Genomic DNA, 288,358 nt, shown 5'->3' with positions numbered 1-288,358 from the left:
TATTTGGGTATCAGTGGTCACACAGGTCCTGGATTGCAGACAGTATGAATGAAGCAAGCTCAGGGGAACAGGGACCAGCAGCTGTCACTGCTGTTCTCAGGCATTTTTACTCTATTCTTTTTACACCTTCTCTATCTCTTCTTCTTCTTTATTTTCCTTTCTCTTTCTCTGGATTTAGCCTTATAGTTTTTTGATTGTCTGTTTGGTCTTCTTTTCTCCCCTTTCATCTTTCTCTTTGTGTGGGACCAGTCTCCCTGCCTTCGTTTTTTCCAGAGTTACTTCAACAAACAAATCAAAGCACACCTGGTTGAAGGTCCAAACACTCCACCACTACAAGCAAGGAGGAGCTTTGCAGAGGGCTGACCAGTGGGATAGAGCAGCCAAAACGCAACAACAGAGTGCGCTCAACACACTCCAAAAACACTTCCTGAAGCGCCAGGCCCTGTGCCGTGTATGACCCCTTTTTAAAAGAGTAGTACTCACAGGTGCAGGACACATAACAAGCTATTAAAACATGCAAAAGACAGAAACTTACCCAAATTAACAAAACAGAAGAATTCTCCCCAAAAGAAAATTCAGGAAGAAATCACAGTCAGAGAATTGCTCAAAACAGATATAAACAATATATCTGAATAAGAATTTAGAATAATAGTCCTAAGATAAATAGCTGGGCTTGAAAAAAGCATAGAAGACAGCAGAGAATCTATTGCTGCAGAAACTGCAATGAATCCATGCATACACTCTTACCCATATTCTCCAGCAGAATGTGTACACACCGGAAGCTGAGGATATTGACTCGATATGTTAGCTAATATATTCTTCGTCTGTATGAAACATATCTGAGACCCACTCACACTGGCCAGTGATCTCATGTAACTGGAGCTTCAGAGGTGAGGCAGGCCTCTGGATGATATGAACCGTGGCTCATCAAGGAGCCCTCCTCCTTCCTTCTCTGTGCTCTGCAGCCCTCAGCACTGGCTTCATCTTCATGCACACTGGATACCTTCTGGTGTAAACATGCCATATGTTCCATTGTTTAAATCCAGAACAGATAGGAAAACCTCTTTTCAAGCATAGAGTGTAACTATGGTCTACTTGAGACAACTACGACCATGTTCATCCTTTTATCAGTCATTGGAGAGTTGTAAATCAGTGACTGGCTTAGATGAACCGGAACCTTTCTCTGGAGCTCAGGCTCAAGGATAAACTGTCAAAATCTGGCTCTATTTCGAAGGAATAGGAGATAGATATTGGATACAGAATGCCCAGGGTCTGCCTGTAGCTGCAAACCTGTGTAAGTAATCTGTGAAGGGCCACTTTACATGTGCCCACCCCACAGGATCTTAGGAAGCATAGCAACACAGGCTGGGGAGTTACTAAAAACTTTGCCATATTCCTTTATGATGTTTCTGAAAAAGGAATTCTGCCATATTCCCAAGTTTGTTCTTATTGGCTATTTTCTTCCACTCTAAGATCTGCAAAATTAACTAGATCTACCCTTGTCATTTTGTCCTTTTCTGTCTCTGTGGAACAACTTCCCCTTCCAAAGCTAGTCCTTAAATTTATGCTTTGACCTTCTAACTAATCCACGGCAACCACTCTTACCAGTTACCCACAGCCTCCTTGCTGTGATTCAGTGGATGGGTTCTATCCTTAGCTTATTTGATCTCCATGAACATCTTTGTCCTTCCTGAAATACTTTTTTCCATTGATTTCCCTAACACTACACTCTCCTGGTTTTCCTACTGCATCTCTGTCCTTCCCTCAGAGTACCTTCCTCTACCTACCCAATAAGTGTTCTACTATGAATCTCCATCCTTGGTTATATTTTCACTTTACATAGATCTCCTGAGTAATTCACCCATTCCTGTAATCTCAACCACCATAAATATCAGTGCTCCTAAACCCTTTTGGTTCATGGGCCCCTTTGAGAGTCTTATGAAAATTCTGGACCTTGTCTTTAAGAAAAAATGTGCAGGGACACCTAGGTGGCTCAGTTGGTTGAGCATACAGCTGTTGATTTTGGCTCAGGTCATGATCCCAGGGTTGTGGGACTGGGCTCCACACTCAGGGTAGAGCCTGCTTTAGATTCTCTCTCTAAAAGAAAAAAGAAAAAGAAAAAATATGCATAACCACAATTTTTTCCACACCATTTTAAGAGGTTCATGCTTCAGCCCATCAATGGATTTTTTCAAAAGGTAAATCCTGATCTACACCACCAACAATCCCGAACCTTTGTCTCTATCCATCTCTCTTGGTCAAGACTCATCTTTCAAATTGCCTAGTTGATATCTCTAATTGAATATTCCACCAGCACCACACATTCAACAAGTTTAAGACCTACTATCCTCTTCTTACCCTAAGCCTGACCCTTACAGATTTAATATTTTTATCCTCCAATAAGATTTTATATTTTTCCTTGTTGGGTCTTGTGCAATTCTTGTTAAGTTTACTCGCAGATATTCTGGAAGTGCTTATATTCTGGGATGACATATATTTACCACTTCTATTTTTAGGTACTTACTGCTAGCACAAAATAAAAGCTATTTTTGTATATTTATCAAATATTCAGGCACCTTATTAAATTTTGCTAGCCTTTTCATTATAGTCTCTTGGATTTTCTAAATATAAATTCAAAGAATTGGTTAAAAAAAACGACTTTAGTTTCCTTTTCTAATGTTTTTGCTGATTATTTAATGTTGTGATCTTACTGAATTTGCTATTCTTGCTACTGAAAGTGTGGAATCAATAGCATGAACATTATCTAGGAGCTTGTGAAACGAGGAAGCATCTTAGCCCCATCTACAGACCTCCTGAGTCAGAAGCTGCATTTTTAAAAGATACCTAGATGACTCATGTACAGTAAAGTTTGAGCAACACTCCTACATAATATTCAAGCATTATTGAATAATAATGATGATAGCAGGTAGCATTATCTAGTTACTAATTTTAATTGAAATAGGCTCTATGTTTCATCATTTAAATGATCTTGGTAAATAATTTTTGTAACACAAAAATTCCTTCTCTTGCTATTTTAGAATTTTTTATTTAGAATGACTGCCTAATGTTATCAACTTTTATATAAATGATAATAGCCTTTCTACTTTAATTCTATTAGTTTAATATAATTAATCATATCAACAAATGGTGCAGTTCGTTATACCAACAAAGTAAATGTATCTTTTGACAATTACTTGATCTTATTTCCTAATACTTTAATTTTTTCTACATCTGTAAACAATTAGTCTCTAGTTTTCTTTATTGGTTTGAGGTATTAAATTATAGCTGATTTTATAAAATAATTTGGGGTCTATCTTTACCATCTTTGTCAATAGACTGGCACAGTGGTTGACAAACCTAGTTTGCACAATATAATTACCTGGGGAGCTTTAGAGAAATATTAATTTTCAGGCCCTGGCTCCTAGAGATTCTAATTTGAGTAGTCTGGGACTCACCAGAAAACAGTAATTTTTAATTAAATTAAAATAATAATAATAATAACAATAACAATAATAACAGCTCCACAGGTAATTCTAATGAGTTTCTAGGACTGAGGAATACTGGTCTAGAATCCTTTAAATAACTTCAGAAGTTGAAATGCAATTTAACCATTATCTTGTCAATGGACGCTATTTAGTCGCCTTCTCAATTTCTTCTATGGTAATTGTTCCATTAAAGTTTACCATTTCTTTAGGAATGAATTTTAATAAACTATATTTTGCTCTTTATTAGGTTAAGGGCATTTCCTTCTATTCCCATTTTGCTGAGAGTTTTTATTATGAGTGGCTATTCAATTTTGTCAAATGCTTTTTCTGCATCTATTGAGATGACGATGCATTTTTCTCCTTCAGTTTGTTAATATGGTGAATTACATTGATTGATTGTGAAATGTTAAAGCAGCCTCTCATGCCTAAGATAAATCACACCTGATTGTGATATGTTATCCTTTTTATGTATTGCTGGATTCTATTTGTTAATGTTTTGTTGAGGGGAGAAAAGACAGAAGCTCACCTTTACTGGTCATTCCTCACTTTCTTTCCTATAGGTCTGTTATTGTTTACTTCTCAAATTCTTCAGATAGGTGCACTCTATCCAGATTTTGTACTCTATCCAGATATTCAGTTGGAATCACTGGAAGAGATAGGTTGTGGCAGGTTTACTCCGTCTTTACTAGCGCCAGAAGTCTGTCACTCTTTTTGTGTATTTTTTATAAACAGTACCCCAATCTGTTAGTCTGTTTTAAAATGGGAAAATCCAGCCAATTTACTCACATGGCTCATATTCTTGATTTTGTTTCATCTTACTTTGTGTGTGTGTATATATATAGTGTATATAGTGTGTATAGTTTATTTCCAGACTAGACATTATTTGTTTGCCTTACATAACCTCTATTCCAGGATCATTGTCTTAGCCTTGCATTATGTGTAATGATTAAGCACTTAGATAGATGGAAAGATACTTTATACTCCTTTGCTTTTCTCTGTGTCCTCTTTCTTCATCTTCCCTTATCTTGAATTCTCTGTTCTGTGATTTTATTTTGGTTATAGTCTCTTCTCAAGTATTTTCCTCAGATTTGATAAAACGATAATATATTCAGTAATTCTTTGTACATTTGCAAACAACTTTTTATATCCCAGTAGTTGAATCTCAGAAACCTAATAAGCAAAAAAAGGCAGACACAAATGCATATATGCTGGATGATTCCATCTGTAGAAGCTTAAGAATAAGCAAAATTGATATATTTGACAATGATTAGAAAAATGGTTACTTTGGAGAGAGGAATGAGAAAGTCTATTGGGGTGCTGGAAATGTCTGTTTCTTGTTTTATGCGGTGGTTACATGTATTTATACATAAGTAAAACTCACCAGGCTGTATGCTTAAGATTTTTGCACTTTACTGTATATGACATATACCTCAATAAAAAAAATAACAGCTTTGAAGGGAATGAAAAACATTAATAAATCAATAACTTAAGTATGAAAGAAAATTGAAAAAGAGAACCAAGAATGCCTTTACTCCATAAAAGGTACCAGAATAAAAACTGTTAAAGGCAATTTCTAGCAAAACTCTCAGAAACAAATATATTTAATGCTATCTAAAATGTTCTGGTTTTTAAATATAGAAAATAAAAAGATTCCCAAATCATTCTGTAACATGAAAAGATGACTTCGTATTTTTCTCCTTAAACTGGCTAGAAGAAAGAAGCATCAAGTACCCATATTCTAAGGAAAGCCACGAACATTGGAGACATCTGGACTTGTTAGGAGTGGCTGAACTAGTCCTCCTAAACCAATCCTATCTCCCCCCATTTAAGAGTGGTAGAACAAGGGAAAAGCTGAAAAGGCAGCAAGGCCTCCTCATTCCTCACCCCCTCCTCATTTTGCCACTCCCCACCACCCAACCCCAGGACCCTTTGGCTACAGGTTAAGCGTTATCTGGAGGAAAACAGATTCAAACAATTAAGAATGTACATAGTTGACATCTATCCTGTCAAGTTCCTCAAAGATCCATAATACCCAGTCAGAATTTCCATCAAAGCCTGGTCTCCATGTAAATAAGTCAATAATCCATGAAACATGACTTTTTAAAATTTAAATCTATTTAAAAGCTAGAAATCAGTTGGAAAGCATGACATACCAAGTGCATGCTACTCTTCTACAGAAGATAAACATGAATTTTAAGAGAACGATCAGTGAAGACAAAATCTGTTTATGTCAATCCAAGTTCCTCCTATTCTAGAAAAAGCATCTTCTGTAACATGCTTACATTTCTTCACTAAGGGCCCACTTTCATCCTTTCTTTTTGAACTCTGTGCAAATGAAATTTCTGAAGCAATCATTGCATTTGCTGGAGCTGAGGGTCTGTTTGCATTTCCATTCATTTCCTCATTTCTGGGTTCTGCATTCAGGCATAGGGAGAAAAAAAGTTAATAGAGCAGCAGGCCTTGGTCTGAAATCAGCACTGAGAGTATCAGTGCACGTAGAAATAGATCTTTTTGTAAGGTTGAATGGGGCTGATAAAATAATAGATTGTCCTGCTGTGTGGAAGCTACAGGGATGCAGCTAATGGGACTCACACAGGTTCCCAGGACCCACCTAATAGTTGCACGGTTGCAGTGAGAATCCGATGAAAAAGCAAGCTCTAAGTAAGGTGCTAGAGTTGAATTAACCCAATATATAAAGTGTCTCTCTCTCTCTCTCTCTCTCTCTCTCTCTCTCTCTCTCTCTCTGTGTGTGTGTGTGTGTGTGTGTGTGTGTGTGTGTGTGTGTGTGTATTGGGAGGCAAAATTAACCATTAACATACACTAGTTTGATATATCCAGCTTCTGTTCCAAGTTCTAGCAATGTTTTAGCAGTCCTTTTGGAAACACGCCCCATGTTTCAACCATATCCTGCTGAAAGAACAGGCTCCCAGGGACATGGGGGTGTATATGCCATTAAAACCCATCAACTGCATTGTTAAATTATACAAATGTCTCCATGCAGTTATCAACAGAAATATAATCTTCTGAACAATATCACACAAATAAAATATTTCAGGAGACACGGCAGAAGTCAAAATGCCCATTTGGAATCCCCAATACTTAGACTGTTCTTGGTGATTTCTAGCTCATTCAGCATCTTAAGAGCCAGAGGGACATATTCTGCAACTAGAAAGGGCAACATATCGGGGCAACTTCATTCTCTCCCCACAAGCTGACCTGTGGCTTTTGGCTCTGTCACTCCTATCTTGACAGACAGAAAGAATGCACAAGGAATGTGTCATTTGGATTTGGGAGGTAAAGGTGGTGGTAAAAAAGAGTTGGTAACCATACAATGACTACTCATCAGTCAAATTAAGAAGTGTGTGTGGTGGGGTTTGGGGGGAGGCACCTGTTTTAAGAGGAAAGAATAAATAGCTCTAGCTAATAAATGTGTTCTCACAGTAAAGCAAAGTATGCACGTTATTTCCTTTTGTAGGGTTTGTAACCACTTCCTTTAGCTTTGTTCATTTTTACCAAGAATAGAATCTTAAGTTAAATGGAAAGAGCTAAAATGCTGGAATATGGAATCTTGGGATTAATGAACTAGTAAGGGACACTGCCCTTCCAGGGGCCTGGGGAGGCTGTACTGTGTAGCTTTCCCTACACCCCTGAAAGTGCAATTCCTGACCCAACCTTATTTCAAGGTCCTACCAGGATACAGGGCTATGTGTGCTTCTCCAGTCCCTGTATAAAGAATTAGGATATTAGGACATAATGCAACTCCTCAGTGTAACTCCATGTTAGGTCCTGGAAGAGTCAAACATTGAGGTATTGAGGAGGCAACCAGGGACAATCCAGCAGGTCCTAACACATGTCCCTGTGAGCAATGTTGCAATCAGCTCACAAGCCAAAAGAACTTGAGTTTATAGAGAGCTGGGAACAATAGCATAGACTAGGCAGGCTTGGCCTTGCAAAGAATCTGTGAGACACTCTCAACATTACCTTCCTCTGAAAGGCTTGGAGACCTGGGGGACGTTAAGAAGACTAGTAGTCATTCTAGATGCTTGGAACTCGGCCTTTCTCCTACATGCACTTCTTGTCTGGTCGCATCAAAAAAATGTAAGGTTGAGGAATGACCTGAATGTTAGAAGATTTTGCTCCAGATAGGAGCAAACGAGCAGAGCCCAGCATCCACGTAACTGTATGCTCTATCCGCTTCAGTTGCTCCCTGAGGTGTATCTATGTCCTCACCAATGCAGCGTGACCAAACTCAAATTCTGCCATGGGTGCCTCTGAGTGACATGGGTAGTGCTACTTCTTAAAACTGTTTCTGAGCTTATCATGCTACCCACGGTAGGTTTTCAATAAATGCACTGAATGATAATATTCCACCTTGAGTTGTTCCTTACCTATGACTTGTTTCCCCAATAAGATCATAAGCTGGGACAGCATGTTACATTTCATCACGTGCCTCACAGTTCCTCAGCGAGCACCACACGCAAGAGTGCTCTGTAGAAACACTGAATCCTTAATAGTTTTCTGTGCTTACAAATAGATGGACATTTTCTATTTATGCTTATTTCTTCATTTACATTATTCAATGTGTGGCCTTTCAAACTTTCACCAGCAATGACTGCTAGTCTAACACACCAGCCCTAAGTGGATTTAGTCTTCCCAGTTCTCGTAGAGAAATGCAAGAGACAGAACATCTCATCAATTTTATATATTTTGGTAATTCATATCCTTTTACTGAGAATTACAACCAAAAGAAAAAAAAAAAAAAAAAACAGAAACATTGTCCGGTAGGTAAATATAAATTTTCTCTCATTCCTTATATTTATCCATTTTCAAGACCACTTTCCATTTATTTAGTTCTTTTTTTCTGAAGTGTTTCTAAGGAAAAATAAAAGCATATTTCCCTTGAGGTATACTGTTTGGAATGAATTATTCAAAGGGCAACCCAGCAATGTGTGGGTTTCCATAGGTAACATGGCCATCCACCACTTTAAGGAAACTCAATATAAATAGATAAAGCAGTTAGCAGGTAATTACATGCATTAAAGAAAGATTTTCCACTTTCCAGAGAATTACTGCAAGCTCCCACGTTGCACTGAACATGAATTTCAACTTTTAAATTCTGATTTGCATAAAACTTTTCATAACAGAGGAGTACCTATCACAAGAATTTCTCCTTTACTAGGATTTGGCTTGGCCCACACAGACTCTTTAAGTGGCAGCAGATATGCATTTCAAAGCTTTTTTGGAAATGCCAATCCTACATTGAAAAACCTGTGTGAGCTGCAATTAGAAAAGCCAGACCTAAGGATGAACATTATCTGCTAATTATAATGAGGAGGAGCCTGAGGGAGAATCTTCTAAGCCTGTGAGATTGCATCTGCATTTGAAAGAGTGATGTCAGACCCCTCTACAGCTGTGACCCTCAGGTCTAAGCCAATCAAAGGCTCAGTGTGCAGCTGGGCTAGGTCATTTGTTCTCCTAGATCTTATCAGACTTGACTCCTCCCGTTAGAACTCCCCTTTCTCACTTTCAGCCTCAATTTTCCTCTATTCACAAATACTCAGAATAGAAAGGAGCTTAAAGGTCTTCTAATCCACTGATTTTCAAACTTTTTTTTTTTTAAATCAAGGAATCCTTTCCTCAAATGAAGGTTCACCCAGAAACCCAAGAGGTGAAACAGAGACACCTGGATGTGCTCTAGTTGATGAGGGGAGCCGGGCCAGCAGCCCACCTGTGGCACTGACCTGCCCCCTCCCAATAAAGACTTCAAGATAGAAATGCCACTCCCTCCACATACAAATGAAGAAACTGGAGGTTGGATTCAGTGTTTCTCAAGAGGGGCATTATTGGCACTCGGGGTCAGAAATAACCTTCCTGTGTAGGATTGATTTCTTCATGATAAGTCACTGAGCTTCCCTCGCTACGGGCCTGTAGTGCCCTTCCATACTTGCTTTGACCAAAATCAGCTACTTGTAGTGCCCTTCCATACTTGCTTTGACCAAAATCAGGTCTGGTTCTTCCTGGGCTGAGAATCACATGACCCTGGTATGATTTGCCCATGGTTAGTCAGAGGGCAAGGCCAAGATGAACCCAGCTTTCCTGATTCTCAGCCTGTTGTTTCCTCTCCAGCATGTGGACTTTCCTGCCATCAACAGATTTTCCCTCCTTCACCCCTTTTGAAATTTGCCCTAACAGGCCCCTGTCTACTGAAGTCTGGCTTCTACTGGTCCATGAGGCTGCCTTATTGTACCACTGCCATTGTTGCTCCTAGTGTGGAAGCCAGGCAGGCTCTCCCATCTAGAATAGAGATTAACGTAGACAAAGAAAAGATACCCCCAGCACTTTCTCAGTTTATAATTAGCACAGATTTAACCCCTGTCCCCATGGCCAATACAGCTTCTTAATGAGATATGCTTTTCAATTTGCTAGCCCAGAACTTATTTTTTTTTCTTCATCCCAAATTGTACTGTTGATTCTGAATCATCTATATTTTATATAACCTTGATTCTAGTAGATCATTTCTTGGCTGCAATCCTCAGCAAATAGCAAAAGCTTTGGACCAAAGAAAGCTGGTTTGATTCTTATCTTCTCCATTTGTTAGCTGGGTGACTTTCTAAAGGACATCCAGATTTTCTGAGCCTCGGTTTCCTCATTTGTAAACTGGGGAGAAAATTTCCCTTGCAAGATCCAATGCAATAATGCACATACAGTACTTAGCACTATTAATTGCTTGTTAAATGGCTGGTGTCACTGTTAAGATTATCACCTTCACCATTTCACCACCTTGGTATAATTTGTTGAATAAAGTAAATTCCCCCTAAGGTAAATTTCATCATGTTGTCACATGGAGGTAGTTAAGCACCCTCATCCTAGATACCTTGCTCAGAGTTTCCCCATCAACTTTCAAGCTTACCCAGTAATGTCAGCCTATATTGGAGGAGAGCGATAGACTCCCGTCTTCCTCCTGCATTAAGACTGGTAGATATCCCTGTAGTCGCCCAAGAGATCTTATTTCCCACTGATAGAGGGGTCGGCAAATTTCCAGACCTTTTAAAATGGGTTTTTACCAACAGTCTATCAAGTCTCCAGAGGGAACTATCATGTCTGAGACAGCCAGGATCCTTTTATTACTGACAGTTTGAGCTGTGTGGTTGAAATCATTTTTGACAAGAAAAAAACAGGCTCAAGTACAACGAAAGCACAGACTGTCCACAGTGACCAATTTTCAAACTTCAAAATCTGCACAAGTGCTTAATTATGCCACACAAAAAAGAATTTCCATCAAAGTTTGATGTAAATTTTTGTCTTTTGCACTCAGTGCTCAAAAACAGTTGAACAATTTCAAAAATCACAGCTATTAAGTCATCTAAACCAAACACATTGTTCTGAGATATTTGCCAAAAGTTGTTTCCGCACACAATTTGCTTTGCTGAATCAATTAGTTTTTGCAAAGTTTTATTTGTGTAGAGCATTTGTTAGATGCCTGTTTAAAATCTATCCATATGGTTAGCGTTTTAAACAATATGTACAGATGTTAAGTGTGTTTATGAAAATGTACGCTTTATTGAAAATAGTTAAGACTCAATAAATCATAACAAATTGAATATTACATTCCATGTTGGGATTCTTTTCATAGAACAGATTCAGCAGCTCTTCTTAATAGAGAGACTGCATGTGTTTCTGAGGAAATTTTGCCCAAGGAAAGACTGGCGCAGATTCCCTAGCTACATTTCCTTGCTCTTTTTATTCTCAATGAAACAATAATTATTCAATTAATCTTGTCAACAAGTGGAGGCTGGATTCATTTCAGTTGTTTACTAATTATTGTTGGATAGATCTTTAGATCCTTGAAAATGTTGTCCAATTGCGACAAACTACTAATGAAGCAAGACTTGGTTAATTACAGAATAAGAGCAATTAGCTTGTCAGCAGTTAATTCCAACCGTCCCTAGAGAAATGCTACATTTAGGGATACGTACCACAGGAGCTATTGACCTCTAAACCTTCCTCCTTTTCTGTCACTGCTGTTTAATGGAAAGTCACTTATTTTGTCAGGCTAATAACTGAGATAATGAAGTAGCCTATGGCTCCAGCTTGCTACTCTGTTTTTCTCTTGCTAATTTTAGAAAGTTTAAAAATAGATGAATGGATCTATTTTGGACATTATTTAAAAAGGAAAACCAAGGTGGGACTTCACAGAATCCATTCAGGCCTGTTGCCCACCCCCAAAGTTATCTGGATCTCATTAGTCCTCACAGAGCTTTCTCTGCCAAGACAAGTTGGTTGTGAAATTTTTTAATTAAAAAGCTTTTTTGATCCAAACCAGTCGTGTTTGAAAATTTGATTTAATGGGATGTGGGAAGATGATTCTAAAAGATATTCTCTTGTTTCCATGTTTACTGACAAAAACTATCTTTAAAAAACAATGGAATTAGGTAATTCAGCTGTAGCTTTTGTGTGTGTGAGGGGAAGGGGGGTGAAGCTGGAATGAGGGTTACTTATCATAATAGATCTTAAAAAATATCCTAGGACAACTCGACAAACTTGACTTTACCAAAGAGCAATAATTTAAGCCAGGATGATTGTTCTAATCTTGGACCTCCCAGTTTCAGTGTAAATTCTCTGCAGAACATTCCCTTCACATCTAGACTGTGGCTAAATCTGGCTGAGACTCAGACTGAAATATTTCACTGAACCAATTTGCTGTTTCCTGTCTCCCCATTCTTCCAAAAGGCTGGGATGGGAAAGTGCCAGCCTTGCCTCTTGGAAGACCAGTCAGGGCCATGTCTGTCTTCCCCATGGTCTGCTTCAGAACTTCACTTCCCCCACCATTACCTTTCTCCTTGGGAGCAAAGGATACAAAAGTAACACAGAAGAGGAAATGAAATGGAGGCATTTTAAGACATTTCAAAACACTCAAAAAAAAGACTGCTAATTATAAAATATTGTTATCTGTTGATGTATCTCACATAGTGTATGTATTTTGTTCTTACTAGAATAGTGGATATGCAGAACAAAACTAACTCAATTATTTTCATCTGACTTCTTGATATGCACATATTCCACCAATATACTGCACCTTCAGTTTAGTGATGAGTAAAGAAAGACTGAAAGGGAAAGGAGCTATGGGCTGCCTTATCTTCCCCTTTCCTTTATGTCATCATTTTCAGCATAAGTGATTGACTAATACAGCAGAGTGATACAAGTAAGAGAAGATAGGCCTGGGTTCCCTGGTATTTGTGTGTCTTAGAACACTGATGCTTTTCTCATGTGTTTGAAACAAATTCTGGTCTGAATAGAAAGCATGGTCTTTTGGGGCTGTTAATAGTAGCCCACACTCACTCCTAGATGTAACATACTTACTTTGTACTTGCTTTCAGTGTTGCTGAACTCTCACACATGGTAGGTTCACCTGAACTGAGTCCTTACAGGAGCATTGTGAATGCTATCTGCGAATGGGGCATCTGGGAGGAGACGGAACTTTATTGCATGTACCTTCTCCGCTCAAATGCATGCTTTTTTGTTCCATTAGACTTCATGCATGAAACATAAGTTCCAAGACAAAATTACTAAGAATTTCAAAATAGAGACAGCGGAGAGATAAACCAAGCATGGGGGGCTTTCCAGCACAGAGTTCTGTGCAATGGCACAGGTCACATGCCCATGAAGTCAGTTCTGGGTAGGTGGTTGTACCAAAGGGAATGCAGGCTACAGAATGGAAGGCTGAATTCCAGGATAGGGAAAATGAGGAACAGGGGAGGTGAAACACCCCTAATTCTTGCTTTAAGCAATTGCTCTCACTTTTGCCAGGAAGTGAGAGTACCAACAACAAATGGGCCTTGTACCAAGAGAACACCAGGCTGCAGGCTGTTGCTGGCAAGAGTATCAGAGGTGACTTACCCCTCAATAAATACAAAGTAATTCCTCTCAAGTTGTTATTCAGCATTTTATGGACCCAATTTAGCCTTTGTGCTAAATTACCTTCTACTAAGCACAAAAGTATGTGAATTTTTGTTTCATTTTTGTGGGCATCTGGCAACAACCAGTCTGGTTAAATAAAAGTTTATTATAATTTTTCAACTGATTTAGTAAAATTGGTATAAATATGTAGGTTTGGTAAATTAAACAGCTTTCAAAGTCCTTTAAACTCATTACATTTGCAACCACTTTAGAATTTACAAAGTGCTTTTACCTTTAGAATCCCCATTTAACCCCCATAATAACTCTGTGAGGTAGAATAGGCAGACGTCATTATTCCTGCGTATGGGCACGTTTACCAGGCCTCTGAATTGAATTCCATGAACCTACAGCTCTCCATGGCCTCGGCTAATTAGTAAGGCGGAGATGCTTAATGCAAGGGAAATCAGACCATAAGCTAGACAGTGAAGGACCTTGTGCGACCAGACTCTGAAGATGAACTGAGTCAATTGGATATATCTCTCAGCAGAGGTAAGGTAATTTGTGCAATACAGACCTCTTTATAAAGCTCATACTGAGTCGCAAATTTCTAAAACAGATCTATTGAGACACTTTCTCAAATTGCCTCCTTCCTGGTATTCTCCATTTCAGTAAAAGGCACTTCTCTCCACGTATTTGTTTGGCCAAAGCCAAGGAGTTTTATCCTTGAGTCCTCCTTTTCCCTGCATCCGAACTCTCAGCAAGCTCTACCAGCTCTGTTGATAAATTTAGTCTATCTGCTTCTTTTCATCATGGCTGCCCACCCGTGACACCAGCTACAATCAGTTCTTGCCTACCTTTGCAATAGCCACAAAGCCGGTCTCCCTGCTTCCATTCTTGCTCCATTGTAATCCATTCGCCACACAATAACCATGTATAGACCTTTATAAAATTCAAGTCAAACCATTTACATGCTTCAGAAGTTTCAGAAGTTCTTTATTGTTCAAGAAATCATTACCCTAACTTCCAAGGGTCTGCATGATCTGGAACTTGTATCCCTCTACAAACCTGACTCATACCAATCAGCCACACTGGCCTTCCTTTGGTAATGGGAGCCCATCAAGCTCTGTCTCCCTCAGAGCTTTTGTACTTGCTAGTCCCTCCGCCTGGAATGTTCTTCTGCCAACTCTTTGCAATGCTTATTTTCTAATATATTCATTTAAAACTTATTTATTTCTTTTGGGGGGGAAGGGCAGAGAGAGAGGGAGAGAGAGACTCCCAAGCACGCTCTGAGCTGTCAGTGCAGAGCACAAAGCGGGGCTCAAATCCACAAACCCTGAGATCATGACCTGGGCAGAAGTCAGATCCTTAACTGACTGAGCCACCCAGGTGCCCCTGCAATGCTTATTTTGAAATCATTTGGGGGGCGGGGATTAATTTAAATATCACCTCCACAAGGAGGGCCTTCACTGATGTCCCCATCTGAAGTAATTCTCCACCCCCAGTTATGTATGCCCTATCCAGCTCCTATTTATTCCCATCATAGAATGTGTCATAATCTGTCTTATTTATCAGTGACTTAATTTATTTATTGATCTTCCCCCCATAAAAACATAAGTTTCATGAGAGCAAGGACCTTGTCTAAATTGTTTATCATTGTGTCCCTAGCACATAAAACAGTACCTGGAATATAACAGGTGCTTAATAATTTTTTTTATTTAAATGAAGAATAGGGAAGTAGCCTAATGGATATATCAAAGTTGCCTGATGTAGTGGAGATTGGGGCAACATGAAATATATTGAAGGCTATGTGCAGGTGGAGGAAATAAAAATTATGCATCAAGAAAGGAGAAATGGAAAATGAACATGATTGCAGAAATGAGCCAAAATCTGAAAAAGAATGAATACATGCCCTAGAGCTGCCTTCAAGTGAGAATAATGTCTTAACTCCAGCACGGGTGTCTCCTAATAACAAACTCCGGACACCAAAGTCCCAAGATTTTTAAAATAGAAAACTAAACGTAATTCTGCAATCTTTTCTTCTACTACTGTGGATTTCATCAAGATTCTTTTAGCTACAAGTAACAGATATATAATTCAAGCTAGCATGAAGAAAAAAGAGACTTTTATTGACTAATAAAACTAGGAAGTCTAAGGACATGGTTTAGACTGGTTTAGGCATGGCTGGACCTCAAAGCTCAAATTATATCACTTACTCTCTCTCTCTCTCTCTCTTAATCTCTCCCCCCCACCCCATATATATATATATATATATATATATATATATATATATATATATACAGATTAGATAAATGGATGGATAGATAGGTGATAGATAGATAGATATCCATCCCCGTTTCTTAAACTTGTTTCCCTCGGTGCTATGGATTCACTCTTAGACAAGTTCTCACCTTTTGGAAGAAAACATAGCCATAGTCACATCCAAATCCATATTCTTACAACTCTTGATACTCTCTCTCTCCCAATGAATTTTACAGGGCTCTTTTAGCTGACTCAATTTTTGTGAGCCCAGAAGGCTAAGTCACTGTGAATGGTGACTTGTCAAATCTTCAGGCCAGCAAGCCAGGCACAGTGACAAACAACCCATGAAGACCACATGGAATAGGTGACATGTGGCTTCCCCAAGGAGGAGATGCTATCAGACAAAAATGACGCATTTTCAGGGGCGCCTGGGTGGCTCAGTCAGTTAAGCGTCCGACTTCAGCTCAGGTCACGATCTCGCGGTCCGTGAGTTCAAGCCCCGCATCGGGCTCTGGGCTGATGGCTCGGAGCCTGGAGCCTGCTTCAGATTCTGTGTCTCCCCCTCTCTCTGCCCCTCCCCCGTTCATGCTCTGTCTCTCTCTGTCCCAAAAATAAATAAACGTTAAAAAAAAATTTAAAAAAAAATGACACATTTTCTACTATTGTACTCGGACCCCCTCCCAAATGCCTTACAATTCTTTCCATATCCCTGCTCTTCTATATGACAAGGGCTTTGCCTTAGATTCCCTTCTCTCTCAGCTGTCTGGTGAATTCAGAATGAAATGTTACTCTGAGAGTACTTCATGCACACCTCCACGATAGCCAATTCACTGCTCAGTGTTCTTTACCTTTGTTTACATGTACCTTTCTGTGTCCGACTGTGAGAGTCTTAACTTCAGGATCAGTGAATCAGTGCTCAGCATCATAGATGCCCCATAAACAAATGGATGTGTGACTATTCACATTTAAAGGTCACACAACTAATGAATTCTTCAAAACTTACGTGACATTATAAGACTTACGGAGAAGAGCTGTGACTTTTTCAGCTACTGCAGCAAAAGCCTTAATTTGGGAATTAATGTTGAAAAGAAGCAAAACAATTCTCCGTTGAGTAAATACAAAAGGCCTTAGAACGTTCTACTGAAGTAACTTGCATCATTTGAGTTCTGGAAGTTCAGGGTACTTTTCAGTTTTTGAGTTCCTTTCACAGTCCTTCCAACTGTCAGTATTCCAAACAAGCAATTATCCAGTGCCCACCTAGTTAGTGGATGCCATAGGAGTCTGACTGCACCAGTGCCTAGGGACAGAAAGGTGAGTGAGACATGTTACCTGACATTGAGGAGATGCACTATAGTCCATAAAGCAGTCAGACACAGCAGCCTATGTGATCCTTTAACATCAGGTAAATCATGTCACTCTTCTGGGCAAGACCCCCACTGGTTTCCCTTCTCACCTGTGATAATCTCCAGACTTCTTACCATGACCTACAAGACCCTCACAGCATGGCCTTCACCTACATTTCTGGCCTCATCTTCCACCACTTCAGTACAACCAGGTTTCTATCTTAAGCCGTTGAACTATTTCTCTGCCTGAAACACTCTTCCCCAGATATCCATAGTTCAGTCCCTCACTTCCTTTAGATCTATGCTTAAATGCTTTCTTTTTTAAAAAAATTTTTTTAACGTTTATTTATTTTTGAGACAGAGAGAGACAGAGCATGAACAGGGGAGGGGCAGAGAGAGAGGGAGACACAGAATCGGAAGCAGGCTCCAGGCTCTGAGCCATCAGCCCAGAGCCCGACGCGGGGCTGGAACTCACGGACCGCAAGATTGTGACCTGAGCCGAAGTCGGATGCTCAACCGACTGAGCCACCCAGGCGCCCCTTAAATGCTTTCTTAACGAAAAAGACTTTTCTGTCCAGACTACCCAACACCCAGTTCCCAGCACCATTCCCAAGCCCCTGTACCAGGCATTCTCTTTTTTTCAAGTACTTACAGCTAATTGATGCATATATTTTTTGACAGTATCTCTGTCTCTCATACACACACACAACTGTAAGCTCCATTAAATAGGAACTTGCAGTTTTATTCATATTCAACAAGTAGCTGTTGAGTTAATGAGTGAATGAATGAATACTTTAATACAAACTTTTTTCAATGTATATTATATACAATTACAAAAATTATTCTCTTAATACTGCACTGATGATAACTTTTGCTAATGAAAACTGAATCCCAGTGTTTAGTTAGTGCCTGGCTTTAGCTAGTGAGGCTATTTCTTATTTCTAAAGAACCATTAAAAGCAAAACACTGAACCAGATAATGTGAAGGGCTCATATAGGGTTAAAATAAGATTCAGACTTTCAGGAGACTGACCTGGTAGAAGAGAGAAAATCCACACCTTGTCATACAAATGCAGTCAGCAACAGGAGTCTAAAGACAGACCGTGAAGGCTCAGAAGAGAGAGAGAATTTTTGTGGGGAGGATTAGAGAAGACTTGAAGGAAGAGCTGGTGTTTCAGTTAGAAACTGAGGAATAGGTAGACATACAGGAAAGACAATTACCCACAGAAGAGACTTGGAAAACAAAGTTATGATCCCACAGGAGAAAGTCCAGTCTAACTTGACTAACACTTCTGGGAATACAGGAGAAAATGTGAAATGATCCATTGAGGTCATAGGAGCCTGTGAAGATATGAAGTAATTTAGGCTGTGGGAGGCTGGTATGTAAACCTGTACTCAAATATACACTGGGCCTCTTGGACAAATGTAACATTTTGAACCTGCTTCTTTAGCAAAATTCAAGTATCAATGCCTCCTTATCAGAGTTCGAACAAAAGAGCATAGTTGAAAGTACTGCCACACGTTATATTTCATTAATGTGGGGTTTTTGTGTTTATTATTGAGAAGACATTGCCTAATCATGGAAGCGATTTGAACAAAGGCATGACACAGAGCTTTTCCTTATTATCAAATTACTTGACAATCTAGTGTGATTTGGTTTTCTTGTGAACCAGCGTTTTTGAAATGCCAAACACAATTTCCTATTCCCCTATGTCAGCCAAAGACATAATGGTAACATTAGCCTCTTTTTTATACATAGGCCACAACATGGAGTATCTGAACTTAAACATTCAGAAAAAGTTGGAAAAAGTTATGATGTGATACAGCCTGACTACAAGTTTGATGCTGCCTCTTCCAGGCACTGGCTGTGTGACCACCCAGGACACAATTTCTCTGTGTCTAGTGGTTGGTGTTGTGAGAATGAAATAAAATAATGCATTAGAAGTACTTAGTATAGAGCTGAGCATATAGTGAGTACTTAACAAATATTAGTTATTATAATGAGATTGACGTTTTCTTAGATCCTAGCCTGATGAGGATATAAAACTTAGTAAATTGGTTTTCACACTCCTTGTTAACAATATGAGCTATAAAAGTTGGACTTCGGAACAGTAGTAAATTTCATAAGTTTGAAAGGTATGAAAAATTAGACTTCATCAAAATCAAAAACTTTTGTGTATCAAAGGACACTGTCAAGAAAGTAAAAAGACAACCGGTAGAATGAGAAAATATTTGCACATCATACATTTGATAAGGGTTTAATATCCAAAACGTATAATGAACTCTTACAATTCAACAATAAAAAGACAAAGAACCTTATTTTAAAATGAACAAAATACTTAAATAGACATTTTAGACATTTCTCCAAAGAAGATATGCAAATGGCCAACAAGCACACGAAAAAATAAATGTCACTAGTCATTAGAGAAATGGCAAATCAAAACCACAATGAGATACCACTTCACACCCACTAGCATGGCTATAAAAATAACACACACACACACACACACACACAGACACACACACGCGCGCGCACACACGTGCGTGCACACATACACATACACACAAACCCAGAAAATAACAAATGTTGGCGAAGATATGTACCTTGCCGGTGAGAATTTAAAATGATTCAACTGCTGTGGAACACAATTTGGTAATTTCTCATGAAGTTAAATATAGAATTGCCATATGACTCATCAATCCCACTCCTAGGTACATACCCAAGAGAATTATAAACATGTACTCAAACAAATACATGTACATGTATGTTCATAACAGTACTATTCACAACAGCCAAAAGATGGAAACAGCCCAAATATCCAACAACTGATGATTGGATAAACAAATTGTGGTATATACTTGCAATGGAGTATTATTTGGCCATAAAAAAAAAAGTATGGTACATACTACAATGTGGTTGAACCTAGAAAACATGGTAAGTGAAGAAGCCAGACCCAAAAGATCACATATTGTATGATTTCATGTGTATGAAATATCCAGAACAGGTAAATTCATGGAGACAGAAAGGAGATTGGTGGTTTCCAGGGCCTGGGAAGAGAGGAGAATGGGGAGCTGCTGTTTAATGGGTATGGGGTTGTGAAATGTTTTGGAATTGAATAAAGGTGGCAGTAGCAAACACTGTGCATATTCTAAATGCCACTCAATTGTCAATTTTTAAGTAGTTAATTTTATGTAAATCATACTTTAAAAATACATGAAAATAAAAATATTCCTTCTGTAAGGATATGAGCATTATAGCCTTTCCTAATTAATCTCCCCTGCTTTATACACCCATAGCATCTGTTTCCTCCATCATAGCATGCCATTCCAACGTGTCCTATTGGTTTACATACACATCTACTCCGGGGGTCAGTAAACTATGGTCCACAGGCCAGATTTGACCGACTACCTGTTTTTGTGTGACCCACAAGCTAAGAACGGGTTTTATGTTTTTAAATGGTTGAAAAAAATAAAAAAGAATAACATTTTGCAACACATGAAAATTATATGAAATTCAAGGATCAGTGTCCATTCAGAAAGCTGTATTAGAACATGGTCACTCTTACCCTTTTATGTATTGTCTCTGGCTGTTTTCATTCTACAATAGCAGGGTTGAATGGTTACAACAGAGATTACATGGCCTACAAAGTGAAAACATTTACCATTTGCTCCTTAACAGAAAATGTTGTTGACCCCTGATCTACTAGATAATAAACTTCTAAGGGGAGGGAATCTCTCAAGCACTCAGCCTTATAGTCATCTATTAGAGGTTTGATAAGTGGCTCTTGCTTTAACACCACTGTAAATTTTTTAGTATTCAAATGTGTGCCACGTGATTCCTGCTTCTATGTGCTAATAAAATTGAAAGCACTAATTTCTTTATATTTCTACAAAATTTGACACTCACTTAGTTTGGTATTTAGCATATGAATTCTACCAAAGATTTTTTTAACAGAAACTCATGCTGCAATAAGAAGTTATCATTCCCAAAAAGAGAAGTAATTTTGCAGTCTTTTTAAAAATATATAAAATAGATGTTCAAGATGTTGAAATCTTGAAAATTACACTAATGTACCATTCAAACTTTAAATGTCAGTACATAAAACTATGTTAGTTTTCTAGCACAAAAATAAATTAAGGATTAAAAAGTTCTGATCCCTGGCATCACTTCTCTTGGGGATAAATTCATAACTAGTATAACATTAGTTTTTAAAAACTTCTATATTTAATATTTAATTTATTAGGACAAATTGAATCCTATAATTGGTTTTACAAAGTAAGACTATAGGTAAAGTGAGAATATAGGTAAATATGTAATCACTAAACATTCCTGGAGTAGATTTGGGGAACAAAAAGAAGCAAGAAAACTCCAAAAGTAAAAAAACAAAAAAACAAAACAAAACAAAAAACCCCATAGAAACTAGGTTTTTTTCCTTGGTGTAGGTGACACATGAGCCAGAATCTTTGTAAGATAAAATGGTACTGAATAGAAATATCTTATGTTTCTCAGACATTTTTCTAGCAATTTTTTTTCTGTCTCTGACTTTTAGTATCTTTCATTACTTGTATCTCTCTATTTTGCTCAGAAGATTGTCTGGGTTGCATGGGACTGTCGGTTTCATCAAACAATCAGTTCAGTAACATCAATATCATACAAAGAGTAGCTTATTGGGGGCCTGGAGATCTCAGTGTGTAGCCAAGTGACCTTGGGTCTGTCCTTTCAATCTCTTATCATCCCTGAGGAAGAAGGTGACTCCATGGTCTCTGAGAGTCTTCCATCCTAACATTCTAGGAGGCGAAATAATAAGTTAAATTTATTTTTGACACTGTGATTGACAAATTATTCAACAGATATAGGTGAATCACATTTTTATAGCAATATATAGTTTGGGTCTTTTGATTTCTTATTTCTCAAATATTCTACATGTGCCTGCTAGTGAAGTAGCCCTATATTTAACAGGGCAATATGAGTTTTCAAAGTATGAAAAAGCTATATAAATGTAAGTTATTGCTATTAAATAAAATCACACATTGTTAGGGCTAGAAGGGTCTAGAATTCACCTACATGACTTCTTATTTCACAGATGAGAAAACTGAATGAGGTCCAAAGAGACAAAGTACTGGAGATTCGAGCTTTTCCATTACTCCATTGTTGCCCCATTTATGGTTAGGAATTGCATTCCAAGTGTTTGCAGTTCCTGCAATATTTGCCTATATTGGCTTTCTCAATTATAATTTTTCAGGCAATAGTCTATTTTCCCACACTTTTAACTTTCCTATTCCCATGGCTTGATTTCAACCTAGTCTGTATGTCTGCAAAACGCTGCATTCTCCGGCTGGGCTTATCAAATAGTGACATCTAAATAGTGTATTTATATTTCATCCAAGCATAAGAAGTATATCGCTGATTAGAATTCAGGGCTAATAATATAAGATGAAAAAAAAAGAAACAAAGATGAAGTAAGGGGGAAATTTTTGCCTTATTTGGACCATTTTGATGTCAGATTTTTCTTCAAAACTATGGTTTTGTATAAAGGGACATAAATTAACCTGTCAAATTATACCTTGTTAACAACAACAACAACAACAACAAAAATCAGCAGCAGTAGTAAGATACTCCTGGCAAAAGTCCATTCACTCAGTCATTTAAATATAATGGACCTCTGTAAATAGCAAGGCATTGTAAGAGACTCTGAATGAAATGAGCAGAGAGAGTCCCTTCCTTCCTAGGAAGGAATTTAAGAAATAATAATAATGACTTATATTTACTGAGTTCTTACTATATGCCCTATGCTGCGTGTCTGACATGAATGATCTATTTTGATTCATCTTTATCATAATATGTTATATCCTATTAGATTATATTGATATCAAGTTTAAATGAGATCCTGGATAAAGCTTCTGGGACAGTGCCTGGAGCATATTAGATTCTCACAAAATATTAATTACCTCCCTGTCCTCCTTTTATTTTACAGAAAATATCACCATTTTCCTTCTAAAAAATATACAGTGGATTTCAGGGTGAATAAATGATGTGACCAAAAGAACCAACTGATTGAACATAAGAAAAAACCCCAAATCCAAGGTGCAGCTTGGGCAGTACAATGAAGTTCAGCTGAAGGTAGAAATGGAACAAAGAGCCATCTGAAGGAGGCAAAGGCTGATGCACACAAGAGATGCTTGGAAATGGGAGGTAAACATAGTGGCTGTACCATAAAGAGTTGAGACAAGAAGAGGTCTGGGCTCTGCTTAGTCATGGAAAGGTTCCTGCAATCGGGGGAGGCCCAGGTCCAAGGAACACACTGAAGAAAATGTGGGCAGAGGCACAAATGACAGATTGGAGCCTGTCTCATGATGCCCCAGCCTAGAGCCTTAACAGCATGGCTTCCAGAACCACAATAGACCAACATTTTCCACAGAGATGGGGAGGAAGTTGCTAGAACAAACACTATCCTGAAACTTGCCCCAAATCTGAACCTAATCAAACCCCAATGTTTTCTTGAGGTTAGAAAAAGCCTGGCTTAGCATTTTTAAAACAATATCTATTTGCCTTTTGTCTCCCATTTGCAGCCAGAAGTGGAAGTTCTAAAAAGCCATTAAAAACTTTGGGTTTTATTTTGTATTTATTTCTTTACTATATGCATTGCCTAGCCAAAACCAGAAAATGCTGGAATGGCACAAGTTCATTCTCCTGAGATATCTAGATCAAAGTCATTTGGAACTGCCTTGGCTAAGCAACTGAATTTTTCCATTCTTATCCAAACCAGTGCTTTAATCCCTCACAATTTACTCATATGCATCCACCTTCTCAAGTGATCTGAGGCATTTCTTTCAGCACACACGTTGGCCTTCAAAGGCTAACAAGCAATTGTGTGCTGGCTAAAGCTATATTTTCAAGTCTGTACCTACTATCATCCAACAAAGAGAACAAGAACTTCTGGCAACTTTGTCCACTCTCTATATATTCTATACAGAATGAAAATACAGGAAAGGCAACGTCAAAGCCCCTCTTGCGTAGAGATTTATTATTTTTCCAGTGTGTTTTACACTGCTAAATTACCCTCCCTCTTATGTTTAAAAATCACTTTGACCAAGTAAAATTTTAAGGCAGTTCATGTCATTCAACCACCAATTTACTAGAAAACTGGTCTCATTTTTTTCATAAGGTCTTAGAGAGATATCTCTTGGGTGTCATCCAAATTTGCCCTATCAAAAAAGTGGCATTTCTGTTGGGTAACTGACAGAAATTGTCTCATAGGTCACCTTATTGCCTCATAGGTCACCTTAATTCTAAATGACTTTGATCTATAAATGCATTACCTTTCAAGAAATTTATTGAGAGTGTAATGTGTTGCATGTCACAGTCTTAATCTTGTCTTCATAAAAAAAATTTCAGTTTATCTATGGTAGATTTTTGCTGTGGAATTTCTTATTTTGATGTTTTTCCCCATGGACCACAATAGCAAACTAGAGTTTGTCTTACCAAAATGTCAATTTTCAGAGAACAATTCCACCTTTTCAATAAGGTGAAGAAAATTTATGATGTCCTACTCAAATCTGCTGAGAAAACATCACAGTAATGCCCATCCTTGCCTATGACCTATTTTAGCCTCAGCTCCTCTTTGGGTACGAGTATTTCTTCAAGGATTTTATACAGCCTTGGCTATTCCAGCCTGTGTATTTGAAGCCATGTTCATTAGCACAAGCTTTTTCTAATGCTAAATGAAAAACATGTTTATGATCAGATAGATGAACTTCTAAGGTCAGCATCCCTGTGTCAATTTCTGATGTTTCCAAAATATACAAGTGATTCTTAAGCTTTATAAACCTCCACCTGCTTCTTCCTTTCATGTAATTTGCCTTTGTTCAGTTATTTTGTGCCACCCCTGGAGTGTTTTCAAATATATTTCAAACCCCCAAGCAACCCCATTTCAGCTGATTGACTTCAGAGAACTCTAATGCTGGCCAGGCATTTTGCTGCAACCCCATTTAGACTCAGCAGGAAGAGCAGATTTAAAAGGCAGATTACGTTTTTAGCTTTTTAAAAACTGCTTTATTAGAGAGGCTAAAAGCCACAGTGGTGGTAAGCTGAATTCTTTTGAAATACAAGCAACTTTAAGACATCTAGGGAGCAGTTCCTCACCCTTGGAGCTCCTCCCTTTGGGTTTCAATGATGGCAGGGACTAGCTGATTTCAGGCATTTTCCTTAAGGGTCCTTGTAATTCCAACAACAGAATTCATAAAAGCACCAAAGAGGTTTCATTTAAGGGTCGGAGACCTTTGAAAAGCAGCTCACCAAGGTTCCCACCCCTGGACTTCTGGCAGGCCATTTTGTGTGAAAGGGTTGGTTACATACTGGCCTCCATTAATTGTAGGGGTTGGCCAAGGGACAGTAGGTAGGGAACCATGGTGAGGATGTAAAAAGTCACTTAAAGAAGAAAAGTGAATATACTTGTAGGTCTGATTCCTATGGCAGGCAGCTAGGAGCCTAAATGGATAGACATGTAGGTAAATAGGTGGTAGATAGATAGATAGATAGATAGATAGATAGATAGATAGATAGAAGGCCACAGTAGTGACTACTGCTTCAGCTGTCATCTTAAAACATGTGCTACAGGTTATCAATTCTTTCCCTTTCACTTATTTAAACTGTACCAGGAGCTGCTTGTAAAGTGGTTGACGGTCCATGAAAAGCAGGTGGGTATAATGAGATTTCTAGAATCAATGAGATCCTATATGGAAGATTCGTTTTGAGATTTGGGCATGAAATGAATAGTAAAGGGCTTCAAGAATGTTTATAGAGAAAGTGCACTAAGAAACAGTGGATCCTATTTAAAGGTAAGATACAGGGTCAGACCAGCGATCTAACTAATCAGAGAGGGCAAATATTTGGCATCTGTGCCACCACCCACTCCCTCTGTGCCCAAATAGAACATTAGCAACTAATCATAACTTGTATGCCAAGCTCAGACACAGCCTTAGAATCCTTCTCACAGGCTGTTGCAATCTGGATTAAGCAGGGGGTATTGGGAAAGATGCATATGGGATCAGATGTATATAGATCAGCCAACAAAAATTCCCGTGGGTGAGGCAAACAGGTGACAGAATTGAGTGCCGCTGGCAGGCTGGGGACTAACAGAATGTCAAGTGCAAGCCCCATCTGAACAGGGCAGCAGGTACTCAGCTTCAGACTTTACCCCATAGGAATCTGGGACTCATGCCACCAGATTTTTCAAGAGTAAATAGATATCCAATTTTGACTTGGAATATCTTTAATTTTAAATGTTGGGTCCAAAAAGCAGGGGAAAATTAATGCCATGTAAGCCAAACCAAATACAAATGCTGTAAAAAGTAAATTAAAATACACCTGCAGACTAATGTAGCCTCCAGGCTTAGAAGAACTGAAGGAAGATTCCAGTTTGCTCTTATCTTGCCTGAACAACTTTACTATCATCCACAGCTTAAAAACAAAAGAAAACCATCTCACCAGGGCTTGAAGAGGGCATGTGACAAATTGCAGAAAATTATAGCCAACGTTTTGTGGTTGCTGATCTCCCCTGGGTTACTTACTAGCAGACTCCTGAAAAAATAGGCAAACTTCAAAGATCAAAGTTTCCATGACTGTAGAGGGGACCTTTTAACCAGCTTGCTTTTGTCCAGATCCTCCCCTTCCCCAACCCCTTTTTGTCAATCACAAAGCAGTTGTCTCAAAGCTCAAATTCTGACATTGTCAGAGACTAATGACAACATCAGAGCCCATTTGCTTGTTGCTTATTTCAGTATTCTAACCCTCTCTTCTTGGTCTCCCTTTGGGTTGTTTACATACAATTTCCTTCTGGGTGGAACTTTGTTTTTCCTTTCCTTCTTTTGAGGCTGTTGTTTTTTCTTAAAATAGGAGGTCATTTCAGGCAGAAATGTGTTTTCGTCTCCTTGCTTCCTCTATGGCTGGGACTGGGGCCCTTTTGGAAAGAAGGAAATTTCCACTTTGTTTACAAGGAGGGATTGGTTTTCTTTGGATATGCCGTTCATTTGCTGGGTAGGGAGCTTGGAGTTCCTAGGATTATCTAAGGAGATCAGCAAAGTCATTTTAAAGGCATTTGTTTGGTTTTTTTAAAATGTTATACACTCTCCTTTACTTATTCTTTTTCTCTAACGGGTTCAGGTTTTTCCAATGAATCTAAACTTCCCATATGTCTGTCTCTGCATCTCAGCTCTCTACATTGGCTTCCCAAGATCTTTCTGCTTTACTTGTCAATCTGGATAATTTGACCAACATTCTGGACCAATTCCAGCATGAGTCATAGTTTTATATTTTGAGTTGGAAAAGTAATTTTCCCTTTCCCTTTAAAATGCAGCCATGACCCATGACTATTACTGGAAAAGACAGGCTTGATCACGCATACCTTTCTCCATCCATCCTCCATCTTCATGGGCCATATCTGTGAAGCAATCAATCCATCATTTGCATCAAATGATGTCAATATGCACCCAGATGGGTGTGGAATGTTTAGGCACCATTGAGGGTTTACCTTGGACCTCTGGAAGAATACATTCTAAGTTAGAACATTAACACAACAAAAATTTCAAGCATTTCAAAGTCAAACAGAATCAAATCCCTCTAGGTAAGTCTTGTGATGACTTTGGTAAGTTTGATGCAAAAGAAATATTAATTTTAAAATAGTGTATTCAAGACCACTCCCAATATGTGACTTATTTAAAGGACCATGTTCACTAACAAATAATATTCAAAAACCTCAATTAAATGGATTCAAGCAGTCAGATCTCAATTTTGATTGTTTGGTGCCATCCCATTCTATAAATGCTTGTTGTTTATTCTAACCCTGAGAACAGAGGTAAATAATAAACAATAAGGTGTTGATAAGAAGGACTGAAATCAGAAAATATGTGAGCAAAGCAGTTTAGGATGGTGGTTAGGACAATGGATTTAGAGCCAGGCAGATGTGGGATGGGCTCTCAGCCATGTTGGTATGAGGTGAGTGGCCTCAGGCAAGTCATTCACTGTCTCTTATTCAATTTTCTCATCTGTAAAATAAGGATAATAATAGTACCTGCTTCACAGAGTTGTTGTGGATTAATAGGTTAAAGACATAGTAAGTGCTCATCACCACCTCCATCACAATAATTCTAACCTTTATAGGGTACTTACTATGCATCATGCACTGCCTTCACTTGAATAACTCTGTGAAGTAGGTATTATTATTCCTCTCTTCCTTTTACAGATGAGGAATTTAGAGGTTCAGTTAAGTGACACAGAGCTACTAAGTACCCAAGCCAGGATTCCAACCCAGGTGAGCTGGCATTGAGTCTGAGTCCTTAAACATTATGTTGCTTTTATTCTTAACATCTTTTTAATGTGTAATGAGTCTTTATTATTCTGGGTGATGTTTAAGGTTATCTCATCTTTGACTCAACCTATTATGTTGCTCATGAGTGCTTATACAGTGTTGTACACTGAGCAGAGATGTTCAAAATGGCAGTTCTGTTCTCTATTATATAATCAGTTCTCTCTGTCTCACACACACACACACACACACACACACACACACACACGACCTCTACTTCCTAAGTCAAAGGAGTAATTGGTGTAATTCAAAGATATTTTCTATGGTATAAAAAGAGAAAGAGGTTTCTAATACATTTTGCTTTTTTAATTAACCAAGAATTAGTAAACTAAACTTCTTGCTCCACTTAGCATTCTGGTTAACTGAGGTTTTTCTGTATAATAAAATAAATACACATGGTTGAAATTACACAAATAGCTTCTGTTCCAAAAGGTACAAAGTGAGGTGCCTGGGTGACTCAGTCAGTTGAGCATGACTGACTCTTGATTTCGGCTCAAGTCCTGATCCCAGAATTGTGGGATCAAGCCCCATGTCAGGCTCCATACTGAGCATGGAGCTTGCTTAAGATTCTCTCTCTCCTTCTCCCTCTCCTGCTGCCCCTTTCCCCCACTTGCACACTCTCTCTCTAAAATAAGAAAAATTTTTTAAATTCAAAAGGTACAAACAGCTCTAATTTATCTAGTTTCTAAAGAAGTAAAAATTTTAAAGTAAATTGTTGGTGAAAGTCCAAATAACATTTTCATGGTTCTGAGAAATGAAATTTGAAGAACTGGAAGGAGAAGGAGGGTATGACATCAGAAACATAGATATAAAACAGGGCCACAGGTTTGTCACAGTAATAATATTCTAATAATCAAGAAATTAAACATCACAGGATATGTTTACACTTTTATAACAATGTGCTATTTTTTAACAGAGGTTGCAGTTTATTTTATCATGTGTGACCTTATTTGATTTGCACAGGAGAAACAATAGTTACTATTGGATGAAGTAAGTATCAGAAATAGTATCAATTCATTTTATGTGGGAGGAAACTGAGGCTCAAAGATCAAATGGCTTGACCTAGATCACACGGCTAGTTATTTGCAGAGCCAGGACTGATCATTTCCTGCTATTTCTACTAAATCTCAATTCTCACTGGCACTTTTTCTAACCTTAGTTTGATAGTTTACTTAGACCAAGATGGCTGTTCCCCAAGGGTTGGGAATCAGGAATGATTTGTGTGGGGAACAGCCCAGAATAAGAGGTGGTTATGCATATGGGTATGCCCCCCCAAACAACCTCCAAAAGTCCTAGGCAGTGTTGGAGGAAAAGAGGTCATCGGCGAAAAGAAAGAAGTTGCAAAGAACAAATGTCCCAGTTTTCCTACATTTGGCTATGCTCATCCCATATTTTATTTTGTGTGAAAACTAGTGACTCTCCAGTTAAACTGCAGTGATTGAATCCTGGCTCCACTATTCACTAACCTCTTTTTTTCCGGTTTATTTATTTATTTATTTGGGGAGAGAGAGCACAGCATGGGAGTGGCAGAGAGAGAGAGAAGGAGAGAATCCTAAACAGGCTCCAAGCTGTCAGCACAGAGCCCCATGCAGGGCTCGATCACGAGCTATGAGATCATGACCTAAGCTAAAATCAAGAGTCAGATGCTCAACTGACTGAACTACCCAGGCACCCTGCTGTCACTAACCTCTTTATGCCTCATTCCTTTGTTGGTGGTATGGGATTTATAGTAGTACTGATTTTGTAGGGTTGATGTGAGAATTCAACAAGAGAGCCTGTCTAAAGCTTTAGCATTGTAACTGACTCATGGTAAACACTTACTGAACATCAACTAACATCATGATTATTTCATGCAGAGGTGTAAGTGGCAGAGAGGATTTGAGCCTAGCCAACCAAACTCTAGAGACCAGTTTCTTAACCACAATCCCATACTGGCTTTGTACTTGTACTGCCTGCCCATATGGAAAGCACTTTCCCTGGATACCCATCAGCATGGCTCACTTCCTCTCTGGATGTAGACCACTGCTCACATGTCACTTCCCTTCCTGGCTGTCTGATCTAAAACAGTACTCCTTGCTTTATGTGCTGCTGCAGGTTTTTCATAGTACTCATAGGAACTTGATAATATATTGAATATATTTATTTGATTTTTCATGGAGTGCTCTCTCTGCCATTAGAAAGCAAGCTCCAGGAAAGTAGCATCTTGGATTTGGCTCACATCACTATCGAGTCTAGTACACATTCGATTGTTTGCCACATCAATGTATAAATTAATGAGGAAAACACTCGTTAGTAGCTAACATATTGAACCACTATCAGCAAAGGAACCAAAATATGAATAGAATCTAGTTCCTTCTCTAAAGCACTTGCACTTTAGCTAGGGAGGGGCCCTGGGAAGGTGGATAGAAACACACCTAACCACTCTGATAGAGTATGACAAAGTTGGACGAGTGTTGCCAGGCTTCTGGGCACTCCTACTCTGTGTCTTATCTTCTTCCTAAGGTGCTGACTTCTCCACCAAGTCAGTCTGACTGTTTAACCTTCCCTAATGAAGTGTTCCAGAAGTAAATCTTATAAAATCAAATGATACAATTTCAGAAAGCTGTTTCAAGAGAGTTTAAATGCTCCACCCCACTATCTCTATAAATCAGACATAGCATTCTCTCAAGGGTGACATTCCCCAGAGAGTATAAGAGAAAGCACATTAAGTTCTACTCAAAGCACATTTCTTTTTGGTATAATCTACTCCCAAGAGTAAACTGGGGAAGTGGATACTTTACAATTGTTAAAGATCATGGGAGAATGAAAAGCAAAATAGGCACTCAGCCTCATTCAGCCAAACTACTGGACTGTGTCTCCTGTGTGTGAGTCATTAATCAATCCCATTAAGTTATAATTCTTTGCCAAGCTAAGAAAACACAACCCAAACAGTAGCGAACACTTCCTCCCCTTGCCACTTACCCCTAAATGTGAAGAGCAGCCTTCTAAAAACTTCAGTCTTCCTGAGATTAGCAGGTCTGCAAAATGTCCATTGGATTTGTCCAGAGAGAAAATGTGCCAGATTTGATGAAGTGAGAGAACACTGCTTGATTCTGACCACTCACACTCAAAACTATTTCCATAGCCCAGATAAAGCAATGCAGAACTACACAGGATGACATGACTGAAATAAAACAAATCATTTACAACATGACTTCCTGCTAAGCAGTGTTCAAGAAGTCCCATGGTGGATAGTTGTTAGCTAACACAGAACAGACCCAGGGCTCTTGAATAGCAAATCCTTTTAAATGACAAATGACATTGTGTGTGTGTTGATGAATGGTGACCACAGGAAAATGGCATGATATAATAGAAACATCAATGGTTACAGCTGAGGAAGACTAAACTGTACTTCATCAGAGAAACTCACCTTGATTGGGTATGATAGACCAAAGGGATATATAAGCCACTGGGGCAGTCAAATCCACGTTCATAAATAAGGACATAGCAAGTGCCTAGTGTGGCTTATTTAAAGGGCAATACAGGTGAGCATAATTAATCAAGTGTCTGGTATAAATAATATTATGACTTAGGGGTTAAAGAAATTAAGAAGCACAAGACACATTCCTGCTGCTAAGGAGGAGGAAAGTACTAACTTCAATGTGACTCATTTAATTTGATTCTCTTAAGAATCTAGTCAGGTAGAAGAGCTATATAAAACCCTGTTCTATAAAGCCCTGTTTTATAGATAAAAAAGCTAAGGCTCAAAGTGGTAAATGACATGCTCAAGTCTTAACATGAGTGAAACTCCACACCCGAAAAACAAATAACCCAGTGAAGAAATGGGCAGAAAACATGAATAGACACTTCTCTAAAGAAGACATCCGGATGGCCAACAGGCACATGAAAAGATGCTCAACGTCGCTCCTCATCAGGGAAATACAAATCAAAACCACACTCAGATATCACCTCACGCCAGTCAGAGTGGCCAAAATGAAGAAATCAGGAGACTATAGATGCTGGAGAGGATGTGGAGAAACGGGAACCCTCTTGCACTGTTGGTGGGAATGCAAATTGGTGCAGCCACTCTGGAAAACAGTGTGGAGGTTCCTCAAAAAATTAAAAATAGACCTACCCTATGACCCAGCAATAGCACTGCTAGGAATTTACCCAAGGGATACAGGAGTACTGATGCATAGGGGCACTTGTACCCCAATGTTTATAGCAGCACTCTCAACAATAGCCAAATTATGGAAAGAGCCGAAATGTCCATCAACTGATGAATGGATAAAGAAATTGTGGTTTATATACACAATGGAGTACTACGTGGCAATGAGAAAGAATGAAATATGGCCCTTTGTAGCAACATGGATGGAACTGGAGAGTGTGATGCTAAGTGAAATAAGCCATACAGAGAAGACAGATACCATATGTTTTCACTCTTATGTGGATCCTGAGAAACTTAACAGAAACCCATGGGGGAGGGGAAGAAAAAAAAAAAAAAGAGGTTAGAGTGGGAGAGAGCCAAAGCATAAGAGACTCTTAAAAACTGAGAACAAACTGAGGGTTGATGGGGGGTGGGAGGGAGGGGAGAGTGGGTGATGGGTATTGAGGAGGGCACCTTTTGGGATGAGCACTGGGTGTTGTATGGAAACCAATTTGACAATAAACTTCATATATTGAAAAAATAAAAAAAATTAAAAAAAACATGAGTGAGATGTGGAGCTTGGACTTGACCTCAAGTCTTGGGCTCTTACTGCTTATATCACTGTGCATCAGGCTCCGTCTTTAGACAACTGGAAAAAGCAAAGCCTTCCTTCAAACCTAATCCTGAGCTAAATTAGAATCTAACTGATAACTTTAAACTTTTAATCACTTCAATATATCCTTGCAAACATTATTTAACTTTCTTTTATAAAACTATTGTATGTCAATATGACCAAAATAGCCAGATGATCTCAAAACTGAAGCTCTGCTTCCACCTGTAGTACCATTCAGGATTCAAGGATGGCAGGCTGGATGTGAGGTGCTTGGGAAGATAGACAGTCCTGAAATTCTGATTTTGCTCTGTATTGGATCCTGCACTGTGTAAGTGGACCAGAATTAGTGTGTTTACTTTCTATGACTTACAGTTGAGGCTGTCTTTCACTTCCTTCACTTGGCTTCCTTTCAGGGAGCTCTTACTGCACTTTTGGTTCATATACCACCTCTGGATATTTTTGACCATCAGAAAGTATTGTGCCTTCATCATTGTGATTATGGTAGCACTTTTACTTCTATTTCTATTCCTAATGGAACAATTTTTCTACTCTGTGTTACCATTACTTATGTATATTTTTATGTCACATCTGCACTTAAAAGCCCTTAAAGACAGTATCTATAATCATATATTATCTGTTAAGAGATGACCATCATAAAGTCTTAAATTTGATAAGTTTCAAATTCAACAGTTTGTTGAATAAATAACTGAATCTTTCTCTAGTTTTCACTCAGCCTTCTTTCATCTTCCAAGGATTTCTGCTTGACTTCAGTCTTGCCTGCAGAAGGTCCCTTTTCACCAGTTGTCTTTTTATATTGCTTGAGTTCTATGGTATTTATTTGTTTCTTTTAACCATTTCTTGAACCCATCTTGAGGCAAAGTTCATAAAATTTTCAATTCTATCAAAAATGTTACTAGTGATCCAGTCAAACCAGGTTCATCATAGAGGAAGAAAAATTGCTGATCGGTATTTGAGGGAGAGGTACTTTTCTTTTTCCCACAGCTTTGAAATGCCCCAGTGAGCATAAGTGTTAGATTTACCTTAGTCCTGAAATCTTTGGATCTTCTGTCAAATTAGGAATTCCTGACAAAGTATGTCTTAAAGAGAAAGATGGGAGTTGAGACAGATAGTAGATCATGTAATTCAAGTCTCTTTATTTTACCTATAAAATGGAATCCCAAATGGTGATGTAGTTTGCCTGAACTTACCCATCTGTTAGTAAAAGCCCAAACTAAACCCAGGTGTCCTAGTTACTGGTCTTTGAGGTGTTTTGTTTTGTTTTGTTTTGTTTTGTTTCTACCAATATGAACTGCCTCTTTTAAAGAAAATAAATCCTACTGATATTTTAGTTCCTGGTTTTATTAGATGGTTTTGTTCCTTCAATCTTCCTCCTGTCCTCCTGCCTATCCAGAGCTCTAGGCCACTCTGAACTAAGACCTCAGTTGCTGTGGTTCCAAGAGGCCCAATGGAGAAGGCACTCCCAAGTGTCCATTGACTGATGAATGGGTAAAGATGTAGTGTGTGTGTGTGTGTGTGTGTGTGTGTGTGTGTGTGTAGATATATATATACTGGAATATTACTCAGCCACAAAAAAGAATGACATCTTGCCATTTGCAACAACATGGATGGAGCTAGAGAGTATTATGCTATGTGAAATAAGTCAGTTAGAAAAAGGGAAATGCCATATGATTTCACTCATGTGTGGAATTTAAAAAGCAATACAAATGAGCAAAGGGAACAAAAGTAAGAGAGAGAGAGAGAGAGAGAGAGAGAGAGAGAGAGAAACCAAGAAACAGATTCTTAACTACACAGAACAAATTGATGGTTGCTAGAGGGGAAGTGGGTGAGAGGATAGGCCAAATAGGTGATAGGAATTAAGGAGGGCACTTGTTGTGATGAGCACCAGGTATTGTAATAAAGTGTTGAATCACTATATTGTATACCTAAAACTAATATTACACTGTATGTTAAGTAACTGGAATTCAAATAAAAACTAAAAGAGAGAGAGACAGATTGAAAACACTCATCTCACCCCTTGGGCCATGCCACTTTCCGTATTTAGACAGAGGATCTTTGTTTTAAATCTGTCAGCCTAGAGTTCTTCAATAAATGGCAGAACTAAGAGATCATGCCCAGACTTACCTTGGTTGGTAGAAACTAATCTACAACTTATGAGGCGAGTGATATTATACTCACTGTAGCATACTTTGACTTAAGAAGCAAACGGTTTTATTAGAGTCTTTTGTTATCTTAGCTACCTCATTTTCTAGTATGGCCTTCTATCTTTTTTTTACCTTCTATCTTTTAATATTTTTCCTTTGTCATATTTATTCTTGTTTGTTTTGAGATGTGATTATTTTGTAGGATATTACTTGAATTTGAAAGATAAAAAAATTATATAAAAATGAATTTATCAAGTGCAATGTATTAGCATAAGCTCTAATGGAAAGAGCCCTAGATGTGAAATCAGAAGATTGGAGTTCAAATCTAGCCTTTCACCAGCTCTATGATGGTTGCCAATGACAACTTCTCTGAGCCTCAGTGTGAACACTTGTAGAATAAAGATAATAATCTATAATACAGACTCTGGGGAAAGATGGTCAAGAAGTCATTAAATGGGTCTGGTGTGGTGCCTGTTGTGGTCCATAGGCTCTACATGTTGACTCCATCTGAAACGGAATGATTTTCAGGAACATAAGAGCAACTTTGTTTATCAGAGTTTCCCAGGAACATAAGAGCAACTTTGTTTATCAGAGTTTCTTTCACCATTGCTCTGGTTTCTCTTTTCTTCTAGTATCAGCACTTTCTATAGTGTGTTTTAGAAATACCAAATTAATTTTTAAAAATCAAATTTAAATGAAATGGAAAGATATCATGGTCCACATTACTATACTACTTATTACAAATGTACCTCTTAAGAGTGTAGAAAAGTGTTTATTCAGAAGTAGAGAAGTAGATTAAACAGTTGTTAAATTCAGGCAACATTGCACTTAGGAGGGCAGCAGAAGTGCGAATGTCATCCAGAGGAAAACATTAAACAGGGAATGCATAATCTTTCAGAGTGTACTAGAAAGTGAGAAATCTGCCCTAAATTAAACATTGAAGAGGTCCTGGATTTTTCTTCTTTTTTATGGAAATTGAAATGGCAATCTGAACAACCATTTTTTTAATTGAAAAAAGCAACATTGATGTTTTCAAATGCAATTCCAAAATAGTATTAAAACTAATAAGTTATCAGCAAGCACATGACCCCACAATCCAGATATTTTCTTACTGCATTTTACCTTCCACATATACACAAGTTTCAGATAAGGTGCAATCATATTTTGAATTCTACTAACTCTCCCTTATATTATAAACATTTTCCATTTATTTAAATGGCAGCATGATATAGTTCACTGGGCTGTTAAATCTAAATTTAATTAACTCTTCTCCTAATCTTAGACATTTATTTGGGAGTTGATTTAAATTCTGTGATTAAGAGGTTTTAAGTAGCTCCTATAGTTTTCATGTCAGAATTTTCTTGCTGTCTCAGTCCCAGGGATCATCTCAGTTATGCAGAATGTGACAAACACATGTATAACAAAGAGGTGAGTAGGAGATAATCAAGCTCTCCAAAGTACTCTTATGGGTGAGGGAGGATAGTGAGGAGCAAGGAAGGCACAAAAACATCTTGTTGTTTGTTTTTTAAATGTTTATTTATTTACTATCAGAGAGAAAGAGTGAGAGAGCATGAGCAGAGGAGGGCAGAGAGAAAGGAAGAAAGAGAATCCAAAGCAGGCTCCATGCTGTCAGCAGAGAGCCCAACGCGGGGCTCAAACCGTAAACCATGAGATCATGACTGGAGCTGAAATCAAGAGTCAGAGGCTCAACTGACTGAGCCCCCAAAACACCTTGTTTAATGTTTGTCTTTAGTGATTAGATTGAATGATTATTTGGTTCCCTTATGTGAATTTGTTTCACCAGCCGCTTATTCTAAAGCTGTATTCCCTTTGGCCAGGTAGAGACAGCCTAAAAACAGGTGTAGGAACGAATTCTGGACATATTCTAATGTATATCTGAATTGTTTTATATCCTGTCTTGTTATAAATAGGATTTAGGACAGTTCTCTTTGGGGATTTTCTGAAGGACTTAAGGCCTTTAACAATGCTTTTTTCCCACTGTTCTTATTTCCACCAGCTATAGAAGTTGAATTATATTTCTTAGAGTTTTACTTCATATTACAGGTATATAATATCTTAATTCCTTTTTATTTACTCTCTGTAGCACTCATGAACAGTTTCATATTAGCATTCAGGGGTTAATGACAAATGGTGTCACATTTGTCTTTGTTGTATCTCTTATGTAATTACAACCTGGATAGAGTATTATTTGTTCAACCTTCTGAGGGCACAGAGCAATTTTTTCTGGTTCCTATCTGTGCTCATGAGCTAAAAGTAATGGGTTAGGTTATGAAAAAGCTAAATGTTGAAGATTTCTGAGTATAGGCTTCATGATCATATGCAACTAGCAGGTCTTTGGAACCCCAGCTGCATAGGACCAGGAACGTCCCATCAAATTTCTATATTTTGTGCAGTGCCAGGAAGGCGTTTTGGAAATACAAGGAAAAGGATCTGAGCACTAACAAATATAAATCTTTGCCCTCTATTGAACTTTAAAATTGAAAGATTTGTTTTCCACATGTGGCCCTCACAACAACCCAGTGAAATAGGACAGGAATGATTATCCCCATTCTATAAGAATGACACTGAAACTCAAGATTTTGTGACTTGCTCAAATCCATCAGAGCTAGAGAATGGAAGACACTGGGTTCAAACCTTGATACTCCTGTCCATAATCCAACCTGCTTTCCATCATTCACAGCTGTAATTAAAACATTTACTAAGTAATTCTGCCCTTTGAGGGTTTTCTGTAATTCCTAGTTACAAATTTCTTTTACCACAATCAAAGTCAATGAGAAATCTGTGCTTGTGAAAAGACTTCTTCTTTTGATGTGCTTTTACTCCCCATGAAATGGCCCCAACAATTCTCTCCCCTACTTAAGAGCTCATTTTATTTGTTGCAATGGTACCCAGTAGAGAGTGGGACTTCTCAAAGCAGCTAACAGATTGGGGCTTCATATACCACATCTTGAAGGACAAGATACATTGCCCTCCCTGGTTAGCGGTAAATCTTCAACAAACCTAGGTTGCTTTTCTCCTGGGTTCCCATATTTCCTGTCTTCACTCAGCCAAAGTCCACAGTCCTTTCCCTGTCACCACACACAGTTTGACCCCAGGCCAGGGTGGCAGCTTCCTCCATCCCTTTGAGGTCACAGCCAGTGCTGCTCTGTGGACTCCTTGGCAGTGGGCATTTGGGGACAGCTGCTGCCGGAGCCTTCTGCAACAGCCCCTGCACCTTACTTGACAATGGCCTTGTGTTCTCCCTGACTCCTTGAGTGGAAGACCCATTCTGCTCAGTCTAGGCCTCCCACCAAGTGTGTTACTTGGGGCCCTCAACTGAAACAGGATGGTGGTTGACTATTGGAAGTTACTTGACCACCATTACCTCCTCATCACCCTCCAGCTGCTTAATTCAGCCAAAGGTGTCAGGACTCCACCCTAGAGAGGTTTGGGATTGTGGTGAAAAAAATGTGAATATCTTGTAAGTCTCCACCCCTCCCCCCCCACACACACACACATACCACCATGTTGCTTGAAAAGATGAGAGGCGTGGCTGAGTGCAAAGATATTTTTGCATCTAGTTTGAAAAAAAAAAAAAGTCCTTGCCCAAAGATCTGAGAACATTTTTATTATGAAAACCTGGGATGAACCACTATGAGGAAGACTGATGCTCCCATCAGCAAGGTCAGAGAACAACAGTACCGTCTACTGGACAGAAGACTGGGTTTACTGGTGGTGCTCTGTGTAGTGGCCCCAGGAAAACATGAATGTAACTGTTGGCTAGTGTACAGAAAGAGAAGTCATGACAGAGAACCCACCATTTCTACACTCAGCAGATCCCATGAAAGGCCACTGCTATGGGGGTGGGTCACAAACAAGTTCCAGGTCTTGAGAGTCACCCTTAAAAAATAATTAAAGTTATTCCCTATATATCCACACCACCCCCAACTATCTACTGTAATTTTTATGACGCTGCCTCCACCATCAACACTTATTAAACACCCTCTCACCTTGACACCCACATATTCATTCCTTTATTCATTCATTCAGCACCAGACCTGTGCTAGGCAGTAGGGATAAGTAAGACCCAGCGTCGTTGAGCCATTCTGTGAGCATCCAGGACTGGGCTGGACAGGAACTTCTATTCCCACACTTTCTCTATTAACTTCCTATTAATTCTTGTCTTGAGTCCTGTTCTTTGCTAAGTGGAATGTTGGGAGTAACCATATAAATTAACCAGGCTGCTATACTAACCAGGTAATATGTTTCTTCTCCCCTGTAAATTCAAACATTTGGGTTCTTAAGAAGGTTATTCAAGAATGATCCTAATGCTGGGGATCCTGGGTGGCTCAGTACCACTGAGTGGTTAAAATATATGTGTCAGGCACACCTGGGTGGCTCAGTCAGTTAAGTGTCCAACTCTTGGTTTCAGCTCAGGTCAAGATCTCACAGTTTGTGGGATTAAGCCCTACATTGAGCTATGAGCTGAGCGTGGAGCCTGCTTGGGATTCTCTCTCTCTCCGTCTTTCTCTATGCCCCTCCCTGACTCTCTCTCTCTCAATATAAATAAATAAATATTATATGTGTGTGTGTGTGTGTGTGTGTGTGTGTAATCCAAAAAATTATCTAACATTTAATTTAGAGCTTTGGATTAAACTTAAACCCATATTCTGGGGGGAAGGGAAGATGAGAGGAAGTAGAACAGAATGGAGAACAATAAATCAGATTTTTCTTTGAAATAGTACTTGTATTCTTGAAGCTCATGTCTAATTTCATTTATAAACATTTCTTTTCCATTGTAAACAATTCCAGGTCAATGGGTGGTTTCAAATAAGCCATAGTCTCTTCAAATTTTCATTAAATATGTTAATAATAACTCATGGAATTATGGCAAATTGAACAGAGACCTTCTTAGGCTTTGTCTGTTGTCCTTTCTCTTTATTCAGGAAGGAATTATGGGTATTGGAATACTTATAGACATCTGTTAATTAACCCTTTGCTAACTTGTCTCATTAAGAATCACAAATTTCAAATTAAACCAGAAGCCCTTGGTTTAGATTTCTAATTACTGAAAAAAATGGCAAATTTTGAAATAATGATAACAGCATTTCGAGAAATAAGACTTTGCAGTCACCCACATATCTTGAACCATGTATTACATAAAAGACTAGTTTCTGCTGGAAGTAGCTCCCCCATTTGTCGTAGGATAGGCTTTCCTCCTATCCTGCAGTTCGGTGTGTTAGAGTTCGGACATAGGAAGGAACTCTCATTCACACCAATTCCTGCCTGCAACTTTAACTTTCCAGAGATCAAAGTGAATCTCCTGTGGATGTTGTCACCATGAGTGACAGGCCAGCATTGTGCAATGCAGTAGATCCATTCACAGCACAAAAATAATAGTACTTCTTCTTTAACTGGCTCAGTAAAATCAAAGTGGTGGTCTTAATTTAATTTCATCCTTCAGAAGCAAGTCATTCCTGAGCCTACTGTTACTTAAGAGAGGGATAGATTGTGTATAATTGCTTCCTAGTTAAACGTTTTACTGCTATCCATCAACTTTACCCTACTTTTGTCTGCATCTAACCATCACTTTAAAATATAGGTCATGTGAATATTTAAAAAATGGAAGAAGAGAGGGGGGATCATTCACAATGAGCAAAGATAAGGAATCTGTATTCCTTGAGTTTCAAAATAATCATGAGTCTTGGAAACCCACTATTCCAGCTAAGAATCCGGTCATGTGGTTGGTTGTCTAGCCATTTTTCTTGAATGAACCTTTCTAGTCAACTATTACTCTTTTCAGAGCATTCAGTTTTGTCTTTTACTAACAAAGACCCAGCATTTTAAAATCAATAAAAAAGCATTTCCAGTGCCGTTCTATTTTCTAGTAGAATCCAAGAACCTTTCAGAATTCCCATGCAAGATAGCATATTTTACTAATACAAATTTATACAACCTTTCTGATGGCCAATATTATGACTGTAAATGTGTGTATAGTGTGACTGAGTTCCACTTTCAGAAGTATATTCAATGAGATAACTTAATACATACAGTAAAATATATGTACAAAAATGTTCATCACATTGCTGTTTATAAAAGTACTAGGAAAACTAAAAGTCCATCAGTGACCAAACTGATGATATATTCATGAACTGGAATATGCTATAACCACTGAAAATGATGAAACCTCTCTAACTCTATGGACGGTGAAATATGTGTGTATTTTTTTTTCAGGATGTGTATGTATTCAGGTTATCTATAGTTGTATAAACAAAGGTATGAGGGCATGTTTAATTTTTTTTTCAAACAGTGTTTTATAAGATGTGTAAGAGATTCTGTGCATAGAAAAAGCCCTCAGAGAAATATGTCAAAATGTTAACAACAGTTGTACCTGCTTGTACCTGTTACACACCAGCAGTTGTATCTGGGATCACAGGTAAATTTATTCTTCTAGTTTATATGTTATGTAATTTTTTTAGCAAGCATGATTATCTTTCACAGTTTCTTAGACCTATGTTCACTTTGGAGGAAAAATATCTCTTAACAACAGAAAATATTTTATCAGGGTTTTGTGTTCCTTAAAGGAAACCACTCATGCGAGGAAAAAAAAGTACTACAAAAAAAGTACTACAAAGTGGCTTTTATCCAAACTTTTAAGACCTTCTATTTTTAATGACTGGACCCAAACCAGAAATAGGCATCTCTGGATCCAGCCACCGTCACTCACCTACATGCTTGGCTGTAAACATACCCAATTCATCCTCCCTCTTCTCACTCACAGACTCACATACAAAACAACTTGAGGGACTCTAGCCAGTGGTATTCATGCTGGGTTTCACACAGTTGCTGACCAGGGGCTTATCAGCAGAAGAGAGACTGAGGTCCCTCTCCTCCACCTTTTTAATCCTGGAATGATGCACAAAGCATCTTTTGAAAGAAGGGTTCCATGGCAACAGCAACAACAACAGGCTGTAAGGCACACTCTTATTTTACAAATAGGGAAGCTGATGCCTAGAGGGAGTAAGTTACTTACTCACCAAAATTTAAATGCCAGGACCAGAATGCAGGTTTCCTGACACTGTTCTGTTAGCCACAGTTTTCACAGAACCATCCAGGCTCCTCACAAGAAAGGATATCGGATAAGCAAAAAATCAGACCCAACGAAAGAGGAATGTTCTTGTCCCAAATCTGAGGTATTTGGTTTCTGGCTGAAAAGTAATTAACAGTGCTTCAAATTATTATGGCTTTTATGGAAAGCAGCAAACCAAAATATAAAACTCTTTAAAATATCTAATGCAAGGCCTCTGAACAGCCATTGTGTTAAATGTCACAAGAGATTTTCATCTTAGTATTTAGTGGCTGGCAGGAGATGACTCAGGACCATGGAATTTAATTTTAAATTGTTTTCAAATAAATTCACAAGGTCCAATAACATGAAACTTTGGAAGGTGACAAGGTGGCTTTGGAGATTTGAAAGTTTTTGGAGCCATATATCAAAGGCTACCTCTGACAGTTATGGGGATTTATCGTGTTCTCAACCCCAATTGTTTCTAAAAGCTCTCAACCATGCTTCTCTGTGCAAGAGAATTAAATTTGGAATTCTTGCCGTCTTCCACTGCCTGGGACTTCAAAATCTCTAACCTCATGTACCTAGAAACGGCTCAAACATTCTTTTCCGGGGCTGTCATTAAATCCCCATTTTCTGGATGGGGACACAGAGGGTGCAACCATTGGTCAAGGTCACCCAATGAGTCAGTGGCAAAGCTGGGAATGCAACCCAGACTTTCTGACTCCCTCGCCTGTCCTCTGACCATTAAACCACACGCTCCTGACCAGGATGAAACAAGCTTGTCTGTGTCAGTGTTCGGAGGGAACTGAGTGAAATTGCAATTTTTAAGCATTCGTATTCCATTTATTTCATCAGCTAAGGGGCAGATTGCTCCAGATCATTTTTCGCTCTAAAAAACTTAGTTTTATTAATTTTTCAAGAAAATACCATCTTAATTTGCAAGAGCAAGAAGGACGACTTTTTTTCCATTGTATCACACAGTATAACACTGGCAGTGTGGCCACTTCGAAAACCCGCAGAAGCTGCCTCCTTTTCTCTGCCGATGGCCGGTTCCTTTGCCAGTTTCTCCATATGGCCTTCCTTGTACTGGGGTCGGGCGTCCCGTGGTTTCTGGCAAAGGCAGGGCCCATGGACAAGCCAGGCCTTGACGTGGCTGTTCCTTCTCCTGCTCTTTTGAATGCTCCTTGACCACAAGAGAACCCAGTTCTCCCGCCAGCTACACCCCACATGCCACTTGAAATGTAGTCAGTGGTGATGATCCAACAGGGCGCCAGCCAGAGTCCAGAGCAACTTTACTAGGGACAAGGGAAAAGCAATACAACCAATTCTCCTGCCAGTGAGTACCATCTCCTGCCAAAGACCACAGCGGGGAGAAAGCTTTTCAAAGCTGAGCAATGGGACCAGCCCCTGGGTAAACTCTCCCTCTATTTCCCGAAGCCCATAAAGTTGTTTCTCCCGGTGTTGTATACCTGTCGTGTTTGATCATAAATATTTCTTTCTCAAAGTGAACTAAATTGTTTATTCTCCAAGACCTGTTGCCATTTTGGGGACAACTTTACACACTCTAGGCTGGGGTTTTTTACCAGCTTGCTCAGTGTCCTCTCCTTGTGTTGGCCATTAGTTCTTGTGCTCTGCGATGACTTCCCTCTCATGAGTTGTCAGCGCAAGCTGGAGCAGCAGAGAAATGGAATCAGGGAAGGAAAAGGTATGCCATTATGGGGCTATCCAGAATCCTCTTTCTTCTCCCTGTGTATTTGTTAAACCTGCTCAGTCCAGGCTAACCATGCAGTGGTCAGGTGACTTTGCCCAAAGTGTCCTCAAAATTTAGTGCTCCCCCCCCAGGGCAAGTGCCCCACCTGCCTCTGTGCCCAGCCGCCTGTCCTTTGCTCAGTGAGAGACTTGAGGACTAGGGCTCTCCCACTACATTTTGGAAGGAAGTCCCAGCTGACACATAGGGTGGCCCCAAATCAATTTCCCTAAAGGTCTTAAAATCACTAATACTGAAAAAACTGATTCTGCTTATCTACCCATCACACATGGCTCCAAACGCATCATACTATCCTATTCTACACTCTTTCTGCAGGAGCTGTCAAATGTTGTATTCCCATGAGAAGAAACAAGTTTGCTTAATGTGACAGCACTGGATGTGCTCCAGGGAGAGTGACAACATAATTTTGTTTACTATTCACTCCAAGTTCTAAAGAAGTAAACTTCATTAACTTTTCTGATAAAACACAAAGACTCTATTATTTGCCTTACCCATAAAATTAAAAAAGAAAAAAAATAACTTTGATGTCCTCAAGAAGGCAGGGTTTGTTTTGTTGGGTTTTTTTGTTTTGTTTTGTTTTTTGTTTGTTTTTTTTTTTGAAGTTTCTATTGCTCTACCCAGGTGATCTAGAGGCTGATACTGATTCAGTTGCCCTCTGACCTGTGATGAAAACGCCCAGGTCGGCAGTTCTGTGCAGTGCTCAGCATAAACCTGTCTGCCCATCGTGTGTATTTAATGGTCCCCCTGGCAATGTGATGGGTAGAACAGAGAGGTGATATATCTCTGGTTAATGTTATATAGGTATACATTTTTCCTTCACAGGGCAACAAAACTATGAAGGTAGATATCTTATTCAAAGTAGTCTCTCAACCAAAAAATAAGAAATTTGAAAATAAAACATAGCCACGGAAACCTGACTTAAGTCACAGATGGGTTTAGAGAGACTGAGGTCCCAGGAAGAGAAAGTGGGGAGAGAAAATCAGCCTGGTTCTCCACCTTCCAAATCTGGTAGAAAAGCTGATGGGCCCTGTTGAAGACTGTGTCTTCTTGAGTCTCTGTCCACAGGGTAGAAATCTGCTCCTAGGATGAAAATTGTAAGGAAAAGTATCTGGAAAAATAATTTTTAGAAAACGGCTTTCAGTTCGAAAAAAAAAAAAAAATTAGCTAGAAAACCAAATGAAACCAAACCCCCAAATTAGATATTGGAGCAGATTACCTTATTTTTTTATGACTTTTTTTTCTGCCAAAAGAAAATGGTCATGTGTAAGATTGTGTTAGCAAGCACAGGCCCCAGCCTCCGACTGCTCACAGAAATTAAACTGCTTTCAAAGGGAGTAGCAGGCGAGACGGCCCAAGAAAAAGAGTTTAAGGCCTTTTGCATTCATTAACATTTATTTGGAGCATGATAAATCTTCCATATATGTCAACCAGTCGTCTTTTCTGCTTTGTTTTAAAAGTGGCATTTGTAGATCTGAGAGTAAACAACTATGTGAAAGTTTCCTTCACAAGACTTTCTTGTTCTATTTTTCCTCCCCTAATAAAATGGTGTTTATGGCTTAATATACAGAGTTAGAAAGAACTTGAGTAGGAAGGCATAAAGATTTAAAAATCTACAGACTCTAAGAATAGAACTGTATTTGGAGTAAAAAAAAAAAAAAGGCAAATTATGGCTTTTAATTTAATTTTTTATTGTGGTAAAATATATATATACCATAGCATGCATCATTTTAGCCATTCCTAAGTGTACAATTCAGTGGCATTAAATACATTCACAATGTTGTGTAACCACCACCATTACCTATATCCAAAATTTGATCATCTCCGATAAAAATCTGTCCCCATTAAATAATAGCTCCCCATTTCCTCTCTCCCCCAGCCCCTGGTAACTTCTACTTTTTTAATATAAATTTACCCATTCTGGGTATCACACTTGTTCTGATTTTTATCTGTTTTATTTCACCAAAAGTAATCTTTGAACGTTCATCCATGCTATAGTGTGTATCAAAATTTCATCTCTAAAAAAGACAAAATTTTACCGTAAACAACCAGGATTTTGAGCTATTTTCTTCTTATCTGCAACCCTTCTGCTCCGGGGCTTGTTAAGTCTCTGTTGAGAAAAGCAGAGGTCTCTGGTCTTCCTTGGCTTTGCTTCACTTTCAGTGTCCTGAGCACTTGGAAGTTTTTCCCTGTTGCCAGAGAAGCCCAAAGAGATGCTGGGCTTTGTTTTTATTTCTCTTTCAGATCATCTGGTATTGTGAACAGACAAATTCCTGTCTTAAAACCAAAGGACTAAAAATCTCATGTTGAGGTACTTATGGTCAACCCCAAAAACATTTTTGGGGGCCCTCTTTGACCTGAATACTTGCTGTGATTTTCCTTCAGTTAAACTGGGGAGAGAGATAATGTAGGCAATGGACGTTTAACACAACCCACATTCACGACTTCTCCCCCCTTTTTTTATTACCTTTTAGCCTAGTGTTTCACAACCCCATTGGGCCTGAGTATCTCTTTACAAATATTTTGTTAAGTCCCTTTTAAAGTCCTAAAATGAAATTCATAGGCAATATAACTTGTATACACCTATTTTTAAAACTCAAGATAATGCCTTAAGCATGATATAAATTAGATATAAAAGGAGAATGATTTTTAATAAAATAATATATATTCCAATAATACGTACCCCAATTTTCTTGGGAATAACTACATTGAAAGACATGATGAAGTAGTCAGAAGCTGGCATTTAGACAGAGAACCACCTTTGACTTCAACAATTATAAATACAAAGCAAGACAGATGTGTTATATAGACAACTAAATCCCTTGAGCAATGTTGCAGTTTTCCAACACTTACATAAATTTCCAAAACAATGAACAACATTTTTTAAAAAGTTCTGAACAAAGCACAAATTTTTAATCCTAGAAAATTTAGAGTGTGATAAAGCTGTGCAATAAATGCATTGTACTTGTATATAAAATGGGATGGGGGTGCCTGGGTGGCTCTGTTGGTTAACATCCTCTGACTCTTGATTTTGGCTCAGGTCATATTCTCATGGTTCATGAGTTCAAGCCCTGCATCAGTCTTTGCTCTAACAGCGTGGAGTCTGCTCGGGATTCCCTCTCTCCCTATGTCTCTCTGCGCCTCCCCTGCTTGGTCACTCTCGCTCTCTCAAAATAAATAAATAAATAAATTAATTAATTAATTAATTAATTAATAAACTTTAAAAAATGGAACTGGATTTTTAGTTCAAATAATAAATATGTTTATCCAAATTCATGACTGTCCAGTTGGACATTCAAAAGTCATATGGGGTACAGAACAATTCTTCATTGTGCAGGACTGTCCTAAAGGACATATTATTTTCTATACAGCACTGTGCCAGGACTGTGTTGCATAATGTTGACATCCCTAACATTTGCCCAGTAAATGTTAATAATGGTCTCTAATCAGTGTGATAATCAAAAACCAAACTCACAAATTTTTGCAATAACCCAGAAGTACAGGTAGAACTGATCTAGTCTTCTAGAGGAGGGAAGCCAGCAGGTGATTCTAAGTGCCTCTAATAATTCCCAGGTATGTTTGTATGCCCAATTTCCAGAGGGGTCTGGAGAGAGAAAGGCTCCAGGGACAAGTCAGGTAGGAATGCTCCTTAGATGGTTGCAATTTTTTTTAGTGATTTTTTTCGTGTCCTTACCCATGCCATGGGCCTGAGATCTTATCCTCTGCCTTTTTCTTCAGACACTCCATCCACCACTACCTTTGCCAAAGTTCACAAAGATAGGAAAGTACATAAACAATTTTCCTGTGGTGTAGTGGAACCTCTGGGATGAACATGCAAATTATGTTGTTAAAGCTTCAAAAAAAGTTTCAGGTTCTTTCCTCCATTTCATTCTTCCCTTCTAAGCTCACTCCTAATTGTAGCCTCCAGACTGATGCTGCAAGTCTTGGCATGGCTCCCATACCATTCAAAAATCTAATAATTCCTTTCTGTATGTGTCTCCAGTCCCACCTCTAACTTGGTTCCTTGCCTACAATGTTCTCGTAGTTTGCCCGAACCAAACTTGGTGGCTTCCTGCGTTCTGTGGCACAATCACCCTGGAAACTGAACTTTCCACTTTCCAACATTTTAGTGTTCCAGGTCCTCTCTACTGAGTGGCTAGTCTTGCCACATTTCAAAAATATGTCCTAACAGAGCAGATTCCTTGTATGCCTGAGAGAGTCTAAAATTTTTCTCCATCCCAGCTCAGTTACGTTGCCTGCTCAGATCCCAAGATAATCCTATCAAGTAGATCAGGAAAGTGACATCTTATCACTGAGGTCACTGAGATGGGAAGATTTATTGACTTGCCAAAGTTACATAACTAATAAGTAGCAAAAGTAGGAAAATAACAGATTTTGGTTTGCTTATTTGATTTTGTCTTTATTTTCTTACTTTAATTCAGTAGACTTTTTAGGGATTAGTATCAACCCCATTAAAATAGAAAACCTCTTTGGTGAACTATTTCATATTTACCCTTTCTACTCTACTTCAAGATTTTGCAAGCCTCTCAAAAAACCTTCTTGCTTTTCTGTCAATACAGTTAGAAAAAACCCCTCATTTCCTAGTCTATCATCATATCCCCAGAAGTGCTTCTGTCCTTCAGATGGTTTAAGGTGCCCTTCCTTTGACCCCTTCCACCATTCTTATTTTTTCTGGACCCACAAAAGCCAGATTGCCACACCAAAACATGTTTGTCCTATATTTTGGGAGCAAAGGTGTGATAATATTTGACATTTTACCTCTTGCACTGTTGGTGGGAATGCAAACTGGTGCAGTCCTCTGGAAAACAGTGTGGAGGTTCCTCGAAAAATTAAAAATAGAATTATCGGGGTGTCTGGGTGGCTGAATCGGTTAAGCATCTGACTTCTCAGGTCAAGATCTCGTGGTCTATGAGTTCGAGCCCTGCATGGGGCTCTGGGCTGACAGCTCAGAGCCTGGAGCCTGTTTAAGATCCTGTGTCTCCCTTTCTCTCTGTGCCCCTCCCCTGCTCGTGCTCTGTCTCTTTCTGTCTCTCAAAAATGAATAAACATTAAAATAAATAAAAATAGAATGACCCTATGACCCGGCAATAGCACTACTAGGAATTTATCCAAAGGATACAGGAGTCCTGATTCATAGGGGCACATGTACCCCAATGTTTCTAGCAGAGCTATCTATAGCCAAATTATGGAAAGAGCCCAAACGTCCATCAACTGATGAATGGATAAAGAAGATGTGGTTTATATATGCAATGGAATACTACTTGGCAATGAGAAAGAATGAAACCTTGCCATTTGCAACAACGTGGATGCAACTGGAGGGTATTATGCTAAGTGAAATAAGTCAGAGAAAGACAGATATCATATGTTTTCACTCATATGTGGAATTTGAGAAACTTAGCAGAAGACCATGGGGAAAAGGAAGGGGGGGGGGAAATAGCTTCAAACAGAGAGGGAGGCAAACCACAAGAGACTCAAATGCAGAGAAAAAACTGAGGGTTGATGGGGGGGGGGCGACAGAGGAGGGGAGAAAATGGGTGATAGGCATTGAGGAGGGCACTTGTTGGGATGAGCACTGGGTGTTGTATATAAGCAATGAATCATAGGAATCAACTCCCAAAGTCAGGAGCACACTGTATACGCTGTATGTTAGCTAACTTGACAATAAATTATGTTTAAAAAAAATATTTCCCATTTTAGTTTTGAAGCATACTGTAGGCAGAAGAGCACTTTGGGCTTGGACTTTTTGGAAGAGTAATTGCTGTATATTCACCATTTGCTGAGGTGCCAGCTTCCCATGGGTTTTGCCCTGGCCCTGATCCCAGGACTGCTCTTCAGCCCCTTCTTGCCCTAATATCCAACCCAGTTTTCAATGCTTTGCTTGCGTGCTGCCTCCTCTGTAAAGTTTTCTTTAAGCTTGCAGAATAATTTATTTCTCCCATAGCATGTCATGTGGTACCTGCTTAGCACCCGTTTCATTCTGTGGGATATTATAATTAAATGCTCACAAATATTTGTTTTATATTCCTTCTTATTTATGCTTTGCATTAAATTTCACTCATTTCCTTACTCATCATTGTTATTGTATCTCTTGGTTTTTTTCTAGAGTTTCTTCTTTCTAGAGTAAACTCTCTCTGAAAGGATCTGTGGGTGTTAAACGTCTTGAGTGCCATATGTTTCAGTTAAGAAACTTTTGACTACACATAACACAAATCCCTACTCAGATGATTTTAAAAATAAAGGAATTCAGTTGTCTCACCAACAGGTCCTGAGATAGGGCAGCTGCAGCCACAAAGACACCATGGAAAGGAAGAGTTCTTCTCATCCTCTCATGCTGCCATCCTCCAGCTTTCTCTTCAGCTCTGGAATTAACTCTCTGATTGACAATGGTTACAATCCCAGGTATCATAGGCAGACATGACAATGTCCAAGAGAAGAGTACACTGCCTCTTCATCTCTTGATCTCTTGAAAGGAAAAGAGACCTTTCACAGAGTCTCCTGGCAGACTTCTCTCCACATCTAATTGGCCAGCACTGAGTCACCCAGCCCTTTCTATACCAACAACTGTCAAGGGCAATGGGATTACTATAATTGGCATAGACTAATTAAAATTGACCCTTTATTGAAGCAAAAATAAGATAAAAACAGGGAGGGAGACAAACCATGAGAGATTCTTAAATACAGAGAACAAACCGAGGGTTGCGGTGTTGGGGGGGTGGGGTGGGTGGGCTAAATGGGCGATGGGCATTAAGAAGGACACTTGTTAAGATGAGCACTGGGTGTTTTATATGTAAATGATGAATCACTAAATTCTGTTCCTGAAATCATTATTATACTATATGTTAACTAATTTGGATTTTTAAAAAAGAAGTAGTTAGTTCTATGAACAAAATTAAATGGGAAAGAGTGATATTGGAGTAATATTTCTGCAAATATGATGCAAATGCAGCAGCTGCATGAAGTTCTAGCTAAAATGTATTTGAGTATATATTAAATAGCCATTAAATAATTGCTAAAGAAAGTGTGCATATAAACTGCATAAAGCAATGATTGTGAAAAGATATGGATAGATAGGAAGGAGCAGGTTATGTTCATTAGAATATTATGATTTTTGGAGTCCAATAGAAAGTGATTCAAATAACACTGTAATCTCAGCTTCTTCTGTACAATAAGAATAATATTTACATTCATAGTATTATTGTGAGCCTTTAGTGGTTTTAAGAATATAAACAGAATAACTTGCATATACTAGGAATTGCTAATGAATATAATCTCTCCTTTTCTTTGGGTTTACTGTAGTATAATATCACACATGGTACAAATATTGAATATTTTCTCAAGGGAAAAATATGAAAAATATAAATTAATTTCTGACTCCTGCTTTTTAATAAACGTTATAAACAAACTAGAAGAAATTTTTTCTAAAAAAAAAAAAAAGATTTATCCTTTTTGGGCCAGAAGGTGAGGGCAAACACCACTATCAACCTGAGACATGGATAACACTTGGTTTGTTGGAAACATTTACAGGAAGGCCTTCCAAGAATGTGCATGCCCTGAGGAAGAGATTTCAGGTCTGTGCTGCTTTAGCATGTATGAAGAAGCGAGGGCAGCAGAGATACCGGTGACAATAAGAGTTCTTAGTGAGGGCAGCAGCCTTGCTGGAGAGAATGATGGGAAGTGGGACAGCAGCTACCTGCAGGACTTTCTTTCTAGCTCTGGTGTCAGCTAGAGACTTCATAGGTCTCCCCACTGAACCAGCTTGTTGCTAGGTTACCTAGGGAAACAGGGACAGAGTTCCCAGGATGTGTGATAGAGTGTGTTCTGCCTCATCCTTAAATCACATGGAGGAAGAATGAGCATCTCAGAAAAGCAGGGCTCTACCTGCAAGAGAGAAAGCTTTTAGAGTAGGCTACTGAATGTACTCTACACCCGCAGGCTTGAAACCCTCACCAATTGTGGTTGAATCTTAATTCTAGACTCTAAGGTTCTTTTTCTTTCAATACTCTGAAGATTTTGCTTCATTGTCTAGTCTCATCTAGTACTGCAGGTGAGAAATCTGTGAGTTATCTGTTTTGATTCTCTAGAATAGTTTTTGCAATTTTTTAAATCTTTAATGTGCCAAAATGTCATAATTTTGTGCAAATATGTGAAGTTGTTTCATCCTGTTTGGCGCACAGTATTCCTTTTCAATCCAAGAGCATGTTTCTTTTTTTTTTCAGGTATTATTTCTTTTGTCATTTACTTGAGGGTTTCCTCCATTATCTCTATTTTATTCCTTCAGACTAACCCAGGAGACCCATGCATCATTAAACAGCCTTTAGAACTTGCAAATATCTCATCCAGGTCTCTTAACTTCTCTTGCTCACTTTTCATTTATTTATTCCTTGTGCTCTGTTCTGTAAGGACACTTGCCCCAATTGTCAGCTCACTATTCAGCTCTTTCGCTTTTCTTTTCTCTGCTCAACCCTCCACTGAGTTTGTTTTCCTAGTAAACTTTATTATTGAAATATAACACATATAGAGAAAAGTGCATAAATCCTAAGTGTACAGGTTGATGAAACTCACAAAGTGAGCACACGTTTGTAACCCTCGCAGACGAAAAAAGAGGACAGCACCAGGAAAGTTGCCTTTGCTGCTTTAATATATAAGGTGTATTTTTCTGTTGTGGTAACTTAGTGAAGTGAAAGAGTAAAAATAAAATGGAACTGCTGTACACCTCTTTAACTTAGTTTGTTATTCTGGCCAAGTGTTCCTTCTGTTAGCGCCTCCATTCTGTTCCTAAGGCAAAGAAAAGTTTTGTTCAAATGAGATAAATATGAGATCTCGATAAACATCTGCTTTACTATGGGTGCCTGGGTGGCTCAGTCAGTTAAGTGTCTGACTTCTGCTCAGGTCATGATCTCATGGTTTGTGAGTTCAAGCCCCACGTTGGGCTCTGCATAGACAGCTCAGAGCCTGGAGCCTGCTTCTGATCCTGTGTCTCCCTCTCTCTCTGCTCCTCCACCACTCATGCTCTGTTTCTGTCTCAAAAATAAATAATCATAAAAATTTTTTTAATTAAATAATAAAAAAAGATCTAGTTTACTACGATATTGCTGGCAAAATTCCTAATTATTCCCTCTCGCTCATATAATCATTCTCCTCACACTTCCACTCAATATTGTTCATGACTTTTTATGGCCAAACCGAACCAAGTGGAATTTTTTTCTAAGCCACACCCTCTCCTAGAAATCTAAGAATGGCTTATTATACAAGGGCCCTGCCCTAGTTGGGAGGGTTAAAAGGAAAGAACTGTTTCCTCTCAGTAAGAGATGTATGGAAATGACAACTCTCCCTGGACCATCAAATCAATGTAGACTGGCCTGCCTGTTTCCTTAGGAATGATCTGGAAGAGGGTGCTTCAGAGGTATACTATCTTCCTAGCTAATGCTAGGAAGCTAATGCTTCTTTCCTAATGCTCTGCCTGCCCCTCTCAAAGTTATCATTCATTCTTCTTGTGGAGGACTGACTGTTTTAGCAGATACTCCCAGAAAGAGAAAAAGCTCAAGAAAGTGATCACAACTTGCAGCTCCCATGTGGGTCCAATGAACTCTCAAAAAATATCTAGGTCATTCAGTGGCTGGAAATTTCTGTGATTAGTTCAATTCAGCAGATGTTTATTGAGCACCTACCTTTTAAAAAAAAACTCATTTAACAAATATTTATTGATGAACTTCTCTGCAACAGGCTCTGTTTTAGGAGCTATAGCAGATACAGAAAATAAGATGAGACCTGTGTTGAAGGAAATTGCTGTTTAGTCAGAAGGAAAAGGCATACAGAAATAATGAAAACCTATAACAGAAAAAGGCACTGCCCTGGAGCAGTGTAAGCAAATGACCTTGGGAGAGGAAGATTGCACTCAGATCATCAGTAAACCAGGAGGGCTTCATGGAAGATAGCATTTAAGATAAACCTTGAAGCTAGGTAGGAATTTGACAGAGGTGGAGGAAGGAAGAACATTCCAAGAGAGAAAACTGATTAAAGAAAGGCATGGGATTAAAGAAAGGCAAAGGAGTTGCATGTGCCTGGAATGACAGTAGAAACAAGTAAGCAGAAGTTGTTTTTAAAAAAGAGAAGAAATTGGTTTATGGGTACCATACTTCTAGATGGCAACTCTAACCAATAGCCAATGGAGGTTATAACATCCAAAACAAACTATTTTATAGAAAAGGATAGGGTTTCTGAATAAAAATAAATGATATTTTTGTTAATCTAGTATAGTCTAGATTAAGAGCAAAGTGCGAAGATCAACCTTTTCCTTAAGGAATCTTCTTTTTTTTTTTTTTTAAGTTTATGCATTTATTTTGAGAGAGATAGAGAGAGTGTGAGTGGGGGGAAGGAATAGAAAGAGGGAGAGGGAGAATCTCAGGCAGGCTCTGTGCCTTTACTGCAGAGCCCAACACAAGGTTAAATCCCACAAAACTGTGAGATCAAGATCATGACCTGAGCTGAAATCAAGAGTGTGGGCACTTAACCAACCAAGCTACCCAGGCACCCCAGGAATCCTCTTTTTAATAAATGGATTAGAGGAACAAAAATGTTGTCCACTTCCCCTAGGTAAAATATATGGATAAGCTAAGTTAAGCATTATTAAACAATTAATTCCAGCTAAAAGGACCATAGAAGACTTTGTAGAAAATACAGATTTAAGCAGGGTTTTGAATGATGGGGCAGGGGCTGGAGAAGATGCACATGGGAAGATCAAGCTCCCAGTTCTATTTATAATGCTCATGGAAGAAAGCACGGAGATCATGGGCAGTTGGTGCCTATGGAATCACTTGCTCTCCATAGACATAAGCTACGGGAGCACTCTGGTCCAATTAACTGTGAATATCAAATGAGCTTCCCATTAGCTTCAATTGCTATGATTGATAGACATTTTGTGAATCCTGTGCAATCCTCCAGGCATTTAAACAGGGCTTTCTTTATCTTCTGTAATCATTATTACAAAATAATACCATGTGTGGCCCCTATCCCTATAATGTGGGGGACAAAGGAGAGAAGGTGGGTAAGGCTTCTGGGAGAAGTGGATGATGACTTTAAGATCCCAAGGTCAAGATGAAGGTAGAGAGAGGGAGGGCATCCCAAGCAAAGAGACTGGCAGGTAAGAGTGGCAAGACAGAATTTGGTAGAATCAAGAAGTGTCAGTAATTCTGGAGGACTGAGGTAGAGGAAGATTAAATAAAGGGAGTATGAGCCACATCCAAGGTCTTGTATCCACCCTAAGAAGTTTAGCTCTTATCCTAAAGGCAATGGGAGTCATCAAAGCATTGTCAATGGGAGCAAACTTTCACTTCAGAAAAACCCCTATGGCATCTGGAAGAAAGAAATGAGTGGTAGGAGGAAGGAGGAAGGAAGAAGGAATGCACCTTCCATTGCAGTTTCACAGCCGCAGCCGAAGCAAGGTGGGCCCACATCAGAGTCTGGTAACGAAGACTTGTTTTTAAGAGCTGGAGAACACACTTACATTTCAACCGCCTGGTTATGTCGTTATGGTCTCTCAACACCCCTGGTTTGTCAGATCATTGCTCAAGCCAATTTCTTAAACCAAAGGGCTTAGGAATAAGAATATCACATACACTGAGGAAATTTTACTTTAACTTTCCTGAAATTGGGAAACCAACCTCTTGCACAGTTCAGCACATTCCTCAAAGCTGCTCTCACTTTCCTGCCTGGCTGCATCAGGCAGCAAAGAGGGCTTCGTTGCTAAGACAACCCCATACAAGGCCCTCCACACTACGCTGCCCTCTGCTGTGCTCTCTGGCTTAAACCCTTTGGGATTGCTTGGAAAATTACAACTAAAACTAGCGATGCTACTTCTTCACTTACCTTTCTCAGAAATCCTCCTAGACATCCTGTTCTATCAACCATGTTATTTCTGTGTCTGTCTCTCCAGCCCCTAAGTCTTTTTCTTTGAAAGGAAACATGGACTTTCCATTCAAATTAGGTTTCGTTTTCTGATATTTTCAGACCTTAGTTGCTTTAATTCTGTTTGTTTCAAACCGGTCCAAGGAAGGAGTGGAAAGGGAAGGGGAGAGGGTGCATCCGATCTAATATATGTTGCCCAGGCCTAAATGTTATGAGGCATGCAGGTACCAAACCTAAATGCATTTCCTTGTTAAAACATATGACACCATATGTTAAATAAGAGCAATATAGTACATCTGGATTCAAAAAAGGTATTTGGCAAAGTTTCAGTATAAGGAACAAGGTGAAGAAATGGGGAATAGGTAAGTTTGTGTGGTTAGCATGATCCAAATTTGACAACACCCAGAGAGTGTTGATTAATGAATTGCTGACATCTTGTAGGAAGGACTCTACTCTTAACCCCATCCTATTTATCAAATTCATAATCACTTGGATAGCAACATATACTATTAATTTCTTGAATGAGCCAGTGCAACTAGTGCAATGCTAGGAACTTAGTAATTGCTCAATCAATGTTGAATTTAATGGAGAGGAAACTATTGATACTTTACCTGACAGAATCACAACTGGGCTGAAAGAAAGTAAAAATACAAATACAATAATATTGAAAAGGGATAGATTAGTTTTGTACTCTTGGGCTCAAATAATCAATGGTACAAGTATATGACTGAAAAAGCCCAATTTAACATGTGATTTAAAAATTAGGATTTAGCTGACTACAAGACATGCATTAATAGGTTGTTTTTCTCTCACTACAAAACTAATGCAGGCTACATAGCATCATATACAGATCAAGGGAGATAACAGCCTATTTGCTACTGAGCTGTTTAGACATCTTGAAACTGTTTCATACTACACTCTGCATTTTAAAAAGATTATTAATCAAGAAACTGTGTCCAGATGAGAATATGTACAGTGGAGGTCCTATGAAGAAAACGTAAAGACATTTGGATTATTTGCCCATATTACAAAATAAAATTTATGCCAGAGTTTGATGGGAGTCTTCATGATAGCTACCTTCACATGTTTAAGACTATCATGTACAAGCAGGATTCAAATTATTCTTCGTTGCTCTAGAGAGCTTAGCCTTAGCTTAACTTAGCTTAACTACGAGTTTGAAAGAGAGAAAATAAAGTAAATTTTGGCTGTAGATAAGAAATAATCCCTTAGCAAATAAAATGGTCAACAAATAACAGTGAGTGTTTCAAAGTAATACTGAAAAGCATGTTTCTTTTAGAGAGAATTATTACATGGAATAGATTGTTGGATTTTAAAAAGTACTTTATATTTTGAAGTCCCTTTCATCTCTAAGACTGCCTGATTATGATTATGACTATGATTATGATTATGTTGTCTAAAAGGAAAAAACCAAAGTGTTAAACCACCACAACCAACTAATCATCATGCAGGCCAAAATGATGCTCAGATTTAAGAAATCCTAACTCAGAGACGCCTGGGTGGCTCAGCCAGTTGAGCATCGACTCGGATTGCAGCTCAGGTCATGATCCCAGGATTGTGAGATTGAGCCCTACATTGGGCTCCACACTGAGCATGGAGCCTGCTTAAGATTCTCTCCTCTCCTCTCCTCTCCTCTCCTCTCCTCTCCTCTCCTCTCCTCTCCTCTCCTCTCCTCTCCTCTCCTCTCCTCTCCTCTCTCTCTCTCTCTCTCTCTTTCACTCTCTCTCTCAAAAAAAATAAATAAATAAATAAAAGGTGGGGGGGGGGCACCTAGGCTACTTAGTTGGTTAAATGTCCGACTTCAGCTCAGGTCACGATCTCGCAATCTGTGAGTTCGAGCCCCCCAACAGGCTCTGTGCTGACAGCTCAGAGCCTGGAGCCTGCTTCAGATTCTGTGTCTCCCTCTCTCTCTGACCCTCCCCTACTCACTCTCTCTCTCTCTCTCTCTCTCTCTCAAAAATAAATATTTAAAACTTTTAAAAAGAGAGAAATACTAATTCAGTTAAATTCCACAAGTATTTTGGGATTACTTCCTTTGTACTAGGCACTTTGTAGGTGCTGACTTTATAACTCAAGCTTACAATCTTGTGGTGAAGAATGATCTAAGTAGATAACTTCAATATGTTTCCCATAACAGTGCCTGCACATAATAGGCACTTGTATTAGTTTCCAAATACTACTGTAAGAAATGATCATAACTTAGCAGCTTAAAACATCACAATTTTATTAGCTAATAGTTCTGGAGGTCGGAAGTCTGAAATGGACCTCACTAAGCTAATATCAAAATGTCAGCATGGCTAGTTCCTTTTGTAGGCTCTAGGGGAGAATCTGTTTCTTTGCCTTTCCCAGCTTCTAGAGACCACCAGTATTCCTTGGTTTGTGGCCCCATTCTTCCAACTTTGAAGCCAGTGATGTCAAGCACAGTCGTTACACTGCCCTCTGTCTGATTCTCTATTTCCTACCTCCCTCTACCATACTTGAAGGCCCTTATGATTATGTTGGTCCCACCCAGATAATCCAGGATAATCTCCCAATTGCAAGGTCAATGGAATAGCAATAATACCTTTGCCACTGTATTAGTCAGCCCAGGGTGCCCTAATGAAACACCACAGACTAGGTGGCTTAAAAACAGAATTTTTTTCTCATAGTTCCAGAGGCCGGAAGTCCAAGATTAAGGTAATAGCTTAGCTTATTGAGCTAAGAGTTGGTTTCTGGTGAGACCTCTCTTTCTGGCTTGCAGACAGCCACCTTCTTGCTGTGTCCTCACATGGCCTTCTTTCTATAGACACACAAACTCCTGGTGTCTCTTCCTCTTCATAAAGATACCAGTCCTATTAGATTAGGGCCCCACCATTATGACCTTAATTGCTTCCTTAAAGACCCTATTTCTAAATATAGTCACATTGGAAGTCAAGGCTTCAACATATGAATTTGCAGGGGGACACAATTCAGCCCATAACAACCATGTAACCTAATATATTCCCAGGTTCCAGGGATTAGGGAATGCATGTGTTTAGGGGGCCATTTTCGTGCCTACCACACTCAATGAATGTTTGTTGAATGAATGACTGAATGAATGCAAAGGCAGGAGTTCTTACAGGGAAGCTCAGAAAAGATCCTTAGGTCAGCTTGGTATTTAAGGGAAGGATTTCTAGAAAACTAACTGTGGATAAATATAAAGTCAATAGGGAAAAGAGTAGGAAAGAATATTAAGCATCACACAGTCCAGTGCTCAATTTACAAACAAAAAGTGAAGGGTAAGGGAGGTTAAATGATTTGCTATTGGACCTGTTGATGAGAACTTAGACAAGGGTGTGAGCCTCTGTTTCATCATCTACAAAATGGGGTAGTAACAGCTTCTACTTCATATAATTATTGTTGAGTTCAAAAAATAAGTGTGCTTGGAATAGTCTCTTGTGCATAATAAATACTCAGTAAATGTAGGTAACTACTATTATTATCATTATTATTACTATTACTAGCAACTTCTAATGCTCTTATTATAAAACGGTTGAAGACCTACCCGCTGACTGGTGCTGAACTAGTACCAAGACACAGAAATAAACAAGAGTTTCCACCACTGTGGACTTCAGTCCACAATGAGTCACAAGCCTAAATGCCTATGATGGCCACACAGGCATCTGTGATCTCTGTGAGTGAAGTGAGCCAGATGGGCCTATGGCAGGAAAAGGGCCCATGTCTGATGTATGTGTAGCACCTACTGAGTTCCAGCCAACTCTTGCCTCATAGTGCCTAGCCCAGCACTGTCAGATATACCATTTTTTCAAGGGAAGCTGCATATCTGAGTGTGTATATATATATATATATACATATATATATATATAATAGCAACTCTTTACACTGGCAACTCCTATCACAAACATCTGTGGACCAGATTTGGCCCATAGACTACTAGTTTGCAATGTCTAAGGTGAAGAAAGGACTTGACTGATTAACCAGCAGTTCTTAACCTGGAGTCCTAGATAGAATTCAGAGGTCTGTGAGCCTGCGTGGGGGAGGAAAAAACCTATATTTATTGATGTAACAATTTGCATATCTCTTATATATCTATTTATGTTTCTTTTTATTAAATAACAGAAAATAAATTACATATTTTTCTAACCCCTAGTGGAAATTTAGCCTCTCCTTAATTACAAATATCAACAGACCACAGGAGTATTAGGAGTACCTGTAACTATCACCCTTGGAAACCACAAATATTTTTACATCACACTGCAGTGTTGTAGCATCTCAAAGTATTTTCTATGCTCATCACAGCTTTGCAATTACAACAATTTATAGATCCACTGTAGGTCTTGTTGTTTAATTGTATAATGTATTTAATGTGTGTGTGTGTACATATGTATACATGGCACATATAATACTGTATCATGAATTTGCTTTTATTCTAATATTTTGATAACTATTTCATCATGTTCGTTTATCTTTGCAATACTTTTTCATTTTATGAATTGAGAAAGATTATTCTGAGAAGGGTTCCCTATGCTTCACCAGACTCCAAAGGAGTCCATGACATGCACTACACACACCCCTACACACACACACACACACACACACACACACACACCAAGAACCCTTGAATGAGGGCTCAATGAGGGAAATTAAGGATAAAGGGGAGACAAAAGACTTCTCTAAAAGCAATACTCATAATTGTGCATCTTGGTTTGCTCTTTGATAAAGTGTTAGTATGTGGCCATGTGGCAACTGCCAATCCCTAACTGTCACTTCAGCAGTAACATTAATTCTTTTAGTCCTCTCAGGTACTACAGTTAAGTCTAACTTCAGCTACTGGGAGTGACTGAGTCTTGGTGAAACCCAAGCTTACTGTTGTCAAACTTGATTATTAAAGTGTGCCGCCTTAGGAACCGCATCTTGTTCAGTAAACAGGTCATGATGAAACTTCAGCAGTAGTTACAGATAAACTTTTTTTGTTTAGGTCTTGCTGGGCTGAGGAGCTTTTGATTGTTTGCTTGCCATCCCATTCAACCAAAGCCTCTCTCTGCTGGTAGATGTGGCTGGTTACTTTCCCGGTCTGCGAAATGTGTTTGGCCTGTTCCAGTCTGGGCTGTCTGCTCTGCTTGCTGGGTTTTGCAAATCTGAGCTCAGTTGTGGGTTTATTTAGTTCCAGGAGAGTGGGTTGGCTTTTCACATTCCTAGGTCTCGTGTGTCTGAAGACCTTCAGTTTGGCTTTGCGAATGATCCTATGGTGTAACCCTAGCTCCTAAATGGTAACATAAGTTTGGTAATAATAATAAAACAGAAATAGGGAGCTATCAGAGATTATTAGTACTGGCATATGAATTAAACCATATTGTAACAAATCTGTTTCAAGGGTAATAATCTTAGTTTGGACAGAACTAAATTCAAGACCTCAGCCTCGCTGGCATTTTCCACATCCACTTCCTCTAAATATAAAGCTTTCCAGCTATCCTTACATGATGCATGCCCTCAACTAGTTTTCAGATAGTCCTCTAAAAGGAAGTCATTTCTACCAAACTCTGCTTTCAAATGTCCCGATTTTTTTTTTGAGTTCCAGGCAGCTGAATGCTCCCAAAGTCATAAATAAGAGGGCCCCCATACCTATGTATGGTCCCCAAGGGCAGAAATATTTGTTTGTTTTGTTCATCGTGGTATCTCTAGCTTGGCACATGATAGGTGTTCAAAAAATATTCGTTGGTTTAATAAGTAAATGAATCAATGCAACATGAATTAAGTATAATTACAATGCTTATTTCAATGGTTATTGAAATGATTATTTAAGACACCATTTAAAAATATTCATAAACTCCTAAGTCCTATAAAAGTGAATAAACTGGTTTCACTAGCGCCATAAACCATGGTTAACCTCACACCCTCCTTCATGTTACACGAACTCTAATAGTTTCTTAGTTATATAAAAGCCTATTGCTAAGCAAAACTGTGTATTTGGTATGTTTTTATTGATGTCATTCCATTCTCCTTTTATCAATGCTGCCCTATTTTGGGGGTCCCAATTTCCAGTGGCTCAGAATCCTTACAAAATCTGGTCATTTGATATAATTCATTTAGAAGATAGTTCCGTCCTTACTCCAGACACTGAACATCTCCAAGCATTGCTTCCCTACCATCAAAATTTATCTTTTTTTAAAAATTTTTTTGAACGTTTATTTATTTTTGAGACAGAGAGAGACAGAGCATGAACGGGGGAGGGTCAGAGAGAGAGGGAGACACAGAATCTGAAACAGGCTCCAGGCTCTGAGCTGTCAGCACAGAGCCCGACGCGGGGCTAGAATTCACGGACTGCGAGATCATGACCTGAGCCGAAGTCGGCCGTTTAACCGACTGAGCCACCCAGGTGCCCCAAAATTTATCTTCTTATGTGCTATTTATTCTCCGCAGTACAAAGCTAACCTGAAAAGCTTTATATATGTAGGTATGTCTCAGCATGTTATTATTTAATGTAATATCCTTCTTGGTTGGTGCATGTGTCTTTCATTAGGGGCAAATACTTCAGCCATCCTGGCTAAATGGCAAGAGAATATTGGCTTTTCTGGGACCATTACATATTATAACACATTGGCAGCTACCTACTTCATCTGTGCATAAATCCAGCCCTGGTAATGCATGCAAAGGCTTATTTTGCCTCTGTCCCACCCAAGCGTGCTGGGACACTTGAGCAAATTGTTCACTGTCTCTTGAAAAGGGAGGATAGAAGTGGCCCAGATAAACCTAAGAGAGCAATGGTTCTGGTTGTCTAATATGCTTCATATGAAATAAAGCAGGTTAAATGAGAAATCTGTAAGAGATGCTAATGTTTTCTCACCTCACTTGACATCAGACTTTGACAATAATTTAGGAGCCAAAATAATTTAAGAGGCTATATATATATAATCTCACAGCTCACAGTATATAGGATTTATGAAGACAATAAAATGATGATTGAAAAATGGCCAAACTCACATCTACAAGGACAGCTATGTAAATCTTCCTGAACCAGAGGTTATATATGGCATAGTGTGTTCTGATAACTATTTCTACTTCCTCCACTGTCAGGATCTTTGACATCTAGAATGACTTTTCAGGCCACTTATTACTGGTCATACAGTTCTGATGCAGGTTTCAATACGTCTAGCCTGAGCTGTCTGAGTCTTCAGTCTCATCAGGATTATCATCTTCACTACTCATTAATGGGAAGGAAGTTCTAAATTGACATTTGTTGTAGAGGAATTACTTCCTACTTGAGATTCCTTCAAAATGCAAAAGTATGGACATCAGGATACTGCCTATGTACTAACATTAAATATGCCTGTCATGAGCTTGGAATGCTATTACCCAATCATCCTCTGTCCTGCCTAGCGTAGGCACTTATACACATCTTTGTTGGTGAGGTTATGCTAAATTGCTACAGCAAAGAGACCTCCTCCCCCCAAAACTTACTGGCTTAAAGAAACAAATAAATTGACTTCTTGGTCATGTACCGGCCTGAGGTCAGAATTGCTGGCAGGTATTTCTGCTGCATGGTGATCATTCGGGAACAGAGGCTGAAGGTGGCCCAAGAAACCTAGTAACACCCTAAATTCCATGTACAAACTTAAAAATAGACCAAAAACTGGTAGTTTTATCACTTTATATTTTAAAACATGATTCATAAATTGACTTATCTCTTTACTCTATAAATTTGACTCTAAAAAAAAAATCATGGCATGGTGACTATTTTTAACTTCACATGTAGTGGGCAAACTTGATGAAACCATACAGAATTGTCTTTTTTTTTTTTTTTTTAGCTCTACTGAAAACCAAATAAATGAATCAAAAAACTTATTTCTCGTATACAATTCTTCTGTTTAATACAAAATGCCAAGAGTTGATAACAAAGGTCTAGGTTTTTAATGTCTTATTTGCCATCGTGTTACTATGCCACTGCCAGGTTGTCCGTTTTGTAGAGGGAGCTAAAATTTAAAATATAAACAAAGGCATGAGTTCCTTTGTGTTCCATTTTTGTTGACACTGGATTTTTCTTCTGAACAAAAATAAAGCCTTTCCCCCCATCATAAGTAGTGACTTTAAATTGACCAAAAAGGAAAAATAAAAAGACAGTAATGTGTTGTCATGTGCCAGGAGACAGTGGTGACAGTTTTTATTTTTATAGTGCATTGTGAAAGGCATCTAACAAAAGAAGTTTGAGGGACTGCTAAGAATAAAATACATTTAAATGTCTCTGGCTTCCTTTTAAAATATGACTAGGAGGATGATCAGCATTTATCTCTGAGCGATAAATAGAAAGTCAAGAAAAGGAAGTCAGCTTACAAATGAGCATATTTACCAAACCCAGAAAATAACAAAGTCATGCTCTTCACCTTCATTGAATACAAATTTGCTTCTGTCTGTGGAGAGCCACGATACTCTATTCGCTAGAACTGTCACGTGGTTTCTCTCCTTGGCTAGATGTTTTGGGCAAGTAGACCCACAGCAGCTGAGCAAACACACTGGAGTTATATGTAGCTCAAGACCACCGCAAAGGCTGCTGGAGGAGGGCAGCACAGCCACCCTGTGGAATCTGGGGAGTGGCTTCTGAGAATGAGGTGGTCTCAGGGGCATCAGAAGCCTGTTATGGACGCTGTGCCAAGATGCTGAGACTCCCAGATCAGCAAGGTCCCCCAGATCAGGTTAAGTCTGGGGTCCCCTGCCTGCTTCTGTCAGACAGCCAACGACTCTCGGTGTTAAGTCCCAGGGAGCTGCTTCTCAGCCCTCCCACGGCTGTCTCACAGTAGTTTTGGCCCAGATCATTTCCTGCTACATTTCCTTTCTCCATCGCCATGTAGAAACGTGTGATGGGGCATGAAAAATAGTATTGCGAGCCAAATAACACACTCTATTTGAAAAGATTGGTTTGGTATCCTCAAATAAAAAATAATTTTGCTTGTAATTTCAAATGCTAGCCTACAAACTTGAAAGAAACCCAAATGACCACAGGATGGGGTGGTATAGACTACAATGTGGTAGAGAACATTAAAAGGAGATATGGTAAGAGCCTGGGAAAAAGGGTCCTTAATTAGAAGGTGTGGCTCTGGTGTTGGGCTTGAAGGCATTTGACTATAGTCAAGGCCTTTCCATGACTCAAAAGTCTGAGGGGAGGTTAGTTATACATAAAATCTCTGCTTACACTGTCTCTAAAAATTAATTATACCAAAGTATACTTTTTCATTTGTATTGTTGACAGTCAGGATGTGGCCTCATATCTTGTAGTATATCCAACATTAACAGAAATAGTTACAAACTAAGGTTATCAAATATACACATATATAGCTAATGCAAAATATTCTTGTCAGGTAATTCCGTTGGAAAGCATTCTCTTCTTCAATAGCGAGTGCATACCTGTGCACACACACAGAGCACTCAAGGAAGGACTGAAAAGAGAGAGATGAGTAAGGAAAAAGAACGCAGAAGTGGGGCAAAATTGGAAATCAAAACAAATTTATACCTGAAATGATGTGATTAACAAAGTAGCCAAGGAATTGTCCTCCAACGTGAAAGTAACACAAGAACAGAGTCATTTTCCAAAGCTCCATAGAGAATAAGAAAGTCATTTCACTGTGTGAACTACAACAATATACACAACACTAGCTCTCTTTTCTAGTCATAACAAAAATTACTTGAAACATATACAGAGTGAAGGAAAGAATTTTGGTTTTGAATATTGAGAATTTAAAAAGGGAGAAGTTATTTCCTCCGAAGGCTGAAAATCTAGCCATATGTATATATACACACACACACATATATATATATGTATATATATATGCATATATATATGTATATATATGACTTTATAAGTTAAAATTATTTTTTCCTCCTGTACTTTGAAAGCCTGAAATAATTTAATCTTCTTGCAATTTTTTTAAAAGAATAGACATAAACATTCACATTATTGAGCATATATTTAATGGAGATGAAGAGCAAGAAGAAAATTTTTAATGGAGGCATTTTTGCCAAAAAAAGATTTGAATGAATTTCATGATGGTTTAGAAAAATAGAGTAGGACATGTTCCATGTAGATTAATGCTGTTTGGAAAGTTATAGGCTAGATTTTAAATCCATTTTATGATAATGACAAGTTATTTTAAGTATTGTTATTATATGCTGTTAATAAGGTAAACAAATTCATAAACTGAACTTTCCTTCTTTCATCATAGAAGAATTCAAAAATGTTAATGCCTTGAAAGACAAATAGGAAAGGAGATTAGTCTAGATTAAAGGAAACTAGAGAGACATGACAATCATATGTAACGTATAATCCTTGATTGTATCCTGAAACAAAAATAACTGCAGTTAACTGTATTTTGTGGAAAATTGGAGAAATTTGGATACAGACTCTTTATTAGATATTTATTGAATCAATATTAATTTTTTTGGATGGTTTTGTAGAATATCTTAATTCTTAGAAAATACATGATGAAATATTTATGAGAAAAGCGTCAAGTTGCTTTCAAATATACCTACAGATATAGACATACGTGTGTGTGTGTGTGCGCGCGTGTGTGTGTGTGTGGAGAGAGAGAGGTAAAAGCAAATGTGGTCAAATGTAAATAATTGGTGAATCTGGATAAAGAATATATGGGTTTTCATTGTGCTATTCTTTTAACTTTTCAGTTGATTTGAAATTGTTCAGGACAGTGGGTTACTAAATAATAGATGAGAGCTATTTCACTTTTTAGCAGTATTTCAGGTAATAAATGAAGAAAGGATGATAGAATTAGTCTGTCTCCATTTTGCAATCCCTAATGTACTCATGAATCTAAGCACTGAGCATCAATGGCCATGAAAGGAAAGACAGTCGGATATCATGTGCCTTTTAAGAGAACACACCACTAAGATCATACCACTGCTGGGGCACTCGGGTGGTTCAGTCGGCTAAGCATCCAACTCTGGGTTTCAGCTCAGGCCAGGATCTCACAGGGGATGGAGACCTGTGTTGGGCTTTGCACTGACAGCATGGAGTCTGCTTGGGATTCTCTCTCTCTCTCTCTCTCTCTCTCTCCCCCCCCCCCCCCCCACTTGCTCTTTATCACTTTTTCTCAAAATAAATAAATAAACATTAAAAAAAACCACACACCACTGTTGTAAAGTGGTCTTGACAAGAAAACAGGTATCAAACCTGAGTTAAACTTCTAGGTTAGCTTTTCTCAAACATCAGCAAAATCAGAATCACCTAGAATCATGGTTAAATCACAGATAACTGGACTACAAGCCCAGAGTTTCTAATTGGACTAAGGCTTGGACGAGGTTTCAGTGATTTGCATTTCTAACAAGTTCTCCAGTAACGGTGAGACTGTGGTCTGGAACCACCCTTTGAGAACAACCTTTGCATATCAACATATTAATTTACAAGAACTACAGATGACAGAGGGATGTGAAATAATACCATAGGGATGCTGTCAACAAAAGGCGACTGTGGGTAAGTAAAGGAAAAAACAATCTGTGTTCTTAAATACATTGCAATTTAAGCACAGGCAAAAGGGGAACCTGTAGGTTAAAAGAGATTTAAAAAATGTACCAATCAGGGGCTCCTGGGTGGCTCAGTCGGTTGAGCGTCTGACTTCGGCTCAGGTCGTGATCTTGCTGTCTGTGAGTGCGAGCCCCATGTCCGGCTCTGTGCTGACAGCTCAGAGCCTGGAGCCGGAAGCCTTTTTTGGATTCGGTGTCTCCCTCTCTCTCTGCCCCTCCCCCGCTCATGCTCTGTGTCTCTCTCTGTCAAAAATAAACATTAACAAAATTTTTTTAATGTACCAATCAATTGCAATATGTAAAATTTTACTTGGATTCTTATTTAACTGTTTTTTTTTTAAACGTTTATTTATTTTTGAGAGACAGACAGAGCGTGAGCAGGGGAGGGGCAGAGAGAGAGAGAGGGAGACACAGATCTGAAGCAGACTGCAGGCTCTGAGCTGTCAGCACAGAGCCTGATGCGGGGCTTGAATTCACAGACGGTGAGATCATGACCTGAGCTGAAGTCAGACACTTAACCGACTGAGCCACCCAGGCACCCACTGTTTTTTTTTTAAAGCTTTCTTAACATTTATGAGACAATTATAAATTTGACCATTAACTGGATAAATTCTGGTTAATTTTTTAGGTGTGTTAGTGGTATTATTTGTTTTTTGTTTTTTTTTTTTTGCAAAAGAAAGTTCTTTTTAGGTGTACTTCTTTTGAAGTTCTATTTAGATGAAAATTTTAAATGTACATATTCAAATATTTACAGATAAGAAAAGTCAGAGGGGAAAAATGAAATAAATAAATAAATAGCTTGGTAGCTTCACTGATTTTAATTCTCCACAAGAATGTTTTTTTTAGTCTTGCTTGTTTCATCATTAATATTCCTGTCTAGCTTTTTAAAAATCCTCCTTTTCCCCTATGATGACTCAGTTCTTGGACATCTGAGATGGCCCTCACAATTATTTTCATGGTTAAATTCTCTTTGCACTGGTGCCAGTATAAGTCTTTCCTGAATCCAGAGTACACATGTATTGATTTCCTCATTATTTTGACATTTTGAAATGTCAAAATACTAAAATACCAAGCATACCCACATTCAATATAAGTTCCATTTTAATTGCAAGCAAAAATATGAAAAATTATGTTTAGTTTTATTGAAAATACCATATATAGAGTATATGACGAATGTATGCATACCTTAAACAATAACAATGAAAACCACCCATCAACCACCTTCCGGCTTAACAAATAGGAGACTGTTGGGGCGCCTGGGTGTCTCAGTCGGTTAAGCATCTGACTTTGGCTCAGGTCATGATCTCATGGCTTGTGAGTTCGAGCCCTGCGTCGGGCTCTGTGCTGACAGCTCAGAGCCTGGATCCTCTTCAGATTCTGTGTCTTTCTCTCTCTCTCTGCCCCTCCTCTGCTCATACTCTGTCTTTCAAAAATAAATAAACATTAAAAAAAATTTTAAGAAATAGGAGACTATCAGTACCCTAGAAGATCCCTAAGTGCCCATCTAAATCACATCCCCCTCCCTGCTCTCTGAAAGTAACCACTAGGCTGAATTTCATGCTAATTAGTCCTTTGCTATATTAGAGTTTTACCATCTAACACTATAGTTCTGTCTGTTTTCATATTTATATAAATAGAATCATACTATATGCATTCTTCTGTGTATTGTTACTATTTTACATTATGTTTTTGAATTTCAGTCACGTAGAAATGTACAGCAGTGGGGTGCCTGGTGGCTCAGTGGGTTAAGCAGCCGATTTTGGCTCAGGTCATGATCTCACAGTTCATGGGTTTGAGCCCCATGTCATGCTCTGGGCTGACAGCTCGGGGCTTGAAGCCTGCTTCAGATTCTCTCTCCCTGTCTCTCTGACCCTCCCCTGCTCATGCTCTGTGTGTGTGTGTGTGTGTGTGTGTGTGTGTGTCTCAAAAATAAGCATTAAAAAATTTAAAAAGAACAAAAAAAGAAATGTACAGCAGTAACCCATCCATTTTAACTGCTGTATAGTATTCATTTATTCATTTGTATAGATATTCCAAGATTTATCAGTTCTTATGTTGATATTTTACCTCTTCCTTTCTAAATTTTAAACTTTTTAATTTTTTTAAGTTTATTTTATTTTGAGAGGGAGGGAGAGAGAGAAAGAGAGCAGGGGAGGGGCAGAGAGAGAGGGAGAGAAAGAGAAATCCAAGCAGGCTCCACACTGTGAGGAGCCCAATGTAGAGCTCGAAACCATGAACCCATAAGATCATGACCTGAACTGAAACGAAGAGTCGGATGCTTAACCAACTGAGCCATGCAGGTGCCCCCAAATTTTAAACCTTTTTATTTGATAGCACTATTACCTCAATTACAAAATTACAGTAAAATGGCAATGGGTAGCTGACTTATTGAAGTCAATTCTTGCTGACTTTTGTGGAATGACTCCAGTGTTTCCATTAATCCCGGCGCTGGCTTTTGGAACCTTTCTTTATTCATTTACTCTGTTTCTTCTGAGGACATAATTTTGTCTTGATTTTTCTGTGTCTTCTGATGTAACTTTTGGTAGGTTGTATTTTCCTAGTTAAAAGTTATTCTATTCAGCCAGATTTTCAAATATATTTTTAGAGCTGAGTGTTCCCTTTGACTCTTTATTTCTTCTGTTTCTGCCATTATTTCCCTGTTAACATTTCTTCTTTCTTTCTTTATTTTTTTGTCCTTTTTAAATTAACTTTCCTAATGTTTTGTCTGTTTTATACTTTTAAAGGAGTTTTTACATTTCTGTATTAGTACTATATTTTCTATATTCTAAATCACGAATTATCTTGTTTTTAATTCCTTCCATTTGCTTTGCTTTGCTTTTTTCCAGCCAGGTGCCAAAACTTTATTACTTATTTACTCTTTAGATTCTTCTACTAAAATTATTTAGAGCTATTGAATTTTCCTCTAAAGACTGCTTTAGCTGTATCCCATGTTTTGATAGCTAGCATTCTCATTATTGTTCTTTTGTAGAAAAATTCTGTGATTTTAGCTTGAATTTCTTTGTTGACCCAGAAGTTGTTTAAAAGAGAACTTCTAAAATTTTAGGCAAAAGAAATTTTTTTCATACTTAGTTGGGAGTATATGATTTCTTTTAAAAATTATTTTAATGTTTATTTATTTTTGAGAGAGAGAGAGAAAAGGGTGTGAGCAGGGCAGGGCAGAGAGAGAGGGAGACACAGAATCTGAAGCAGACTTCAGGCTTTGAACTGTCAGCACAGAGCCTGATGTGGGGCTCAAGCTCATGAACCTTGAGATCATGACCTGAGCCAAAGTCACATGCTTACCCGAGTGAGCCACCCAGGGGCCCTTGTAGTTTATGATTTCTGGTGTATACTCAGAAAGCAGCTGAAAATATTTTCTATTTTCAGGGTGCAGCTTTTGTGATAATATATGTGTCAGATCCATCTTATTAACTATTGTTTTTAGGTCTTTATATGCTTACATACAGATTTCTCATCCATTTTACCTGCCGTTAACTGTGTCTTCTTTCCAAGCAAATGGCACCTGCCCTCTTTCAGTTAGAGATGGCTGTACTGATTGCTCTGGATAATAAAATGTGAGCAAAAGCAGCATGTGGCACTTCCAGGGAGGGGCCTTTAAACACTGGTGCACTATTTATTTACCCATTAGCTTGCCACAGAACCAGAAAAGGAATTTGTAATAAAGGAGACTTCATCAGCCTGTGTCCCTCAGTGAAGAAGGCATTGAGAATAGGCCCCTCTTCACCCATGATGGACATGTCATATAAGCAAGAATTTAATTTTATTAGTCTAAGCTGCTGAGAATTGGGGACTGTTTGCTATTTAGCAGGATAGGCATAACCCGATTCACATGAATACAGCAAGTGTACAGCAGAGTTCAAGGTAGATTGATTAAGCAGCTCGGTATGTCATCAAAGACTCAAATATTTCCACCTTTCACTCTTGACTTCAGCTTCTCACTGATAACAAGGGATGCAGCAGTTCTAGGACTTATACTCAGAACGAAATAGCAAAAACAAGAAGAAAAAGCATATTTTCTCTAGCTCTCTCTTCGGAGACGGGAAACTCCCTGATGCAATCCAGCAGAGGGCCCTTTATACCTCATTGACTAGAACTGTGTCCCAAGCCCATTTCAGAACCGATCACTGGCAAGACAGATGGAATTTTCATGATTGACATAGACTAATGGTCTAGGATAAAACAGATGCTGGGGTAACAATCAGAATGCCTTCTACTGAAAGCAAATAATCTGTATTAGTTTGTTTACATATGTAGGAACCATTATTTTTAAATATTTTAATAGTTAAAAAAATACACTCTAGAATTCTCTTCATAAATATAAAACACAAGAAGTGTAAAACAGTGATTAATTTTCTCCAAATTCTGAATTTAAAAAATTTTGTTTCTTTGGTGATAGTTTATATATTATCATTTTTATCTTGCATAGGCCTTTTATTTATAAAAATATCTACTTACATGCTGTGAATAAAAACAGAAATAGTAAAAATATGTAAATTTATAACCCAGGATAAGCAATGATCAGAGTGTATTTGTATATTGGCAAATATATATTTCATGTTACCTGAGAAAGACAACAAGTATCACTTTAACCAAGGTTCCCACGCTTTCTGACAACTCAGCTAAGTTTGGCTCTTTCGTTTTACTTGGCTAAAATATTTATTCTTGTCCAGACATCAATCAATTACCATGTTTGTTATCTCCTCAGACACTGCTCATGTTCGGTTTATTTATTTATAGCAAATGGTAGATAATGTTAATGATACTGTGGAATTTTTGTAAGTTAATGACCTTAGATTTCAGTTTCCTTTGAAGTTTTAAAAAATTTTAGGGGTGCCTGGGTGGCTCCGTCAGTTAAGTATCTGACTCTTGATTTTGGTTCGGGTCATGATCTCACAGTTCGTGAGTTCAAGCCCCACATCTGGTTCCACCTCCTCACTGACAGTGTGAAGCTTGCTAGGGATTCTCTCTCTGCCTCTCTCTGCCCCTCCCAGGTCACTCATGTGTGCACTCCCTCTCTCTCTCTCTCTCTCTCTCTCAATTGCTCTCTCAAAATAATAAACTTTAAAAAATTTTAAATCAAATTAACAAAAATTTTACATTTAAATTAGTTAAATTTTTTTGTTTTATTACCTGAAGTGTAACATGGGCATTAAAAATTATTTTTCGGTTTTTATTTATTTTTGAGAGACAGAATGAGAGCAGGGGAGGGGCAGACAGAGAGGGAGACACAGAATCTGAATCAGGCTCCAGGCTCTAAGCTGTCGGCAGAGTCAGATGCGGGGATGGAACTCTGTGAACCACTGAATCACGATCTAAGCTGAAGGAGGACGCTGAACTGACTGAGTCTCCCAGGCACCCTGTAACATGGGTATTTAAAATTACAGTCTTTTCATTGGTGATATATTCCCATTGAATGAAAGGTAATTCAGAAACTTTTAAAAGCATTTAAATACAATGGGTTCATATTAGAATCTAACAAACAGTTGGCAAAAATCACTCCCAAACTAGATTATAAGCTCTTAGAGGATAAAAATCAAGTCATAAAGCTGCTGCATCTGGTATACTAAGGCTCAAGAAATACCTGTTGACAATATGATGAAATGAGAAATAATCAATTTTTTCAAATTAACTACTTTTTATTGAAATAGCTATCCATATTCATGTTTTTAAAAAATGAGGCAAATATTACCATTTTCTTTCAATTTACTTAGAGACTATGCAAACAGTATAGGCTAGTAGTTTACAAATGGGGATGTACTATACACAGTGTTTTACAACTTTGTTTTTCACTTGGTAAGATATTTCAGAGATCATTTCCCATTAGTACATAAATCTTTTTAATACGTCATATCTTTTTGTATGAATAGATCTTAATTTAACCTGCACCCCATTTATATGTGTTGAGGTTATTTCCAGTCTTTTGTTTGTATAAGCAATGTTGCAATGAGCATCTATTTTTGCACACTTGTATACGCATATCTGTAGGAGAAATTCCTAAAAGGGAGATGTGTGTTTTCACCACTTTACAAAGCAATGATATGAGTCAGACTTGCCATTTTTAAGACATTATTCAGAGGATATATCCACAAATAACTAACTCTAAAAACATTACTTGATTAGTAGGAAGATATAAATGTTGAATGAACCCTGTTCTTGTATGAAAACACATCTCTATTTTTATTTCACCACTTTTTCTGGTGAGTTCAACCAGTTGCCATTACCACAGGATGATTTACTCATGATTTTCAACACGACTTAATTAATTTGGGAGGGTTTAGAGATATTTCATACACTTATAAATGTGAGAATAAGTGACTATTAAAAATAACAAAATAAATACCACTATCAGGAATGTGTGAGAATAAAAAGAGTAGTCTGAAAAATAATGTTTTTCAAATGCTCCTTGTATTTCCTTTGAGGCTCATCTCTCCTAGGATTACTTGGTTATTTGTTTTAATGTTTTATGGGTCCTTTGTGAAATACTGAAGGTTACTGGATGTATGACTTAAGTTTTGCAAATCAAATGTTTCTTTAAAATTCAACAAATTTTCAATGAGGTTTAATTAGGCAGAGAGGTGGTTCAGAACTCATTTTAAAACATGCATGATAATTAGGGAACATCAAAGAGTATTGTTACATTCTAAACAGTAAACAACCAGATGTTAATGATTTAACAAATTCTAAACGTTATCCCACAGTACAGAGAACTGAAGCTTTGTTTTTTTAAGACAAGTGTAGATTAAGTAGATGATTTACTCAATTCCTCTTCTCAAAAAATAGCTTCACCAAGGACAGCATCTATCATTGCAAGGGTCGAAGTTCATGGAATCTAGAGCTGAGAGACCATAGGTATCTTCCCATCCACCAGCAAATGAGAACACAGAGTTGGCCAATGTCATATTTGGTTACCAACAGTCTGAACTAGGACACAGTTTCCCTGGCTCTTAATCTATGTCACTTTCTACTATATTGTGCTGCATCTGCGTTGAGGTATGTAAAAGACCTCACAACACTAAGTTTACTGTGGTATGTGATTTTTTTAAATTGACTTAAAAAAGTCTTTATGTTGAAAATCATGGATAAATTATAGAGATACACCAATGAATTAGGGAGAAAAAGTTTCTCTCAGGAGCCCATGTTCTGGTGGGAAAAGGGCATACCCATGATTAGAAAATGCACTAGGGAAGAATTAGAAATCCTGCTAGGGCTGATTAGCCTTTCTCCCCTGGGCTTGCTAGGAGTGATGACATGTGTGTGCCATTATGTCATTGTTGCCATAAGATCTACCACATTTTAATTACAATCATAATCTCTTACACCCTTTACAGATTTTAAAACATGTCTCCATTGCTGTGTCTGATCCTCACAGTAAATTGTGAGGCAGACGTTGTTATTCTCCACTTTCTAATTAAGAAACCCACCCTTACAAGGGAATGACTTGCCCCAAACCCCCCAGCCAGAAAGAGGTAGAAGTGGGACTGGAACCCCAGGCTTTCTGGCCTTTGGTCCAATGAGTTGGCCAATATAAATCAACCTGAATTTCCCAAATTCCAAATATTTAGTTTTCTGGGAATTCTGAGGTTACTTGAGAAGGGAGATCCTTCAGTGGAAGTTTGGGTAACCTAAATTTCCAAATTATAGCATGCGTTCTTGGAAGAGGAAAATAGTAGCGCCCAAAAGTTCCATGGAAGTGCTTGTGGCTGTGAGTGAGCTGTGAGGACTACATTTTGCTAGAAGCATGAAACCACAGTCAGCTTTGAGCTCCTCAGTTTGTTTGTTCCACTCCTTGTCATGGGGATAAGGAAACTTGAAAATAAAATATCACTGAAATTGAATGTGTCTGGAAAGAAGTTTACCAAAATGTTACCAGTCTCTGGATAGTTGGGTTACAAGTTAATTTTATTTTCTTTTTCTGCATGTTCCCACATTTCCTACAATAATTATATTACTTTTATAATCAGAAATTATATAATTCACTGATAGCTATTTAGAATTCCCAACCTATCCAAAAGGGAAATTTGCACTTTCTTGAGCTGGATACTTAGATGGACAGATATTTGGAATCTCTACTGACAAACACATCCTTTAAAAAAAATCAATCTGTGAGTAAGCTATAGAATTCATCTAGCTATCCACCCATTCTTCTAACAAATATTGATTGAGCACCTACAATGTATCAGGCATACTTAGACACTGGGACAACAGCACTGAACAAAACAGATAAAAATCCTTGCCTTCATGGGTCTTCCATTTCCAAAAGGGAGAGAGACCAAAAAATGAGTATGAAATGAGTATAATATAATATGTTAAATGGTGCTAAATGGTAAGACATAAAATGAAGCAAGGAAGAAGAAGGGAGTGGTTTGGGTGGGAGCATTTTGGATAAGGCATCCAGGGAAGGCATATCTGAGTTGGTGACCTGTAAGAAATGAGGTAGTGAGCCTGATGGATTTCCAGAGGAAGAGAAATCCAGGTAAAGAGAGTAGCGACTGCAAAGGTCCAGGACAGGAATATACTTAACATGTTCTACAAAGGTGGCAAGGGTATCTAGAAGATAGTGAGGAACAGGCCAGAGTAGAAGATGCCATCAGCCAGAAGGGAATACAATCTGACTTGTATTTTAGGATCATTTTGGCTGCTGTGGTACCGATGGGTGGAAGGCAAACCCGAGGCAGAAGCAGGGAAGCAGATCGGAGGAATACTGCAAACCTCAGCAAGTGGAGTCAGTGGCTTGAACCAGAGTGGCAGGAATGAAGGTGTTCAGAAGTAGAGAGTGCCTGGATATGCTTTGAAGGCAGGGCTACTGGGATTTGTTTATAGATTGAATGAAGGTTGTAAGACAGTCAACAGTGACTCAAAAGTTTCCAATTGAGCAACTAGAAAATTGTGTTGTTATTTCCTAAAATGAGGAAGATCATGGGAAAAGCAGATCTGAGGTGGACAAAATCAGGAGCTCACTTCTGGACATGCTAAAATTCAGATGCTTATCCTATATCGAAGTAGAAATATTGATTTGACATTTGCATATACTGTCAAGTTGGGAGTTGCCAGGAGTTGAAGGGAGTGGTTTGAGCTAGAGATATAAAGTTGGGGGTCATGAACATCCAGATGACATGTGAATCCAAGAAGCCAGATGGGAGCAACCAGGAGCAAGTGAGAGCAGATAAGAGCAGAGACCCAAGGAGAGCCCTGGGTCCCACCTACATAGAGAGAGCAAGGAAACAAGAACCAAGAGACAGCCTATCCTGGCCACCAAGTGAAAACCGAGTTTAAAACAAAGAGGACATGCATCAGGTGGTGATGAGTCAAATGTAGCTGAGAATTACTGTGCCTCAGTATTCAGTTATTTCTCAGATAAATATGAGTAGTGTTTGTTCCAGGGATTAACAATTCTTAATGATTCTGCCAGAAGAAAAACATTTTAAAGCCCATAGTATCACTTCTTGGCATTTTGGCTAAGATTGAGAGTAGAGGCCATGGTACAACGAAAAAAAAGAAAGATGGGAAACAGGGATGGGAGGACCAGCTCCACCATTTATTGGCTGTGTGACCTGAGAGAGTCATTTAGCTACTTCAGTTCTAGCTTCCCACATCTGTAAGATGAAAGCAATACTAGCTATCTCATTCCATTACTATGAGGAATAATGGTAATAAAATCTCTATTGTTGTTTCTAACAAACAAGAGACACTCAATAAATGTTAGTTTCCTCTTTGTTATTAAATGGCATATTTGTTGAGGGCAGTGTGATGGATAGAAATATGGGTAGACCCTATACTATATTTTAGGCTCTATAAAATTGGTCCTTGGTGACCCAAGTCCCTATTGTCCCCTTTTTCTATATTACTCAGGTGCCAAATATATGTCCCTTGCTAAACTTTAAACTTGGCTTCTCGAGCTAACAAACACCAAGCTGAGGAAGGTTTATAAAATAACTAGCTCATGTTCTCCACATTCTTAACATCACCAAAGCAAAGAAAGGCTTAGGAACTGTTCCAGAGCAAAGAAAAATACAAAGACATGGCAAACACATACAATATGTGCTGCTGGACTGGATCCTGGACTTTTGGGGGCAGAGGGGCTGCTGTAAAGGACATAATAGGGACAACTGACAAAATTGGAATATGGACTGTATACTTGAATATATATTGTTAATACATTAATAATATTAAATTCCCTGAATTTGATAGCTGTGCATGGATGTCTAAGGGAATATCCTCTATTTAGGAAATGTCACTAAAGCATTTGAGAATAAAAATTCATCAAAAATTATTATATATAGAACAGAGAGATAGAAAATGAAAAACAAACCTAACAACATGTTAGAAGTTGGTTAATCTGGGTAATAGGTATACAAAGTATCTTTGTATTATTCGTGAAACTTTTCTGTACATTTGAAATGATTTCAAAATAAGAAGTTGAAAATATTACTTTCTGGGGTATGATGTTAATTATTTCATGCAAAAAGCTTCTTTCCCAGGGGCGCCTGGGTGGCTGGGTCGGTTGAGCCTCCGACTTCAGCTCAGGTCACGATCTCGCTGTCCGCGAGTTGGAGCACCGCGTCGGCTCTGGGCTGATGGCTCAGAGCCTGGAGCCTGCTTCAGATTCTGTGTCTCCCTCTCTCTCTCTCTGCCCCTCCCCCATTCATGCTCTGTCTCTCTCTGTCTCAAAAATAAATAAACGTTAAAAAAATTTTTTTAAAATAAATAAATAAAAGCTTCTTTCCCAGATTGGGTTTGGGGCAATTTTTCTTTCACATACATTTTCTATGTTCTTTTGTATATGTGGCACATTTCACAACAAGAAATTAAATAAAAATAATGAGGAATGTCTAAATGTCTGTATTTCCACAGAAATATGAGGGATGAAAAATGAAACTGCAGGCCTTTGAATTACAAACACCTTTGGTTATGGAAACATCACACACACACACACACACACACACGCATGTTATACTTGGTTTATGTCTGGAAGATACAAAACAAAACAAAAAACCAAACACTTAAAAAGTGATTACCTCTGAAGAGTCCAATTGCAAATTTTTCTAATAATTTCTTTCCTGTTTGAATTTTTTAAAATGATTGTTCTTCTAATTTAAAATATATTTTAAGTTGAATAATAAATGATACTGTTAAAACTTGAGACTCAGATGACACTTTTGGAATTTGTGGTCCAATAATGAGGGAGTGGATTTGAAAGAGAGAAGCAGAGAGTTTCTCCTGGTGCAAATATACAGATGAGAAAAACTAGAATTTGTCAGTCTTCATCTTTTGTCTAGGATCTTCCTACAGCAGGAAGCAGAGGTATCACTGAGCATGGACAAAGCAGCTGTTGTTTAAGATCTTACCGGCCTGCAGATATTTAGGTAAATTATTCTTAATCCCCAGTTCCCTGGCTTCTGAAAATCCAGAACTTCCTAGGATTTCTGCTAACTTCTGATTTTAGGATTCTGATTTTTTTCTGCTCCTTCATCATCACGAACCAACTTGTTGCTGCCTAGATTTGCTCTGCTGCCTTTCACAAGGAATCCAGGTACACTGCTAGTTTACAATTGAATAATTTAAATAAAAACTTGAAGAGTGGTTGAAGTACCTTCACCAGACATTGCCAAACCCTCCACCCTCTCCCTCTTTCACATTTCACTGACTCCCAAAAATGGATGCTCCCACCCTATGAGCCTGAAGTTGTGTGCATACCCTCAGAAATGTAGTTAAATTCTATCCTAGCAGATGTATCTCCAGTGGACCAGCTGGGCCAATCTCCTTGCCCAACTCCTCTTGGAATTCTGGTGAATAAAGTGCTCCTTAATAAAAGTTTGTGGTTATGATTTACACATGAAACATCCAATCAGGCACAGTTGTGGCAGGAAGTGAAATGGATTCATAGAAGTCAATAGGTTTTTGAATTATCAAAACACTTACCTGAAATGCCCTGATATCCCCTCTGCCCTTCCCTCATCCCTCCTCAATCTTTAAGACTTGATCCTGGGATCACTTGGTGAAATTTTTTTTTTAACTCTCTTCTCCATCTGTTGATGGAGGCTGATCATCTTTAGACACACACCATAGTTGAAACCGTGCAAGTAAGTGAGGTGGTCCAAAGCGTCTGTGGAATACAGAACAACAGCAATAAAAATAAATAACTTCATGATTAGAGATACAGGCTTTAGATGCTGGCTGCCAGAACCCAATCTTTGTCCCTTTACTGTCTAGTTTCATCATACCAATACTTGCTACACTAAGTGAAGGGAAAAGAGAATGATACAAATTCCTTTGAAGATTTTGGGGAATTTGTCTCATTTATTTTCATGAAAATGAGGACATGTAGGGAGGTGAGAAAAGTTTATAAGGAAATCTACTGACAAAGTTTAATAAGTCTTCCAATGAATTGCTGTTTTGCTTCTCACCTTCAAGTCTGCCATACCTTTCCTTCATTCTTTTCCTGGTTATTGACCAAAACATTTGTGTTTGTCTCTCACCAGAGCAGGAAAAAGGTCATGAAAGGTCTTTAAAGACCTATCCCAGTAGGAATATTGAAGCTAATTAAAATCCAAAATAGAAGAGTAATGTTCATCTCTAAGTTAACATCTTTCCTAGCCTTCTAAGCTATAGAACTCCTCACGAAGTGTGGCAAGCAAAATAATGGCTCCCCAAATATGTCCTCATCCAAATCCCTGAAACCTGTGAATATGTTACCTAATATGGAGAAAGAGACTTAGAAGGTGTAATTAAATTAAGGAGATGGAGAGATTATCCTGGATATTCAGTGGGCCCAATGTAACCATAAAGGTCCTTATAAGTAGACACAGGAAAGTAGGAGTCAGGAAAGAGATTTACAGGTGCTGTGTTTCTAGCTTTAAAGATAGAAAAAGGAACTGTAGGCCAAGGAACACAAATGGCCTCTAGAGGCTGGGAAAGACAAAGAAGCAGACTCCTTGCTGGGGCCTCCAAAAGGAACAAAGGCCTGCCAAAACCTTGACTGTAGCCCAGTTTAGACTCTTCTGACCTCCAGAACCAAGTCATGATAAATTTGTATTACTCTAAGCTACTAAATGTGTGTAATTTGTTACAGCAGCAGTAGGAAACTAATATACTAAGTCACCTACATTTTCTTCTTGTACTTCCCTAACTGAAATTCTGTTGTTCAATTGATTTGCTTGTTAGTTGTCGCCTCACTACTCCACTCCCTTAAGAATGTAAGCTGCACAAGATGAGGAGAAATCTCATCTCATAAGATGAGCTTCAGACTGAGCCCATTGCCTGTCCCTCTGAGTGACGGAATTACTAATAACGCTGTTGAAATAGTATGACATTAGGCAGTAACACCAGAGACCAGAAACCAGTATTCATTGTGATGTGTTCTCAGCAATCTACTACGTGCCAGGTACTTGGGAAGTGTTGGGATGGAGAGAGCTATAAATGTAGCTCCTGACACCTGGGACATCTCAATCCAATCACATACAGTAACAAGGTAATACTTACTGTAAAGTTGTTGTTTGAGCAATTAAGATGCAAATAGAAAGCAATGTTTTAGAAGTCTATGATTTACAAGAAAGACATGGTGGCATCGCAGTGAAGAACAGTGGCTTTAGACGCAAGGCATTTAGTTGAAAATCTTGACTGTTACTTCTTTCCCCCAGGATGACCTGGAGTAGTTAATTGACTTCTTCAGCCTTACCTCCTTGTCAGTAAAATGGAGACAGTGAGATTTATACCACAGATTATTGTGATAATTAAATTAAATGACAGCATCTATACAAAAGCCTTTAGTGTAATGGCTGGCACAAAATAATAGCTCAATAAATGACAACTTAAAAGTACAATTAATTTGTCAATATCCAGAAGCAATATTTACAAAAGTAAATGATTTCCTAACGTTTCCTCACCAGGAACCTCCAGAATTGAGTTATTTTACTTTGAAGAACTTTGCTTACCATATGTTCCCACTCCTTTCCCCATTCCCAAATCCTTAGTTTCTGTTCAATGCCGAAATGAATTGCCCAATCAGATTTGTCAGCTAGGATTTCCCTATGCCTACTTTCTTTTAAGGGATGGACCCCAGCCAGAAAAAGGATTTTATTCTCCAAATAAAAACACAAATGTGGGTTATGGGCCACCATAAGAAAGCAGAAATCTATAAGGACACCAAGATTCTTCCTTTAGGGTCAGGATGGATGAGGTACATTTGTTAGGGAAATTGTGTGTGTGTGTGCGTGCATGTGTGAGTGTGTGTGTGTGTGTGTGTGTGTGTGTGTGTGTGTGTGTGTTTATACCATAAAATCCCTCATTGTTCATTTTGTGCTGGACCATTCTCAATATGACTTTCACTGTTTTCTTTCCAACACCTCACTGCCAAGCTGATTGGAAAGGCAACTGATTCTACCTTTCAAAGGTTAAATTGTAAAGTTAAACACATATGCCAGATTTTCTCCTTAACACATAAAAACGCTTTGTCTTATTTATTTTCCGTCTAACTCAACACACAAAAATACTCAATCTTACATTCCGAATTTTCACCAGCTAATGCAAGGAATAATTCAGAATAATCAACAGACAAACAGACCAGTGAAATAGAATGGAGACCCCAAAAGTAAACCCAAGTATATATGGTCCACTAATATTTAACAAGGAGCCAAGAATACTCAATGGAGAAGAGATAGCCTTTTTAATAAGTGGTGCTGAGAAGATTGGATATTCACAAGTAAAAGAATGAAACTGGATCCCTATCTTTCATCATACACAAAAATTAACTCGAAAGACTTAAATATAAGACCCGAAACTATGAAGTTTCTAGAAGAAAATGCAGGAATAAAATCCCCTTGACATGGCTATTGGTAATCTTTTGGAAGTCAACCCTAAAGCATAGGCAACAAGATCCAAAATAAGCAAGTGGGATTACAACAAACTAAAAAATTTCTATAGCAAGAGAAACCATCAACAAAGTAAAAAGACAACCTACCAAATGGGAAAAAATATTTCCAAAGCACAAATATGATAATAAGGGCTTCATATCCAAAATATATAACGTACTCATACAACTCAAAAGCAAAACAAACAAAACAAAAAATAGAAATAATCCAATTAAAAATGGACAAAGGACCTGAATTGACATTTTTCCGAAGAAGATACATGAAAGACCAACAGGTCCATGAAAAGATGCTCAAGATCACTACTCATTAAGGAAATGCAAATTAAAACCACAGTGAGATATTACCTCATACCTGTTAGAATGGTCACCATCAAAAAGACAAGAGATAATAAATGCTGGTGGGGATTAAAGACAAAGAAACCCTTGTGCACTTCAATGGGATTATAAATTCGTATAGCCATTATGGTAAACAGAATGGAGGTTCCTCAACAAATTGAAAATAGATCTTCCTTATGATCCAGAAATTCTAATTCTGGGGATATATACAAAGGAAAAGAAAACACTAACTTGAAAAGATATCTGCACTCCTATGTTCATTGCAGCATTATTTATAATAGCCAAGACATGGAAATAACTTGTGTCCATTGATAGATGAATGGGTAAAGAAGTTGTGATATACATATACAACGGAACATTATTCAGCCATAAAAATTGAGGAAATTCTACCATTTGTAACAACATGGATGGACCTGGAATGTATTATGCTAAGTGGAACAAGTCAGAGAAGGACAAATACTGTATGATCTCACTTACATGTGGAACCTAAAAAAAAAAACAAAACAAAATCAAAAGAAACCCACACCCAACTCAGAAAAAGAGACCAGATTTGTAGTTACCAGAGGTGGGGGGTAGGGGAGGAGGAATTGGAGGAAGGTAGTCAAAATGTACAAACTTCCAGTTATAGGACAGATTAGTACTGGCGATATAATGCACAATGTGATGGCTGTAGTTAACACAACTGTATGGTACACAAGAAAGTTGTTGAAAGTGTAGGCCCCAAGAATAGTCATCACAAGAAGCTAATTTTTTTGTGATGAGTATTCTTAGGATCTATTCTCTTATCAACTTTTCTATATATAATGCAGCAATGTATATGTGTGATGTTGTTAACTTTTTTCTTTTCTTATTGTATCTGTATAAGATGATGGATGTTAATTAAACCTATCATGGCAATCAGTTTACAATATATTTAAATGTAATTCTCATGCTGTACAACTTAAATTTATAAAGTTATATATGTCAATTATTTCCCAGTCAAGTCCCTTGATTTTTTTTTTTTTACTTTTCATTTTTTTTAAGTTTTTATTTTAATTCCAGTTAGTTAACATTGATTAGGTCTTAAATGGCATAATTACAATGTGGAAGCAGATGTGTCTCCTTTCCTTTGTTTCCCAAATATAAAAAAAAAAATCAAGTAGCAGTCCCAGTGCTAAAGCCAGAGCTGTGCAATGAGGGTTATCACCTGTAATCTCCTCATATGCGGGCGTCTTTCAGAAAATCCAACCTTCCCACTGAGTGAAGGATCTCATCAAATATGGCACCTTTCCTCCATTTATTATGGCAGCTACCCAGGAATCTATGATAGGGTCATTTTCCTTTTGGAGAGGTGGGAAATTTGAGGAGAGTAGTCTATGGAGTCATGCTTGGACGCATATACCCCTGGAAGAGCGCTTGTAATTTATGATGGGCAGTGGCTGGGAGCTGCTGTTAATCAGAGCACAGTCTCCCCTAGAGAACACAGTGACTATTGAGTCTGCCTTTCTGGCTTGCCTGCTGAGACCCATGTGGAACCTCAGCAGGCACAGTACGTGGTATGTAATTCCTGGGCTCTCAGAAGGCAACAGAAGCCAACTTCAAACCATTGCAAAAGAATTCAGGCTGTTTAACAGTGGGGATCTTCCAATCAAGGCATATGAATGAATGTCAGCCTCCCCCATTCAGAAATATAAAACATGGCATATATTTTGCCAAGTGTGTAAGTGTGTGTAAAGACTGGAATCTCTCCCTAGCTCAGCGTACTGAAATCAGTTCAATTCGTCAAAACTACTTATTGAATTCCTTCTTTATGTATAGCTCTGCATACCACATTGGTCTGTGGTAAACAGAAATGAGTGATGAAGTCATAAAGAAAGCAAAGTCATGTTTGTAGAGTCCATTCTAGGTATCTGCTTTAATTGTTTCTTAACTGTTTCTCACAACACCCCTGAGAGGCTGTGCAGTTTAGATGAATGGTCCAGCCTTGTGTAAAGGAGAGTCAAAATACTGCAACTTATGTAAGATAGAAATTTCTTTTTTTTTTTCCTCATCTAACAGTCCAGAAGTGGGTGCTCCAGGCACTCTCTATCTTATGCTCAGCCATCTCTAGGGTGTTATTCCCATCCACATAATCCAAGATGGCTCTGCACCTCATCTACATTCCCTCCCGTTACACCTATCACTTCTGCTCACAGTCTGTTTCTTAAAGCTTACCCTCATGGCCAAATCTACCAGGGAAACATAGGCCTTCCTAGAGGCAATCACATGCCAGTCTACAAAGCAGAAATTCATTTACATGAGAGATAAGGAAGAAACAGATCTTGTAGAACTTAGATTGTTATAATGATTTCCATTTCACAGGTATGCTGAGATGCATACAGGTTAAATAACCTTCCCAAGATTCGAGGGCTTCACTACATTATACTGCCTCTCTGTAATGTCATACACTAGTTGCTTTAGCCTTGTGGCTAAGCTGTTTCTGTCAGAATAGAGTCCTGGATGCCAGAATTATGCATTTCTGAAGTTCTGCATCCTTTATGTAAAGGGAAATGAGACTGTGATGAAAACTATTTAAGGTAGAGAATTTTTTAAAGGATTTGGGTATTAATTGTTTTATGGGAAATTGGGAAGAAAGGTTTTTTTTTTTAATGTCTATTCATTTTTGAGAGAGAGAAAGAGAGAGAAAGAGAGATGGTGAGCAGGGGATGGGCAGGGAGAGAGAGGGGAACAGAGGATCCGAAGTGGGCTCCATGCTAACAGCAGACAACCACTCAGATGTCCCTAAGGTAGAGAATTTAAGACATTCCAAAGCTCTCATTTAGCAAAGGAAAGTCAGATTTTGAGTAAATGGCAAGAAGTCACACAAACTAAGAAGCTAGGGTAGCAGGGTAGGAAATAGGAAAGACTTATCTAGGAGAAGTCAAGGCAGAACCCTCCCTCTCTCTGGCTTTATATCCTCCTGCCAGTGGTAACCGTCACAACTGTTCATCTGTCATTGTAACATGAAAGTAGCCATATATTAGAGAATACAAAACAAATGGACATGGCTGTGTTCCAACAAAATATTATTTATGGACACTGAAATTTGGCTTTCATGTGTGAAATAGTTTTCATGTGCCACTAAGTATTATTCATCTTTTGATGATTTTCAACCCTTTCAAAATGTAAAAATCATTATAAACTTTTAAGGTACTTGAAAACAGTTAATGGTTACATCCATACCATGGACTACTACTCAACAATAAAAGAAATAAACTTTTGATACATATGACAACTTGCATGGGCCTCAAGGGTGTTAAGCTGAGTGAAAAAGTCACTCTCAAAGGTCACATCCTTTATGATTACATTAAATAACATTCTCAAAAAACACAAAATTACGTAGATGGAGAACACATTAGTAGCTAGGGATGAGGATGTTTGGAGATAGCGGTATGGTTGTGACTACAAAGAGATGGCATGAAGGAGATCTTTGTGATAATGGAATAGTTCTGTGTCTTGATGAGGTGGTTTCTACATGAATCTACACATGTGATAAAGTGGCAGAGACATACACACACATGCACATACGTTGTGCCAATATGGATTTCTTGCTTTGACGTTGTATTATAATTATGTAAAATGTAACCACTAGGGGAAACTGGGTGAAGACTACGTGGCATCTTTCTGTACTGTCTTTGAAATTTCATGAAAATCAATAATTATCTCAAAATTTAAAATTAAGGGGCACCTAGGTGGCTCAGTCAGTTAGTGTACAACTCTTGATTTCAGCTCAGGTCATGATCCCAGGGTCATAAGACCCAGCTCTGCCTTGGGCTCCCCACTGAGCATGGAGCCTGCTTAAGATTCTCTCTCTCTCTCTCTCTCTCTCTCTCTCTCTTTCTCCCTCCCTCCCTCTGCCCCTCCCCTGCTCATGCAGGTACACATGCCGGTGTGTGCTCTCTCTCTCTCTCAAATAAATTAAAAAATAATAAGAAATAAAATGGACAAGTGACATAAGTAACTTGCAAAGAAATACAAATGGCCAATAAGGATATTTTAAAAATAACTAAGTCCAGTAATTAAAAATTGATGGCAACAAGCATTTTGCTACAGTATCAAAAACATATGATTAATATTATCAAATGCTGGCAATGTTATGGAGAAATGGATAGTGTCATACATTGTTGGTAGGACAGTAAATTGGTGAATAAAATTTGAAAGATAAGTTGGTGGTTTCTGTGAAAATCTTAAAATAGGCATGTCTTTGGTCCACCAATTATACATCTCAAAATTAGTTCTATGGATATACTTATACGGGACCACAAAGATGAGTATAAGAATGTTCACTGTAGTTTAGTTGGGTTTTTTATCTTTTTATTTATATAGAATAAAATTATCTCACTTAAAATAAACAAGTCAATGATCTTTAGCCAGTTTATAGTCACACATTACTAAAATCCAATTTTTAACCATTTCCATCACCCCCAAAAGATACCTCCTGTTCATTTGCAGTCACCCCCTGTTTCCACCCCTAGCCTTTGGCAACTACTAATGTACTTTTGTCTCTATAGATTTGTCTTTCCTGGATATTTTATACAAGCGATGCATTTTAGTTTTAATTGAGACATATTCAATATTCAACAACATAAAATTTCTTTCACTAATGCTCTACTACCTATGGACCAGTAACTATGGACATAATTTAAAATCCTGCTTAAATTTAGCTTAAAAGCATCAAGCATACAGCTTCAATAGGAAGGAGATTGAAGGATATTAAATAGTATGTAAATTTGCATGTATACTGTCTTCCTTCAGAATTTGATAAGCAAAATCTGTTGAACTTTGTCACTGAGTAATGCCATGAAACTGTTATATGGTTCCCCTTCCATAGGGAATACAAAATTGATCTGTGTATTTTCAAAGTGGGAGGCATTGATACTTTGACAGAGTTCTATTACAGTGACAGTATTCTTATTATGCCCAGTGTCTAATGTACACCTAATTGTATTATACCCAGAGAGCTGTTATGCACTGATTACCAACTGCTGTTTATAATCTTTTGAATGCATTTTTCTGATGCTGAAAAAATTCATGGGAAAAGTCACAAGAGGGAGAAAATGGAAGAGAAAGTGATCCATAAACAATGGGGCTTCATATAGCTCCATGTGGTTACATCATGCCTCATGATGTCTCAGAGTCTCTGACAAGTTCTAGGAGCATAATAAAATTCTAGGCTTAACAGCAATAAAGCAAATGGTAGCTTCTGATTTAATATGTACATGGGTGTCAGGGTTATGGTAACACTTGATATCATGAGTCCTTTGAGAAGTAGGCCCAGTGGCAACTGCTGAGCCTACTACACCCCAACCATAAATCACCAGTCATCCTAATCAATCAGAGATCAATTTTCCTGTAGGGAAACCGCTTATTTAAATGTTCAGGGCTATTTTCGATGTTTGTTATGATCCAATTACATTTTCAAATATTTGAGAGGTTCAGTAGAGAGAGAAAATAAAAGGATTTGGTTTCTTTGAGCAGCGTAGGTGCTATTGATACCTGCAAATTGAGCCATCATGACAAGAAAGCAGGAAGCATTGGGTTGTACCCAAATGGGACCAGATACTGAAAGTCTGCTATGTCCTTTCCATGTGGCAATGATTTGGGAGGAAAAGTGAGAGAGTAGTGACAATAGTAACATCTTCCCCATGGTGGAATGAACAACATTGGAAAAGAGAGTGGGAGAAGAGTTTGAGAAACTGAAATGAGTGCAGCTTGACTAAAGCAGAAGTTGCAGAGAGGAAAGTGGCAAAAGATGAGGCTGAAATTGTATACAGGAGCCAGCAACAACATTATGTTCTTGGGAATTTCAGGACAACAGGGAGCTATTGAAAGATTCTGAATAAAGGAGTGGCCTGATGAGGTTTGGTTGCAGGATGAAGAACAGTGTGGAGGAGAATAAAGTGGGGCAGGGAGATCATTTAAGAGATTATCAGAATTCTTCAGGAGAGATGATCCTGCTTACATTACCATAGTGGTGGTGGTAGAGAGAAGGGGTATTTACATGGTAGAATCTACAGTAGTTGAATCTACAGTGATTGAAGCGATGTGGAGTGTGAGAGAAAGAGAGGAGTCAAGAGTGCCCCCCACCCACAATTGTAGTTTGGGCAACAAGATGGCTGATGGTGCCATTTGTTGAAATAGAGGTCAAAATGAGGAGGGGCTGTTTGAGATAGTGTCCAATTTGGACATATTAAAAAAGTACTTAAGACCAGAAGATAAATACATACATAATTAGTATGAGTCAGAAGCTCAGGAAGAGAGATAAGGAAAGAGATAAATATTTGAGAGTGAGACATTGAAGCTATACAGATAGATGAGATGGGGCAAGACTATGGAGAAGCTGGGACCCAAAGAAGGTAAAAATATCACAGTGATAGTATTGTTGGAGCTGGGATCACCATCCTTGTATAATGGCCTTGCCTAAGGACCAGAAGAGAAAGTAATCCAGCATGGTAGTTGAGAGCCTCAATTCAGGAAAAAGAGAGTAATTTGAATCCCAACTTGGTCACATATAAATCAGTGATATTAGGCAAGTGACCCAGTCTCTTTATGCCTTACTTTCTTAAGGTGTGGTAAGATAATAATAATAGGAGCTTCAAGAGTATTGGAGACTGAATGCAAAAGCATATCTAAAGCATCTAGTTCAAGGAATGACATATATTTGGGTATCAATAAATGGTAGTTCTTACTATCATTCAATAAATGGAATGAAAAGTTCCTTTGAAGATCTTTACCTATAGATTATGTTGAATGATATTGTCTTTAATATTTTAAATTTTGCCAACTTTTCCCTTTAATTCTCATTTAAAATTCTTAATTGTAATTGACACAAAATTGTCACTTTTTCTTTAAGTGGTAGTTGTACTATTGGGGATTGGTTGGCCAAAGACCAAATTTTATGTGCTAGAGATGACAATTTACAGTCTATTTTGAATAGGTCTGCCTAAGGTGGAGAAAGACACAAGAACCACTCACAGTGTCACACTTATTTCCATTAGGGGTATTGGTATTACATATAAAAACAGTAAATTTCTCTATAAATAATAGAGTACCATACGTGGAAGGGAAAGTGCCTACAGCATAGGCAGTACTGCTTAATCTATTTTGGGGAAGAAAGAGCCCATACAAAAAGAACATGATAAATATGCTAAATTTATACAATATGTGCTCAGTGATAAATATTCTAAGCATGTACTTCAATAATTCTCTCATCAGCGCAGCCTTGTTACCCCCACCATCAGCAGATACTGATAATTAATCAACTGAAATGAATCTTTACAGAATAAACAAATCTGTTATACATGAATGATGATTATGTCTCTTTCAGTTGTGAAGGCTTTTCATAACTTATTCATGCCAGCGTTATGAAGACTTTTCCCTCAGGGAACAAATCTTTTTGGTGAGGCCTCCTTTTAGACTATTACTGGTGATCAGTGGCATTTCAGCCATATTCAGTGGATGTAGGTAATTGTAAGGAGCATGTGGGTGTTATTCCATCTCTGGGAGGGAGAGGGTAGGCCCCTTAATCTGTTTCCTAAGCACTTGCAGTCTTGCTGGCAGAGCTGGGATGGCTTGCTGTGACTGCACTCGTGGAAGTGGACATGATAGCTTTGTATCTAGAACTGGATAAATATCTATACAGGCTGCTTTACAGCTTATGCATACACACATTAACTTCTGTGGACAAGGAATATGGAAAGAAAATACAGTATGCCAGACAAAAAGAGGCCTTGGGTTGGTTCTGATGGAAATAACAACAGTCTCATGAATAAGGTGTACAGATACATTCCAACCAGTTCCTAATACCATCTTCATGCTCCTATTAAAGATAATTCTTGGGGTGCCTGGGTGGCTCAGTCTGTTAAGCATCTGACTCTTGATTTCAGCCCAGGCCATGATCTCATGACCCATGAGATAGAGCCCCATGTTAGGCTCTGTGCTGACATCACAGAGCCTGCTTGGGATTCTCTCTCTTCCTCTCTCTCTCTGACCTTGCCCTGCTCTCTCTCTCTCTCTCTCTCTCTCTCTCTCATCCCCTCCAAAATAAATAAATAAACTTAAAAAAATTTATTCTATACAGGTCTCTTGCATGTTTGCACATCTAATTAGTAGAAGCTCTATAGTCTTTGCTCCAAATTATGCAAGGACATTTGTATAAGAAACAGCCTTGGAAACTCCTGGACACAGAACAGCATGCTTACTGTCCCTTATAAAAGATTTAGGTTTCCTAACTCAGGGTTCCTCCCCTATAATGCAAATAACTGCATGTACAAGTATCACCTGGCCCTCTTTGTGCTGCCTTGTGGGAACTAAGGCTTAGGGAAACCAAAACTGATACCCTGGCTATCGCTATTACTGTGAACAATAAACTGTTCTTTATCTTTGACCCCAGAGTCTCATGTCTTTTGCTGGCATCCATGGAAACTTGTTAGCTTGCAAGTAGACTAAAATCTCAGAGCCCTTTACAGTTTTTGACACTGGATTCAGTATGTCTGATATTTAATATGAGTTATTTTCAGTTTTAGTGTACCTTAAAAGTTTGTCTGTGTTTTAATTCTTCTAAAGTAAATGTGGGATAGAGAGAATTGATTTGTAGTCAGTACAAAGGGAAGATATTTCTGAAAGTCATGTGGAAAGCTAAACGGTTAAAGCATGTTCTAAATCATCGCAGTATAGAAAAGTTATAAAATGCTTTTCTGTATTTTAATGACAAAACCCCTCAAAGAATGAAAAATTAAAATGTTTTTCTAAAGAGTCAGACATAAAATTTCAAAATAGGAAGAAAACTTAAAAATGACTTGATTCAACTGACTCCCTCTATTAAAAAAAAATAAGGCATATGAGGACACACATTGACCTCCTTTGCATTCTCCATAATGGCTTTTGTAAATAAATATTCTAAGCATGTGCTTCAATAATTCTCTCATCAGCACAGCCTTGTTACCCCCACCATCAGCAGTGGGGGTTAGACAATTAGAACAAATATGTAGAAAGGTATTTATCATATTTTACCAATGATAGAGAAAAATGACAAATGACTTAAAACTCCCAACCATTAGAGAATGGTTGAAGTGTTGACAAATTCTTGTGATGTAATATCAGGTAACATTTATAATTATGTTTTTCGAGTGTTTTAATTAGTGACACGATATAATTTTTATGACATATTGTTAAGTGAGACAGTAGGATATACAAATTGTGTAATCCCAATAATATGACACATCATTATAACACACACTCATGCATACAAAGAAAAGAACTGGAAGAAAATTACTTTAAAATATTCAAGTAGTTATAACTGGATTGGGGAAATATGGATGGTTTTATTTTTCTTCTTTGTTGTTTTCTGTGTTGTTAAAACTTCCTATATCGAATCAGAATTTTAAAATAAATGATCCTTTATGCAACAAACTCAGTCTATGTTTAGTCCACCACCAGGCTTATTTTAGCCTTTTTCCTTCCCATTTATAACTCTCTTTGCCAGTGTGCAAGTGTGGGGTGTGGTGCAGTTTTGAGGGCTGGGTGGGGTAATAGAATTGTATTTCATTTCTCAGCCTCCTGCTTCATCCAGTTCATCTTATCCTATCTTCACATGAAGTCACATATCCTGAAAGTCCCTCAACTTTTTACCCCTGGGATTCCAACCCCATGCCCTGGCATTGCCAACCTTTTCTTAGCTTGCTGCCTGATGGTGCGCTTGAGTACAGACTGGGGACACGTTAGGCAGAATGTCTCCTTGACCCACTCCCATCTCCTCCATCAGTGTTCCCTTTGCTGTACCAACTCTTCCACCCTCTCCCTCTCTCTACCTGCCCCTTCCCCATGCATGCCTGCACGCACACACATACACACACACATACACACACACACACACACACACACATACACACACACAACTAGCTCTAGATCAGCACTATTCAATAGCAACATTATGCGAAACCCTCAGTAATTTAAAATTTTCTATTAGCTACATTAAAAGAAACACATAAAATATATTTTAAGAATACATTTTATTTAACCCAACATGTCTAAACTATTGCTATTTCGACACATCATAAATTTAAAAGTTATTTAGGGAGACATTTTATATCTGCTTTTCTATACTAAAATCTTTGCAGTGCAACAGGCATTTTATATTTTCAGCACATCTCAGTTCACACTAGCCCCATGTCAAGTGCTCAGTAGCCACATGCAACTTGTGTTACAGCATTGGGCAGCAAAACTCTGGAGGGATCTTTCCCCCAACAACTTCTGTTCTGTGTCCCATTAGCCTGGGCCTTCCAAACGTGTAAATGGCTCTTTGGCTGGCTCTACTGGGACAGCTGTCTACATTAACCAGGGGCTTTGGAGGAAATACCTGTCATAGTTTGTGACAGGAGATCATGTACCTTTGGTGGTTCTGCCTTATGAAGTAGGCAGTCACCTATCCAATCTATGAATCTTGCCAGAGTGTGTGACTAGATCAATAGAGATCTGTTCCCTTATTAAAGAACAGAGGCCATCACTGTCCTTGATACATCCCATCCCATCCCACTCTCACTAAAGTATGGCTTCCTATTCCACCTATGTCTGAGGTTGGCAGACTGGCTTTCTGTTTAAATGAATCGGGAGAAGAAAGGTATCGAGCATCTTCAAAATTAAGCACATTCATTTCATCGGTAAAAATACTGAGTCCTGGAGGGGGAGAAGTGATTTGCACACAGTGATAAAGCCACTTAGTGGCAGACTTGGATTGGAACTAAAATCCAGGTCCCCTCTCGGTCCATCACATGAAGTCTCAAGTTATTTACTTTTGGTGATGTTGATCAAGTTATTGAATCAGGTCATTTACCAGGAGAAAGGTCCACGATCTACCCTAGAATTAGAGCCCATTAGTCTGATCTCTGTCTAGCTCCAATCTTTTTGTCCCAAGTAACTTTTCACACCAAAGCCTAGAAAACGGACAAGCAAACAAACACAAGCGATTAACTCACTGTCACAGAGTGCTAAAAAGGCCAGAAACGGGATGCACACATAGAGGGTAACAGGAGTTCCTTCTTTAGAAAGGAGGTCAGAGAAGGCACCCCTGAGGACCTGAGGATGAAGAAGAGGATAAGGGAGTGGGACTGTGGTGTTCCCAGCAGGCCAAACGGTCGGTGCAGAGGCCCTGGGCCGGGAAAGCTCTGCCCGTAGAGGAACTGGAGGCAGTCAGGAAGTAAGGCGTGAGACAGCCTGAGAGGCAGGAGGAGCCACATTACGTGGAGTCTCATGGTGAAAAGCTAGACATTTCAGTAAGAGTTTGAATTCTCCTGCCCCTTTTGGTATCTGGTGAGTTTCTTCTTAATTTTAACTGTTGATATTTAAAGATCTTGGCTGCATTACGACCTTAAGAGAATGAGCTCCACCACCTACAAGAGTCCTTGGAGGGTGAATGCGCTGGCCTCTCTTTCCAGCAGCAGATCCCTAATGGACTCCAGCAGTGACAGCAGGAGGTAAGCTAAAGCACTGTAGAGGCTGTGGCCCTGAGGCTGAAATAGTGATTGTATCCAACTGACAAACAAGTTCGGACATGGACCATCTGGTCCAATATCCTTAAATTGGGAACCTAGGGCTAACGTTAATAGGTTGTTCATAAATACTCAAGTGCTCTCCTGTTCTCTGCCTCATTGCTGTTTCAATTTTCAGCTTCCAAAGTAGATTTTCCAATACTTCTAAATGGAATGAAAGATTCTGGAACAGTGAGCCTAGGAAGAAACAGTCTTCATCCGCGTAACAGAATACTGGAAGCAGTAATGCTAGAATAGAATCAGAGAACATCAGAACAGCAAGGAGTCAAGGAGGACAGCTGCTCTGACCCTTTCATTCTAGTGTGACTATTATTTATAACATATTTTTACATGCCAGATGATTTATACATTCAGTTCAATAGCATAGCAACCTTGCAAAATGGGTATTTTTAAAAATTTCATTTACAGATCAGGAGACTGAGGCTCAGAGAGGTTTACTACTGACCAAAGGTTGCACAGCCAAAAGTGGCAGAGCTGGGACTCAAATAAAGGTCTGATTTTTAACTCACCATGCTATCTGAAGCTAGTTAAACAAATAGACAGATGAGAATATAATAATAAGAGCTAGTGGTAGAATATACATGGCCCAACTAGTTCTCATTTTTTCTACATCTTGATTAGCTATAAAGAAGAGTGCAAAAGAGATAAATAATACCTGAATAGAGTTCATTGCTGTTGTTGTTGTTGGTGGTGTCTGCAGTTTATAAAAATATAGGTCTCCTTAAACCAGTTTTGGTAAGATTGTTTTACTGAGTATTTTCTTCTTCTTTTTTAATTTTTTATGTTTATTTATTTTTGAGAGAGAGAGAGAGAGAGAGAGAGAGAGTAAGCAGCGGAGGGGGAGAGAGGGAGGGAGCCACAGAATCTGAAGCAGTCTCCAGGCTCTGAGCTGTCAGCACAGAGCCTAACACAGGGCTGAAACCCCTGAACTGTGAGATCATGATCTGACCTGAAGTCAGATGTCCAACTGACTGAGCCACCCAGGTGCCCCCCAAGTATCTATTTTCTTAAAGAATTATAGAGCTCTTGATGAAGAGTTTTAAGAATTATTGCCAAAGAAATGGCTACACTAAAAGAAATGTTCCATACTACAAATGGCCAGGGCTGGAGAGCTCCCTGTGCATATTACTGGCTTCTGCTCCTTTCTGCTGATCTGACACTGGCCGGCTGAAACACTTGACTGTTCTGATACACCCCTCCTGAGTGCACTGAGGGCCCAAAGTAGCCTAAGCGTGATTTGCCACTGCTTTGAGTAGCCTGCTGGGCTCAGGGGATCTCAGCCAGATTCATAAGCACAGACTTGGACCTGGTGAAAGATTTGGGGTATTCTGGTTCCAGGCCATAGAAACAGAGCTCAGTCTCTTCAAAGACTTGGCATAAGTCCTGTGAGTAATTACTGGGATCTTATGGAACTATGGTTAAACATATTAAATATTCTACTCTAAGAACTATGACTTCTCTAAGATTTGCTACACCAGTGATACCATCTTCAGAACCAGGTGTGTTAGGCAGAATAATGGCTTCCCAAAGATGTTCATGTCCTGATCCCCAGAACCTCTGAAATATGTTACATTACATTATATGGCAAAAGAGAATTGAGGTCCGAGGTGGAATTAAAGTTGCTAATCAGTGTGAGCTGAATTGTATACTCCTCAAAATTTATATATAGAAATCCTAACTCCCAGTACCTAAGAAATGTACCTGTATTTGGATATAGGGTATTTAATTAAAATGAGATCCTTAGGATGGGCCTTAATCCAATATGGCTGGCATCTTTATAAGAAGGAAAGATTAGGACACAGGTATGTACACAGGGAAGACCATGTGAAGACACAGGCAGAAGACAGTTGTCCATAAACCAAAGGGAGAGATTTACTAACCCTGCTGAAGAAACTAAGTTTGCTGACACATTGTTCACAGACAGACTTTTAACCCCCAGAATCATGAGAAAATAAGTTTCTATTGTGTAAGTTACCTAGTCTGTGGCACTTTGTTATGGTAAGCCCTAGAAAACTAACACACTGATCAATTGACCTTAATATTGGAAGGTTATCCTGGATTATGTGGGTAAGCCTGATGCAATCACAAGGGTCCTTAAATACAGAAGAGCAAGGCAGAAGAAGCGATCAGATTGATGTGGTATGAGAAGAACTGGACCCACTGTTGCTGGCATTGAAGATGGAGAAGGAGGACCATGAGCCAAGGAGTGTAGGTAACCTCTAGAAGCTGAACGAGCAAGGAATAAATGGATTCTCTCCTACAGCCTCCAGACAGAGAGTAACACAGCCCTGCCAATATCTTGATTTGACCCATTTGGAACTTCTAAAGTGTAAGATAATAAATTTATGTTGTTTGCAACACTAAATCTGTGGTAACTTGTTCCAATGGCAGTAGGAAGTCGATACACAAGGGTTCTGAGCATGGTCTGTACAACACAGCAGGTTACAAGGCATGACCCTTACTTCAGCATGGTTTGGACATCTGTTGCACTCATACCATTAGATGATCTTCAAAATATTCCTACTATTTCTTATTTACCTACTTATTTTGTCAGTGTTGTATAAGATATTAGTGAATGGTGCTGGAATAAGGTACTGGGACAAGCAAATGGTCTGGTCTAACACCTTCACATAGGAAATTTCGAACATGCTTTGAAATTGTGGATGAAGCCAGGTCACCATGGTGTCCTTAATTTAAACTTCTACTCATTGGCCCTTGTCGGGTGATCTTCCTCAATCCTTAGAGGTATTGGTGCTCTAGGTGTAGGACTTCATGTTTTCAAAGCATACATTAAACAGATTTTTACTGAGTGCCTTGTACATACCAGATAGTGTTGCAGACACTGGGCATGCGGCAATGAGCCAACAGAGATACAATCTCTGCTTTCATTCCAGTGGGGGGAGGGAGACAACAAATACCTAAATAAATGTATGCCAGGTGATGATAAGGGATAGAATGAAAACCTAAGCAGGAGGTGAATGGAGTGGGAGCAAGAGATTTCTCTGATATGACATTCGACAAAGACCTGAATGGTAGATCTGTGAATTCTCCGAGGGTCAAGACTGTGTCTTCTTCACCTTTGTTTCTGTGCACAGGTCAAGTCCTTATAATGTAGGACAGAGAAATGATTTAACACTAGAATATAAGACCACGCTGGCAGGGGCTGTAATGATCAACGCTCACCCCATGGAAGTATAATGTATATAGTCCCATGAATACTGGTCAGCATCAGCTATCTATTCCATTTCACTCAAGAGTCCTTTATGCTCTTGAGATAGACAGCAATCACATAACTCAGAACTTTTTGGGGTACTATGTGCCATCTGTTGTCCCAATATCTTATTTAGATACTCTCACCAGTCAACACTGTACCCTGGGGACTTGAAACTAGAAATTTAAATTCATCCCCAAATTTGTAGCTGCTGTAGAAGACTTTAGAGGTTTCCTATGCCTCCTGCCAAGTGTATAACTTCAGTGCTTGGGAATCTAATCATTTATGCCTGAATTGCAGTATTTGGCCCTTGACCATTAGGATGAATTCTGTGTAAATTTAGTAATTGTGATTCCTTTTCCCCAGCAGAAGCCTGGTTGCTGTTATGGCCCCTATTTCCATTTTTGGGTAACTTTTGATACTCACATCTTGCATTTGGTGAAACTGAAGGTCTACCCATGAGGGCAAGTGTTCACATGCTTGTGTATACCTGTTCTGCTCCCAGAAAGTAGCTGTTCAAGGCCTTGCTTTCAGAGCATATCTCAAAGTTTTGGGGATTTGTTTTCAATCACACTTTTCTCAAGATGTCTTGTTTCCTTATCCTGACTACTTCCTCCCTCCCCTTCTTTCCTTTTAACTAAAAAAATGTTGACATAGCTTTCTCTGTTGGATTTACTAAGAAGCTAGGTCATATTCATTTCTGACCTACCTTTAGCCCACTCTCGGGGAAGGCTCATCATGCTTGATCTGACACGTGGCAGGATTCCAAAAACAAAGGACCGACACAGAAGGTCCTGGAGCCTGTGCAAAGTCAGAACTTGGGAGCTCTTCATTTAGTTATGTCATGGTGCTCCTTTTGCTCTGTCACACATGTCCTTTACCAGCCTGGCATTACCTTTGCAAAACGCAATCCATACAAAGGATCATACTGCAGTTTGTAGTACATGGTCAAATTTCCGGTAGATGATGTGTTTTGCTGGAGTACCCTTTCCAGCATGCTGTAATCTGGTGGTGGTAGTGGCCACAAGAGTGGCCTCTTGTTTGCTTGTTTGTTTTTCAGGGAGCTGAGGAAAAGAGCATGGTCAAAGGGCACCTACAAAGTGTGGCTGCCCTGGGAAAGGTGAAAGCTCAGAGCAGGACACACTGTTCACTCTTCTGAATTCCTGGGGTTTGAGCTCATGCTCAGGCCGTGTGCCTTCATAGCCCATGAGCGTCCCTCATGATTTAGACTGGCTGATTTCCCGGCCGGCCAGGTTGGCATCTGGTGCTTCAAGACTGATGGCTTTGGGACCTGTATTGGTTTCTTTGTTGCAACAAAGTACCGCACACAGGGCAGCTTCAAACAACAGAAATTTACTGTCTCATAGTTCTGGAGGCCACAAGTCCTCAGGCGAGGTGATTATCAATCAGGTAGAGCTATGCTCCCTGTGAGACTCTAGGTAAAATCCTGTCTTTCTTCTTCATGGTTCCTGATGCTGGCTGTTGATTGTTGGCATTCCTTGGCTTATAGCCCCGTAACACTAATTTTTGTTTTTGTTTGTTTGTTTGTTTTGTTTTTTATCATCTGGCCTTCTCCCAGTGTGTCTCTGTGGCTTCTTTTTTTAACGTTTATTTTTGAGACAGAGAGAGACAGAGCATGAAGGGGGAGGGTCAGAGAGAGAGGGAGACACAGAATCTGAAACAGGCTCCAGGCTCTGAGTGGTCAGCACAGAGCCCGACGCGGGGCTCGAACTCACAGACCGCGAGATCATGACCTGAGCTGAAGTCAGCTGCTTAACCAACTGAGCCACCCAGGCGCCCCTCTGTGGCTTCTTATAAGAACACCAGTCATAGTGGATTAAGGGCCCACCCTACTCTGGTATGACCTCATCTTAACTGATTACATCTTCAATTTCCAAATGAGGCACATTCTGAGGTAAAAGGGATTTGGACTTTGGGGGGGACACAACTGAACTTCCAACCCATAATTTTTGGTCAAAATTTAGTGTCAGCTACTTTTAAATTGTAGGAAAGAGGATAGTCTGGGGGCAGAAAGAAGGGGTGAGTATGAGACATGTCGTTTACCAGAGTGCTCCTCAGCCTGTCAGGACATGATGAGTGGTAGGAGGCAAAGTGGCAGGTGCCCAGGCGACTTTATCTTCCTGGATAATGTTTCACATCATGCTAATGTTTAAAGGTTATGTGGAAATCAAGGAGCATCTTTCCCATTTCAGGGCTTGTGACGGCTAAACTTCTTAAAAATTTCATATTTTGGATAATTCCAGAATGAAGGAAGAAGCTTAATAACTGAGTCTGACTCAGTTGAAGTACACTTTGTTCCATATGTGGATATACCTGCATCCACAGTGTGGTAGGCTTGGTAGGTGGACTAACGGCTCCCCACCCCCAAAAAGATGTCCACATCCTAAACTCTAGAGCCTATGAATGTTACCTTATATGGTGGAGACTTTGCAGATATGATTAAAGATCTAAAGATGGACAGATTATTCTGGATATCTGGGTTTGCTCTAAATGTCACGGTTAGTGTCCTTATAAGGGGGAAGCAGAGGAGATCTCAGACAGAAGACACCATGTGAGGGAAGCAGAGTCAGAGACAGAAGATACTATATATGTTAGCTTTGAAGATCAGGAAAGGGGTCATGAGCCCCTGGAAAAGGTAAAAAACAGATTCTCCCCTAAATCTTCTGGAGAGAGCACAGCCCTACTGACACATTGATTTTAGCCCCTTACAGCTCATTTTGAAATTCTGGCCTCCAGAATTGTAAGAGAATACATTTATGTAATTGTAAGAGAATACAAGTATGTGGTGGCTTTGTTAGAGCAGCCATAGGAAACTTATACACAGAGTATGATTCCTTCTATTTAAATTTAAAAATGCAACTCTCTCTGAAAACTTACCATGATGAGCACTGAGTAATGTATAGATTTGTTGAATCACTATATTGTACACCTGAAACTAATATAATGCCATATGTTAACATACTGGAATTAAAATAAAAAACTTAATAAAATTAAAAAAATAGATCTCTCTCTTTCTCTCTGCATAAACACACAGAGATATCAAGACTTGAAGAAAATACGGTAAAATGTTACCAGTGGCTAACTCTGGGGGTAGGATTGTAAGTGATTTTTTTTGGTCATTACTATGATTTCTTAAATTCTTCGAGACTTCTTGAGAAAATCGAACAGATTCTTGATTCTTTTTCTTTAAAAGTTAAGGAATGATTACTCAGTCTTAAAAAGTCTTAAAACTCTGGCCCATGCTGCCAGATGGATGAAAACTTGCAGACATTATGCTCATTGAAATAAGCTGGTCACAAAAAGACAAATACTGTGTGATTCCACTTTTATGAGGAACCTAGAGTAGTCAAATTTATAGAGACAGAATGGTGGTTGCGGGGGGCTGTGAGGGAGGGGGCCTGGGAGTGGTTGTTTAATATAAAGCAAAGAGTTTTAGTTTTGCAAGATGGAAAGAGTTCTGGAAATTGATTGCACAACAATGTGAGTGTGCTTAACATGACTGAACCATACACTTGATATTGGTTAAGACAGATTTAAACCACACGTAAATTTTTTAAAGTTCATCTACATTATAAGAGGAGAGCTTCAGTGATGCCCTTAAAAACAAACGTGCACGGAACGGTGTGCTTTCTGTTACATGAGGTTGCGTTTTCTCTGTAACTTTTAAATTCTTTTACAGCAGCTGGAGCCACCTCTCCACGTGAGCTTTAGGTTCATCCCCTGTCATTCTTTTCTCTGTCAAATCTCTTGTTTTTGCTTTTGTCTTTATTCTTTCACTCTTTGCGTGGTTTTTCTCCTCCACCTATGAACATGCTCAAGTTTTGGGGGGCTTTGTTAGATCTCTTAAGAGTATGTTAATCAATTGCTCCTTTTTAAAATGCTTCTTTCTCTGGCTTTTACAACATAATTTGTATATTGTACATCCTCTTACAGACACACACTTGTATAACTGATCTTCTATTACTGATCTGTGGTGTCTTTCCAACATCCATACCAGGGATGTATGTGCAAGGCAGGGTGACTCCCTTTCTTTCTCTTACCCCCACATATAATTATTCAGCAGTGGTGACTAATTTTATCTCCTCTGTATTCTTTTAGCCCTATCCCATCTCTGGTTTCAGGCCCTCAGCCTGTCTTGTCAGAATGTCCCAATAGTTCAGTCTTGCCTCATCTTCCACACTGCAAGCAGAGTGATCCATCTATATTGTAAACCTTACCATGCTTCTTCCTGTCTAAAAGCCTTTTGGTCAAGGTGCCTACCCTTCAGCATGGCACCCAACACCTTCATGACATGGTCCCTAGCTGTCCATCCAGACTCTTCATCCACCAGTTCCACAGCTCATGTCACCTTTCATGATCAACGACTTTCATAACTTGCTGTGGTTCCCCAGCAATTTCTGGGCCTCCTGCCTCTCCTTATTTTCTCTGGCTGGGAAATCTTTGCCTTCCACTTCATTGGCCCAAGACACAGCCACTTTCCTACATTCAGCTTAGGCACCATCTCCCCTAAGGGACTTCCAGAGTCCTCAATGTCCCTACAGTGTCCTGGGAACAGGTTGTTGCCTTAACAGGTTATTTACATGGAAGTTAACTATCTATGTGTCTGCCTCCTCACTAGCCCTTAAACTCTTTAAGGGCTGAGTCCATCTCAAGTCATTTAGGTGTTTCCAGCACCTAGCACACTGTAGGCCCTCAATCAGTGTTGATTAATTAACATAATTATGTAATAAACACTTTTGTTGAAAAGTTATATCCGTAATTAACAAAATATTTAAAGCACTTTTCCCTGACCACCATTGCCTTAATTATAAATTTTGATGGCAGAGATAAATGAACGGAATTTTGATGAAGAAAGCTAAGATCTCTGGAGGTTATACATTTAATTTTTCCATTATAATTTTGACCTATTTTAGCAGGGCCTATCTGGTCGGGGGCGGGGGGATCTTTTGACCTTTATGATCTTAATAGGCAGCGCTGAAATCAAATAGCCTCACAAATATATGTTCTGCATTATACATACCCATTTGGTACTTAAGAGTTTACAGATTTGGCCTAAAAGTAGATTTGCTAGTGATACTACTTTCCTATCTTCCCACTGACTGGCCAGTGCTTTTGGATGCATTATAGCATAATACAGAGTGGAGTCCCTTCAAAAGGGAACCTACGAGGAAATCTGGCTGAACAGTGACCCAAGGGGACTTCCCACCCGGGTGCGTGCCCCTCCTTGCGGGTCTCAAGGGCCTGGAATGGCGGAATCCGGCAGCTTCCCTCGCAAGGCCAACTACCCCTAGGAGGGCGGATCGCACCCCACCACTGCCCCACGGCCCTCGCCGCTGGACAGCGCAGCCGGCGTCACGTGCGCGCGGCCGGTCCACCGCCCCCGGACCCGAGCCCGCCCCGGCCTCAGGGCAGAGGCCGTAGGATCACGCGCGCCCGGGCGGCTTGGGCCGGGCGCAGCCAATGGGCTGGCGGCGCCCGTCTGACCCGCGCCGGCGGGAGGGCGTGGGGAGGCAGGCCGGGCGCGCACGCTGCCGGGCTGTATCGCCATCCCTGCTGCCGCCGGGACGGGAAGTGAGCCGCCGGGGCCCACAGTGAGATCCAGCCACCGAGAGGGTCCTGCAGGCGCCCGGACCCGCACCCGGGGCGAAGCATGGCGGCCGCCAAGGTAAGCGTAGGCCCGTTGCCCCGGGGAGCGTGCCGGCCGGCCGGGGCCCGAGGGCTCGGGCGTTCACGTGCCGCCTTGGTGCAACGGGGAAAGCAAATAGAGAGGGGCCCGGGGCAGCTGTTCCACCTTGCAGCAGCGGAGGAGGGAGGTGACCGCTTCTCCCGGGCAGCACATGTGGCCCATGCGGGGACGGAGGCCCGACCTTGCAGTAGAAACTTTGTCGGCTGAACCCTCCCACTTGGCCCGGGAGGGAAGTCGGTGCCCGGCTGGCGCTCGGCGGGCTGAGCCAAGGTCGGCTTAGAGAAGCCAGGTGCGCCCGGGGCGAAGGAGGGCCCGGGGTCATCAGGTCCCCTCGGCCACCTCAGAGCACACCTGCTTGTGACCCCGGTTGTTATTGACTCGGGCTTTTTCCCGGCGGCACCGCCCGGGCTGAAGCCAGATCCTATTAGGTTTCAAAGGCTCCGCCCTCCCGAGGGTGGGGAAGTCACCTTGACTTCCGTTTTAGAGACTGTTCGGAATAGTTGGCCTGCACGCGTGTGGGTAAAAATGGAGAGGGTCCCCGCCCCGCCCCCCCTTCTCATCTTCCAGCCCCCTCTCCCCATCTGACAACACTTACGTACCGGCCTCTGAGCATTTGAGAGGCTTCTTTTTAGAAATGACAAAACAGATTGTCCTGGGAGCCTGTAACTCTTGTGAAGTTTTACTTAAAAGGAATTCTGCGTAATGTGAATCATTCACTAACCCGGAGGAAAGGCAGCTCCGACAGCTTGACCTTTCCTCTTTTCACCATTTTTTGAAACCTGGACACCATTTCAGTCTCTTTGGACTCCATTTCAACTTTTCTGGCAGAATACCATACTTAGTCCCAATCACTTGAATCATTGGAATTTATTGCTTTTAATTTTAAGTTCACGAAGGCAGCCCTTTAATCAAGCCTATACAACTTCTTAGTTCATTTTAAGTGCAATGAACTTAAATATACCCAACATTTCAAACATTTGTCCTTAATCAAAACTCTGTGATAACCCTCAAGAGGAAAACATGGCCAACACATCATACTCCTATTTATTCAAGCAAACTAATCACATTTGCAATGGAAATTGTAAGCAGACAAATATATTTAAATGCTGTTCTATGACTTAAGTTTCTCCAGACTCCCCAAATCTGCAGGCTTCTTCATGTTTCTAGACTATGTGGCCTAAGTGGCCTTTTTCTTTTCTGTAATGACTCTTGAGTTCCATCCTCAGGAGTGTGTTCTTGGGTGTGTGCATGAGTGTATTTGTGTGTGTGTGTGTGTGTGTGTGTGTGTGTGTGTGTGTGTGTGTGAACATATTGGTATATATAACTATTTTAGGTAGATTCTTTGAGGATCACTGGTATTTATTTTTGGTAACTACATTAACCCTTTCAAACTCAATGGCTCTTGACCTTTTCTTTGCATTAAATTTGTATCCAGTCAAGATTTCAAGGCCTGATATGAATTCGTTCCTTCCAAGTGACTTCTTCCAGGAGACAGGTGAAAATAGATTCCCATGCTCTTATTATTTTTTATATCTGCATGTGAACTAAATAATTATACTTAATTTGGAGATAAAATAATTGAGGAGACTAAACTGATGAATGTACATGTAATTTGAGTATAAGAAAAGGATCATGAACTAGTATGAAGTAAAATAAGTGACATGGAAGCAGATTTAACTTTTTGGTTGTATTTTTATTAAGCTATCACATCATATCAATAAGTGCAGTTGAATTGTAACCAAGTAGTGAGGGGGAAGATGAAACATTTCATTTTTACTCTTTGGGAACTTGTGTGTTTGTTTATTTATTCATTTAGCCTTGCCTCTTTTCAGGATTTCTGATGGCTCATATTATATATACATATATTTACAATCCAAAAAGATATCAAAATCAAGTCAGAGTAGATAAGAAAAGACAGGATAAAGGGAAAGGAAGATGCAGCCATGACTAAAATTAGTGGGAAATAAGGAGGTACTTGCTAGAGGAGACTGCATTTTCTAGCAGCCAGAGTAAAGAGGAAATGATCAGCAAGGTCAGTCAGTTACTTGGGAGAGAAGTCTCCTTGTACTGAGGGCAGTTTCTCCCCATGTCCTTTTATGTGCTGTGAGCAAACTGCATTCAGAACTAGCTCATGACCACAAATATATGTCTGTGGGTTCCATAAGGCCATTTTTAATAATGTCCCTCCTTGTAGCTCCAGGGCAGTGCAGTAAATGTAGTCTTAAAAGTTCCCAAAACGAGCTGTGCTGGTCTACTTTAGTCTAAGAATGCCTCTTACTTAGTGGCCTTTGGGCACTATCCTTGTGAGGTGATTCTGTCAGTTGCAGGTCAGTGCTGGGTGGACTGAGTTAAAGGCTGCGCTGTTAGCCTTTTCCTGGCGTGCAGTTAGTCCATGTTGCTGCATTGAACACAGAGCCATGGGTTTAACAGTCTCATTTACAAGCAGGATTGACATCCCCTCTTAAAACTTGAAGAGCTTGCCTAGGAGAGAGCCCACTCCAATGGAATGTCCCAGAGGTTGGGCCAAGAATCTGAAACTCAACAATTGTAGGTGAATTTCAGCACTCACTGTGGAGAATTGTTTGAATATTTAATTAAGCAGGTCTGATATTTTCTGGATGAACTTAACCACACCTAGCAGTTTCTTGATCTCTTGATCATTTATTCTGAGTTTCCTTGTTCTTTTTTTCTCCCCCCCAAGTGTAACTAATTATTCATGTCCCTCTTCCTTTAAATAGTTCACATAGGAAGGCCAAGAGGCCAAGAATCTAGTCTTTGGTCTGCTTTTATTTTGATTTCTGCATGAAGACTTCTGCATAATGATGCAAAAGATATTTGTTTTTTCATGAGGTAACATTGATCTAAAACTCTTATTATTTTGAGACAGACTCAAAAAACTTCCATTCTCTTGCTGCCTACTTTCTTAAGGTTCCCTTCCTATATGGTAAATGGTAAGTGGTCTGCCTGTACTATTTGTGTCGTTTTCAGTATTTCTTTTAAAACCTTCTAAGCACTGCCCTGCATGTATTAAAATGTAAATGAGTTTTTTAAATGATATTTCATGCAACTTCACAAAAAATGCATTTTTAAAAAGTAGTAATAAGGGGAAACCTCCCCTTCCCCTTTGCCCCCATTTGGTTGTAGCGAACATTCCCTCTTGGTCATTGGTTGAATTTGTATATTAATAATGATGAAATGAAACTAGATGAAACTTAAAAGTTAGAGAATGCTTACTTGAGTTCAGGCGTGAGAAATGTTCAGATATAAAACTGGACATGGACCGATAATTTGGCCTAGAACTAAAGGAAATTTGGAACAAATTGAAGCATTAATAATAATGAAAATTTGGTCTGTAGGACTAGAACACTTAGGATTGATACTGCATTCTTGGAGGAGTTGTTGCTATGATCACTGATCACTGACTGCTTCAGAGTTGTGTATTATGTTCTTTCTAATGTTCCAAATGGGACTAAACTGAGGATGTGAAAATGAATTGGTCTCCTTTTGGGCCTTCTAGAAAACCACAACTATACTATAGGCTGAATCCTGTCATGGAAGTGCCCTAAGTAGTGGTTAGTGCCACAAAAGGGGCTATGGAAGCACTGGGGAAGGAGATGGATTCTGTGGGGGTGGAAGGAGGAAACATCTCAAAAGTGGTGGTATTTCAGCAAGAATGGCTGGGGAAAGAGCGAAGACCCGTTCCAGTGATAAGAAACCACAAGTGTAAGGCCGAAGTGACAACACTTGCTACTTGTAGGGGATAGGATAGCAGGTAATGAAATCCATAAAAGAGCAGGGAACCCTCTCTGAGTACTTACTAGATAAGAGATTTGGTCTAATGCTTCTTGTTAGTAACTTACCTATATCCTGTAGCAGTCCTATGAGTTACATGCTATCATCCATGATTTACAGATGATGACTCTGGACACCAAGAGTTGATGTAAGTGGCTGAAGAGCAGATAATTAGGAAGTGAAGGAGCTGGAGTTCAGGTCCAGCCAGTCTGGCTCCAGAGTCTGCTCTTATCCTGTGCTCCCTAGGGTCTGCCTGCGTGGTAGTTTGGGTAGAGAGTAGGGCGCATGAGAGAGGGGAGATGGCTTAGGAGGGAAATTAGGTGCTTCAGAGTAAGCCAGATTTTTATGTAAGAACCACTTACACAGTGTCTGCTATGTGCCAGGAACTTTCCCAAGTGCTTTACAAATAATAACTCAATTACTTTTCATAATAGCAAGAAGGGTGCTATTTTTGTCCTTATTTTAATAGGTGAGAAAACTGAGGCCCAGAAAGGTTAAGTAATTTCCTTAAAGTTATATAGTAAGTAAGTGATACAGCCTGGATTTGAACCTTGCCAGTATTTTTTCAGTGTCTTTGCTCTTCACCTGTCTCCACCTCTCCCAGGCCTTAAAAAGAGTTCTGTTTGCAAAGGTGCATGTGAAAATTCACATGTTATCAGTTATGGACGTATGTATTTCCTGGTCTTCCTAGTCCAGTAGTTTGTAGCACACTGTGACACTCAGTGTATGTTTCATTGCAGTGTTGATTTGCTATAGCTTTCTTTAAAAAAAAATTTTTTTTAACGTTTATTTATTTTTGAGAGAGAGAAAGAGAGAGAGAGGGAGGCAGAGCTTGAGTAGGGGAGGGGTAGAGAGAGAGGAAGACACAGAATCCAAAGCAGGCTCCAGTGTCTGAGCTGTCAGCACAGAGCCCGATGCAGGGCTTGAACTCACCAGCTATGAGATCATGATCTGAGCCAAAGTCCGATGTTTAAATGACTGAGCCACCCAGGCGCCCCTGGCTTTCTTTAAAAAAAAAAAATATATATATATATTTTTGAGAGAGAGAGCGAGTGAGCATGGGGGAGGGGCAGAGAGAGAGGGAGCCACAGAATCCGAAGCAGGCTCCAGGCTCTGAGCTGTCAGCACAGAGCCCCACGTGGGGCTTGAACCCACGAACCAGGCCGTGTCCTAAGCCGAAATTGGACGCTTCACTGACTAAGCCACCCAGACACCCTGATTTGCTATGGCTTTCAAACCACATTGCTGAGGCCAAGAATTGTCATATACCTTTTTTTAAAAATAGCTTTATTGAGAATTCATGTACCATACAATTCACTCATTTAAAGTGTACAATTCAGTAGTTTTCATATATTCACAGAGTTGGGCAACTATCCATGCTGTCATATGCCTTTGTAAAAATCTTAATCCACTGTTTACTACTAAGGACTTGGACTGTATTTTTAAGCTCCATGCTTTTCTCATTTCTCATCCTATAACAATGCCCTATTCAAACGTTTGTTAATGAGGATGAAATGAGATTTGGGCTTATCACAGATATTCTTTAAATGGGAAGTTTCTTTCCCTTATGGTAAAACCACTAGGTATTTAGTGATATCACAACATCATAATAAAGCAGAGCAGTTTTTGTGCTAGACAGGAAGGAAAAAAAGTTTGAATTGTTTTTATGCTACCACGATGGTGGTAAGTTTCTGTGGTTCTGCTGAGGTTTGGATTTAGAGTTTCTTAAATTGATGGAGCTGGTGAGGAATGGGTTTAAATAACACAGTGGTCCTCTCTCCTCCCTACCAGTCCTGTCCCCTCTTGCTAGGTAAAGAAACGGAGTCCCAGAAAAATGTGTAATTGGACTAAGTCCCCTGATAAACCCTTTTGCTTTTTGCACACAGGCCACATGCCTTCACCAATGTTGGTCAGCAAATAGAGAACTGGGGTGGGTGGGAAGGGTTCAAAGCCAAGCTATGGTGTAAGAAAGTCAGGGAGCAATTCTTTTTGGATATTGAATTCTTCATAAGATTGGTGGAGGGGCTCTGACTCCTTCTACTTCTTTGACCTGTTGTCCTGTGTCCAGCCTCTGCTTTTGTTGAGTTCTCAGATGGAATCATTCCTCCCTGAGTTTTCCACTATCTGTGAGGATTAGGCCTACTGAGCATGGTTTCTTCCTACTCTCCTTGCCCAGCATTTGCTGCTTCATAAGCACCCATCCTTCCTGTCATGATGCCTTGGATGCCTTTGAGTGAGTCTTGGAACAGAGGAATGTGTGAATCTGCAGACGTGTGCTGGTTTTGCTGGGGAGTAAGGAGGATGTGCCCTTACTGCAGTGATACAATTCCCTTAGCAAATGTATTTAACAGCAACTGAGCAAGCACTATTTTCATGGCCTGTTTAACCAGACCTTCTTGTTGGGTTAAATCGCCCCAATTTATGGTGGCTCTGGTCTCTTACCTCAGAATTATTCCCAGTGGTTTATTTGTAGCGTGGTGGTCTGGTTTGTTGATTAGAAACGTTTATAAGATAGAGTACTCGTACTCACCATTTCCTTTGGAAATTTGCTGTGCAGTTGCATGAGTGAAAATAGGCCCTGATGGTTCCTTTTGAGTTGAGGTGCTGACAACATAGCAAAGTTTGCAGTGTTGAAATTTTTAGTAATTTAGCCTAAATAAACCACTCTGTTTAATGACTGTTATTAGGCTGGTAGCTTTGTCTTGGTTTCCACACGTAGTCACAGTTTCCACATGTTATCCATGAAAACTGTTGACTTGATACAAGAGTCAGATATTTCAAGATACACTTATTGTTCTATGGTAAAACGTCTTTTGCGTCAGACTTATGCAGTACGATTTGTAAGAAAACTGTGAAGTGTAGGGGAGGGAAAAGTTCTCCCGGACTCTCCTAGGGTCCCTGGCTGGATCTGAAGATTAAACTGACAGAAACAGATGGGAGAAACGTATACAAGTTTCATTGAATTTTTACATATACGTGAGAGGCTTCACAAGAGAATGAAGACCCAAAGAAGGGACCAGAGTAGGAAGCTTTTATTCCTTTTAAACAAATTTGTGAAGAATTGACAAGACAGAGGCATTTGGGCTAGGAGTAGTAAATGGTGAAGAAGTAACTAGGAGATAAGGGTTAGTTTAATGATGTTTAGTGATGTACAGTTTAATGATGTACAGCTTTCTGGATCCCCAATTCCCCATCTCTGGTGATAAGAATGTCTTTTCTCCTCCTAGTACAGGGAGGGTACCCTGGTACCCTTCACATGGGGATTCTGTGACTGATTTCAGGAAAGAGGGCTGTGGGGAGAAGGTCAGAGTGACTTTCCTCCTTTTGCTGTTTTCTCAGACTCCTTCAGCTTAAGATTTTCCATATACCAAAATGCTACATTGTGGTGAAATATGTCCTGAACTCCATCATGAGCCTGATTTGAACAGGCTTGTAGCCCCAGGTGCCTGTTTAGAAGTTTCTCCAAGTTAGACACGTGATTTTTATATGTCTGATTCTGGTCACAGTTCTAGACTGAGCAGTTGAGGAGCTCAGAACTGCTTTCTTATATGGGAAGAGGCTGCAAGAATGTTTTGTTTTGTTTATTTATTTATTTTTAAATCAGTAGCTCTGGTTTCGTGAGGAGCTAGACAGGCAGGAGTGGCTATATGCCCACTTCTTCCACTAATGGTGAGAACTTGGACAAGTCTACCTTCTCTGGGTACTTAGTGTCACCTTGTGGAAAACAGGGACCATCTGTGATGTGTGTGATGAGCAAATGCAATGTAACATGTGAAACCACTGCGAATTATCAAGGAATGTCAAGAGATGTTGTTGCGGGCTGTGGGACATTTCCACCTAACTGAAAACCGGGGGACAAAGATATTATTTGACATGCTTGAACAAAACGTAGCGTGCTTTTCTTAAGCTTGTGATCCATTTTAGTATTCACCATAATGGCTAGCCTCTGTGGCTGCTTAGCCAAATTCTCTGAGTGGTCTACTGGAGCTTGGCTATTAGAAGTTTTGGTCCATGGACCCGCAGCATTGGTTTACTTGGGAGCTTGTTAGAATTGCAGCATATTTTGAGGAATCTCCATAATGTTCTCCAGAGTGGCTGTACCAGTTTGCATTCCTACCGGCAGTGCAAAAGGGTTCCCCTTTCTCTGCATCCCCGCCAACATTTGTTGTTGCCTGACAACAATGTTATCCATTCTGACAGGTGTGAGATGGTATCTCATTGTGGTTTTGATTTGTATTCCCTGATGATGAGTGATGTTGAGCATCTTTTCATGTGTCTGTTAGCCATCTGGATGTCTTCTTTGGAAAAGTATCTGTTCATTGCCTGTTTCTTTACTGGATTATTTGTTTTTTGGGTGTTGGGTTTGATAGGTTCTTTATAGATTTTGGATACTAACTCTTTATCCGATATATCATTTGCAAATATCTTCTCCCATTCTGTCAGTTGCCTTTTGGTTTTGTTGATTGTTTCCTTTGCTGTGCGGAGGCTTTTTATCTTGATGAGGTCCCAGTAGTTCATTTTTGTTTTTGGTTCCCTTGCCTCCGGAGACGTGTTGAGTAAGAAGTTGCTCTGGCTGAGGTCAAAGAGGTTGCTGTCTGATTTCTCTTGAAGGATTTTGATGGTTTCCTGTCTCACATTTAGGTCTTTCATCCATTTGGAATTTATTTTTGTGTATGGTGTAAGAAAGTGGTCCAGGTTCATTCTTCTGCATGTCGCTGTCCAGTTTTCCCAACACCATTTGCTGAAGAGACTGTCTTTTTTCCATTGGATATTCTTTCCTGCTTTGTCAAAGATTAGTTGGCCATATGTTTGTGGGTCCATTTCTGGGTTTTCTATTCTGTTCCATTGATCTTTGTGTCTGTTTTTGTGCCAGTACCATACTGTCTTGATGATTACAGCTTTGTAATATAGCTTGAAGTCTGGAATTGTGTTGCCTCCAGCTTTGGTTTTCTTTTTCAACATTACTTTGGCTATTTGGTATATTTCTGATTCCATACAAATTTTAGAATTGTTTGTTCTAGTTCTGTGAAGAATGCTGGTATTATTTTGATAGGGGTTGTAAACTACCCTACAATCTATCAATTGCACTGCTAGGTATTTATCTGAAGAATACAAAAATGTTGATTTGAAGGGGCACATGCACTCCAATGTTTATAGCAGCACTATCAACAATAGCCATATTATGGAAAGAGCCTAAATGTCCATCGACTGATGAAAGGATAAAGAAGATGAGGTAAATGTATATAGTAGAATATTACTTGGCGATGAAAAGGAATGAAGGCTTGCCATTTGCAACAACATGGATGGAACTAGAGTGTATAATGCTAAGTGAAATAAGTCAGTCAGAGAAAGACAAATACCATATGATTTCACTTATACGTGGAATTTAAGAAACAAAACAGATGAACATAGGAGAAAGGAAGAAAAGATAAAAAGAGAGAGGGAGGCAAACCATAAGAGACTCTTAAATACAGAGAACAAACTGAAGGTTGCTGGAGGGGTGTTGGGTAGGGGGATCGGCTAGATGGGTGATGGGCATTAAGGAGGGCAGTTGGGATGAGCACTGCATTTTATATGCAAGTGATGAATCACTAAATTCTACTCCTGAAATCATTATTACATTATATGTTAACTAACTTGGATTTAAATAAAATTTAATGATTTAAAAAAGAATTCCAGCATTTTTGGACTTATGCCAGGCCAAAGATTCTGTTGCATTAGAATCTGCCTTTCAACTAGATCCTCACGGGACTGCATGCACATTAAAGTTTAAGGAATATTGGTCTGGAGCTCTCATTAGTGTGTAATTAAATGTAGCTACCTTTCTAAACCAAGGGTGCAGTACCTTTTGAATTGGTTGTAAGTTAGTCCAACTTTTTGCAGAATTAAATACACAGTGATAAAATTCAGTATAAATTTTAGGGTTTTTAGGGATTCATTTTGATTCCACATTGGGGTCAGGGTATTATTTTTGGAACACATGTCTGAATTATTATTTAAGGAAATGTATGATTATTATACAAGGGTTGTACTTTTCTCCATTTCTTAACTACCCACACATACTTAAAGTTCCCGAATATGAACTTACACGTATTCTCTTTTTCGATATTCTCTCCTAAAGGTCACCAGTGACCTCAGTTCTGAAACTGTTGCCCTATCTTCTTTATTACTGGCCTGGTGGGACCCCCCCCCCCCAATGTCCCACCCCTTTCTTCCTATAGCACCTTCTGTCAGCTTTCATAATGTCCCCTCTCATGGGTGGCCTCTTAACTCATATTATTGCTTTATTCTCCTTTGTGGGCTTCCTTTCGTCCTTCTTTTCTCCCCGAAATGTTGGTGTCCTGAGACTCTCTTCCCCCTGGAGGGTGATGGCTCCGTGTAACTCAGTCTGGGCAGCTCTCTCAAGCAGCAGCCTTGCATTTTCAGCTGTTTGTTGGAAATCTCAACTTTTCTGCCTCAGAGATAATTCAAACTCTGCTTACCTAGAATTGAATTCATCTTCTTGGTCATTCCTGTCTTTCAGTCTGTAAATTAACTTTCCTGCTGATTAAAATGTCCGATTAGTTCAATTGAGTACCTGATGTGGTCAGCCAGGAGAGACCATCAGCAGTAATTTGGATGTGGACAAAGAGATGGGTCTGTGAAACCCTTCTGCTGCCCTTCTAGTGTCCTGTCTCTTCCGTTTATGCCCAGGTCTTCATTACCTTTTAGCCACAGCGTTTCTATAGCTTCCAAGCTAGTCTTGCCTTTGGTCTGTTCCCTTTCCTTCCGTCTCCATGCTACCCAGAACCGTCAAAGGCAGCTTCTAAGATTGGCTCTTGTTCCCATGCTAATAGCAGTACTGTGTTCACATGGACAGCACCTAACAGTTTTTAAAAGATGTATTCGTGTGTGCGATTGATACCAACTCTCTGTCAGCTCATACTGTACTGGGCTTCTAAAATGAGTCAACTATCAGACTTGTTTTCAAGAACTCACAGTCTAATGGGATTAAAATAACCAGATGATATGAAGACCCAAGCTTCACTATTTTATCTTTATTATCAACAGGGTAGCCGGGAAGGTACGGTAGCCTCATTTGACAGGGCACCTTAAGGTTCAGAAAAGTTATGCAAATAACAATAACAACAGCAGGTTCCATTTATTTAATACTTATAAAGTCAGGCACTGTTCTAGGCACTCTGTGTATATGAAGGAATCTAGTCTTCTCAACAGTTTTATGACATATAAGTGCTGTTCTTATCTCCATTATAAAGATGGGCAACTGCATCTGAACAGAGTATTTAATATTTAAGTCTCTTGGGGACAGAGAGGTTAAATGATTTGTCCAAGGGCACAGAGTTTAGAATTGGCAGATTTGAAGACAAGCAGCCTGGGTCCAGAGTCCACGTACATAACCACTGTGTGACATTGCCTTCTTTAATTTACCTTGTCACACAGTGTAGTTTCATGTTGCCTACAGAATAAAATTTAATCTCTGTAGCCAGCCAATGCCTCTTTGATCTTGGCTGTTGTCTAGCTTTTCCAGTATTACTGCACACTCATTCCCTTCGGATCCTTCACAGTGGTTTATGAATGGGACCCCTGTTTGCATTGCTGGCCAGAAAGCTATGGCAACAGTGTAGCAGGGAAAAAGGGAGTCTGTTTGTTTGTTTGTTTGTTTGTTTGTTGTTTAACTTAGAGCTCAGTCAGAGACAGATATGTTTCTTGTCATTTCTCTATGTTGGTCGGCTGGGTTTTTTTCAGTTCTCTTTAGTTCTTAGGAAAAGGGGTCTTAGTTTTATTTTGCCATTCATTGAAGCACCTGTCAGGATGTTAAAATCCATGTCCTAGGTTTATACTTATTATGGCTGGTTTGTTCTAATCAAGATTCAGACACAAGCCACACATGGCATTTGACTGATACACCTTTTAAATCTTGTTAATCTATATGTTCTCCTACCTCTCTTACTCTGTTTCCTTGAGGTTTATTTGATGAGGGAATTGGGTCATCTTTCCTATAGTTTCCTACAATTTGGATTTTGCTGATTGCTTCCCCCTGGTGATCCTCTGTCCCCAGTGTTTTCAGACAAGTGATAGATATGGAGGCTTGATCAAGTTTAGGGTTTTATTTGTTTTTATTTTTTGTTTTGGCTAGAGTACCTCCTAAGGGGTGCTGGGTGCCTCTCTCAGGTTATGGGGTACTTGGTACTGGGTACAGCATCAGGGGGCACATAATTCTTGGTTGTTTCCTGTGTTGTTATGTTTGATCAGTGGGGCTTAGATGTTGCTTTTCTATGCCAACAACTGTTTGCATAATGGCTTATTTTATTTTTAAGGTTTATTTATTTATTTTGAGAGCAAGAGTGAGAGAGAGAGAAATATCCTAGGCAGGCTCCACACTGTCAGTGCAGAACCTGATGCAGGGCTCAAACTCTTGAACCATGAGATCATCACCTGAGCCTAAGTCAGACATTTAACTGACTGAGCTACCCAGGTGCCCCAGAATGGCTTATTTTAGTTGGCTAAATTTTAATATTAACAGTCATTCTCATGTATTATGATTTTCATTCTTGAAACACACACGTGCATGTATATATGTATATATATTACAGAGAGTGTGTATCACAGTTATTACAAAAAATAATGGCTATTAAAATCATTTGGATGTTAATGGCTGTAGAGTTTGGAATGATGAAAAGATTATTGCTGATGGTTGTCCAACATTGTGAATACATGAAATGGCACTGAATTGTACACTTAAAAATGGTTAAAGTGTTAAGTTTTATGTATATTTTACCATGATAAAAACAAATCAGTTATAAATGGATTGTAATACATTGAATTAAAAAAAAAAAAAACAAAACCAATACCATCATTCCATGAGTGAATAGCATTCATGCCCCAAAAAGTAAAACTGAGGTAGAGGGTAGGAGGTAAAGTTCTTATTTAGCGAAGAATTGCCAACCAATAAAGGTTGAAGGCTTGATTGAATTAGAAAAAGGAAAAAAAATCATTTTGCAACCTGCAGGTAATAATGGATTCGCGCAAGGGTCTCCAGTGGATGCCAAAACCATTCAGTGAAAGATAGTTGGAATTCCTGTGGTCTCAAAGTATCTCCTTGTCAATTACTTACTAATTACAAAGGAGGAAGAAGGTACCTTTACAATGAAGGACTCTGCCGCAATCTGTGATCCAATTTAACATCATCAGGAAATGGGACAAGCTATCATTGCTGATGTGATGTAGTAGGAAGTACCCAGCATATGCATAACTTTTGGAGACTTCTTGCTAACAATGTTGAATCTGAATCTAATCATGGAGAAACAGACAAATTCAGAAAGTAGGACTTTCTGTAAAACCTCTGGTCTGACTTCAAAAATGTTGGTGTTATGAATGAAAAGGCTAGATTAAAGGAGACCTCCAAAGAGATGTGACAGCCAAATGCAGGGCTTGGGCTTGGATCCAAAATAAATAAGCAAAACAGTAAAATAAGTAAATGAAAGAATGCCCAGTTGGCGTAACTCAATTAAGGAGAATATATTAAGCAATTCTGTATTAGTTTACTAGGGCTGCCGTAACAAAGTACCACAGACAGAGTGGCTTAGACAACAGAAATTTATTTTCTCACAGATTTGGAGGCCAGAAGTCCAAGATCAAGGTGTTGGCAGAGTTGGCAAGGTGAGAGAAGATTTAGAATTAGCTCTTTGGCTCCTAGGTGACCTTTTTGACCCTGTGTCTTCACATGGTCTTCCCATTGTGTCTGTGTCCTAATTTGGTTTCTTGTGAGCGTTCACACACTTATTTTATTGCAGGTTGATGTTGACTCTGAGTTTGCGGATTCCTCTTCTTTCCATTGCCCACCGTCTCTGTTCCAGAGGTAAAAAAAGCTCAACCCCTGGTTCTCTTTTTTGGTGGTTCTTGAAGATTTGTTAGCCCTATTTTGGTGTCCATCGGCAGGTCGAGAAGAGCCTGGTCTTGACCTTTGTCCAGTTTTCTGTTGGACTATTTGTCTTTTCACATTGATTTGTTCTCAGAGCACTTTTAAATTAAGAACCTTGGCCCTTTGTCCTATCTGTTGCACATTTTTTTTTGTAGTTGTTTGATGTTTAACTGGTTCATACTCACTTTTGATTTCTTTTTTATGTTACATATTTATTAATCTTTTTGTTTATGGATTCTGGGCTGTCAGTCATGTTTAAATACAGCTTCCCCACTTCATATAAGAAACCACTTGTGTTTTTCTAGTACTCTTTCTCTCTTTTGGAAGATTATTTACTAATTATCTGCAGTTATTTTGATATAAGATGAAAGGTAGGGAACCAGTTTAATTTTTGTTGTTGTTGTTCAACCCCAGGGGTCACGAACTTTCACTAGTGCCACATCACCAGCTGGCATGACCTGCTGCCAGCCCAGGCCAGACCTTCTGCTGGCTTAGGTTCGAAAGGGAAAATACCGTCAGTTCAGAAAGCCAAGAGAGCCTCCCTTGGGGCTCAGCTGCCTTCCGATGACTCAGTCAGCTCTGCCGCTGGGAACGTGGAAACGGTGTCAGTAACTGGGAAGCAAGGCACTGTTAGATTCTGCCCCAGCATCCACCACTTTCATTCAGTCCTTCCTTCCCCTGTCTCCTCCACACTCACAGATAACACAGGAAGTCACGTTGCTGGTTAGTGATAGGGTGAAAATTTAAATATCCATTTGCAAAGCCCATAAAATAGGGGCAGATAGCATTCTGTGAGGGAAATCTGGTTGGACAATCTGGAAAATCTTCCCAAAAGAATTGGCATTTGACTTAGGTTCTTGAAAGAACTGCAGCATTTTTAAATTTTCCAGAATGTGCAAAAAAAATATAGAAGAATATAATGAACCCCCCCATGTTCCTATCTAGTCAGTTTCAGGAATTATCAGCTTATGGCCAATACTGTTGCATTTATACCACTGTCTCTCTTCCATCCATCCGCCTGGTGTTTTCAAAGCAAATCCCCAACATATTGTATATGTAAATATCTAAAACAGATTTTTTAAATGAACAACCAAAATACTATCGTACCTAAAAAAATTCGGTGATTCTTCAATATGATCAAATATCTGTTCTGTACATGTTTTATACATTTCCCCCTTTCTTAATAATTTCTTAAATAGTTTTTTTTATTGTTACCTAAATAAGGCCCAGGCATTGCAATTGGTTGATGTGTCTTAATATTTCTTAATGTCTAGGTTCTCTTGCTCTTTCGATCTTGTCTTCTCTCTTTTTTCTTCTGAAAGCCAGTATAACATAATGGTTGAAATCCTGGACTCTGTGTTCAAAGTATGGCTCTGGGCAAGTTACTCTATTTGTACCTCGTTTTCCTCATTTATGAAAAGGGGCATAGTTGTATTTCTTTACTGGGTCAATGTGCTCATGTTTGTGAAGCTCAGAGCCAGGCCTGGGACATAGTAAGCTTTACAGAAGCGTGAGCTGTGGGTTTGGAATCAGAGAAGTTGCTCAGAGTAACATTGCAAGTCAGCAGACTGTGGGAGAGAGCAGAGGAGGGCTCATGTGAGTGAAATTTTGTGCAGTCTTGAGGATGTGAATCCTGGCTGTGCAGAGGGCTCCTATTTCTTTTTCTTTTGGCTGCCTGCTGGGTTCTTGATATTTCTTCAGTTCTATGGTGTTGATGCACAGAGGAATTTTGAACAGGTAAGGTATTATTTAGTGGAAGCAACTTTTCTATTGTCCTTTTGATTTGCTGCTTTCCCTTCCTCTGCATTTATTAAGTTCGCTATTCTCTCGCAGAAGCCATTTTAACTTTCTCTGGCATTATCTGGGCTCCAGCAACTTGTGATCTCCTAAGTAGAACCTTTCAGCACTTTATAAATATGTCATATACTTTTTATATTCCTTTGTTCCCCATCAAGAACATACATCCCAGTCTTCAGAACAGCACAATCAGTTTTTATTCATTTAAGGAGCAGTAGTAATTTGACACTTGCTAATATGTAACAAATTATATTGGGAGCTGTAATTACAATTGCAGCTGGTTCCTAATTATACTGTAACCTTGATGCTTTAAAAAAATTAAGACTGAGTTCAACCTGTAATACTGGAGAATAATATTCTACATTAGGCAGGTCTGCCTTCTACTGAACCATGGGCACTTATGTATCATAATGCCAAATTAAAAATACTTTTTTTTGAGAGAGAAGGCACAAGTGAGTGAGGGGCAGGAAGAGAGAGAGAGACAGAGAGAAAGAGAGAATCCCATGAGGGGCAGAGAGAGGGAGAGGAAAAGAGAGCGAAACAGAACTCATGTTTACCCAAGGCGGAACTTGAACTCATGAACCGTGAGATCATGACCTGAGCCAAAGTCAGATGCTTAACCCACTGAGCCAGCCAGATGCCCCTTAAAAGACTTTAATTTGAATTACTTTCACCTACAGTGTTGTCCAGAAGTACCCTTCATAAGGATAGCTTCAGGTCCCCATCCTGGCTTGCCAAATTCTTGGCACATCCTCCCGGTATTAAAATTAGTGTCAAAACAACCTGGGCTCTTGGGTCATTTTTGACTCTGTGATTTACTACTACTCACTTAAGAGTAAGAGTCTTATATCCTTACTTTCCTTATGTGAAAAATGGTGATGTTAGTGACTCTTCACCTTAAATAGTTTTAGTGTTGTTTAAATGAGGTCAGATGTGAAGCCTTCTAGCATCATGCCTAGCATAGAGTTAAGGACTCAATAACAGCTGATAAGTGTTCATTACTATAATCAATAATGAACAATCCAGCTCCAAAGACTTTTTTACCTCTGCAACCCCCAACTCCAGCAGAATGATGATCTTAGTTCTGTCACCACTCTAATTTGTGATAGCACGTATCTCCACCCACATTGTACCAAGCACTCATTGGTAAGCCTGTCATTTCCCTCGTGGGGCAGGGTCTCTGGTTTATTTGGCATTGTCTCCTCAGTGCTTGGCGCTGGGCCTGGTACATGGTATGTTTCCCAGAGGCGATTGCATTGCATGAATGAACAGCACCATCTAAGGCAATGGTCTCAACTCAGGGTGGGGTAGTTTTGCCCCCAGTGCATATTTGGCAAGGTCTGGACACATTTTTGGTCGTCACATCCCCGGTGGCAGGGGGGAGGGGGTGGAGGAGTTTGCTACTGGCATCTAAAGAGTCATGGCAAGGGATGTTGCTAAACATCCTACAGTGCACCTGATAGCCCCCTATAACAAAGAATGATCTGACCCAAAATGTCAATAGGGCCAAGGTTGAGAAACTCTGGTTTAAGGCAGCCTGACTGCCTGGGTTGTGGCCCTGTGGAAAAGGCATGGGGCTTAGGGTATATCAACCTGTTTGACCTGCATTTTTCTCAGCTATAAAAGAAGAAATTCCCACCTGCTTCAAAGGTTCTTTGAAAAGAAAGGGAGATTATAGAGGTGGGTGCCTAGTGACTCAGCCTACCTAGGCTCATCTTCATTGTCCTGGCCACTCATGATTTTTTTTTTTTTTTTTAAGACTTAGTATTTTTGAATAGTTTTAGGTTCACAGCAAAGTTAAAAGGAAGGTTCAGAGAATTCTTATATACCACCTGTGCCTGAACATGCATAGTCTCCCCCATTAGCTTTCTTCAGAGTGGTACGTGAATTACAGTTGATGAACCTGCATTGACACATCATTATCATTAAAGTCCCTGGTTTACATTAGGGTTCACTCTTGGCGGTATACGTTCTATGGGTTTGGACAAATTGTGTAATGATACGTATCCATCATTGTAGTATCATACACAGTATTTTCACTGCTCTAAAAATCCTCTGTGCTCTAACTGTTCTCCTTCCCTACTCCCTAACCTCTAGCAACCACTCATCTTGTTACTATTGTCATACTTTTTGCCTTTTTTAGAATATCTTATAGTTGAAGTCGTACAGTATGTAGCCTAATCAGATTGGCTTCTTTCACTCAGTAATATGCATTTAAGTTCCCTTTCGTGTCTTTTCATGGCCTAATAGCTCATTTTTTTTTAGTGCCGAATAATATTCCAATATCTGGATGTGCCACAGTTTATCCATTCACGAAGTATACCTTGGTTGCTTTCAGTTTTCAGTAATTAGAAATGGGACTGCTGTAATTATTAAACATTCATGTGTAAGTTTTCGATTCCTGGGTCGTATGGTAAGAATATTTCAATTTTTTAAGAAACTGCTGATCTGTCTTCCAAATGCTGTACCATTTTGCATTCCTGTCGGTAATCGATGAGAGTTCCTTTGGCTGCACATCCTCACCAGCATTTGGTGTTGTCCGTGTTCTGGATTTTGTCCATTCTAACATCTTCGTGTTTTAATTTGTATTTCCCTGATGGCAGATAATGTGGAACATCTTTTTATATGTTTACTTGCTATCTGTACATCTTTCTTGACGGTTTTTGTTAAGGTCTTTGGCCCGTTTTTTCTTTGGGTTCTTTTTTTTTCTTACTGTTGAATCTTAAGAGTTCTTTGTGTATTTTGGATAGAGGTCCTTAATTGGCTGTTCTATTGCAAATATTTTATCACAGTCTTTTGTTTATCTTCTCAGTTTCTTGACTGTATTTTGCAGAGCAGACATTTCTATTTTGATGAAGTCCAGCTACTCAATTCTTTCTTTCATGGGCCATGCCTTTGGTGTTGCATCTACAAACGCCTGAGCGGAGCCCAAGGCCATCCAAGTTTGCTCCTGTGTTATCTTCTAGGAGTTTTACATTTAGGTCTGTAATCCATTCTAAGTTAGTTTTTGTGAAAGGTGTAAGGTCTGTATCTAGAGTCTTTTTTTTTTTTTTTTTTTTTTTTTTTGCATGTGGATGTTTAGATGTTCAGCACCATTTGTTGAAGAGGCTGTCTTTGCTCTGTTGTCAGATCAGTTGCCTGTGTTTATGTAGATCTATTCCTAGGCTATCTATTGTATTCCATTAAAGATTGGTAATAATCTTGTTGGAAAATTGACCCTTTTGTCTTTCTGTAATGTCCCTCTTTATCCCTTATAACTATCTTGCTTCAAAATGGGCTCCGGCAGAAGTTAATATAGTTACTTCTGCTGTCTTTTGATTAATATGTTTGTGGCATATCTTTCTCCATTCATTTACTTTTAATCTGTAAGTTTTTATATTTACAGTGTGTTTTTTGTAGATAGCATATAATTGGGTCTTATTTTTTGATACATCTTACAAGTTCTGTCTTTTAATTAATTGGTTCTTTTAGACCATTGATGTTTTAAAGTAATTTTGATTATCTTGCTTGGTGTTTTCTGTCTTCATGGTTTGTGGTTTTGTGTCTGACATTGGTTTGGAGGAAGTTCTCAATCATTATTATTTCAAGTAATTCCTTCTTTCTTTCTTCTCCTTCTGGTTTTCCTGTTATATGTATATTATACTTTCTGTAGTTGTCCTGCAGTCCACCCCGTTCCCCCCTCCCCCCTCCCCCCCCGTTCCTTTTTCTCTTTGCTTTCAGTTTTGGAGATTTCTATTGAGATGTCCTCAAACTCAGAGATTCTCCCTTCAGTCCTGTCCAATCTACTAATAAGTCCATCAAAAGCATTCTTTATTACGCTTACAGTGTTTTTGATCTCTGTCATTTCTTTTGGTTCTTCCTTAGCATTTCCACTTTTCTGCTTCCATTGCTGACTTGTCCTTGCATGCTGTTTACTTTCTCCATTAGAGCCTTTAGCATATTAATCATAGTTGTTTTATATTCCTATTTTGATAATTTCAATATTCTTGCCATATTTGATGCTGGTTTTGATGCTCTGTTTCCTCAAATTGTTTCCTCAGATTTGTTTTGTTTTGTTTTGTTTTGCCATTTGCTATGCTTGTAACTTTTTCTTGATAGTCAGATGTGATGTACTGGATAAAAGGAAGTGCTGCAAATAGGCCTTTGGTAGTGGCATGGGGGGAAGGGCAGCAGCGGTAAAGGCAGAGGAAGTGTTCTGTAGGCCTGTTATTAGGTCTCTGCCTATTAGAGAGCCTGTGGTTCTGGCTAGTGTACTTCACAAGTGTTTCTCAGGTTTTTTTTTTTTTTGTTTTTTTTTTTCTCTCCTCTTAGGTGGGAGAGAATGGCTAGAGGTGCCTGGAATAGGGTATTTACCTTCCCAACGGTAAGCTAGGCTCTGATAATACCCCAGCAGGTTAGGCTCTTAGGAAATAATTTCTCCCGAGTATAGATTTTGTTATAAAGAACAGAATGCTTGGATGCCTTTCAGAATGGTTCTGTTTTCTCTCCTCCTCCTAGAAGTGCAAAATGAGTTTTCTCCTGTATTCATTGTCAGAAACAGGTTGAGTTTCAGGAGGTGAATATGGAGTTTCAGGACACAAATATGGAGAACGCCCTATGGCTGTGTCCCTTTACAGTTTTTAAATCTCTGTCTTGTCCACACTGAGCCTCCAGTGGTTTGTCATTTACAGTGACAGGTTTTTCCTACACTGACACTGGTTCTTGGCTTGGGTTCTAATTGGTCCTTCAGGTAACTTTCTGAAATAGATAAGTAGATTTGTCACTTCACCCATTTTATAGATGAGGAAACTAACTTGGAGACGTTAACTGACTTGTCCAGGGTCACCAGGTTAGCAATACACTGGAACCCAAATCTTTACCCTGAACCTGGTGATGTTTGATTATGTCACGGTGAGCAAACACCTCTGTCTCCAGAAAGAGTTGAAAATATAAACAGAAATAGATCTATTTTAGAAAAGACTCATAGTCAAATTTTTGACTCTTGGGAACATTTACTGGAATGCTAACTTTAGCTGAATAACAATAATAATAAAATCTAAAATTAGTGTGTTGAAAGTAATTTTAGCATAACAGCACACAGCTAAAATACCACCATTCATTGCTTAACAGTTGTACTCTGTTTCTTAATACAGAATTGTAATGATGATGGCTTTATCATTGTTTAATATTTGTCTACAACAGTGCAGAGTTAAATCCAACACACTTCACAGGCTACTGAATCCTTCTGATAAACATCTCCAGCACCCCTGAAATGACCCGTTTGTGTAATTACCTGGCGGGTTAACATTTGTGGTATCTGCTGCCTTATAAGTCTCCTGTTGAGTGATATGAACTTTTGAGGGTTGATGACACAGAAAGGTTGTGGTTTGAAGCATGCTTAACAAGGCATCTTGCCTGTATACTTGTTTATATTTCAGTAACTTTTTCATAATCACTGCTCTTCCTTTATTAGAACTTAGGGAAACTGTAGGGTGAGGAATGAGGGACTTAGTGAATTCAATGAAAAATTACTTTTCTTAACTTTGATGAGACACCTCATTCTTTCTTCTTTTCAAGTTAATGGTAACTGTGGTTTTGGGGAATTCCGAACTTTCTTTGCAATTACTGATTGTATCAGTCAAGGTTCACTTACAGAGAACAGCAGAATCCACTCTAGCTGGTTTAAGCAGAGGGAGATTTATTACAGGGTATTAAATGGCTTACAGAATTTGTTGGGAAGGTGAAGAAACAGACTTCAGGTTGAGCTTTCAAGAGTGCCTCCCAGGCACAGCAGAGCAGGCCACCAAGGGAGCAGTCATGAAGCGGCCTGCCAGAGGGGAGTGTCCAGAAACATCCTGCCACTGACATGGGTAGGAAGGAGGTTGCCACAGGGAAATCAGACACTTGTAGCCATGGTGCTTGCTGGCAGAAACAGCAGAAGCATGGCCCCCAACTTCCAAATCTTTGCTTTCCAAAATTTTGCTTCCCAGTCTCCTCCAGCTTCACCTGATTGACAGCACTTAGGCCACGTAGCTGCAAGGGAGTCTGGGAAATGTAGTTTTCACCTTTCCAGTCTGTACAGTACATGAAGATGTGTGGTGATTCAGTTCAGGAAGATAGAGGGGAAGAAGAGTTGGCCCCAGTTTCTCAATTGTTAGGCCACACCCTAGTATTGCTTTCCCTTGGGATTCAGGTCCACCCACGACGCTTACTTCCTCAGATTCAAAAGACCAGAAAGGAACGTTTCTCCCTCCACCTCCTTTTGCTGCTTGTCACTACATGCACTCCTGTGCTTACACAGGGACTAGCTCACTTTTGATGAGCTGCCTCTTCTGGTTTTTATTTCATATCTAAGGTAAATAATTACTTCATGACAGTAGAATTTTCCGGGTAAACCTGTGCTTGCCTTGGCTTTCAGACCTTTTAGGTTTGGGAGGGCTGACTGAAGGCCTGGTTGTGCAAGATGAAGTTGAGATCTTGGGCCCTAGCTCGGTAGTTCTCAACCGAGCCCCACATTATCACCTCGTGATGGAGCTTTCAAGGTACCCATTTTAGAGATTCTGCTTGGATTAGCCTCTGCAGTCTAATTCGATAGGCTTGGACATTGATAAAACCCAGAAGTCCCTCAGGAGACTTGAATGTACAGCTGGGACTGAGAACCGCAGTCCTAACCAAACTGAATTGGACATTAGCTAAAGCTGTGGTTCTTTTTTTTAAATTTCTTTTTTATTGTTTGTTGATTTTAGAGAGATACACACAGAGTGTGAGCGGGGGATGGGCAGAGAGAGGGGGACACAGAATCTGAAGCAGGCTCTAGTCTCTGAGCTGTCAGCACAGAGCCCGACGTGGGGTTCAAACTCAGAAACCACGAGATCGTGACCAGAGGTGAAGTGGGACGCTTAACCGACTGAGCCACCCAGGCGCCCCTAAAGCTTTAACAGCATCAGCGTCATGAGGAGGACTTGTTAAACTGTGAATTGATGGCCCCACCCTTAGAATTTCTGATTTGTAGATCTGGGGTAAGGTGTGATCATTTGCATTTCTAAATGGTCCCACTGGAGGCTGATGGTCCGGTGCCCACACTTTGAGCACCAGCAGCCTAGAGGAAGGTATCTATTTTCATTGACTGGATTTGATTTCTACTTGCCTGGAAGACTTTCTTCCATAGTCAACATTTTTGGAGCATCTGCTTAATTTCTGTTCTTTGCTGGAGTTGGGGATGTGGACATTTGAGGAGGTCACGATCTTAAATCTCTAGAGCTTTTCACTGGAAGAGGAAAGCTTTTTGTTTCTTTACATTTCCTTCTTCAAGTTAGTATCCCTTATTCTGTGTAGGTTTTCTTATGTTCTTCCCCGCTGCCCTCAGACCTTGCAAACTGTTTGGGGCACACAGTACCACTGCGATTTGTTAATGAGCCTACAACTGTGGCTTGATTTCAGTATTAGAAAGCCACTTAAAAAAAAACATTCTTACGTGTAGGAAAATCTTGCCTGGTGTTTTCCTTTTTTTGGCTGCTTGGACTCATATTAAAATGAGAGTGAATTTATTTGTCCTGTAAGGTATCTTTCTGGTCCTCCTTGCCATGTTTCCTGTTCCCGCCTTTTCAAAACCAGTCATTTAAAGTTATGTTATTGTTATTTTTTTTTTTATATCTAGGATGCACCTAATTCATGTATCTGTTTTGCAAGTGTTATTGACAGCCTGTGTAAGCTATTATATCTAATGTTTGTCCTGTCAAAAATTTTACATATTCAGTGGTCCTCAAACTTTGCCCCATGGAATGTTGATTCATAGAATTGATCTGAAATTTCCATACTAAAGTTCAGTAAAGGTAAACCTTTCCCATTTTGTGGAAAAAATATACAATGCATAGTTTTTTTCAGTTTTAACCCCCTCCTTCCCCCCCCTCCCCCCCCCAGCTATTTATGAAAGTTAGCTGCTACAATATAAAATTCTCTATTGTATTGATTTAAGTAGCAAATGGTGATATTTCATAGTATCTGCCAAGAACCCTTTACCTCTTTGGTTATTTTCCTAACTATGTTTGAAAACTAGTTCCTTTATTTAAAATGCTTGATACAAAATTATTGTTTAATGGTGAAATCTGTTCTTACAAATGCAAATTCAGAAGAATGATGATAAAATCAGGTAATTAGATTATAAGAACACTAGCTGTAAATATTTACATGCTGTTAGTATAAGAAAAAAAATACCTAACAATGAAATTCAGCCTTCTGGAAACAATCTCAAGTTTCATGAATCTTCAACAGGCTTGTTAAAGTGATGCAGAGTGTGCATGCTGGGCAGCTGTTTTGAGTTGGCTTAAAAAGGGAGACTACATTTCTAGAGTTGTCCTTTTCCAGCTCCTAGAACTTTCTGGGTATTGATTTTGCCACCAGGTAGGCTCCATCCCAGTACACCTTCAGCACACTGGTACTTCTAGCTCTAACTTTGTGTGGTGTTGAATAAAGCTGTGTAAGTTCTTCCTTGACTGCCCATGATACCAAAACAAGAAGATAAGATGGGAGGTAGAAGTAGAACTGGGAATTCTGAATAGCCCCACAACACTGGGGAAATAGATGGGATTAGTGCAGAGGTGAGGAGACCCAGGAAGCTGGTAAAATTTTTTTCGGAAGCCATCACCTATTGAGCCATAGTTACTTTGTGCTTCAGTACAGTGTATGCAGGACCTAATACATATTTCAGTGGGCCTCTGGGAAATTCCATGGTGTATCTAACTTTGAATCTAGTCTCAAGAAGTAGCATTGGTTGGGGCTAAGCTAGCAGAGGAGATGAGTTAGGAAAACCTCTATGTTTAGTGGTTTGGTGAGTGTTCTTGAAGATCCATGAGTTCCTTTCCCCTCCTTCCTTAATTTTTTCCTTCTCAAGTTATGAGCCATCACTTAAAGAGTAAGCATGGTTGAATATAAACACCTTTCCATAAGAATATGAATAATAGATTCCACACGTTTAGTGCTTTAACTCTGTGTCCTTTTTGGTACTAAGCACTTTATGTAATTTTCTCTTGTCACTCTTTCAACCATCCAGGACTTCCATTTTGCAGATGAAGAAAGTGAGGCTAAGATATCAGGGATGTAGCTCAAGGTCACACAGCTAGTGACTTTAGAGGTCACACTTGATCCCCAATCATAGGTGGCCTGACACTAAAGCCATATTCTTTTTTTTTTTTTTTTTTTTTTAATTTTTTAATATATGAAATTTACTGTCAAATTGGTTTCCATACAACACCCAGTGCTCATCCCAAAAGGTGCCCTCCTCAATACCCATCACCCACCCTGCCCTCCCTCCCACCCCCCATCAACCCTCAGTTTGTTCTCAGTTTTTAACAGTCTCTTATGCTTTGGCTCTCTCCCACTCTAACCTCTTTTTTTTTTTTTTTTTTTTTTTTTTTTTTCTTTCCTTCCTTCCCCTCCCCCATGGGTTTCTGTTATGTTTCTCAGGATCCACATAAGAGTGAAACCATATGGTATCTGTCTTTCTCTGTATGGCTTATTTCACTTAGCATCACACTCTCCAGTTCCATCCATGTTGCTACAAAAGGCCATATTTCATTTTTTCTCATTGCCACGTAGTATTCCATTGTGTATATAAACCACAATTTCTTTATCCATTCATCAGTTGATGGACATTTCGGCTCTTTCCATAATTTGGCTATTGTTGAGAGTGCCGTAAAGCCATATTCTTAATCACTGGATGGACACTATAAATTGGTGGTATTAGGAGAAACTGGGAGATTCTTGATTTCTAGGCATGTATTTTGTTAATGGTTAACATAAGTTATGGTCTGTTTGAAGCTTCCTGCAATGTGGCCCAGTGGAAAGACCAATACAGTAGGGGATGGAAGATTTGGGATCTGATCCCAGCTCAGACAACACTTAGAAATGCAAGTATGAATTAGTGACAAATCTGACTTTTGGGGAAAAAATTGACTGTCTCTGAGTCTTAGTTTCTTCTTCTGTAAAGTGGGGCCAATATTATGCCCTCTCCAGGTCTCAGATTTTGCTGTGAGGATCCAGTGAGGTAATGGTCATATATTGAAAATATAAAATGTTCTATACACATTAGATGACATGACTTAGAATTGTTGGGTCCCTATATGGATTTTTTTAATATCTGTCTAACAATTTCTTTATCCTTTCATCCATTGATGGACAGTTAGGTTGTTTTTGTGTCTTGGCTATTGTAAATAATGGTGCAATGAACCTGTGGGTGCAAATACCTTTTTAAGTTAGTGTTTTCATTTTTTTCAGATAAATGCCCCAAAGTGGAATAGTTCCGTTTTTAATTTTTTGAGGAACTCTGTACTGTTTTCCATAGTGGCTGCACCAGTTTACATTCTCACCAGCAGTGTATGGGGTTTCCTTTTCTCTACATCCTTGCCAATACTTGTTATATCTTATCTTTTTGATAATAGCCAGCCTAACAGGTGTAAGGTAATATCTCATTGTAGTTTTGATTTGCATTTCCCTGATGATGAGTGATGTTGAGCATCTTTTCATGTGTCTGTTGGCCACCTATATGTCTTCTTTGGAAAAAGGTCTCTGGGAAAATCTTCTACCCATTTTTTAATTGGATTGTTTGTTTTTATGTTATTTAGTTGTAGTTGTTTATATATTTTGGATATTAGCCTCTATCAAATACGTGTTTGCAAATACTCTCTCCCATTCAGTAGGTTGCTTTTTCATTCTGTTGATGGTTTCCTTGCTGTGCACAAGCTTTTTAGTCTGATGTAGTCCCGCTCAACTTATTTCTGCTTTTGTTGCTTTTGCTTTTGGTGTCATATTAAAACAAAACAAAACTCATTGCCAAGACCTGTGTCAAAGGGTTTACCACCTGTGTTTCCTTCTGGGGATTTTATGGTTTCAGGTCTTAGGTTCATTAAGTCTTTAATCCATTTTGAGTTAATTTTTGTACATGATGTAAGATAATGGTCCAGTTTCATTCTTTTACATGCAGTTTTCTAGTTTTCCCAAAACCATTTATTGAAGAGACTATGCTTTCTTCATTATCTCTTTTTGGCTGCTTTGTTATAAATTAATTGATCATATATGGCTGGGTTTGTTTCTGGGCTATTTTGTTTCACTGATGCATCTATTTTTATGCCAGTACCACACTGTTTTACTCACTATAGCTTTGTGATACAGTTTGAAATCAGGAAGTATGATGCCTCCAGCTTTGTTCTTTTTTCTCCAGATTGCTTTGACTGTTTGCTTTTTGTGGGGTGGGTGGGTGTGTGTGTGTGTGTGTGTGTGTGTGTGTGTGTGTTCTTGGTGGTCGCATACAAATGATAGGATTGAAAAATGCCATTGGGGGGTGCCTGGGTGGCTCGGTTGGTTGGGCGTCCGACTTCAGCTCAGGTCGCGATCTCACAGCTCGTGAGTTCGAGCCCCGCGTCAGGCTCTGCGCTGACAGCTCGGAGCCCGGAGCCTGCTTCGGATTCTGTGTCTCCGTCTCTCTCTCTCTCCCCTCCTCTGCTCATGCTCTGCCTCTCTCTGTCTCAAAAATAAATAAACATTAAAAAAAAAAAAAAAAAAAAAAGAAAAATGCCATTGGAATTTCAATTGGAATTGTAATAAATCTGTACATTGCTTTGGATAACGTGGACATTTTAACAATTGATTCTTCCAATCCATGGGTCCAGAATATCTTTCCATTTATTTGTGTCCCCTCTGGTTTTTCATTAATGGTTTGTAGGTTTTAATATAAGATTACTCGCCTTAGTTAAATTTGTTCCTAGGTATTTTATTCTTCTGATGCAATTGTAAATGGAATTGTTTTCTTTATTTTTCTAATAATTTGTTATTAGTGTATAGAAATGCAGCAGATTTTGTGTATTGTGTATTTTTGTATCCTGCAACTTTACTGAATTTGTTTTTTAGTGCTAATAGTTTTTTGATGGGGACTTTAGAGTTTTCTGTATATAATATCGTGTCATCTGCAAATAGTGACAGTTTTGTTCTTCCTTTACGATTTGAATGCCTTTAATTTCTTTTTCTGGCCTAGTTGCTCTGGCTAGGATTTTCAATAACTATGTTGAATAGAAATGGCAAGAGTGGACATTCTCCTCTTGTTCCTGATCTCAGAGGAAAGGCTTTCAGCTTTTCATTGTTGAGTATGATGTTAGCTGTGGGCTTGTCATATATGGCTTTTGTTATGTTGAGATACATTCCTTCTATACCTACTTTATTGAGATATTTTTATTATAAATAGATTCTGAACTTTGTCAGGTGTTTCTTCTGTCTATTGAGATGAAAATATGATTTTTATTCTTCATTCTGTTAATGTGGTATATCATATCAGCTGATTTGCGGATGTTGAATTGTCCTTACATCGCTGAAGTGATTCTACCTGATCATGGTGTGTGGTCTTTTTGATATACTGTTGAATTTGGTTTGTTAATATTTGTCGAGGATTTTTGCATATGTGTTCATCAGGGATGTTAGCCTGTAATTTTCTTTTCTAGTGGCATCCTTGTTTGATTTTGGTATCAGGGTAATGCTGGGCCCATGAGTTTGGAAGAGTTGCTTCCTCTTCTATATTTTGTAAGAGTTGGAGAAAGATTGGTATTAATTTTTCTTTTAATGGTTGGTAGAATTCACTAGTGAAGCTAGCTGGTCCTGGACTTTTCTTTTTTGGAAGTTTTAAATTACTGGTTCAATCTCCTAACTAGTATTGATCTCTTTAGATTTTTCTATTTTATCATGATTCAGTCTTGGTAGGTTTGTAATGTGTTTATGTAATATGTAATATGTTTCTTGAATTTATTCATTTCTTCTAGGATGTCCCATTTACTACTATAATTGTTCATAGTAGTCTTTTATGATCTTTTGTATTTCTGTGGTGTCAGTTGTTGCTGTCTTCTCTTTTGTTTCTGATTTTGTTTGAGTTGTCATTTTACTTGGTGAGTTTAGCTAAAGGTTTGTCAGTTTATCTTTACAAAGAAACAGCTATTAGTGACATTGATGTTTTCTATTGTCTTTTTAGTCTCTATTTCATTTATCTCTGCTCTAATCTTTGTTATTTTCTTCCCGTATGGGTGGTGTTCTCCTGTGCCTTAGATCTTAGCAGAGTTACAGAGTGAAAGCTTTGTTTCTTTCTCTCAGAGAGGTGTAGTCCTGGTGGGGAACACTGAATGTGCATGTGGGGGTTAGTCATGGAAGAATGCTATGGGAATTTAGGGCAGGGGAAGTTCACTCTGCCCAGGGAAGACTTTATGAAGTGCATGGCATAGTGAATTAATTAGATTTTAAAGGATGTGGTATTCAAATGGAGCAAGAATGGTTCACTTTGTGGAAACTTACCTTTGCTTTTAAAAGGAAACTCAGCTAAGTACCTAGGGTCACCATATGCCTTCTAAAAAATTACTTATGGACTGTCTTGAAATGTGGAACTGGAGAGTATTTCTCTGCTGTTCAGAGGGTTGAGGGGCGCCTGGGTGGCTCAGTCGGTTGAGCGTCTGACTTCGGCTCAGGTCATGATCTCGCAGTTCATGAGTTTGAGCCCTGCATCGGGCTCTGTGCTGACAGCTCAGAGCCTGGAGCCTGCTTCAGATTCAGTGTCTCCCTCTCTCTCTGCCCCTTCCCCGCTCATGCTCTGCCCCTCTGTATGTCTCAAAAATGAATAAATGTTAAAAAACAAAATTAAAAAAAAAAAAAGAGGGTTGAGGTGTTTTTATGCTGTCTCATCTTCTCCAGTGGTGTTTGGCCTATTCTACCTTTGTCAGAATATAAACCTGAAAGGAAGAATCTTCTCCTGAAACCTTTAGGTTGGCACTATCATTATTCTTAGGTTGGTTAGCATTCTGTTTTTTCCTCCTTAAATGAACATCAAAGAACACTAATTCAGAATTTCAAAGATTACCAAATCTTATGGATAAAAGTAGCATTGGTGGTTGCAAGTACTCAGCTGAAATTAAAGGAGTTATCAGTCTTGCTCTGGGAAACAAGGTGACCAATCAACTTGTTTCAGAAAAACTACCTCTCCCATTCCAGTGATTAGTTAATAAAATTATTCCTGACAGTGGCAGGCCAAGAAGCTCAGGCAGTTACATATTTAGAGACAGAGAACACATTGTCCAAAGATCTCAGAAGAGCCTTTGCAAACACACAGAAAGGATTTAGAACAATTTGCATAAATCTCCCTGTGGATAGTGCCATGGCTCCGGTATTAGGGTGGTTCCAAGAACCCCTCCTTGGCTGTATCATGGGGTGACGCTGTGCTTGGTGAGAATTCAGTCTCATGACGGTTTTTGCCAGCAGGATTGGGTGATGGGACACTGAATAAGCCCACTGTTTGGTTCCACATAAGGACTCTTTTGTGTTAGCCTGGGGTAGCCATATTCAAGTTTGTCTTGCTTTTTCCCCACTAATGTTTTTGGACTTTGTGGGCTGGGGAATTAAGCACAACACCTATTCTGAGCTAATCTGTCAAATTTTGTTCTTGAAAGGTAACCGTAGCCCCTTGTATTTCGAGAATGTGGAGAATAATAGTCATACCTTTGGAGACTTTTGACTTCTGAAATTAAAAGTCGGGGAAAGGAGGAGAGCTCACATGGCATGCCCAGATAGGCGTTCATGTGTGTTCCTGGTGGAACCGTGGGAAGTAATTCCCTTGGTTGTTAATATGATTTGCCTTGCTCACTAACTTCCTTAAGAACTATGTTCTCTTGCATAGTTAACAAACAAGTTGTACTTTGATATTTAATATTCCTCTGTGAAAGGGTATGGGTCACTTTGGTGTGTAGTTTAAAAATGCCAGGTGATTCCAAATCTGTTTCATCTTTTCTTTTTTTCTACTTATTTTTTGGAAAAAATGATATTCATTAGACCACATATTAAGAGCTTTACTGGTTTCTTGCACAGCCTGTTATCATTCTAGAAGCCACATAAGGAGTCCAATTTAAAATCCAGGGAGCAGTTTATGCACTGGGGAAATTTGGTGCTCTAACTACAAAAACGAAATCCACTAATTTCTAACCTGGAGTTTATTTTCTTTCAGTCTGCTAGCTTGATGTCTCAGCTTTGTTCTAATAATATAAACATTTTTATGTTTATTTATAGGTGGTTTTAACCAAGAGAGCAGATCCAGCTGAGCTTAGAACAATATTTTTGAAGGTCAGTATAAAAGAATCTATTTTGTTTCTTATTTGATTTGTGTTCTCAAATTTTTAAAGATTATTTTCAAACAGCTCTTTATTTCATTGTTATATTTTTTGAAAAAATCCCCAAAGGTATCTTTACATAAGACGTAGGAAAGAGATCTGTTACAATTATATGTGTTTTTTGAAATGCATCAGAAACTAGTAGGTGATTGTTTGTGATGGTAATATGGTTTACATTTTAATTCCTTTTCTCTCATATGGTGTCAGATACTGGAAAGGAGTTGCTGGGGCATTTAGTCTCACGACTCACTTACCTTTCCAGGATTCACCTTTGCGGTTTGATGATCATGCTTTTTCTCCTAAGATGTTTAAAGCTCTTTGTAAAATTCCCATGATCCTTCATCTATCCGGAGACAACTACCCTTGCCTCTCTTTGTAGAAACCCATTGTTGTCACCCTCATTGTCATTACCCTCATTTAATTGCAACTGTAGTGCCAGGTGAGGAGCCCTCGGTGTGAGTAACAGTACATATTAGATCACAACAGATATCACATATTTCCTTGGTGTCTTACATTTCCCCTAGGTTGTGACATTGGGCAGTGAATGAATGATACTCTAATTAAAAGTCTACCTCGGGTCCCAAACAGTGAACCACATGTAATGTTACTCACCTGGATTTAAAGGACTCAGAAAAGGACACTTTTATAAAGATCATTTTAAAAGCATGTATGTGAGCTTTTTCTAAACATGATGGAAAACCAGCTGCGCTGTACAGACAGAGGACCAGGGCTTCAAATGAGAAACTTGACTGTCTGTCATGTCCCAGATAATATGGCTCAGAAAGTTACCAATGCCGTGAGCATCACTTTCCTCATCAAATTGTGTTACTATTAAAAAATACCAAGAAATCAGAGAATTTGAACACTGACAGGGTTATCTGGTGTTAAGGAATTGTTACTGATTGATTTTTAGGCCGGATGATGGTATTCTTATTGTGAGAGCTACAAAGAGTTTTTTTCTCTTAGAGATACACACTGAAGTATTTACAGATGAGATTATGATGTCCGAGATTTGCTTTTAAATCGTCCAGTTTTGGTGAACTGTGGTTGGTGTGGTGATGGTTTTTGAAACTGGTAGATGGATCATTACGTTTCTTACCCTGTTTTCTCTATATTGTACATGTGTGAGCATTTTCATAACCAGTTACAAAAATTTTTAAAGATTCAGTGAAAAAACTTGGATGAAAGTGCCCAGCACCTGATTTGCATTAGATACTGATTCAGTAAATGCTTGAAATTAAATGATTCAAACATGAGAGAGAGAGGCTTCAAAAAGAAATGGTTAAAAATATGAGCAGTTTTTGGGGGAGGAAACGGGATAGATTTGTGAGGAGGTTTGGATTATGTGTAAGAAAGTAGAGTTGTTTATAAATTTGGTTTTAGCCCAAGAGGACAACACTGTGTAGAGATTCTAAGGTAGAAAAGGATTCTAGAGAATGAAAGGACAGGAAACAAAAATGCTTTGTTTCTCACCTTGGCCTAGTTGTTGCTCTGCATTCGGGGCCCACCATAATTGGGATGAGGTGTGTATGAGGGAACCATAGACATTGTTAGTATGTATATTTAAGGTCTGTATTATAAAAGTCTTACGATGTAATTCGGGAAGACCTCTTGCCGGAGAAGAGCACGTGAGCAGGCTGCCAGAGAGCCTAGAAAAATGGATAAAGCTCGTTAACTTGACCTGGCAAAGTCATAATCATTCTTTGAACTCTATTACTTCGGTTTAGCAATAGTTGTGGGCACCCTTCTGACAGGAAATGGGGACAGCTCAGAGTGTCTTAATAGGTGGCGCATCATGGATACCTACTGGTCTTTTGGCACGATTTGGTGGAAAGGCTCCAGGTAAAAGCTGTGTCTACCTTTTGAGGCCACATGGCAGCTGGCGAGGTTAGTTTAAGATCCTACTTCGGAACAACGTGTCTTTTCCAGCTGCTCCATGTCAACAGCAGGCAGGTCTATGGTGGAGGCAAATATTGGTCAGGGAGACCAAAGGAGGGTAGGAATTGCATGCAGAGTTCTGGAGAGTCACCTGTGAGATTTCTGTGGATGTGGGTCTGAGGGCTGGGGTGGAGTCTTTGGGACCAGCTAGGGAAGTGCTGTCTTCTCTTGGGGTGGCTAAGACAACGTAGCTTTTGAGTGAGAGTGTGGCTTTGAGTCCAAGGGGACGATGGGGCCAGGAAGGGGGGCAGGGGCTGTCTGTGAAGAAAACAGCGATCAGCAGTTTCTGGAAAGGATTGTGGATCTGGCAGAGGTTCGGGTGATCTCATAGGGCCTGGGCAGTGTAGTACCAACACAAATCCACCTTGGCTCAGCATGCGGGGGATCTCTTGTTTACCATCTGGCACAGATGGTGTTGTGGTGGGAGGAGAATAGGGATCGGGCTTGTGGGGGCTGTGCCAGGCACGTCTCCACTGTGGCTGGTCTTTCTAGTTATGTATGGATCAGCAGTAAGCACTCTATAAACCTAACTACTTTGCTGACTCTCTGTGACTTTTTCCTGACTTTTCTTCCTAACAAATACCCTACCTTCTGTGTATTAAACTAGTTAGAAGGTGCTTCTGTAGGGGCGCCTGGGTGGCTCAGTTGGTTAAGCGACCGACTTTGGCTCAGGTCATGATCTCGCAGTTTGTAGGTTCGAGCCCCGTGTCGGGCTCCGTGCTGACAGCTCAGAGCCTGGAGCCTACTTCAGATTCTAGGTCTCCCCCTCTCTCTACCCCTCCCCTGCTCACGCTCTGTGTCTCTCTCTCTCTCAATAATAAATAAATTAAAAAAAAAAAAAAAAAAAAGAAGATGCTTCTGTAGCTTGGGGGAAGTAGACCTCTGGACCAGATGTGCCAATAGCAGGGAGTTGGCAACTGCGGAGGTCAGAGAGAGCCAGAGGATCTGGGAGAGAGAAGGAAAGCGGGGTCCTGGAGGACTGCACTGGGCCCAATTCTGACTTATTTTGTTTTATCCTTAAGAACAGTTCAAATCAATGCCACTTTCTTCTTTCTTTTTTGGAGGGGAGTTGCTTACTGTGTGTTAAGTACAGTGTTAAGCATTGGGGATATAAAGATGCATAATTCATGGCCCCTGCCATTTACTATTTCACTGTGTGTGAGTGTAGAAAAAGGCCATAACATGGTTGATAAGCATTATATGGCCTTAATTAGTAGGAAGCTGATGTGGGGCTAATTACATCTTGCTAGCAAGGGTCATTGAAGTTACAGAGAGGTTGTGGTGTCTCAGCTGGGCTAGACAATGAGTAGGTACTTATCAGATGGAGGAGGTAGTGGAGCGTTGTGGGGCAGAGGAGGACTGTTCTGGGCAGAGGAAACAGCAGGTGTGAAACAAAGGTTTCACTCAAAGTTCTGTGAGAGTGCCAGGTGGAGGGGTGGGCTGCAGCACAGGCCCCTGGGCAGTGCACTGGGATGGTCGGTAGGACGGGACTTGGTATAGGGCACTCCTAGCCCGAGGCATTTACTATGCAGCCTGTTCTGGTGATAAGTGGGTGGTAACATTTTGTCTGGGTGTGGAAGTTGAAGTCTAGGTGTGCTCAGTTTTGCTTCTAACCTAAATGTTGACATGTGTTTTTTTGCCTGCCTAATACTTCTGGTGCTGCTTCGTGTTAATTTGGACAGATGTACTGAGTGCTTACAGTTTAAATAAAACACCCAGAAACTTTGCAGTGTGTAGGATGTGCAAAATAAGTATAAGCTGGGACCATGTCTTCAAGGAGATCAGCTTGTATACAAGAGGCCAGATTTACAGGCATGCAGCAGGTAAGAAAGAATGTAGGTTGGCCTACAGGTATGTGGTTTAAAAATGCCACAGGAAACGGAGAGAGTGGTCCCCGTGGTGGGGCGTGGTCAGAGGAGGCTCCTTGGAGAGGGAACTTGGGGAGCCCCGGGATGAGTGGGGCTGGAGAGGCAGGGAGGAGGGCAGGTGGGGAGTTCCAGGGGAGAGGGCCACATTTGACAGAAGGCCCGGAAATGGGTTTGGGAGCAGACAGCCTCTCCAGGTTGAAGGATTCTTGCTCCTTCTTCAAATGTTTATTTAAATTCAGCCTTGTGCCAGGGAGTCTGCCAAGCATTACAGGGTGTGGGTGACAAAATTAGAAAGATAATTGGGAATTTGGCGTGTCTGCTGAACAATAGGAAGCCATCGGAGGTTTTCCGAGTCATCCAGTGACACTGGCAGGATGGGTTTGAGATGTGGTTGGTACTGCAGGCCCGTGAGTTTGGCAGTGTTGGGTGCAACCCTGGTGTGAGGCCCTAAAGACTTGATTGGGGTTGTGGCGGCAGGGGAAATGGCGAGTGGGCAAGGTAAAGACATTTTGAAGGACTGCTTGATGAAAATGGTCTTGTGTGATGAGTGAGAGGGAACAGGGGATAAATATGACCATTGGATATACCGTCTGGGTGAGAGAGGTGCCAGTAATTAAGAATGGGGAAATTGAGAAGGAAACCATTAGCTCAAGGGAGACCAAAGCGGGTGATACCTAGCGTTTACAAGTACAGAGGTGGATGTAGCTGAATGCCTCTAGTGTAAGATGTGGGAGGTGGGAAAACTGGGTAAAGGGACTAGACAAGGGGAATAGGCCATATTACAGTTTGTAATAATAATACATAGTGGGTTGCACTCGGGTTTTTATAATGATTCTTTGTCAACAAAACATGTGTATTTAAAATTTGTGTTAACAAAATTGGAAAAACTTCTCTTTTGAAAACTATTGAAGTAAAAACCTTTATATTCATTGACAAAAATTGAAAAAGCACAAGTGTGTAAAGAAAAGTAACTTGTGATTCCACCCAATAGATACAATCTATGTTTATAAATAAATGTGTATTTTATATACCTATCTCTCTGTATTTCTGTCTCTGTGTATGTATGTAAATCTTTTTTTCCTTAACAGGAGAAAAAATACCGTTTTATCCAGTTTTCGTCCTCACCTGACGCGTTAGGAAACCCTCTTCCTGTCATTGATCACATTTCTACAGTATTTTTAGTGTTGTGTGCCGTTCCACATACAGTGGCTTTACTCTCGCTCATCTAGCGGCTTCCTGTTATTGAAGGCTTAGTTGTCTTGTCTCCTGTGCTAGCAGTAATGCTAGTTCAATACTCTTGAACCTGCATTTTTGCATATAACTTGTGTATGTTTAATCATATTAAAACTTAAAAAAAATTGTAAGGAAGAGAGGCTTCAGGTCACTTGTAAAATCTGTTCCCAAAGAAGAATCCGTGGAAGCTGCGAAGTCCACTCCCCTGACAGGGGCCCCTCTGTTCCCTGCTGCAGGAGCAGTGGAGCACCTTTGTCAATATATTCTTATTATGATCGGTCTATCAATTTGGAGGAACAACCTTTGATATTTTTACTATAATCACAAAGCAGACTACTCCAGCCTCGGTGATGAGCTGGTTTTGCAAACTGAAGGAAACTGTTTTCTGTGTTCAGATTAACATGTTCTTACATTTACAAAATTATTTATCACTTCCAAAAAATGACGCAGAAAATATCTCAATGGTTTTCTTTTTTTTTAATGAAAACTATTGAGGTATGAATCAAGTGCACAAATCATGAATGTACCGCTCCATTAACATTCACGAAGGGAGCACACCTATGGAACCAGCACCCCAGGAGCCATCTGATGCCCCTTCCAGTCACTACGCACCCCTCCTAAGGGTAACCAGTTGTTTGGCTTTCAACTTTATGTAAATGGAATCATACACCATGTTTTCTGGTGTCTCATTTCTTTTGCTCTTGCTCTAGTTCAGATTCATCCTCATTGTTGTGTGTGGTTGTTTATTTTCGTTGCTGCATTATATGCCGTTGTGTGACTGTCCTACAGTAGTTCATTTACATATCCTACCATTGGTTGACATTTGAGTTATTTTTCATCTTTTTGCTATCCAAAATAATGCTTCCGTGGACATTAAAATGCTAAAGTACGTTTTTATTCTTTCTATATATGTATATACATATGTGTGTATGTACATATACATAAACACCACATATGCATATATACACACGTTTATTTTAGACATACTTGTGATTGAAATTGCTGTTTCTATGGTTGTCTGTTCAGTTAGAGTACATATTCCCAAGCAGCATTCTAAAGTGGCTTAACAGTTTACTCTTATAACACCAGTGTATGAGAATTGCATTTGCTCCACATTTTTGCCGACACTTGTTATTACTTTTTAATTATTCTGTGTATGAGTTAGAGGTATGGCATTGTGATTTTATTTCGCACTTTCAGTAGAATTTTTTTTAGGGGTCAGCAGCTTGACAGTGATTCTAAAGGTCATTTCGGGGAAAACCAAAGAGTGATCATGGCCCAGAAAATTCCCAGGACGGAAGTAGTGTGTGCCTTCATTCGACAGATATTTATTGAACATGTTTCACTCTCTGCCTGCCACCAGTCCGGGATGTTGAGGATGCTGCAGTGAGAAAGGCAGGAGAAAATCTTGCCCTGACAGAGCTTTCCCTCTAATTGTAGCAATTAAGATGCATGTAATCTTGCAAGGATTCCTGGTGCAGGGATGACAAGAACTGCCAGCCTGTCCGGCATTCCTCCCTGGAATTTGGTGGCCACCTCGGAGGAGAGCCTCTTTCTACCTTAGTAGGGAGCCATTCATTGCCAACTGGTCAGCACTGGTGTTGAAGATGGACTTACTTGCCAAGCTGTTCCCTGATGACCATATGATAATCAGTATGTGTTGAACATGTCATAAGAATGATTTCATTTGTGCTCCTGGGACAACCGAGAAATTAAGTGGGGAAAACTAAAGTTGAAGGATCCTGACCTCAAACCACGTGAAAAATCAAGTATCAATGTATTGAAACTTAAAAGATAAACCTACTTGAAAAAAGCCCAGAGAAAATATGGGTGAATATTAGTCTTGAGATGAGGAAGGCCTAGTTTCTAGACTTAGAAGTAATAGAAGGAATTGCAAAGGTGGAAAAAAATCTGTAGACTCAATTATATAAAAATACCAAACTGGAAAAATGCTTGCAACAAATCTGAGAGACAAAGGACGGGAGAAAGGGCATGGTCCAGCACTGCTGGTGGGAGTGTAAATTGGTACAATCTTTTCTGGAGAGCAGTGTGATAATAAGTATCAAGAGCCGTCAAGTTCCTCTCCTTTGACTAAACAATTTCTCTTCCGGAAGTCTACCCTTTGAAGATTGTTAGGAATTCGGATAATTGTTATGTGCAAAGCCAGTTACCTTAGCTTTATTTAGAAATAACCTAAACATCTACTGGTGGGAGAAGAGTGAAATTGCATTTTAAATAAATTAATTATTCACCACTATAAGCAAACATAGGTATAAGTCTAAATCATAGGATCGCTGTAATAATTAGCAGCAACATTCCCTTTATATTTCTTGTCCTCTTTTGCCTCAGGAAAATCAAAATCTAATTCTTCTGCATTTCCAAAAAGCCATTTCAATGCTAACTGAAGAATACTGGGATTCTTGGACCATTTTTGAGCTTTTCTTTTGTACCATGCTAGAAAATGTTAAAACTGATAATACAGAACATTTATAAAGTGCTTGTTGTGTGTAGCACATTGTGCTAAGTACATTACATGATTATTCATTTATTTCTAGCATCAACTTTATGAAGCAGGTAATGTTGTTACCCCCATTTCATAGGTCAGGAGCTAGAGACCCAGAAAGCTTTACTTCCCTGAAGTCGTACAGGTGGCAAGAGGTAGAAGCAGAGCTCGGTGCAGGCTCAGCCCAGGCCTGAGGGACTCCAAAGCTTGTTACTGAGTATCTAAGCAAGAGTTTATCCTGCATTGGAATTAAAATATAGAAATAACAAGGGACTTTTAAAAACAATTTTTCTATTTATTTATTTTGAGGGGCGGAGAGAGGGAGAGAGAGAGAGGGAGAGAGAGAGGGAGAGAGAGAGAGGGAGAGAGAGAGAGACTCCCAAGCAGACTCCTCGTTGTCAGCACAGAGCCCGACGTGGGGCTCAATCCCATGAATGGGGAGATCATGACCTGAGCCTAAATCAAGAGTTGGTCACTTAACTGACTGAGCCACCCAGGTGCCCAGAAACGGTTTTAATGGGACTTGCTGCTGGAGCTGCAGAGGGAGTGGAGGTGCTGTCATTGGCACTTCACACCACTGTGCTCCCCACATCGTCCATTGTGGTTCCTGTCACCCATCCAGCCTTGTTCTTCCTGTAGCTCACAGTCCTCACTCCCCCACCCCCAAATCGCTCTTCTGTCCCCAGGATCAAGAGGTCCTCTCCTGCTCCATAAGGATACCATATGATCCCATGTTGTTTCTCAGCACTTCCCACGGCCCGAGGGACTCCACGGAACAGGAATGAACAGGTTCCCGCTTTCAGGAGTTGGACTGTGTCGCCAAGGCAAGAGGAACACTGTGAACAGGCATTGGGTGCCACCTGTCTCTCGTTGACCACTTCCACTCTAGAGCACCCTTTCACATATTCTTCTGTGAAATCCCACAGGAAACCATGCAGTTCATAGTTTGCTTTCTAGTTTAGCCTGTTTGTCCTCCTTTCCTGCATTATTGATGCCCTTGAAACAGGAATAGGGGCAAAAGAATTAGGTCGTTTCCATCCATGATTTTATAATTAATTGTTTTTTTTTTTTCTATGTCCTTGCCAAAAACAAGATGTAATTTGTTTTTCCAAATTTCTGTAAGCCAGAAATTTTCATTCTCATTCTCGGCACTGATGACGTTTGGGGCTGGATCACTCTGGTGTAAGGGGTCACCCTGTGCCTTGTAGATGTTTAGCAGCTTCCCTGACCTCTACAACTAGATGCTAGGAGCATCCCTCCCCCCTGGTTATGACAGTCAGAATTTGTCATCAGACACTGTCAGATGTTTCCCTGTGAAGAAAAATAGAAACAATGGAGGAAGTACCAAGCTAGAGAACACCCTCCCATCTCCTGCCCACCAAAGACAGGTAACATATAGAAAAGACTGGTCCTCATAGGTGGACTTGGCTATTAGGGGACATTGGTGTTTGTAAGCTGGACAGTCAAGCTAACCTGCCCTCAGTTGAGAACCACTGTTATGAACCTAAATCTTGGCAGACTTCATGTGTTTTTGTTTTTTCTATGAAGTGTTGGGAAATAACTGTCCTTGGGAAGAGTAGATTATCTTATGTGATGTTTTATCCTTTGAATATTTTCAGCTTTTTCAAATATTGATCTCATGATTATATGCTTTTGAGGGTAAAATATCTTTTCTCTTTTTTCCTATACAGTATGCAAGCATTGAAAAAAATGGTGAATTTTTTATGTCTCCCAATGACTTCGTCACTCGATATTTGAACATTTTTGGAGAAAGCCAGCCTAATCCAAAGACTGTGGAACTTTTAAGTGGTGTAGTGGATCAGACCAAAGATGGGTATGTTGGTCATTTTATTTATTTTTTTGTTCAACAGAGCTTTCTGTTGTTTTAAAGATTAAGAAGTCACTGAGTACCTTCCCATCTCTTAAAAGCATTTTCTCTATTAGAATTAATTCATTATTTTAGAAATAATACCTTTAACATTTCCTTTAAAGTCCTTATCACAATTGACGATTCTGTGTGTGTATTTTTTTTTTTTTGACGGTAAAGTGGCTTATAGTTCCAGAGACTTTTTAAAAAAAATTTTTTTTTTTTAATGTTTGTTTATTTTTGAGACAGAGAGAGACACAGCATGAGCAGGGAAGGGGCAGAGAGAGAGGGAGACACAGAATGTGAAGCAGGCTCCAGGCTCTGAGCTGTCAGCACAGAGCCCGACGCAGGGCTTGAACTCCCGAACTGTGAGATCATGACCTGAGCTGAAGTCAGATGCTTAACCGACCAAGCCACTCAGGCACCCTCCCAGAGACTTTTTTTTTAACATTTGTTTATTTTTGAGAGACAGAGAGAGACTGAGTGGGGGAGGGGCAGAGAGAGAGGGAGACAGAATCTGAAGCAGGCTCTAGGCTCTGAGCTACCAGCACAGAGCCCAACGTGGGGCTCAAACCCAGGAACCATGAGATCATGACCTGAGCTGAAGTCAGATGCTTAACCAACAGAGCCACTCAGGCGCCCCTATAGTTCCAGAGACTTACTATAGTTGATGACTGGTGTGAGATATACCAGAGTGTTTGTATCTATACTGGTATTTTTCAAGGGAACTGTAAAAATTGTGAGTAAATGTAAAACATAGCTCTATGAACATAACTTTTCTATGATCTTTCCCTCTGCTCAAATAACTTTTGAAATCTTCCATATGATTAAGTCATATGAATCTAATAGACAGAATAATAGGATGATTCCAAATCTCCAAGAAAGATATTCTACCCAAGCTGGAAGAAAGAGACAGACCATCTAAAATTAAATGATTCTTTGCAAAAGGCCTTTGGGTTTTTTTTCCCCCTACCAGTGTTCTCACATTTTAAAAATGAGCTTTTCCTGATTTTGCTTAAGATTGCAGTTGGCATTTACCATTAGGTGCAGAATTTTGAGCTCCAAACTCTTACTAATACAAATAACAACATCCCCTAAGAGCCACATATTTTTTTTAATATGAAATTTATTGTCAAGTTGGTTTCCATACAACACTCAGTGCTCATCCCAAAGGTGCCCTCCTTAATACCCATCACCCACTTTCCCCTCCCTCCCACCCCCCATCAACCCTCAGTTTGTTCTCAGTTTTTAAGAGCCTCTTATGCTTTGGCTGTCTCCCTCTCTAACCTCTTTTTTTTTTTTTTTTCTTCCCCTCCCCCATAGGCTTCTGTTAAGTTTCTCAGGATCCACATAAGAGTGAAAACATATGGTATCTGTCTTTCTCTGTATGGCTTATTTCACTTAACACAACACTCTCCAGTTCCATCCACGTTGCTACAAAGGGTCATATTTCATTCTTTCTCATTGCCACATAGTATTCCATTATGTATATAAACCACAATTTCTTTATCCATTCATCAGTTGATGGACATTTCGGCTCTTTCCATAATTTGGCTATTGTTGAGAGTGCTGTTATAAACATTGGGGTACAAGTGCCCCTACGCAACAGCACTCCTGTATCCCTTGAGTAAATTCCTAGCAGTGCTATTGCTGGGTCATAGGGTAGGCCTATTTTTAATTTTTTGAGGAACCTCCACACTGTTTTCCAGAGTGGCTGCACCAATTTGCATTCCCACCAACAGTGCAAGAGGGTTCCCGTTTCTCCACATCCTCTCCAGCATCTATAGTCTCCTGATTTGTTCATTTTAGCCTCTCTGACTAGAGTGAGGTGGTATCTGAGTGTAGTTTTGATTTGTATTTCCCTGATGAGGAGTGACGTTGAGCATCTTTTCATGTGCCTGTTGGCCATCTGGATGTCTTCTTTAGAGAAGTGTCTATTCATGTTTTCAACACACATTTTCTACATACAAATATATGCACACACATAATTTTCTTTTTTGGTTGTGCCATTTCATTATAAATTGCAGACATCATGATAGTTTAGCATCTATCTTTTAAGAATAAGAACGTAGGAGAACAAGAATAAGTAGGAGACCACGTAACTGCCATACCATAATCTTTTAGGAGAATTAACAGTAATGTGAAGTATCTTCAAAATTCCAGTCTGTATTCCAGTATACTGGATCTCTCCACCTCCCTCTCACTTCAAATGGCTCATTGTGGTTTTGTTTTGTTTTCTTTTTAAATCTAGGATCCAGACAAGGTTCTTGTACTACCTTTATTTGTTTTATCTCTTTTAATCTAGAACAACCTTCTAATTTTTTTTCATGATATTGGCTTTTAAAACCTGGGCCAGTTGTTTTATTGAAGGTTCCACATTCTGGACTTGCCTGATTGCTTCTTCAGGCCTGGATTCACGTTAAGGGGCAGGTTAGGAGAGATCCTGTACTTTCTGCTGTACCTCGTCAGAAACATGTTGCAGCATCAGTGATGCTAAGTTTGATTGCTTGGTTAGGGTGGCGTCCCCCCAGATTGTATATTTATGATAATTTTTGTTTGTAATTAATGAACAGATACTTTGAGGACATGTGCATATCCTGTTTCTCAGCAACTCTTCATCCACTAGTGTTAGCATCCACAATGATCGTTTCCTGAATCGGGTATCACATTGTGGTGATTTTTCTAATTCTGTCATTTCTCCTATATTTATTGTCTAGCACTCTTTGTTAAGGAAAAGTTTTCTCTCCTCTACCCCGTTTTCTTTCTCTCTTCTTACCAGTATAAATTTGTGGAAGTTTTCATTTTAAATTCAGTGTATTATAATCTATTACTATTATTCTCTTAGATGCTCAGATTTGGCAAGGGGGGGCCCTTGGGCCTAGCTCCTTTGCCCTCGTCTTTGAGTGCTCTTTGCTTTTAGGCAAATCAGCCATTCTAGGCTCTGGGTGGGTGTTTCTGCCTCTAACCTGGGAATCACTGTTCTCTTCAAGAAGTCCTGGTTCCTTTAGATTGGGAATGGTGCTTAGAAACTGAGAGCTGGGCACTGGCTTGTTGTTACAAGGTTGTTACTACTTCTCTGTCTTCTCAGTAAAAAGAACAGAGAAATATACTTTAAAAAATCAAAAGTTCATAATGACATTTCCTATTTAAATTTAACATTACAGGATTTTTTTTTCTTATATTTTTAACTCAGTGAACATTTTGGTTCCTAATTATATTAATATATTTATGGATATTAACTTCTATAATTGTGATACCTTCTAATTTTTTTTTCCCCATCTCTATCACCATTAACATACATGCTTTTCCTATTTACTTTTGTATGTACTCTCCAAAAATAATAGCCTTCGATTCAATGAGATAGAACAATGTGTAATATATGTTGTGCATATATATATATATATTCAAAATCTTATCACAAATCTCAAATGCTGGCTTTGTTTTCCTGGTTTTGCAGATGAGACAGCTGAGGCTCTTAGTGATCAAGCAATTTGCCCCCAAAAGGTGCCCAAGCTTGTCTGGCTTCAAAGACCTTGACCTTTCCAGTGTCTCAAACTGCCTCTTCTCTCATAATCTCATCATCCTCTTTAACTTGCCATTTTTTTTCAGATTTTGTATTAACTTAAATCTCAGTTTTTCACTGTGACAAAGAAAATGTTAGATGGCCTCAGTCCATTGCCTTGTGACTTTTTTTTTTCCCCCAGTTGCAGAAACCTGAGTTTCAAAAGGGAAAATAACCACCCATAATCTTTTCATCCCCACACGGTGGTTTAGAGTCTTTTTTAGTATCTTCTATGATTTGTTAACCTGCATCAATATTTTTCATAATCTGAATGAATATTAATTGCAGTTCTTTTATAATCTTTTAGACTATATTAATCAATTTCCATATTTCCATATGCTGTTCACATTAACAGTGTTAAATAGCTTCGTAGTCTATGAGATTACATACCAACCATACTCTATGAAATCATGCCCTTACAGAGTTGTTTCAGTGTCTAGTTTTCCTTTTGTTTAATTAATTCCTTTGAAAGAACTTAGAGCTGTTCTTGGACACAAGGGTAGAAGTATTTTAAGTTTCACCATATGTAGTGTGGTGATTCTTTCCAAAAGCACTGATCATGTTGAAGAACTTGTCCAAACTATTTATGCTTTCTGAGCCAGTAGCACACGGCTGCTGTTTGAGCCGAGACCTGCCTAAGACCCAAGACTGTTCAGATGTTCATGTGCCATTTTCCCTGACCCTGACCCAAGCTCAGCAGTATTTCCTTCACAAATAGGTATAACCATACATCTGTTCTCAATGTAAAACTGTGAATGCCTTCATTTCCCCTTCCTTTGGAAGCATAGCATTTCTCAAGTTCACAAGTCACAAATCATCTTCCCAAATCAACTACTGTTCTTGAAAAAATTACACGGTGAACCCACATGCTGGCCCATGGAAGCACAGCACATACACCAAACAAAGGGAAAACACTGGCATGGGCTCCATTTGGCCAGGCTCTCTTTGGGTGTAATGACATCTCTTGGCTGGCCAGAGGGATTCTAGTGCATAATCTTTTTCAAACTTGAAAAACTGTTTGTAGATTGGTAACTTTAAGATATCAAAATAACGGCAGCTGTGCTGACCCAGATGTCATGGTGAATTGAAATAGTCATTTTTAGGTAGATAATGGTCCACCAGCTGTGGTTTCTGGAGTGGATAAGCCAGGTCCTGCATATTTTAATATCTCCAGTGTCTGATCCAGTATCTGGCCTCTGGTTCACAGCAATTTGTTGACCAAATATGAGTAAATCTACTAAGAAGTATTTACTCCCTTAAATTATGAGAGCCCAGGAGTATTGAGGAATGGAAGTTCTAGTTCAAATTCTAGGTTACTCACTGTAATAGCTGAATAGTGTCCACCTGGAGATGTCAAGTCATAATCCCTAGAATTGGAAATGTGACCTTATTAGGAAAAAAGTATCTTTGCAGATGTGATTACATTAAGGATCTTGAAGAGAGCACCCTGGCTTATCCATGCCTTAAATGCTGTAAGTATTCTTTTAAAAAAAATTTTTTTTTAATGTTTTTATTTTTGAGACAGAGAGAGACAGAGCATGAGCAGGGGAGGGGCAGAGAGAGAGGGAGACACAGAATCCGAAGCAGGCTCCAGGCTCTGAGCTGTCAGCACAGAGGGTGACACGGGGCTCGAACTCATGGACTGTGAGATCATGACCTGAGCTGAAGTCGGACGCTTAACCGACTGAGCCACCCAGGTGCCCCTGCTGTAAGTATTCTTATAAAAAGTAGAGAGACGTGATACAGACATCAGGGCTACCAGCAGCTGGAAGAGGCAAGGAAGGATTCTCCAGTGAAGAGTCTCCCTTTGGTGGGTGTGCAGCCCTGCTGACACCTTGCTTCTGGACTTCTGGTCCCCAGAACTGTGACAGAATGAATTTCTGTTGTGTGGAGCACCCTAGTCTATGGTAGTTTGTTACAGCAGCCCCAGGAGACTAATACCCTAACATAGCTCTTTTCTCCGTGGTTCAGAAAGTCTGTACTTGCAAAGAATATGCGGGGGATGGAAACCAAATAGCCTGATTCTGAGCAGTTTTTTTTTCCAGTAGTAACTTTTGGCTAGATCCCGACATTTTCCAGGCAGAAACCTCTGCTGCAAACCCTCTCTGTGAGGGCACAGTCCCTCTCTGGAGGCTTCACTTATGTATAGGGTTGGGCTGAACTCTAGGCATGGAAGCTTAAACATCTGTGCACTGCTAGAATTTATGGTAAAGGGATTCGGATTTTCTGGAGCACTCTTGGTTTTGATTCAGTGTTTCACTGGGTAGTGACTTGGTCAGACTTCCGTTCTGTGAGCTGCTTGCTCATATTCTGTAATGCAGAGGCTGGCATACCAGGAGCACAGAAAGTGCAGAGCATAGTGGAGGGAAGTACATAGGAACTTGTACTTCATACTAAGGATTGTAGGCCTTTATTTTGAGAGCAATGAAGAGCCATCAAAGGTAATTTGAGTCTTGGCCTAATGTGCCTGTCTTACAGCCCACATATATTCTCTGATTTCACCTGTCCCTACCTCTCTTCTAATTGCCTGTTGTGTTTAGATTCCCCAAATTCCATTCTTTTAATAGATTTAATAATGGGTTTAATCAATTTGTGAAATTCCTTGAGAGAGATGATAAGAAACTTTGAATGCCCAGTCCTGGAAGCCTTTTGTGTGGTGGACCTCATGGGTAAGAAGGGCCTGTTGCAGCATTTGAAGAGAAAGGAGAGGAGGAAAGCAAGGAGGAAGAGGAGTAGAAGGACTTCTAGGGCCCAGACCCTCTTACTTTAGCTAAACAGTATGAGCTCTGTGCTTGACTTTGGATTTGTCTGTATGGTTTTTGATGTGTGTTTTAGATTTCTCATCATTATGTTTTTGTTTAAAATGGGAATGAAGGGTTTTTTTTTTGTGTGTATCATCCAAGGGTAATTTTTATACATTATTCACACAACTATCTACCAAGAGCAAGTAAAAATAAATTTTATGTGTGTCCCTTTCAGCTTTGCAAACATGTTTTCTGTTTGTTGTTTATTATTAACTGATATCTCACTAGAGACAGCTGGGACTCAAAAGCTGTTTTTCCTAGTACGTGACCTTCTTACTCGGGGAGACTAAGTGGGGGCCAGAATAAGCTGGATGTGTTTGGGTGCCTGGTCTCTTGGGCTCAGGATGCTCACTATCTAGTATAAACTGACCCCTGTCTGTGTGGGTGGGCCTTGGCCAGCTCTGGCATCTAATTGGTTTGCTGAGATCATATGTATGAATTTAACACATACACGTTTTCCATCTCAGGCGTGGAACTTCTTTGCACTCCATGCAAGAATAGAAGTTGGCTCTTCTTTTGAAAAAAGGAATATCACTGGAATCTTCTCCTGAAATCATTATTGCACTATATGCTAAGTTGGATGTAAATTAAAAAAGAAAAAAAGGAAGATCAGAAACCTTGATTTCTTTTTTTTTTTTTTAATGTGTGTTTATTTATTTTTGAGAAAGAGAGGCAAAGAGAGAGAATCCCAAGCAGGCTCTGTGCTGGCAGTGCAGAGCCTGACATGAGGCTCGAACCCACAAACCGGGAGATCATGACCTGAGCTGAAATCAGAAGTCGGACACTTAACTGACTGAGCCATTTAGGCGTCCCAGAAATCCTGATTTCTTAATGAGCTGACATGTCCCTTTTACCACCATCTCAGTCCCCGCTCCAGGGACAGTGCCAAGTGGGGAATTTGGTGCGGTACACCTGTCCTCCTGTATCCCAGGTGTCCTAAGGCGAGCTCAGGGAGGACAGAAACCCCCTGTGGAGTGGAAGGGCAAAAGCTCCCTTGATCCTGATTTTCATTACGAATACAGACCATGAAAGCCTTCTGACCTTTCGGTTTATTGAATCAAAATGATAGCAATATAGTCAGCAAAGAATTGCTTTCTCTTCAGAGTACAGAGAATCATTCCTGGGCCAATTCTCATTTTGAGGCATAAGGAATAAGGGTGTTAAAGAAGAAACAGTAAAAAAGAAATTGATGATTTAAAAATGTGTGACTATATAAATCAAGTCTGTTCTCTGCCTTTCCCATGTTTGATCTTAATCTGAGGGAAAAAAAAAAAGTATGGCCTTTAAATACTTCACAAGGTGAAGGAGGATATAATAATGTTGTTGATGATAAAATCATTTTTATATACCTGTTTTCACTTTGTGAGGTTGTTGCGATGAAATCCAGGCCTTGGCCACACGCTGGGAGTTAATGAGGTTTACAATTGGCAATGCTTAAAGAGTATTAGGGTAATGTATTTAAATATCAGCAGTTCATAGTCTGAAATGCTCATCTGTCAAATATAATCCAGAATCAATAAGAGGAGGTCTTTCAATTTGCTAATGAGGAGCGTTTTCTACATACTGGGGTGGACACGGATTTCAGATAAACACCTGAAATTCATAAGCTATAGAATTAAGCAAAGGCATCTCTTTCATTAAAAAAACTTGATAATAATCAACAGCAGTCACCTGAGAAGCTTAAATTTTCTTCTTAGTCATCAGACTCCCAAATTAACCTACCAAAACAAAAAGCCTCATTAGCAGCTCTCATTGAATCAGTGTTATTTTTTTCTTTCTCTCAAGGTGTCTGATTAACCCCCTTTCTTTTTGCATTTCTCACTTTGTGTTAATATTTGATGTCTGAAATCATAGGGGGGTGGGTGCGTGCGATGTGGTGGCTAGACGGTGTCTGCAAGGAGCAAATTAAAAAGAATTCTTAAAAAGGTTTGTATTATGTCGCTGGTATATTAGAAAACCTTTAGGAATGTCAGGTGCCTGGGTTTATTTTTCTTTTTAATTCGGGAAAAGGTTGATTAATGACTGGGTGTTGATTTCACTTCTCATTCATATGTAGGGACATCCCTCCTCCTCTTCCCCCCATCTTCTCTTACATACCAAATGCAGCCCCTCTTTTGGAGAGTGTGGCTGTCAAGGGAAGGTGAGAAGTAGGGGCCATTCCTGTAGGGGAAAGGGGAGTTTTGGACAGATGACAGCATGACGTAAGCTCAGGGGAATGACTGTAGAGTGTGGAGATCTGACACGTAAGAGAGAAAAGGAAGAAATTCTAGTGCATTGTCTGAGGAGGAGGTGCGGTCTTGTGAGAACTGGGTGAGTTCATCCAGAACAGCTCTTCTCAAAGTGTGGTCCCTGGGAGCCTCTGAAAACCTTTTGAAGGAATCCGTGAGGTCAGAGCTGTTTACATAATAATACTCAGAGTCACATCTGCCTTTTTCTAAAAGTGGTGAGTAAAACTTGTGAAGCCTTAACACCAGTTAAGGAGTGCCACCAAGCCAAATGAGAGGAGGGAGTAGTCATGCTCTTTGCTAGCACACATTTGCAGTGACGGTAGTGATGAGGAGGTTAATTCCACTTCAGAATGGCCTTGGAGAAGCAGTATAAATCATTGATTTTTATTAAGTCTCACCCTTGAGTACACATAATTTGAAAATGCTGGGTGACTAAATGGGAAATAGGCATAAAGAATTGCTGCTGGTTATTGTCATGTGGTTGGTCGTCTGAGGAAAAGCGTTTGAGCAGTTGATTTGAGTTGCTAGCTGAGCTAGGCATTTTTTTTTTTTTTTCACAGAACGCTGTTTTTATTTGAGAGAAAATTTTCATGTGACAGCTTCCCAATGCTTAGACTTTTCTGATGTAATTAGTGGGGGATATTAATGAATGTGAGTTTTTAATACAGTGTAATGAAATGTGCCAACATTTCGAAGATTGGCATAACTTAGTGACAGTATTTGCCAGCTGTCCAGTATAGGATGTTTCAAAATCATGCAAGGGTGGAAGACGTATTCACAGTGCATGACAGACCTATGGATTTTAATGTAAGAGTGGGATACTGTTTCAGATTCCACATTGTAACTAATCTGTAAGGAACTATCACTTGTTAGGATTTGGTGGTGTTCTGTAGAATAGCCACAGTGATCTGAAAAGGCTGCTGAAATACTCCTTCCTTTTCTAACTATGAATCTGCATAAGGGTGAAATCCTTCATATCCCTCTAACAAAACAACATATTATAGCAGATTGAATGCAGCTGTCTTCCATTAAGTCAGATATTTAAGAGACTTGCAAAGACATAAAATGCTTCTTTTCTCACTACATATTCTGTTTTAGAAAATATAGTTATTTTTCACACAGATATATGTTATTTATATCGCCATGTAGTAGATTTATTCACTTTTAAGTGAATTAATCAATACTTTAAAATTTTGCCTGTTTAATTTTCAATACAGTAAATATGATACATATAACCCACATAAGTAAAAGCTCTTTGGAATCCTCAAAGATTCCTAAGAATGTAAAGGGGCCCTAAGACCCCAAAGTCTAAGAAATGCTGAGCTAGAAAAATGGAATGGCAGGCAAAGTATAGGGCAGAGACGTGTAGATGTGGTGGTAGGATTTGGAGGAAGTTTTCTTCTGGTTTCCTTCGTTCTGCTCTGGGAAATAGATGAGAGGGAGGATGTGGGTTGAGGTACTGGCGGTTTGAGGAGAGAGGAGAATATATTATGGTTCCAGGTCTGGTGCTAACACTTTCCATCCCTTTTCTTATTTAATCTTCATAACAAGTCTTTAAAACAGGTACTTTCATGCCCCACTTATAAAGGGAGGTACAGAATCAGAGTTCAAAGCCACCTAGTTAGTGAATTGCTGGAACTAGAATTTGGACCTAGTTCTTTTTGGCTTGTGCCCAGTCTGCTCTACTGAACTTTCTACACATAGAGGAGAATATTGAAAATAGAGCTTTGCATGAGAACTCTGCCTGTGTCCTTGCTTAGGAGTTCTGATGCCCTTTGAACGATTCTTAGCCTCCAAGACTCATGATTTGGCCAGCATAACGTGGACTTAAAAGCTCCATGAGCACTACATCAGCTGTCATCCACACCCACAGACCTTTGAAAAACTGCCCTCACATTCTTCACATCTGTTGTTTCTAACCCAGGAATAGTTTTTGGATCACTCTCCCCCTTTCACTCTTAGACTCAACCTTGAGGTCCCGTTGCATACCATATTCTCAGAATTCTTATCTTTCTTTACTGGGCCAACTGAAAATACCAACCCTTCCTCCATATTCTTCGCAGCGTGTGGAGGTGTTCAGAAAATGAAAGAGCCAAAACATGTTCCCTCCCACTTTCTTTGCTTGGTTGTTTAGTCTTGCTTTAGTCTGCACTGGTGGGGTTTAAAACTCGCATCTAAAAGGCTAAAGGAGAGGGAATCATGTGTATGCTCTGTTTCCTGGCTACTTGCACTTCTGTTTCTCTACCCGTGGCAGTGTCCTAGGCACAAGATGTGGCAGTTGCTGAAATAAAGAGTCTTGCACGAAGCTGTGAGGGATTCCTGAAGTGAATCATGAGATTTTAGTGCCTATTAACTTTACCATTGATTGTGGCATAATTGTCAGTGCGTCACTTCCTAGTAAATAGATTGAGATTCTCTGACTTTAATGAAGGTTTCTGAGGGTAACGTTTCCACCACAATCTGATAAAAAGGTTTTGGGATTTTCAGTCTAGAAGAGTAAGAGATGGCAGAGGATAACTGTTGAACCTGCGTAGAAATTATAGAGTAACTTAGTATCTGTAATAAAGGATGTATAGTACAGTAAAGTAGCCTTGTGTTACAGACCTGAGGGAACCTCAGTACTTAAAAAATCTAGGTTAATTTCATATTTAGTAATTCACTTAACCCATACTTATTGACATTAGCTATGTGCCAGGCATAGTTCTAAACCAAACGGTAAGCAGTATGTTCTGATATAGCAAATGGACAATGTAAACCAATAGATCTATGGTATAGAGGCAGGTAACTGTATGTATGAAAGCACGGGAAGGAGGTGGTGAGTGAGTGCTCAAGGGTGCCATGGTGGATAGGGTGGTCAGGAAAGACCTCTGCAAGATGCCATTTGGGCAGAGACCTCAGTGAGAGCGAGCTATGTGGGAATCTAGGTCTTCAGCTTCTGGGTGGAGGGAATAATAGATGCAGATGAGATAGGAAAGTGTTTGACGCATCTGAGAAGCGGCAGGGGGACTCGAGACTGGCAAAGAGCGGGGAAGTGACGGAAGCCAAAAAGGTATCCAGGGCCAGATTTTATTAGATCTTGTACAATTTTATTCCACGTGTAGTAGAGATCATTGGAGAGTTTGAGCATGGAACTGACATGATGTGAATTAAATGTTGAAAGGATCTCCCTAGCTGATTTATGGGGAATAGAATGAAATGGGCAAGAGTGGAAGAAGGCAAAAGATGGCAGGCTTAGAGTGCCAGTTGTGGAGATGGTAAGAAGTGGTTGAATTTTTGGGTGTTCTTGCTAGATTGGCCTCAAGACTTCTGTAGAACGTGTCAGTATTGATGTGCTCGTTACACATACACGCGGAGAGCTAGGCTGTTAGATGTTTGGGTCTGGACTTCAGGGGAGAATCATATTTATCTCATTTTGGTAAGTGGGGGCCCATTTATATTTTCTCCTTAGCCCTTTTTGGTAGGATCCATTTGTATTTGATAGCTTACTTGCTTCCTGGCAAAGCAGAATGTTGTTTTATGGACTTCCTGCTCTGGACCTGGAATTGTCCACTCTTCATGGAGTCTTTATTCTTTTTAATGGGCACTTGTATTTAGAGACCACACTGTAGGCATCACCTGTGCTTCTTTTGGGTTGCCATTGCTTTGAGGCCTTTCCAGTGGCTAATGGGGGAAAAGTTTTCAGTCCACACTGGCATTTCTAACTCAGAGTTAAACAATTGACAAAATTAAATTCAAAGTATTTTTATTCAAAGTATTTGGTTTAACTCTAACTCAGAGTTAAACAATTGACAAAATTAAATTCAAAGTATTTTATTCAATTTCTCTATCATCTCTTTACTCTTTCATTGAAAAACTCTTGGCTACCGGCAACATTCATGGAATTACCTATTTGCAATATGTAGGTTACATTCAAAACTATTAATAACACCAGTATTGCTGCTAACAGATATTGAATGAAGTTTAAGATTCTTTTCAGCTCTGTTTGTGCATAGAATGTGTCTCACTAATTACTTACAGTAGAAAGACTGTATTCTAAAGTTATTTGAAACAATTCATTCCTCTGTGTGGGTTGGCCACCAACTAGATATATGGTTAGGTTCATTCGTTTCAGTTTGTCTTCAATTTTTAGGGATTGCTTTTTTTCTTTTAGAGTTAATTTAATTTTTGAATATGTAAAACATGTTTCCCAAGTCACAGCTGTATTGACAAAAGCAAGGTATACTCAGAAATCTGACTTAAGATGTCTGCCTCCTTCACCCTATCTCCTCTCTTCCGTTAGAAGAGATAACATCAGATCCTATGGGTTGAGGGCTCAGTCTCACAAGACCACCTCCCTCTGGTTTCACTTTGGATACCAGTTGCAAAGTCCAAGTTGTTAACTGATCACCCATAAATCAGAGGTTCTTATGACCCCCACCTTGAGTTTGGTAATTAGCTAGAGTGTCTCCCAGAACTCTGGAAAACGATTTGCTGTTTACCAGGTTTTTATAAAAGGATATGATAAAAGGGGCACCTGGGTTGCTCCGTTAGTTAAGCGCCTGCCTCGATTTCAGCTCAAGGCATATTTCACAGTTCGTGAGTTCGAGCACCATGTCAGGCTCCATGCTGAGGTACGGAGCCTGTTAGGGATTCTCTCTCACTTTCTCCCTTTCCCTCTCTCTCTGTCCCTCCCCTGATCACTCTGTCTCTGTCTGTCTCTCAAAATAAATAAACTTAAAAAAATTTTAAAACAAATTAAAAAATGGGATATGATAAAGGATGCAGATGGCCATCTAGATGGAAGAGATGCATAGGCATGGTATGGGGCAGTGGATATGGAGATTCCATGCCCTCCCCCAGAGCTGCCACATGTTCACCAATCTGGAAGCTCTCTGAGCCCTTTTGGGATTTTTATGGAGGCTTCACCCATTTCTAGCACCTCTGTCCTCTCTAGAGAATGGGGGATGAGCTGAAAATTCCAAGCTGTCATCACGGCTTGCTTTTTTCGGTGACCAGCCCCTATTCAGGAACCCACCCAGAGTCATCTTACTAGAACAAACACACTGCTGTCACCCAGGAAGTCCCAAGGGGGTTAGGAGCTCTGTGCCAGGAACAAGGGGCAGGGATCTGTCTCTCTATTTTTTCTGTTCTATCACAGATCTGCATAACAAAATCCAGTGATAATATTCCTCTTCAGGTTAACATATTTTCTCCCTCACACCTTCTGGAAATACTGCTTTCGGGACACCCATCCCATTCTCTTGCCTCCCTGATTATTCTTTCTGAGCCCTGTTTTCAGATACTTCCTCATCTCCCATTCTCAGAGCTCAGTCCTTGGGACTTCTTGTTTCTTCTCACACTTCTTGGTGATCTCATTTCCCTTATCTCATGGTTCTAAATAGTCCATAACTTTTGCTTTTATATCTGTAGCCCTCTCTTCCCGGTTGAACTCCACAGTCCTCTCTGTTCAGCTGCTTCCTTGAGATTTCCATTTGCATGTTTAGTAGGACTTTGGTGGAAACCTCAAGTGTCCTAAACTGGATTCCCGGTTCTTTTCTCCAAAAGCATTCTTCCTTTCTTATTTGCTCTCTCAGGACGTTCTATCTCACAGTTGCTCAGGTCCCAAACCCTGGAGACATCCTTGCTTCCTCCTTTTCCTCTCACACTTCACATTTAGTCTTTCGTCAGATCTACTTGGCTTTACCCTCAAAATATGGTAAAACTCCTTCTCTCCAATTTCTTAGCATGGTGACTAATATCAGCTGTTTCTCAGGTTTCACGATACCAATATAGACAGTACGAAAAAGGAAGGTGCCAGAAAGTTGACCAAGAAAGCCAAAGACCTAGTAGAAGTGTGGGGCAAGTCCAAAAAATGAGAGAAGGTCCAAAGGCAAACTCCAAGACAAGCTCAATTGCTTTGTCTTATTTCCTTAAAGGCAGAGGAGACAAATTATAACAAGTGTCCGACTCCAAGTTCATAACTGCTATGGTCCTCTCTGGAGGGCTGATGATTTGAGGCTCCCTGACCGGAGCATCCCTTGAGGGGAGGTGCTTAGTAGAAGACGCATCTGGTAGGTTGCTAACAAAGAGCCCATGTAACCCGCACTGGGAAAGATAGTGATGCACCAGCTGCTGGTGAAGATGCGTAAAAGCTGCAGCAGGGAAGCAAAGGTACATACCACTGAAGTTCAGCTTCACTTTTCTCTTTTCTTCAAGCTCATGTAAGTGTAAATTTTCAAAAAGAAAACTGTATTACATGAGCACCAAAAAGAGAAAAAAAAGAGAGAAAAAACTAAAACTCTTCATTAACTCACTCCATAGTGATTCTGTGCAACTGGTGAATGGCATGTGGCCCCCAGTTGGCTAGTTCTTTAGATTGATTGCTAGTGAATAATCGAGCTCCCAGTGTGACCCTGCATTTCACATGAGTTAGGTTTTTGTTTTTTTTTTTAATTCCATTTGTAGCATTGTGGCAGACAGTTACAGGATATCCAGAATGTGACCATTTCTTTCCTTCTGTGCTGCTAGTATCATCGTCTGAGGCAAGATCATCTCTCACTCAGATTATTGTCATAGCCTCTTAACAGATCTCCCTGCTTCTAGATTTCCTTCAGTCTGTTCAGCACAGAAACCAGAGTGATCCCGTTCATACCTAAGTTGGATCATGGCACTCTCTGGCTCTCCATTTCACTCAGAGCAAAAGCCCGAGTCCTTACTGTGGCCAGTGAGGCCTAGCAGTGGCCACTTTCCTTCCCTTCCCTCCTACTTCATCTGCTTCTGTTCTTCCTCCTAATACTTTGTCCCAACCCCTTTATTGATCTTGATGCGCCTTGAGCACATCATGATTAGTCTCACCTCAGGGCCTTTGCACTTTTTCTTCCCTCAGGAAGCTCACTCATTTCCTTTAGGTCTTTGCTCTGATAACACTTCCTTAGGGAGGTTTTTCCCTGCGCATACTATTTTAAGTTGTACCCCCACCATGCCTTTTCCTTCATAAGGATTTTATTTATTGTTTTATTATCTCCCTCTCCACCTTCTGGCACACACTTGCCTGTAAGCTCCAGGAAGGTGGGGATATTTATATTTGTCTGTTTTGTTCACTGCTGACTCTGCAGATCATAGGACAGTGGGTTGGCCCATGGTAGCACTCCATCAATATGTTTTGAATGACTCTGAATGGATTGGACACATAAAGTGCCATGAGTGTATGACATATTAGTATTGAGATGATGAGGTGATGAGATTCTCAGGTTCTCTTTTTGGTTCCGTATTGAAATTCAGCATGTTAAAATCCCTGGTTGTCCTTTTTCTCCTAGGAACACTAACATTTTATGCAGGCTGTCTCTGTAACAGGTGCTGAAATTTTTAGCAAATCTTTTATCTTCTCCTGTCTTCACTTTTATCTTCTCTAAATAGGCTGGTGCCACCATAGTCTGGGGTCATTCTAGTTTTTGTAAAATTGCTCTGAGGAATTCTTTGTATCGAGAAAACCACTCATAGGATTAGGTTCGTGATCCTTTTTAGACTCCTACCCTGCCCTTCAGCACCTTGTGAAGGCCTCAGTGTTCACTGCCTGCTGTCCCCTCTGGTCCATTCAGCTCTGTCCCCTGCCCTTCTCCGTGTTTATGGTCTGGTGAGTTCAGACCTTCTGCAGTAGAGTTAAAGAAATGTAGTCCTGTGTTACCTCTTAATGCATTTTAATTCACATTATCCTTCTGGTTATTGATGTAGAATATAATTTTTAAATTCACTAAGGGTGTTGCATTTCCATGGGAGAAAACCCTTTTTGAAAGTATCTGAGGAATGTGTAATTCATATCGAAACCCTCTTTCTATGCCTTTTATGATGTCCTGACCAGTGCTTGCTTTCTTCTTACAGTTTTTGTTTTTTTGTGTGTTTTTTTGAAGTCAGGAAGTAAAACAGTCACCAGCTTACTGAAGGAAAAAGCATTAAAGCGCTGATGTTGCTTTTCCACAATTAGCAATAATTATAGCCAGAAAAAGCAAAAGCGCCTCAAAAGTCTTATAGCTTAATTTGCTTTTGCAAAAATATAAAGTACTCCCAACAGTTTCTAATTTTGATTACTCTTTACAATCGCTATTCTGTGTTGTAATTGTCTGCTTTTAAAAAAGCTTGGTATTGTGAGGAGACCTTTAGAAATAGGACTTGTTAATGAATACAGAGATAGTGTGGAATAGGATGGGGCAACCTGATGGGCAGAAAATTTTTCCTTTCTTACCTGTTTTCAACATTTATATAGGTTCTTCCAGAGAATAAAATAAAATGTAAACCTATGTAGACCAGGCTCAAGCAGTTATAATAAATGCTTTTGGTTCTTTTCATGAGAATCTACATTTGTGGGTGGCCTGTGTTAGCAGGTGAATTCATTATATTTTGTTCGTGTTTATTTGTGTAGCAAAATACAATTAAATATGAAAAATTTCTTTTTTCTTTTCTAGACCTTTACCAGTTCTTAGGCAAGCAAATTTTGTTCATGTAGTAGAATTTTAATTAATCTTTACTGGGGATAAGGATGGAAATAGCATTTTGTATATTGTGGATTTGGGGTAAAATCCAGAAACATCACTTCAACTGTTAGGAGCAGAAATCAATTTTTGTTTCAATTCTCAGTAACATTTCTGAAGTGATCAGGCTACTTTTTGCAGTAATGGCAGTTTATACAATTTAGTTTTAATTTAAAAATTTTATTTGAAACCCTAGAGTGTCTTAGATAATCATTAAGAACATAAATTCTCATAGAGGCTTCAGTGATGTGACTGAATCTCTGCTGATCCCAGTATATCCTTGGAAATGTTCGACTTAAAGATTGATTGGGGCTATCAATTTGTTTCTCATGATTTACCTCATTTTAGAGCAGAGTGCTAAAACGAAAATGGAATATACATTTAATATCAAATATATATATATATATACATATATATATATTTGATGAGCACCATTTGGAGCTCATTTGGTGCTCATATATTATTTGATATAATATCATATGTGTGTGTGTGTGTGTGTGTGTGTGTGTGTGTGTGTGTGTGTGTTTTCTGACCACATCTCAGCCTGTGGACTGAACATGGTGATTAAGATTTTATTCAAGCAGCTACATGAATATTCGTGGAATAGTGGAAGGGGAAGCTTGGTACCTGAGGCTAAGTCATTGCATTTTGTGTGGCCATTTCTTCCTTGTTGTGGATTAGAAAACAGATGTGGGAGGGAGAAAAAAAAGATCTCAGCTCATCATCCTAGTTGTATCTGGGATCTCCATCCCCATTACCAAGAACTCTTTTGTTCTTGGCAGAGCTTTCTTTTTAGGTACTCTTAGGTTGACCTGACAGCTTTGCAGCTCACTCCTGAGCCTTGAACACTCTTGATCTCCACCCTGGTCGGTCTTGAACCCCATCCCCTACTTCCTTTCCAGGCCTTTGAAGCCTGCCTTCCTCCTATACTGGGAAAGGTGAGAAAGTATATCGGAGATGGCTGTGCCCTTTGATGACTTGTTTCCATTTTGTGCATGCCCTTTAAAATTAACATTGAATATTTGGAGGCCCTTTGTAATGCAGGTGATAGAGGACAAACTGTAATTGCTTTTTGACTGAAATTTTAGACTTACATAGAATTACCGCATGCCTCAGAAAAATCAGAAGTCTGCTGTTTTGGAACGGAAAGGTGTGTGGGGAAGTTCTAAGTGTGGAGACTGTGTTTGTAAAGCAAGCGCATTGTTTTGCTTTTTTTTTAATGTTTATTTTTGAGAGAGAGAGCATGTGTGAGTGGCAGGTGGGGGGGCGATGAGGGGTGCAGAGGATCTGTAGTGGGCTCTGTGCTGACAGTAGAGAGCCCAGTGTAGGGCTCGAACTCACCAGTTGTGAGATCATGACCTGAGCCAAAGTTGGACACTTAATCGACTGAGGCACCCAGGCGCCCCGCACATTGTGTTTCTTAGACATGGGTGTTTGTGTGGAGTGGCATAGGATGGAGGGCTGATGCAAATTATTGGGGATGGTGGCTACTCTTGATGGAAGCCGTTGGCTCTGAAAAACTCTGTATAAACTGCATATTGCCATATCCGAGCTATGGAACACATTAGTAACTTTTCAATATTTAAGATATTTTAGGTAATGCATAATGTCTCCCATACTTTCTATTTATTGCTACATGCCTTGATTTTTAAGTACCTTATCCTCTAAATTAATGGTGGGGTGTCTTCTCCCCACCTTGTCAGAAAACAGTAAAAGTCTTATGATCTGAGATGCAAGTGCTGGAATTATTTTGCAACTTTGAGTAAATTTAAAGTAAACTTTGAGTAAAAAACCCAATCCTTCTTTGCTTACATTGAATATTATAAGAAGTGTTATCCCTGAAACTTGGTCTGAATTCTCCTATGTTATCAGAAATTTCTGCAAATTCAATTTGGAATCAACACGTGGGCATTGTTTTTTTCTTTTTCGTCATCTTAAATACAGAAAATCATAATCTATTTTAAGCTTCTTATAAATGATGGAGCACTTGTTTACATGGGTAAAATGACTCTATCTAAGTAGTGTATTGAAGTTCATGTTAATGTTTGCTATTTAATGACACCTAATGATATTCAATGAAGGGTTATGCTAAACCGAAGAGAAAATGTGTTACCCAGGCAACTGCCTCAGGCACACTAAAGATGCAGGCATATGGCTCTATAGTTCACATTATTTCAGCATCTTTAAGCATAAAGAGCCACACATGTAATTGACTGTGAAAAATTACTGCTCAGTTACTGTATTGTACGGTCATAATAGAAGTAAATGAATACGTCATTGTTGTTGGAACAAGTCTGTTGGGAATCACTTGTAGACTCTACTATTTAAGAAGCAAAAATACAATAAGAAGAAAATAGCTGGTTTAATTAACATGTAAAATTGGGTTAATTTGAATTCAGCTGGCACAGCAAATATTAATGTTGGCTTTTTTGTGTGTGTGATATTTGGGCTCAAGCCTGTGTACTTTATTTCTTCTTGCCCACAGCATGAATAATTTTATTTCTTAAAATATGATAAAGGCTATTTCAGTCACTTAATTTTTGCTTTGCCAAACGCTTATGTCATCACATCGAAGAAGGTTTTCGTGTGTATCCATAATGTAAGACTTACAGTTGAAGGGAAAAAAAAGTTAAAATACTTCTTAGTAATCGATAATGTTCCCTGAAAAGGAACAGTAAAACTTAATTTCATGTGTTTTGTAAAAATTTAGTTTACTGCTTATTTTTGATTTTTTTTTTAATAGATGAACCAGGAATTGTCGTTGGCAGACGCAAGAAAGTAGCACATTTGCTCTTGTCACTTCCCGTGTGTCTGTGCTTAGGTGCTTATTTGTTTTCAGACATCACTGTAATCATCATTACCTGGCTTCAAAGATGCAGAAGAGTACACTGAGAGAGGCGTTGTGTCCCAATTAAAAAATCATTTAACTCAGTCGATATTTGGTGTTTTCAAATGCTATATAAGCAGAGAAACACCCATAGTTAATATGGGCATCTGCTAAAAGCGTTCATGAGAAAATTCTGTTCTTCAGTCTGTCTTCCGGGCTTTTTAAGTACTCACACAATGTCTTGAGTGGAAGGTACCTTTTGTGCTTTTCAGCTCTGAACCAAAGGAACAATCAAACTGAAGACTCAAGTCAGATAAGTAAAGGGTTCCACAGTGTGTGCTCTACTGGAAGCGTTTAAACCACCTGGTTACTCCGTGGCAACCAAACAACTAACCTGCTGCTTTATGCAGAGTGATAGCCAGTGTGTATAGCGGTCACTTAAAAAATGCTAGTGGGGGGCGCCTGGGTGGCGCAGTCGGTTAAGCGTCCGACTTCAGCCAGGTCACGATCTCGCGGTCCGTGAGTTCGAGCCCCGCGTCAGGCTCTGGGCTGATGGCTCGGAGCCTGGAGCCTGTTTCCGATTCTGTGTCTCCTCTCTCTCTGACCCTCCCCCGTTCATGCTCTGTCTCTCTCTGTCCCAAAAATAAATAAAAAAAAAACGTTGAAAAAAAAAATTTAAAAAAAAAAAAAAAAAATGCTAGTGAACAAATTTGGTGCCCACTCGCATTTCAGGTCCTGATTTCTTACCTAAAGCTTATATCCCCATTGTCCTTCTTCATTTAGCATGTTAATGAAGTTGAAGCCTTCTCATCCAGCCTTAGAAGAACAAAGGAAGATCTAGGAAATATAAATATATTTTCAATCTATTTTGCTTACCTAAGTGAATTTTCCATTGTGGTTTAAAACTACTTCCCCCCTCCCTTTAAAAAAATTTTTTTTTAATGTTTATTGATTTTTGAGACAGAGGCAGAGCATGAGTGGGGGAGGGGTAGAGGGAGAGAGAGAGAGACACAGAATCCGAAGGAGCCTCCAGGCTCTGAGCTGTCATCACAGAGCCCGACGCGGGGCTCAAACTCACGGACCACGAGATCATGACCTGAGCCAAAGTCTGACGCTCAACCAACTGAGCCACCCAGGTGCCCTCTCCCTTTTTTTCTTTTAAACGAGTGGTCTTTCTATTCCCTTTTAATTCTTTTCCTCCTTTAAGGCAACCTCCAATTTAAAATGACTTGTTTATGGTTTTTTTTTAAACTTAATACACTTATCCTTTTAAAAGAAATACGAATCTTTGGGTAGATCTCAAAATGCTGTATACCCCATGATGTAATTAAGATACAGGATATTTATGCTGTGCACATTATTAAATTCTGTCAATATTGGTTATTAGACAAAATGGAAGCAATGTCATATAAGATAGCTTTTTAGGTCCCCCCCGCCCCAATGCTTATTAGCATTTAAGAATGAACAGGATATTTGTCTAGAGCCTTACAAGGATAGAGAACATGATTTGTCTCTGGGGGCATTCTTTTCCTTGATCCAGTACTACTCTTGTGGGCATTGGCCGTGATCAGAACTTTTTTATGACTCAAGGTTTAAAAGGTTGGAGAGGTGACAGGACATGACATATTCTCCTGAGGTCATTGGGGAGTGAATAGTAGTATTTAACAAAGAGGAGAAGAAGGAATGGGGTATAGAATGTGTATAGGTGAGAGACATTTTTGAGTGTGTAGTTCAGTGAACTATTAACAAAAAGTAGAATGGGGGTGAGTCATACCTGTTAAATATGTTTGATCCCTCTGATAAGGAAGGAGATGTTGGAGGTATAAGAATGCCCTCTATAAGTCCCAGTAGTTGGCACAGGCAGCTTTGGGTAGCCCAGCGCTGTTTGGAGTGAACTGCAAGGCGTGGACAGACAGGTAGATCTGGAAGTATGGGCTTATCACTTACTGAGTCAAGGTCACAATTACGAGGGAGGGCCTATGATATTTATCTACGTTTGGCAATATAGAGGCAGTGATCTATGCAGAGGTGATATTTATAGGCTAAACTTGTGATAACAATACAGTAAGGTTGCTAATAAAATCTTTAATAGGTTTTCAAAGCCAGGCAGTAGCATGCTTGTTTGAACAATATTCAGTCTGCCAGATTTCATTGGAGCCAATGAATTTAAATAGCCCCTTGGCAAATGCTGCAGTGAGGTTTGAACCCAAGTGCATGTAGAGCTGAGGAGCCCAGCTGGCCTCTGGACACATATACTCCTGGCAATGCCAAGGCCAGTGCTGGAAGAAAATGGGATAGTAGACTGAAATGCATTGGATAGATCCTCCCTCATAGATCAGGAGAGGAGATCTGCTCCAACTTGTCCAGCAAGATCATTCAGCCACTTAGGCAAAGGAAGAAGTAGAACTTGGGCCTTTTTCCACTTTACTACTGATGATTTTAGGACGTAAAATCCATCATCTGCCTAACTAGGAGTTTTCATATCCTCTGTAACTACAGGGCCTCAGAGTTTGTGCCTCTGGTTGCCATAATCTCTGCATCCACAGGCCACTGGGCTTCCGGGGTGGGGAGGGGGGTGGGAGGGGGGTGGGGGTGGTGGTGCCTGATTTGCCCCTGGGCTTTATAAGTTGTGTGCTGTGACTTCTTGGACAGAGCCTGGATTTGAACCTTTTCCATTCTGTTCTCTCACCTGCTAAGCTTTAGGCCTAGCCTGCTGCAGCCACTGGGGACTGGGCTCACTTCTTCTCCCTGCAATCCGTGTTCCTCAGTATCCTGAGTGTTCTTTCCATGCAGTCCCATCACTGCTGGGCATAAAGCCCTCCAACAGTGGCTGTCCCCCATGCATGCTTGCATTGAAATCCACATAGCCTCGTATGCTTAACGCACTCCCTCATCCCCGTCTCCCTTCAGCTTCCCTTCTCCCCTGTCTCCAGCCCTCTGGTGGTTCCCTGCCCCATGGGTCTTGCCAAGGTTGGCCTGTCTTAGGGCTAGCCTCTCACCGAGGTTCTTCTGTCCCAAATACTCTTGCTCCATATCTTCCCAGTGCTTTCTCCTCATCATTGAGACTTACTGCCATCTCCCAAGAGGCATTTGCCGGCCACATAGGCAGACAGCCCATGTCCCATCCATATCATTCTCAAGCTTGGCTATACTTGGGAAGGTTGAAAAAAAAAAAAAAATGACTGCTCAGGTCCCTCCTAAGACCAATTAAATAGGCTCTCTGGGGCTGAGAAGCACTGCTTTAAAGCATTTCTTTTATCTTCTACACAGAGGTTAGCTGATTATGAATCATCTTATTTTTACGTATGTATATTTGTGCTCATTGCCTGCCTTCTCCACTACAGTGGAAATCCTTGAGATGTGGATTCTGTCCATCTTCTTCATTTTCATGGTGTCCTTAGTGCCTAGGGGCTTGCCTGGTATATAGAAGGTGCAGGGAACATATTTGCTTGGTGGCCTGAACAATGTATATTTGCAAGGCATTTGGGAGGGAGATAAGGAGGTGGAAAACCCCCAAAGCTATTAAAGATGTTAAAATGATAGAGGCCAAAACTCTTTTGCTCAACTGGAGATCTCAGGAAAGCCGAGTTCTGTGTTTGTTTCCCCCCCCCCCCTCGACATTCTCAGATACTTGAACCTGGGTGGTCTGGTGGTTGGGACCCAGTTTTTGGGAGTTCGATTTTACTTTTATCTCTGCCATTAATCCTGGACAATCGTTTGGCTTCTGTTGTAACACACGGAAGACGGTTATAAGGAGAAGTTATTTTTGTGAAGCACTCTTGTGGTTAGGAACCTTAAGTAAAAGTGGTAATTGGATTTTGATATGGTGCATTGTCTACATCCAAACTTCCTGAAAGCTGAACAGATCAGATCCTTATGTGCAGTTGCTTAAATTTTCCTAGCCACAGAGTTGGCCTGGAGGTGGGAGCCAGGCAGGAGATGAAAGGGACCGCATGGGGCATAAGCTGCTGCTGAGCGAGAATAAGCAACAGCAGGAGGAAGAGAGAAACTGGGTTGTCCACCTCAGATGGCCAGTTAGTGTGACTCTTTCCATCATTTGTTTCTTTTTTCAGTACCCCCCTCCAAACACCCCCGTCCCTTATTCAGGCCTTCTGCCACTACCTAAGTTTATTAAATCCTTGATGTTTGGTTCCATATAAATTTTAATTTTTCTCTTATTACAAAAGTAATTCAGTATGTGTATTACTGAAAAGAGTAGAAAATATGGGCAAGCAAAAAGAGAAAAACCCTAAATTTCTAATATTTTAACTACCTAGAGAGAACCACTGTTAATACTTCGGCATACATCCTTCACACTTTTGTGTATGTGTATAAAGTATTATTTTTGTCCATTTTTAACAAAATGGGATTGTTTTTTAGATACATTTGTATAACCAATTTTTTACCTAATGTGAATTTGTGTATGTAGCAATTATAGTGGTTGGATAGTATTCTATATATGGATGTTCCTTTATGTAATCAATCACATATTTTTGCATATTGAGGTTGTTTTCACTTTTTGCACTGTCAACAATGCCACTTGGACATCCCTGTACATAAGTTTGTACACCTTCATTTGTGGGGTCAAAGAGTGTGGGCGTTTTTAAGACTGTTGCTGTGTTGTCAGATTGCCCTGTCCTGATGGTGTGGCACCATATACTCGCATGCCCTAGTTGTAAGGAGCCCTTCCTTCCCTTTAGGTCTTCATGGTTCTTCCCTGGGTTCAACCAACATGTCTCCCCAACTGCACACTCTTCTCCTTCCAGCACTGCCAGATTATGGTTTGAAGCACAAAGTCATGTTACTAAGCACCACTGCACCTGCCCTTACCCCAGTGACCTTGCACTTCTAGTGGCTCTTCCCTCCAGCCCTCCTTCCTTGGTTCCTGGCTTGCCATCTGCCCCCTGGGCCGTCAGTTCTTGGGGGGCAGGGGGTGCACTTTTCCCCCGTGTATTCCCAGTACTAGCCTCTGCTCAGCACATAGAGGAGGCACTGATGCCTCATTGCATTTGCCAGCCTGTCCTTCTCCCACCTCCCATCTCTCCTCTAGCCCGTCTTACATCTCCTGTAAGACCAAAGGTACATGTCCACTTGGTCATATCTTCCCTCTGATGTCACGTGATTTTACTGACATTCTCCATCACTTTCCTCTCAGTGTGATAATAATCTCTCCTTCCTCTGAATTGCTAAGTAATTTATCTTTGCTTCTGTTACTTGCCACTTTTCCCCATAATATCATGGTATTCTCTATATTTTAAGTGTCTTCAGGCTGAGAGCTATTCCTTGCAAAGCTGAGAGGAGGAGACCTAAAGTTATGCCACTGTAAGGACACTCAGGCATCATTTTGGTACGTGTCCTTCTAGTATCTTTCTGTGTGTATAGTTGTGTCGTCTTACACAGCCCTAAGCACAGTGTACTGATGCAGTCTACTCTTAATCCCTCTTCTCCTTGGCTCTGTATTTGGTTGTAGTATGTGGTGTTTGGGCTACTTTACCTGGACTTTCAAGGAGTTGTAAAGTTGCTGCTGTTAAAAATGGCTTTAGAGTAAAGAGAATGATGGCTCTAGTGGTTTGAACACAAAACGACTTACTTAAAAAAATCTCTGGAGCCAGGAAATGGAGTAGAAACCTACTCCTCCCTCATCTGAGTGGTTGTAGGCCTGTGAAAAAAGTGACTTGTGGGTTTGCTTCTCTTCACTGACCCACGTCGCACTATCAGTTGCTGCAGGTGAACACTGGTGTCAGACACTGTCCCACGGACACAGTCATGGAACCACGGTCATCAAAGTTGTGTGATTTATTTTTGAGGGCATCTGGTGTTGTCAGAGAAGTTTTGGGTGGAAAAGGAACCAAGTGAGCTCACCAGCCAGGTCTGAACTTGATTAAGCTTGTATTCTTTGTTGTAATTTACACTAATACCCATTAAATCTGTAAAGCAAGACCGAAGTACTGTTTATATGAAATATGTGTGTGCATGTGTGTGTGTGTTTAAATAGCATGCTGCAAATGAATATATAGTACTATGTAATTATTCTGATAGCCTTCTAGTCAGATTACCTTGAAAATCCAAAATGATCTTGCTGAACGGTAAGACATTATGATTTCATGGTTCATCTGTATACCTCCTACATAGATGTGTAATACTTGTATCTAACAGGATTACCAAATTACATACCTTTTTGGTATCTGTAACATGCCTAAAATACCAGAGTATTCATTGGCCAGATATGGTTATGAAACCACATTGACACTGCCAGACAAGGATTTGTTCACCCACATAGATAATGTTCAGGTTTCTCAAACCATTTAGAGAGAGGAAAGATGCTCTTTTTATTGTATTTAAGCCTTTCTTTCTTCAGACCATTAAATTAAAAAAAAAAAAAAAAAGTGCCTCTTTTCTGGAGAACACACTGCTCAATTCGTTTTTAATTAACCTAACGTCTGTGCAAGGATAATTGAGCAAATAGGATTGTTTTCTGCCTTGACAAACTGCCAGCAAGTTAAACTGGGGAGCACTGTGGCTGTGTGGTTGTTGATACCTGCTCGGAGGAGCCCTGGGGTTGGAGTGGCGGTGAGAAGCAAGTAGCCCAGAGACACCTTCCCCTCTCTGCTGCGGCCGCGTCGTAGAGGATGCTGAGTGTGCCTCCGGATGGAGATGCTTCTGGACAGTTTCATTCACAGCCTTAAGTAGCCTTTGTTTAAAACCTCCCAGATCTGTGTTTCCAATCTTGGCCCCTGTGTTGGTTCTCTAGGGCTGCTGTAACAAAGTACCACAAATGAGATGACTTAAAACACAGTAGTACATTTACTGTGTCACAGTTCTGAGGCTGGGATCCAGGGTGTCAGCAAGCGTGGTTTCTTGCCAGGGCCGTGAGGGAGCATCTAGCTGTTGCACGCCTATCCCCTAGCGTCTAATGGTTTGTTGGAAATCTCTGGTATTCCTTGGTTTGTAGAAGCATCTGCTCACTGCCCCTTTATCTTCACATGTTGTTTTTCCTGTGTGCGTGTCTGTGTCCACATCTCCCTTTTTTATGTGGATTTGTCATACTGACTAGGTGCCCACCCTCTTCCAGTATGAGCTCATCTTCGCTCATTGCATTTGCAACAACCCTACGTCCAAGCAAAGGCATATTCTGAGGTTCGGGGGGTTAGGACTTCATCATTAATTTTGAGTGGTGGGGTTCAACTCCTGTCAGCTCCTGTCCCGAGTTTCACACCGGTCCTTTTGGTTTCCTGCTGGACACCATGTTCAGTGTCCCACTGGTACCTCAAATGCAACATGGTCAGATTTGGTCTTACTGGCTCACAGTCCCTTCTCTCTTTTTCATTTTTTTCTCTTCTTCTTTACCTTTGGTGGTGGTATCATCGTCTCACTCAGTTATCCAGGTTGGAGGTCTTGGGAGTAGCTAGACCTCTTCCCTGGCCCTCAGCCTCCAACATCCAGTCACCACGAAGTTTTGTCATTTCTGCCTCAACTGCGTTTCTCTAGCCTTTCCTCTCTTTTCAGTCTTGGTATGGTAGCTCTGGCTTACACCCCTGCTGTCCCCAGCTCGTAGGCTGTCTCCCTGCATCTCGTCTTTGTCCTCTGTGAAATTCATCTTCCACACCAATTCCTTTTCTGTGATATGAACTTGGTATTTATTAACTCCCAAAGCCTTCAGTGACTTCTCACTGTTTACAAAAAAGTCAAGATTTTGTAAGGTGGCCTTTAAGGTCCTGCTCAGGTGGCCAGCGTTACAGCTCAAGCCACTCTTCACTCCTCACGACCTGTTAGATGCAAGGTCGGCAACACGTGCAGCCTTCCCTTAACCACAGTACACCTCATTTCTTGTCACCTCTGTTCTCTGCTCCGCTCTATTCCTCAGTGTGGAACCACCTCTCTCTGCCCTTCACTCTTCTCTCCACTTTCCCCTACCAGCTGGAATTCTGTCTCAGTCATATGGAGACCAGGACGCCTGCTGTTTAGGCCCAAATGCCGCAAGTGCTTCACCGTCACACAGTCATTAACTTCTGGTTTCCTCAAAAGTAACATAAGGAGGTTGAAGTAGATGATCTCTAAGATCTTCTCAACTTCAAAATTTCTTCTTTAGGGGCACCTGGGTGGCTCGGTCGGTTAAGCATCTGTCCGACTCTTGATCTTCGCTCAGGTCATGATCACACGGTTTGTGGGTTTGAGCCCTGCCTCAGGCTCCGTGCTGACAGCGTGGAGCCTGCTTGGGATTCTCTCTCTCCCTCTCTCTCTGCCCCTCCCTGTGCGCTCTCTCTCTCTCTCTTTCTCAAAAACAAACACACATTTAAAATCTCTTCTTGAAAGGCCACACTTCCATGAGGTGTTTCCCAGTTTTGTAGCAGAATGGATTGCTCCTCCTTTTATGCCCCTAACACTTTATTTCTTCTTTTACCCTTGACCCTCAGCTTGTGCATTCTGGTGGGTATATGTGCACATGACTGCCTTGCCCTCGCCTAGTAGGTTGTGAGCTCCTTGAGGCCCAACTCCAGCCTTGCTTGCACATAGATTCTCAGTGAGACAGACTGAATGGTAGAGAAGGTGTTCTGGGCATGCATTCCTCTGTAACACCTGCTGTTCCCCAATGTTTCCGTGCATTCAGAAGGTTGTGTTTTGGGTGGTGAATGACAGCGATAGTATATTGAACACTCCATAGGATTTTCCTTTCTTTGTGACATTATTACAATCAGGTGACATTCTGGGAAACAGCTAACTTTGTTACATGTACTTTGTACAAAAATGTGTTCTCCCTATGAGATGTTTAGAAGTAATTGTTTTGAGAAACATAGGAAAATGCTTCCGTTTTCTTCCTCCCTCTATATCCTCCAGAAACTTGGACTATTTCAGTGTATCATTGGAATATTTGGACAATTAAAATACAAAATAGTGACAAAGAACATTTCTGGAAACGCTTTTGTTGGTGCATGTACTCCTTGGAAGGCACAGCATCTGTGACTTGTCATGTTGTTCCAAACAACCAGATTTGATTGTGTCATGACCTTGCTTAAAGACTTTCTTTCTTTTCTTTTCTTTTTTTTAATGTTTACTTATTTTTGAGAGATAGAGACAGAGCATGAGCGGGGAAGGGGTAGAGAGAGGGAGACACATAATCTGAAGCAGGCTTCAGGCTCTGAGCTGTCAGCACATAGCCCAACGTGGGACTCAAACTCACGGACCGCATGATCATGACCTGGGCCAAAGTTGGACACTTAACCGACTGAGCCACCCAGGCAGCCCATCAAAGACTTTCAATAACTGCTTGCTTCCTAGAGAAGAAAAACCAGGCCCTTCTTTTGTTTTCATGCCCATCTCTGGCCTGACACTTATAATCTCATTTCACCATCTTTTCTTTCATGTGCTCTGCAGTTCCTTGCCATTTTCCTGGTACACGCCCTAGCTTTCTTGCATCTGCTTTTCTGTAAGCATCCCCCAACGGAGTGCCTGCCCTTCTGTGCCCATTACTATACACCTGAATTTCACTCATTTTTCAAGGCCCAGCTTATATTCCATTTTTGCTACAAAGCTTTTTTTTTGCTTTCCTGCCGCAATTCTGTTATCATATTGGTCCCTGTCTTAGGTTGGTCTTCCCTTTATACTATTTCTAGATCTAGACTAGTGTTATGTGCCTTAGACTAGAAGTTCCTTGGTATCACATTTCATATCCGTTTGTATTCCATCACCCCTATTATCCCTAGTTGAATCCACATGCGGTCAGTAGGTATCGACAATAAATGAATCTTTGTGAACCATTTTTACATGGTGTATAAAGGTATCAATGAATGACAAAGCTGTGCTGTTTTGCTGCTACACAGTCACATCTTAATCTAAAATAAGCTTTAATTCTAGAGTCCAATGATTTGCCTGAAAACAGAAATGCTATGTTGTTGGCTACTACAGTTTACATTTGAAATTATAATTCAAACCTGTCATGTTCTTTAGATTCTGTACATTGTTATTTCAGTCCACTGTATATGAAAGGAAATGCTGAGTGTTTATAAATGTTTAGGTTTGAATTTAATTTTTTGACAGTGACATTTAATTTTTTTCCTCAGTGTGTATTTGTGTATGCTTTTATTTTCTGCAAGCTACTGATTTTATGCTTTGTGCTTGTTTTATGTTGCAGATTAATATCCTTTCAAGAATTCGTAGCATTTGAATCTGTCCTGTGTGCCCCGGATGCTTTGTTCATGGTGGCTTTTCAGCTATTTGACAAAGCTGGCAAAGGAGAAGTTACTTTTGGTAAGGGGTGTGAGTGTGTGTGCACCGAAGTAAGTGCACACTTGAGTGAGCATTTCTTTGCCCCCACGAATGAAGTGTACGGAAAGGCTTTTAAGAAGTTCAGCACATCCCATTGAGCAAAGATATCTCCACAATTTGGTGCTCCAGTTCAGGTCTCGTTCTTCTTGGGGAAAAAAGGGGGTTCTGGCTCAGTTTTGATACTCTGGTTTAGTTTTCAGGCGAGGGAGAGTGCATCTGACTTTTTCACAGGGTCGTAGACTGCGCAAACGCGGCAGGACTTCTGTCGGTTCTCTTCGTGATCCGTGGTTCTTCCCACCCGCACGATGAAGGCAGTCATAAACTGCCCTTGAACAGAAGGTACCGTGCACCCAGTCCTTGGAGTGCTGACCTCAGCTCCACGGGGTAGCGTGAGTGCAGAGCCCTGCACAGGACGACAGCTGAGGGTAGTATGCACAGAGCAGTGTTCTTTTGAGCGGTGCATACCCCCTTAGTCGGGTTGGTGGTGGTGGCTGTGCTGCCCCCTTCTTTATTTTGAAAAGCCAGGACCAAACTCACTGGGATCGGCTGCAGAGCTGCAGAAGACCCAGAAGTCTTTTAAGTATTAGGAGAAAGGAAGTGGCAGCACAGTGGTAGGTTCCTTATGAAAAATAAACTGCTTACTGCAGTTTTTAAAAAGTGCAAAAATAAACTTTTTACACCAAAGATAGAGTTGACAGAAAGTACCACATCTTCCTTGGACCATGTAGGATCCAGCATATGGTGTTTGTGCCTGCGAACCTGCTGTAGATGGCCCTGCATCTGGGGAAGGGCCCTGTAGGGCTTATGGAGTGGTCATTCAGGGGTCGAGATAGCTCATGTGCCTATTTGAAATGTCTTTTTTCGGGGCGCCTGGGTGGCTCAGTCGGTTAAGCGTCCGACTTCAGCTCAGGTCACGATCTCGCGGTCTGTGAGTTCGAGCCCCGCATCGGGCTCTGGGCTGATGGCTCAGAGCCTGGAGCCTGCTTTCGATTCTGTGTCTCCCTCTTTCTCTGCCCCTCCCCTGTTCATGCTCTGTCTCTCTCTGTCTCAAAAATAAATAAATGTTAAAAAAAAAATGAAATGTCTTTTTTCATAGTTTCTAATCCATTTAGACTTCTTGGGCTTGTCTTACTTGACAGATTGTCTTACTTGATGGGAGAAATGCACAGATGGGAGGAAAATACAGATGGTATAGTAGAGTACCATCTATTTCAGAATGGTTCAGGAATTGGAGAGACTCACCTACTTCTAGCTCTGCCTCTTTCGTCTCTGAGCAGGTTAATTATCCTCTCAGGTCTTCATTTTCCTTATCAGAAATGAACATAATAACTACATAACATATAGATAAGACAGCATAATAGACTTATTCTAGAAGCCTTCCCCTTCGACACCCTTTTTTCCACGTTCCTTTGACATGACAGTTATTTACAACTAGATCAGCTAGCTTTGCAAGCGCAAAGGCAAAACATGGTTTTGTTTCATGCGATCCAGAAGCTCAGATGCTTTTCATTAGCACTTCGTGAGGATGATTTCATATTTAAAAATACCTAGAATAATTTTAGTTTTTTTTCCCCATCACCTGATTCTTCTTAGTGGCACTGTAACCACAGCTTTTCAGTGGAACCCCAATAAAACATGTCCCCATCGAAACTTTCAAGTAGTTAATGAGTCGCTAGCTCACGGTGGTGTTGATTTACCCAATGGAAACCAGTTGGATGAAAGTGTTACGATAGCGTTTCCTGGGAATGAACCGAGGAACGCCTGTACCTTTGAGTGAGTTGAGCACCAGCGTTCACCCTTTCTGTAGCATGTCTGGAGGGAGAAGTGTGAGAGAGCCGGGATAGAGATGAGGGCACTGAGAAATGGACTGTAGATGCTTTCCTTCCATCATGAGCATGAAGCAGGAAGGGCTCTTGGCACCAGCCACACCACTGGCCTGGCAGAGGAAAGAGGACACTGTCCCCAGTACAGGGAGGGATGTGTGTTAGTGTGAGCAGAAGAAAAGAAAGGGTGAAGAAGCAAGAGGCAGGAGAGAGGGTCATCTATGAGGTGTAACAAGAAGAGTGGCCTGAGATTCTGTTTACGCTTCCTCCTAGCAGTTTGTTGATGGGTTTCAACTTCCTGAGCCTTATTTTACTCATCTATAAGATCAGGGTAATAATAATTTGCTTTACCAGGACTATGTGAAGATGAAAATATATACTGCATGTAAAAGTGCTGTCTGGGGAACAAAGGCCTCTATAAAAATACTACTGAAAGAAAAAACTTGAAGAGAGCAAAGGAGGATTTTCTTTTTCTTTTTTTTTTCTTTTCTTTCTTTTTCTTTTCCTTTTTTTTTTTTTTTTTTTTTTTTTTTTTGGTGGTTGGGGGGCAAGCCCTGCACTTTTAACTTGCAGCGTAACCACTGGCCAATTAGCCAGTAATTTTCTTACTATCTGTTCTGTCCCATCTCTGAAGGCATAAGAGATTGAAATAAGAAATCATGGCTTCGAGGAACTACAAGTCTGATTACATCAGTTGCATGTAACTTGTAGAAGAATGTGTGGCTTCTCTCCCAGTACCCCGCCCTCCACAGGCAGTTTGTTCTAGAGCCTCCCTATCTCACAAAACATATACAGGATATGTGCTATATCCATTTATGATGAGCTGATGGGGCCCTTGCCCAGTGTGTGTCAGCAGCAGCGGGGGGGGAGGTCATACAATGTAGCCTGGGCCTTTCTGAGCGATTCATCCCTATTTGGGATTAAACTAAAAGGGTTATTCATACTACAAAGAAGATCCCCAAATGACCATCAGCTTGCAAAATAATAGCTGACTTTCAACATTTTTTCAGAAAGTAGAGAAGCATCATCCAGGAGAGGTGGGTGCTGTGTATAATAGGGTTTTAACCCAGTAAACTGACAAAATCATATGGGGGACATGGGAGCCTAAGGAGTGTTTTGACATCAGGTATCTTTAGAAGAAGCTAGCAATAAGTATGTTTTCCAAGAAACTCATAATGGGGTTGAAGAAATTTTTTTAAAAAGTAGAGTTGGGCAGAAAAGAGGACTGACTTAATCTTGGTCTCATAAACCCCCAGAATTAAGAGAATCCCAATCTGTGAACTGGTGTCTCTCTGTGTGATGCTGTTTGAGGTCTGTGCAGTAACACTCCTATGTCTGGTTGCATCCTTAGCTCCTTGTAAACCCTTCACCCAAGAATGGCCCTTTTGTGTTTCAGAAGGTTGCCTGGGTGTGTGTCTTTGGGAGGGGTAAGCCTGAAGAGGTGAGAGAGGAAGGGCTCTTTTTTTCTTTTTTTTTTTTTTAACCTCCCAGATTGGCTCAGTCAGGTGGGGTCATGAGGGAAGCACTGTTTCACAGGATACAGAGGTTCATCTGGGGCCTTCCCTTGGCCCTGTAGGCCAGGCAGGAGAGTGGCCTCAGTTCCCCATGTTTCCTGGCCTTGCATTTCATCCAGAGGAGAGCAGTAACACTCTTCATCTGTACACATAGTGGGTTTCCACGTGAGGGCTTATTGGAAGCCAGGCTTCCATGACTAAGCTCAATAGGCACCAGTGTTTGTCAATAAGTCAGCAGTATTCATGCTCCCACTAATGCTGATTCTGGTACACACCAAACAAAAATCAGGTGGTGTGAGGGGCAGATAATCAAGTGTCACATTTCAGTGAAGGCTTGCCCCACTTTCTTGAGGCCTCATTTATGTTTAGCATATTTTCATGTCTAGATTAGTCCCTGTGTTTGCTACAATGAAAAGATCCTGATTAGGCCAATTTTGTTCCTTTGGTATCTAATTCATTATGTTCACCTGTTTCATTTGAGGGAAAGTATATCTCCAATATTTTGTTCTTACCATATTTTCTTACTTTGATACCTGATATTTTTAAATGCATTCTGAAATGTCAACAGATGTGTAACATGGGTAACAGGATTTCAGCATAAGAAAAAAATTCTACTTAACAGTTTGCAGTTCTGTATGTGTAGAAAAAAAACATTTTGTTCTATTTTTTTTTTTTTTTGCATTTGTGGGCTATTTTATATATGATGGTGATTTTTTTACTTTTAATCTTTAAAGTATACTGTATATAAGCATAGCATCCGTACAGATGAATGCACAAATCATAAGTGTACATCTTGATGAATTTTTTCACAGTGTGTATAGTTGCTCTGTCATCATCCAGATGAGAAAGAATAGTGCTAGCACTCCCTGGGCCCCTTCCCAGCTATTGTCCCCCAGGCCCAGTGGTCACAGCTGACATCTACCGCCATCAGTTGGGTTTGCTTGTTTTTAAACTTGACAAAAATGGAAAGATACAGAATATACTGTTCATCCTGACTTCTTTTACTCAAATAATATTTGTGAGATTCAGCCATGTTTGTGTGTATTTTTACTTTGTTGTTTTTCTTTGTTGTATGTATAGTATTCCTCTGTAGGATTCTTTCCTAATTTGCTTATTCATTTTGCCATTGGTAGACGTTTTCACACTTCCAGTTTTGGCAGCTGCAAATAATGTACTTTGAACATTATTTTATACATCTTTGGGATGTGAGTGTGGCGAGCATTTCTAGGAGTAGAATTTCTGGGTCATAGAAAATGTGTTTATTTGACTCCCATAGATACTGCCAAACAGTTTTCCAGAGTGTTTGTGCTAGTTTACATTCACACTGTCAGTGTGTAAGAGTTCTCTTTATTCTATGTCTTGGCTAACACTTGGTATTACTAGTCATTTTTATTTTAGTGATACTTCACCATGTGGCTTTAATTTGCATTTTTCGGATTATTACTGGGTTGTGCAACGTTTAGAAAAGATTTACTCGCCTTTCGGGCATCCTCTTTAGTGGTGTTGTGTTTGTCTGGTAGAGAGTGTTCACAGGTTGTGTATCTTACAGATAACTTCACTCTCAGACTTGTACTTCCACTCACTTAATAGAGCCCCAAGGAATAGAAATTGTTGATTTTAATGTAGTTAAATGATCAGCATTTTCTGGTACAGATACTGCTTTCTGTATCCTGTTTAAGAAATCTTTGCTTACCACAAGGTCATGAAGATAGTATCTCCTATGTTATCTTCCAGAAGTGTTTTCGTTCTCCTTTCAGATTTATATTTTTACTCTTTCTAGAATGTGTTTGGGTTTTTTTGTTTACTTTTGCGTGTAGTGGGGGTCACTCCCCAGCACCCCCCCCCCCCGCCCCGGATATCTAGTTTCCCAGCACCATTTATTGAAATGATTGCTCTCTTATTGCCCTACAGTGATACAGTGTGATAAATCATTCCTCTGAACTCTGTTCTTCTGTAATTGTCTTTCTGCAGCATCCTATACTTTCTTAATTACTACAGATTTGTAATAAGTCTTGATTTCAGATGAATCCTCCAACTTTATTTTTTAAGATTATCATGGCTGTTTTTGGTCTTTTGAATTATTAAAACAATTTTAGAAAAAGTAGTTTTCACAAAAATCCTGCTGAGATTTTGAATGCTGTTGCATCGAATGTTTGTAGTATGTTTATGTATATCTATATGTGTATAAAATTTTGACTACCTTAAGGTTTCTTTGAAGTATTTAAATAAAAGCTTATTTAGTAATAAATGTTAGTCTGCCTGTTGCACTGCATTTGGAAAATGTAAGTTGGCGAAGACACAAATTTTGAAAGGGACAGTATATATCTGTGATTCATCATCTAAAGATGCTAGTGGATGTCTGCCATTTTGTAGATGGGTCTGTTGCCAGTAGGAATCCATGCTAAACCTTTCAGAAGGAAGGAACAGGACCTATATTTTACCTCTGAACTAAAAAGTAAGCATAGTTTTTAAAAAAATACATAAATATTAGTCGATTTATATTATGTTAACACATTGAATATAACAAATGGAACGGAACTTCAGAATACTCAGAATTTGAACATCACTGATACTGTCAAATTTTGACTAATGTAGTGGGAGAGGGGATGTACAAAAGAGAGTAAATCATGGTGGCAAGCAAGCAGGATAGGAAGAGGAAAGAGGAAATGGTATTTCTTGATGGTCTTAGTCATTTAACCAAAGTAAAGAAATAATAAATAAAGTCACATTATATTAATCCTAAATCTCTATACCATTATATAAGGAGATATTCATAAAAACTTCAATTTGTAATATTTAAGGCCTTACCTCTTTAAAATATACATTTTTTGAGTATCAACGTGATTTCCTTTTTTTTTTTTTTTTTTTTTTGAGCATTGCTTTTATGCTAGATCAGGGACAATAGACTTCTTCTGTAAAGGACTAGAGAGTAAATATTTTAAAGCTTTGTGGGCCTTAGGGTCTCTGTCACAACTAGTCAACTCTGTTGACTATTCCCATGGACAGTGTGTAAATGAATGAGTATGGCTATCTTCCAATAAAACTTTACTTATCAAAACAGTTGGTGGACTAGTGGAACATAAGTTTTCTTACCGGTCCACCAGAGTATTAACAGGAACATATACAAGTTGATGATGTTAATACTAGGGATTAAGACACTTAATGGGTATGTTCTGATGATATTTGGGTGATTACAATGATTTATGAAACCAAGAAGTTCTCCTCTGTACACAATATGGTTTGGTTGTCTTTGTTGAGAAAGTGGCTTTTGGGGCACCTGGGTGGCTAAGTCGGTTAAGCGTCCAACTTCGGCTCAGGTCATGATCTCACAGTTTGTGAGTTCGAGCCCTGCGTCAGGCTCTGTGCTGACAGCTCAGAGCCTGGAGCCTGCTTCGGGTTCTGTGTCTCGCTCGCTCTCTCTGCCTCTCCCCTGCTCACACTCTGTCTCTCTCTGTCTCAAAAATAAATAAAACATTAAAAAAAAAAAAAGACTGAGAAAGTGACTTTTGAGCACAAATTTGAAAGAGGTAGGGGAATTGATCATATAGATACAGGGATGGAGGAAGGGGAGAGATTGTCCTAGACTAAAAGAATGGCTGTCGTCCAGGTTCAAAGACTGGACTGTAGTTGGCACATTTGAGGAACTACAAGGAGGACTTGTGTGAGTCAGAGAGAGCCTCATAGGAAAGGAGCTCAGAGAAGTAACAGATCAGATGAAGTAGTAAGGCTCTTCCGATCAAGGTTAGGGCTTGGACCTTGATGGTAAGTGAACTGGGAAACCATCATAGGATTTTTTTTTCTTTTTTTTTTTTTTTTTTTTAGCAGAGAAATGATATGAGCAGGTTTATGTTTTAACAGGATCACTTTGGCTGCTCCTTTGAGAATAGAGCATGGAAGGGACAGAGTAGAAAGAGAAGGATCAGTTAGAAAGCTATTGTAGTAATCCAGGTGAATGATCATGGTGGCTTGGACCTGAGGGAGGTGAGGGGTATTTTGAAGAGAAAATCAACAGAGTTCTCTGATGGATTGGATGTGGGCTGTGAAAGAAAGAGAGGAGGCAAGAATGATTCCAAAGTCTTTGGCCAGTTGGAAGGGTGGAGTTATCAACCAAGATGGGAAGGGCTGCAGGCTGGGGGTGGGAGGAGAACAGGAGCTAACTTTTGGATGTGGTAGTTTGATGCCTAACAGATATGTAAATGAGGATGTCAAATAGGCACTTAAATTGAGTGTGGAATTTGGGAGATAGAAATTTGGTAGTTACCAGCAAATAGTGCTTGAAGGCATTTAAGTGGATGAGAGAAAAGAATTAGTAAAGCGGGATATCTCTCAAATCTGACTATAAGAGTGGAGATACAGAAATGACAAGATTAAAAAATCTTCCTATGAGAGCTTACATTTTAGGGAGAAGGTGAACAAATATATGGTGATCTGTAACGTAAAGCAATCTAAGTGGGTAGGAGAGATAGATGCTATCTGAGCTGCCCTAGAGCAACAGTGTCTGAACACTGAGGTGACATGTGGGCTGTGGATGCCAGGATCTTGGAGCTGTGGAGGTCTGGAGGTGATGTTCACATGGAAGGTGCTGTGACAGTCTAGGCAGGAGATAATGGAGTCCTGGACTGGACTTGTACCTCTGGACCCACCAGGGTCATTCATGAGAATCAATCAATCGTATGTGACTTGGCTGTGGGGGAAAAGGAGGTCAAAGAAAAGGAGGGAGGACCCAATGGTAGCTGCTGAGCTTGTTCTGCTCTAGAGATATATGGTGTTACATAATCTCTTTAGAGAAGGAAAGTACCTGTCATTTTTATCTTTAAGTTTATTGATCACTTATTACATACTTGCCTCTGGTCTGAATGCTTTCTATGTAATTTGTTACTTAATCCTCACAACCTAGGAGGTTTATACTATATAATTCTCATTTTTCTGATGAGGAAATGGCCTTGGGTTTTTTTGGTTTTTTGTTTTTTGTTTTAATTTTTATTTTAGAGAGAGAGACAGAGCACAAGCGGTGGAGGGCAGAGAGTGAGGGAGACAGAAGCAGGCTCCAGGCTCTGAGCTGTCAGCACAGCGACCAACGCGGGGCTCAAACCTATGAACCGTGAGATCATGACCCGAGTCGAAGTGTAACCAACTGAGCCACCCAGGTACTCCTCCTTGGGAAGTTTAAGTAACTTGTCCACAGTCATGGAGTTGCCAGGGTAGCAGCCTGGTGACAGCCAAGTGTTTGTTGTTGACCATGTCCTGCTGCCTCCCTCTGGTGGTGGTTGTGCTCTGTGAGGCGGGCTGCCTTCTTAGTGAAGGTAGGTGCCAACTGATCGGTAGTGGTTTCAGTCTATATCAGACATGAGGGGGATTTAATAATTTTTCATGAAGTAAAGAATAATAAGCAAATGCATTAGTAAGGAGTTTGTTTCTATGACTGCAGTGGAAAGTAATGATAAGGAAGAATGTACCCGGATTAGAGTTCTTGGTATATATAGAAAGTTGCCCTGGTGACACACATGTCCACGTAATTTGTTGCCGTGCATTTGATATAGTCTCTACCCAGGAAGCTTTATCTTTTGACATGACCAGAATTCTAAGTACAGGGGGAGTCCTGGAGTGGTGGGAGGTAGGGAAGTGGTCCACGGGTGGAGGATGTTAGAGGAAGCCTTTGATTGAAATACGCAACGTAAGAGCTATGGGTGCCATTTGATGGAGTGCCCATCACAGGCCCCTGGGCAGGAGTTTTTATTTAATAGGAGAGGCAGTTGGGAGTCCCACAGGGTCTTCAGAGGACAGGGACCAGATCCAAATGATCCTTGGAAAAGGTAGGTTTTCTTGCATTAATTGGAGTTGGGCACAGCCAGAGGCAGACATGCCTATGATCATTGTGTGGGCTTTGCAGTACCCGTGTGAAGCAGGCAGATGACCACTCCCTTTATGTGAGTAGAGGAAGTGAAGGTCAGGGTTTGAAGGTGTGGCGTAGACACATTGTGAATAGTGATTTCCTACTTTCATTTCCCCAAGTTTCTTCTTTGAGGGTGCTCGGAAAGCAAAGCCTATTCCTTAGTATGAATTTTCAGAAAGAGTGTTTGTGTGTGTGTGGGGGGGGGGGGTGGTTAATCTGACATATTTAGTGCACCCACCAGTGATTGGTCTCTTAATGATGCTAATTTAACTATTCCTATCCTTTGATATTTCTTCTGTTGTTGGATCTGCAGGAGGCAATAGTAATAGCTTAGCTCAATGGTAGTGGAGGACCTGAATCTTACTTTCGTCTGGCAAACATAACAATTGGACCCCCTGAAAATCCAAAGTATATTCTATACCACAGCACTTCCTTAGGTTGAAATCTAAAATTTTTACTTGCATAATGCTATTGCATGTTTTTCTGTTTCTTTAACTTTGTCTTTTTCATTACAGTGAACAAAATTTCATGAACTGTTTTATCATGCAATTTTAAAGTTATTCTTAGTATATGAGCATAAGCAACCACTTTCATTATGTATGTGGTATTGGTGTGTGTATGGGTCTGCATTTTTTTTTTTTTTTTTTTTGCGGGGAGAGTTCTGCTGTTTTTTTTTTTTTTAATTCTTTTTTTTTTTAACATTTATTTATTTTTGAGACAGAGACAGAGCATGAATGGGGGAGGGTCAGAGAGAGAGGGAGACACAGAATCTGAAACAGGCTCCAGGCTCTGAGCAGTCAGCACAGAGCCCGACGCGGGGCTCGAACCCACGGACAGTGAGATCGTGACCTGAGCCGAAGTCGGACGCTTAACCGACTGAGCCACCCAGGCGCCCCTTTTTTTTTTTTTTTTTTTAATTTTTTTTTTTTTAACATTTGTTTATTTTTGAGACAGAGAGAGACAGAGCATGAATGGGGGAGGGTGAGTTCTGCCGTTTTTGATTGAACTTTAAAGACAGGAATTTTTGAAAGACGGGACTTCTCGAATCTGGGGCTCTGGGTAAGTGTCAGGGAGTCGACGAACAGCCATAGCTGTCAGTAATGCTTTGTCCAAATGAGCATTTGCTTTTAGCAGATCTCAAAGAGGTCAGTGATCTGCCAAAAGATAAGAATGGCTTTTTGTAGAGGGACAGATGAACAAGGAGACATATTTCTTATTTAAGACTTCTCCAGCTGTTAAAAACTTCAGTTGTAATATAGTCTGTGCCTTGTGCCGCACTGGGGAAGTTTTGACTGGCCCGCTGCTTCAGCTCTGTCAGTTGACCTGGAGTCCAAAAGAAACCAGCCCAGTTTTGCTCTTTTATTGGAAACTGCAGTGGCCTCTTGTCCTTTAATCTTCACTATTGAACGAGATTGTGCGTTTGGGTACCTTAAAGTATTGGTGTTTCCTGTTTATGTTAGTAAGTGTTACGTGAGAAAAGGATCCTTCTACTAGACAGTCATAAAGCTTGAAATTTTTAGCTTATTAAGGCTCTGAGAAACCCTGCAGAACAATAAACTCATCTAACTTTGTCGAACTCATTTGAACAGGACCTTTCTTTTGTGTGTGAGACCTACCCACAATCTACAGAACTAGTGGCATGATCTCTCATGCCCTTCTCTAGTTCATTCTTTGATGTGGATGGTAACGTGTCTGGAGGGGCCTTTCTGGGCTCACGGTTAGATTTGTCCCGTAACACCTGCTGTGGCAACAGTGGAGTTGGCACGCTCTGGGGATAGGCAGGCTGGGTGATGTGACGACATATGCGGAAACAGTCTGCTTCCGTCATTTTGACTCAGGGTGCAGAAAAGGAGCAGTTAAAATTATGGAAATAAGTTTTTGAAGGTATGCACCCAAACTTAATAATAAATATAAAAAGCTAGAGGAATGGAAGTGTTAGACTAGAAGAGGACAGAACTCACCCAACATTTTTTTAAGCTCACTGGGAAGAAGATCATTTGTTGTCATGTTTGTAAAGACACTTGGAAAATGAAATATTCAAAAGCTAAGCGAGGGGAAAAATAGTTAAGAGTTGGAAGGAGCATTATTTGGGGGAAGTTCTTTGTTAATATTGATTCTGATTTGGGGGTTTCAGAAAAATTGTGTGTTATTTTGGTGAAAGAGGCTTACTGCTGTACAGTAGATTTTAGTTTTTATGTTAACGCTGAGACTCAAGTCCGTTTTCTTATACACATTCCAATAGAGAGTAAGAATATTGAATAAGAACAGTGTGAGTCTTGAAAGGAAATAATTTCCACACTGATAAGAATCGTGGCATGCCTGGGTACAGAGTGTCTTGACTGAGATCCCAGACACTGCTCAGAAGCTGTTCCAGTTCATTGGGTCAAAAATCCACTATTTACGAAAAGCTAAATACGGATTTGCACGATTGACCATAATGGGTTCAATTTTCAAAGATCGTAGTATCAGGGAGCACTTCCAGGTGGTGGGATAATTTGAGAGTCGTCCGTGCTCAAATGGCTACAATATTGTACTTGTTGCTACTTCATCACTCCATTTTAAAAATAGGGCAGGGGTGGGGGGGAAGGCCTGTTGAAAAGGTGGAAGAATGTCAATTGGGGACTAAATCACAATAACCCTGTGAAGCCACTCCTTAGTTAACAACTGCCTGAAGGTTAGCTGTTCTTTAGAAGACTGTCGGTGTGGAGAGGCTGACTGGGGGCTTCTGCCCCTGTGGTGTGCGTGTGCATGTGTGGGTCAGGTGGAGGGAGAGGAGAACGTGTGAATAGGGGAGGTGTCGAGAACAGAAAGCTAACAGTAAATCCTAAAAGTTGGAGCACTGGGAAAATTTGACTATTTTAAGCTGTACTGCTCACTTAAAAATAGGAAAATTACACCATTATTCTTTCAGTATGAGGGAGAGATAAAAATACAGTTTTTCTAAATTGGAAAATTTGCTGTAATCTTGCTGCTAATGACTGATTTCTTCCAACAGTTGCAAGGCAGTTTTTGCTCTGATAGGTTGATAAAGGAAACAAAATCAAGAACATATTGGAAGTTCTCAGAGAAAATTACAGTTTAGGTATGTGTTGGGGGTGGATAGTTAGACATTTTAATTGAAATAAAACAGTTTTATACTAATATGGGATCACTGTGGGTGTGCATTTGTAGTACATCTGCTCTTGAAGCATTTCAGTAGGGTTAGATATATGTTCATGCTTTTGCAAGAACATTATTTTTGATTACATCTGTCTAAGGAAACTAGCTTAGGAAATTGGTTTGTAAAACAATATAGATATATTTGCATTTAGAGAATGAGGGATTCCAAGTACTGCTTTAAAAAGTTGGAATGTTTCGGTTGTGTTCTCTAGGGGTGAAGAAAGTTAACAATAATTAATGCAACAGATGATTAAAAACAAGCTTGTACGTCTGGAGAGTGACTAATCTGTGCCTTCAAACATCACTTTAATGGACCTACTTTTGATGTTATTAAAGACTGCTAATGGTTCATTCTACCCAATTGAAAGTAACTTTTCTAGCATATAGATTGAAAATATCTCAGTTGACCACTCACTTTCAATTAAAAAAATTTTTTTTTTAATGTTTATTTATTATTGAGAGACAGAGCATGAGCATGGGAGGGGTAGAGAGAGAGGGAGACACAGAATCGGAAGCAGGCTCCAGGCTCTGAGCTGTCAGCACAGAGCCCGATGCAGGGCTCGAACTCACAAACCGCGGGATCATGACCTGAGCTGAAGTCAGAAGCTCAACCGACTGAGCCATCCAGGCGCCCTGCTGTCTATTTTAGATAATGCATGTGATAGAAGATTAATACAAATGCTAGGTATCTGCCAGCCTTTAACCTTTTTTTTTATTTTTGTGTACCAACATTTGCAGTAATGAGTTAAACAGTGTAGTAATCTTGTGGATTCATAGAGCCATCAGATTTTAGAATAGGAAGGATTCTTACCAATAAGATCATGGGTTTTTGTTGTGATAGCATGGAGGTGTTCATTACCACTGTGGACTCCCTGGTTCCATCTCGAGTCTACTGAATTAAAATCTTAGGGCATGGGGCTTGGGAATTTGTTTTAAAGAAGCTATCCAAGGATATGTCATTTACACTGCAGTGGAATAATGGCTGGTGTAGTTTCTGGCTTTCTTTCATGAATATGGAAACAGGCCCAAAGAGAAGGGAAAGTGACTGGTTTTGTAGGAACAACTTTGTTTTCTGGCTCTGTGAGGTGGAGGATGCTTTTTCTAGGATGCCCGTGACTTCATCAGAGTAGTCCTGTCCCTCTCTAAGTACAGAATTGGAAGAGTTGGAAATTAGCCCTCAGTTTTACATACACCAGCACCACAAAAGTATGACTTGGGTACAATATTCAGCCCAGCTTGCCTGTGTGTGTGCAGTGTGCGTGTGTGCTTACTTTTTGAAAGCTACTTATCACCACTGTACCTACATGTTCAGAATAATAATAATAGCAAGTATACGGGGGCTTACAGAGAACTCCGTTTTAATGAGAAGGGCCGCATGTGTGAAGTACTTACTGTGTACTTACTCTATTTTAATGGCACCCATTTTCCCCCTAGAACTTTCTTGAGCGAGTGTGGATTGTAGCCAGAATACTTCTTTCCTCTCCAGACCCTTAACTGTGATTAATATAAAAAGGCACTTGTCAAAAGGGTTTGAAATGGCAGCCTTGATACTGGAGCATGTGGCTGTAGAGATAGGTCTCCATCCACTCACTCCATTATGTTATTTAACTTACGAATTCAACAATTTGTCTTTTGCTCCCTGCTTAAAATACGATGGCCATATATGCTGTTGTTAACAATATCAGCAGGGTGGGATATTATTTCCCTTAGAGTGAAACCACAACTTTCTTTGAGGATTAGGCATGTGTTAGAAAAAAGCACCCCGGCAAAGCTGTTCAGAGAGAAAGTGCGGGTTGTTCGCCAACTCTCCCTCTGCCTCCAAGAGGGATTTCTTTCCGGTTTAATAGAAACATCCTTTTTGTGTTATTGTATTAATGAAATTTTTAGGATCCATGGGAGAGATATTATGCTTCAGTGTTTAAAATAAAGTAGCTTGATGAACCTTTTTTATTTGAATGGGAAACCAGTTTTCCTTGATTTGCAGCTTCAAAAAGTGGATCTTTTGGAAATTAAAGTGCATTAATTTAGTTATTCTGTGTGGAAACAAGAACATAGAAAGTTAAATTTGCATAAGTGAAGACCTCGATGATTTCAGATTATAGTGTGGTGGAGGTTAAGGAATAAGGGTCCATAGAATTTGTAAAAACAAATTCAGTCTAACCACTTAATGGCATGTGCAAGTAATTTGCCAATTAAATAGTCCTACTATCTGAAAGATCTTCAAAGTAAAGAGTGGAGGTTCTTAATCGTTCTTAATTTCATACTTTCAAAAACATAATAGAAAATTACTAAATTTTTGATCACTTTTCATTCAAAAGTTTAATGTATGAGCTAAGAGAAGGATGGATTTTAAGTATTTGAGGAAAATTACTGCTTTTTGAGAAATGTATATGATATTTCCAAATCACACTGTGCCTGCTTTTTTTTTTTTTTTTTTGGTATCATTTGTAAATATTTGATTCCCAGATAACAATTTTTATTATCATTAAGACTTGAGATTTTGGAGTTTTACCATTTTGATGGTCACCTACTATGTTTAGAACATTGTGATAGGCACATTTAGCTCCAGAACAGTGCTCCAAGATAGATATTTTACTCCCATTTTACAGAGAGAATTGAGTCAGAGTAAATAATTTGCTTAATGTCACTCACTAGTAAGAGGCAGATCTGACAGTCCCAGGTTTAAAAAAAAAAAAAAAAAACTTTATTGAAATAAAATGCATCTACTTAAAGTGTATCATGTAGAGGTTTTTAGTATATTCACAGATATGTGAAACTATCGCCACAATTGTACAACATTTTCATCACCCCAGGTATATTTTTCTCTCTCCATACCTTAGCAGTCCTCACTCCCCCTTCCTGTTTTCTCCTTGTCCCTCTAGTCATAGGCAACCACTAATCTAGTAAGCATTTGCTTATTCTGGAAATTTCACATAAATGGAATCATACAAAATGTGGCCTTTACAGACAGGCTTCTTAATATGTTTTCAATGTTCATCCATGCTGTAGCATGTTACAGTACTATATTCCTTTTTATTGACAAATAATACATTATTATGGACATGCCACATTTTGTTTATCCATCCTTTAGTTAATGGACATTTGGATTGTTTTCGCTTTTGGGGCATTATGAATAGTGCTACCATGAACATTTGTGTACCAGTTTTTATGTGAACATATGTTTTCATTTCTCTTGGATGTATACCTAGGGGTAGAATTGTCAGGGGATTTGGTAACTATTTTTAACTTTTTGAAGAACTGCCAAAATGTTTTTCTAAGTGACTACATGGTTTTACATCCCCACCAGCAATTTATGAGGGTTTTGATTTCTTCATATCCTCGCCAATGCTTGTTATTAGTGGGGATAAAGTGATTATCTCATTGTGATTTTGGTTTGCATTTCCTTGATGGCTAATGATGTTGAGCATCTTCTCGTGTTTATTGGCTGTGTATATGTCTTCTTTGGAAAAATGTCTACTCAAATCCTTTGCCCACTTTTAAAATTGGATGATTTGTCCTTTTATTATTGAGGTGTAAGAGTTCTTTCTATCTTCCAGAGTCCTTTCTTTATCGGATACATGATATGCAAAATTTTCCTCCCATTTTGTAGTCTGTCTTTTCACTTTGTTCGTGGTATCCTTTGGAGGACAAAAGTTTTAAATTTTGACAAAATTCAGTTTATGTATTATTTTCATGTGTTATGTGTGTCATAATCTAAAAAACCATTCTTAATCTAAAGCCACAGAAATTTATGCCTATGTTTTGCAGTAAGAGCATCACAGTTTTAGCTTTTACACTTAGGTCTTTGCTCTGTTTTGAGTTAGTTTTTGTATATGGTGTGAGGTAGGGTTTCTAACTTCTTTCTTTTGCATGTTTGGATATCCACTTGTCCTACAACCATTTGTCAAAAAGACTGATCTTTCCATTTTGAATTGTCTTGTCATTCTTGTTGAAAAGCAGTTGACCAAAAATGTGTTTATTTCTTGACTCTCAATTCCATTCCATTGGTCTGTATATCTGTCTTTAGGCCAGTACTACACAGTCTTAATTACCGTAGCTATGTAGTAAATTTAAAATGCAACTTTATTCTTTTTCAAGGTTGTTTTGGCTATTCTGGCTCCCTTGAATTTCCATATGAATTTTAGTATCAGCTTGTCAACTTCTGCAAAGAAGCCAACTAGAATTTTGATGGGATTACGCTGAATCTGTTGAGCACTTTGGGGGAATAGGTCTTCCAGTCTATGAAAATGGGCTATTTTTCCATTTATTTAGGTCTTTAATTTCTGTCAACAATGTTTTGTAGTTTTGAGATTATATGTTTTGCTTGCCTGTTGTTAAATTTATACTTAAACATTGTATTCTTTTTGAGGCTGTTGAAAATGGAATTGTTTTCTTAATTTCATTTTCGTGTCTAGAAATGTCTTGTTGGACTAATTTATTGTATGGTTTTAACAGTTCTAATCGTTCTAATAGTTTTTTAGTGGATTCCTTAGGACATTCTATACACAACATCATATTGTCTATGACCCAGCTCTAAAAATCACAACTTTTTCTACTATAACCATACTCTATAGCCTGGGAAATTTATTATCTTAGGAGAAATTAGTTGACTTTTTGAAGTTATATTTAGGAAAGAGACAGTTGCCAGTTTCTAATTGTCTTTTTATAATCTTTAAAAAACTACAGTAGACTTTTAGGCCGGAAACATTTGTGGGGAAAGCAGAGTCCCACAAATAAAGTCAACGGATCCTTGTGCTTATTTGGTGAGGTCTTGCTTTCAATAATACTGCCGTTATTTGGTGATATTATGGGAACTGTATGCCTTCCAAACATAGTTTGTTTGGCACAGACTGAAATAACAATGATTATACTTTAAGAGATAAGCATTCTAATTTGTTTTTACTTTCAGGAGGAGTAGTGCCTGAGCTAAGAAAAGTATGACTTTAAATACCCAAAACATATAATCTGATGCTTCATTGCGATTTCAGTGCTAATTCAGTTTTGCTTCTTTGCCTGTCTGACCTCAACCTGGGGGTAAGATTTTAAGCCTTGTGTTTTAGACTAGGAGGGATCTTCTACTCACTCCTTTTAAGTTAGTGATAAATCTGCCATGTGATGGTTATTTGAAAGCCGTCAGCTGGTAAGTTACGAGTTCTAGTTACATATGCAGTTCACTGAGCCCAATAAGTAACCAAAAAGCCTAGGATATTTAGGGTTTCCACTTTCCCATCCAGGAATACAAGTTAGGTTTGGAAAGGCCAGGGGATGGTAAAGGTGTAGGTAGGATGGCCTTCAGGTTGGTTCCTGGAGTCTTTCATCATAAAGCTCACAAATTTCCCATGGGAGCCAGAAGACAGAGCAGAATTTGAAAATCACTTTGGTTATTAGTTTCTGATTTTCCAGCTATAAAATAGGAGGAGTACTGTTACTGATCATTGCCTTACAAGGCATGGAGAAATCTTAAAACAATAAAATGTTAAATGACAAAGCTATTTGTGCTTCCTGAAAGGAAAAAAGAATATTAACCTGAGGTGTCTTCCAAAGTGAAGGGGGGAAATTCCAGGACCCTATTGTCACTGTTGGTCTCATAGAGGTTTCTGTTCATGAAGCTACAGGAAAATGTGGAGCCCAAGCATTTCAGAAAGCACGTGCCCCAGAATGACTTATCAGAGCAGGAGGAAGTGCTCTCTGACTTAGGAACCCATTCAGTGTTTTTGGAGAAAATGTGTGAGTTTTCAGGGTGGTAAAATTTAATGTTTTAATTCTTTAAAAGAGTTGATTAGTGGTGAAAATGAGTAGGAATATTGGTCGTTTTCCTCTTTAGCAAGAATCCTCCTTTCCCCTTGAACAATCATCTGGTTTGTCCAGTTAGAACGACTTGGCAGTCTCACGATAGCAGAGTACGTAAACCTCTGGTAGGTAAGTGAGGAAACTTTTGTAGAAATTATACTAAATGGTAAAAAAATAAACAAAAAACAACGAACAAACAGAAACCCCTGGGTCTTTTTCTCTGCAGTGTCCCAGGATCAGCTCTTCTTCCCACAGCAACCTTTCCTTCACCATAAATGTGGCATCCACATTTATGCTGGTGAGTGAGGCTAGTGTCTGCAACTACCCGGAGCAGGATCTGTCATGTCTCAATGACCCCAGGTGGCTTTGGTCCAGAGCGCTCTGATTGGAGCCTTAATTCACTTCAGAGGAAATGAACCCTTCTTCATGCTATTTGCTCTCCACTGAAAAACTCCCTCACAGATTCATCTCAGTAAATCCTTGGCAGCCTTCAGGACCCAGTTCACGTTCTGTCTTTTCCAAGAAGCCTCGTTCTCTTGTGTCAGTGCCTCCCTCCTTCAGCTTCTGTTTCCTTACCACAAGTAGCAGGTTAGCACTTAAAGTGGAATAGTGTTGGGATCTGCTGTTTAGTTATGTCTTGTGGATTAGACTTGGATACGGCACCGTGTCCTCTACCACCTTTCCGCTTCCCACATGGCTGGTGCAGTGCTCATAAGCTGGTGCTACTTCCAGGTTGATAGCTTGCTAGCTGGGGACTGGCGTTCTTACCATAGCCAGAACATCTGGGAGCTGGTAATGGAGCACATAATGATTCAACCATTCTATATGTTACTCGGTGCCTACCGTGATATTTAAATTTTTTTTTAAGTTTATTTATTTTTTGAGAGAGAGAGAGACACAGCACAAGCCAAGGACAAGGAGAGAGAGGGAGAAGGAGACACAGAATCCGAAGCAGGCTCCAGGCTCTGAGTTATCAGCGCAGAGCCCAGCGTGGGACTTGAACTTACCAACTGTGAGATCATGACCTGAGCCGAAGTTGGATGCTTAACCAACTGAGTCACCCAGGCGCCCCTACCATGATAAATGTAGTCATCATCTGTCACCACACAGCACTGTTACCATCTTATTGACTGTATTTCCTATGCTGTACTTTTCATCTCTATGATTTACTTATTTCATAACTGGAAGTTTGTATCTCTTAATCCACTTTATTTCACTCATCCTCTCATACACCTTCCCTCTGGCAATCACCAATCTGTTCTTTGTGTTTAAGAGTCTACTTTTTTAATCTTTTGGCTGTTGCTCATTTGTTTCTTAAATTCCACATATGAGTGAAATCATATGATACTTGTCTTTCTCTGTCTGACTTATGTCACATTATACCCTCTGAGTCTATCCTTATTATTGCACATGACAAGATTTCATTCATTTTTATGGCCGAGTAATATTCCATTATTTATACACACACAGACATACATACATACATACATACATACATACATACTATATCTTCTTCATTCATCTATGGATGGACACTTGGGTTCCATATCTTTGCTATTGTAAATAACGCTGCAGTAAACATAGGGGTGCATATATCTTTTCAAATTAATGTTTTTGTGTTCTTTGGATAAATACCCAGTAATAGAATTACCTAATGATACAGTGTTTCCATTTTTAATTTTTGAGGAACTTCTGTACTATTTTCCACAGTGGCTATACCAATTTGCATTCTTACCAACAGTGTGTAAGGGTTTCTGTCTCTCCACATCCTTGCCAGCACTTGTTATTTCTTGTCTTTTTGATTTTAGTCATTCTGACAGTTGTTCAAATAGCTCATTGTGGTTTTGATTTGCATTTACCTTTCCCTAATGATTAGTGATATTGTGTATCTTTTCATGTGTCTGTTGGCCATCTGTATGTCTTCTTTGGAAAAATGTCTATTTGGGTCCTTTGCCCATTTCTTTTTTTATTTTTTAGAGTGAGAGTGTAGGGGAGGAGCAGAGGGAGAAAGGGAGAGAGGGAGAATCTTAAGCAGGCTGCAGGCCCAGTGCAGAACCTGATGAGGCGATGGATGGATCTCATGACTATGAGATCACAACCTGAGCCAGAATCAAGAGTCGGCTCAACCGACTGAATCACCCAGGCGCCCCTCCTCTGACCATTTCTTAATCAGGTTTGTTTTTTGGTGTCAAGTTGTAAAACTTCTTTATATATTTTCAATATTAACTCAAGATATATTATTTGCAAATATCTTCTTCCATTCAGTAGGTTGCCATGTTGTTTTATTGATGATTTTCCCTTCACTGCACAAAAGCTTGATATTTTGATGTAGTCCCACTAGTTTATTTTTTCTTTTGTTTCCCTTGCCTGAGGGTATATATCTAGATAAATGTTGCTATGGCCTCTGTCACAGATATTTTACTGCCTATGTTTTCTTCTAGGAGTTTTATGGTTTTATAAATGTGAGACACATTTAGGTCTTTAATCCATTTTTATTTTATTTTTGTCTGTGGTGTAAGCAGGTAGTCTAGTTTTATTTTTTTGCATGTATCTGTCCAGATTTCCCAACACCATTTGTTGAAGAGACTCTCTTTTCCCTATTGTGTAATCTTGTTGCCTCCTTTGTCGTAGATTAACTGACTCTAAAAGTGTGGGTTTAGTTCTGGGTTTTCTGTTCTGTTCCATTGATTTATATGTCTCTTTTTTGTGCCAATACTGTACTGGTTTGATTACTACAACTTTGTAATATATCCTGAAATCTGGACTGTGATACCTCCAGCTTTGTTCTCCTTTTTCAAGATTGGTTTGGCTATTTGGGGACTTCTGTGGTTCCATACAAATTTTAGGATTATTTGTTCTAGTTTTGTGAAACATGCTGTTGCTACTTTAATAGGGATTGCATTCAATCTGTAGATTGCTTTGGGTAGTGTAGACATTTTAACAGTGTCCTTCCAAACTGCACTGGAAGGAAATAGAAAATTTGGAGAGACCAATTACTAGTAATGAAATTGAATCAATAATCAAAAAGCTCCCAGCAAACAAAGGTCTGAGACTGGATGGCTTTACAGGTGAATAATGCCAAACATTTAAAGAAGAGTTATTACCTATTCTTCTCAGACTATTCCAAAAATAAAAGAGGAAGGAAAGTTTCCAAATTCATTCTACGAGGCTAGCATTGTGCTGATACCAAAACCAGACAAAGCCACTACAAAACAAGAAAACCACAGGCGAGTATCTCTGATGAACATAGATGCAGAAGTCCTCAGCAAATACTACCAAACTGATACTGTATGTAGAAAACCATAAAGACTCTGCCAGAAAACTCTTAGAACTGATAAATGAATTCAGTAAATTACAGGATACAAAGTCAATATACAGAAATCTGATGCATTTCTGTGTATTAGTAAAGAAGTAGCAGAAAGAGAAATTAAAATAATCCCATTTACAATTATACCAAAAAGAATAAAATACCTAGGAATAAACTTAACCAAGGAGGTTAAAGACCTGTACTCTGAAAATAAGAAAACACTGATGAAGGAAATTGAAGACAGTGCAAACAAATGGAAAGGTACCCCATGCTCATGGATTGGGAGAACCGATGTTATTAAATCCTCAAGAACTTTTTAATAACTTGATAAATGACTGTGTTTAAGACTTGTATAGTGCTATATGTGTTTATGTATATGTTTCCTGCCACTAAAGATTGAATTATATCCAGTGTGTCTAGAAAATCATATTTGTTGAAACAAAACATGTGATATGATGATGTTAGATTTAGCTTATTACTTGGGTTTGGTTTCCTACTGCCTTTTAAGCGTGTGTGTGTGTGTGTGTGTGTGTGTGTATTTTTTTTTTTTTCTCTTTATGGGTAGGATTGTTAATTTTGATTTCTTGACTGCATGAAGATTCCAACTTTTATTTTTGCCATGGTTTTATTACCTGTGTGGTTTTAAAGTTGAGTTACTTTTTACAAGAAGAAAGGAGCAATACCCTTTTAATAACGGATTGTACAAGGATAAACCTCATTTGTTTCAATCAATCTTTCTTTTCTCTTTTCAGAGGACGTTAAGCAAGGTTTTGGACAAACCACAATTCATCAACATATTCCATTTAACTGGGATTCGGAATTTGTGCAACTACATTTTGGAAGAGAAAGAAAAAGACACCTGACATATGCAGAATTCACTCAGTTTTTACTGGTGAGTATAGCTCTTAGACAGTAAATAAGTAAAACTGGGATCCTGGTTTACCTGAAAGTTGCTAACCTGCCCAGACCATTCTTTTGGAAGTATTTGTTTATTAGTGTGTAGAAACGATAGGATTAGATGGGTTCGTATAGACTGGGTAGAACCCTTTCACATTGAAAAGGAATATTCACTGAGGCCCCAGGAAATCAAGTGATTTGCTGAAAAGCTACATAAATCAGGAGGGGGCAGAATTGGAACTTGAATTTTTGGCTTATGATTGGTTCCACTGCTATTTACCAATATTTTGCTTTTCCTTGAGAAATGAACATGTCACCATCGGCATCTAACTGCAGAATTATTTCTCTTGAGGCCTTTTATAGACGAAGCATGGGGTCTGCAACCTGACTCCATATTGAAATTGCCTGGCGAGCTTTAAAAACTATTGTTATTTAGGTTCCCCACCTCTAGAGGTTAGATTTGATTGGGGAGTGGGCGGGGAGAACCTGGGCATCGGGGTATTGAAAGCTTCACAGGTGCTTTTCATGTTTGAGGTGCCAAGTTTGAGAATCACTGTTCACTTTTGTCCTCATCCAGGGTTGAACTCTGGGAGTTGTTTACGTTTCTGGGGTGCACCTTCCTTGGCCTAGTTCTTCACACCTTCCTCTTATCACCCCCACCCCCATTATGTTCACATCATTGAGCCACTGATGATGCCAATGGAAGAGTAGTAACAACATATGTTACAGTCTAGTTTTCTCCCTGAAGCATGCTTTGTTAATTATTTTAATTCTAATATTAACATTTAGTCACTAGAGGTCAAATCTGTGTGGTCTGTAGGCTATATGAGAAACCACTCTTTCTTTCGGACTTCATGCATTTGTTTTATTTCTCTAACAATTAAATTTTATTTCTGTTTTATTAAATATAATTTTAAAAGATATATGTAAGGCCATTACTTTTCTGTGTTTAAATTCTGGGTCTTGAGGGAAGATTTACCAGGGAAATCACCTTTTATTCACTAGAAATGTCCTCAGGGAGTATCCTGATGCCCCTGTTTCTTTTGTGTGCCCACAACTTTGCCAGAGCCTTCTGAGAAATGGTTGGAAAGTGGAGTGGAGTGGATATGGAGGGCACAAGAACACACACCTGTCCCATATGCTGTATTGTGTAGGCAGTTAGCATTTTGTGGTATCTACACCTAGGCACCAGCATATGTAATAGGTGGACTTCAATAGGTACTTCTCTTTTTGACTTTTAAAGGTATTGTTATGATATATAAAATTTGTCATTCTATTTTGTTTGCTTTTATTTTCCTAGCCTTAAAACAAGATATTTTAAGCATACCTTTGTATTTTTATTTTAAATGTTAATGTCTACGAATCCCCATTTTCAGTTCTATATAAACACAAACCTACTTAAATAACTCAGGAGGAGAATGGAATGTGAGTTGTTGGATTTTGCTGTTGTTTACACAAGACATTGGCGCGCAGTAGGAGGTGGTATTCATTTTGATGAGGAATAATTACAATAATGCTATTGAGACAAATGCCTCAAATTGACTTTATGGAACACAGCCTAATTAACTTTTAGCCTTAATGGGATGTTAGCAATAGTAAGGATGATCATGTTTCCCTTTTAAGCAGGTATCAATTATGCTGAATTGAGTCGGCTGTAAGCCACTCCAGCAGCTTCTAGGCCTTCTTCAAGATACGGAGAAGCTAGAGTCAAAGATTAGATGACTCAAGGATTACTGATTGTTTCTAGCTACAACTTGTATGGCATTCACTTACATTTGACTCCTTTTTACAGCGGTAAATGGAACATCCCACAGTCCTGCATGGGATGATTTTGACTTTGTAGCCCAAATACAAGTGCTTGCTGAACATACACTAGGTTCAAATGGTAATGGTGGATAATTATCTGTTAGGGCCTTGCCTTTGTGTTCCACTCTAGGTCCACATTTAAAGGAATTAATGGATGTATCATGGTAGACTTTATGTGAATGTCAGTGAAATAGCCAGTTTTGACGTCTACTGTAGGGTCACCCCTTCTCCCCACCCAACCCACCCACTCAGATGTTTTGTCTGCTTCCTTTGAACTCTTTTCTGAAGGCAGCTATAGCTTCAAACCTCTACTTCAAATGCTTTGTTTGCTTCCTTTGGGCTCTTTTTTTCTAGGCGGGAACTTCTTAAAGATATGAGAGAGCTTAATCTCCTATATATTTTGGGCTCTTGCTTTGTCAAGCATGCACCCGCCTTTCTGCTCTAGGGCAGGGCTCACAAATAGGCACCAGCTCCCTGGCTGGCGCCAGGGCTGTGAAAGCAGATGCTTGGCCGCTTAAGACGTGAAAGGGCTGCCACTGTGCATGCTGCTACCTGTCACCTGACGAGGAAGAGGAGCGGCCATAGGGACAGCTGAGAAGTGTTTGTGTTTTCAGGGAGGCTTAGTGGTATGTAGAGAAAACACTGTTCAATCCCACAGAAGGTCTTAGACGGGAATTCGGGTTGGTTCCAGCCAACTCAAGTCTCACGTGCGTGAGTTACCTCTGCTTTATGTGTATACACCTGTTTGTGACTGGTGAGCAGAGCCATTGTCTGCAAGGTCAGGTTTCTCTTTTCTTCATTTAATAAATGTTTTACTGTATCTAAGCAAGTTTGAGTGTGTTATAAGCCACCATGTGGCTGTGAGGACTTCCTGTGTTCACGTGTTCGTCTGCATACTATGTGGACAGGCTGTGCACTCACCGAGGTGGTGCTGCTCATGGGCATGGCCTGAATGCTGTGTTCTGTGCTTTGGTTTTAAATTAGTGAAGTGGTGAATCAATTTGGTACTCTTTGAGCAATATTTGCCTTGCTTCTACTTTACATGTAAATGATAGTGTTTTGGCAAGAAGCAGGGATTCAAAGCCTCTTTATCCTAGAGTCTTGTTCCTGGCTAAGAGGGATTTCAGAAACGAGGGGACCACGGTCCTTTTACCCCGTTATTGACACTATTGTATTTACGGCTGCTGTTCATCTCCTGGTCTGTCGTCTACCCTTAACTGCGTGAGTGATGGTGTGTATGTGTAAATGTGAGTACAGTTTTATATGTGGGTATGTGTATGTGTATTTTTTAAAAATTATAAATGTTTCCACGTCCCTCTATTCTTAGTTCTAATTTTATGTTTGCCAGTTGAAAAATAGATTTTAATATGCTGAATTTTTCAGAAAACGATTTGGAGAAATATTCTTCTATGCCTGATGGAACTCCTGTTCATAAGTGGTATTAACTTTAACTCTCTGTCCTATGCAAGTATTTCTCATGCTGTGGTTATTACTTCCTTGGTTGGGATAAACCACCCAACTGAGCAAATGTTTGCTGAACATGCAAGCTTTGTTGAGAGGCCTTGTGCACAGAAAGGGCCAAGAAAGAGGTGCAGAGATAACAACTTCTTGGATACTTGCAGTGCACAGGTCTAGGGGTTGCTCTGTGCTTATCCGTCCCAGGGGCTCAGAAGGAACAACTGCAGGCAGGTGTGCACGGCCTACAAGGCCACTCTCTTGCAGCAAAAACCCTCGGGAAGGATTTTCAGCTAGAAAGCCGAAACCGACATTCAGGGTGTGGTTAGGGTAGCCGTCCAAAGCACAAACTCAAGAGCCAGATATACCTAGTGAAGGGCTCCATTTTCCAGACGAGAAACTAAGGCCTTTCACTTTAGAGTCTCTTTGCAGTATCTCATTTATGATTTTGATTTGCGTTTCCCTGATGACTAATGATGTTGAGCATGTTTTTATGTGCTTATTGGCCATTCGTTATCTTCTTTGAACACATGTCTATTCAAATCCATCTCCAGTTTTTTACTGGGTGGACATTGGAGGCAAATGTGAGGACAGAGTGAAAGGCCTCTTCAACTTTTCTGCCAAATTCTTCTGTAGAGTTGGTACTGAGATTCACTCTGGAAAATAGAAGTAATAGTAGTAACAATCTTTATAATTTACAAAGTGCTTTTAAATATTCTGTTTCTGATAATAGCATCCCAAAACCCTGAGAGGTAATTATCATTATCCCCTATTATATGCAAAAGAATAAACGGACTCTAGGTAAAAGTTTGCATTTACAGGTAATTTTCTGGGGAAAATGCTCCTGGCTTTCATTGGGTTCCCAAAGGAGTACCCCGAAAGAGTACACAGAAACTATTCTAGAGCTAAGTTTCTTCCATAAGATCATACACATGTGAGGGATTCAAAAGTACTGTGCTGTTGCCATTTAATTACATTGTCTCCAGGGCCTGGGCTATGAAGAGTTAGTTTCTGTTCTTGGAAGGGACTGTGCTTCTGAATGGGGGAGTACAGCCATGCCTTGCTGGACACTGAGCATTCCTGACGCCTACCCCTTCAGATATGATTACAAAAAGACCCTTAGTAGGGGTGTGTGTTACTGTCATTTCCAGTGACTTTTTGATGATTTAAAAAATTTTGTTTTCTCTAACATTTATTTATTATTGAGAGACGGGGAGACACAGAGCGTGAGTAGGGGAGGAGTAGAGAGAGGGGGAAAGACAGAATCGGAAGCAGGCTCCAGGCTCTGAGTTGGCAGCACAGAGCCCGACACAGGGCTTGAACTCACAAACTGCGAGATCATGACCTGAGCCAAAGCCGGTCGCCCAACCAACTGAGCCACCCAGGCGTCCCTTGATGATGTTTTATAGTCATATATTTCACATATAATGATAATAATTTTAAAATAATGTACACGTAGGAGAGTCTAGCTGCTCCAGACTCAGAATAGAAAAGTCTAGGATTGCTATCAAATGTAATATATGTCTTAACTAGAAATCTGTTGTTCTTAACTGACTCTTTCATAGCATTTTCTGGCTTAGAAAGTGCTTTTACTTGTATTCGTCTTTACAGTCATCTTAAATGTTAAGCATTTCCTATTGTTTCTGTATGAAAGATGAGCACACAGAGTCTTGGAGTAATTTTCTGGACTTGTTCAAGGTGAGATAGGTGAAACTGAAGTTGATTTTAATTTTCCTAAATCTCTAGCAATGTTTTTCAAATTTTGTGTAAAATTTTTCCGAAGTGATTATTTTATTTTTAAGTTTATGTATTTATTTACTTAGAGAGAGAGAGGGAGAGCATGTGAGTGAGCTGGAGAGGGGCAGACAGAGCTGGGGAGAGAGAATCCCAAGCAGGCTACTCACCGTCAGTGCAGAGCCCGGTGCAGGACTCTATCTCACAACCATGAGAACATGACCTGAGCCGAAACAAGAGTCGGATGCTTACCCGACTGAGCCACCCAAGTGCCCCCCGAGGTGATTATTTTAAAAAGTAGAGGCCTTGGTCTCTCTGCCCATCAAGGGTCTGATTCAATAGGTTTGGATAGGGCCTAACAAATAACCTTTCAGATAAGCATCCTGAATTGTGCAAGGGCCATACATTGAGAAACTGGTCTGGACTATAAAATCCTTACTATTTAAAAGCATACAGAATCAGGTCTTCACATTTTCATCCCAGTATCCATAGGAAGCTTAGACAGGTAAATATGATCAGATTTGTGTTTCAGAAAGATCACCCTGGCTGTTGTGTGGAAAATCCAATGGAGAGGGATCTCACTGAGGACAGGAGGACCTGTAGGTCACTTTCTAATCCAAGAGAGAAACAACAGTGGCCTGGGTTGGATGGTAATGGTGGTGAATCAAAGCCAGTGGATTTAAGAGAACTTGAGGGATAGGCCTGATCAGGCTTGGTGATTTAGTAGCATGGAGACAGTTCAGGATAATATAAAACTCACAGTTCACGCCTTTTTTTAGGTGAGTTTTAGGCTTGGGCAAGTGGAAGGATGGTGATGGTTTACCGAAATGGGGAGCACGGAGGAAGCAGTCTTCATGAGGGGCTGCAGACCAGTGCATTGCTTATAATCACTGTTAACTTGTGTGTGGCTGGATTGTCTCCAGCTCTTCTCCTTAATTCCTTGGAATTAAGATAATACTATAGGAGGCCCACCTATGGGCCCACAGACTTGGGCATTTCTAAGAAATTCTGTTCCCCATTTTATGGAGCCAGGAAATTTCTTCTGTTTCCAAAGGCCTTCTTCCTCTTGCTCTAGGAGAAGGAATTCTCAAGAAATCAGCAATGCTCTGAATTGGTGAAGAGGCCAGGTTTTGAAGTTTGGGTTGCTTTAGTTTCCCAAGAAAACAGGATTGCTATCTTGGGAGGGGATGGGGCTATAAATGTCTTGTCCTCAAACAGAGCTTAAGAATTAAGTTGCCTGACCCAGTGGAGAGCCCTGAACACAAAGGTGTGGATGCTTTACCATAACTCTTTATTCAGGTCCCCCTATTGTCAGAAGGAGATGATGGAACGCGGGGAGGTGAATGCTAGTTGATAGAGCTGGGAGTAGCACCTGGGAATCAGCACTGTGTCTCATGCCCTAGACTGGACACACACACTGGTAAGGGCTCTTGTCACATCTCGAGTTTCATGGCAGTCCTGTTGGATGCTAAAGCATATTCATGCTAAAAATGCAACCGAACAACTTTTGTTCTTTTTGTTAAGTGAAATTGGCCATTATTTTAGCCTGTGAGTCAGCATGGCCTACAGATCCAGCCTAGTCTTTTCTGTATAAAATGGACATTTTGGTTATTCAGATCTTGAGCCCTAGAGAGTAGAGCTCTGCGAGTCCGCTGTTCCCAGGTGCTGGTGGTTGTCCCATGTCCCTCCAGGGGTCAGAGATTCACTAATTAGCTGTCATCTAGGCCTTACAGTCACCATCACTTACGGTTTGCTGCTCTATTTGCTGTGGCATCCTCGTAGAAGGCAACACTTTGAACACAAAAAACAAATTGTTCCCCATCACCACCAAACAAAAGGAGACATAACCTTCAACCATGGCAACATCAAATTCTCAAGTTTTGGAATCGATAGAACACTTCGAGTGTGAACAAAAAACAATCACTAGTAGTGGAGCTCACTAAAGCCACAATTGTTTAAGCAGGTTAGTGGACAATAACAAAGTCATTGTTTAGGACTGAGAAAGCCAAGTGATTTGTACCTCCCTTTTGTCCCTCACCTTGCCATCTGTATTAGTTAAAATCTCTAGACCATGGATCTTTAGTAGTCAGAGACCATGATTATATTTGCATTTTTAACATGTGAGTGCTTTTTATGTTGATCTTAAGTTGGACCAGATGGGGTCTGCAGTACAGCTTCGGTACTGTTTCCTAAATACAGCATCAACTTGATATTTCAAAATGAAATAATGAGTAAAAGTAGCTAATGTTGTTTGCCCTCAGCTCTTCTAGGAGATTAGATTCTATTTTGCATTCAGTTGGAAGCCATTGCCGGTTTGGTGATGGGTGACCAGAGATGTGGTAACATCCCAGTCAGTTGGAGAATTAGATGCAGGGCACATTTCATTCATGTCGCACTTGCCCCTCTCCGGGCAAAGGAAATCAGAATTCATTGTGCTGTTGTGCCCATGGTGTTCGCCAGCTTGCTGTTTTGTTGAGCAGCCTGGTGTGCAGGCTTTTACAGTAGCATCCTGGTAAAAATGAGCACTCTGTACAGCATCTCCCCAGCTGCTACCCACTGTGAAGTTTAACATTAAATCAGAAGAGCAAGGAAATCGAGATGAAAACGTCTGTACTTGGTTTCTGCGGAGGTGTTGCTGCGCATGTGGTGCCACAGGCAACACCGCTTCCAAAGACTGTTTTAATTAAAAGCCCCACCCAGTGAATTGGGGGTCAGATTTCACCCTGAACTCTGCAAGTCTGACTGCATGGGTGGGATATGGGGGGCACAGAATTTGGAACTATTCACGGTGTGGGAGCTGCTCATCTCTCTACCTGTTCTTTTGCAAGGTCTCTTTTTAACTCTGTTTAATATGTGGATCTTTATTTTAACTAGACTTTCCCCTCCAAATTCGCGTAGGATTATGAAAATGAAGTGCACACTTATATGTTCGACAGTTTACAAGTTCTGATACTCAATGTAATACAGAATTTATTTGAAGTAGGATTAACTGTGATACCATATTTTTAAAGCAAAGCTTTATTGATTTTGTTTCTTGTTTTCATAAAGAATTACCTGCATTTTCTCTGGAATTCTTCTACCCCCCCCCCCCCCCCCCCGCCAAACAAGAATTCTTTTGAGTCATGTCCTTATTGATAACACCCTGCTTTTTATTAAAGTTTTAGATATTTTTTTTTCTTAAATTTCAAAACTGTACAAAACATAAAACATGCAAACTAGCCAGGGGTCTTTTTTCTTGTTTTGGTGTTCTTGGCTTTGTAATATAAATCATCTGGATCTTCTTGCTTGTTTTGAAGGTCTGTTGGTCTGTTTTTTGTTGTTGTTTTGTTTTGTTTTTGTTCTGATAAATTATCCTCAGGCTGAAGCACAAAACTTGCATGTCTGAATAGAGGTGGAGAGAATTTTTGCATTCAAAATATACCCACCTGAAAATTGGAGATTATTAAGGAAATGACAGGCCTGGAACTATTAGAAGCATGAATGTTAGACCTGAAGTGGTGTAACCCCCTCTATATGTTTATTTCTGTACAGCTAGCAATTTTGAAGAGTTTGATTTTTTTTCTTTCCCTCCAGCAATCTGAATGGGTGTGTTGAAGTAGGTGGAAACTGCGGCAGTAAAAGCCTATTCCGTTAATCATCACGCACCAGAATAGCGGGAACAGAAAACCGTTCCCTGGCAAATAAGAAAGAGAAATTGGGCCTCCTTTCATGTGCTTGAGCAGAACTGCGTTCGAGATAGCTGTGCTGCTCCTTGCTCGGCGACCTTCCGGCCTCAGGTGAAGGACGGCCCTTTCTCCTTGGTCCCCGCCGTCCCCATCAACAGCACTTCGCAGGCACCCTGTGCCTGGCACGCATGGGCTGTGCTATCTTCCCGGCTCTCTGGCTTTCCCACAAGGTCACAGGCCCTCTGGTTTGTTGTCTGTACTCCCCTCTTTAGATATCAGTTCCATTTTTTGTCATCTGTCTGCTCTGTGTCATCTTTGTGTCATATGTACTGTGGGATGACCTCATCTGTTTTCTGCAACTGTTATTTCTTTCTTCTGGTTTTTGGGAGTCTTCCCCCTAAAAGGAACAGGCAGTCCGTGTAGGTTAACAGGTTAAGATTGTGGGTCCACAGCCAGATTGTGCAGGTGCCACTCCAGTTTCATTCTCAGCATCCTCTGACTCTCAGCTGCTCTTTTCCTCATTTGCCCATCCACAAAATGGAGATGATGGTAGGGCCCACCTTGCAAGGCTGATGGGAGGATTCAGAGAGATGAAACAGGAAACACAGTAGTCCCTGGAGCAAAACACACTCTTAATAACACTTAGTAAATGTTAACTTTTGGCTTTCTTCCCCCTGAAATCCTCCTATCTACATTTCCCAAATTTACATTTCTGTCTGTATCTCTAGCTTTCTTTTGTTTATACCTCAACTTTTTTATTTTTTTATTTTTTATTTTTGAGAGAGAGAGAGAGACAGTACAACAGGGGAGGAGCAGAGAGAGAGGGGGACACAGAATCCGAAGCAGGTTCCAGGAGCTGAGCGGTCAGCACAGAACCCGACGTGGGGCTCGAACCCATGAACCGGGAGATCATGACCTGAGCCGAAGTTGAGACGCTTAACCACTGAGCCACCCAGGAGCCCCTATAGCTCAACTTCTGTGTATAACTTAAACTCATCTGCTTCAAGTTTCTCATTGTGGTCAACTACCTCATCTCTTTTTCCTTAGGTGTTTTCCTTTATGGTTGATTTTTCTATCTGCCTCATCATCCATGGTGAGAATTCTTTGAAATCTATCTTGCTCCATTTTTATATACAAATCCTCACCAAAACAGATTTTCTTAAAATCTCTTTTTCAGTTATCTGTTACAGTGCTCTTACATTATGATTTTACCCAAGGCAGCATATAAGCTAGTGGTTAGAAATCTCATTTTTGGAATCAGAAGGTATCTCAGCATAGATCCCGGGCCTGCCGCTTCCTAGCTGCGAGACCTTGGACCTGTTAGTTAACCTCTCAGAGCTTCAGCGGCCTCTCTGTGAAATGAAGATAGTATCACTTCAGTGAATTATTGTGAGGCTTAAATGAAGTACATTTTTTAAGTTCTTGGCATGCCCCTGGCCAGTAGTAAGTGCTTAGGCATTCAGCTATTACCACTATTCTCCACTGTAGCTGGTCTTCATCTCTCTGTTTTTATGGACAGTTCAGAATGACTCAGCAGAACCACTCTTCCTTACTAGGGGATTTTTTGAAAGACTCAAAGAACTTATACTGAAAGGGTCTTTAGAGGATTTTAAACCATTCACCTTGACAAAAATCAAAGGTACCACTTAGTAAGTGGCCGTCATGCATGATGTGTGGTTTTTACAACCCTGTATGTAGATACTGCAGGGGCTCTAAGATACATACACCCCTAATCCTCCTAGGAGTGTCATGATTGATATTTGACCTCTTTTCATTCCTGCTCCGAACTTCAGATTTTTGTCATCGTAACATATTGCTTCCATAACTCCTTCACTTAAAATAAATAAAATGAATTCCTTGATGTATGTTCCCCAGCCTGTAGTTGGACAGATATTGCCAGTGACTGGAAACGTACTACTTTATAGTGTAGCCCATTTCATTGCTGAACAGCTGGACAGATTAAATACTTTTGTGTTTTGTGCTAAAATCTGATCCCTATGTATTTTTTTCTCTGTTCATTTTTTTTTTTTTTAAAGAAATATAGAGAGCCAGTCTGACTTCTTTCTTTTACCTGATGGTCCTTTAACCTTTAAATATTTGAGTGTAACTCTTGGTTCTCTCATTGTTCTCTACTCCTCTGCTCATTTTGGAAATGACCGCAATTTTACATGTGCCCTGCCCCGTGCATACCAAATACTCTCTGTCTCACTTTTATCCCCCTGGGTTCAGATCTGGGAACCATCAGGGTCTTGGATCTACATGTATGTGTTAGGTTTTCTTTAAATAGCTTTAGAGGTGTCAGTGAAAAGCTTTGATTTTAAGTCACTCTGCCATCAATAGTAAGCCTGAATATTTATTTCAAAAGTCATTCATTCTCGTGTTAAGTATTTACAGAGTTTCTTTCTGTTGGCTCCCACAGGCCTCCTTATTTGTCTTTCTCTTTCACAGTCTCTTGCGGTTGTGAGTAGGTGAATAAGGCCAGGAGAAGAAAGCCTTTAGATTTGGTTCCCCTTCTCCATGGTCTCTGCTGTTGGGAAAACAATCCTAGCACTCTGCACACACAGAAGACTTTTTCCTTAATGAAAAAGTCTCAGAGATGTTATTGTTTTCTCATGAAAGCTGGCAATGAAAAATCTAGATCATCAAGAATAATTTAAAAGCAAACTAAATTTTTGTCTTTTCATAGTTATTAAGATTCCTGTCAGATGTATTTTGTAGTTAGATTCCTGACAGCAGCATTATTCAGGCTACCCAGGTGGTGTGTTGGGGTGTTGGGAGCATTGTCAGTGGGCACAACTGCCTGGGTTTGCATTCCACCTTCACTGCTTCCGGTAAGACCTCAGTTTCCTCAACTGCCACGATGAAGTTCATAAATACTGCCCATCTCCTAGGGTTGCTGTGAGCAGTGAGTTTATTACTGTCAAATGCTTTAGAAAAGCATCTGGTGCATAATATTTTTTTTCAATATAGGAAATTTATTGTCAAATTGGTTTCCATACAATACCCAGTGCTCATCCCAAAAGGTGCCCTCCTCAATACCCGTCACCCTCCCACCCCCCATCAACCCTCAGTTTGTTCTCAGTTTTTAAGAGTCTCTTATGCTTTGGCTCTCTCCCACTCTAACCTCTTTTTTTTTTTTCCTACCCCTCCCCCATGGGTTTCTATTAAGTTTCTCAGGATCCACATAAGAGTGAAAACATGTGGTATCTGTCTTTCTCTGTATGGCTTATTTCACTTAGCATCACACTCTCCAGTTCCATCCACGTTGCTACAAAGGGCCAGATTTCATTCTTTCTCATTGCCATGTAGTACTCCATTGTGTATATAAACCACAATTTCTTTATCCATTCATCAGTTGATGGACATTTCGGCTCTTTCCATAATTTGGCTATTGTTGAGAGTGCTGCTATAAACATTGGGGTACAAGCGCCCCTATGCATCAGCACTCCTCTATCCCTTGGGTAAATTCCTAGCAGTGCTATTGCTGAGTCATAGGGTAGGTCTATTTTTAATTTTTTGAGGAACCTCCACACTGTTTTCCAGAGTGGCTGTGGTGCATAACATATGTTCACTAAATGCTATTAACATGGTTGTAATATTGGCTAAGGTCATGGCTTCATTTCTTCACCCAGGAGAAGAAATAGTCACAACATAAACAGATGTCCTTCACAAGACAACCCACATCTTCTGTAGTCTGCTTTTAGTTTGAAGAAACACTTAGCTAAATGTTTTCACTATATCCTACTATTTAGAGAACTGTGTACAGTTAGCTTCTTGCTTTTCGTGGAATTTATGATGTCCTCAGTCTTTCAGAGCTGTTGGAAATGTATTCTAAAGTTGTTCATTAGAGTTCAGAGTGTGTTCATGTTCTGTGATCGAGGGATCCCTGCTAGTAAATGCGTAATTCCAAAGTGTAGGCACAGAAATGGGTAGTGACACCATCCTTGCTACATACAGATCACTCCCTGTTCTGCCACATGAGCATCCACCCCCACTGTGATGTCTGTTCCCCACTTTGAAATTTCGAGCAGGTTGGTCTTAGTCTAAGTTCTAAGGAAATGATGTGGCCAGGAATTCTGAGAAATGGGGTGGTCAGGGAAAGGGATGCCATTTTTGGTGTCATGGTCTGAGGATCCCTAAGACTAGTTGAGTTATAAACTAGGGGAAATGATAAATAACTGAACATACCTTCTGCCGTTGTTGAGAGTAATCTTGCCTTACAATAGCTTTAGCAGTGGGTCTGGCAATTCAAAGGAGACTGTTCATTTACTTCCAATTGAATACATACTGTGGTCATTTTTCACTACAGGGTGTTTAACAGTTGGTTTCTTCCTCTTAAATTGGAGGCACTTGTACAGAGAACCCCTTTTTGTTCAGTGGAATGTGATTTCTTCATTCAATTGGTTTTATAGACTACCTATCATTGAAGATTATGGCTGTGGTTTATTGAGTGCCTAGTATGTCTAAAGTATTCTGCCTCCACCAGGAGAGGAATGAACAGGACACAATCTCTTTTCCCTAGCAAGGTGAGGGAAACGCAGGAATCTAAACAACTGATTCAAATAAGAGGAAATAAGACAAGTCTTATAATTGAGGTTCAAGCAGGGAGCCACATGATCAGATCAATTGTTTTCAGTTAAGAGACCTACTTATATTTACTTAAGTGGTGGCATTTGAGCTAAGCCTGGAGGAAGTGGTAGGATTTCAGGAACTAGAGAAAGAGGCTGCCGTCTACACCGGGAGGAGGGAGGAGTGTGGACAGAGGTAGGAGTGTGTGGAAGCACTGGAAGGGCTGAGCATGGGTACTGGAGACCAGGCTGAGAGTAGCTCCTTTCAGGGTCTTGGGTTTAGTGATGTGTGATTTCATGGTCTTTACAAGATGTCCACGTGGAGGTATACTCTGAACCATTATGGATTCTGTTCCCGCAGATAGTGGTGGGAGACTGGGATCTGAGAGTCAAGCCTTCTGAGAAATCCTTGAGACCTAGGAGAGTAGAGTAAGGAGACTTGAGGACAGAGGGCTGACAGATGCCTCCCATTTAAGTGGAAGTGGTAAGGGAAGTGGAAGGGAGGTAAGGGTCCCATAAGAGACTTTGGGCAGGGACAGGCTCGGATCAGAACTGGCAGATGCTGTGACTGAGAAGAGGCTTTTGAGTAGGATAAAAACTCTGATTCTGACTATTGTATTGTCTTTTAAAATTTTTTATTGTAGACATTTTCAAACTATACATAAGTAGAAAAGTATATTATACTGTGACCCACCATGTCCCCATTGTGCAGCTTCAGTTATTATCAGTATTTTATCAAGCTTCCTTCATCTTCCTTCATCAAGCTTCCTTCATCTTCCTCTTTCAGGGGAAAGAGAAGGGAGATAGGGGACTTTTAAGCACCATCAGGCTTGTATCACTTCTGCTGAGCTTTAGTTTGCACTACGTCATAAGGACAATTTGTTTTTATACTACTCTAAGTCATTATCTAGCCAAAGTTTAAAAAAAATAGAGAATAGTAATTCTCTGTCAGCCAATTAAACTTCTTTTTGTTTAAATAATTTGAAGTCCTTGAAAACCACATCAGCAGTGCTTTTTAATTCCATAGAGATTAGATCTTACTCTTTTTATTTTCTTTCTTTCTTTTCTTTTCTTTCTTTCTTTCTTTCTTTCTTTCTTTCTTTCTTTCTTTCTTTCTTTCTTTCTTTCTTTCTTTCTTTCTTTCTTTCTTTCTTTCTGTCTTGAGAGAAAGGTGGGTGGAGAGGGGCAGAGAAAGGGAGAGAGAAAATCCCAAGCAAGCTCTTCACTTGGATCACAGAGCCCGATGCAGGGCTTGAACCCACGAAATGTGAGATCATGACCTGAGCCAAAATCAAGAGTCTGAGGCTGCAATGACTGAGCCACCCAGGCGCCTGGAGATAAGATCTCACTCCAAGGGCGCGTTTGGGAAACAGGCAGTGTCGTGAGGAAGATAACAAAACGTTGTCTGTGGAAGGGATGCCTCTTCTACATGGCACGTGATGCGTTTTGATGGGAGGCTGTTTATTTTGTATGTACGCTTACTTCCTGTGAATAGCACTGGACATCTAAATCAAGCTTCCTGTCTTTAGATCATAGGACTTACAATAATAGTGGCAGTTTTGCCACCTCTGACCCACATACCATTCAGTTCCTAATCCTGGAGCAGGGGTCCTTATTTGGGACCTGTGGCCATCTCCGGAGACTTTTTTTTTAGTAAGCTTCATGCCCAGTGTCAGGCCCAAGACCTGAGCTGAGATCAAGACTCAGACGCATAAGCAACTGAGCCACCCAGGCGCCCCAGCCAGAGACATTTTTGACTGTCATGCTCTTGGGCGTGAAGGGGCTACCATCATTTAGAGGAAGGAGAGAGGAGAGGGATGCACAGGGCAGCTCCCCATAACAGAGGCTTAACCTGCCCCAAGTACTAGTAATGTCAAGGCTGAGAAACTATATATTAGCAGAATACCCTATTTCAGAGGAGAACCGCCCTTTTTAGTTTGGTATTACATCACATGTTTGTGTACCAGGTTACTAATAAGAATTTTTCTATCTCCTTTGGAGAGAGGTTAACGTCTTCTAGATGTTTTTCATTGGATCTCCTGTATCATCTAAGTTGGGTTTGGCCATATCTTTGGGCCTACCAAACTTCATTCCAATTTTTGTTTTCTTTGTGTCCTTGGACTCTAGCAGAGCATGGAAGTGATTTGGTTTCTCTGGGTAGGAGATTTCAGGTAGAATGCATTTTCTGAAGACATGTTCATTGGTCTGAGCAAAGTTCTCTCTTTGGAGGAAGATGATAGCTTGAAGGTGTTATTTCACAACAGGTGAGTCTTGTTAAGTCAAGATATGATCTATATTTCTTCACCCTGATTTGAAATTGAGCAGTCTTTTGTAGTAATTGAGAAACATAAATTATTCCACTTTCATTTTTTGTAGGAAATACAATTGGAGCATGCAAAGCAAGCCTTTATGCAAAGGGACAATGCCAGGACTGGAAAAGTTACAGCCATTGACTTCCGAGACATCATGGTTACCATCCGCCCCCATGTTTTGACGCCTTTTGTAGAAGAATGTCTAGTAGCTGTAAGTTGTAACTTGACCTAATGAAGCAGTTTATTTTACCTGGCAAAAGCTCGGTAAATAAGGGATTATAAAAACAATTCTTAAAAATTATGTAGAGTTTTTCAATTCAAACTAACGTTTTCTTAATGTGATCTCATATATTATCAGACTTCCCGACAGGGTATGTTTTGGCTAGTTTTAGTGGGTAGGTTGATTTGTTACCTGGATAATATAGAATATCTCAAAGAAACGTGTGAACTGGGTTTTTAAAAAAAGGTAAAAACAACTTTATGATTTCATGTTAATTTTGCTTTATATCCCAAAGTATGTCAATATGTCATATTGTCATAGGTCATATGTCAAATGGTAATCTTCACTTTTATCTATTCTCCAAGGCAAAATTTTTTTTTAAAAAAATAGTGCATGCAGATGTATTTCTTTGGTCGACAGAGCAGAATCTCTAAACTTTAGATTCACTCACTCATTCACCATGTGTGTTTTGAGGCAACAGTGACACATAGGATGGGTGAGCCCCGTTCCTGTGTTGTAGCTTCCATGCCAGTGGGTGCCCAGCCCCTCTCCCTACCTCATGGACCTGGAAGGTATCCTATAACATTCTCTGCTGGAGGTTCTCAAGCCTTGGTCACAAAGCATAAGAATCACCAGGGATGCCTTCCTTTTTCTTAAAATTTTTTTTAACATTTATTTACTTTTGAGAGAGAGACAGAGCATGAGTGGGGAGAGGCAGAGAGAGAGGGAGACACAGAATTGGAAGCAGGCTTCGGGGTCTGAGCTGTCAGTACAGAGCCTGACGTGGGGCTTGAACTCATGAACTGCAAGATCTCATCTGAGCTGAAGTCGGACGCTTAATTGACTGAGCCACCCAGGCGCCCCAGGGATGCTTATTAAAAGTACAGATAACTAAGTTTTCTTCCAGGCCTATGGTTTTATCATCTACAGGTGCTGAGGTCCTAGAATCTAATCTCGAAAACTTCCCAGATCATTCTGACAATCACACGGTTTGGGAAACCCTTACACTGTGGTTTGGTAGTCCCGGGGAGACTTTTGGGGTTTTTTCACCATGCTCTGGGTTTCCCACAGTGCTTACCATAGGCAGGAACTCAGGATAGCTTTTCACCTTTTTTTCCCCTGGTGCCTCTTTTTGGAGGCATGGAATTCTGACAAGGCCTTTTCCACTCTGGCACTGTGTTAATCTAACTCCCTTTCTTGCCTTCCTCCTACCCTTCGCTACTCCATTTTAAACTCTTGTATCAGCTATTTTAAATGATTACTAAGTGAAGATTTATGTGGTTGTTACTTTATAAATAAGTGCTTTCCTAATAAAAATATTTTGCCTTGTTAGGGAAGGATAGAATTTGAAACCCCAAACTGAAGTTCCATTCATAACGGACATGCTGTCTGTTTCCCTTGCCCCCCCTTGTGAAAAAAATACGGTTTCTTACAAATTCCGATTATCAGAATTCTGACCAGTTTTAACTCCTTTCAAAGCACGTGACATCTCATAATTTTATCGTAATACGCTTGTTTGCTAGAAATCCCACCAATGTAAAGTCTGTACTTAAATGATTATTTATTGCTAGTTATAAGTAACATGACAGATCATGATATTAATGTTGGCTTGACCACTTTTCATACTGTGTTTGTGTTGGAATAATATAGTTTTACATGTATAAGCACACACATGTGTATGTGTATGGTGTAGTTGTGCATGTCTGAGCCTCTCAGAATTGCTCATTAGATGAAATAAACAAACTTATAAAACATTTCCAATTGAAATTTGAACTCTGTAAATTACTACTGGTCCTGTTGTTATAATCCTACACATGTATTTATTTAGTGTTCCAGGACTTATGTGTGGAGAGTATAAGCTCTGGTCGTGATTAGTTGCAGTTACTTTTAAAATTCACTTATAGCTTTTTTATTTTTTTTTTTTTAATGTGAAAGGAAAATACTTATGGCCATTTCTTTTCAGACATGCATTCTTGATTACTTCCAAAACTAGCATTTGATATATGTACTTCAGAATCTTCTTCATTCTATAAATCTTTTGTTTATTGTTCTTCTCCCATCTCTTATTTTCCACTTATTTGAGGCTGCTGGAGGTGCTACGTCCCATCAAGTTAGTTTCTCCTATTTTAATGGATTTAATTCACTCCTTAACAACATGGAACTCATTAGAAAGATCTACAGCACTCTGGCTGGCAACAGGAAAGATGTAGAGGTGACTAAGGGTGAGTGAGAATAAGTCTGAATTTTTGCCTGCAAGTATCTTGGTATATTATTATTAGGGTGAAGAAGGCAACGGAGAGTTTATGTTATAGATTTTTCTATCCCATTGACACATCTTAACCATATGGTACATGTGTGTTCTCCATCCTTTGATCTGACAAACAAAAGTAAAACAGTCTTCAGCAGGTTTTAAATAAACTGAAGACAGTCTTTGAATGAGGGAACCATGCAAAATTTCTTAAATGTTTTCAAATCATGCTAAAACCTGAGCTAAATTTGCAGCGCCTAAAGTGGCCTTCAAAAGTACGTGAGGAATTCCATAAACTTACACTGGTGACAACCTCAGAACAAGATATCAGCGTTAATAGGATTTTTTTTCTTTTAACTGAGAAGTCCCTTAAGAATCCCACAGCATCATTAATAGAACCTCCCAGGACAGATGCAGGTGAAGCTTCATACCTGCTTCCTTGTTTTCTTGGACCTGCGATTTCAATAACATACTGTGTCATTTTTTCAAAGCCTTCAGATGAGACAGAAAGCGTTTAAGGTCAATATTAGAGAAACTGTTCTGCACACTCCTTCCAGATGAATGAAAGAATTGCAAAAATTCTTACCCTATTTGGATTTACTTGAATTCTGTGATAGTAAAGTTTTGTGATGTTCACTCATTCCAGTGCCTTGAGTTAATGCTGCATTTAGTGGCTATTCCTTGTTGAATCTTTCCCTTTTAACTCTTTTTCCATACAGAGGAGTTTGTTCTGGCAGCTCAGAAATTTGGTCAGGTTACACCCATGGAAGTTGACATCTTGTTTCAGTTAGCAGATTTATATGAGCCACGGGGGTAAGTTGGCCTTTTTTTTTTTTTTTTTTTTTTTCTAATTAGCTTAATAAAAGGAGGTTAGGAGTTGGGGGTGGGAGGAGGGCAGCAAACTGGGAGAAAAAGAAGCCAAATTAAAGAGGACTCCAAAATATGGGAAACAAACAAGGGAACGTTTTAAAATTCCATAACACGGATTTTAATGAACTTGTATTTTGTTGTCGCTTGTGCTTGTTTTTTTGTTCCCCTCCAGACGTATGACCTTGGCAGACATTGAACGAATTGCTCCATTGGAAGAGGGCACTCTGCCTTTCAACTTGGCTGAGGCCCAGAGGCAGGTGGGCAAAGGGAGCAGACTTGCTCCCTTATGTTTCTGTAGTAGGGCACCCCCAGACCCTTTCTATTTGGTGGTGCCTTGTTGGTGCTGGTGTCTCACCTTCCAATTTAACATCTTGCACCAACAGTCCAGACGATTTCCAAAGGCTGCAAAGAGAAATTACTTTAGAAAGGTTCTGATTAATAGACACTAGTTACTTTAGAAGATGGGGTGATTTCCTAACTGCATGCAAGTCTACCTCCCTTCCCCCCCACCCCCCCCAAAATAGACAGAAGCTCTTTTCTTCTTCCCTAAATCTTGTGTTGAGAGATGTGGGACAGAAGTCCCATTTTGGTGTCGCTGTCCCGGCGAAGCGACACATTGCTCACGGCAAGCTGCCTTTGCTCCGAAGAGAAGAACTTCATCAGCTCATCGTGTAACTGCCGTGCCTTCCGTTTTTCTGAATATCAAAATGAGATAATTTTGTTTAGTCTGGAGTAATAGTTTGAAGGCTTTTAGACTTCTTTTCTCTGTGAAAGGATTCATAAGTTATGTGGAAACAATTTGAGGAATGCTAAATTTTATTTTATGGTTAACAGAAACCAATCTCTTGAAGTCATGAGAGTCAGAAACTTAAGACATGGGCCCTCCTCATTTAACTCTTGCCCTACTCTCTATAGATCAGGATTAGAGAATAAAAGCTTTCATAGCATGTGTTGTGCTTACACGATGTTTGTAAAGTAAATCCAGTCACAGACGAGCGTCATTTTAGAAAAATACCTCCTTTAAGCAAAGCCATCTCTGAATCCTATGAGACTTAACAGTTTTTGGCTTGGAGCTCTGGGTCTGTACAGAGACGCCAGTTTGACCACAATGGGTTGATGCGGGCTGCATTTTTAGGACTGGCAGGCCTCGAGCCAGCACCCCTTCTTTCAGCCCCCCCTCCCCCCCTCCCCCACGCTGAATGCACTGGCAAATTTTGTGTGCAGCATGTAACTCAAAGTGGTGGGTGTGTGCTCAGTAAATCCTAACTAGGCACCTCTGGAAAACCAGCTGGCTGTTGTTAAAAGAGGGAGCTGATTTCCCTGAGTGCAGGAGAGAGAAGTGTATAATCACGTGCAGCGGTAGAAGCAACATTGGTCTCCTCCCTTTGATTTTTAAACACTGCTTACCAGATGATTATCTCTTCGTCTCTATGTGACTGGCTGTTATAGAAATTTGGGGATTAAGAAAAAGCAGAGGTTTTTTTTTTTTTTCTTTTTTTTTTTAAGCTTCCTTCTGTCCTCCAGCTGGCAGTGGTATCCCACAATTTTTCCTTTGCCCTCTGCAACTTTTGAGAGATTTTGAGAGATTTTGGTGGGTGCTCATTGATACTGGCCATGCAAGGGTTAGACGAGATTGATGAGATTTACAGCAGGAAATGATTGGCTGCGGCTTAGAGGTGTAGAGCAATTCACAGTGGCCTTGCCTGGAATATTCTTTGCTATGTGAACACCAGTAGGCCTGACAACATTGACAGGACTCACGCAATGGAGGTCATCCATCTGGTAGGCTCTGTGCTACCATTTATCCTCAACAGAGGAGTGCAGGAATAGGAATCTTTCTTGTCTCATGAGCTTGCTACATTTCGAGCTTCAGAAAAGTTACATGAAAGTCTGGGATTTTGTTTATTTTGTCTTTTAGATGAAGAATTAGTGGTAGCTGTACATCTGCCTCCCCCACCCCCATCCATTATTTTCAAAATACTTTCACTCACTATTTTGATGCCAGAACCTTTCTGAGTATTACCTGTTTGTATCTATATAAGAAGTAGTGCCTTTCTTAGGGATGCATTTGTCAAAATGAGGGTTCTCGTGATTTCCATCTATGCAGAGATAGAACTGGAAACACCCCATGGCATTTGCAGAAGAAATGTTTTACATTCCTGAAGATGCATATTTCTATGTAAAGCTATTTTCAGTTAAATGACTCTAAAGGAGATTCCAGGTTATCTCATTGTATTAGAATTGTGTTACATTGACAGCAGCTAAAATTCAGTGGGTTGATAGCTGGGGTTGGTAATTATTTTCATTGTTCATTTATTTTAATTATCATGACTTTTGGAAAAACAAATTTTACTGAATGTATTTATTCATTCAACAGGTATTTATTAAGCACTAACTATGTGCCACCCTCATTTGACAACTTTATATGACATAAAATTACTTGTATTTATGTAGACAGAAAAATGCAGTGCTCTAAAATGTTTTGGCATCAAAAACACAGTAAGGATAATTAGGTCCAAAGAACAAAAAAATAACAACTGACTGGCCTGAAGTGTGAATTTAGAAAAAGTGGGTAAAAAAGAGGAGAAAGTAACAATTACCTGCAAGACAACCTCCTTGTTAGGTCCACTGTAAATATTTTGAGTTATCTTTGGGTATTGAGATAGCCAAAATGTTTTAATGTGTTTTTATATGCATACACATACCCACAAATAATGTTGAATAGAAATAACATATTGCACGCGGTCTTTAACATTGTTCTTAAAAGATTATGAGATATTTCAAACATTTATAAAGTTAAAAAGAATCATATCCTGAATACCTGTCTACCTGCTGTATTCTTTTTAACCTGTTTTCACTTTATAATACCTTATGAACATTTTTCTTAACATTAAGAACATTTTACAATGACATACAATTTCATTTTAAGGCTGTAACATTTTTCAAAGTTTATTTATGTAATCTCTACACCCAGTGTGGGGCTCAAACTCATGACCCTGAGATCAAGAGTCGCATGTCTCCAACTGAGCCAGCCAGGCACCCCAAGGGTGCAACATTTTTAACTGGTCCTCTCTTACTGGACATTTAGGTTATTCTCAGAGTTTTTGCTCTTAAAACAGTGTTGCTTTTTAACATTCTGTTAGCTTGATCCTTGTTTACATACATGATTGTTTTCTAGTCTGATTTTTTATAAGTAGACTTGCGGGGTCAAAGGTTATGTACAAGAGTTTGGGTGTATATTACCAAGTTTCTCTTCAGGTTTATTCTAGATTAAATGGCAGGTTTGAGAAGCCCCATTTTTATCAACTCTTGCCAGACTGGGTGTTGCCATTAGAAAAGAAACTGTGGTGACAGATGGTAGTTAGATTTATCATGGTGAACACTTCACAGTGTACCTCAGTGTTGATTCACTGTGGTTTACACCTGAAACTAATACATTGTATGTCGACTATACTTCACTAAAATGAATAAACAAAAACCTCCCAAACCTGCCAGTTTGCTTGATGATGAATGATGTGCCATTAATGTTTTTAAGTTTGTGTCTCCTTGATCACTAATAAGAATTAAACATTTGAAAATAGGTTTATAACATTTGGGGGGGGGTACATAGTGGTTTTCATTTTGTTCAAATTTGATTTTCAGCACTAACAGCAGTAATAGCTTTTCCTTAATTAGAACAACAGAATCTAACCCTACCTTCCTCTTTGATGTTTCAGTTCGTGTCCTGAATTTGGAACCCGGTGGGCAATTTAAAAAAATCATATGTGCTGATTTCTGTTCTGTCCTTCTTTCTGTCTCCTGTCTCCCCTCCCTGATTCCCATGTGTGCAAAGAAGAAGGCCTCCGTCGACTCATCCCGACCGGTTGTCCTGCAGATTGCAGAGTCAGCCTACAGGTTTGGTCTGGGTTCCATTGCTGGAGGTTAGTCATGGATGAGTGCAAATTTTTCACTTTTATTATGCCTCTGATATTTTTTTCTCTGATTTCCACCTTGCAGTATTAAAGGACAAAGCCTTCTTTGGTCTTTCCAAGCCAGTTACCTGTCTTCACCCCTGAGATGGAACAAGAGCAAAGGGAACTTCCCCCCATACCTGCATGTGATCAGGGACTTCGAAGTGGCTTTTTCTCTTACTTATCTCTTAGCATCTACTATAGGCTTTTTAAAGATGGGTGAATAATAAGGTTAGGCTGTAGGTAATGCGTAGGTAAAACTATGAACTGTCTATGACATCATTTTATCAGAGACACTTGAATGAAAATCCACAATTGTTTATTAGGAAAATGAGTACAGTTTTAAAATCCGTACATGCAGAATTTGTTTCTTTCCTCGATCAGGCTTCTCTTTGATGTTAACTACCTTCCCCTTTCCTCTGACTGACCTTTCTTCCTTCTGAAATACTGGTTTTATTTGATTTTAGCTGTCGGAGCCACTGCCGTGTATCCCATCGATCTTGTAAAAACTCGAATGCAGAACCAACGATCAACGGGCTCTTTTGTGGGAGAACTTATGTATAAAAACAGCTTTGACTGTTTTAAGAAAGTGCTACGCTATGAAGGCTTCTTTGGACTGTATAGAGGTTAGTGCCATGTGCTGAATTCATGTAAGGTGAAATAGTAGCCGAAGGTTTGGTTTTCCATCTGTGTGCCTGAAAAGTATTAGGGAGACTGCATTACAGTGGAAATGCAGCAGATTCTCAATTATCCATGCTAATGGGAGTAGGCTGGAGGCATCTAGGGCATGGCTAATCAAAACAGCCCATAATCTGAAAGCCATTTATATTGCTCTGTAGTATATTTTATTTCTTAAAATAATTATTTTTTATAAATATCTTCAGTGGGTTTTTAAAAAGGCTTATATTGTTTGTCTTCTTGAAAGAATTCCACTCACCACCTAAGAGGGAAAGGCATCTTGGGGACAGGACTGAGCCTACTTGGGATTAATGATTGTCCTTGAATATACCACATAAAAGTCTGTCAAGCGGATAACCAGGGGTTCAGTGGAGCCCTCATTTACTGCCTCTTAGTTAAAGTTGCCCCTTCCTTCCTCTGACTCTGTACCCAGTGGAGTTGATTCACACGCCACTCTAACAGGGGGTCCTGTCCCGCTTCATCTAAGCCCTGTCCTTCAATCATCTAAGGTTCACGAAGCAATGAGAACAGTAGTGAGATGTAAGTCATCACTAATAGAAAAGATCCCACAGGTCCTGACTACCCTTCCATTGGCATTGGCCTAAAGAGGCTTGACTTGGCTTCCCCACCTCTCTGTATTGCCTTAGACAAAGAGAAAAGAAGAATTTTGCATCAGCTAGAATACAGTATTGCAGGGCGGTTCCAGCTGAGCCACTTTGCCATTTGGCAACTGCGCTACTGGCGGGGTCTTCCCTGCCTTCCAATGCTTGCTGTAGAAGAAAACAGTATTTAGTACTCTGCAGAGACAGACCTTGAAACTGGCAGTCATGTAGACCTGGGCCTGTAGGCCTCTTCTGCCATCTGCTGACTCTAGTCTTCATCTTAAGCACCCAAGTTTAAAAAAAAAACAAAGACCCCTCTTGAAATCTCTCACCTTAGAAACTAAGAGGTTTTAAACTCCAGAGAAGGTCCGTTTTGCAGGTTCTATTGTGTAGGTAGATAACTCCCATCAAAGGCCTTTTGATCTTTTCTCTGCCCTCTTTCCCTCACCCCCTGCCTCTTCTTACAATTGAGAAGGTCTTTGACCCCAGGTGATTGATGATGACCCTTACAGGGTCACTGCCTTCCATTTGAAATACTTTTCTCTCCTGGTGACAACAAACCTCACAGATGAAATGTCTCCCAAGTAGTACAAGGTTAATGTCACAGTGCCTGCTTTGCAGTGATTCGGGCAAAGGCTGCCACCTTACCTGTCCGTGTGGATTTTCTGCCTGGAGACATTTGAGCCTCAAGCCAGAAGGAGGACCGAACCTTGTCTGTTGCTTCACAAACTACTTTTATGGCCTTCTCTTGGTATTGGATTTAAATGTCAAGAGTGCCTTTAGGATTGTGAGAAATACTTTTTGTCCTGCTGAATTTCTTTAATATGCTTGTGTTGACCTGGTTTGATTTAACATTGAGTCCCTTCTCTTTCCTCTTTGACCAATGTGACAAATCTTGATTCTTGGTTGCATCTGGATTTTCTTCCTTGACCTATTCTTTTAACCCCATAGACAGAACAGCTTAAAGCATACCTGAGTACTGGCTACTGGGCTAATAATACAGGCTATCCCACAAACCTCTTGCTATTTCAGTGATTACATCTGTAAGATGAGGGGGACTGGTTTTAACTCTTAAGGGAAGGGGAGTCAGCCTGCCTACTAGAGACGGAGGTTCACTTTGAAAACCAAAGAGGCAGTCCTTACCTTTTTCCTGGTTTAGAAATTTAAGCCATTTATCTCACCTGTTTTGGGTGCCTGAACCCTAATGGGTTCTCTATCAGAGGATGCTAAATAAATAGACTGTGAGTCTAAGAGTACTTCTGGGAGTCATCTGTATTTATTTCCTCTGTTTTCTAGTAAATAATTATAAAGCAACAGATCTACTGTAAAACCTTGTTTGGCTTTGTTCTGTAGTTTGGATCTTGAGAGCAAATAGATGATTGGCAGTTCAGGTTTAAAAAAAAATGACTTATAATCTTGCTTTCTAAAAATGACCTGTTCCTCTTATTGACTGGTTGGGGACCACTTCTTAGTGCCTTACACATAATCATTAATTAATAATAATTGTATGTAACTGCTTATTTGTAAATGCTGGGCGAGAGAGAGCAGATGAAAATGGGAATCTGTCAGTACTAGCAGAAATTATAATGGAAACAACAAAGACCGGATGTATTCCTGGGAATCGGTATTATAACCCGTGTGTACAAAGTCAAGATAGAACACAGCCTACATGAGATTCTTTGACTATAAATTTCTTATTAAATGTAATTTTACTGTTTACAAATTTTATTCTAGGGCGCCTGGGTGGCTCAGTTGGTTAAGCATCCAACTTCAGGTCAGGTCGTGATCTCGTGGTTTGTGAGTTCGAGCCCCGCATTGGGCTCTGTGCTGACAGCTCAGAGCCTGGAGCCTGCTTCAGATTCTGTGTCTCCCTCTCTCTCTCTGCCCCTCCCACACTTGGACTCTGTCTCTCTCTGTCTCTCAAAAGTGAATAAATGTAAAAAAAAAAAAAAAAAAAATTAAAAATTTTATTCTAGGGGAAACTTAAATTTCAATTTTGGGAATTTAGAATCGCCTCTGATAACGCTTCATCCAGCAGGAATGAGAAGGTGTCAGAGGACATCTTGGATTTATAAACATGTTTTGAAATATCAAGTCTATTTTTTCCTATTATGGAATTTTGCTTAATGTGTAATTTTTCTGCATCAATACATATATAATTGCTAATATTTCCTGAATAGTATAATTTGGGAATGTTGCATAAGTAAGGTCTCTCCCCCTATTTTAAAATTATCTTTATGCATATTTCAGAAAAAAGTTGACAGTTAAGCTTGAAAGAAGGTGCTTGCAGGGTGTATCTAATAGAAGGTTAATAAGCATCTCTCTTCCTCTCTTTTTTCCTTTTCTTTCCATAACAAGAATCCAGCTCTCTAAAGGGACACTGTTTTTGTACTGAGAAGTAATTCCTTGTGGCACTAAGTAATTCCTTAGTTCTTTCTAGGGAACTCTTGAGCACACTCCACCGCAGGTTGTTTTTCACTTTCCTCTCTCTGGCAGTCACCAGCATCTGCATGCGGTCCTGGAGGTTGTCCAGTGGTGAACAGGGAGTGAACTGGGATCACTGCCCCGGCGTCCAGAGGTGACTGATAATGCAGCTGTGGGGAGTGTCAGCAACCGCAGCAACTGTCCTCAGTGGACATGGTGCAGTCCCGTGCCCCACCCCCACCCCTGAGCGCCACGAGTGATTTTAGTGTTGGGGTTTCTTCCGTATGACTATCCATGTCCCTCTGCAGCTCCCTGTCCCCTTGTCTTCAGGAGTTTCTTATTTGGTGTGTGTTGTGGGGTGGGGGGGCGGGGGTGGGCAGGTCAGCAAGGATCCCCTTGGAAATCCTATAAGACTGACTCTACAGACCTCCTCTATTATGTAGACTACTTTCTTTACAAGAAAATGATCAATATTCCAAGGTTTTTCTATAATATTTGAAAATCAGACCCTCCAGGCTGAGTCTGTCTGTATGGAGGGAAATAACACCCAAGATAATCCAGATCTCCCTGAAGTGCTTATAAAAGTCTTCCTGTGTTTCCTCCCCACTCTGCAGCCTGATTTCATGCTCTCAGGTGTTTAAAATCCTTAATGAATTACCTCACAGTTCGTTTGGGTTGAATGAACCACGTGACCAATGAGTCAGTTATTAGCCTGCTGTGGACTTGGCATATTAAAGAGAAACGACTGTGAGGCACCTGGGTGGCTCAGTCGGTTAAGTGTCCGACCTCAGCTCGGGTCATGATCTTGTGGTTCACGAGTTGTAGCCCTGTTTCAGTCTCTGTGCTGACAGCTCAGAGCTGGGAGCCTCCTTCAGATTCTGATTCTCCCTCTCTCTCTCTGCTCCTCCCCAGCTCACTCTCTCTCTCTTTCTCTCAAAAATAAATACAAACATTTAAAAAAAATTAAAGAGGAAACAATTTATTGGGTAATCATCCCCAAATAAATGCTCTTGCCGGTCCAGGAATAACTGATTTCTGCCTTTAAACTTTGCTATACTCTCCTCCCTCAGATGTTTCAGGTAAAGAGATGAGCAGCCTTAGAAATTGGGAAATCCTTGGGGGAGGACCTTTGGGGAGAATGACAGATTCAAGAGAAATCAGAATCTATGAGAAATACTTCTTTTTTTTTTTAATTTTTTTTAATGTTTATTTATTTTTGAGGGAGACAGAGACAGGATGTGAGTGAGTTGGGGCAGAGAGAGAGGGAGGCACAGAATCTGAAGCAGGCTCCAGCCGTCAGCACAGAGCCTGATGCCGGGCTCGAACTCACGAGTTGTGAGATCATGACCTGAGCCGGAGTTGGATGCTCAACCGACTGAGCCACCAAGGCGCCCCAATGAGAAATACTTCTTAAAGGAAGGTTTTTGTTTTTGTTTCTGTTGGTGGAAAGAGCTATAAAGAAAACCTGCCAGAAAGAGAAATTCGATCATTTTATGAATTAAACTTAATTTGGAGCACTACTTAATCTGTGAGGTAACTGGCAAAATTAAAAAAAAAAAAATTTAATTAGACTACTGATTGTTGCAAAGTCTTAAATGGGTCTATTTCAAGTTGTCTGTGTAGTGCAAAAGCCAGTCGCCTTCCATCCTGGAATGTTCTCAAGGTGACATCTAGAGGATATTGTGATGATATCTCAGGAAGTTATTGATATGTTTGCATTCTGGAAGGAAGTTTTATCAAACAGCTAATTTAAGTGAGGCCTCTTGTGGTTAATGTCTCTACAGAAGGGAGTACCCAAATTACATGGGTCCATGGTGAAATTCCTTCTTGCGTAATTCTTGTGTATAAAAATAAATTAAAAAAAAATTCTAGCACCCAAATAATGGATTCGGGTTTCTACAACTGTTTTGCATAACTTAAGAACCCATGTGTTTTGGAACCAGCTACAGGGAGTCCTTGAACTGCGCCAGTCATGGGTGTCTGTCCACATCCAGCAGAGCTTCTAATGAGCACAAACTAGATTGGTTTGAACCTTATTTTTTTCAGGTAGTTTTTGCACATTTCAATTTAGGGTAATAAGGTTTTGAAAGGATCAGAAGGCAGATATTTGCTTCTAGGAAACTGTAAGCTTGGATAATCACATCTGCAGAAATCTACAGTGAGCCAACTGTACTGAGCACAGGGTGTTAACGTAGGAGGCAGAAAGAGCACAAAGTCAGACCAAGGTGGCTGGGTGTGTTGTCAGAGGCCTGACAGGGCCAGATGAGAACAGCAGCGAGCTTAGAAACTTGGGAAAGATGATGAAAAGATTGAAGGAAACGAAGCCCAGCAAAGAAAAGGTTGAGTGAGGTAGCTCCAGGCCTCTAGGATGGTAATTTATAACCAGCTGCTGCCACTGCTGAGGCTGAAGCAAGGGGAGCGGATGAAACCTCGGCAGCAAGGAATTAGTTGAGCTGGAAGGAAAGATAAGCAGGAGTTGCTGTGTACCAACCATAGTGAAAAACTGAAGGAGGGGGATATGACCTTTCTTCCCAATGATCTTCACTTCTAGGAAACCGGCCCCGGAAACAGAGGAGGAGTCAAAGGAACTGAATCCTTCCTAGACTATAATCAGTATCATTCGTTCACATTTTGACAGTCTCTCAAAGGCAATCTGAGCCATGGCTGAGATAGCAGATGGTTCTTGACATGTGCAGTGAAACACGTAACCCGGACGAGCAATCATTTACATCTGAACATCTGCACCATGCCCCACTCCCCCTGCCGTTTCCCCAGCTCGACTGCACAGTCGAGGGTGGGGTTGGGGTGGTTCCCCAAGAGCCCGCTGCAGACCTGGAGTGAGCCCAATGCTCTGAAAGGGGATAGCCGAGGTTGAGGGGGGTGGGGTGGAAGCGCCTCATGCCTCAGGGCAATATGAGTCAAAGGTGGACAGACAAGCGGTTGGAGGGGGAGGGAGGAAAGAAAGCTTGAACAAGTGAAGAGAGAAGGCCATGGAACTAGGAGCAGGAATAAAAGCTGTGAGACTGGGTGCACAGAGTGCTGATAGGTCCAGAATGAAGGGTAATCTGATGTTGAAAGCAAGGAGGGGCTCTTTGGGAAGATGAGGGCAAGTGTGGTGGCCCCTGCGGGGAGGTCAGGAGGGTAAGAACGTAACATCAGAGGGATTTCCTCCTGGTTGAAACTAGATAACACAAGAAAGTGCTTCACGTGCCTTTTGCCAGAGGAGCAGGGATGGTGTATGCCCTGATCTCCCCTACCGAACTCTGCTGTTCGGCTCTGCCCCACATGCCTTCTACCCTGTTGGACATGCTCTGCAGTACCTGTGTCCAAGCTGGGCTTGTTTTTGTCTGACCTGAGACAGAGATGCTGCATCGGTGATGGAGATTCTTCCTTGTTGTGGCCCCTTGGTGTCTGTGCCCCCGCCCGTCTCCTCCAGCCTGGTCTTTTGGGATAGCTACTGCATGGTGGTAACCCTTCTCCGTGGACTGTCCGCCTGGCTCCCGACCTGCTTGCTGCTCCACCTGAGCCCAGTCCACAGTGCTTTCTCGACTCTGACTCATTCACCAGGTTGTAACCTGCCACTTGGCCCTGCTGTTCGGTGCCTTCAGTGTTTTAAAGAGCCTCATATTCAGGACCCAGGAGGGGTGGGTGGAGGGATGATGTAGATGCCCACCATACATCCACCCTCCTTCTGTTGTGTGAAAGGGCCAGTCCATGCACGGTGCTAGCCCAGTGCCAGGCGGGACCCAGAGAAATGCCTTGGAACAGTCTGGGCCAGAAGAAAAGCCTTTACAGAGCAAAGGAGAAAATTGGAGCAGTAAGTCTACCAGAGTGAGCAGGGAAAAGCAGAGCACATGGGGGCTTGAGTGCGGTGGTGGAGCTGAATTCAGCTGAGTGCTGCTGCACAGTCACCAAATTCTTAGTGACTTGGGACGAGATGCTTAGCCTCCCTAGATGCCAGTTTCCGTGAAGGAAGAGGATAGTGATGATGGTGATGTTGATGAAGATAAGAACAGACTGCAACAAAAATCACTTCTGTGGTACTTCCTGTGTGTTTGGAGGGCTTTATGTATATGAACTGATTTCATCTTCAGAACTACCCCACGAAGATGGTACTGTGTTTGTGTTCATTTTATAGATGTAGAAACTAAGGTACAAAGAGATTGGGTAAGTTGTCCATAATCCCACAACTAATAGAGAACGGAGCCAGCATTCAGACGCGGCATCTGGACCCAGACTCCACACTCTTAATCACATGATTCTTCGGCTGCTCAGTAGAAATTGCATGGTAGAGAGTTGCTTATCTTCAGAGGTTGGATAATGTTTAACTTTTTTTTTTTTTTTAATTTTTTAATGTGTATTTTTGAGACAGAGTGTGAGTGGGGGAGGGGCAGAGAGAGGGAGACGCAGAACCCAAAGCAGGCTCCAGGCTCTGAGCTGTCAGCACGGAGCCTGACATGGGGCTTGAACTCACGAACCACGAGATCATGACCTGAGCCGAAGTCAGATGCTCAACCGATTGAGCCACCCAGGCACCCCGAGCAGTGTTTAACTTTTTAACGGAAACATTTTATTTTAACTTAAAAATGTAAAGATATGTTGTTATTTCTACGCTACTTCCTTATCTTTGCACAGAGTAAGCAGGGTCCCTAGACACTCAGACCAGATGCGCCCTCACATCTTGGGCACAGATCTTCTAACGATAGGAATAATGCTATGAGGACAACATTATACTCCTTACTTAATTCTGGACTGTGAATATGACTCAGGCCGAATTGCCTCTTGTAAGGAGGAGAATCAAGGATATGCCTTGGACAGGTTGATGGTAGAAACATGACCTTTTTGGATACATTAAGAAGGTTGCGAGTAGCATCTAGCTCTTTGTATACATTTACTCATATGATTATTGTAATAAACCAGTGAGTCATCATTAGCATCCTTGGTTTTACCAGTGAGGAATCTAGAGTTCAAAAAATAACATCCCCAAGATCACTCAGCATGAAAAAGGTACAGACCTGGGAGTCAAGCCCAGGTCTCTCAATCTCCAAAGCCCAGGATCCAAGCCATTCATTTTGCTGCCAAGCCATTGGAAATAAATAGCTTCAATTAGGAGCATTATTAATGAGTTTCTTTCCTAGTTCCTTCCAACTCTGAGACTCTATATTTCTGAAAGATTTTTAAGTAAAGAATAGCACAGTAGCCCTCTGATCCAGCATACTGCTCCCAGGAACCCCTTTTTGGGTGCCAGATGAAGCTGGAGTTGGAGGTTCCTGATGTGGGCTTCGTTCCCACATCTTCAGCTCAGTTCCCATTGGGTTGCAAAAGGGATAGTGTGATTTATATCTCAACCCCATGAAATTTGAAGACAAAATACTATATTAATATTGTACCCTGTAAATCTTTTCTCGCATTAGCAGCCTTCTGGTAAAGTTTGCCAAGGAAGCATTGCCATATGTGCTGATGGAGCTGAACTAAAATGAGAAGATTAGAAAACTAACCACACTAATAAATTTCATTTGAGGCACTTGGAAAATAGACTGCTGTTTTGACAAGTTAGAAACAACACACACATCCATTCTCTGTTTCTGATGGTTAAAATGAGTTTCCAGACTCCAACAGAAACATCTTATATTAGAAGCCTAATTTTTCTGCTGAGTTACCCAGATGTCATACATATATGTACTTTCAACTTCAGTGTGATCGTATTGAAGTGCTGTAGCAAGACTGGCTGTTTTGGGAGTTACTGAGCCACGTTCTCCTGCCCCCCCCCCCCCACCAAGTCAAGGAACCAAGAGGGTTATTGAAATTCCCAACTCTGTGACTTGCCATTGTCCCACGGATCATGACCACTTGCGAAGGGCATTTACCCAGGGCTGATGGTGTCAAGGCCCACATCTGTAGTGCCACTCAGATTGCCGTCAGATTGCCGTCCACAGCCACCTTTGTTTTCTCATTTAGCCAGGCCAGTTGCCACACGAATGGTACTTACCCAGGACTCCCCATGTGCCAACATCTGGCCCAAGTCTTAGGCATGGATCTGTACTTTGCTTTTATTCTTACTGAGTTGAAGTTATTCATTTGGTGAAACTCAGGGCTTCTAATTCTATTACCTTAACCTCTTAATTACTCTCCAAGTCTTAGCTCTCTGCCTTGATCATCTCTCTTTCGCCCGCCTCTAGAACTTTTTACTTTTTAAACTTTACTCTCTACTTTAAAAGCCACCCCAGGTATCTACAGAATTTGGTGCACTCTTCTTCGCGTGACATGGGAGAGAAGTTGTGGTACAGGGCACCAGGTAGGGTCACCCCCTACAATCAGACCGCCTGGGTTCAACCTGTTCCCCCATCTAACAGATGAGCGACCTTGGGCAGGCTCCTTGCAGTCAGCTTCAGTGTCTGTTGATGGGATAAACATAACTTTGCACTGTTACTCTTTTGACTCGAGTGGATTAAATGTGTTGATTCACAAAAAGCCCATAGAGCAGTGTGTAGAATGTAGTAAGTGCCCCCCAATACAGGCCGTTGTCATCATCCCTACCGCTGCTATTTCTGACCAGCCTTCACTGATCTTGTCCCAACCCTGAATGTGCCACGAACTTGAGATTTGGGGGCCTTTCACTCACAATTCCCTCTGCCTGGCCACATTGCCCTGCATGCTACCCACATCTCTTTTCTCTGGTAAACCTCTGCCTGTCCTTAAAGATCTAGGTCAGGGACCTCCTCCTCTTTGACGCCATCCTCCCTCCTGTAAGAAACTGGTGTTCTCCAACACATTCACATAGTTCTTTTGATACTCTGGGCTGTGGCACTCACCGCTCTTTTTTAAGGTGGTTTATCTCCTTTTGGGCACACCAAGACACCTAGGGTTCCCTTTTCTTTTAAACTGAGAATCTCTCCTGGGGGCAGCACAGATTTACTATGTCCATCCCAGTTCCTTCCAGTCCCAGGCATGCAAAAGGCACTTGGTAAATGTTTGCTGAACAAATAAATATTTGCTGCCCTATATTTATTCTTAAATACAGGTTTTTTTCTCTTTTGTTTGGTTTTTATTTTTGCTGTTCACGGTGCATTACTAAATTTGTAGTGAGAAAGACAAATCTCAGTAGCTGAAAATGCTGGCTGAAGTGATTGTACCTAACACCGTAGTCATTTGGCTCTGTGGGCTGTTTTTTATTAATCATTTTAAAAGACTGTCACAGGGTAGTTCTACAGACAAGAGATTATCATTTAAATCACAGTGCTTTCAACTCATCCATGGTTTTGGTCTACAATTTAATGATGAGAAAAATACATCTAGAAAGTAAATATTTAACTAAACATTTTGGTCCCTGACCTGAATACAGAGTGACATGGGAATCGTAAATGCTAAGATGTAGTTACAGCAGCTCATCCTGATATTCTACCTGTAGAAATTAACATTGTACTTTCATAACGTAATAACAAAGCCTCTCTTCTCCTATTAGACACATCATATTACCTCATAGGGTATAAGTAAAAGATTCACAAGCGAATGTAGTTTAGAAGGAGAGAACACTGCCTCCTTTGAATAAGAGCACTTGCTTTGCCCGATAGTTCATGTTTTCTGTGCTGCTCTGGGTTATTTAGATTATAAAGAGCAAAGCCCTATTCAAACTGGCGAGAGCAGAGCTCGGGTAAGGGTTTACTTGAGAGAGAAGGAAGGCAGAGCTCTCGCAGTGATCCCAGGGGGGGAATGTCCCTAGAAGCTGGCCTCAGAGGGACCAGAAAATCGTCCAGGCTCCTCCTCTCATCTGCGCACCTTTCGTGGGCTGTGTTCTCTCTCTGGCATTTGCTTCCCATTGTCTCCTCTCTGCCATCTCACTTCCTTTTCTTGTCCTTATTTTCTTAAGGCTTCACTGTGGCGTTAGCACCTCCAGGGCTTCATCATGCCACGTTCCCCACTCCACAGGGCGTCTTCTCAGTTTGTGCCCCTGTGCTAACTGGCTCTTCACCTCTGAGGACTCGGTTATGCTCCTGGGGGAAGATTCCTAACTGGCTAGCTCTACTTCTCTCCCCGCCCCCGCCAGGAATAGAATTTAATGATTCAACACTTAACACATAACACCCAGTGCCCATCCCAACAAGTACCCTCCTTAATGCCCATCACCCAGTCAGCCCATCCCCCCACCCAATTCCCCTCAAGCAATCCTCATTGTATTTAAGAGTCTGTTATTTAAGAGTCTGTTATGGTTTGTCTCCCTCTCTGTTTTTATCTTATTTTTCCTTCCCTTCCCTTCCCCCTATGTTCACCTGTTGTGTTTCTTAAATTTCACATATGAGTGAAATCATATGGTATTTGTCTTTCTCTGACTGATTTATTTTTCTTAGCATAATACCCTCTAGTTTCTTCCATGTTGTTGCAAATGGTTAAGATTTCATTCTTTTGGATTGCTGAGTGATACTCCAATGTATGTATAAACCACATCTTTTTTATCCGTTCATCAGTTGATGGACATTTAGGCTCTTTCCGTACTTTGGCTTCTATAGATAGTTGGCTGGCTCCACTTATGGTACCAGATCACAGGGCCCAGGTTGCTGAACTCAGTGGCTGCATCTATCTTAGGTGTCTTACCCTCGTCCAATCAGCTGTGGTCCTGGGGTGCAGCAGGCTCAAAGAGTGGCTGCCTAGAGAAGACCTTGCAAACTCATAATGAGGATTAAATGAGTTAGTAAAGTGCCTGACACACAATGAACAATTTGTGAACTGTTTTCAAGTTAGTTCCTTTTTTTTAATTTTTTTTTTTTTTTAACGTTTATTTATTTTTGAGACAGAGAGAGATAGAGCATGAACAGGGGAGGGGCAGAGAGAGAGGGAGACACAGAATCAGAAGCAGGCTCCAGGCTCTGAGCCATCAGCCCAGAGCCCGTCGCGGGGCTCGAACTTACGGACTGTGAGATCGTGACCTGAGCTGAAGTCGGACGCTTAACCGACTGAGCCACCCAGGCGCCCCAAGTTAGTTCCTTTTAAACAACATTCTCATTAGCATCATCCTCATCACTCAGTTCCACAATGAAATGAGCTTTCTCACATTTTTTGTAAATGATAAGGCTGTTTTATATGTACTTTTTCTAGAACCAGAAGCACAGAAAAACACCTCTTTCTTGTAATGATATCAGCAGAGCAAGAAAATGATGAATGACAACTGTCAGTTGTCCTCATTGCCATGTTGGCATTGGAGATGGGGGAGACCTTGGTGAACTGATGCTCAGACCCTAAAGTGTAGAGCCTTTCCCAGCTGGAGCAGATTACCATGATGTCGGAAAGAGGTCCAGGGCTGTCAGATGGATGGGTGGATCAATCGATTGATTGCTCTGTCTTTACAATAAGCTCAAATTATCTTTGAAACCCTGCGCTACTCAATAAAACATGTCTGCAGGGTGGATACACACAGCCCTCATGCTAGTAGCAACTTTTGTCTGTGGGCTTAGGAAGAATAGTGTGTGCCAGGCTGGTATCTCAGAAGACTTTGCAAGTGAACCCTTTTATGTCGATGAATTAGAAAATTGTCCTTGATAAACAAAGGCTAGCATCATGAAGCCCCTCTCGAGGACAGCAGTATGACACCGGGAACAATGTATTCTGATCCTCAGGGATAGCTTGCTGCGTGTTTCCAAGAAAAGGCATATGCCTTTGATTTTATTTTCTTAGAAAGAACAAATGAAAATAATAATATTTTTTAGTTTACCTATATAGGTCCGCTCCTGCTCTAAGTTCCTTTCCTGGAAGCGGCCGTAACCTCTCCCTTATGCTCTGATTCGTAATTCCCACTCAGCCTACATGTTTAAAACTGAACTCTTCACTTCTCACCCCTTCATTTCTACCCAGGTATTCATGTCAAACCCACTTTTTCTTTTGCTGTCTCCTCTCCTGACCCACACACGCACGTGCACACACCCGCGCATGCATACACCCACACCCATTAGTATGTCCTGTCTTTTTTCCACCCACCAGCAAGAATTGGTCTTTTTAAAAATATGAATTAGCATATCACTCTCCTGATTGAAGCTTGTAATTACTTTTCATTGAACTTAGAATATTATCAAACTCAGGACCCTGGCCTACCATGTGGCGGTAGCATCTGGCCCCGACCTGTGTCACGCCTCACTCCTGCTTTGTACGAGGCGGCTCACCAAGGTTCACCCTCATTTTTGAGCACACCAGGCTTGTTCCTACTCTGCTTTCTTTGCCTTATCTGTTCCCCTTCCAGAAATGCATTTTTCCCTAGTTGTCACGTGTTCGGAAAAGCCTCTCCCTTGCTTCCGTCTGAGGCTGGTCTGAGCAAGAACCTTGTTTTGTGCTTGTTGCTAAGTGAATGAATGGCTAAACTGTGGGCCTTTGGGGGTAGGAGGGATGAGAAGAGTGTTAGAAAAAATAATCTATTCACTACAGTGCACTTATTTCACTTACTTCAGAGGCAGAAGGGAAAAGAACAAACTTACGGAATAATGAGATTTCCTGTGTCACTAATACTGTTGACTTACTCAACATGCAAACGACCCAGAATATGAGAGGGAATTTGCTTGGGCCTGATGTGGCTCTGAGACACATTAGTACTTACACATACCATTCCGAGTATTCTCGTTAAAAGGAATAGCAGAAAATCGCCGCAAAGATTGCCCCAGCTTTTAGATGGCGATCCCCTCTTTAGAGCTGTTGATTTGTTTAGTTAACAGTAATTTATTTAACATACTTCTACTTTTTGTTGTTTTTTAGGTCTGTTGCCACAGTTATTGGGAGTTGCCCCAGAGAAGGCCATAAAACTTACAGTAAGTCTTTTGAGTTGATGCTTCTGAGGAAGGGAGTTTGCATACACGCAGGAGTCCAGCAGATAGTCTCATGGGAAATAGTGGGTTTGTGTTTCCTCAGAGGCGCTGGCTAATCTCAACCGAGGCCCTCGTGACACCCAGCTTCTCGCTGTCCTCCACTGAACACCGAACATCCACACATGTGATGTTGTATTTGAACAAAACTTACAGCGGCTGCTACCACCACTACCGCCACCGCCACAGCGGCAGAGGGGGCAGCACTTGCCGCTAACTTTGCCTCGAGACCGACCATATGAGGCACAACACATATGATCTGCTAGTGTTTAATCTCAAGCAAAGTGTGACCCAGAGGTTAGATAAGGAAAGTGTGGTCCACGGGGTTTAAGTGTTTACCTGTGTTCACACAATTCATGAGTGGGAAGATTAGAATTTGAAACCAGATTTTTCTGACTCTGAAGTTCAATTACATGTGCTGTTTATAGAATTCATGTTTTGGGTATATTCTCTGAGCATCTGCTGGGCCACATGTTCAGGAGTCTGAGTTCTAGTTGAAGTTGATCCTTTATCCACTGCCAGGCTCTCGTGTAACAGACGGGCGATTTTCAGGAAGTTTGTGGGATGGGTGGATCCTGCCTTTCTATCACGAAGGTCATAAAGCCCCAGGAAGTTCAACTCTACTTTTAGACTGGGCTCTGTAGCCATGGTGCCTGAGATTTTTTTACTGTGTTACTGCATGACCTTGGGACACCTAATCTTCTCTGGCTTGTAGCTTCCAAAACCATGATTGATTTTTAAAATTGCTTGTAGTACATACCAATTTGAGTAGATGATACTTAATTAATTAATGTTACTGATGTTGAGAATCCCTAGATACTGAATTTCTATTAAGCTGAAAATTCTGCTTATTCAACTTTGTCTCAGTAATGAGTTTTGTTTTAGATTAAATTCTGTTAGAAGACTTGAAAGTGATTTTTAATCAAACTCTGTGAAATAGTTTTTAACTTCTAAATCATATGGTTTTATTTTGTTCCTCATGTCAGTATGTCTCTCTTATGCTCTTGTGGTTGCCAGACATATTTACATTTTAGGCTTATAAGCCATCTCTTTTTCCTTTTCCTTTTTCCTTTTCCTTTTTCCTTTTCCTTCTCCTTCTCCTTCTCCTTCTCCTCCTCCTCCTCCTCCTCCTCCTCCTCCTCCTCCTCCTCCTCCTTCTCCTCCTCCTCCTCCTCCTCCTCCTCCTCCTCCCCTTTTTTCTTTTCTTTTCTTAACATTTTATTTTTAAGTAATCTCTTACTTAAAGAGTAATTTCCATCCCAATGTGGGGGTGGAACTCACAACCCTGAGATCAGGAGTCACGTGCTCCACCGACTGAGCCAGCCAGGTGCCCCTGGCCATCTCTCTTTCAGTTTCTTTCTCCCTGAAACATCTGGAAGATACATAGATAGATAGACAGACAGAAGACAAACTACATATGTAGTTGAGGGTACTTCTCAAACTCTTACAATTCTTAATTTACTCAGTTTATGATTACCTCAGTATACTTAGAAAAAGAACATACTTACAGTTGTATATTTTTGTGTGTTTAATGCCTTTCTTTATGTTTTTCATCATCTTCCATAAATATTTTTCTTTAAGGTGAATGATTTTGTGAGGGATAAATTTATGCACAAAGATGGTTCGGTCCCACTTGCAGCAGAAATCCTTGCTGGAGGCTGTGTAAGTACCTTTTACAGAACTCTGTGTTTGAAAAGATTATTGCATATGTATATCCCCACCATGGTAACCTAACATGGACTAAGGCTTCTGTTCAACCACAGATCCTGTGCAAGGGCAGAGCCTTCTAGGGCACGGACAACCATTCCTGAGATGGAAGGGTAAACGTTCCTGATCTTATTGCCTGTTAAGTCATGCCTGTTAAATCCATCATTGCTTTTGGTTGGTTCTGCAGTAGAGGTCATTTGTGGCAGAAGTGTTTGGCCTTTAAAAAAATCTTTGCTAACCTTTTTCTGAAGTTAATTTGTAGCACGTTCTTTCCTCATGGCACCCTCTGCTGGGTCAGGCACTTAAATTTGTCGTTTGGAGTCAGCAGCCATAGCTTTGTGCTTTGCTTCACCTTACAATACCAGCGACTCCTCAAGCTTCTCTGTGCTTCTGGAAAAAGGACACTGGAAAAAAACTGGCTGACTGTTCCGCATTGTCAAAACTGCTTGGAATGAGTATTTCTTTATATGAATGAACAACCTGCATCTTGTTCTTAAGCTCTGCAAAACATGATGTCTTGTTTTATCTCATGTACAGGTTTGTTCATGTGAATGCAAATACTTTAAGTAAATTAAACTCTTCTACAAAGACTGGCACTATTTAAAGATAAGGTTGGTTAAGTAAACAGACTTTGATCACTAGGGCAATACAATATCGGTATATTTTCCATCTAAACCTATGTTTCTTGTGAGAAAGATGAGGTCACTTACTTTTTTTAATTAGCTTGTTCTCTGCAGGGAGTGGTACTCACAAAATAATCTTTTCTTGAAAATCATTGCGTTTAGATGGCAATGGCATCTAAAGGGCAAACACCTGAGAATATTGAACCTTTGTTTGGAAAGGGCTTATTGTCCTCACATTGAATGGGGGTTCCTTGAATGCAGCAGGAACTAAGAAGTCCTAGTCCTGGTAGTTCTTAAGAATTAGGTGGAATTTGGCTAGTGCCTGACTCTCTTTCTGTTTGATCACTGACCTGTCATAGACGGCCAAGTAGGATCCCCTTGTCCTGTAACTTTAGGAGCATTCAGGATGGAAAAAGGGAGGCTTTAATGTCCTAAATAAAAAGAGCACACAATAATAATCAAAAAGAATATTATTAGAAGGTGTAACAGCTACTCTTCCTGGTAAGCAGTCTTCATTTGAAACAACCATAGTGTTCATTTGAGTAACTAGATTTTCTCATTGCAAAGTGGCATGGCCACAGTCTGTCTGGCCTGGCCTCCAGGCTGGCGCACGGGACTTGAGCTAACAGGGTGTTTCTGTAAGTCACATGGGTTTGCTTTTCTGAATAAGTCAGGTTTTAAACCTGCTTGAAAAGACATGATTGTACATCTCTGTAAGAATTTAAAATGTGAAATTAATTATGTGAAACTCCTCGAGATTTTGGCAATAATCTGAAGGTTTATTTTCTTTTTAATGAAAACATTTTGCCTGCACCCGGGCCTGGGTGCCGGGGAGATGGGTTGTGGCGCGTCCTGTCTGCCGTAGGTGGTCTTGTTCTCTTGTCTGTGGTCGCCCGTTTTAAACCCAAAGCACAGATTGGCATCAGAAGTGGATGCCTCGTCATTGTAAAGAGGCGTAGCCTTTCTTCAAACCTGATCTAAACACGGGCTTAAAACTGGAGCCACTTGGGCTTTGCAGCTACTTAAACTATCTGTGAAAGGAGGTCTGCCGTCCTTCATCTCAAAGGCTGGTAGACAGCAGGGTCCTCGATGTTTCAAGTCTCCCGTGTTGCTCCCGCCACCAACGCTGCTTTAAGATGAGAGAGTTTATTTTTCGAGTGAGCAATCCTGTAGGTAGCAAACAATCCAGACCCTTCAGATCTCTGAACAGTGGGACGGATGATCCCATCTTCAGTGTGTTTTTAAAGCAGCTGCACCTTCCCTTGCCAGCTGCGACAGCATTTTCCCATCCTTGGAGCCAGACACACACCTTAGAGAGTCCTGTGAGCTCCAAAGCCTCGTCTCTCCGCCTGGGAATACAAAGGGCTTTGAAAGCTTGGGTCACGTGGCCAGTCCCCCTTCTTAGTTCACCCGAGCATGCCAGGCAGTGACTTCTGAGTCCCCGGGGAGCTCCCCTTGCTTCGTTATTACTGAGAATTAGTACACATGGCTGACTTTTCACTTGTAACTGAAGCTGCTCATTTCTTTGAAGAAAGCCTTTTCTGTTTTATTGTCTGTTTTCTGCAAAAACAGGGAAAATCCGTCAGGAGGCCTTTGTCTCGTTACCTTCATAGCACTTAGCAAAGCTAATAGTCTGTTTTATTATATTGTTTCAGAAAAACAACCACAATGATAGTAAATTTGGAGGAAGTTTTTGGAAGAAAAAGGGAATAAAATTAATACCCTTTATTAATTTATTTTTGAAATAGTAGAATCTCTAACTGAAGAGATAAATCTTCGGTGTCACTGATGTGGATAAAAGGGTTAAATCTGACTCAATTTTTAATGTCATTGTTTGCACTGAGATTAGATTTCAGTTAAAATTTGATTTCAGTTTTCTGAGCATTTCTATAGATTCACACTTAACAGTAGTGGTATGTTCAGCACAGTTCAAGACAAAACGAAATGCTGAGCCTGGGGTTTGCAAACTCTGAGTCTGAAAAGTTCTTTGTGGTTTCTGTTTTCTCCATACCTTGGTTTTCTACAGGCTGGTAGTTGTAGGAGTTTTGATAGAGACCCAGATCCTCAGGCATCCCTGCACAAGTATATACCTTCTGTTTCTTTCCATCTTTCCCCTTCTCGGGTCAGGAGCTCAGCCCCTGTAGGGGGACATGATTGGGGGTCACTGTCAGTGATGGTGGGGCTCACAGTAAATTTGGCAAAGGGAAAGGGGTCTGTCACTACCCATTTCCAAGTAGATTCCCAGTGACTTTGGAAACATGCTATCTCTCACCACGTTGTTGTTATTACTGTGTTGCTGCTTAGAAATAACACAGGTAATGCCATCCGTCTGGAAGCATCCGTCCTTAACATAATAATTGTGTGTTGACTGTCTTCTCTGCATCCAGTGAAATAAGAGGATTGAAATCCTGAGAGGTCTGGGATCTTCAATTCTTGATCCTTCGATCTTAACAAGTCTTCAGATAAGGAAATGCAAGTGGTGCCATTACTGTTTTCAAGGACAATATAAAAGTGATGATTAACTTATTTGGCAGGAAAATAAATCTCCATTGAAATAAAAAGAAATGAAATAATATTCACCAGGAAAAAAAAATGTCAAAGGATGAACCTCTCTCTTTTAAAGCTCATAGTCAGTAAAACTTACTTGCATACCAATAGAAAATAATAGCATTCTGTAACAATTTTTAAGGAGACAAGTAAACATGCTTTTTGAACAATGGTGCTTTGACGATGGGTCCACAGTAGTCTCTTCCTGTTGAGATCCATACACATAAACACACAGATGCTGATTGGTATGTATGTGTGTGTGTGTAATATATCCAATGCTTATGGAAGTTTGTATTCATTTCAAGTGACAGAATTGATGTGCTCACATCACTGGTTTTGAAAGGGATTGGTGAGATTATGACCACTGATGAAAACATGGCATGAAGAGCAATCTTAATTGCAGTCTCCTACAATATGACCCTGACGTTGTTGCCTGTATTCCCATTGTTACCGGTGATTCCTGTATGCTTATTTTTATGCCTGTATAGCAGTGTATCAGAGACCATTTTTTGAGGCAAGTTTTTATCATTCATCTTTTTTACATGACATTCAGCCTCAGTTAATCCTCACTGTTTAAAAAACAAAAAGAGGGGCGCCTGGGTGGCTCAGTCAGTTGAGCGTCTGGCTTCGGCTCAGGTCATGAGCTCACAGTTTGTGAGTTCGAGCTCCGCGTCGCGCTCTGTGCTGACAGCTCGGAGCCTGGAGCCTGTTTGGGAATCTGTGTCTCCCTCTCTCTCTGCTCCTCCCCCACTCATGCTCTGTCTCTCTCTCTCTCTCTCTCTCTCTCAAAAATAAATAAACATTAAAAAAAAATTAAAAAAAAAAAAAAACCGATACAAGGCACACCGATGTGCCTACCACTTAACATAAGATGTCAAATGTAACACATGCAACTGGAGGCCCTCCCGTATCTGACACAATAGGTTTTCCCTCTTCCGTCTCCCAAGAGATAACCCTATCCTGAAATTGGTGATTTTCATTTCCATGCATGTCTTTATACTTTTTATAAGTGTAAACTTGAGCAGCATAAATATTTGCTTTTGGAGGCTTCATTCTGACTCCGTGCTACAGGAGCAACTCATGATTCTTAGGTTGATGCTGTTGCATTTTTCCCACTAGCGCAACTCCTATGCTTTGCTCGCAAGAAAAGAATATATTGTAAATGGGAATATTCTATTCAAATGTTGTCATGTGGCATACAGTGAGTATGCCTGTTACAGATGTGTGGATTTACATGATTTTATACAGCTATGATTGGAACAGTGTATTTATTTAACCAATTTTTTGTAACTTGGAGTTTCTTCCCTAAAGTCCTTTCTTCAGTCTCACCATTTAAACTGCTGCCGAACACTAAGTAGGTTTAAAATGATAACCCTCCCCACTGCCAGCGCACATGCTCCCTGTCTGCCTTACTGCCCTCACTTCTTGCCTCCTTCCTAGTGGGAATCATATTAGTGTTCTTGAGGAGGACAGGCGTTCTGGTTATCTATTGCTGTATAACAGGTCATCCTGAAACTATTTATTTATTTATTTATTTATTTATTTATTTTAACGTTTTATTTATTTTTGAGACAGGGAGAGACAGAGCATGAACAGGGGAGGGTCGGAGAGAGGGAGACACAGAATCTGAAACAGGCTCCAGGCTCTGAGCTGTCAGCACAGAGCCAGACGTGGGGCTCGAACTCACAGACCGCGAGATCATGACCTGAGCCGAAGTCGGCCGCTTAACCAACTGAGCCACCTAGGCGCCCCCCTGAAACTTATTTTATTGTCGCACATTTGTGTGGGTTGACTGGGTTCAGCTGGGTGCTTCTCATTTGTGATCTCCATGTGATTATAGGCAGATAGCAGCTGGGGCTGCAGTCATCTGAAGGCTTGACTGGGATGGATGTCCAAGATGGCTCCCACTTGTGGCTGGTAATGATGCCAGCGAGGCTGTTGTCCAGAGCACCTCGTGTGGCTTCTCTGGGTAGCTTTGGCTTTTCAAACCTTGACAGCTTGATTCTAAGCAAATGCTTCCCCAAAGTAGACATGCTAAGAATCCTGGGCAGAAGCTGCAAGACTTCTTAGGACCATCTGATTTTGAATGTCACCTCTGCTCTCTTCTCTTTGTCAAACAAACCACTTACACCAAGGTTCAAGAAGAGAGAAATCAGATTCTATCTTTCAATGAGAGTAACGGTAAAGAATCTTTAAACTATCTTTGGAGGGTTCAATAGGCAGTATTGTAGGACGAGAACATCCTCATTGTCCCCTACTTGATGACGATTTTATAGTTAATCCCACGCCTTCTCTGAGGATCTGTTGCTGATTCTAGAACCCATTCCTGCTCCAGATTGCTCTTGATTGCAGGGGCAGAAACTCACTAAAGTAGCAATAGCTGAGTGAAGGTTTACCTTGAGGGTGTACATGACATTAAAGGCTCTTGAGAATTGAGGCAGCCCTGGGAACTGGCTGCTTCCTGCATTTTCTCCTGTTGGCCATCTTGGTTTTTCTCACAGTGACTTTGCATCTCTCTGCACATTTCTTTAAAGACTGTTTTTTTCAAAGCAGTTTTATGTTCACAGAATTGGGAGAAAAATATAGAGATTTCCCAAATACCTCCTACCCCTACACATGCATAAAGTCACCACTATCAACATCCCTCACCAGAGTGGTATGTTTGTTACAATTGATGAACCTACATTGACACATCATTACCATTCAAAATCCATACTTTACCTTAGGGTTCATTTGTGGTGTTATATGTTCAATGGGCTTGGACAAATATATAATGAAATACATGTATCATGTTAATAATCACACAGAGTATTTTTCCTGCCCTAAAATCCTCTGTGCTCTGCCTATCTCTCCCCTTTGCTCCCACCCCTAGCAACCATTGATCTTTTTTACTGTCTTCATAGTTTTCCCTTTTCCAGAATGTCCTGTAGTTGGAATCATGTAATTTGTAGCCTTTCCAGATTATCTTCTTTACTAGTGATATGCATTTGAGGTTTATCCATGTCTTTCATGGCTTGATGGCTCATTTCTGTTTATACTCAGTAATATTCCTTTGCCAGATGTACCAGCAGTTTATTAATTCTCCTACTGAAGAACATCTTAGTTTCTTCCAAGTCTCAGCAGTTATAAATAAAACTGCTGTAAACATCCTGGTGCAGGTTTTTGTTGAAAATGTAAGTTTTCAACTCCTTTGAGTAAATATGGAGTACAGTTGTAGGATCTTACATTAAGAGTATGTTTAGTTTTATAAACAAACGAAAAAGTATGTTTCGTTGTATAAGAAATTCTCCAAACTGTCTTCCATATGGCTGTACTATTTTGCATTTCCACCAGCAACAAATGAGAGTTCCTGTTGCTCCACATCCTTGCCAGCATTTGTCATCATCAATGTTCCACATAACCTTTTTTATTTTTAGAGAGAGAGCGCGTGAGTCGAGGAGAGTGGTGAGGAGTGGACGGAGGGAGAGAGAGAATCCCAGGCAGGCTCCAGGCTCAGCACAAAGCCCGACACAGGACTCGATCCCACGATCCTGGGATCATGACTTGAGCCAAAACCAAGAGTTGGACACCCAACCAACCAAGTCACCTAGGCGCCCCTCCCCCTTTTTTTCCCTTTTCTGCATAGCTGTTTATTTTGTTTATTATGTTTTATTTTGTTCCTGATGGTGTTGACTTCAAGAATTCTCTTCATGTCCTTGCTGGCCATCTTGCCTCTCTCCCTAACAAATGACTTTCAGCTTCTTTTCATCCTCAGCCCCAGCTAATTAGTGCAAGTAGCTCAATTTTGTTTCGTTTTGTTTTTCATTTAATTATTAGAGGGGGAATTTGATTGGCAAGCATCAGCTTCGTGTGTCAGGCTCTAGATCAGCCTTGAGTCATGACCCCACTCAAATATTAATAACTTTGCTAAACAAAATCATTTGTTTCAACCATCTTTAAATGCATTCAAACACTTCTTGTACTTTTATTTTGGTTTTAGCTTGAATTCTGTATGGATCCTTTGAATAATAGTGTATGTACTTTTGTCATAGAGTATACCCAAAGGCATATTCTTTATGACTGAGTTTGAAATCCCTTGAGGTTTTAGACCAAATCATATCAGACCAAGGAGAAAAGTTCCTCATGGAGTGAACACATAGCTCTGATAATCAGCTTATGAGTCGGATATCCTGAAGTGGATTTAAGTCCTACTTCTGTGATCTTTCTCTTCTCAGGGTTTTATGTGAAGATGTGGTCTCACAATGTAGTTTTCTTAAGGCAGACTTTTTATGTGTGATGGGTCTTTGCACATCTCCTACTTATAAATACAGAATGATGTAAGGCTCAGTCATTAAGTTCAACTTCTGTGAGGTTGCTCCTGTGTGACATGTCAAGTAACCAAGATTTATTATGATTTATATTGAGGCTGTGGAAATAAGGTTATTATTTTTTTAATACTTGCCTATTTATTTGTTTATTTTTAGTTTATTTATTTTGAGAGAGCTTGAGCAGGGGAGGGGGAGAGAGAGAATCTGAAGCAGGCTACACACTGTCAGTGTAGAGCCCAACGTGGTGTTCAAACTCATGAACTGTGAGATCATGACCTGAGCTGAAATTAGGAGTCAGACACTTAAACTGACTGAGCCATCCAGGTGCCCCACTGGTTGCATCTTTATAGTTCACTTATAGTTTAATGAAAATCTAATGGTTAGTTAGTTCGTTTTCAGATTTTGGTTAGTCAGTTCGTTTTTGTTATTGTTTGGAATGTTCTCTGGGAGGTTTTTTGGCATACCCCAAAATGTATGCCCATATTGTAAGTTTTCTTTCCTTCCTCCCTCCCTCCTTCATTCATCAATGGCAATTTCTATTTTAATAGATGACTTTCAACAAGATTGAAGTGAACTAAATTATTTTTGTTTTCATAAGCTTTACATTATCTACATTGCTTTTCATTCATTTCCATATATTTACAAACTTAAAATTGTACCAAACACATACTTTAATCAAGATCATATCATAAACATTTTCTATATATCAACATATATTGTGCCTTTTAATTATGAAAAAATAGCCATATTAAAGCTAAGGTAGAAAACAAAGCAAAAGAAACTGGCCATAATTCAATTCTGATATTGTAAATTGTCTTAATTTGTGCATATGCTTTATCCCTCTCCTTCCACTGTGTTGACTCCAAGGCTTAGAGACTGTATCAGGTATTATGTATGACCTGTTATGTTTGTCATGTATGGTCTGGCTTTGCCACTTAAGGAGCTCTTCCTTTATGGCCTTGTGCTGTCAGCTAATTGCATTCTGGGGATCATGGGTAAATGTTGCCTGAAATAAGACATCTATAAATGCTGAGGACAGGGCCTACATCAAACTATTATACCTGCCCCTAGCATTGTGTCTGATATATGGGAGAGGCTTTAAAATACTTACTGAATGAATAAATGCTTGACTAGAAGGTCTTGAGAGGGCAGTAAACATAAGGCAGTTATTTGATATACTGAGTTGCTATTAACGTAGATAGGAACAGTCATTGAAGGAGCAGTAACTATAGGAATCAGAGTATGAAGGAATTGATGGACTTTAGGGAATAGCAGTAACACGCCTACATATGTAAATATCTAGGATGTTTCCTAAGAAATGTTTTTCCATGATAACTTGGTAAGGGAGCCAACCTTTAAAAAACTTCAACTTCTGTTTATTTGGCTTCATTCCAACCCCCATCTTTATACAGAACCTCAGGAACAGGATGAATATAAAACACTTGAGGCATTTGATAGAGTTTATGTATTATTACTTATGTTAGTAGAAAAGATTTTATTGAATGGTTAACATGTGAAATTATCATGTCAGAATCATGAAGGAGTCATACAAAAGAGTGGCTTTAAAAACAAAAGAGACTAACAATGAGATTCCACTACCCATCTATTAGAATGGCTGAAATCTGGAACACTGACGATATCAAATGCTGTGGAGCAAGAGGAATTCTTATTTATTGCTGGTAGTAATGCCAAATGGTACAGCCACTTCAGAACATAGTTTGGAGATTTCTTACAAAACTGAACTTACTGTAGATCCAGCAATTGCACTCCTTGGTATTTACCCAAAGAAGTTGAAAACATATTTTCAACAAAAACCTGCACAAAGATGCTTATAGCAGCTTTATTCATAGCTGCCAACACTTGGAAGAAACCAAGATGTCCTTCAGTAGGTGAAGGGATAAATAAACTGTGGTACATCCAGACAAAGGAATATTATTGAATCTAAATAGAAATTAGTTACTGAGCCATGAAAAAACTTGGAAGAACCTTAAGTGTATATTACTAAGTGAAAGAAGCCAATCTGGAAAGGCTACATACTATGTGATTCCAACATAGAATCCAGAATAGAACATTCTGGAAAAGACCAAAACTGTGGAGACAGTAAAAAGATCAATTGTTGCTAGGGGTGGAGGAGAAGGGGGGAAATGAATAGGCAGAGCACAGAGGATTTTTAAGGCAGTGAAAATACTCCGTGTGATACTTTCATGATGGATCTGTGTCATTATACATTTTTCCAAACATACAGAATGTACCAAGAATGAACCCTAAGGTAAACTATGGGCTTTGGATGATTATGTGTCAGTGTGGATTCATCAATTATAAATGTAGCACTCTGGTAGGGGGAGTTGATAATGGGGAGGCTATGCATGTGGCGGGGTGGGGGGGTGGCGAGGGTATAAGGGAAATCTGAACCTCTCTCTCCATTTTTTTGTAAGCCTGAAACAACTCTAAAAAAAAGTAAAAGAGTCAATAAGTAGCAAAAAATGTTAGCTATGGCAATATCTAAGTTTGGAGGTTTCTGAGAAGCCCATCAGGCAGCTCTATCACAGTTTGACCAGAAAGTCCTCTGGGGGTGGGACTAAGGGACTGGGTTGGATGGGAATTCTGCTGCCTGTCTGCTTCTAGGAAGAGCCCTTTCTCCAGATTTCTGCTTGACTTGGAGCAAAAATAAAAGAGCTATCGGATGGCACTAAGGGCCCATCAGGATGGCCTCCCTAGCTAAGAGCTCCCCTTTGGTGGCTCAGAAATGTCATCTCATTAGGGGAAAGTCCAACTGGTGAGAGACCCTGAGCCAGCCTGATGTCTCTTTTCTGTTTTCTCCCATCTGTGGCAGAGCCTGAGCCTGGTTTGACTCAAAACAGTTCAAACCCCAGGCCATCCTTCTGGTTGTCTAATAAATAGGGGAGGGTTTGTTATGATGTGAAAATACGAAGAAAGATTGGGCCACAGCTTTTGTATGCTTTAGACACTGAAGGTCTGTAAATCATTAAATGATTCTGGTAGTAGCAGTCAAAATAGACATGTATCACAGCCAGAGCCCAAATGTGAACATATTTGACAGATCTGTAACTTCATTGCTTTTTAATGTCAGTCAAACAGATTCCACTTTGGTTTCTTAGCCAGGCTTCCATATGCCTATTAAAACCCGATGAAGTTGAAAATATGAAACTTAATATTTGTAAAACATGTAAACAGCATAGCCTTTTTCCACCGTGCCATGTAGTTAAGAAATTAAGAGTAGGGAGATTTCAATTTGGTATCTCTCGAAAACAATTACATGGTGACGATCTATTCTCTTTTAAAGTTTCTTAATAGTCCAGTTACAGATTTTTTTACTTAAGAGCTTAATTTACACACCCAGTCAGGAGACAATCCTGTTTTGTTTCATGTTTAGAGGTGTGCAATTAGACAGTCAAATTGGTTCGCTAGGGCTGCCATGACCAAATGCCACAGACTGCATGGCTTCAATAATAGAAGTTTATTTTCTCGCACTTATGAAAGCCGGAAGTCCCGGATCAAGGTGTCTGCGGGTTTGGTTTTTTTCCAAGTCTCTGTTCTTTGCTTGCAGATGGCCATCTTCTTGCTGTGTCTTCCCATGCCATCCTTCGGTCTGCATGTTGCCTGTGTTCTAATCACCTTTAAAGACTCCAGTCTTATGGAACCAGGGCCCACCCGTATCATTTTACCTTAATCACCTCTCTGAAGGCCCTGTTTCCAAATACAGTCACATTCTGAGGTATAGGATTAGGTCTTCAACACACAATTTTGGAGGTACCCAATTTAGCCTGTAACACTAAGGGTTAGGCTAAAGGTTCTTTTCTCAACTTGCAGTGAGGACTGAACTTCCTGACTGTACAAAGTGATAACCTCTCCTGTGATGGCACTGGGCACTGGATCCAATACTTTCCTTTCAGAGCAAGTTAGAGGGTGCGGGGCCTCTTGGCCTCACATCCCCTCACAGTTGCCATCTTCTTTGTGAGATTGTTGAATTCCTGTATTCCGTGTTGCGAAGTACCTGACTACTGTTGGGTACTGTGTTTTAATTTAATTCATCCACTACTATTTGCTGAATACTTTTTTTGTACCTGTGATCTTTTTTTTTCAAGTAAGCTCTATGCCCAACATGGGGCTTGAATTCACAACCATGAGATCAAGAGTCGTGCACTCTGTGGACTGAGCCAGGCACCTCCCTGTGATCTTTCTATATGATGATAATATCTGTACTACATACAAAGTATTTTCATGTCTCCATGTAACATTGAGTTAATAAGAGAATAAATAGAAAATACCTTAAATCTTAGATTTCTTAAGAAATCTTTATTTTTCACTTTAAATACCAAATACTGTCATCACTTGAGTGTTCATTTTATATGTAATGTGTATCATTAGTAATTTACTAGTGTAGACCTTTTTTGTAGTTACAATCTTATTTGTATCCAAATAATCAAAATACTGTATTTAGGTTTTAGTTTAAAAAAGCCATATTCCATAACTTCATATTAATCTATTTTTGACACATGTAAGCACACATTTTAGAATGTCAGTGTGCAATTAGATATTCTTAGCACATGTCATTTGTGAAAAGCACTTTAAATCTAAGTACATTCAATTGAGCATAATTAAAATATCAAGATACACATTCTTCATATACATTTTGCCACTTAATTTTTTAAGTAGCTATAAGTATCTACCATGTGAATTCAAATTAAGGGGAGGTGATTAAATACAGTTATATTTAATGCTTTTAGTTTAAAATGTAGCAGGAATTGCACTATGTTAAAAAAAAATACCCCGCTATGTTTTCTGTGGACAGCAGATTGATGACAGGATTGTTTTTTTCTTTTTTTTTTTTTTTAATGCAAGATTGTTAATAGTTTCTGAATATTCTCAAGACTTTTGGCTAGACTGGTTTGGGGAGGCAAATCATACGAAGCATGCCTTTTCATCTTGTGAGTTCTTCGGACTCAACTCCCCAGGTCCCAAAAAGAATGTTCAGGGATACTATCCAGGTTAGGAAAGAAGCCTTGGAGAAGGGCTTGCTTAGTTCCTAATAGGTGAAAGAAAATGCATCCTACGGAAATAAGAACTGGAGCTTCTGGAGCAGACCTTTACATAATGTGTTTAGGCTGTGGCTGTTTTCCAAAGTTTAATAATAAGCAGGCTGGGTAAGTCATCTTCAAGGCATATAACTTTAAAACCTACTTGTTCACAATTATTGGACCTGAACTATGTTAGGCTCACTTTAGTGTGAAGGTCCCTGTCCTTGGAGAAATTGGGCAGTGCATTAGGGTCCTGCAGTATGTTGCCTTTCTGAATGTTTCTTGGCATTCTGTTTTTAAAAAAGCAGATGAATCACCTCCCAGAATAAAATTACCTATGCAGCATCTGAAGTGTTAACAGTGAACTTAATCATTGCATAACATAGCAAGAGGAATTTGGGTGACAAAATCGTGAAAAAGAAGAAATCAAGCTTATAGTCGCATCTGGTCAGTGAGCCAAAGCTGTGACGGAAGCCACGTTTCAGGTTCTTTGCAGACTGTCTGGCCCATTTCAGAGAGGGGGTATTAGAGGGAAAAAACCTGTAATTTTACTTTGAGCCATGAGGAGTGTGTCATATGAAAAATTAGAGCATTTGGAAATAACGATGATTGTGTCGACAGAGCCTTATTCATTTGAGAAGCTTGGTGCTTGGGCTTCATGCTGACATAGTTGTAGCTTCCATAGTCCTATGTCCCTTTCTGGTTGCTCTCAGCCCTCCTGGATGCAAAGGTGAGTTTATGAAGATCATGAATTTTAGACAGGAATCACAACCACTGAAACTGTCCTGGAGACATGAACTTGGATTTGTATTGGTAGCAAAATGGGGCATCCAGCATTCACCTGGGACAGCTTTAAAGGCCCGAAACATTAGAAGTTGATCTTGAACATAAAGGGCATTTGTGTGGCTTTCCTTCCAGCAGTCAGATTACCTGGTCAGAAGAATGTGCACTGTGCCTCGTTTTCAGCAGTGGGGAACCTAGTCTCTGTCTCAGTTCCTTGTGCAACTGGTGGTGCTCATTTTCAAAGTGGTTTGCTAGTGTTGGGGGCAGTTCACATCTACATGGAACCACAGAAAGCATCCCCACAGGCAGTGTATGGTAAAGTCTGCTGGATAACTCTCTTCTCTAGCCATTGTCATTTTTACCAGCTCCTGCAGCAGGACGTGATTGACCATTTCTCTGTAACAAAAGTATTCAAAATTAGAAGTACCCACTTTTATGGAGTGTCAGCTTGAATTTAATTAATAAAGTTAAGTGAATTTAAATTAAATAAAAACTCTCTGGTTATGTGGATAACCACTCTATCACCCATCACTTAGGTGAGTTTTTGTGTCCCCCCCCCCCCCCACCAAACTTTTTTTGCTCGAGACTGCTACTTCCTGCAATCCTCAGTACAACTATGTTTCCGTCAAAAAGAAAGTTTAATGTACAGGTTTCTAGGAAAAGAAAAAACTGGAACTCATTTGTACTGGCTTTGAGGGGGTTTGGTAAGTTGAATGGTAAGCAGTATCATTGATTGAGTATTATGCCAGGCACCGGGATGAGTGCTTTATGTACCTCTTTCCATTTTATCTTCGCACAGTCCTGTGAGTAACAGCCAGAAATGTGCTCTGTAAGGTGTGTGTGTATGGGGGGGGGGGGTGTTCATTAGTTTTGTTCACTCTTACACATCTGCTGTGGAGTTGGCACACAGTTTTCTTTAAAAAAAAAAAAAATGCTACAAAGCATTTTGTCACATTGACACTAGCATTCACTATTAGTGCAGTGGGCAGTAAACATACCTAGCCTCGTCCGGGTGAGAATCCACATAAGACTGAACTGACTCATTCCTCATCTGCAGGCCTGTGCACACAGTGGGGTCTTAATGGAGAACCCACTGGGTGCTGCCCCGTGGCTCCAGTCCTTTCAGGCAGGTGCAGATAAGCATGCCTAAACAGCCCTTCAGCACACTGCATCCTGCTGTGTCGCCCGTCTGTTTGAGTTGCGGGGTGGCAAGCATGGGCCACTGCATCAGACACCTCTTTAGATGTCACTAGGTACTTCATTGTCCTCCTGTCTGTGCACATCGGACTAACTTCACCATAACTTTGTATAACTTCTGGAGAGCCAGAATGTGATGTTACTCTTGTTCTCAGGGGTCATTTGTTGTTTTGTGTTCAGTTTATGCTTCAGAACTTCCCTTGTCTCCTTGTGCCAAATCCTGATCCATTTGATTCTGTTTGTCTTTGAATCATAAATAGTAGGGAAATCCCGGCTTCACTGTCTGTCTGCCTTCCACTCCCCTCCCCCACCCAGAACTTGTGTGCTGTTTTGCATAAGTGTGACCTAATCCTCCTCAGCTCCAATTTATCTCTTCACTGTCCCCTAGAGCTGTTCTCCTTCATGACCCTAAATGCATTTGCATTCTGCCTTGCTTGCTTCCATAAATGACATCATTCTCTCTCTTTCCCTTCCCTTAAAAAGGTAGATTACACATGGGACGCCTGGGTGGCCCAGTCGGTTAAGCGGTTAAGCATCTGACTTTGGCTCAGGTCATGATCTCGTGGTTTGTGAGTTTGAGCCCCACATCGGGCTCTGTTCTGACAGCTCAGAGCCTGGAACCTGCTTCGGATTCTGCGTCTCCCCCTCCCTTTGCCCCTCCCCTGCTCGCTGTCTCTCTCTGTCTCTCAAAAATAAATAAACATTAAAAAAATGTAGATTACACAAATTCTGATTCCCCAGCATCCACTTTTCCATCTTTCCAACCACAGATCACACGGTGAGCTGGACATTGCCTCCCTGTGCCAGCAGATATTGTTGCACATTTTGTTGTTGGCTTTTTCCCTTCCAGAAGCCCCTCTCTTGACCTCTGTGCCTGGATTGCTGTGCTGTGTGGCGGAGGCTTCTTGTCACTTAGGTCTCCACTGTTGACGTTTCATCTCCCTGCACCCCACGTGAGCTCCTGACTTCAGTTAGCACAGATGGGGGATGACACCCTCCTCTGACTCCCTCCCTAACTCCCAGCTCGCTTTCCCATTGCCTTCTGGATGTGTCACCCTTCCTCTGTGCCCCTTTGTTCCTGTTACACACCTGTAAAAATATGGGTCCTTTCTTTGATCCTACACGCTCCTTCTCCCGCATTCTCAGCAGCGGGGCCCGGCGTTCTCTGCTGCATCCAGTGCTCAGCCATCCACCCCCATACCTTCTTGCTGGTGTAATTGTTCCAATTTTGGCCTTTCTTCTCTCTCATCTAGTCTGCTAAAACCCTAATTGTTATCCCTGGCTTTGGGCTCGTCTCCCCTACTGAACTCTCCCTTCTACCACCCGGTCCATCTTTCCGAGACACAGATGGTAGTCACGACACTCTCCAGGTCTAAACCCTTTATAACCTGCGTTCCTCCCGCCGCACGAGCACAGGAAGGCACTATCGAGGCCTTCTGTGATTTGGCCCCAGTAGCCTTCTCCAGCCTTCTTCTCTCGTGGCCTTAAGCAGCTGGCTGGTTCTTCTGTGCTGCCAGGATACGTAGTGATAAATGGTGGAAGTGCCTGTCTGGCTTCGGGCAGGTCTGCTTTGAATATAGACTCCATCTTCCTAGCTCTGTGATCTCAGGCAGGTTACATAAGCTCCTTCACCCTTTCGGTCTCCATTTGCTCACTTATAACACTGGAATAGTATTATTAGCTACCTTATGTTATGAGGACCAACGGAGAAAATTCATACAGAGCTCTTAGTGTAACGTGTAGTACATAGTAAACACTCAGTAAATGCTAGTGGATGATAATGTTGATCTCATAATTATCATCCATATTAAAACTTCACTGGACACACGGTGCTGGGTCTCTTTGCTCTCTAAGTGTGCCAGGCCTTAGTCACTGTGCCTTTGTGCCCTTCTCTGCCTGGATTAGCTAAATCCTAATTGCACTCAGTCACCAACTGATATGTTACTTTCTTACATGCCTTACCACCTCCCCAGGTTATCCCATCCAACAGATATCTTACCTTTCTTCGAATTGCCATGGCAGTTTATCTGGACCTTGCCTCTTCTTGTTAGTTACATTCCCTTTGCCTATGTGCCATGTTTTTTCTTCGTAACACATGTATTTATTGGACTCCATAGAAAATCCTTTGCTTGCTGGCTGTGTAGCCTTGTGTAAGTGCTGTATTGGTTTGCCAGTCCTGCCATAACAAAATTCCACAGACTGGGTGGAATTATTTTGTCATGTTTTTGGAAGCTGGAAGTCCAAGATGGTGTCAGCAGGGTTGGTTTCTTCAGAGGCCTCTTTCGTTGGCCTGATGATGGCCCCCTTCTCGCTGTGTCCTCACACTCTCTTTTCATTGTGCACATTTGTGTCCATATCTCAGTTTCCCCTTACTATAAGGACAAAGGCCACATGGGAGTAGGGGCCACCCATATGACCTCATCTTACCTTAACTACTTTTGTGAAGGCCCTGTCTCCAAATACAGGCACTGTCTGAGGTACTGAGTGTTAGGACTTCAGTATATGAATTTTGTTGGAACACAGTTCAGCCCATAACAGTTTCTTTAATCTTTTATGCCTCAATTTTCTCTTATGTAAAATCTGGAAAAAATACCTTTTTAGTGGGCTGAAGATCTGTAATCCATGCAAAGCAATAAATACCCTGATACCCAGTAATGGATGCTTAATGAATATTTATGACCTCACTCCTATTTCAAGCTCCTTGAGAACAGGAATGTTTTCTCACTCATCTTGTGCCCTTGCAGCTCTTAAGACAAACTTTGAGCACGATTGCTTATAAATATTTGGGACTTTTATGATGTGAATGAATGAATGAATGAATGATCAGGTAGCAGAAGTGAGTCTGTAGTAATAAGCACGTGTGTTTCTCGGATAGATCCAGATGCTGGGTAGGAACTAAGGTTTCAGTAATAAAGAACCTGTAGAAAGGAAACTTATAGACACCTCAGCGTCCCCACTGTAAATATAATGTGCCACCCACACAGAACCAGTTCTAGTGCAGTGTAGAAAATCTTTGCCTGTCCTACTTGCCACAGACTCCAGAAAGTCACAGGGAAGTGATTTGTGACAAAATTCCACACACACACACACACACACACACACACACAAAACAGCATCATCACACAGCCAGGTCTCTCAAGTGATGAGGGACACAAAGACATGCACAATAGGTGTTCCTGTTCGCGGTCTGTGGATTCAGCTATCTTTGATCTCACGGAGGAGGGACACAGGTAAGGCACTGTGAATGGACAATAGACCGGGAGAGCGGCAGCCAGTGTGCCGCTCCGTGATCAAGTCGTGGTGATGCCCAGACACTGTGCATCTGATGATAAGCATCTTCTCTTGGTGCCTTGGAGTCTCTCATTTCCTTCCAGCTTGACTCCAAAGGACTGATTCATCTTTGGTACCTGTACAATGTGCCACTTTGAGTCTGGAAGCTCTTTCTTTCTGAGCCCACCCGAAGCCAGGAGTACATCATTATTTTTTCTCAGTATCACTACACTTTCTTCCCACTGCGTCTGTTCCCTGCAGCTGTCTGAAGTGGATTTGACTTTTGCATTGTCCTTAGTGATTAGAATTCACTGTGCCGTGCTAAAAGAATTGGTATCTATCGATTGGCTGGGAGTCAGGGAATTGAGTATTAAGTTCTTATTTTGTATATAACATTAACTTTTACAACTATTAGTGCAGATATAAGGTAACGAGTAAGACAGCGATTCTGTGCCTAAGGATTATACCCTTTAATAACGGCACCACTTGGAGACGTACAAAAAGTTTGTTGTGAGGTCAGATGTAAAACATAAAAGTTGCCCTCTGAAAGAAACTGGAGAACTGGAATTAGAAGTCACAGCTGTAAGTAAGCCTGTCAAGCAGCCTCTCAGAATTTAAAGGGATCATGGAGGTGATCCAGTGAAGTAGAGCGATTCTCAAATCTCACTGCACATCTTAATCGGGTTTTTTAAAGAGCAGTTGCAGAATTTCTTATTTATCTGAAGTAGGATTTGGAAGCCAGTACTTTTTCAGAGCTTCGCAAGTGACCGTAACATGCGGCAGAGAGGGGCACCATCACTTTGGGAGGAGGAGAAAAAAACTCTATGGTGACACTACTGTGTCACAGACATCGTGCTGGCTGCGGTCCGTTTGCCATCTCCGCAAGCCTCATATTGAGTGAGGTGGTTTGACAAATGGGACAGGGACTCAGTGTGCACGTGCGCGCAGGTGCCTCTGCAGCCGCTGTTGATGAGTGTGCCTTGCATTCCTGTGCTGTTCTTTAAGAAGATCGACAATGCAGACTCCTGTCCGTTCTGCCCTTGATAGAGATGCTGTTACCCACATTGGGACTTTTATAAATCAGCCTCAGATTGGATTAATTCCAGCTCAGCAAATCTTTCTTATTCTGCTCCCATAAAACAATTTTTACATATTTATTTTTTATTCATTTTTGCAACTCAAGAGCTTGGGTCAGGAAGCACAGACATAATCCTCATTGTACCATTGGTGCTGTTACTAAGCCAGGTCCATTTCCTCTCTTCCTTCTGACAACTTTAACTCCCTTATGTCATGTGGAAAGATGCAGGTGCAAACCCACAAAATACTGAGGAGCTGTAGACAGGTGGGGACTTGGCCTTTCTGCCTCCCCGCAGGTCCCAGCAGTGTGGGAACAAAGAACAGCTGTTCTGAGCCAGAGAAGAGGGAGCCAAATGTCTGTGGGACCAGAAGAACACACCAGCCTCTGGGCATATCGCCTCATGCTCTCCTTCCCGCTATCTAAGGGCCTTTCTTGGACCTTTTGATGAATCTAACCTAGGTTTTTTCCTGCCAGGATTGTTTGGCCCACCTCCTGAGAGTCACATAGGAGAGCCAAAGGTGAGGGGTGAAACAAGTAAGCAAAGAGAGGTGGTCTGTGTGGCCGTCAAGACACTGGACCATACTGCTGCCTTCTAAACAGTTGTAATGTGGTGAGAGGGGTGGGCTTGGTCTGTTTTTAAGATCAAGTGTGTCTTGATTAAGATATCAAGTTGGTAAAAATAAAAAAAAAGTTTGATTTATAGAGAATTAATGGATGAACATATTTCTTTACTTTTTTTAGCTAACATTGCTATACATACCAGATAAGTTATGCAGAGATATTTATTTTTCTTTATAGAAGTAATATATATAATCTGTGTAGAAGAAATAAGAAATACAGCAGAAAAGAAAATAAACCACTTGTAATCCTACCACCTAAAAAGCACTACATTGGTGTATTTTCTACACGATGGTAAGGGATAACGGGGGGGAAAGCTGTACATGCATTTGAACATGAGAGTTTATACTTCCCAGTATATATATATATTGGACCTTTTCCACAATATTTTCATTGGCAGCATAGTATCTCCATTGCATGACATACCCAAATTCATTTAATCCATCTCTCATCGTTGGATATTTATATTGTATCTAATTTTTATTTCCAAGTGAATTATGATTTCAAGATCATCTTTGTTTATCCAGTGTTGATTAGTACTGGCCATTTTATGAGGGCACATACATTGGTTAATGGGGTCAGAGAATCTAATAAGAAGTAGTTTTGTATGATATTAATCCAAATTATGCTTGTTACCGTGATGGCATCTACTGAGCTGTAAAATATCAGCACCATATCTGGTCTAGTGTGGTGGCATCACTAGGTAATAAAGATTCTGAACTATACTGTGTATCAACCTTAGTTTGGAAGAAATAAAAATTTAATATATTTGTGACAAGAAATAAGCTGAAGTACAGTGAGAAAGAATGTAATTGTGTATAATAAATGCAAGCTGAGCTTCAAAATAACTAGCTTAAAACTTCCCTTATAATACACTTTATTGTTTAAGTACGTTTTATTCTTTTTACTTTTATTTTTTTAAGTTTATTCATTTTGAGAGAGAGAGAAACAGAGCACACAAGCAGGGCAGGGGTAGACAGAGAGGGAGAGAGAGAGAATCCCAAGCAGGCTCCATGCTGCCAGCGCAGAGCCTGATGCGGGGCTCAAACCCATGAACCATGAGATCATGACCTGAGCTGAAGTCAAGAGCCAAATGCTTAACTGACTGAACCACCCAGGTGCCCCAAGTCCACTTTAAAGACTTCTGCTGATGATCTTAGAGGTGGGGCACCCAGCCACTGCTGGAATGAAATAATACACATTTCTCAGAGTTTGGGCCATAATTGATTTGATGCATATTTTTACTACTTTGACATTTATCTTCTATAAAAAGATTAATCTATACACAGGTAATACATACATAAAATTATAAGAATATGCAGCTCCATGAAATGGTGTTTGATGATGGACCTGATTTTTTAAGAGAAGACAAAATAGCTTTCATCTAAGTTTACGTGTTCTCTGGCAATTCTTGAATCATTGCCAGAATCATAGAGTCCATCACGGGAGAACCTGTGTCCTCCCTATCTCCTCCTATTTGGACAAGCAGGTTTGTGTCTCTTTATTTGGATACTATTTGATTTTCATTTTAGTGCTGCCTTTGTGCCCTTGGCTTTGAGCCCTGTGATAGCAGTTGTTTGTGCTTCAGGGAATCCATTTCATTGCAAGGACTTTGGTGAAGCCACAAGACATCTGTCTCTGCTCTTTGCCCTCTTTCAACGTCTGCATGAGGGAAATAGGACCTCAGTACCCAAGACCTCCTTGGCAGTAACTGTATTTTGATTCAGACTCATAGTCACTGTCTTTTTTCTTTTTTAATGTTTATTTATTTTTGAGAGAGAGAAAGAGACAGAGTGCAAGCAGGAGAGAGGTGGGGGGCAGGGGAGACACAATCCAAAGCAAGGTCCAGGCTCTGAGCTGTCAACCTAGAGCCCGATGTGGGGCTTGAACTCATGAACCGCAAAATCATGACCTGAGATAAGTCGGATGCTTAACTGACTGAGCCACCCAGGTGCCCCATCTTAGTCCCTGTCGTAATTGATGGAACGAGGATGGAAAACTACAGCCTCTTGAAGATAGAATATTCTGAGCTCCATAGAGGATAATCACACTCTCTTCCCGACCTTCCTTACCCTTACCCTTCTGTGATCCTAAATCTTTACTTTTTTTCTCTTTTTCTAGGCAGGAGGCTCCCAGGTGATTTTCACAAATCCTTTAGAAATCGTCAAGATCCGTTTGCAAGTGGCTGGAGAGATCACTACTGGTCCCCGAGTCAGTGCCCTGTCTGTCGTAAGGGACCTGGGGTTCTTTGGGATCTACAAGGTAACTGTCCTTTTAGTCATTTACTTGATCTGTGTTCATCTCCTAAATTAGCAGATGGGGTGAACTATGTAAATAAACTTCTCATCAGCATGAAATTGACTCCTCACATTTTGGTACCTGGAAAAGGCATTCTGCTGGGGCCCATAGGGTGCCTTCATGCATGCCATCAAAAAGCCATCCTTGAGGGCCGCCTGGGTGGCTAAGTCGATTAAGTGTCCAACTTCAGCTCCGATCATGATCTTGCACTTTGTGAGTTCAAGCCCCACGCCAGGCTCTGTGCTGACAGCTCAGAGCCTGGAGCCTGCTTAGGATTCTGTGTCTCCATCTCTCTCTGCCCCTCCCCCGCTTGTGATCTGTTTTTCTCTGTCTCTTAAAAATAAATAAACATTAAAAAAAAATTTTTTTTTAAAGCCATCCTCAAGATATACTAATCACAGATGACTATGATGTGAGTGTTGCTCAGCAGTTAGCTCTTTGCAGCAACAGTGGCTGGAGCTTTATTTGGATTTGTTACCCATACAAAAAGCTAATTCTCAGTGCTGTCCTCTGTGAAGGGTAGAAACAAAGATCACAGGGTACCATTTTTTGGAAGATGCACTGAGCTCAGTTAAAGAAGAAGCCCGTACTAGATTGGGAATTTATTTTCTGATCGTGTATCTTCCAACCCTGTCCATATATATGCCTTTGTCATAATTATTTTGAATCTTAATTGTCATTTAGAAAATAGTTTTTCAGAATAATTGCAAAACCAGGCTTTCAGAAAATTCTTGAAATTTATTATTCACACTCCTCTACCAAGAAGTTGAACTGGAATATACTAGAACTGCCTCCATATATCCCCAGCCATAAGGCTTTATCAAACATAAGGTGTTTACAATTTTTCAGTAAGAAAGTTAAAAAAATTTTTTCACGGCCAACTTGACTAAGTAAAGTTTTAGGGATAGATAAACCTGAAGTCAGATGTTTACTCAAAATAGTTTTCATTTATTTACACACAAACATACAAATTCCCATCATAGGAAATTGATATGACTTTTTTCTGTCCATACATATCAAGAAATATCTTATTCAAACTCTTTGTAAGAATTTTGAATCAGTGTTTGGATCGCCACCTGTGAATCAACCATTCACATGGTCTTGCCGAGTACATTGTCTGCGTTTTTATCCCACGCTGGCAGGGTGAAGCACTTTTGGGCTCCGTGTGCAGCATTGTCCCTGGAAATTTTATCCCACAGACACACAGCATGAGGACAGTTGTTTCTTTTTTCCTCTTCCCAGTTCATCCTGAATGGACATACCTGGTCCCATAAACAACTTATCGTATTGCTTTTGAGAGTCCGTGTAAAATGCCTTGTTTTGACATTCAGCATTTATGAGATCCTACCCCCAGGAATACTCCCCCCTCCCCTTTTCTTTAATTCAAGTTTTGGAGGTGATTTTGGTATAAACATCCAGTGTTAGTGATGATTGAGGTTGTTGCAGGCAAATCCGCCTGTCCCCAAATGCTACTCTGTACTTCTCAAGGTCAAGTGATTGTACCCCATGATCCAAGACTTTGTTAGACTTGAATATAATGTGACACACCTTTTCTGGGGTTAGTTTTAGGGGGGGAAATCTTGCCTTATATTTAGGCATGTGTGGTTAGGAATAAGCATGCAGATTTTGTAAGTAGTGCCCAAAATACTCAGCCTGTGGTTGTGCAGGGAGCACACTGTTAGAGGCATTTCACTTACCAAATTATTCTCCAGCTGTAAAGGAACAAGCAGTATTATCACAAAGCACAGCACCGATAAATTTGAAGAAGAGTAGTCTTCTTTTCTAAATTTTTGGGCTCTCTGCAGACTGTAGCAAGCGTGGCAGCACGTACGTCATTTTGACAAGATGCCAAGCAGTCTTTCAGCAGGTTGTCTGGTGAAAAGCACTTAGGTACTATGGCAATGACTGCTATCGAAACGTCTCGAAAGATAAAATGGTAAAAACTTGTTTGCTGACACAGAAACGGAGACTGTTAAACTACCTGCAAATGATATAAGACTGAGAGTCCTTTTCATCTTCACAGTATTTCAAAATCTAAATCCCTGCTAACACCCCTTGCAAGAAGTTGGTCTCCTGATTTTGCAGTTCGGAAAATAGAAGCTGCCGATGACGGGTATCTGGGCTGAAACCGAGGCTCAGAAGTTTCTTGTTTCCACTGCTTTCCTGAAATGAGCAGGATTGCTCAAGTTTGAGCAAGAGACCTCTCCCATATAAAGGTAGTTTAATTACTAGCCTGGTGGTTTAATCCAGTTCAGAGGCATTCCATGGGGCTTGTTGCTGCCTTACAAAATGCTGCTTTTGGAGTATTGGTAATTACCAAGTGAAGTCACTAACACTTTGAGAGCTTCTGGAAACTCGGGTGTCTGTGCAACTCTGCAGTCCCATCCTTTCTGCAGGCCATTGGTGTCAGCGGCCAAATTCACTAAGACTGAGTCTAGGCTTCACTCAGCAGAGAGCTCACCTCTCCATTCTTTTGGCTCAGTCCGGCATTATCACCCTCCGCGACCCTCCTTTATGTTCCCCTGTTCCAGCCACGGGTTTTGTTTCTTGCGAATCTCTCCTCTCCAGTTTCGCTCATCTGACCCCACCCTTCCCTGCTCAGAAATCTTTTAGCAAGTCAAGATCCATCCTTTTAGGGAATGCTGAAGCATTGGAGCTTTGGGACTTTAGCATTTCCATGATTTGCTGTGATTTTGTTTCGGGGTACTGCTTTTTAGTCATAAAGGTTTTTCTGTCTCTAAAAAAAATTTTTTTTAATGTTTTTATTTATTTTTGAGATAGAGAGAGGCAGAGCATGAGCAGGGGAGGAGCAGAGAGAGAGGGAGACACAGAATCCGAAGCAGGCTCCAGGCTCTGAGCGGTCAGCACAGAGCCCGACGCGGGGCTCGAACTCATGAACCATGAGATCATGACCTGAGCTGAAGTTGGAGGCCCGCAACTGACTAAGCCACCCAGGCGCCCCTCTGTCTCTAGTCTTTTTAAGTTGGGCAGAAAAATGCAAATGGCCTGGAGTGACCTAACAATATAGAACTTGGTATGTGTCCCTGCAGGTGGGTCTTTAAAAAGAGAACTACTGTCCCGGTTTTAGTGGGGACTGGTGATCTTCATTCTCCTTCCCTTGGATCTTTTGTTTGCTGTTGTTTACATGACAATGTAAGACCCGGGAGGAGTGTGTGGTGAGTGGCTCTGTCTGTGTGTTTAGGCCTGCTGTTTAACCTCACCTAAATTGGACTTAACCAGTCTTTCTCTTTTTCTCCTGAATTGACTTGCAAATTACCCAAGTATTCTGTGACTTCCCAGTAAATGGTAATTAGGACGTTTGCTTTAGAAATACATTTACAACTGAAAAAAAAGTGGATTTGGTAAACATTTCACATTCCTGAGCTTAGAAATGGTTTAGAACAGATATAGTGAACTCTGCAAACAAAGCCCCCTCCCCTCCCCCCCCCCCACCTTTTGTAACATTTAGGGGAGATTTAGTCACAGCACAGACTAGATAGGTAATTGAAGTAAAGGCAAGAAAATTAACTGCCACTGAACGAGCTATTTGAATATAATGTAGTTTTTAAAAAAAAAAAACTACAACATATATTACTTTTCTTAAGAATATATGAGCATGTATTTCCCTTTCCCTACATAAATTTTGTTTATTGCATAAGCCCCTGGAACATAAATAAAATCAATTCCATCATAGAAAAGAAAGTGGTATGCATCTTTTGAATGGTACCTTGCCCATAGGAGCCAACAGAGCTTTGACAAGGGAATGGTTTACACTGTAGTAATGGAAGGAAACATCATTTAACATTAATAAGGGCAACACAGCTGATATAGGCTAAAAAGTTGCTTCCTTAAGCAATGGACAAGTTCATGGTGCTTTGTGAGGGCAAAAACATGGTCAGTGAAGCGGTGACAGCCAGGATATCAAGCATTGTTGAAAACTGCTTTCAGATTATGTAATCACAATTACACTCCAGCCTGGAAGGTGGTCACTTAGGATAGGAGCGGTATCGACTGTGTTCTCACCAAAGGCATTTGTCCCTCTGCATTTAACAGAGCATTCAAATACAATTTTCATCTACATGCAAGTATGTGTGTATGTGTGTTCATTCACATAGTATGTATAAATCAGTCACTGGAGCTGCTCTCCTTAAAATCAGGAAGCAAGTAGTGATACATCAGTACATTCTTACTTATTCTGCTAATTCTCTCAAAGAGATGTTGTTTGTGTGTGTTTAAAATAGAAGTTTACCTTTAAAAAAAATCAAATAATTCAAAAGATATGTGAAGAAGTAAGACTCTCAAACCCTTACTGCTTCCTTCTCTCTTCAAAAGGTAACCACTATTTTCTTACATATCCTTAAGAAAAAAAAATCTAATTACATCTGTATTTATCTCCTTTTCTCTCTGTGTATCTATCACAAATTGTATCAGTTTCAATGTTGTATGTGTGTGTGCACGCTTTAACACAAAGGGAATATTTCTTTTTTTTAATGCTTATTTATTTATTTTTTGAGAGAGAAAAAGGGAGCAGGCCAGGGAGGGGCAGAGATAGGGAGACAGAATCCCAACCAGGCTCCGCGCTGTCAGCACAGAGCCCAATGTGGGACTCGATTCCACGAACTGTGAGATCATGACTTGAGTTAGATGTTAACCAACTGAGCCACCCAGGCTCCCCAAATAGAATATCTCTAAATACACCATATATCTTTTTTAAGTTGAAATGTATAGTTGACACACAATGTTATAGGAGTTTCAAATGCAGTAGACCTTAAAACTCTTTCTTCGTTGTACTTAATAGCTGTGTACATTTTTTTTTTAAGTTTTTCTAAGAAGTTTCCTATTGATGAATGTTTGTGTTGCTTCTAGTTTGGGGATACTATAAGCAATGACAAGGTGAATATCCCCTACAGTGTATTTTGACATAATTTTGTGAGTATATGCAAATGATAAATTCCTAGCAATGAAAATGTCTAAGTCAAGGGGCATGTGCATAGTTTCAGTGTGAATAGATGTTGTCAGATGACATCAGTTTATCAATTTGAGCTTGATAGTGTATGAGTACACAAGAATACTCAATTTAGGAGCTTTTAAAAATACCTATTTTTCTGAGTTCCTGACCCCACCTGAAGAAAACAGTTGTCCCATCATTACTTTGAGGACACTTGTGCCCTGCTAACATCAAGGGCCATTAGATGGTTTTACAGCCACCAAGGTGGTAGTTCTCACCGTCTTACTTCTCCCACATTTATCTTTCATCTGGGTGTCTGTGAAAGCCTCCTCATGGATTTATTCATTTTGACTCTTGACTCCCTTAAATCCGTTGTCCCCACAGCAGCCAGAGTTGGTCTGTTTAAAATGTAAATCAGATTAATTAATTCACTCCACACACTTTTAATGAAAGCTGACTACTCTGGTAGGTTAGGATGCGGCTGTGAAGAGCCAAGTCCCTGTTCAACGTTTGGTGGGTAGAAAAAGCCATCAAGAAAGTAAATTTGGTGAGAGGTGGGGTGGGGAGTGGCAGAGATGGCCAAGACAGGAGAAGGGGTGGGAGATAACAGGCGTCCAGTTATGCCGGGAATATGCCATGGGGATAAAAGGTATAGCATAGAGAATATAGTTAGTGACATTGTAATAGTGTTGTATGGTGACAGATGGTGGCTACGCTAGTCGTGATCACAGCACTATCATCTAGAGATGGTGAATCACTATGTTGTACACCTGAAACTATCACGTTGTGTGTCACCTACACGCAGTTCAACAAAAACAAATCTCTGACATCAGGTGGGTGTTAAGACTTTGAAGAAAAAAGAGGCAGATGAGGGTGAGGAAAAGGCTCAAGGCAGGATGGGATGTGGGGCAGGGGGTGCATTTTTTTTAATTTTTTTTTTAACGTTTTATTTATTTTTGAGACAGGGAGAGACAAAGCATGAACAGGGGAGGGTCAGAGAGAAGGAGACACAGAATCTGAAGCAGGCTTCTGGCTCTGAGCTGTCAGCACAGAGCCCGATGCGGGGCTTGAACTCACGGACCGCGAGATCATGACCTTAGCCGAAGTCAGCCGCTTAACCGACTGAGCCACCCAGGCGCCCCAGGGGGTGCATTTTAATAGGTGATCAGGAAAGCCTCTCACATGAGATCTTATTAAGCAGAAACCAGAGGAAATGAGACACGAGTGTGCCCTACAGAAACCATGTCTTCCTAAAGGAAAACCATCTAGCAGCTTCCTGTTGCACCTAGAATAGAACCCCAGCTCCTTCCCTGTGGCCCTATCTTCTCCACCCTCCATTTTGTACCATCCTCTGCTAGCGACACTGGCTGCATTTCTTTTATTCAGATATTCCAAGTTCACTCCCTCTTGCTTTTCCCTCTGCCTAAACATTCTTCCCTTCACATCTTAGGTCAACAGACGCTTGCTCAGAAAGACAGCCACATCACTTGCTGTCATAGTCTCCCTGGGTGTGTGTGTCTGCTCATCTAGAGTGTACTTTGATACCAGAGACCTACCTTGTATAACAGTTTCTGACACATAAATAGACATTTGATAAATATTTGTTGAGCAAATGAGTGGTAAACAAAAGCCAGGTGTTTCCAAGTTATAAACAAGGATATTAGAGCACAGATAGTGAGTGAATTACTTTGGCAAGTAATGACCAAAGACTATGATGGTGGGACATCAGCTGTAAAGAAAGCAGCTAATTATATGAGAGTTTGCTTTCTCCTTTTCAGAGGCATCCATTCCTTTACCCAGCAAGCTCTGCCCTGGATGCCGGGGATACAAACATAATAAGAAGTGCATGGTTTTATCAGAAGTTTACCATCTCATGGGGTGGTCACACCAGTAAAAAGACCCTCGGAGTACAACATATATGCAGTTGGGAAGGGCTGTCAGGGGTGTGCACAGGTTCTAAGGGAGGTGGGGCTAACTCCACAGCAAGGTCTGGAAGGCTTTCTGAAAGGGAGGTAGCCTTAAGGGAGGAGTCATCGTTCACCAGTGGAAGCCAAAGACAAATGACATGGTCAGGTTTGCATTTGAAGAAGGATAATTCAGTTTCAGTGTGGACAGTGCCATGTAGGAGGGCAAGACTGAAGGCTGGGTAGCCTTTTAGGGGGCTGTAAGCCAGGGATGGTGGGGAGAAGGGATGGCATTAACGTAAAGTGATACCGGTTAGAAATTCACAAGAGGATATCAAATACCTCAAGGGGCTGGGGTTTGTATCTAATATGGTGTGAACTTGAAATAATAATGGAAATCATATGATGTTGTCCATATTATGCTTAAAGGTTGAATTAAGAGAAAACAAACAAAAAAAAACTTTTAAAATCTTTCTGTTGCTGTGTTTCAGCTGCCATCATTTGTAAAAAGAGGATAGTAATAGAACCTACATATTCACAGGATTGTTGTCAGGGTTTACTAAAATAATGCATTTAAAAGACATAGGCTAGAACTGAGCACATAGTTTGCATGATGTGTTAGTTATTAATTTTAAATTATAGCATGTCAACTAATAGATTCTTGCAGAGATATCTAGCTCCTTCCACTCTGCCCCAGTCCTAGGTAATTTTCCCTGCTGTGTGCTCAACAGCTATCTCTAGGTCATGCCTTCTTCTTTGGACTTTAGAAAACCAAATAAAAGGAGACAACTTGAAAAATAATTATTTTTATAAAACACTACTCAAAGGAATTGAGTGTGCTAAAGGGGACTAGAAAAGATTCTTAAAAATATTAGAAAATCAGGGTGCCTAGGTGGCTCAGTCAGTTAAGTGTCCAACTCTTGATTTTTACTTGGGTCATTTTCTCAGTTTGTGAGTTTGAGCCCCACATCAGGCTCTGCCCTGACAGTATGGAGCTTGCTTGGGATTCTCTCTCTCTCTACCTCTCTCTTTGCTCCTCCCCTGCTCATGCTCTCTCTCTGAAAATAAATATACTTTTAAAAAAATATTAGAAAATGACTCTATTTTACGCCCAAAACTAATATAACACTGTATGCTAACTGTATTGCAATTAAAATGTAGTACTTCATAAAGAAAAGAAAATAAAAAGTATTAGAAAATGATTAATTTTCTTATCATTTTTCCATTTGTTGACCAAATATTTGTTGAGGGCTAACTCTCTACTAGGAGCTGGAGTTACAAAAATGAATATGGTACCATTGCCTTCAAAATAACCAGTACTAAGGGAAGTGAGAGAATATAAACATGTAGCATCATAGTTCTTTAATAATTAACTGTCATAGAGTTTGTTAAAAATTAATTTTGGTAGGCAAAATAGTTTTTAAAAGAAGAAAATTCAGATAGAAAAGAGTAAATAGCAATAAAATGTTGGCCTCCTAGTCCCACAGATAACCTATTTGTCCAGAGGCAAACATTTTTACCAAGGTCGCGTTTTATTCTTTTGTTGTGAGTTTCTTCTGTTTCTGTTTTTTTGCCAAGTGCATGCAGGATTAGTTTGAACACAATACTTTTTTATTTTAATTAAACTTTTAGAATAAAATATGTGGTCTTTCATGTTTAAAAGTATTGAAAATTATGCTCCTAATCCATTGTTGATAGAGTGCTCTGAATATATTTTCTAGAAGTGATAGACACATTTCTGCTAATCTGTCCTTTCATTTATCTTGTTTCTAATTGTGACTAAAGTATGCATTTAAAAGGTATCCAGTTTAAGAAATGTTTATTGACTGTAAAATTAAGGAGATAATATGCCATTTGACAGCCCACAAGTCCCATGTGGAGTATGATCATTTAGCAAACCAGTGTAAACTTTTTGGTAGGATTAGGTCTTTGCCAAATAAAAGACTGTCTCTTAGCCTGATACATATAGAACTCTACTGTGATTCAGGTATGAAACCATATAGTAATCATACCTCAGCTGCAAGTTGTTTAAAGAATATATTAGCTGTTTCCATTTTCTGCTGCAACAGTACAGTGTGCTTTTCATTGATGATGGTAATTACCTTTTCATTGTCACCTTTTATGGAAAAATCCTTTTGCTAAGTATTATACTGAGTACTTCATACCATTTGTTGGATACAAATTCTTACGTCAGTAAAAATGTTACTCACATTTAATAAATGAGGGACTTGAGGTACAGAGATTTTACGAACTTGTACTGAATACCAGCTAGCTAAGTGGCAGAGTGATGAACTGAGCTCAGGTTTCTGACTCCAAAGCCTGTATTCTTGTTCCTACAGTGTCCTTCTGTTGGTGAGCAGTGGCAGAATTCAGATACAGATCCATATTTAAGATGGCACATGTCGACTATGTTTTTTTTAATGTTTGTGTATTTTTGAGAGAGAGAGAGGGAGCGTGAGTGGGGCAGGAGCGGGGGAGGGGGAGGTACAGAATATTCAAAGTGGGCTCTGTGCTGACAGCAGACAGCCCAATGCAGGGCTCTAACTCAAAAACTGTGAGATTATGACCTGAGCCGAAGTTGGACACTCAACTAACTGAGCTACCCAGGCATCCCATGACTTTTTTTTTTTAGTACAGTCTCCTTTTCTCTGAAAAGTCATTTTCTTCAAGAAGAGTGGCATGTAGGAAGATGGAACACGAAGAGAATACCCAGCTCAACTAGCTGATCAGCCATAATGATTGATGATGCAGAGAAGTGGCCTTCATTGAATGTGCTGAAGGATATTGGAATAAAGAGCTTTTTCCTTCTCTTTGGACTTTGAAATCTCCATCAAGGAGAAAAAGTTAAAAAGGAATTATCAAGGGCATTGCCTGTGTAATACTGCAACATTTTGAAGGAAACTTGTCGAGGGAATGTGTCAAGAACAAGCCAGCTTGAGCATCTCCTCTTTAAGGTATTAAGTTCTCCCCATAGGGTTTCGAGCCATTGGCAGTTAGGATATTTGAACTGATCATCCCATTGAAAACAAATAAAAATGGGTAATATACTTTAATATATTTTGTTCAAGCCTTTTCAAATTCATGAGCTAGTGAGGAATATTCAAGCCAAAATTTAGGTGGGATAAGCAGAACCCTAAAGCTGGCTTTGGCCTTCAAGGCATTTGCCAAACACCTGAACTTGGGCATTAATTTTTGATGTCCCAAGGGACAACCAGGTACTGCCTAAAGTGCTAAGTCTAAAAGAAAGGGGTAGAAAAGGCGAGGCAAGCAAGACACTTAGGTCACAAAATGTAAGGAGGCACCTAGTCTCGGATGCTGACCTTGTATTGAACATCTCTGGTACTGAGTGCCTCCTTCAAGTCTCTACATTAGGGACCAGTCTTGCCTTATCCAATTCCTGGTCCTGAAAAAGTTCATCTTCCATAAAGCTGGCCCTCAAAGGGTTATACTAACCTCAGTGTAAGGGCAAAGTAAAAATGCTCACTTTTACTATTCTGGGCTATAAGGAAACTTGCTTTGGTTCTGGAGGGAAAGAAAAGGGAGAGGGTTCCCTCCCCTAGAGGTAATTAGGAATTTTAACCTTGTCTCACATGGGTTTGAATGCTGAATTTATGTTTCTTGGGTGATATGAAAACTCTCAAGCTGGCAAAATCTTAAATTGGTAGTACCCACAGGTATCTGACAGGAGCAAACACACATTTTCTCAAAAGGAGCCCACCTTCAACCCAGACCTCAAAGAATTTTCATAGATATTGTTGCAAGGAAACTGAATAGCTCATAGTCTAAAATCTGAAGTCACACAAGGCAACAAGTTACTTTAAGAAAAGATAGCAAAAAAAAAAAAGGCAACATTTTAAACCTACTAAGTCTTAAAATTTCAAAATTATCAAAAATAAAATTAATGTTCTTTATTTGTTTTAAAAAATTAAAAAGGGTGAAAATATTTATAATGATTAAAATTTAAAACTGAACATTTCAAAATTTTGGTTTTAACAACAGATTAAACACAGATGAAGAGAGAATTAGTGAATTGGAAGATTCTAGTTAGAACTTGGCAATGAGAGACAAAGAGAGATTGAGACATAGAGGAAAGTATGAGATGGTTTAATAGGTATAAAAGAAAACCAGAAGGAAAAGAGAGATGATGGCTAAAAATGCTCCACAACTATTAAAAGCTATCAATCCACAGATTCAAGAAGTACAACAAATCGCAAGTGGGACATTAAATAAAAATAATCTAGACTAAACATGTCAGAGTGAAGCTGCTGGATACCAAGGCTGAAGAGAAGCTCATAGATGGCCAGAGAGAAAAGCAAATGGCCTTCAAAGGAGAATGGTTGAACTGACAACTAACTTAAAAACAGGAACAGTGGAAGCCAGAAGACATAGGAATGGTGTTTTCCATGTATGAAAGAGAAAAACCTTTCAACCTAGAATTCTAGACCCTGTTAAAATGTCTTCTGGGAACAAGGATAAAATAAAGACATAGCAAAACTCAGAATGTATATAACCATCAGGCCCTTACTAAAGGAAATTCTAGAATACTGCAGGTAGAAGGAACGTGATCCCGATGACAGTTTTGAGATGCAGTAAGGAAGGAATGACAAAGTGGTAAATGTTTAGTCTAAGTAGAATTGTGTGAATTTAAATATATGTGTAATGGTAATTATAATGTGTCATGTTTTTAAAGCTAGAATTAAAATACATGACCATAAGATGGGAGGGTTGCTTATAATGTAAGTTGTATAAAATGCATGTATTATACAGGAGGAAGTTAACAAAGACCATAAGTGTGTATATTAAAATTTCCAGGGTATAAACTCTTAGAGTAGTAACAGATTGTGGAACTTGCAAATAGTAGGGAGATGTCAAGGGAAAGAAGGCAAGAAAGGAAAGAAAAGAAAAATTGAAAAGGTGGATGTGTTTTATAGATTAGATTTATGAAGGTGACATGCTCAGAGACCAAAATTTCATGTCATAAAACTGTGCCACTAACTAGGTTTCCAGCCTGTCTCACTATGAGCATCATTGGTGGCAAAGCAGTGTGCAATAGACCAGTAGAGAACCAGAACCAACATAGGAGTGGCATTTCCTGCAAAAAACAAAAACAAAAAAACAAACAAAAAAACCTTGAGTTGCCAAGATGCTTTGGTCAGAATTGCAGTGAAATTAAGGAGAAACCAATATCCTGAAAGTCCCTGGCCTAATGAAACTAAATAATAGGTTTTGATATTTTATATTCAAATTGAAGTAATTTCAGTGTCACTGATACCAAGTCTCCAGTTGTTGGCTGGTTCATTTGGTTTTAACACCAGTGACACAATCACGTAACAGGTCTTGGCACGAGTGGTATTTCCCAGCAAGATACTGAAACTCACCCTGTTTAAATCCCAGGCACGTGGGCCTAACTCTCCCTTGACTGGGCAGGAGCAGTGCTGCCAGACTGTGTATACAAGGGTTAACTCACTTGGGAGAAACCAAGAGGCATGCTAAGGGATCAAGACATGACATGCTGCCCATTGTTTGTAGCTCCAGGATCAAAATATACAATTATACATGCCAAATAAATTCTAAACCTGTAAGGTAGAAAAGGAGGGGTGGCTCTTACTACAGGTGCCAGAAGCATTAAATAACCTCCTCAGACAAGGTGCACCACTGTTGTCTTGAATGCTGCAGGTCCCTCCGTCTGGCATTTTCCCCCATGCTAGACAATGTGCATTCACTGCAGGAGTCTCTGTTAAGCCTCTGTCTCCCAGACCTGCTGGCTCCTGGTGCCCGGCCCTGACACAGAGGTGCCTTTGTGAATGTAATTACCTTCCTCTGTATTAGAAATGTTCTGTTTAGAGCTGTAGTTGCAGGTACAGCTACAATAAGCAGGAATTAGCATGCAAAAAGACCTGCTGTGGCCCTGACTTCTTTATCAGCAATCATTCTTAAGGCTTGTTTTGTTCCTCAGATTGATTGGGTAGGTGTGATACCATCCAAGATGAAGAGCTTTAAAAGAAAAAAAGATATTGGAGATAGCTAGCTAGCTCTGTGTGTGTGTGTGTGTGTGTGTGTGTGTGTGTGTGTGTCAGAGAGAGAGAGAAATCCTGTTGTATTCTATCTTTTGACAATTTCATGCCTGACAGAGCTGCCAGAGTAAACTTGCGTGGATGATTCCAGCAACTTAAGAACTGATTAAACTCCCTTGGGCTTTCCACAGTGTCCATATCAAAAAAAGCATGAGAAGCAAAAGAAAGAATTCTGATGCCATGGTGATACTATGGCCAGTGTCTCTGAGCCTAACTGGCCTGTGTCAGTTTTAGACTCCTAACTGTAAGTTAAGTGAGACCAACCCTTGAAGAAGTTTTCCTAGACTTTAAGTAGAATGATGATGGAGAGGGTTTAGAATGGTACAAAATAGGAATGGAGCCAGAGTGGATAATTAAACTAGATCTGAGTTTTGATTCTAGTTTATTTATATATAGGTCTCCCCTGAGATGCCTTTTACTGTTCCTGTCTGTTACTTAAGAAGGCCCACTAAATTAAAAAATACAATAATTTTCCCTCTTTGGAGAAAGTGCTTTAATGAATAGTAAGAGATTAGATGATTGCTTATTGTATTTATGAATTTCCCCCCAAGTGACTTTACTGTGTGCACAAAGGAAATTTGGGGCTAGCCAGAGTGTCTGAGGGCAGAGATGTCCAGAGAACCAGTGAGGAAGACCTAAGGCAGGCAAATGTGTAGATTTTCTTATAGGGCAAGAAGATTTAAAGATTTATTTTAGGTGGCACACACTTTGTAATTCATTAATTTTTTAATGGCCAAAGTAATGATTTTTGTGTTGCTGACGCAGGCTGTTGGACAGCATGGAATGTTGCCCTTTATTATAAAGTTGCCTGTTCAGAATGGCTGATCACTTAGTAAAAATTGTAAGTGGCACAAGTAGATTTCAAGTCAGACAGGTTTGTGTTGTGATGTAAGACTGGAGAATGGGTATTCACCGTGAAGTGAAGGATTTATCAAGGAATCTGGGAGAGAAACATTCTCCCTGTTGGAACTTTAAAAGCCTTTTTCACATCCTGCTTCCCTTTTCATTGCACTGGAGCCACAGGTCAGGTATTGCCTGAGGCAGCCTTACAAATTGGCACCTGCCTTTGTGCCTTAGACCTGAAGACAGTGGTGGGGAGAGGAGGCCAGGGAAATTTAAGAAGTCTTTTTCTCTAGCCTTTTGCAAAGTTAGCTCTCCTTGGGAATTGGACTTAGATGCCTGTGGTGTGAGAGAGGCCATGGGCTCCTCCTGACCCTGGAGAGTGATTTGCTGCAGGGAGACGCCTGAGGTGCTGTGCTGTGGAAGGGTACAGGCTCCAGGAGAGGCAAGGAGACACAGCCGTCCTCGTCCCCCTCCCTCCTTACGTTAGTACTGCAGGTGTTACCTCAGGACTTGTGTGGTTATCCCCTCATTTATTCCTAAACCCCTGGCCCCATAGGATAGCTTTCTATCTTGGCTTTTCCTTCTCCCTTTTCTCAAATAATTAGAAACCTATGGCCTCTCTTCATGGTCTGACGTTCACTCTCTAGCACGCATAGATTACTGGACCACGTTGTCTGATTCTAGGTAGGAAAAATACGGCATCCTCCAGACCATTTTTCCTTTGGTGTTTCATAGTGCAGCTCCACTCTTTCCTTAGATTTGTTCTTGTTTGTCTGTGTTTTGATCAGGATGTTTCTAATTTCAGATCATGTCTTCCCATGGCCTTCTGATCGTATTGAAGGCACATAACATTAGAGGGGCTACCAGCTGTCTTCCTCTCCTTTTTTCAAATTTTAATATCCCAGTACAAAATTATCAACTAAGTGCTGTTGTATCCCCTAAAATTATAGATCTTTATTTGAAAACTAAAAGCTTGGCTTTGGTTTCTAGTATATTTTTCCAAGAAATTGAGTTTGTTTTCCCAGTAGGAGCCTGACAGCATATCCCAGAGCCTCTCGTTTCTCTTTTTCATTGTGTTTTCTTTTTTGTGTGAGTTGGCAAAGTCAAATCAGTGTCACCAGAAACATGCCCCAACTGACAGCCAAAGATTTTGCCGAGTGTTCTCTAGCCCCTGGTTCCTGACCCCTGGTTGCTTATTTTCTGAAATAGGCAACACTGATATAGGCAAGATATAAGAGCATGAAGAAAACCCAAAACATCATGGAGAAAGTGCAGACAATGTGGAGCTGTGTGGAATTCACTGCCTGTCTACCTTCTGGTTAAAGAATGCTCAGTGGAAAGGGTGGTATTTGGGGGTTAAATGAATGAAGAGGTGATATTCAAGGTGTTGATGTTCCCAGCTTAGCATTCATCAAGGAAGTTGCATGGTGACAGGTGTACCTTGTTTGATCAGATGAGTGAGGCATTGAACAGCTTTATTTGAGAGGAACCAGGCTGACCAGAGAGAGGAAAATGGGAAAGTAAAGTCATTACAAAGCTTTGAGAAGAATGAGAATATGGGGCCTAATCCACAGGACTGCCAAGACCAAAGGTGGCGGTAGAGTTTTGGAAACAACAAATAGAAAGGAAATTTGGGCAATATGGCTGAGTAATAAAAGAGATGTTAGACCATACCAGTCCTTCCCCACTCCCACCTCCCAAGAAAACCCCACAAAACCACATACCATGAATTTAAAGAGAAGAAAAGGATAACTCAGAACCACAGAATGATGGTCTCAACCATGGAATGGTTATTAATGCTACTGATGAAGGAAAAGCTCCAAAACATGTACAGTTGCAGTGGTTATCTCTAGCTGGTGAAAATTAAGCAATTTTAATTTCTAATGCTTTTCTATATTGTCTATGATGAGCAGTTAATATTTTATAATGAGGGAAGAAACATTTTGAAGGAAAAGTATTACCAGCAAAGAAATAGACTGAAGTTTGGCTCCAAAATGTGAATATTTGGGAGGTGAGGGTAAAAGTAAAAACTAATAGGTTTAGTAAAAAATACGATTTGTGGGAGGAAGAATTGTATCAGCTTATTAAAAATTACTCTAAAGAGATTGTTTAAAAAGTCAGCATTATGGCAGTGTTTCTTTCACTATATATGGAGAGCCAGATGTGAAGAAGATTTAACTGATCTTAATTTAAATTGGTTATTTGGCATCTAATTTGAATATCTCCCAAACACTGTCTGCATGGGAGTAAATGACTAGCACAACTCCTAGGAAGGTTTGGAGGCAAAATGAGGAAAAGGAAGTGAAAATAGTGAAACAAATGGGTGAAAGTGTTACCCTCACACAGTAATGATCACAGGGGAAGGACTGGATGCTGTGCATGGATATTGGCATTCTACTGTACTTTTCATCCTTGAAAAAGCTGGGGGAGGTGGAAAGATTGGAGAGTCCTATCCTGAGTTTTGGACTTTCTCTGGGCACTGCCTCCAAGGATCTCCCCTGAGGAAGCCAATAGATTGGCCCTTAATAAATGTGCAGTTGATGGATTAATCGTCCTGAGCATCACTTTGCATGTATAAAACCACTTTGTGGTTCTTCTTTTCAGTTAGGCATTTAACAGTTTCAGGGGTAGACAAGATACAAAAGTGTGGGTTGATTGGCAAGCAGTACATGATGTGGATTTGCCCCCCCCCCATTTTTTTAAATATCTATATAGAAAGGACAAAGATATCTTAACACATTCATGGGTGAGTTGACTGGGAAGTAGCCAACACAACAGAATCCAGATTCCAAGCATTTGTTCTGGTTAGAAGGATGGGCGAAGCTAGGATGAATTTAAATAGGGTGAAACAAAGTCCTAATTATGTTACTTATTTAAGGCAACTAATTAAGTTATAGTAGACCTAGGTTACTAGCAATTGTATGAAAAAGACTAAGGGTCTTATTACCCACAGTCGCAGTTTGAGTCAGGAGTGTAATGATGGAGTCAGAAAGCAAAGGCTATAGTAACAGATCTGTAGTGTTAAGGAACCTTGACAGTGCAGCCTAGCATCAAGCAAAAATACCTACGATCCAACATCACTAGACCTTACTAAATGTCACTGGGCTTGGCTAGTTCTGTTGAATCTGGATGGATTCATTATTTTCTTTGAAGAATCTCTCAGTTTAGTGGAAATTTTTAGGTATTAGAAATCTGCGAAAGAAATGGTATTAAATCATTAGGTGTTGAAAAGGGGTGACTTCCTTCCCATTTGGCCTGCCTAAAGCACAATATATGTCTTGTGGTTTTCATCAGAATGCTACATTTCTAGGCACACATCAGTTCTCAAGGCCTCCCCATGCATTATTTTGACACTAGAAATTGTTTGAAGATTTTGCTCTAGTTGTTGATTGCTCTACACAGCTCTTAAATGGGTAGGAATTATTGTAAATATTTTAAGGCTTTAGAATAAGCATTTATCAATGTTTCATACCCTTGGGGAGAAGGGGCAAATATGTGAATAAATTAGGGGATCCACGAACCCCTTCAAAAGGTATATAATTTTTTACGTATGTGTAATTTTTTTCTGGGAAAGAGTCCAACACTTTCATCAGAGTCTTAAACAATATAAAGAACAAACCTCTTCCCTTGCCACCTATATAATTTGTCTGCTTCCTAGTATGTAAACAAAGGGGCCTCTTGGTTTTTGCTGTCCATCTTCTGAGTACAGACCCTCCTTGAGATGCCAGCGACTGACTTGCCATCGGTAGGGATTTAAAGAGATGTTGCAGGCAGAGTTCCAAAAGTGTTTTAATCAAAATCTAGCCATTGCAATAAACAAGAAGTGTCTCCCTCTTTCTCACACTGCACAATGAAATTTGTTTTATTTTTGAAAAACAAAATTCAGATTTGTTACTTGCAGAATTTGGGTTATTTTTTTTCTGTTCCCCTTTCAGTTTGTGAGTACAAATTTGGTCTTCTCCAGGAATATTTTGTTCTGAGGTAAGTTCCAGAAAAGCTTGATCTTCTCAATGGGATATGTGTTTCATGTGGTTTTTCTTCCTTTTCAAATGTACAGGGTGCCAAAGCATGCTTTCTGCGGGACATTCCTTTCTCAGCCATCTACTTCCCGTGCTATGCTCATGTGAAGGCTTCCTTTGCAAATGAAGATGGGCAGATTAGTCCCGGAAGCTTGCTCTTGGCTGGCGCCATAGCTGGTGAGTGGCCCTTACAGGGCTCTGTTCTTCCCCTCTCTCATGTCACTACCTTGGAATTTTTTGCCTGTAGTTCTTGATTGGGCACATTGAGGTAGGCTACAGATTGCTTTGAATGGCTACTGAAAAGAAAGGAGAAGAAATTAACCTTCTGGCAGAATAGATTAGGCAAACTTAATTTCTTGCCAGGAAAATTTGGTGCCAGATTAGGCAAGCTTAATTTCTTGCCAGGAAGGTCCAGGAAAATTTGGTGCATTTTGTGGCATTGTTGAATTCCAAGTTCCCTATAGTTTCATAATTCCACTTCACAGCATACCAGTGATGACTGTTTAGCTGAAAGTTTTTACAAATTTGAATCATTGTGCTTTAAAGTGTCTAACTGAAATGGTACGTAAATGCTTGTCCAGAATCTAGATAAAAGTGACGTAGTACTGACTACTGACTCCTCATCGCTGTGTTACAGGAACAGGGTGTGTGTGTTCATTGAATCCCAGAGGGAAATGACTCTCCTTGTTTTTAGTGCTACAGTGACTATGTCAATAGAAAAAAAAAAAAAAAACAAAAAAAACAGATGATGAGGGGGAAGGTTGTCCTCTACAGCCCAATGTAAATTCCCAGAGGAAATTTGATTATAGCCACAGCAGGAATCAGTTGGATCTTTGATGCCCCTGGTTCAGAGATCCTAAAGGCTGGAACAATCCGGATTCGCTCTCCAGGTGGTGGCAAACATTTAATGAGTTAACAAACCCTAAGGCAGTCCTGGGATGCCTGGGTCCAAACATTTTTGATACAGGTGTTGTTCTCCAGAGAGCTGTTGACTTGAGTCTCAGGAGAACAAGCCCCTGATCTGAGAAGTTGTTTGCTGTTTTGTGGACCTGCCTTTAACCTGGGAAGCCCCTAAGGCAGGAACCCATGGAGCTTTTCTTTAATTCTTAGTTAATCCCTTTTCTTTCAAAGGCAGTGATGTTGGTAAATGAGGCAAGGTTGTCCTTTCCTGGCTGTTCAGGGACCCTTGTTGTACAAGGCCACTCTACCTCTATCAAGAAAAAAATAATGACTTCGAGACTATCATATAGAATTCCCAGTTTTAATCCCAACTTAGCCATTGGTTGACTGTGTCCTGTTGTATGTCACTTACATGTGTATACATGATAATATTTTCTGAACCAAAAGGTTATAATGCAGTGCATTTTGTACATTGTACAATATCAATAACTTATTTGAAATAAGGTAGGACCTACTGGGGAGAACTGCTACACCTGTTGGTAGTGTGCTGCTTGGGCAAATTACCTAACCTACCCCAAGCCTCGGTGTCCTTGGCTGTGAATGGAGATGATAAGTGTACTGACTACAGAGTGTGCCTGTGAGATACAAGTGAGAACACCCATGTGAGGGACTTAGCATAGTGCCTAGCATATAGTAAATACTCAATAAACACTGGCCACTATTACATCAAAATCAAGAGAATCTGTCTGTAAATTATTCCAGGAATCAGTTGTAAAATCAGAGGATATGTATTAGAGCTCAAGATCAAAGTCTAGGCCTCTCTCCAAAATATAACAGAAATAGTGCCTGTACTCTTCTCTTGAAGGCAGATAGCCACCCAGAAGGGATTTTATCTTTGGGTAGGAATTTCCTAGGTAATCCATGCTACCAGAGCTGTAGAAATTACTAGCAGGTGTTTTTGGGGTTTTTTTTGTTGATCTTGTTGTTTTCTCTTTGGAGGCTTATTTTCTTCCTTCAGTTTTTTTTTTCTTTTTTTTTTTTTTTTTTTTAATGATTAGGAAAATAATATTGCTAAATTGTAAAACACTTGGAAAGTGTGAAAAGTAACCGAAAGGGTAAATAAGAAAATACTATCTGTTACTCCACGACTCTAAGATAATCCTATTTAACATTTCTGCTAATTTGTTCCCCCTTGCATCATTTTTAACCATGCATAGTTTTGGGGTTTTTTTTAATTTTATTTTTTATTTTTTAAAATTTACATCCAAATTAGCATATAGTGCAACAATGATTTCAGGAGCAGATTCCTTAGTGCCCCTTACCCATTTAGCCCATCCCCCCCCTCCCACAACCCCTCCCATAACCCTCAGTTTGTTCTCCATATTTATGAGTCTCTTCTGTTTTGTCCCCCTCCCTATTTTTATATTATTTTTGTTTCCCTTCCCTTATGTTCATCTGTTTTGTCTCTTAAAGTCCTCATGTGAGTGAAGTCATAGGATTTTTGTCTTTCTCTGACTAATTTTGCTTAGCATAATACCCTCCAGTTTCATCCATGTAGTTGCAAATGGCAAGATTTCATTCTTTTTGATTGCCGAGTAATACCCCATTGTGTATATATGCCACGTCTTCTTTATCCATTCATCCATCGATGGACATTTGGGCTCTTTCCATACTTTGGCTATTGTTGATAGTGCTGCTATAAACATGGGGGTGCATGTGTCCCTTCAAAACAGCACACCTGTATCCCTTGGATAAATGCTTAGTAGTGCAATTGCTGGGTCGTAGGGTAGTTCTATTTTTAGTTTTTTGAGGAACCTCCATACTGCTTTTCAAAGTGGCTGCACCAGCTTGCATTCCCACCAACAATGCAAAAGAGATCCTCTTTCTCTGCATCCTCGCCAACATCTGTTTTTGCCTGAGTTGTTCATGTTAGCCATTCTGACAGCTGTAAGGTGGTATCTGACCATGCATAGTTTTAACTATGATCACACTGTGGATATGTGGTTTTCACTTAATTTCATGGCTGAAGCATTGTTAGCCATCACAGCACAATGGTTAATGGCATGTGCTGTGAGGCCAAACTGGGCAGATTCCAATTCTAGTTTCCCCACTTAGAACTGTGTGACCTGCAGTTTTGTAACCTCTCTCTTCTTGTTTCCCCATCTACACATGGGTGAAGAACGGTCTTAGTCTCATAAAGTTATTTTGAGGTCAGTAGGTACACATTAATAAATGGAAAGATCCAAGAAAGTATCTGGCACATAATAAGTATTTTTAAATGTTCAATAATAACATTATATGTTTTAAAACTTTGTAAACATAGTTTTTAACTGTCGTATAGTTATCTAACCCTCAATCTTAGATTTTTAAATTTTTTTCAAAAAAAATTTAAATGTATTATATTGTAAAAAATATCTTTGTGCTTAAAGGCTTTTCCCCTACTCTGGGACATTTTTTCCTTGGAGATACAGACTCTCTAAAGTGAGTTTGCTGGTAAAAAGCATGACTGTTTTTAATGCATTACTACATTATTCTTGGAAGTTGGAACTGGTTTATGTCCCCATGCTGCCTTGTTAGCGGTGCAGCTGTCCCAGCATCTTTCAGAGCTGTTGTTCAGATACCTTCTCTGTTCGTTATTTATTGCTGCATAACAGATTACCCCAGCACTGACCAGCTGGAAACAGCAAACACTGATCATCTCACAGTTTCTGTGGACTAGGAGCAGCTTATCTGAGTGCCTCTAGCTCAAGGTCTGGCGTGAGGTTGCAGTCAAGATGTCAGCCAGAGGCTCGGCTGAAGTTGGAGGATTCACCTTCAGGGTGGCTCAGTCACATGGCCATTGGCAAGAGGCCTCAGTTCCTTGCCACATGGTCTCACTGTAGGTCACCTTGGATGTTCTTGTGACAAGGTGACTGACTCCCCCCCCACCCCCCCCCAGGAGCCAGCTCAGAGAGGGTTGAAGGGAAAGGGGAGACCGGGAGACCAGGGTGGGGAGAGAAGACAGGGGAAGAGAGCAAAGCCCCAGCTGCCATGTCTTTTGTGACCAAACCTTGGAAGTCACACTCCTTTACTTCCACACAATCCTATTGGTTACACCCATCAGCTCTGTGTAATGTACAAGGAGACTGAACAGAGGCTGAGGTGTAAATGCAGGAGGTGAAGGTCATTTGAGAGTCATTTGGGAGCTGAGTGCAACACTTTACTTTCATTATTATCCATCTGCTTCCCTATAGGATGGAAAAATACAAGACAGACTGTCATCCATTGTTTTTTTTTTTTTTCTTCAAAGAACATATTAGCCTCAAAGCTTGATGGTCTTGCATATTGCACAAATCTGTATAAACCATATAAGGAGAACTAAACCACTTTCTTAATAACATCTATCAAAAGCCAGGGGCAAATAACTACTATTCCCATTGAAATTAGGGATAAGACAAGGATATCTCTATCATCCTTGTTTTTCAGGCTTATTTTGGAGGTTCCAGCCAAGGTAGTAAAATAGGAAAAAGAAGTAAGAGGCATAAATATTATAAAAGAAGAAATGAAATCAGCATTATTTGCACATGATTGTTTAGCTTCAAATCCAAACAAAAAAATGCCTAAAAATGCATCTGAATTAATAAGTAATGTATTTTGTTATAAGATGAACATAAAAATCTGTATCTAGTGATAAGCAGTTTACTGATGTCATGGAAGGAAGCAGGACAACCAGCTGCTGAGTGTAGAACCTTGCTGGCGTGCTCGGCGGCCAGATCACAGAATTCAGTGTGGAGAAGGGCAAAAACACTTCTGTTTATACATGTGTTGTGCCCAGTGCAACATCATCATTAAGGGCAGTGAACACAAAAATGCACACTTGTGTGGGCTGGTGTATGGAAGATGGATCAGGCCCCCGCATTCCCTTTGGGGATGCCAGTGAGAACAAAGGCATTTCCTAGGTAGAAGACGTACTGGTGGAGAATGCGCAGAATCCCTGGAAGTATATCTATCCCAGGGTCAGGGTGATCTTTGTCATTAGGAGAAAGGAGAAACGCGTATCTCAAAATAAGCACAAATAGCAATTTGACCACTGACTTTTTTATTGTAACACAAAAATGTCTTACTACTATTTTTATGTGTATTCTTATATAAAATATCTCCTACACAGAATACATATATTTTTTTGTTGAATAATTGTATTATAAATAAGATGGATCTGGGATTAAATTAATATGATCATGCTTTCTATGTTTTGATAGTAATTTCAGTATTTAGTAAGTACTGTCTTTTTCTAAAAATTTTATTTGACCTGAAGTTAGATTGCTTTAGTAGTATTTTAACAGAGGTGGTTTTTGATATCTCAAAACCTGGAGAATATTGATTTTTTTTTTTTTCAGATATATGTATATGGTTGTAAACTGGGAATATCTTTACTTATTTTTTAGAGAAAGCATGCATGCAGGGGAGGGACAGAGGGAGAGGGAGAGAGAGAATCTTAAGCTGGGCTCAGTCTCAGGACCATGAGATCATGACGTGAGCTTAAATCAAGAGTCAGACACATAGCTGACTGAGCCACCCAGGCACCCCAGAACATCTTTAAACACTGAGAACATCTCCATTATTTCACAGGATAGAGTAAGCCTAACCAATATTTGAATTTATGTTCATTGGCCAGCATGCCTCTGTGCGTTAGAAGGTAGGAGCCAAAGCAGAGAGCCTGAAATTAAGAAACTAAGTTTTAATTCCCTGCAGTGAACATGTTGCTTTTTGATTATCGAAGGGCATTTCGATATGGCTTACAGATAATATCAAATAAAAGATATCTAGTATTTCTCAAATTTTAGAGCTTCATCATTGGAGGTGATCTTAATTGACAGTGATGAGATAAAGGATAAATCAAATTTAGATTAAGTTGTAACTCAGGAGTGTCTTTAAAAGCTATTAAATACACAGTTAATGGAAGTGCTGTATGTGTGTGACTGTCTGGATGGTTTTGCAAACGTATTAAAAGAATGAAGTTAGGAGAGAAGTACTATTGACATAAATTTGTTAGTTATGTGGACATAAAGGTTAAAATAACTTAAAAACAATTCTTAGATCCTTAAAAAAAAGTAATAGGAGAGATTGAATCAAAGTAATAGACTGAGTATATTCATCTGTCTCTCCTTTCAACCCAAATACCTTAAAATGTCGGGAAATACATTTTTTAAAACTCGTATTGGCACTAGAAAATATTAGCACCAGTCCTCGGAAGGCAGGAAACAGAAGCATATTGACTCAGAAACTGGACTGGAGGGTGCCACAACCCAGAACACAGGCAGGAAAAACTGCTCTTAAGGTAAGAGCAGAACCAAAGAATTTTAACCAGTGAGTGAACAATAGAATACCAGGAGTGGGGGAGGGCATGAGGTAAATCTTTAACGGGAGTGAAAGAGCCGAATTCCTGGCAGGAAGGTGGAGCTCAGTCCTCCCTACTCCTTTTTTGTACCTACTCCTTTTTTGTACGTAGCTTTGGGCAACAATTGAATCCAGGCTGAAAGCCCCTGGCTTTTCTCTAAAGAAAGGCACCAATTGCCTGGAGAAGGCTGAGTGTAAGGAACTGAAAAAAAGCCAGGTAAGGCTTAAGGTTCCAGACCTTCACCACAGACGGAATGAGTGCATGCCTGCATGCATGCATGAATGAATGAACGAACGAACAAACGAACGAATGCAGCTCTTCGCAACAGGAGCATAAGATAATCTCTTCTACTCCCAGAGTGAAGCGCTCCACGTTTCAGCAGCTTGGAAGGTCCCAACCCTGCTAGGCCACCTCCCCAACCCCTGTCCCCAGTTAACAGGAGTCCCTCGTTTCACAAAGCCCATTGCTGGCCCCCAACGCCCTCCCCCCCATTTGGGAGAGAAACCTGCCGGTGAAACTGACCTAGGTGGTGGTAGAAGCCAGCACTAAGGTAATCAGTCTGTTCTTTGAACTTGAATGTATCAGTAGACAGCCAGAGGTCCCCAGACAAGGAGCAAGAAGAGAAACAAACAGAGGAATTCCAGGAAAGACAGGCAATTCAGAGAAAAGAGGACTTTTAAGAACTATACTTAGGATCTGCAGAGAGATTTGAGAGGAACATTCTTAAGGAAGCTTTCTTGAAAATTAGTAAAAGGATTGCCAAAATTAAAAATCCATGCATCATCTGAATGATAGAATGGGTATGCTCAAAGTCCAAATTAGACATCTGGAAAATGAAGCCGTGGAAAAACAGAAACAAGAACTACAATATGGAGCGAAAATATAGAGATAAGAAAAGGAGAAAATGTGTTAGAGACATGTAGGATTAGTCCAGGAGGTCTAACTTCTATTTCATAGGAGCTCCCTAGAGAGAAGTAATATAAAAGGAGGACAGAAAACAAATCAGTAATAAAAGCTCACCTCTCATGTTTTCATCTGCAGTCCTAGCCCTTTCAATTTAAAATGCCAAGGAGGGGATGTCTGGAACCTCGATGGCATTCCCAGGCACACCAGCGTTCAGGAGGGGGGCAGGTCTCAAGTTCATTTCTCCCATAACTCAAAGTTTACGCATCACAGATATCTCTAAAGCAAAATGAAAAGTGAATTTAAGGAAGAAAAAACTATGGGATATTTGAAACAGAGCAAATAAAGTTAAACCTGAGAGTGATTTCAGTAACTGGTGACTTTGATAATATGTATTTTTATATAAGAAGGGCTTGCTGGCAAAGGGTGCAAATGTACATTTATTGTACATATTGTAAATAGTGTACTGTGTGATAAATGTATGTAATATTTAAATTGGGTAAGGGTAGAGATCAAAAGGGGAACAATTAGAAACAGAAAATAAAAACCACGATATTGGATAGCAGAAATAAGTCTAATAACCACAATTATAACCACAATTGAATGTATTCAGTGCCCCTAGTAAAAAAACAAATGCCTATTCTAGACGAGTTGTGAAAGGAAATCTAGTCATCTGGAGTTTGAGAAAACAGTGACATAGAGCAACTGAAAGAGAACGGGTTGAAAATATGTATTAGGAAAATACCAACAATAAGCAAGTTTAGCAATATTAATGTCAGACTGAATGGAATTCAGGGTTTAAAAATAGCACTTAGAAGCACAGAGGCTTATTTTGCACTTATAAAAAATAAAATTCACTAAGCAGATAGTGTCTGCCTAAATAAAGACATAAATTGAGGCAAGCTGCAGTAGACCAGAAATTGGGTCTATCTGTTCTCAAGTTCTGTTCTTCTGAGGGAGCATGCCTGAGAATCTCCTCCTTTAATATCCTCTGGTTCTATTTTAAACTAAAATCCTTTCATGGTATATTGCCATCAACCCCTATGTAGTATCAACCTAATACTGTTTTATAAAACCTCAGCTTAAGAGTATGATAAGAACACGATATATTCCCATTCCAAATCTTGACACTTTTCTTAGAAGCTGATCCATCAAATAGATATTACATATAAGGACGAGGAGGGAATTTGTGAATCCCTTCACCTTGATCCAAAATAAACAGATATTAAAAGTTCGTATCCCATAAACAGAGAAGCACATTCTTTACAAATACTAATGGGATATTTATGAAAATTGAGGCTGCCTTGCCCCAAAGTTGTATTTTGCTGGTTGTGCTTTCTTTTTATTATAAATGAACTTCTGCTCTCTAGGCGCTGGGCCCCCTTTAAAGCGTTGTAATTTTTTATTGGCTAAAGAACACCCCCAGTTGTTCTTGTCACAGAGGTAGTAGGTAGGTCTCATCATCTGTGTCATTACTGAAGCATCCGTCAGGCTGCTGTTGAGGAGCCTAGACGAAGCCTCTCTGTTTCCTAGCCTCCACTTGCTCCCCCATGTTTGGGAGTAGAGAAACCGAGACCTCTTGGTTAGTGTTGTCTTAGCCTTTTGGAAGCCAGGAGAGACCAGGCAAATTTACTCAGAGTCTTTGCCAACCCTGGCCACCAAAATCAACAGATTTCTGGTGGCCAAGCTCTTTCTGGTAGATACTGCTTTCCTGGCCTTGCTTCAGAGCAACATAAGGCTGTTCTCCAGGTTAGTTTCACTAGTCTTCTATCAGAAATCCCATCCACAGTAACTCCCAGGCCCTCCCAGCTGTCAGCCTGGGAGAGGTGAGGGTGAATGGCATACGATGAGAGTCCCGGGCAGCTGCCGTATTTCCAGCCCCCAGCTCTCTCTCTCTGTCCCTGTCACACACACACACACCACCACCACCACCACCACCACCACCAATCGGTCTTGCCAGATGAACTTGCTAAGCATCTTACACACGTTTCTTTTGGCATATTTATTTCATAATCGGAATCTTTCCTCTCTGCCCCCCAGTACTTCTCTCTTTTTTCATAACAAGGAGCTATTTATGAAAACTAACTGAAGGAGACTTTTTTACTGATGTTATGTATGTCCCCTGTCACTCTGACATCCCTGCCCACTGTTGCAAGGAGCATTTTACTACATGTTGAAAGCAGACAGCCTTGCTAACCTCTTTCTAAACCAGGAAGTAAAACGTAACGGGTGGTGTGAACACAGCGGGTTTCTGAGCATTTTTCCTGTTTCCTTCCATTATGTTGGAGGATAAATTCCTGGCTCAAAGTTAAAATAATTCCTCCAAGTTAATAGGAAATTCAGTATGACTTATCCAGTGAAGCATTGGATATAAGTGAGCTTTTTCACATGCAACAAATGTGATTAATTTTATAAAAAACAGTTACTTACGTTGGGAGTTTGTGAGGTGGTCCGTGAAGATGGAGGAAGAGCTGTACCTTTAGTAGGATAAATACAGATGTGTGCTGTGCAGAGCTCCCCAGGCGCGTGCACACACACACGCACACGCACACACACACACACGCTGTAACCTTAAAGCTGTCTGTTAGAAGGATGAGATGTACTTGTGAGCCAGACCACGTTGGTTTGGACAGAAATTCTTACAGAATTATTAAGCCTTAAAAAAAGCAAAGGAGATTTATGCATCTGCATTTGACCAATTTGGTTTGGAATAGGTTCATAATGGAAAAGTAATAAAACCATAAGAGACAGTGTCTTCTGAGTACAGTCTCGCTTTTAAAAAATCTAAACATGGGCTGCCCCATTTTGGATAAAATGACTGTAGAAAAATTTCCCACTGGTAATTTTGGGAGGGTTTTGTTGCTGTTGTTGTTCCTTTTTCATTGATTATTAGCCAGTATAAATTTTCAGCTTTCTGTCAAATATTTTTTCTGGAGATGTCAGTTTTAGGAAAAAGGAATCCTGAAGTGTTATCTATGGGAGTCTCCACCTCTGATCACCACCCCCCTTCCTCCCCCCTGCACACACACACACACACACAGTTTGCTTAGCCCTCAGCCCTCACTGAAGTCTTTTTCTGGTGTAACTGGAGAGGTTAGGCTTTGGTGGGTAAAGGGTGGTTGAACGTGTGCACGAAGGCACCTCCCGTGACTGCCAGCAGCCACAGAAAAGCATGAAGAGGAAACACATAACAAACTTCACCTCTGAAAATCGGACCTAATAACTTTGCAAGTGACTGATTTAGATGGGAAAGTAAAAAAAACAAAAACAAAAAAACAGCCTTTCTCCATTTGTTCTCAACCACTTGAAGTAGTGTTACTGACAAATCATTCCTTAAAAGTATTAATAAATATGAAGCTCCCAAAGTGGTTCGGGGCAGGGAGGTGAGGAGAGTCTTAAGGAGCCTCCATCACTGCAGACAGGACAGTCCTGGCCGTGCTTCCCAGAGGACAGCAGAAGAGGCATTTGATTTCATCAGACTCTTAACTTTCTTTCCACGACCAGCAGTTCAAAGCACAGTGGTTTTTATATAGTGAGAATGTGACCAGACTGTGATGGTGGTGCCTTTCCTGCAGGTATGCCGGCGGCATCTTTAGTGACCCCTGCTGATGTTATCAAGACGCGATTACAGGTGGCCGCCAGGGCTGGCCAAACCACTTACAGCGGGGTGATGGACTGCTTTAGGAAGATACTGCGGGAAGAAGGCCCAAAAGCTCTGTGGAAAGGAGCTGGTGGTATGGAAATAATTTGTTCTTAACTAAACCTTTGATATCAGGTAAATTTTTGAAAAATCTAATTGTATCTATTATTTCCCCATTTTCTCAAAGCTCGTGTGTTTCGATCCTCACCCCAGTTTGGTGTAACTTTGCTGACGTACGAATTGCTGCAGCGATGGTTCTACATTGATTTTGGAGGCGTGTAAGTATCCTGCTAGATCTGCAGCTAAGTTTCAGCTCTTCCAGTGCCCTGTCGTTATTAAGATGGGTGCATTAATCTAATTCCTAAGGATGAAGTAGAAAGGACGTAGGAAAGGGGCTCCTGGATGGCTCAGTCAGTCGGTTAAGCGTCCGACTTCGGCTCAGGTCACAGTCTCACAGTTCGTGAGTTCGAGCCCCCCCCCCCCCCCGCCAGTCAGGCTCGCTGCTGTCATCGCAGAGCCTGCTTTGGATCCTCTGTCTCCCTCTCTCTGTGCCTCCCCAGCACCTTCTCTGTCTCTCTGTCCCTCTCTCAAAGATAAATAAACATAAAAAAAAAAAAAAAGAAAGAAAAGATGTTGGAAAATACTGAAATCATGTAACCAAACACATTTCAAAGGGGAACGTACAACCAACTAGAGCTCCACAATTTCTTTATATGAGGCAGATTTTAACAACTTTTAAATGTTATTTTTACCGAGATAAGAATGATACAAAACTCAGGTTCTCATCCTGTTTTCTCTCCTTTTAGGAAACCCATAGGATCGGAACCGGTTCCTAAATCCAGGATCGTACTGCCCGCTCCCAATCCTGATCACGTTGGAGGCTACAGACTGGCCGTTGCAACGTTTGCAGGGATCGAAAACAAATTTGGACTGTACCTACCTGTCTTCAAGCCGTCCACATCTGCGGCAGAGGTCACCGGTGGAGGCCCGTAGTGGGAGCAGCCCCAGGGTGCGGCTGCAGCTCTGTCCACTGTGGTAGAGAACACCTCACCTCCGATGGAAACAGTGTTTGCCTCCTTTCATTTCCATCTCTTGTTTAAATTCGAGTCTTTTTATAAGGTGGAATCATTCATTTTCTGTGTGCTTTCTTAACCAGAGCGTTGTGAAATTACTCCTAATTATTCTTTGGGCCTCTGCTCACACATCTCTGTTTATAGCTGACATTTACTGGGATTTGGTCAACACTAACATGATTTGGGGAGAAGGAGCAAGTCTGAATAGAAACTAGTGCTGCTCTCCTCAGATTAGGATTATAGTCCCAAAGAGACTACTGAATGGCGATCATGGTGCTCAGAGCAAAGTGCTTCATGCATGTTTAAGCTGGTAGGAAGCTGGGTACATATTTATCACAATAAAAAAACACTGGAAGAAATGAAAACAAAATTATCAGAAATAGCCAGCCTGGCTTCAGATTTTAAACATGTACGAATTCTGTTCATGGATTATATTATGAAGATTTTATGTGAAACCATTTTTTTTTTTTTTTTTTTTGGTGTCACGAAAACCACATTGAAGATATCATACTCTGTTAGTGGTACCAAGACTTCTCAGACAGATGTCTTTGTAGTCAGGGAAGTCCTTTTGGTATTTTATTCTATAGACAGAGAAACTATGAGACGCAGTACCTCTCCTGGATGTGCTGATTTGGGGCAAGTTCTCATATGATGCAGTGTGATGATCACTGCCTATTTCAGGAAACATTGCAGGGAAGGGCACATCCCTCATACTCATACCTACTTTACTGCCCCCATCCCCTGCCCCCAGCAGTCGACACCTGTTTGCTTTCAAAATCCCACTTGTCTTGAATCATGTGTAAGACAAATATATTCTAATACACGTTTTTATTTAATTTGTGGTGCCTTGCATCATGGTCAGAAGGCTCAAGCGTTTGTGAAGGAGGAAATAAACTATTTTTAAAGCTATTGAATTGTTTGCTCTCGTGTATGTCACGTGGTGAATGACTAATAATTGTCACTATTGGACTCTATATGTTTCATTTTCAGGGTGGTTTTATTCATATTGGCGTGGATATATCCTCCTGGCCCTTCAAGGTAATGTGTAGCCTGATTTCCACTATGCCGATGTTCAGAGTGAGTAAAAGAAACATCATTTAACCCTCGATAAGCAAGGAACTCAGCTGACACTTTTTCTCCAGTCATCCCCGGTGCTTTGGGCCAGTTTCTTACCATGAGAATCAATATAAATTTTCATTTTATAATATTAATTGGAAGTTTCACTGGAAATTGGGCATGAAAACTGGCATGAAATGACAATTGCATTTTCTAACCTTTCTGACTCTTCCTCATATGAAAACCAGATATCACTGTATCTGACATTGGGTGTTATCTGGCCAACACTATCATTTGGAGAATGAAGCTAGTCTTGAACAGAATCTAGGGCTTTCAGACTACTGAGTGACCTAAGAGCAGTCACTTTGAACTTTCTGAGACTCCCAAACTTCCCTCCATGAGTCAGTCTCAGTCTTTAGGTCAATAGGCTGACATTAAAAGATATTATTCAAAATTGGGGAACATCAACACCATCCACGAATCTGGTTTTTTATTCTAAATGAACAAAAGCTTTGTTCTCCTCACCAGAAACAGGACAAACACATATGTGGCTCCCCTCCCTACCACTCCCTCTGTCTACCCATCCTTCCCCCCAATCCCTACTCACTGTGACCAGTGATATTTATATTTTAATCTCAAAGACCAGGCACAGAACTCCAAATACGTCTTAGAAATGTGGGTGGTGTTGCAATACCAAATCAACTCGAGCTATATGGCATTCTGAATGCAGACAAAAGTCCCCGAGTGTAAGTAAATCTTGGCATTACTTTTCCTGCACTTGCTGGAATTTTGTAGAAGATCACATTCTCACGGTATAAACGGTGACCCAAATCTCAGAAAAGGTGTACTGCGCTGCCCGCTTCTTTAGGAGCTGTTGCTCTATTTACCTGTGGCTGAGGGC

The 288,358-nt window shown here is 40.1% G+C and overlaps 1 protein-coding gene across 3 annotated transcripts; it reads left to right on the top strand.

Annotated features, from left to right (window-relative positions):
* Positions 1-103,042: 103,042 nt before the first annotated feature.
* On the top strand, positions 103,043-287,310 carry SLC25A13 (solute carrier family 25 member 13). Of its 3 annotated transcripts, none has more exons than XM_042966782.1 (18): positions 103,043-103,210; positions 133,803-133,856; positions 143,137-143,279; positions 173,367-173,482; positions 195,739-195,878; positions 211,488-211,634; positions 213,727-213,865; positions 214,611-214,704; positions 214,934-215,018; positions 218,597-218,681; positions 219,179-219,337; positions 233,147-233,199; positions 234,835-234,915; positions 256,544-256,684; positions 274,547-274,685; positions 285,264-285,422; positions 285,516-285,606; positions 286,135-287,310. In XM_042966782.1, exons 1-18 carry the CDS (start codon positions 103,196-103,198, stop codon positions 286,319-286,321), a joined length of 2,028 nt encoding a protein of 675 aa, XP_042822716.1. In that variant the 5' UTR covers positions 103,043-103,195; the 3' UTR covers positions 286,322-287,310. The 3 variants fall into 3 exon arrangements, with proteins under 3 accessions (XP_042822716.1, XP_042822708.1, XP_042822718.1); XM_042966774.1 differs by having other exon boundaries at positions 218,594-218,681; XM_042966784.1 differs by lacking the exons at positions 103,043-103,210; positions 133,803-133,856; positions 173,367-173,482 and having other exon boundaries at positions 143,209-143,279; positions 218,594-218,681.
* The last annotated feature ends 1,048 nt before the right edge of the window (positions 287,311-288,358 follow it).

Source organism: Panthera tigris, chromosome A2 (assembly GCF_018350195.1).
Source record: "Panthera tigris isolate Pti1 chromosome A2, P.tigris_Pti1_mat1.1, whole genome shotgun sequence".
In the NCBI taxonomy this organism is placed as follows: Eukaryota; Metazoa; Chordata; class Mammalia; order Carnivora; family Felidae; genus Panthera; species Panthera tigris.
Note: the sequence above shows the minus strand (reverse complement) of the source record. Positions and strands in the feature narration are given on the sequence as shown.

Coding starts and splice junctions, on each gene's coding strand:
- SLC25A13 (XM_042966774.1), top strand. Junction 214,705..214,933: donor GATTTATATGAGCCACGGGG/GTAAGTTGGCCT, acceptor GTTCCCCTCCAG/ACGTATGACCTTGGCAGACA. Junction 233,200..234,834: donor AGAAGGCCATAAAACTTACA/GTAAGTCTTTTG, acceptor TTTTTCTTTAAG/GTGAATGATTTTGTGAGGGA.